We start from the raw sequence: 242054 nt of genomic DNA, 5'->3' as shown, positions 1-242054 counted from the left end.
TACTCTTTACGTTTTATGCTTTCATACACTGTTAATAAAAAACAAAAAAATATTTTCATTTTCATTTGATAAATTATTCTTAATAAAAGGATTATCAACCAAAGCAATTGCCATCATAATTATATATGTATGTGTATGTGTATAACATTAATAAAAATAAATTTAGCATAAATTTTACAGTTGTCAATTGTTTTTGTTCTTTCCACAAGCATTGAACAAAATAACAAAAATAATAATTACAATATAAAAAAAATTAAACAAAAACAAATATTATGGGAAATTCATTTATGCACACAGCCTTAGACACTATTTATTTAATTAATAAAATATATAAAATTTAAATATTATAGAATATGCATGTATGTTAGCAATGCGCTTTGAATTGAACGCAATGTTAAGTATTAGAATTGAAATTGAAATATTTAAATTAAAATGAAAAATAAGAAACTTTTATTAAAAATAAATTTTTATAATTCTGGTTTTCATTTTCATTAATATTATTATTTTTTTTTATAATTTTTTTGCTGAAATTATTTTTTTATTAAATTTGAAAAAAAAAATAAAATAAAAAAGCAAATAATAAATTTCAGCACCAAAAAAATTGTAAATTTAATTTTTTAATCTAAAAAATTTTAAATAAACTGTTGCTTAATTTTTTTCTACTTCTTCAATTAATTCATTTTTGTAACGCATGCTTATGTATGTGTGTGTATTGTATATAGCGCAGCTAACTTAATTAAATTATGCTTTTACATTTCAGCTACTTAATTTAAATATGTCTATATTGTTAATATATTATTTTTGTAAAAGTATTTATTTATATGTTTGCAGTGCTTACATTTAGGAACCTAATTTTTTAGAACAAACAAAAACGAGCTGCAACGCAAGCGCACTACTACTACTACTTTTTGTAAACAACTTTTGACTTTATTTTTTGTTGTTGCTGTAGTGGCATAAAATGTTCTCAAGACAGTTACATAGACTTTAGTTGCTTCTAAATAAATCCGCCTTCGTACATGAATCGTGACTGCCGTTACTTTTCGTGCCTTGCGTTGTTGACCCATACTTTGTTTGTTGTATTTATTTTGCATTTAAAAAAATAAACTATTTAACTAGCTTAAATTTGCATTCGCATTACGATATTTATCGATAATTTTTAATAATATTTTTTATGCATATATTCAGCAGTTTGTGTATTTGTTTTTTTTTCGCTACTTAATTATGTATTTAGTTATGTACTTGTATATATGAGTTGTTTTAACTTTTACTGAGTGTAATTTGATTACAATTTTTCAAAATTAAGCAATTAAATGAATTTCATAAGAATAAAAATATTTTATTTTTTTTTTGTATTCTGCCGAAAATAAAAAAAATTTACCGTTAATATTGTAATAAAGCTAGCAGAAATGAAGTGGCTGTCACAAGTCATGGTTATTTGAGTTGTGCTCTCTTTCTTCGCTACCTGCCTGTAATTATCCAAAAATTGGTGTTTCTCCTTATACTTAGTATTTGTTAGTGTTAGTCCTGACTTTTAACATGCAAACTACATTCATTGTTATCATTTGTTACAATTATTGCTCAGCATACATATTTCTCGCTATTTCTAGTTACTTTTTTCATATTTAATGTTTTTTTTATTTTTGTGTATTTGGAAAACTTTTGCAAAATGTTTGTGTTGGCACACCCTTTACTCGTATTTTATTGCAAATATATATATTTTTGACATTTTTTTTTATTTTTGTTAAATGCTACATTTCACACTACATATTATTTAATATATATGTATGTATCGTATAATATATATGCAGATCCGTTATAAATCACGCTTATGTCTTACTGCCATTTCTAAATTTAACATTCAACTACAACAAAAAATTAGTTCTTATTTTATATATTTAATTTTTTTGTTAATTTATTTGTATATAATATATACGTATGCATATCCCTAGAGTTTAAATTGCAGCGACTGTTTACACATACATATGTGAATTTTGTATTTGTAATTAGTTGCTTCTGTTGCCCTTACTTAGCAGCATTTATATATGTGTATATAGTATATAACAACCATTGCTAAAGAATTTCGCATAGATATTTACATATAATAAGGTCAATAAATAGCTGTCACAAGTTTTTTGCATGAAATTGTTATGCAAAAAAGTATTTCTTTTTTAACTTTCTAAAGTACGTATTAGTAAAAATTTTAAATTTTTTCATGAACCAAATAAAAATATAATATATATAAATATTAATTTTCCCATATTTTCTCTTTTAACTTTGCTTTTAACTAGACCAAGCATTATTTATTGTTAAAAATGAAAACTAAAACCAATTCATGCAATATAAGACAGCCTTGGAAAATTAAAAATTCTAAATTACGCAGCAAAATGAAGTTTAATTGCAATAAAATGTTAATGTGCATTATTAAAATGGTTACAGTGCTCTCTAAAGTAATGGTATACGCATATACTTGTGAGAAAATAATAATAAAATATTTATAATAATTATAATTTTTATATTACTAATAATATATAAACGGTATATTCATACAGCTTAGACTAACATTAAAGAATATAAATCAATTATGCGCATTATTTTCAATATCTTCACTATTCTTCATTCGCACTGAAGCTTCGTAATTCACATCAATCAACTACTTATATAACAGTCGTGCGCGCGCGCCATAACTGAGTGTCTGCAAAATTTTAAAGCATATTCAAAGCATGTATTTTAACTTAAATTTAATACTTCATATTTGTATGGATAAAACAGTGCATAGTAGCATGACAATAATATTAAGCTTGAGAAGTACAAATGGTGTTGTTATTTTATGGGTTAAAATTGTATTTATTTTATAAAAAAAAAAAAATTAAAAATATAAAAATATTAAAAAAAAATAAAAAAAAATAAAAAAAAATAAAAAAAAATAAAAGAAATTATTTAATAAAATAAAAATATATATATATATATAAATAAAAAAATATATATATATAAAAATATATATAAAAAAATAAAAAAAAAATTTAAAAAATAAATACAATAAAAAAATAAAAATAGATTTAAAAAAAAAATTAAATAAAAAACAATAAAATAAATTGAATGAAAAAAATAATTATAAAAAATTATTTAAAAGAAAAACAATAAAAAATAATAATCATAATAGAACCATCAAATTAAATAAAAACAAATGCATTAAAATCTTTTGTACAAGCACCGACTATATACATTTTTACTTCTTCGTTTAAAAATAAAAATTCTTTTAATTTGTTTATCAATGCCCTATGAAAAAAAAATGTATTTGCTTTATTTTTCTTTTAAGCAACAAATAACAAGCAAAATGAGAAATTTTAGCAAGTTAGTTATAAGCAAATATATAACACTTATTTAGAGTTTCAGCTGTTATCTTTATATTAAAAATTCATATTAAAATTATTTCTTATTGCTGGCTTGTTGTAGCATTTGAAAAACTGAATTCGCCAGTTTCATATCAACACCATTTGTTCGCATAGTTGTAATTGGCATGCAAAAACAGTAAATACGAAGTCAAATTATTAAATATTTCCAAAAGATTTGCAATTGACTTAAAAAATAAACTTTATTTCGACAAAAAAAAAAACAAAACAAAAAGAAATTATATGTGTTTTAATAAATATTATGTACGCGTATTTTAGCTTAACTATAACTATTATTTTTATTAATTTTTTTAACATATTTTTTAATAATAATATATTTTAATAATATTTTTTTTAACATATTTTTCATTAAATTTTTTAATATTTTTTTAATCATATCTTTTCAAACACATTTTTAATAATTTTTTAATAATATTTTTTTTTTAATTATATTTTTAATATTTTTTTTTAATAATATATTTTTCAATAATATAGTTATTTTTGTAATAGTTTTCATTAATATTAATATTAAGTTTAATAAAAAAAATAATAAAATATTTTTTAGATTTCATTTGTTGACATTTTTGTTTTCTGTAGAAAAAAGGCAATGTATTTTAACTACTTTAATATTTCTGCTTCTACTCAATGAGTTCCACACGCTACAACTACAACTTAACTAAATTGATCTTCATTGTTGTATACATTTCATACGTATTTACTTAGTCCACACTCAGCACTCGTGCATTTCAGTTATGCTTTAAGCGCTGCGATATTTTATTGCATATTTATTAATTTCTTTTTTTTATTTACAAAACAGGCATAATTCATTTCATAACATTTTACATTTTCCTCTACAAACTGTTTTATTACTAATTTCGTTGTTGCTACATGGTTTTGTTGTTGTTCTTGTTTTTATTAAACATTAATTATTATTTCATTATGCAAACAATTCAATTCCAAATCATTATTTGTTAATTGCATATGTTATTTTTTGTTTTTGTTGTTGTTTTTGTTTTTCTTCTATACAGTTTTGTATACATGTGTGTGTAGCGGTTTCGTTTAACTAATTTATTTATTTTATATATGTAATTTGTACATGATCCTAGAATATTTACACCAATTATATGCGCTCAGTTTGTTGTTGTTGTTGTTTATATATTAAACTACTACTACTATATGTATGTATATGTATATATTATATATGCCACCACACAATGTCAATGCTTGCAGCATTAGTCCAGTTCGCGAGCTGCGCTCCAAACGCTCTTGTCCTTCACAAACTCCTACACAATCCACTTCTGTCGCATACGCTCTCTGTCCCTCTCTCTCGATCTCTCTAACTTTCTCTTTGCACCTCAAACCACTTCCATTCCATACAATTTTTGATCAAAGGCAACAATTGTTTTTGTTTTTTTTTTTTTTGTATAAAGCAAATAAAAGCAATGCTTAAAAGTTAATATTTACGTGCGTTTATAATCTTTCAAGTGCTAGCCCTTATTGCATGCATAATAATTAGCATAAACTGTAAACTAATATTTCTCTATATATCTATTGATATTTATATATTTATATATATTACATGATGTTCGAATTCGAACTACTGCTTACTGCTGCAGTTGGCTTACGTTGCAACGGTTTGTGCCGATAAACCGTTACCTAATGCATTTTTTTTTTTACGTAATAGTGTATGTACTAACCACCGACAATTGATCGTTGCTGTTATTGTAGTTGTAGTTGTTGTTTTTTGTGTACTCCGTAATGCCGCACGGCGCGTATGCGTGCTCGGATTTTGGCTTGGCCACTTCTTAGTATGTACTCACACGTGGGCGTGTCAAACACGCCTTACACACTGCGCTCATGCCCGTTTACTTGTTGCCATCACGATCGCGGCCACCATGATTTGCATTTGAGTGGGAGTTGGCATTGCCACCGGTCGCTGCATTGTTCTGCTGTGGCATTGTGTCGCAACGACGGTAATATAATAGATAAGGCACGCGTGGTGTTTTCGGGTAGAGCACTTCGTTCTCGCTGACCGGTTTCACGGAGCTATCGTTGTAACGCAACCAGCTGCTGTAGCCCGTATGATAGACGTCGGTGATGTAGTGACCCTTGGTCGCCTCTTTGCCATCGTGATAGACAACGGCGAATAGACGATATGCGCGCTGTTTCATCGAGTACTTCTTGGAGGCGAGTATTTCTGTGAGAAAGCAATGTCGAATTAGTTTGAAATTAAAAAACAAAATTAAAAAAAAAAAGAAATATATTCCAGGCACTCACTTGCGTCGATCTTCAGATCAACTGGGAATTCGACTTTCTTGAGTATCTTAGTGCAGCCATCGGAGCGATAATCGAACCATTTCAAGTGAAGAATTAAAATTGTGGGTAACTTCTCCAAAGTCATTTGCTGCCAAGCTACAACCTCTTGCTTGGTCTTGCTGCCGGTGACACCCTCTAGCTGATCGCGTCCAACCAGTATTTCGAGCGCCTCCTTGACCGAAGCGGCTTTCTATAAGTGCAAAAGAAAATAGAAAAGAAGTTATTACAATGAATCAAAAATTAAAATAATGGAATTAGTTTGCTTATACGAAGAGTTTGCATCAGAAGTCTGTTTTTTTTAACTAACCTCAATGTTGAGTTGTAACGTGAAGAATGGTTGAATAGCATCGGTGGAGTGTTCGCCCTCGCGTTGCAAGCGTGAACGCAATTCGCCACGGAATATATCACTCAGTGGGGTGCGTCCAAAATCTTGTTGACGTGTGACGCTGCCTTTATTGCGGTTATTGCAGATCATCTAGAGAAAGAAAACAATGAGTATGGTGAATATTTAGAATAGATATAAAAATATATTAGGTGAAGTAAACTATAGATTTCCAAAAACATCGTATTTTTATTAGCTACAGCTTAATTGAGCAAATTATATAATAGTCTACATTAATTTATGAAGGAACAATTTGTTAATTGACTCAATTAAGGTAATTTCTGAAATGGCTTTTAGTTTTGTAGTCATTTGATTCAAATCACTATTGGTCTACATTAATGTATCAAAGGACAATTTGTTAATTGACTCAATTAAGATAATTTTCTATATTAATTTATGAGGAGACAATGTGTTAATTGACTCAATTAAGATGATTTCTGAAATGTATATTAGCATTGAAGTCATTTGACTCAGTTAGCTAATTGTCGACATTAATTTAAGAACAGAAATTTTATTAATTGACTCAATTAAGGTAATTGTCTAATTAATGTATGAGAAGCCAACTTGTTAATTGACCCAATTAAGGTAATATCTGAAGTGTCTATTAGTATTGTAGGTCAATTATTTCAATTAAATTTTCAATTGTCTACATGAATTTATTTAGGGCAAATTTTTTTAATTGACTTAATTAAGGTGACAAATAATAAAACCCCTTAAATTAAATTTTCTGATGTAAAACGAGATAAAATACTTTAATGTTAAGTGTAGTTAATAGCAATTTACATACCTGCCACTCATCGCCATCCTCACTTTCCGAAACTTCATTGCGTCCATTTTGTTCAGCATTCGGTTTGGCAACTAACTTTATAACCTAAAAGAATAGAAAATACAAATTTAACACAAAATGCGAATAAGAATCAAAAGAAATTAGCACTCACCTCCAACATTTCATCATTCAACTTGTTGAGCACATAGCTTAAGAACTCCTCAGCGTCCTCTTGACGTCCCTCAACATACTCCTCACGACTGTCGACCCACAAGCGGTAGATGTCACTGGGTTCAAAGGCCGAATCACATTGCAACTCGCTGCCCAAGTCGTCCTTGCCTTTGGGACCCTTATTTGTGCGCAAGCGCATACCAGATGGTAGTGTTGAGAATTGCGATACAAAGGAAATGCTGGTGGGTGAAAATAACAATAAGCGATTAAAAATAAATGAAAGCCTATATTTTATAAAATATTTAAAACAAAAATTTTGTTTGTCTTCGTTCCTTGTGCTAACGGCAACTGCAAGCCGCTTTCACTCAGCGATTCAAAGACTGCGACAAAGTGCAGGCAACAGCAGCGCTACACCAAAACGGCTTCACGCTGCGTCACATGGCACTTCGTCTATAGTTACTCTACCATAAATGTAACGCGATCGCATACAATCGTGAATAGAACGCAACCGCTGACTGTTTATGGCACTTCTTATGTAAGTATTTAAAAGTAAATAAACTAAAGAATAGGTGAAAATGGTGAACACGTGACTTACAGCGCATTGACAGTGGGTGTGCGCACTTCGGATAGAGCCGCCGCCTGCTTGGGTATGGAGCGTATCAGATTGTAGAATGGCGCGCAGCCCAACAGCGCTTGCAGAATGGAATTTATGTAGCAGTAGTTGGAGGGATTGGTGAGACCGCGTGGACGCAAGCTAACTGTGGACAGATCGGTTTTTGCCTTTGTGAGGAAATCGGCGAATTTCAGCGTGTATTCATCCAGATTAGCACGCGCATTCGGCGCGGGTGGTTCCGGTTTAACAACAGCCTTGGCTACGCTGGGCGCTTGTGGTGGTATGCCTTGTGCCGAGGCCGCCGAGTAGGACATGGCACCTGGCAATACCACCGGCGGTGTGGGATTCACCGGTGGGGGCACAACGCATCCAAATGGCGCTACTTTGGCAACGGGTCTCTCCAATGAAAATGGTGTTGGCAGCGCAGGTGAAGAGTTGCTGATTTGTGTGTTGGCATTCGTGTTGCTGTTGCTATTGCTGCCAGATTGGGCACCACTGGCACTTGCCGACGTTGTGTTGGCGTTGTTGGGAGACTTGTCATTGAAGAGACTAGCCCATGATTGTGTGCTGGGCGCGGTAGTGTTGGTGCTAGCTGTAACTGGTGGCGCCAAATTCAATATGGGAGTTGTGCTGGCAGCGGCGGCGGCGGCAGCAGCGGCTGCTTTCTTATTGCTGGTGAAGCCCGGATATTGTTTGCTGTCAATTACTAATGCCTGTTGTTGTTGTTGTGGCGGCTGATTTTGCGTTACTTGCGCAGCGGTTTGTTGCTGATGTTGTTGTTGCTGTTGTGCAGCTTGCGAATGCTGCTGTGTTTGCTGCTGTTGTTGTGGGAAATGTTGCGGCGCCGCGGTGGTGCTGGCCGTAGACGTGGCAGCCGACGCGTTTGCGTTGTTTCCGCTGTTCGCCGCATTATTGCCACTGTTATTGGCATATTGGTTGTAGTTGTTGTACGCGCTGTTATTGGCATTGTTCGCATACTTCGGCTGCTCGGCTTGGCTGTTGCGGCGTTCGCTGGCGCTGTTGTTGCCAAACTGTGGTGGCGCATTGCTACCCACCGGCGAGGAGGGTACCTTCATGCCACCATGATTGCGCATTTGCGGCGCTTGATTGTAGTGACCACCATGCTGCTGTTGTTGTTGCTGCTGATTGTGCTGGTGGTAGTGCGATTGTTGTTGATAGTGATGCTGATGGTTGGTATATGTTCTGGAGGAATGTCCATACGTCCGATTTTGGTTATTGCTATTATTGCTATTGTTGTTGTTGTTGTTGCTTGGTGTAGCTGTCACAGCCACCGATGCGGTGGACTTTTTGCTCGAATTAGTCCAAGACATTGTCTTTGTAGTTTGAATGGCCGAGTCATTGTTATTATTATTATTGCCGTTGTTATTGCTATTATTGTTCGGCACATACGATGGATTGTTGTAATCGTATTTACGACGAGATTGATTATTATTGTAATTCTGCTGTGGCCTACGCTGCTCATATGGATAGTTATGATTCTGTTGATGGTGATATTGTTGATTATGATGTTGTTGTTGTTGTTGATCGTAACGATTGTACGATTGCTGCTGATGTTTTGGATGTGTCTGTTGGTGTTGTTGCTGCGGCTGTTGCTGTTGCTGATGATGATACTTTTGCAAGGGCGGTGAAGTTTGTATTTGCTGTTGTTGTGTCGGCACATTGGTAGCCGTCGAAACACTTGCCACAGCCGTTGGTGCAGGTTGTGCAGACACTACAGCGGCTACTGTTGGTGGCTGTTGTTGTTGCTGCTGTTGGGGTGCTGCAACTGTTGCTGGTGCCACTGTCGCCACAGGCACTTCGGTTGGCTCCTCCTTTGGCACATTCTCATGCTGGTTGTGATGAACTTCATTGACGGCGACGACAACAGGCATATCAACAGCATTTTGTGGATTGAATTGTGCTGACGTCTGTTGAGCTTGCTGTTGTTGTTGTTGCTGCTGCTGCTTTGGCTGTGACTGGGTTATTTGCTGTTGTGGCTGCGGTAATGGCAGTTGCTGTTGTTGTTGTTGTTGCGCCTGATAGTCCTCCGCTACAATGTTTTCGGTGCTCTGGTGTGTATGCATATCATTTAGGCTGGTCACTGAGCCCACAGCGTGCAACTCGGAAACGTCATCAGCGCAGCTATTTTCAATATTGACATTTTCGCTCTCTGGAAGACACAAAAAACAGGAAAGAATAAATATATAAATATGTGAGCCATATTATAAACTAAGTATAGCAATTGTTTTATGATGATAAACAAAATTTAAACCAATTAAAGCATAATATCATTTATTATTGCCGCCTGTTTGTTTACGACGGAAATGTCTCGTGACACAGTTCTCTCACTTTACAACTGAATTTGATAGCTTTATACTGTATACTAAGCCTATTGGAGGTGACCTCAAATTGATTATTTCCCATTGTAAGAAGTATTTACAAATATATATAAAAATTTAAAAAATAAAAATAAAAAATAAAAAAAATAAAAAAAAATAAAAAAAATAAAAAAATTAAAAAAAAAAAATAAATAAAAAAATTAAAAAAAAAATAAATAAAAAAATTAAAAAAAAATAAATAAAATAAAAAAAATTCATAAAAGTAAAAAAAATTTACAAAAATATATATAAAAATAAACAAAAAAAATTAAAATAAGTAAATAAAAAATAAATAAATAAAAATTAAAAAACCAATATTCATATTATTTCGGATCTAACTCAGTTGTCTCACTTCTCCCACACTTTGTCTCCCAATCAGCCTGATCAATAGCAATGACACTGAAACTCACGTTGCATATGAGCAGTTAAAGGTGTTAAATGATCGAGGTTTTAGCATATGTACGGCAATTCTGGCAGCGTGAAAATATTTCAGCGCCACAACTCAATGTAACATCTAACGCCGTGCGAAACACGAGCGATTTGAGCGGGTGTACGTGGAGAAGGGTGTATGTGAAATAACTAGACACGAACACAGGGAGCCGTGTGTGCAAACAACAGGCGCTGAAATTTTTTTGCATACTCGTGCAATTTTTGCCTCAGCCCTGAAGTCACAAGACTTCGAGCCATTATTATTTGCACTGTGGCACTTCTTTTTCGCCTCGGTGTATCAATGAAACGTGCGGTGGTAAAGAAAATGCCTATCATGCTCGTTTGTGTTTATGGAAAATACCTTTCGCCATTTGATCTCTTATTATTTCACGTTTGTTTACTTTTTCGATCATAAAAAAAACAACAACAACAACAATAATGCTATTAAAGTTTGTACCGAAAATGCACTAAAATATTTGTATTAAAAATAGCTAATAAATTAGCATTTAACTAAATGGGTGGGTGTAAATGAATAAAACTAATATTGAACGTAGGTGAGAATAATGTCGCTTTTGTTGTTTTCGATAGCAGTAAATTCTAATATTTACTGTATATATATACATATGAAGCTTGTGCTAAGTCTTTTAGTGAATATAGATTTATAAATATGTGAATATTTTTTATAATATAAAATATATTAATAATCTTAAAAATAATATAAAAAAATAAAAAAATGAAGTTAGTATGTAAACTAAATATAATGAAATGGAAAGAGGCCATACACGTGTATTTAAACCTTAACAATCTCATAAAAGTCTATTGGCAAGATATTAACTCTCCAAAATTTAGAGACTGGAGAATCGAACAAACGAAACTTGCAAAAATCAAGCAGATAGGAGAGACAAGGTCACTTTATTGAAACTCTCTTGTATTAAATTCAAATAAAAACCTTTGTTGTTGTTCTCCAAAGTAAATTTTTTTAACAAGGAAGCTGAACTCAAGGACTAGTGAGCGAAGAAAGGTCAAATCAAGAACTCTTTCTATTAATTATATATTAGGAATTATATTCCTTCTACTCCTATAAGGGGCATAGGGCCACAATTTTTTAGAGGCCCTAACTTCGGCTAACAATTTCAAATATTAACTTTTTACTAGGATATATTTCTCAGTTTAAACTATCAAGTTCAAAATAAACTTATGACCTTTAAGGCCTTTAGCAAAATCTAAAAACTGATATTAACATAGATATTTGTCTGGTATAACAGCAACAAATCTAAAACTTAAAAATGTTCCAGGAATAGAACTCATAAAAATAAAAAAAAAATAAAACCTTAGAAAAGTTTAGCATAAGTGAGAGATTGCTCCCAAAAAATATACAAAAGGGCTTAGATATTTAGAGAATTGTGAATTCTAAATCGGAAATCGACCCAAAAACGTAACCTAACAGAGATATTTGTCATTTAAAGTTAGTCAGTCACAAATCAATAAGATTATAATGTTCAACAAACTTGTTTGATAAAAACAAGAATATATTAGGAAGGTTTGGTAAAAGTGAGATCTCAGCATGAAGAGACTATTTTCAAACGAAAAAGTATTTACTCCCGAGATATATCAAAAAATATAGAAACGGTCTCAGATATTTAGCCAAGTCTGATCTCCTAAACAAGAATCTGCAACAAAACCTAACCTAATACGAGGGCTGCTATATATACATATTTCTGGCCTAGGCAACATTAAGTGTTGCCAGGTGCAATCTGACATTTCCATTTTTAGCATAACATCCCTCAGAACGTTTTGTCATTTAATCGTGAATTGTTTTATTTAAAGGGAACTAAAAAATTCATCTCGGCCAAAAAATGGAATTAACTCGTGAACATTTTCGTGCGATCATTTTTCACAACTTTCGACGTGGATTATCGCGACAAGAGTGCATCGATGAACTAAAATCTTTGTATGGCTATGAAGCACCATCCTATAGCACTGTGAAAAACTGGTACAACGAATTCAATCGTGGTCGACGCTCGCTCACAGACGAATTCCGTGAAGGTCGTCCAAAAACAGCCGTTGTGCCAGAAAACATCGATGCCGTACTTGAACTGATAATGCAAGACCGTCATGTAACATACCTTTAGATAGAGGCATACCTATGCACTTCTCCCACCAGCATACATTCGATATTGCATGAACCCCTGGCCGTAAAAAAGGATTGTTCTCGTTGGATCCCGCACAATTTGACAATCGCTCAAAAAAGGCTCAAAAAAAGTGCTTCGAAAATTGGTTTGAGCGCATGCAAAAGTGTATAAATCTTGATGGAGAATATTTTGAAAAACAATAAAACCATTTTCGTTGATAAATATTCCTATTTTCATTATTAGGCCAGAAATATATATAGCAGCCCTCGCATTACAAAAAATATACCATCAGATGTACATACGTATTTAGAGAAGTGTGAATTCTAAATCGGACATCGACACAAAATCCTAACATAAAATAGATATTGTCCATTAAAGCTGGCCAGTCATCAAGAAATGATCTCATAAAAACAAGAAATAATCAGGAAGGTTTTTCGAAAGTGAAATTTCAGCTTGAAAAGAGCGAAAAAGCGGTTGCTCTCGGGAAATATCAATAATCAGCCACAAAACCAAACCAAACCTAACATATATATTTATCCAATATGATCAAAGTTTTATAACGTAATGGCGCTTCAAAACATATAAGTATAAATATATCCACATATATATTACATGACACTGCAACTAATCAACAATATTCATTTGAAATTAGAATCAACGATGTAACCAAATCAACCAGAACAACAAATGAGAATGCAATGCCATCTCGACTTGATGATGAGGCAGTCCAGGCCATAAGCGTAGCATATGTATGAACATAAAACGAATAACGACAACCAACAACACTTGGGCATTTCGTACGTCACACTAAATGCTAGCTAGTAGCTAACCCGTTGAGTGCTATTGTTTTTTTATTATTCTGTTTATTTGACAAGGCAAATGATTATTGAATCAATTAAACATATTGCTTGACTGGCGTAATGACAAATAGGCAATATCAGTTGCGGATCCAACTACGTTTTTTATCAATTATGGAATGTACGATGACGCGAGAGAGAGAGAGAACGCGCAATTGGAAGTGCTTATATATAGAGTACATATGTACGAGTATGAGTATGAGTATGAGTTTGATTGGTTTTTTATGCAGGTATTATAAGTAACTGTAATGATAAGCGATTATCAGCAGCAATTCATGTAGATATACTTGTATCTTTATTGCAATAACACTCTGGACAAAATTGATAAATGACAACAAACACACACATACATACTTAGTAATAAGACTAATTAAAATGTCTGTAAAAAATGTTAATATTCTCGTGCATATGCTGCCATGTGAAAACCGACTGTGCGCTCGCGCCTATCTTATCTGCGTGGTCGCGAGTTTGTTGCGTGCGAGTGAGTGTGTCGGATGTGTGGCAATAAGCACCAGTAGTTGGTTAAATCATATGGCTTATGGGCTGACAGTCTGTCATAATATGAGCGCTCATAGATTTAAGACGATCATCATTACTTGTTTAATGATAATGAGTTATTATGAGCATTTATATATATGTAAATACATATGTACAAACACATACAAACACATATAAAAAGTCCCACCTATTTTCGGAAGTTGGCAATTCGCTACCACAATTTCAAGGTAATAAAATTTCAATTCAAGTATTTACTTAGCCAAGTAAAAGTGTGACCAGCGTGTGATAAGCGCAATTTGGCAATGAAACTCACATGCATACATACACACAAACATACACATGTATGTGAAGATATGCTAATCTGAAGAGGCTGCAATACAAGTACATAGAATTTAGGTTAATTATCAAACTGGGTTAATGCTGTTGTATTTGTTGTTGTAGAAAATATTTGGCAATTTCATTAGAGTCAATAAAGCGTCTCGAACAAATTAAAATGGCATTATTTAAAATGAAAATAATTTGTTAATTACATGCAATTATTTGAAATCTCTTATTCATACACATGCAGCACTACCACATCCTTATATACACTGCATATAAGTATGTACATATGTATGGATATCTCTGCAGAATGCTAATGAATTTCAATTTTAAGTGAATTCGATTGCAAAATGAATTGTTCTCATGCATATTGGTATGTATTTATGTATGGTATGTGTGTGTGACTGCAAGCCAAATTCATGATTACTCGCCATAAAATCGGCAAAATCAATTATTAAATTGATACTGGCGCAAGCAGTTAGGTATGTAAATTCATATATGGCACTTCGTGAATGCATATTTGGCTTGCACTCGAGTGTTTTAATAAATTTTGGAGCATATTGCTGCTGCACCATATTTCGTTTTACGAGGTTGAATGGAAAATTCAAGTATAAGCAAAAAATATGTCAGTGCATATCTAACGGGTGATTTTTTTGAGGTTAGGATTTTCATGCATTAGTATTTGACAGATCACGTGGGATTTCAGACATGGTGTCAAAGAGAAAGATGCTCAGTATGCTTTGACATTTCATCATGAATAGACTTACTAACGAGCAACGCTTGCAAATCATTGAATTTTATTACCAAAATCAGTGTTCGGTTCGAAATGTGTTTATCGACAAATTTTGTTCAGCGATGAGGCTCATTTCTGGTTGAATGGCTACGTAAATAAGCAAAATTGCCGCATTTGGGGTGAAGAGCAACCAGAAGCCGTTCAAGAACTGCCCATGCATCCCGAAAAATGCACTGTTTGGTGTGGTTTGTACGCTGGTGGAATCATTGGACCGTATTTTTTCAAAGATGCTGTTGGACGCAACGTTACGGTGAATGGCGATCGCTATCGTTCGATGCTAGCAAACTTTTTGTTGCCAAAAATGGAAGAACTGAACTTGGTTGACATGTGGTTTCAACAAGATGGCGCTACATGCCACACAGCTCGCGATTCTATGGCCATTTTGAGGGAAAACTTCGGAGAACAATTCATCTCAAGAAATGGACCCGTAAGTTGGCCACCAAGATCATGCGATTTAACGCCTTTAGACTATTTTTTGTGGGGCTACGTCAAGTCTAAAGTCTACAGAAATAAGCCAGCAACTATTCCAGCTTTGGAAGACAACATTTCCGAAGAAATTCGGGCTATTCCGGCCGAAATGCTCGAAAAAGTTGCCCAAAATTGGACTTTCCGAATGGACCACCTAAGACGCAGCCACGGTCAACATTTAAATGAAATTATCTTCAAAAAGTAAATGTCATGAACCAATCTAACGTTTCAAATAAAGAACCGATGAGATTTTGCAAATTTTATGCGTTTTTTTTTTAAAAAAAGTTATCAACTCTTAAAAAATCACCCTTTATATATTATAATCTAGGTTAGGTTAGGTTATACTGGTAGGCCAATCCGCCACACATAGATCATTTAGGTCCTTTGCGATACCAGATGAAGTGCCGTCACGTTGTCCACGAGGAGTAGTCACCCATTGGGATGCCAGCGCTTGACGCGAATTTTAAAAGTTTTTGTGACTTCACTTTCGATACCTCTTCCAGATTCTCATATTGTGAGGGCCTCAAGTAGCGAAGTCGTTGCCTTGACAATGCAGGGCAGGTGCACAGGAGATGCTTCATTGTATTGCACCTTGTTCTTGACATTTCCTGCAGTCATCTCGATCTGTAAGTACCATTTTGTAGGCATGTGCCGCCACCAGACAGTGGCCTGTGAGTATTCCCACCAATCTCCTACAGTCCCTTCTATCGAGCGACAGTATGAGTTTGGTGTACTTATGGTCTACCGTTTTACACATGGCTTTAGTGGTTTTATAATCTATATTTAATTCAAATTCAAGCGTGGCCCTTCTGACTATCATTTGTTCCGATCAATGCAGAACACCTTCACTGGAATACGGTTCACATTAGAACAGGGTATGAAATATTGGCTTTAATCATACTTGATCGCCAAGCCGACGCAGTTCTTTCGGTAGGCAATCCAGAAATTGTCCGAAATGTGGGAAAATGTTATAGCTTCAGATGGGCAATACTTTATATAAACATTAAAATTTAAAAAAGAATAACTATCTATCTATATCTAACCAATATAGACAAACAAATTGTCTAACTTTTCTTGGAGCGTACGCCAGAAAACACAATATGGATTTTTTCTGAAATTCCAACACAGGGTAAGCTCTGTAAACATTTATTTTCACTGCAATCCTAAAATTAGGCAACATATTAAAGATACAGTTGTCTTTCATAACTCGAACTTCTCCATAACTCGAACTCTTAAATTGGCAATAGAAGTCAAATTTCATACAAATTGACTTCTCGGAAGTCTCTCTAACTCGAAGTTTTTTGTGGACTATGGTGATTCGAGTTAGGGAAGTTCAACTTTATATCTTCGTAACAATCGAATCAATATCTTATCTCTTATCTCAATAGATAAACTTTGATAAACTTTGGACCAGCATAGAAGTTCGACTAGCAAAGTTATGACGTCTTCATTTTGGGATGCGAAGGGAATAATTTTCATAGACTATCGCGGAAAATGAAAACCCAATAGACTTTGACTTATAGTTAATACCATGTTCGGACCGACATTAAAAACATCTTGGAACACACAACTTGTGGATTATGGAACCAAAGTCGTTCTGATCTACATCGTGTGTTTTTGATGCGTTTTCGTTTATAATTAACAATTTATTTGCTTCTTTATATTTTGAGCAACGATAATGGTAATATTTGCTTACAATTATTACTAACGGTCATGTTTTATAGAATTCCGACATGAAAATTTCAATTATGAAAGTATTGGCTTTGAAAAGCCAGATAAAAATCTTGCGCTGGTAAGTAGTTTTCAGTAATGAAATTATGAAAATATTTTTCAGTCCTAATACCATGCGGTTTTTAATGTTCTCAGACCAGGATAGAATGCTCTATGGAAAAAACTTGACAACCACCTGTTTTCAAGCAAAGAATGAATCGAACTACCAAATTATAAGTTGTTATTTGATTATAATTATTATTTCCCACTGGATGACTACTGTATTTAATGATAGAAACGAGTTCATCCAAAAAATGTTCTTTAAACCCAAATGAAATATTCAGCATTCCCGAGATAGAGCTTCAAAGTAGACTAAATATAGTTATGAAATTTAAACAACCCATTTAAAAAGTTCGGATAGCTATTATAATATAGTATCATGGGTTTAAGTATTGTGATAAGATTATAAAACTATGCGGATAAAACACGCTGATGTTTGTAGTATGACATTTCTGATTTTTTTATATTTTTTTTATTTTTTTACATTTTATTTATGAAGTTTATTCTTTTTTTTAATTTTTTTTTTATTTTTTGTTTTTAGTAAAATCGATGGTAGGGTAAAAATATAATTACAGTAAATCGAAAAGTTATCAAGCTCTTAAAAAATCACCCTTTATATATTATAATCTAGGTTAGGTTAGGTTATACTGGTAGGCCAATCCGCCACACATAGATCATTTAGGTCCTTTGCGATACCAGATGAAGTGCCGTCACGTTGTCCACGAGGAGTAGTCACCCATTGGGATGCCAGCGCTTGACGCGAATTTTAAAAGTTTTTGTGACTTCACTTTCGATACCTCTTCCAGATTCTCATATTGTGAGGGCCTCAAGTAGCGAAGTCGTTGCCTTGACAATGCAGGGCAGGTGCACAGGAGATGCTTCATTGTATTGCACCTTGTTCTTGACATTTCCTGCAGTCATCTCGATCTGTAAGTACCATTTTGTAGGCATGTGCCGCCACCAGACAGTGGCCTGTGAGTATTCCCACCAATCTCCTACAGTCCCTTCTATCGAGCGACAGTATGAGTTTGGTGTACTTATGGTCTACCGTTTTACACATGGCTTTAGTGGTTTTATAATCTATATTTAATTCAAATTCAAGCGTGGCCCTTCTGACTATCATTTGTTCCGATCAATGCAGAACACCTTCACTGGAATACGGTTCACATTAGAACAGGGTATGAAATATTGGCTTTAATCATACTTGATCGCCAAGCCGACGCAGTTCTTTCGGTAGGCAATCCAGAAATTGTCCGAAATGTGGGAAAATGTTATAGCTTCAGATGGGCAATACTTTATATAAACATTAAAATTTAAAAAAGAATAACTATCTATCTATATCTAACCAATATAGACAAACAAATTGTCTAACTTTTCTTGGAGCGTACGCCAGAAAACACAATATGGATTTTTTCTGAAATTCCAACACAGGGTAAGCTCTGTAAACATTTATTTTCACTGCAATCCTAAAATTAGGCAACATATTAAAGATACAGTTGTCTTTCATAACTCGAACTTCTCCATAACTCGAACTCTTAAATTGGCAATAGAAGTCAAATTTCATACAAATTGACTTCTCGGAAGTCTCTCTAACTCGAAGTTTTTTGTGGACTATGGTGATTCGAGTTAGGGAAGTTCAACTTTATATCTTCGTAACAATCGAATCAATATCTTATCTCTTATCTCAATAGATAAACTTTGATAAACTTTGGACCAGCATAGAAGTTCGACTAGCAAAGTTATGACGTCTTCATTTTGGGATGCGAAGGGAATAATTTTCATAGACTATCGCGGAAAATGAAAACCCAATAGACTTTGACTTATAGTTAATACCATGTTCGGACCGACATTAAAAACATCTTGGAACACACAACTTGTGGATTATGGAACCAAAGTCGTTCTGATCTACATCGTGTGTTTTTGATGCGTTTTCGTTTATAATTAACAATTTATTTGCTTCTTTATATTTTGAGCAACGATAATGGTAATATTTGCTTACAATTATTACTAACGGTCATGTTTTATAGAATTCCGACATGAAAATTTCAATTATGAAAGTATTGGCTTTGAAAAGCCAGATAAAAATCTTGCGCTGGTAAGTAGTTTTCAGTAATGAAATTATGAAAATATTTTTCAGTCCTAATACCATGCGGTTTTTAATGTTCTCAGACCAGGATAGAATGCTCTATGGAAAAAACTTGACAACCACCTGTTTTCAAGCAAAGAATGAATCGAACTACCAAATTATAAGTTGTTATTTGATTATAATTATTATTTCCCACTGGATGACTACTGTATTTAATGATAGAAACGAGTTCATCCAAAAAATGTTCTTTAAACCCAAATGAAATATTCAGCATTCCCGAGATAGAGCTTCAAAGTAGACTAAATATAGTTATGAAATTTAAACAACCCATTTAAAAAGTTCGGATAGCTATTATAATATAGTATCATGGGTTTAAGTATTGTGATAAGATTATAAAACTATGCGGATAAAACACGCTGATGTTTGTAGTATGACATTTCTGATTTTTTTATATTTTTTTTATTTTTTTACATTTTATTTATGAAGTTTATTCTTTTTTTTAATTTTTTTTTTTATTTTTTGTTTTTAGTAAAATCGATGGTAGGGTAAAAATATAATTACAGTATAATCGAAATTTGCAAAAATAAAATTTTAACTCCCTATTTATCAGATGATATGAAGATAGTAGAGAAACTATCAACGAACTACAAAGGATCGAGTGCTAAGTTATTGTTCCAAATAATTAAGAGTGTTAATAACAAAAAATTTAAAAATCATTTCAAACAAAACTAATTGATGGATTGATATAATTTTAATAATATAAGTCAGTCAATAAGTCAGATAAATAACAGTTTAAATTTCTAAAATAAAAACACTTTACAACGCTTGATTTAGAGTTTCCAGTTAATTGTGCTAAATAACACAGTAAACCACTAGAATCAAGGATTTAATTCTTACACAAATATTATCTTTAACACAACCACATATACTATATAGAAACTGCTCCACTAATAAGTAGCTTATAATAGTCTTTATATATATCAGTATATATGTATGCATGCATGTGCATATGCATTTATTATCGCTTGAACGCTTGAGACTTTGACTTAATCACCCATATAATTTTATTGAAAGCGCAAGAATTACACACACACTCCTCCGCCACTATACTAATGCTACAGCACTTTATAATGTTTTTCCTTTAAGCACGCGTACAACGGTTATTATTGCCAGTGTGTGTATGTGTGTGTGCGTGCAACAATTAAGCAAAAACAATAGCGCTGTGGACAAAGTCTATTACGTAATCAGCTGTTATTGCTCTAAATAAAATAATGACTTTTTGCCGCCCATAATATGAGTGATTTCTGGTCACCAAATATGTAAGTATTTTAAGTAAGTTGTCGACAAGGCCGAAATTTTCATGATTTCTCAACAGTTATACTGGCTTGACGCCGGCACTTAATGAAGTGGCAAGAATCCATTTATATGTATGTATGGTTGTATGTGTGTTAATTGCTAACTGCTATAGCTTTTGTGGAGTGCTTTCAAGTGTCACATGTCGATTGCTATACAAATTTTTAGTTATCAACTAAAGTCAAATTGGCGGTGGTTTTGCGATAATTGTACTTAGTGATGGCGTCAGTATTGTTTTTCTTTCGATAATTTCAAGGTATTGTAAACATTTATATGGGTTTTATAACCTCTCATGTGTGTTTGCATATGAGTATGAAAGTGTGTGTGTCCGTTTCACTTTAACAACGCTTGGCACGTACCCTTTTCACAAGTATTTATTAACTGTTTTTCAGTTTATTTTTTTCACTTGAATTTTTATAGATGATCGTAAATATTCTGGTGCTTAAAATTGCGCGCAGCAAAAAAAAAATAAAAATCAAATATATTGCACTTTAAATATGTCTCGTTTGTATGTATGATATATAGGCATATTACTTAGAGGTGCTAAATTTTCTTGAAGCATTTGATTATGATTATTTTCTTATTAATAATTTCACTTGATGCTCAATATGACACGCTACAAAGCCAACACAGCTGGCATACTCTATCCGTATAAGAAAAAAAATTAGAATAAAAATTATATTTAAGAATGCATTATTTTCAAAATTCCTTATCAAACTGCTAATATTCCAATTCATACAAAAGCGATTAACCAATCTAAATTGTTGTTGCCAAAAATTTCACATAAATCTAAATTCCATTAAAAGGCAAACTATGTATGCTTGTATTTGCCACCCCAAAACACTTCAGCTATATGTTAATTAAATTTCAATTAGTCAAATCTGTATGCGAAAGCCGTTAATCGCTTTGCGATAAGCGTTAGTCAGTATGTGAGGAAGTCACTGGGTCCGTGTGTGTATTGAGAGCGCACAATTTTAGTAAAAGTATTAAAAAAAGTACAGTAAAAGTAAAAATAACCACAAAAAAGCTGCAAAAGTATTGTTTGTCGAATTATTTGCTTATTTTATCGAGGGTGTTAATTTTTAACTGTAGCAAGTAAATCAAAGCCTACAATAAGACCAGTTAAAAGTGGTTTGCTTTAAATATTCGCTGATCACATGGCGTAACCTAATAATTAATGTATTTATAGATTGTTTATTTATTTTATACATTTATTTATTTATTTTCTTTATTTCATTTATTTTTTTTCTCTGATTTCGAATTTTAATGTCTGTTATATATAACTGTTTTGTATTATTACGTTTATTAATAAATTTATTTTATTTTATGATTTAGTTTTCAATTTATTTTGGTAAATTTTTTAACATTTTTTTTATTATTTTTTTAATTTTTTTTAATTTTTTTTATTTTTTTTATTTTTTTTTATTTTTTTTTATTCTTTTTAAATTTATATTTTTACTTTTTTTAATTTTTTAGTTTTTTTTTATTTTTTTTTTTATTTTTTTTATTCTTTTTAAATTTATATTTTTACTTTTTTTAATTTTTTTTTTAATATTTTTAATTTCATTTTTTTTATTTTTTTTTTAATATTTTTAATTTCATTTTTTTTATTTTTTTATTTATTTTTTTTTTTTATTTTTTTTTTAATTATATTCATTTTTTTTATTTTTTTTTAATTTTTGTTTAATATTGTTAATTTTTTTTTATTTTTTAATATTTATTGAGCCTAATCATTGAATCCGCAGCGAATTCAATATCGATACGATCAAGATTTTCGATCGAAAATTTTCATGCAATCATTGGGCCTAATCATTGAATCCGTTTCGATCGTAAAATAGTTCAATTCGATCGAAAAATTTTATGTCCCAATCATTGAAACCGTTTTCAAAATAAAATTTACGATAACACTGAATTCAATTACCGATTAGATGTCGCTAATTACAAAAGCATTAAATCCGCAAAATCGAAAATTGTGGACGAAATCTATCCCTTCATGAGTGATTTGCGGTAATTTCAAAGAATTAAACCATTTGGAAGATTTTATGTAAACAATTACTGATGATGAACTAAATTACATTTTAAATTGGTATTTAAAGACAAGAGACAAAAACAGACTAACAAAAATAAATTTAAGGTGTTTAAAAGCGATATAAATTTGTCCTAATATATGGGTATGGTATATATGGGTTAATCTGCAATTGAGTAGCTTACAAAGTTGAATGAGGTTCCACCACCGCATAAATGCATATGGTAAGGGATGGGTGTGCAAAAAATAATGTTGAAGGTTTATTGATTATATTTCGAAATATAGTTTTCACCTTCTACCACGATTTTGTAAAGAAAAAGAGGAAAGGATATTATAAGCGTAAATGTAGCTTTCTGAAAGTAGATATCCAAAATTCGTTCTTCTAAGTAAGATTTCAACTGATTTTAGAAAAAATATCCGTTATTTTTGCATGGCAAATAATTGAACCGATCGAAAGGGCCGTTCTGAAAAAGCGATTTATATCGTTGCACTTAAATTTAGAATAACAATTGCTGTTATTTAGGTTACTAAAGTTATAAGTGAGCACTGTTCAATATTAGTGACAAATATAATTTACATATAAGTTTGTAACGATGATTACAAACTTGTTTTTGTGCATGCACACATGCAGATAAACAAATAAACATATGTATTTATGTATATATTTATAGGCATTTATATCACTTTTAATTAAAAAACAGAGAGGCGTTTGCGTGATCGCTGGTCACTAGGGCACTTTGTATTCATTTCATACTCATACTCATATTCATATATAAATACATACAGATGTACGTATGGATGTATGTATGTTTGCATGTGTATGCGCTTGTGATTCGATATAAAAATGCATACTTTTTTCTTACCGACGCTTTATTATTTCTCTGACTTGAAATTAATTTGTTTGCAACATATCGTTTTATTATCAGACCGTCACAACACAGACCACTATATAACAACAACTACAACAATAAATAGTCGAGTGCACAGCGGCTGGAGTAAGAATGTACACTCATTTCATTTGGTATTTTTGTGGAAAACAATTCAAAGCTCAAATTGATCTTCTGTTTCCAAGTGTCAATTAGCTTTTCGTAGATATGTACATATGTGTGTGTACAAGTGTATGTATATATGTACGCCACCACAATTTTTTTTAGTTTTTGTTTTTATTTTTCGATAATTTGTGGGCTGTTTACATGTTTGTACATATGTAAACATACATATATACTTGTATGTTGGACTGTATATCTATGTATAATGTTTACACTAATTTATTCATAGCCCTATTTAATTAATATTTTCATTTAAAGTTCGTAAGTGTAGCATTTCTGATGGCTTCGTGAATATTTGCATATGACCGCAAATGAAAAACGATTGTGTCTGCCAATAACACCATGTAATTGCCATACTTTTCACAAATTGTAACATAAACCCTGCTCGATGTTAACACTTGCAGTCGCGCTTGAGAAATTGGCAGTGATCTTTTGAAAAGTTAAAACTTTTTTTGTCATGAATTATTTGCCAAGAAGCTGTCTTGGCTCCGCTAAACTTTATATAATGGCCAATCGAATAACAGAACTGGTATAAATTAAACGAACTAGTATAAAAGAAATGAACTGGTGTAAACCAAATAAACTGGTATAAATTAAGTGAATTGATATAAATTAAATATATATATATATATTTGGCGTAGGAACCGCTTTAAGCGATTATAGCCGAATCCACCAGAGCGCACCACTCATTCCTCCTTTTTGCTTTTTGGCGCCAACTGGAAACACCAAGTGAAGCCAGGTCACTTTGCACTTGGTCTTTCCACCGGAGTGGAGGTCGTCCTCTTCCGCGGCTTCCTCCAGCGGGTACTGCATCGAATACTTTCAGAGCTGGAGTGTTTTCTTCCATCCGTACAACATGACCTAGCCAGCGTAGCCGCTGTCTTTTTATTCGCTGAACTATGTCAATGTCGTCGTATAAATCGTACAGCTCATCGTTCCATCGTCTGCGGTATTCGCCGTTGCCAATGTTTAGAGGACCATAAATCTTGCGCAAAACCTTTCTCTCGAAAACCCCAAGAGTCGTCTCATCGGATGTTGTCATCGTCCACGCTTCAGCGCCATACATCAGGACGGGAATAATGAGCGACTTATAGAGTTTGATTTTGGTTCGTCGAGAGAGGACTTTACTTTTCAATTGCCTACTCAGTCCAAAGTAACACCTGTTGGCAAGAGTGATTCTGCGTTGGATTTCAAGGCTGACATTGTTGGTGTTGTTAATGCTGGTTCCCAGATAAACGAAATTATCTACAACTTCAAAGTTATGACTGTCAACAGTGACGTGGGAGCCAAGACGCGAGTGCGCTGACTGTTTGTTTGATGACAGGAGATATTTCGTCTTGTCCTCATTCACCACCAGACCCATACGCTTCGCTTCTTTATCTAGTCTGGAAAACGCAGAACAAACGGCGCGGTTGTTGCTTCCGATGATATCAATATCATCGGCATACGCCAGGAGCTGTACACTCTTGTAGAAGATTGTACCCTCTCTATTTAGTTCTGCAGCTCGTATTATTTTTTCCAGCAATAGATTGAAGAAGTCGCACGATAGTGAGTCACCCTGTCTGAAGCCTCGTTTGGTATCGAACGGCTCGGAGAGGTCCTTCCCGATCCTGACGGAGCTTTTGGTGTTGCTCAACGTCAGCTTACATAGCCGTATTAGTTTTGCAGGGATACCAAATTCAGACATCGCGGCATAAAGGCAGCTCCTTTTCGTGCTATCGAAGGCAGCTTTAAAATCGATAAAAAGATGGTGGGTATCGATTCTTCTCTCTCGGGTCTTTTCCAAGATTTGGCGCATGGTGAATATCTGGTCCATTGTAGATTTTCCAGGTCTAAAGCCACACTGATAAGGTCCAATCAGTTCGTTGACGGTGGGCTTTAGTCTTTCACACAATACGCTCGACAAAACCTTATATGCGATATTGAGGAGACTTATACCACGGTAGTTGGCGCAGATTGTGGGGTCTCCCTTCTTATGGATTGGGCAGAGCACACTAAGATTCCAATCGTCAGGCATGCTTTCTTCCGACCATATTCTACAAAGAAGCTGATGCATGCACCTTATCAGTTCTTCGCCGCCGTATTTGAATAGCTCGGCCGGTAATCCATCGGCCCCCGCCGCTTTGTTGTTCTTCAAGCGGGTAATTGCTATTCGAATTTCTTCATGGTCGGGTAATGGAACATCTATTCCATCGTCATCGATTGGGGAATCGGGTTCGCGATCTCCTGGTGTTGTACTTTCACTGCCATTGAGCAGGTCGGAGAAGTGTTCCCTCCATAATCCCAGTGCGCTCTGGACATCCGTTACCAGATTACCTTCTCGGTCCCTACATGATAATGCTCCGGTCTTGAAACCTTCTGTTAATCGCCTCATCTTTTCATAAAATTTTCGAGCATTACCCATGTCGGCCAGCTTTTCAAGCTTTTCATACTCACGCATTTCGGCCTTCTTCTTTTTACGTCTGCAAATGCGTCTCGCTTCCCTCTTCAGTTCTCGATATCTATCCCACCCCGAACGTGTTGTGGTCGATCGCAACGTTGCGAGGTAGGCAGTCTGTTTTCTCTCCACTGCGGAACGACAATTCTCATCGTACCAACTGGTTTTTTGGCGTTGCCGGAGACCAATTGTTTCGGCTGCAGCGGTATGCAATGAGTTTGAGATGCCGTTCCACAGCTCCCTTATATCGAGATGCTGATGAGTGCTCTCCGAGAGCAGGAGTGCAAGTCGAGTAGAAAATCGTTCGGCTGTCGGTTGTGATTGCAGCTTTTCGACGTCGAACCTTCCTTGTGTTTGTTGACGGGCGTTCTTTGCTGCACAGAGGCGAGTGCGTATCTTTGCTGCTACTAGATAATGGTCCGAGTCAATGTTTGGTCCTCGGAGCGTACGCACGTCTAAAACACTGGAGACATGTCTTCCGTCTATCACAACGTGATCGATTTGATTGCGCGTGTTTCGATCAGGGGACAGCCACGTTGCTTGATGAATTTTTTTATGCTGGAATCTGGTACTACAGACAACCATATTTCGGGCCCCAGCGAAGTCGATCAGCCTCAGGCCGTTTGGCGATGTTTCGTCATGGAGGCTGAATTTTCCGACTGTTGTGCCAAAGACACCTTCTTTACCCACCCTGGCGTTAAAATCGCCAAGCACGATTTTGACATCGTGGCGGGGGCAGGGGCCACCACAAATCCAACACCGAATTTGCGCTCCTTTATATGGCCGCTGTAGTAGATGTCACAAGGACCCACCTTCTTCCGTCCTTGTCCCGTCCATCGCACTTCTTGGACGGCGGTGATGTCAGCCTTTAGTTGTATGAGGACATCAACCAGCTGGGCAGAGGCACCTTCCCAATTAAGAGTCCGGACATTCCAGGTGCATGCCCTCAAATCATAGTCCTTTATACGTTTGCCGTGGTCGTCATCAAAAGGGGGGTTTCTCATCCGAGGCCTGTGTTTCTTATTCACTGGTTATTCGTTTTTATGTGGTGGGTCCCAAGCCCTACGCACAACCGCACAAGCGGGCTTCGCCTTCTCACTTTAGCTCGCCTCCAAACGGATGTCTGTTAGCTACCCAGGGGATACTTGGTCTAAAACCGGAAGTCGTGAGCTGCTTGAGTCATATGCAAAAGAATCGTTCCTGGCCACTCCCAAGTGAATGGCAATCAGAAACTTTCCTCACTTGCGTGAACTTCTACATATGACCCCATCCCCCTAAATGGGGAATTTTAAATAAATTGGTATAAATCAAATAAACTGGTGTAAATTAAATAAACTGGTATAAATCAAATAAACTGGTATAAACCAAATGAATTGATATAAATCAAATAAGCTGGTCTAAATTAAATAAATTGGTATAAACCAGATAAACTGGTATAATTCACACAAACTGGTATAACTCAAACAAACTGGTATAAATCAAATACACTGATGTTAGCCAAATAAACTGGTCTAATCATGGAAGAAATGGCATATCAAGAGCCAATGCCACTTTTTTCGTATATAGGAAAGAATCAAAGACAACCCAAAATTTGCTTTTCCTCTTTATCCATTAAATTCCATGACGAAAACCACTAAAGAACCATAAAATTATGTTGGATTACCTTATAATGAAATTGGCCAAGAAAGCTGACTCTCTAAAGATATTAAAGGAACCTTTTCAACAATGGACCGTTTACCAAGTCTCAAATCCATGAACATTTCTTTCACATACACCACATTATCTCGAACTGGACGCTCTTGCGACCTTTTCCTGTTCTCAGAACCCAAGAGTATGGTCAGTGGTAAGAAATGATCAACACTGTGACCAATTCCGAAGCAAAAGCCCCATCTTACTACTAAAATGCTAATTAAACGTTCGAAGATCGCATACATAATCAATTTATCGGCCTCGATGAAAATGATATTGTATGATAAAACTGATTTTTTGTAATACAAAAAAAATAGTTCCTTTAAAGAATTACGAGAACTTTTCAATTCGCCTTTAATATATAGTCATGATCAATTAGTTATTTTAGTGAATAATGACCGACACTTAGTCCTCTATAGTATATATGGAAAAACCTCAACATTTGAGTACTGTATATAATATTAAATGCCTATAAATGTCAGATTTTTGTGCATTTCACTTTCATTTGACAAGCTCGTTTACACAAAGTATTTCCATACAAATAGTGAAATTTATAATTTCTGTAATAAAAAATGACATTAACAAGCATACATCACTACAGAATCTACTATATTTAAGAGTAGTACATATATGCATATATACATAAATGTAGCTATGCATTTGAGGAAATAAAGCAATAAAAATGTGTTTTGTTGTCATGCGAACGCTATTAGTCATACTCCATATTTCGAAAGTGCATCACCACAAAGACTTGGCAATATTTACGAATACACAGTGGGGCAAATAAAAAATAATAAAAGAGTTCACGATGATGTAGCATGTAATAAGAAGTGATTAAACACATATATAGTTGCATACATAGTTAGTTCCTTTGTTTAACGATTTTCTTTTATGCAATTGCACTATGGACTTTATTTTTCCTGGATAAACTGCGAGGCGTGCGTTCGAAGTGATCTCATTTGGCGCTCACAGGAACTCAATTTGAAGCAATCCAATTCAAAATACTCGCGTCAACAAGCGAACACGAGTATTAGCGAGTATGTGCGAGTGTAATGCAACCTTAATAGCCAAGGTAGACACATGAAATTATTTAGCACGCGCATGATGTTCAACAAATCATTGTTGAAGTGAATAAATTCAATATTTATTAATTATACTAAGGCAATATAATAAACAAGCGCAAATCAAAGTATTTATTTGCGAAGTGTATAGACATTCATATGTATATAAACACACTCGTCTAAGTATGGATGACCGCACTACTTCTGCAGTAGAGCACTTGCAATTCTTTTATTTAATAGAACTACACTTTGTTTATGACTTTACTGCAGATAACTAAAATAGAACAATGCACTTGTTGTAGATACATATGTAAGTTAGCATGTAAACATAGTCTGTAAATCTGTCTGTCTGTACAACTTTATATAAGTTTATAAATAGTATAATACTAACTGCTATATTTTTAAGTCTATATCTTTAAAACTTGCATATAACCAGAAAATGTTGCACTGAGGTAAAAATTACATCTCTTCTACGGATGAAATGTTGAGATAATAGATAACTGGATCATCGGATAGTTCTAATTTGTTCTAAAACCGTTCACCCATTCAAAACTACGAGTTTATTTCGTTCATAAGAAAACTTCTCATAAAACTTAAAGAGCCGACTTAAGTGTCTTCAGTTGTTGGAGCTTGTCTAACACAATTTTAATAAATAAACACTAAATTTTACAGAAGAATTAGCAGAAAGAAGCTCCACTCAGATTTTTTTTTACAAAATGATAAATGGGCGTGGCATCGGCCACTTATGGGTCAAAAACCATATCTCAGGAACTACTCGACAGATTTCAATGGAATTCGGTATATAATATTTTCTTGACACCCTGATAACACGGATGACAAATGGGCGAAATCGATTCACAACCACGACAATTTCCCATATAACTCAATTTTGAATTCCATCTGATTCCTTCACTTTCTAATATATACATAAGGAACCAATGAAGACAGCGGAATAAAAATTTACGCAAATACTGTATATGATCTGTGGCATCACTTGTGAAAAAAATTGTCGAAATCGGACTATAACTTTTCAATGCCCCGGATATCGAAAATTAAGAACTCAGTGTCCCATGGTAATTTTTCACCGAAAATTTCAGTAAATCTCTCAGATATCTCAATTTAATTTAGAGGATATCTTTTTCTTCTAATAGTGTGTCTCTGTATAAGAACTGGTTAAAATCAGGTCATATCTTCCCCTAGCTCTCATATAGCTAATTAAAGGATTTTCAAAAATACTATAGGCTTAATAGCTTATAAATCGGGTAATATATGAAATATCTTAGCAAAATTAAGTGAGTATATAATCTTAGACACAATGTATGTTGGTGATGAAAATGAGTAAAATCGGTTCAGGAATTACATCAGCCCTTATATACCATATATGATGATTTTCGTTATTCTATTGAACTTAATGCAAATATATGGGTCAAATTATGTGTTATCTGAATAAAATCATATCAATAAATTGCGAGAGTATAAAATGTTCGGTTGCACCCGAACTTAGCCTTTCCTTACTTGTTTTTTTTTTTTGTTTATTTTTTTATTATTTAATTTTTTGTTTTTAATTCATTATTATGGTTATTTTATTTGTCTAGTTTTTTATTGCTTATTTTTTATTAATATTACTATTTATTATTTTTTTTTTAAGTTGTTGAATTATCTTTTTTCATGTTTTTTGTTTTTCATTTTTCAACGGACAGATTTCGACAAAAAATTTCGATTTTACGGATTCAATGATTTCATAATTAGCTCCCTAGTAGTGAGTTTAACGTGATAGTAAATTTTATTGTCGATACGGTTTCAATGATTTCGACGTAAAATTTTTCGTTCTCATCGGACTATTTTTAGATCGAAACGGACTTAATAATTAGGCCCATTATTTTATGCTCTTTTTTCAATTATTATTTTTCATTAATTTTTTATTGTTTTCAATTTTATATTTTTTTAATTTTTTTTACTTTAAATTATATATGTAAATCACTGATAAGAAAAATTATAGCGTTTTAAAACAAAAATCATTTTAATCTCAAATAAAGTATGGAAAACAAACAATGTAACATAATCGGAAAATATGTAAACAAAACAAAACAAAAACCCAAATTAATACCAAAAAATCAACTATCCGGTAGCTAACAACTCAATATTCATTTGCATGTCATGCATACTAAACAAACAGCTAGACTGGTTGAACACGTCAAAACGGTGTTTAAATTGGTGTACTGAGGCCAAAGAACGAGCAAACAGCTAATAAGCGGCGGCGAAAATGCAAACAAGGCGGATTGGAGGACAACCAAACAAAAATTGTGTTGTAGCATTAGCAATAACAATAGAAGGAAACAACGCAATAATAATAACAGCAATAATATTAGTAACAACAACAATATTGGTTACAACAACAATATTGATGACAACAACAATATTGGTGACAACAAAAATAATATTGATGACAACAGCAGCGATAACAACAACCATAGGGGGTCATATATATAATATATGAAAGTGCAACAAATAATTTGGGCGTTTATATCTATAAAAACAACAACAACAACAACAAAAAAAAACAGAAGTTAAAAGTTTGTTGACCAAACGAACAGCGAAAACGCCCACACGCACGTCTCTACAAGTGTATGTATGTTTGTACATTGGCGGTTTTTTCCACTGAACGCCACGCTTTTGTTGTTTGACTTTTCTCTCACTTAAAATCACATCTTATTTATTTTTATGTGTATATTTAAGAATTTATTGTTTATTTTGTCTGTCTACCAAGTGAATGATAAAAGAAATGCTAAAAACATATTCCTCAAGCAAAGACTGCAAGGTCTAAAAATATGTTATGGGTATGTGTGTAGGTGTGTTTGCTTCTCAAACAACGCTATCAGTGTGCAAATTAACCGTTATTTACATATATATTACTGATAGGCTTGTGAATTCCCACACTCTCAGTCACATTACTAACTCACTAACGGTTAATCTGCATGATCAGCGCAAAATTTTCGAGTTTTCACAACAAAAGGATTCAACTAGTGTCAAAACTATAGCATACAGTTAGCTACAAGCGGATATAGCGAACAAGTAGTCGCAAAGACGTCACAAATTGAAACAATGTAGTAACTATTATTATTGTTGTTGTTGTTGTCCATTTTATCAGTGATAAATTTTAGCACTCAATGGCGGCGGCACAGCAACAGCACAGAGAAACAGAGACAATGTATAGTACATTGTTGTACTCGTAAATATTTGCCACACTTCCTTTGGCTTTTGATAATTTGCTGTTTACACACACACACACACACACACACAAATAAATATAGACACAAATATAACTGTTATTATTTGTGTGTACAGTTTTATGATTTCCCATTGATAGCTAATCTTTCTCCATTTTGCCTCAATTGTTTTAAATTTACGACCTGACAACCGCACCGCCTGTTGTGCGGCAACGTTGAACTGTCTGAAGATCCCTCAAATATGCTTAAATAAGGAAGCTGGCACGAAGCAATCAAACTTTTTTTTTTTCATAACAAATTTACTTTTTAATAAATAATTTGGACAGGTTCAATTGAGCGTTGGAAAGTGTTCGAAAATGTTGACACACTTAACAATAAAAAATTTACTAGTTTTTCCCCCCGCCCGCTATATAATGTCCACAATCAACGCCGTTAGCATCAATCGACTTAATCAATTTGTGTGTCAACAAAACATTTATGTTTGAAAGCGCTTTCTTCAAGTGTTTACACTCGAGTATTTACGGCCAATTATAATAGTTTGTTTAGTTTAAGCAATTGCATTGATTCAATAGAGAAAAAACTAGCCAGATCATTGGTGGCGACGTGCTCTTGGTAGAGTCTCGAGCACGGTAGCTGACAGTTGCCATGTTTCTAATACTGATACTGAGATATTAAATTACTTGAAGTAATTATTGTACTGAAGTACTACGAAGTACAGTCACAACAAAGAAATGAATGAGATTTCAATTTTTTAAGTGTTTTAATAAGAACTTTTGAGTAAAATTAGTGCAGGGGGATTCATATCAAGAATTTAAAAATGTTTTAAAGAATAAAAAATGTAGAAAATTCAGCAGAATTGATAAAACAAATAAATAAATTTCGCTTAAAAATTTGAAGTCCATACTATCTCTAACCTTTGATATACGTGATCAAAGGTTATGTCTATGTTATGAAAAATGTCTCCTTCAATATTCCAGAAATCCATTAATATATTTTATTTTACAAATTTTTTTTAAATCAAGTTCTCATTAATCGTTTCTGACATGTCATTGTCATATTTGATTAATAGATGTTAATAGTTATGAAAATAAGCCTGTTATATACACAGGGTGTTTATAAAGCATTGCTCATTTTATAAGAAAAAGATCCAACAATTTCAATGAAATCCTGTAATATTCATAAATGAACATATAGAATGTACTCTAGATCATATTAACTAAAAAAAACTATGAACTCATAATGGACCGCAATGATATATAGGATGTATATAAGCTCAAAACAAGATTCAAACACCCATTACACAAGTCAGCGAAAAGTCAAGTTCACGATATACAAAACACGATTTTGTATATAAATAATAAATAAATTATTGCATACAAAATATATTATGTATGGATGACACAGGTATACGAGGTGTGTTCAAAAATTAATAGGAATTTTCAATTTTTTAAGGAAAAATTATTTATTCATTCGTCTACATTAATATTGTCGCCTTTAAAATATTTTCAACTCGATTACTAAGCTGGCCCTTTAAGGTTCTTTTTATTTTTTGAAATTGAAAAAAGTCACACGGAATCATGTCTGACGAATATGACGGCAAGAGTATTGTTACAGTATTGGTTTTAGCCAAGAATTGACGAATAAGCAACGAAGTGTGAGTTGTTAATTTTTTCATTTAAATGAAATCGAATCTCAAAATTTTATCCTTCCAAATCTCGAGATTATGACGTAACAGGTTAATAAGAAGTTGAACATTTTTTAACCGTTTTGAAGCTTCTATGTCTTTGTACTTTTCTTAATATCAAAATGTCCAATGTTCAAAAATAAGTAAAAAGAAATGAAAATAGTTTGTGAAAATCTTACAAAAAATAGCATAAAATCAGATCCGATGACTCCAAGAGTTTTTTTAAGAAATGCGTTGAAATGAGTTGCAAAAATTTTCAGACCAGATGTCTTATTTGTTTTGACATTCCTGGTCGTATAACATATTCCAGATCTCGATCCATATACCTGATTGTCGTGGGAACAGTACGAACCTTGTAAAAACGATTCTTTTGACAGTTCTTGAATCAGAATGTTTACCTAATACTGGAAAATTTGCTATTTAACTTAGTTAAGCGAGGTCTGAAATTGCTATCTCTATAAGAAGACAAAATAAAGGTCTAATTATTATAAAACTTGTTACCTTTTAGTCGAAAGAAACTAAGAGTACAGTTCAACTTCCCTAACTCGAATCACTATAATAAAAAAAATTGAGTTAGAGACTTCAAGTTATGGAAGGTAATTCGTATGAAATTTTAATTCTGTTGCCAATTCAAGAATTCAAGTTATGGAGATCTTCGAGTTATGGAACTTTAACGGTACTTAGAATAGAACTCAGTCATTTTTTTTTTTCAAATTTTAAAGAAGACATATGTTTCAAATATCGAATTTTGAACTACATACTACACATATTTTTGTTGTAAATATTAACTGTGAAATTTTTATGTCAAACTTTTATATAAAATTGTTGAATCATCATATATAGAAGCCTTTTTTCCAGATTTTCCAGATTTCCTTTCCCGATCTACTACAATAATCTCCAAAGTGGCTTATCTTAACTTTTAACCAAATTTCAATGTTTTTGATTCAAAAAATAAAATAAATTTAGTTTCCTAGTTTATATTAAACAAAGTGTTTACATAATTATACATACATATGTACATATATAATATATTTTACTCGTTTCACTTGAAAAACTACAACTTTTGTCAGCTGAATACAATTGTACAACATTTTCATAAGTTATTTGAGAGTGCACATCGTACAATTAGCAGCCAGGGATGCATTGTGAGCACATTTAAGTGAACCTCTATACATGGCTATATATATTCCAAGTGCTTTACATATACGAGTATATAAATATATGATATATATAAGCAACTGCATGCATTTGGGATCATATAACACTCCTTTGTGTAGTTTGGTGTCAGGGGAGGCAGCAGAAAAAAAAACTGGTCGCACGTCAGTGCAAAACTACAAATATGAACACGAAAATAAAATAAAATGGAATAAAAAATAAATTCAAGAGTATGATGAAAGAATTTTAATATATAAGTAAATACTTTGAAGTACATATGTATATGTATATAGAGAATTGCAAATAAATTGTGGCTGTGTGCGCTGTGGGTGTTTCCAACTCAATAGCCCGTCATTTTCAATGCAAACAATTGCAATTAATTAAATACTAGAAGTAAGCAAATAGCACAAACAAAGACGAGTGAATATATATGTATGTAGGCATATATATAGCTATATATAAATATATATATGTATTCATATATGGATATACGAACAAATAGCAAAAATACAAACACAGGTATCTCGATTCATTTAAATATATATCCGCTCGCTGTACATCACATACGCTGCCATCTAAATCGAATGCATTTCTAGAATTCCGCTAGCCCCACTCGATACACTGATTAACCTTTAGACATAGTCGGAAATGCTGGCCAACAGCGTTTCTCAACAAAAGCTGTCGTCACCGTTGCTTTTGCATTTCACTGTCACAGGGAAACAAAAACAAAGTGCAACAACAACAAAAGCAAAATAAAAAACAATAAAAATCAACGGCTATAAACTTACTTTGGATTTAAGCCAAAAATAATATCATTCTTGTTGTTGTTGTTGCGGCTAAAAGCTTGTGAGAGAGCGTACCGAGTGGTCTTCAAGTAAAATATTGCAAAAATCAACAAAAACAAATTAGATACATTGTATCGCTCGCTTGCACTTGACGCTCGCTGGTCTGGTGTGGTCTGGGGCCGGCTCTCACCCGCGTGATTTCCCCACTATTTATTCGCACAGCAAATCGATTGTCTCGCAATTTATTACCCCAAAAGCGTTTGTATGCAGTCGAAATGCGAAATTTTGGTTGTTCTGTTGAACACCCTTTTGTCAAATTGCATACACAATTAATCAGGTCACCTGCGGAAGCGCCAATGCGCCGTGCAATAAGGTACAAAATTATCGGTTCATTAAGCTCAAATCGAAAGTTCATTGGGGAGCATTGATTGTGGCGGGCGGCGCAAGCGTTTCGTTTGTGTGTGTGTGCCGTGCGATAAATGCAAATTACTTAATTTGATCAAAAAGAAATGTTAATGAGGCGACACGGTAATGGCCTTGATGACAAACGTAACTACATATACACAGAGATTTGATTGTATTGTAAATCATTATACAAATTGCATTTATCTTTTCCTTCTTCGCACTCATTTTAGAGCAGTTCAACAATCCTTTATAGTAATACACACTTACTTAAATGAGCTTTTGTGCAGTTTCTTTTCACTTGAAAGGCATGATGGGTACATCTCGCGAAGCAAGAAAGTAAATAAATGCAGATCTGCATTGAATTTTCAATTCTCTGAATTGTATCCAGATACGAGGGTCGGTTGTTAGGTTATTGGAATTGGTAATTGATCAAGTCGAAGGTTCAGAAATTAAGCGGTATTTTTTGCTGTAGAGCACTGAAAGAAAATAAATCTTCTAAGACACTTCGTTTTATAATTTTAAATTATTAAGGACGTCATTATCAAAAGTGCATATGACCTTATAGGGTTAGGTAAATGACGAACTCCAGCCCCAGATCCGAATAAGTACCCAATAATTTTATGTATTCTGAGATTTATAGTGAAACTTCCAAGTAAATATTCTTATTGTGAGTTTTAGCATGTTGCAGCCTTTCTCAAGAATCATATTTTAATTGTCATACAAATTCTTTGGAACAATCTGTTGAGATTAGAAAAATTTATTCGGTCTCATCTTAAAAACATTGTTTCGTTTTCGAAATAGGGATCGTATTAGAAATAAATTCGATGATTAATTAAAGCACAAGCATATGTGGTGTGTTCAAAAAATAACGGGAATTTTTAAATTTCACCGGTTTGGTCCAGCTTTCAACGGATCGTATTAGAAATAATTTTGATGATTGATTAAATTGCAAAGATATGTTCAAGCTGGGTTAAATAAATTAATGAACTTTTTTGGATAGTTCTAATTGAATAACGGGACTTGAAGAATTGAGGTTAGGTTAGGCCATCCATTAGATATCTTAACAACAAATCTAAATTTCGTAAACTGATCTTTCACTATATCCAAAATGGGGATGTCTTAAGTAAGCTCGAAATATGAATATACCTAAATACATATACAATTATAAAAAAAAGAAACTTTAGAGGTCGACAATTTGACTATTCCCTTATCATGCTTATGCACAGTTATCCATATTTACAGCTGTCTTTCAAGTAAAAAAAACTCGTTTTATATACGGACTATACTATATATCATGGCTTTGTCTATCAAAGCTCTTCAAATAGAAATGTATTCCTTATTTCATTGTTTTCATGTCTTATCAGCATTCTTTGACTTAACTACAATGAGTACTATGACATGGGAATGTGGAAAGCGTTATCGGTTAATGCTTCCTGTTTTCCTTTTTGTCAAACATAAAATGATGGGCATTTGTTGGAAGCAAGAGATAGTATGTCATGCGAACTGTCTTTTTATCGGACGTTGCTATCTATTGGCACGTTTTATAACTGGTTTGACATGGCTTCTGGAATTCATTCGACGTATATTTTCTTATAAATGAAAACATTAAACAAATATATTGATAGAGGGAGGAGAAAATAAAGATAAAGCTTCAACGGACGAGAATGACTCAAGGTACTCTAGCTTTCTTTTCTTTTTTTTTAGCAAGATAGAGAATATAAATTGGCAGTCGTGTTATCAGCAACAGCAATGTTTCTCAAAAAATAAAGGAATGCTTTCAGCCTTTTTTTTGAGAGACTAGAAAGAGCTGTTAAGGACGTGTATTTGAAGGAAAGAACAGTTCGAGTGACGACTTCTCACATTTAAGAAACGACAGGTGGCATGATTTCGAACACCCGATTGCATTTTACTTCGCTTAGTTTAGTCCCGGAGAAAGATACTTCGAGCATTATATCGGTCTTGGATCTCATAGATTAAGGTTCGAGAAGCCAAAAAGTGGTAAAGTAATATTTTAACAGTCGAAACATGATCGTAAATGATCAGAATAAAGACAGTCTGACTCACAACCACGCCCACTTTCCTAAAAAAAAATATTTTTTGTGTATCCATATTACAACAACAAACATCAAACAATTTTTCACAACACCTCAATGTAAAAAAAACGTCTATTAACCAGCTACAATTGCATTTCATAAACAAAAATCAATCACGGACAAACAACAATAATAACAACAACAATGAACAACTATCCGACAATGCGAACACTTCCGCTTAGTGACGAATCTCCTGTTTGTAGAGAAGCGATTCAGTTTACGCAAAAACAACAACAACAGAAAAGCTTCAACATTTCCATTGATGACCGGGCGGCAATGGGAAAACAAACAAGTGGAACACATACAAACATATGCACATATGCATATATATATGATATGCATTTGTTATAAAATCGATGTAAAATCAACCGCATTGCATCAACGGCCGTTTACAACAAAAATGCAATGCTTGTAGTGTAAATTACTTTAAATTGCTACAAATCGCCTACTAATGACTGGTTGTAAGTGTGTACGTGTGTGTGCTCATACAAACCCCATTCTAATGGTAAATAAATAAGCGACCTGGTACAATTTCAAAGTGCAGCTAAGTATTTTGCCTTCGCCTTTAGCGTTGATTAGTAAGTCTCGCAGTAGAGCACTTATGCAAAATGGGTTTACAAGTGCAAATGACAGTGTGGCTGAAGGTTAGTAGAACTGCACTCCCTGGTGTTGAATCCTTTCAAGCATTTATATAAATTATGAGTTGGCGTTGCAAAATGGCGCTAAAACGGTGACTAGTGACTGCTGACGAGGCGTTTTCGGGAGATGAGCAAAGTGACAATTTTATTGCAAATAATATAAAAACACTTGCAAATGCAGCAGACACTTGAAACTTGTTGCTAGTGTGCCTGTTCATTTTAGAATTTTGCTTGCTAGGAAAAATAACGGTTCTAATCACATAACTTTCTTTACGCCATACTAATTTATTTAACACTTGAGTACGTAGTTTATAATTATCGAGTTCAGATTCAACCAATTTTTTAACATTTTAAGAGCAATTATTTAAGCCGTTTTTGGGAAATTTCTCTAATGCTTCCTTGATATAGTTGAACGATTAAACGTTAGTTCTCAATCTGAGAACTTTTATGAAAAAATAATTTTTAAATTATGGATTAAATTTCAAGATTTCTACAGAATATACAAAAAAAAAAGTGAGGTTAAATATAAAGGAACTTTTTTTGGATATCTTAGTTCAATTGGCATATAACGGGACTTCTGGAGTTGAGATTAGAATTTACTATTTCTAGTATTCATTTTATTCATGAAAAATATATTTTCTAACCAAATTGCAAACCAGAGGAGAGGAAGAGGAGAAGAAAGTTTCTCCCGATAGCTGGTTCTATTACAAGACATACCACGTTATTGACAACGTTAGATCATCAGAAGCTACTATTTTGGGTAGCTTTCAGTTAACAAGATACAATAGAAGGTTGATTGAGAGCTATACAGAACCGAATTTTTTTTTTCATCGAAGTTTTGAAATCATATAGTATAATGTATTTCAATCTATTTGTCAGACAAATGACTTCAAACTTGAAGAGAACGGAAGTGCATCCTTTCAACTTAATATATAATGCATATTCTGAACACTAATTTAAGATATATTAGAATTACATTTTAAAGACATGTTGTCCGAATGAATGAAAATACACCAGCTTTGCAAGTGTTGTATCCCTTGGTGGAATCAGAGGACTCCGTTGGAAAGACCAGGTGGTTTCTATTGATTTTTTTAATTGGCGCCAAATCGCGAGAAAAAGAGACGAAGAGACTAATCACGTAAGCGATGCTTACGCCAATCTCAACATTTAAAGGACAAAATATCAGCAGTCTCAAGCTCTGTAAAGCGTGAGAGACCGCATTGCATCGTTATTTTTGATCTCTGATTAACCTGAAAAGGATCTAACTAGTATTTTAAAATGTCATATTTCTAATACCATGATCTTCTAAACATTCAGGGTCCGATATTATTAGAAATTGAGCACCATAACTCGACGTCTCTCCAACTCAAAGTTTTTTTTCGTGGATTATGGTGTTTCGAGTTAGGGAAGTTCAACTGTATATACTTACTATTTGGGATATATTAACTATTGCAGTTAAAATTATATATAAACTTGAATAAAAAAATCGTCGCCAGATCCTCACATGAGCATAAAACATGCTTTAATTTTAAGTTAACAATCTACTCTCAAAGCAACGAGAAAACTTCCGAATCTACATCTATGCATAATAAACTGAGAGCCTGACGTAATTTTTGACAACCAAATACGCGCTTTTCCACTCGCTTCAAATGTCAAATGGTCGTTATGTTAAATGCTGTATGGGTTTAAGTGCAGATATAGCACCAACTATAATCAACTATATATTCTAGTACATACTTACATTTGCGAACATATAAATCTACATGGCATTCTCGCTTTTAATAATCATGACTAAGTCGAAGAAAATGCCGAGCGAGTAAAGTCCATAACCACACATCGCACAAACACAAGAGAAAATGTCAATACAGAGGACGAATACAGTGTTGTTGTTGTGGCGGATGAAATCATGTCAATACAATTGAAATAACTCAAAATAAATTGAGGCAGCGAAGTTTTAGTTTTCGCGGTTAGCGTACGAACCGTAGCGATTACTTGCGCCAAAATGGATTAAACCCCAGTGTACAGCGCTTGGCAAGAGCTTTAAAGAGCGCAAAATGTTAAATGCTATTTTTTCATGTTATTATTCAGATGTATATGTGTGTTTGACATTGACCGCATGACTAGGGCAGTCAGACAAACCCCTTCGGCAATGTAACTGTGTGTGTGTGTGTGTGTGTGAATTGTTCTTGCTTTGACTTTGGCTTGATTTTACTTTCTTTTGGACCCATTTAGCATTGTCTATAACTGTGTGCACTTGACTATACTGTATATTAGATTGAAAGGTGGCGAACGTGACGATACAATACTGGTATACACGTATCTGAACTACTGTTATACCAGATACATGTGTGGATTTGTATGTATATCGACGAGATGTCAATATGTACATCACTCGTTGCATACCAATAGTACCGAGCTATGTATGCATAAGAGTATAGGAGGGGAGGTACATCAATGTTTATACGAGAACATTCCCATCTCTTTGTTACATGCATACAAACAAACACATGCACAGCGATTTCGCACAAAAACAAAGCAATGAAATGCAAATACTCGCTAGAACAAAAGCTTGAGCGCCCAAGCGCATGTGTGTCTGTGTGTTTGTATGTAAATTAGTTCGCCATAAAAAGGTGAATGCAGAAATAAAAGGATTATAATTGTAGCAAAAAGGCAAAATAAATATGATAAACGTATGGACATGCAACATGACTGTGTATCCTTCAACGCCAACCAACAATAGTTATGATATAAAACTGTTATAAAAATGTATGTCTCTGTGTGTGTGTTCGACTGCCATGCTTTTTACGGCTTAGTAACACCACTGTTGCTGCTGTTGTTCTTGTTCGTGTGACCGCCGATTGCCGGCGATTTGTGACGTTTTTACCGACTTTGTAGTCAAGTAACAGTAATTCACTGTGCCATTCAGCCATTGTTCGAGCCATAGATAGCCCCACACTATGTTGGCGTTAAAATTTATAGGTCAGCAATATTCAATATGCCATGACGACAAGCGAGAAACAAAACAAAAAAAACGCATCCCATAAATATTAACCTGTAGATGGAACTTTCAAGTTGTCTGGCGTAATTAGTTCAGAAGTAGTACTTTGGTAATGGGTACACGAACTATTTTAAATAAATATAAATTTAGAATTTATACCAGTTACATAACCTCCACAAGGCGTTGATAAATTTGAGAAACCGACGAGTTTTGACCGCTTTAACTAGTTATAATAACTCGACCACTTTACTATCCAAAATCCAAAATTTTATAGAACCTTTGATATTTGTCACTAACCTCATTCCTTTGAGAATTCGGTTTTTCAATTGATTTTCAATTTCCTTAAAACATTTTCTTCAGAACTTCATTTGGGCTTAAGTATAGCAGTTGTTGAAGTTTAATTTTATTTTAATTTTCAATTTTATTCTTTAAAAAAATAAATACAGTATACTCTCGAAAAGTAAATTCTCAGAAAGTAAATAATCTCGGAAAAGTTAATCACCTTTAAGATTACACATGCACCTCGAAAAAGTAAATTTTTTAATTTACTTTTCAGAGAGTGTGATAAAAAATTCGAAACGAAGCAAGCAGCGTTTTACGCTACGATGTTGCAAAAACACTTACTTTCTTGTTTATCGCGTCTTTTTAGTAAATAAACTCTCCTACTTGATCCACTGGTTTAAAAATGAAAACGATGCAAATCAGGTGTCAGACTTTTTGAATTGTCGTACAAAAATGGTCAGAAAATATATTGCAAAAGAATATTCAAGATTTTTTCTCTTCATAGAAAATACATATGTATGTAAGTTAATGTAAATATGTTTTTCATGTAAATCCATATGTTTTATTGAAGCATATGTTTTAATGAATGAATTTTTTAAGTTTAAAAATGCAGTTAATATTATAAAAACAGATAATTTATGTATATATTTGGAAAAGTAAATTATTCGAAAAAGTAAATTACCCAAAATACCAATCGATTTACTTTTCGAGAGTATACTGTATGTCCTTCAAGCAGTCCAAGCTATTCTGTGGAACTGGTATAAATATCAAGATGCAGCATAAGCTTGGAATAGCGATGTATTAACACCGAAATGACGATGGACTCGTAATAAACACCTTTCAAAGACAGTATTTTTTTTCGCCTAACCTTGGAGACATCAGCTTGCGCCTTGAGCTTGGATAAGTAATGATTTAACACCGAAACGGCACAAAGTAAATATATTTTATAGGCTGCCTTTGATTCGCGCATTTTTGGAATTTGGTATAAACTGGTATAAATCGCATAAACTGGTATAAACAAATATAAATAAACAGCAAACACTTACACAACTTTCGTGAGATTGCTGTTGTTGGTAAAATAATTTTTTGACTACAGAGCAAAGCTCAAAATTAAGTAGTGAAGAATCGGTGAATATGAGGCGACACTGTGTGGCTGGAAGTTGTTGTACTTGAGCTTTTCGATAAATTTGGCTAACAATTACGTTAAAGTAACGAAAATGGAATTTATAAAAAGAATTTAATTTGAAAAAAAAAATATTTTATAATTAATATATTCTGTATTCTATAAATTATTCTTTTATCGAAAGTATAAATTTAAAAAAAAAAAAACAATCTTTAAAACTTAATTTAAAAATGCCTGATACCGTTAAGAAAGAACCTGACGGAAGTTAGTAAAAAAATTAAATCTGAATCAATTTCCTACAAGGCACTTAATAGCAACCTTCATTGGACTGCATTAGTAACCCGCCCCCCCAATCAGCACGTGTTGAATGAAAGTAAGCACAGTTGTGAGTACATACAGCAAACATGTGAGCCATTACTAATCTACTGCAGCGTTGCCACGCAACAGTGATAAAGATATAGCGAAAGTGTATTAGCCATTTGATAAAATTCGAAAAAAACTAAAATATATAAATACACACATACACACATGACATATGAGTGTATGTAAAACTGAACGGTCACCTGCTGACACAGCACTAAACCGTCACTGAAAATAGGTAAAACAAAACAGCTGAGCAAGCGGGCCAATAATGTGGAATACATATGGTACACACACACACACATACAAGTAAAATTTGTATATGCGTGTCAGCAATGGCTTCCCGGTTTTTACTTTCCGTCCGTACGACTGTTTGCATGAATGAACCAAGAAAACCACCCTTGCTGCTGAAGACGCGACACAAGCTAAGTAAATTAAAGCTTCAGCTCTAATGGAATATAAAGCAGAGAGTCCTTAACTTATGGCGTTACAATGCGACACGACACACGAGGAAGTGTACACACATGCGCACACACACAAGAATTGGCGCTCAACTACGTAAGCAAGTAGAATGCCGGGTATGAATGGTTGGACGGTTGGTTGGTTCGTTGGTTGCCAGCTTGGCTCAACTTTCTGCTGCTTTTGACAGCAAAGACGACTTCTTCACTTAGCTATTGTTGTTGTTGTTCTTTAGTTTTCGTTTCGGTTGCTAACAGACAACGCGGCATTCGGTACGTTGTTGACGCATTTCCAAGCATGAGTTGGCAGCAGCAGCAGCAGCAGCAGCAAATGCGCTTTGGCTCTCCGCGATTCAAATGAAATCACACCACTTTTACAACGCAAAACCGTCACATAAACAACCCTGCCGCCCGACCAGGTGATATAGCTGACACGCTTTATTGTTATTATTGTTGCTGTACGTTGTATTGTGTGAAGAAGAAATGTTGCGCTCAGCGAAAAAGTTTTCGCTTTTCGCAAAACAAAGCGAACAGAGTAATTGCGAACAAAAACGAAATAAACTTGAATGCAAACAAAACACAGTTTGTTTGTCTATCCATCAATGAGTGCGCCCCTATGCGGCAACGGCAGCGGCGGCGGCAATGCATTGTTGATGAATGAGCGAGTAGCTCTAGCAGTGCGCCAGCGAAAAAACTGCTCGCTCATCGTTGGGAGCAAATGCGCACATTGCGCTTGCCTGTCTCTGTTGGCAGAGAGCACGGAAGCGGTTGTTGTTGTTGTCATACAAATATATACAATTGTGGCGCGTTGCTGCAACAAAGACGGCGGTGAAATACAAAGCATTCCCACGGAGACATCAAAAACAAAAGCTTCTGATGGTACAACACGACGTATGCGTACCCTGCACCACCACCACCAACGTCGCCACCGTTGTCACTGCTGCCGCAACAACACAGCGCGGCGGCAACAAATCATCTTCGCCCCAAAATTCGTATAACAGTTTGGCATGCCGCTCGTTGGCATAATAGAACAAATTTTCTCGTTGTACAGCTGTTGTAGTTAGCTTTATGCATTGTACACGACTTACAGCCAGGTCAGTTGGCAGTCGGCAGCGAGACAACCGTGCGAATTGTATGCTTTCTAGTGGTGCAGTGCAACACTGTGGGGACCACAAACACAGCTAGAGGAAAATTCATATTTTCTGCGAAGATTACATTTTTAACCATCTGAAATCGCGGGGAAAACCAAACAAATATTAATAAAGCTTGCTTCACATAATTAGCGAAGAGTCGCACGACGTCAGCGGCCTGAACGGCGTTGACGGCGACGCACACAAACGAACTTGTACAGCCAGCTAGCCAACAAGGCAGTGTGGCAGTTACTAAGCCAAATTGCGCTGTGTAGAAACATTTAAGAAGCATTTCATAGAAAATATAATAGATTTTAATTGACAGCGTTGCATAAAACAACAACAACAAGAGGAATAGAAAACAACGAGTAATAAAATAAAAATTCAGCTAAAATTCAATTGACGTGCGTTGTTGTTCGTTGTTTGTTAGTTGGGGGCACTGAGATGGAGCTGTTGGGTAAGCAACAACTCTAACAACGACAACAGCGGCAGCGGTAGCGGCTACTGAGTCAACAGTAACGACGACGACAGCAACGCTACTATATAAAACTAATAGCAACAGCAACAGTAATAGCCAAACCAATAACAACAATAGCAACAGTGGCAGTGGTGTTACTGCTAGTGACAGTGGCGTTGGCGGTGGCAGCGAACGTCGACGCAGCAGTGACTGTGGCGACAACGTTCTTTGTAACAAGCTCGTGAATTTGTTGTTTTTGTTGAAAACATTTATCGATCACGCGTCGAACGATACGGAGCACTCGCTCGGCTAACACACATTTGTAGAATATATTATATTATATTATGGTTGTATAAAACGAAAAATTAAATATTCATTGTCAAAAGGCAGAAACGGAAACATTGCGGTCGTGTCGAACACAAAACGGAAAATCGAAGAAAAATAGGCAAATAGCAAAATACCACAAAAACAAAACGGTGCAAAACGTTTTTACACATTACACATTCTACAAGCGGAAAATGAGCTATTAAAGTGCATGCACAGCGACGAGGAGAAGTAGGCAGCGCGGGGGCGGCGCAAGCAAGAAAATATACAAATTAATGCATTTGGCAAATTTCTAATTTGCTAGTAGCATGTAAATGCAATAGATTTTGTTGAATGTTAACAAACTTAGCACACCTGCAACACCAACCAACAAGAGACACGTCCACAGTCCACAATTGAAGCACTGAAACAAAAACAATTAAAAGAAGACAGCACCTAGAACTAAAGCAACAACAACAATAATAAAAAAATATCTTTGTCGCATTACGCATTTAAACTTGAATTAAAAAATTCTTTTGAAATCGCTTAAAACGCTGTAAGCGCAGTTGAAGAGAGCAAGGTTAAGAAGGTGGAGGAGAACTAATAACACGTTGCATGCACAAAAGTCAAAGGTAAAGAGTGTTAACGGTACATTTTCGTTTGCTGTCAATGCAAATTGAAAGGGGAAGAAGACAAAAAATAGTAGAAAAAAGCAGAAAAAATATAAAATTTAAAATAATTTATGCAAAAAAAAAATCAAAAAAGCAAAGACAAAAGTGCAGATACGCCCCAAAGTGTTTGCAGTATTTCAATAACACCAAAAACAATAACAACAACAACAAAACGCATACTATATAAACACAAGTTACAGCGCGCAAGCAGCTGAGCAGCGTCAAAAGAAATAGAAAAACAAAAAAAAAATACTCCAAAAGTTACATATAATCAAATAGCAGAAAACCATAGCGAAGAATACAGCGAATGACAGCTGGTGAGCTGCACATTGGCGAACAAATAATAGGAAAATAAATGAAAAAGCGCTTTTATGTGCGGAAAAGCGGCAAAGTGTGACAAAGAAAATGCGCATGTAAACACACACAGACACACACAGAGAGATACATATATGCGTATAAACAAAAGCTATACATTATAGGCGTTAATAAACGTTTGCGGAATATATTTATTTCAAAATAAAAGCAATATTACGAATTACTACGCAGCAAAGCTCACTGATTTTAATTAAAAAACAAAAAAAAATCATACAAATTTCTAAATAAAATAACTTAACTGCAACACCTTGAAAATCCAACACCAATTTACGTGATTCTACAAAATAGCAAGTAAAACAAATTTTTGAAAATATTTCATTACAAATTCTAAGTGACACTTAAATTGAAAACGCGCGCGTTTTTCATTTGCCTTTGCTTTATAAACCAAAAACTTATACTCTTACAAAACACGTGTATATGTATAAAAAAAATATAAAATAATAATAAAAACAACAATAAAGTAGTTTAGTGTTACTGAAATTGTTGAAAATTCTGCTCTAAACAACGCTACTCCGGTAGCATACACAGTGTAAATTGCTCAAGTGCATTGCATAGTAACTGCAGCGCATAACCAAACAAAACAACAAACGAACATATAACCAAAGCGTATAAAACAAAAACATCATTGAAATACAAAAATAAAAAATAAAAATATAAAAACAAAACACACACACACATACACACACGAGAAAAGTGTCATTCCTATTCGATAACGACAACAAAACAAAGTGGTGTGTAAAAGAATATCAAGAAATTATCAAATAAATAATATCAATAGCAAGCAAAAATATATAGCCAACAGCAGCGCAGCGCGCTCGCGTGAGAGCGACAAACTACCGAAAGTTGTACTGATTGGAGCGCTGAGCGCACAAAATTCGCCAACAACAGTCGACGAAACTGTCATACGTTCGCCAAACGTGCACGCCGCTCAGCCACCCTTTTTATACGACGACAATTATACTACATTGCCAGTGAGTCAAGAGTACTGCTCATCAGCATAGGAGAGAGCACACGGCAGTTGTACCGCCGCGCGTTTTTATCATTGTCGTCGTCGTCGTCGTCATCATCTCCACCGACGTTATCGACGGAGAGCGCGCGCATATAGTGTTGTTGTGTTGTAGCAGCGGCGACAGCCTACCACCCAACAACCGACCGACAAGCCAACCAGTCAGCCAGACAAGTAACTAACAGCGCGAGCGAACAAACGTGCAGAGTTAATGTGTGACAGCGAGTCAGGCAAACGCCAGCAGTCAGCACAGTCTGTGTGAAGATAAAGCTTAAACACAGTGCCGAAATCCAAAAGGAAGATATTCTTAAATTATTATTGAACTTTGCTGAACCGCGACAATTGGCCAGCAATAATCGCGGTGTTCGCAAGTACTCGCAAGCGCAATGCAAAAAGAATTAAAATAAAATAAAATAAAGTAATATAATTAAAGAAAAACAACTTACAAAGAATTACGCACAGCAAAATAACCACACAACCACAAAAGTTATAACCGTTCGTGGTAGAGAAAAAGTGAAAGTCAAACTAAAAGGAAGACGAAGGGACGAAAAAGCGTGTAGGGTAGTTGACAAAAATAAAGGAAGCAAACCATATAAAAAAAATTTAATGTATTGCTCGTGATGTAGTGTTGTAGAACGGCAAGAGTAGCAAATAAATAAGTACTAAAGTGCATGCACAGCGCTACCAAGTGAAAAAAATAAAGTAACACCAAAAATATAAAAGAAAATCACAAGTGAAGTTATTAAGTTAAAGCAAAAAATACTTGAACACCAAGCGATTAACTAATCGCGTTAGATAGACTACGCCACTTAACCTCTAACTAAATAGCAATAAGAAAAACTAGTATAAAAAATAATAAAATAAAATATGGGTGATACAAATGCGCTGGGTTCCGGTACGCGTCTACGCAAATTCGATCGTACGGACAGTGAAGTTGCATGTGAAGAAGCCGCGCGCCTTACCGCCGACCTGCAGGAAGGCACCGTCAGCCCCGATGACGAGGATGATCTCAGCGAGTATGGCGAACTGCCACCACCACCAGACGGCGGTTACGGTTGGGTCATCTGTTTTGCGTCGTTTATGTGCAACATGATTGTGGACGGTATCGCGTACACGTTTGGTATATTCCTCGGTGAATTTGTCGATTACTTTGGTGAAGGCAAAGGCAAAGTCGCCTGGGTAGGCAGTCTGCTGAGTGGTGTTTACCTGAGTGCTGGTCCGATTGTGTCCGCGCTGGCGAATAAATATGGTTGTCGTGCGGTATGTATTGCCGGTAGTGTTGTGGGTTGTATTGCGTTCGTCTTGAGTACGATGAGCACGTCCATTAATATGCTGATGCTAACATATGGTGTGATCGGTGGTTTCGGTTTCGGTATGATTTATCTGCCTGCAGTTGTGGCTGTCGGTTATTATTTCGAGACAAAACGCTCACTGGCCACGGGTATCGCGGTGTGTGGTTCTGGTTTCGGTACGTTCGCCTTCGCGCCCTTAGCTACGTACTTATTGCAATTGTATGGCTGGAAAAATGCACTACTCATCTTTGCGGGTCTCATTTTGAATTGTGCCATATTTGGCGCTATGATGCGTCCACTCACCTACCCCAAAAAGAAGAAGGTGAAACCGCTCATGCAGCGTATGTACGAGGAGAAGCAATTGCAGCTGGAACGTGGTTCAATTGCGGGCTCACATTTCATGGTACAGCTGCCGGACGGCACCATGGAGCGTAAATTGAAAATGCCACTCAATGCCGATCCCGGTGTGCACTCTAGTCTCAATTTGGAATTGCTCGCCCAACAAGGTTCACTACATCCCGTCTCAACCCTACCAACTATAACCGAAGCGAAAGTGGCCGAATATCAAACTGGCGCACAGAGCCCACCAACTGTCGATAGCAATGGGCAATTGGATGTGAAGCGCAGCGGTGGTAGGCGTTCACATCGTAATTCAGAAACGGAGACCAGCCCCTACAACTCTGTGGACCCGATGACACGCAATGCCTCACAGCCCGCCTTTATGGCAGACCATCAAAGTCTTCCAAAGAACGGTTCGGTGCCTTCTTTCAATCGTGTACGCAAAACGTCAGCCAGCGAACGTTTCCAGCCATCCTTAGCCGCCATACGTGCATCATCGCGCGGCGATCTTGACAGCAACGGTGTCGAAATGGGTTTTACCTCATCAAAAATATCGCTCTCACAAAGTCAGTCCAGTGGCAAAATGGTACGTCCAATGTCACGTAAAGACATCTTCTACTCCGGATCTGTGACAAATCTCCCACAATATCAATCGCAAAAATCGCTCACCAACTATCGCAACTCCGTGCTATCGCTAACCAAATATGAAAAAAGCATGCAAAGTGTACGTGATCCGTTGGCTGAAGCTGAAAAAGGACGTGGCCAATACGACCTGTGCCCCTGCCTCACCATACCAGATTCCATTAAATCTGTATTCAATACCATGTTGGACGTCAGCTTGTTAAAGGATCCAGTTTTTATGCTTATCGGCGTCTCCAATATATTCGGCATGGCGGGCTTGTATGTGCCATTTGTGTACCTTGTGGATGCGGCTAAAAAGGACGGCATCGAAGATAGTTCAGCATCGTTTCTACTCTCAATTATCGGCATAACAAACACATTCGGCAGGGTAATTTGCGGTTATGTCGCCGATTTTCCCAAAGTCGACTCGCTGTTTCTAAACAACGTTTGCCTGCTCATTTCCACGGTGGCCGTTACATTAACACCGCTGTGCTCGTCCTACGGTGCCTACGTAACCATGTCCATTTTCTTCGGTATCGCCATCTCCGGTTACATTTCGCTCACGTCAATTATACTCGTAGATTTATTGGGCCTGGACAAGCTCACCAATGCCTTTGGCTTGCTTATTTTATTCAGAGGTTTTGCCGCCATCATTGGATCGCCACTAGCCGGCGCTGTTTACGATGCCACACAAAGCTACGATTTGCCATTCTACATGGCGGGCGGTCTATTTGCGCTCTCCACGATCACCAGCTTCATGGCACCATGCCTAAAACGTTGCACAACCTCTGATGAAACACCAATGCAGATCGATACACTCACACCAATCGATGAGGAACAAGGCGAGGAAGCGGAGGATGAGGAAGATCAACCCATAACCATTGTACCGAAAATCGTGAAGACACTACCCAGCCCACAACACGAAGAGACGGACAGAGGATTTCCAAGTGAAACAAATAAAAGTGGCGCCGAATCGAAGTTATAAAGTGGTGAATTAGGCAACCAAGCGCTCGCTGGGCGTTAGAATATACTATATTGTTGAAATTTGTTTGTGGTAGTAAGTTAGACGAAAATGCCATATTAAGTGAAGTACGAATGTGTTATGGTGAGTAACACACACACATATATATATATACAAGGAGCAATGTGTGCGCTGTCAAGACTACAAAACCAGAGCGATATTTTTTTAAATAACTAACCAAAATATTAAGCTTAAAAAGTGAAAAATCAATTATAAACGTAATAATAAAAAAACAACAACAAATAATCGCAGAACTTATTCAATATTTAAGCTAATTTTTAACTGCATACACAAATACATACACACACACATATACAAGACACACAAATTTAAAAGTCTAGCTTTCTAGCTAATTATTAATTTATACTATTATATAATACTAATTAAAATAGCTAAACGAAACACAATAAGCTCGCAATATATAGCTAAAGGGTTGAAGTGTGATCGAAGACCTATATCTGAATAATTCGAAACCCATACGCGTATAGAGTTTGTAAGCTAAGCAAAAAATTGTACCAAAAAAGTCGAACCAAACAAGCAAGCAGGCAAACAAAAAAAGATTATTGTACTGTAGTTATGTTTATGTACTGGTATGTACGAAATATTTTAATGTGAATGCAAAACGAAAATGTTAAAACAATTATTATTATTATTTGTTGTTATGAAAACTTCAGCATTATTATATACATACATATATAAATGTAAATGTGAATTTGTAAGGCAAACAATGCAATTTGTAAAATGTGAGAGAGATTAGCAACGCGAGCGCGCGTTGGAAGTAAAATGCATGCGACTCGCAAAAGCATCCTTTTTAAACGGTAATGTACTTGAAACCTAAGTGTATAGTGCTAGACATACTAAATACATATGTAGCAAATGAAATGAGCGTGAATGTGATTGTGCAGCGAAACTAGTATTGTTTACAAATCAACTCAAAACTATATATATATATATATATTTATACGTTAATGTGTAAATATTTTCGATTCGATGAAACAATAAAAAACACTGTTAACTCGTTACAAACGACGTACGATTTTTTTTGATGTGTTGTGTATAAAAATATGTATAATAATTACATATGTCAATATATAACCAGCAATTAGTTAATAATGCTCTTAGATTTAGACATACGATGATTTTTTGATTTTTTTTTTTAGAATTTCACATAACGCGCCTTCTTTTTCAGCTATATTTTGATATTCATTGCAAAGTGCTCAAAACGAAAAGCGTAAAAGGAATTTGTGTTTAAGCGTACAATGCAACCTGAGCGGTGGGGTATTGAACTCAGTGCGAATTGTCAACTAATTATTATGTATTTTTTTATTTAAATAGTTCTAATTGCGAAAATTGCAATTGAAAAAAAGGAATAAATAGCATTAACGATATATATATATAAATATATATACATATGCAAAAGCAAAAGCAAAAAAATGTGAAGCAACAGAATCAATAAGCACAGCGTTTAAGCTGGCACCCAATTCTAGGCATGCCTATATACACAAAGTACTAATTAAAATAGCGCATTAAAACATACAAACGTATGTATAATTAATTAATTAATTACTAAATTAAGTATACAAAAGCTAGAAAAGCATGTTGAAATTGGAAAATGTACAAAGCACACAGTAATGTTAAAAAAAAAGCAAAAAACAAAAAAACAATGTGAAAATTCGACATATAAGAACTTGTTATTATTAATATAGTATTATTTAGAAGCAGAAGCAGCAAAATAAACGAAAACTGATGTTGAAAACGTTTAATTTATAATTATGATTTGAATTATGCCATTGTATGAATTTTTGCAAATGGATGTCCATACTTTTTGAAAATTAATAAATAAAAAATTAAAAAAAATTGCTAGTTGCCGTTAGGCGAAAAACTAGTGCAGCAATTTTTTTTTTGTGATGCATAAAATACTGTGAGATAAACAAATATATGAAAATAAATTGTATAATATGCAACAATGCATGATTTGCCAAGAGACTGCAGGTGTTTTACTAAATTCAAAGTATGCGAAACGGTAAGTTTTAACAGAGAACAAGTATGCATCACAAATTACAGAATTTAAAGTAAAAATTTAAAAAAAAATTTAATATTGCAAAACTACAGTTGACGAATTTCTTCGAACATAGAACTATGTTGTAACAATTATCCAGCCCTAATGGAACGGGAAGCATAAATCTAGTTGTCAACGAGAACAACTAACGGCGGGACCAGGAAACATGCTGTTTCGATGGGGTCGGACCAAAGGGAAAGTGCTGTTAGATGACGATCCCCACAACAGCCGGTTCTGCGACACCGTAATTGACTTGTGTTTTCGGTTCCGACCAAGGGCTGTTATTTCAGTGACCCAGACCTGTCTGGATGATGATTGCATGCAAGACATGTATTCTGTATGTCGGGGTTCAGTCTGGTAAAGTAGGAGTTTAACTTGTTACAATATCCAGAACGAAGTTACGTAAGGGTCACTCTAATTTCACGTGGCAACTCGAGCTCTTCGTCTGCTATGGGTGGTGGAGCTAAGAACTATCTACGTAATCGGATATTTATACGACTTGAGAATGTCAACTCGGCAGTATTACTCAAAAGCAAGAATTGAAGAATGTCTTCTGCCGTTATAACAATAATAACGAATTTTCAACACATAAAAATCATATAATTTTTCAAGAAGTTCTTTACGATTTCGAAAAAGAAACGTGAAAGTGCCATTTCCGTTTGAAGTCTAGATTACATATATTTCTTTCAACAATTTTTTTCTAAAGAAAATTGCAACAACAATGCATTGGACTATGTACTTGGTACTTAGTTATATATGTATATATGTATAGGGCGAGTAAATATATTGTACATATAGCTTTTTATAAAACTTGAGTGATAAAGTATTTGATTATCGCAAGTCAATGACTGTTGCAATACTAGGCATATGTATGTACATATATTAAAGTGTATAAACAATTTATCGTGCAGTGCACAAAGGCATAAACAACACACATTCACACGCAGCGTAATATAAAATATATGGTGTTAGCGATAACGTTTCAAATAATTTAAATAGACTGAGTCAATTGATATCGGAAAATGCCGAAGTACTCTGCACTTATGGACATTTAAGTTGAATATGCATTAATTGAATTCAAATATATGCATTGAAAGGTTGGTGTACGTTGTAGAATTATGCTACGAAAAAGTTTATAAAACCCATATTTTTATGAGTAAAAATTCATTTGTAGATTTTCGCCGCTAACTAGTTGAATAATGAACATTATTCCCTATGTTATACAGCAATGCAAGGGACTTTTTTTGCCGTACAATAAAGCGTTATATTTATCTTTGATAACATAAGTGCTTAAACATGAGATAAGGAAAGCGTCTGGACGGCGCAAATGAATTACGAACTAAATTTAATATTACTAGGAACCCATGGAAATGGTCAAAGTGTTTGTAAAATAAACAATTTAATAAATTTAACAGTGGTTCTAAAGCTAATCATAACTGAAGAGAAGTAGATTCTTCGTTTTATCGTATTTTTGTATAATTATTTACATTGACAATGCTTTAAACTAGATTTTGAAAGACAATTATGATATTGTATTGATGGGCTGACTAGGCTGTTTTTACCTAATTCACAGTATAAATATACAAATGTAAAAATTAATTGCTTGGCACTTACCGCTTGAGTGGTGCGCTTTCAATTCCAAAACGGTGTTTTGTATGATGTGTTGCGATTGGTGTTGCGCATGGCTGTGATGAATAATTTGTGTTTCGTTGGACATTTGTATGGGGCCAGCCGTGATCATTGTACCAGAGGTTACCATTTGTATGGTAGCAGGTTGTGCGGCACATTCGCCGATTTCTTCCTCAAGCTATTTGTTTGATAGCACAATAGAAATTAATTGAATACATTCTTTTGATGATTGTTACATTTAGCTTACCTGTGCAACGGGTGCTTCTGGGTGCATGCCTTGCATTTGCGCCATTTGCGGATCTTCATAGATATGCATCATGCCCATATGTTGTTGCACTTCATGCATTTGTGGATCATACATGGCATAGTTTGGACTAAGCATGCTCGGTGTATCAACAGAGCCCATGGAAGGGGCATTGTGATTCATTTCATCGCCAGCATTATGCATTTCGGGATTCATGCCATAATCATCGGCATAAATCGGTTGTGGATGCCACATTGGCGCCACCATACCATCAGGATTTTGACGCTCATCACATTGACCATCTTCGCCGGGCAAAAATTGATATTCCGGCTGATTCATGACAGGCGGATATATGAAAGGATTGCCCATGTAGTTATAGACGGGATTATACATTGGCATATGCGAAACATACAGTGGTGTGCCAGTGGCTTGTTGTGCGGCTTGCGCTGGATGCAACATGGGGTTCTGAGCCGTAAAGTATGTTTGATATGGATATGCGGCATATGCTGGTGGGTGCGCGTATTGCGGTTGTGCGGCATAACTTGGTGGTCCGGCAGCCATTAATTGGTTAGAGGCATCGATTTGTTGCGATTGTTGTTGTTGTGTTAATGACTGTGGCTGACCAATTTGTTCCTGTGATTGCACCATTTGCGGTTGTGGCGCTGGACTACCTTCTTGTGGTGGATGTCGTTGACTATTGTAGTCTCCACGACGTGAACCACCGCTGCCACCACGGCCACGGCCGCGACGAGAACCACGACCCCCCAAACCACTCATTTGTGTATTGGGATTGCCATTTCCCCCACCAGCAACAATGGCATTTGACGGAGCCAATGCGACAGGCATGCCAGGTATAGCTTGCATAACAGATGGATTCTAAAAGTGGAAACGAAATTGAAATTTTATTGCATTTAAATGTATTACAGTATATACCTGATCTGGCGGCACATCACCCTGAATGTAATGTGGTGTTCCAGCGGGTATATAAGCTGGTACGCTATGTGACCAGCCGTGCAAATTTACGTTCGCTGTAACGTTGTTTACGTAAACATTGCTGGGAATTTGCGTCGGCATCATGGTCGCATACATATGTCCTGCTTGATGTACACCCGGCGCTGGCACAAACATATTTGGTGAATGCATTGCTTGATTGTAGATAGGATGTCCAGCTGACGTGGCGGCAACGCTATGTAAAGGAGCTGCGGAGGCTGCCGGAACGGGTGTATATGATTGAGCAGGCGCGATTGCATTGTTAGACTGTTGCACAGCTAAGTTATTATTGTTTGCATTATTGCCGTTGTTGTTATTGGCCGCAGGAGTAAATGGCTGAGCAGAAACAGTAAGATTGTTATTTTGTAAAGATGTTGTTTGCTGTGATTGATTATTTATCAAATTATGATTATCAGCATGATTATTATTGTTGGGATTCTTGATTGTTGTGGACGATTCCATTTTTCTCTCGAAATAAAATCTTTTATATGAAAAGTTGTTGAAGTTCGGTATGGTGCGGATAGAACTGCAAAAGGAAATTAACTATATTCATTATAAAAATAATCACATTATTAATAGAGTAGAATTTATATACCAAATTGTATGTGGATTATGAATAAAAATATGGCATTTGATGTAGTACAACCAAAGCGTACACGTACTAAGCAATACTATCACAACGTTACGTTTTGGTGCACAATACAACAAAGCCTACTTCAATAAATTACATGACTGTGAAATCACACCTGACGAAAATATATTGCATAAATAAAGGATCAGCCTTTTCAGTGTAAAAGTATTTATGAAATTCAGGCAAAATATATCACTCATTTTAGGTAAGTACAAGGAAAGTACATTTAGAACAATGGTATCCTTATAATTTACAAAAGAAAATATTATTCTGCATGTTAAGTAATATGTATATTTTGACATTTAACCTGATAACCGGCGTATTTTCAGCAGAAAATCGACGACTGGTTTTTGGTTTCGCAAAGCATACAATAACGAAAGAAACATTCTAGCACGTTAATGAGGCCACTTAATAAATTCAAATGTATGCTGAACATTATGTTCGTATCGTCCGCTTGTGACAACCACTTTGCAGTGCAAGAACTGAAAAATTATAAAGTATAATCTCTGTAACATAACCTAAAATATTTCAGTATTTAATCTTTTTTCTTCCCAAATACGAACGTTTACTAAATAATACTAGTACAAACGAAATGAAAATGAAGTTGCAACATAACACCAATGACATAGACTTCAACACAAATCAAACTGCATCAGATAAAATTATGATGGCGTGATGAAATGTTTGCGGCGTGTTTATACAAATTTACATATGTTTGTTTGCATGTGTGCATGCGGCGAGCCAGCTCAGGCTGCCGCCTGCCTGTGTGGCACTTTTACGAACATATATAACTTGAATGATTGCAAACTTTGTACCTATCATATGAGTTTATTATAATATAAATATTTACAATAATATTTTGGTTATTCACTTAAAACGTACCTTCAGATTCTCATTTCATATTCTCTGCTTTCGGACTAGCAGCCGAGCACCACGAAACTACTTGGCTCAAACGCTTTTGATTATTATTAGGATGTGTTTACAGACGCAAATCCTGTCCGTACTTCCAAATGCACCTGGTTGCCTACTTCAATATCTTCTTTAAACTGTCGCCACAAAGTCGCAATGAAGTATCTCTTACCAGTCGCAACACGCCGCTGATTGCTCCCTAATTAATACTTATTCAGATTCCAGCGCTTATTCTGCTGTATTCTGTTCACTGATACTAGAACGACAAACACGATATTTTTGCCGTTCCGCCGTCTTGTAGCCTGTGATTACTGTAGCACTTTTTTATTTTTCTTTACACACTTTAATTAGCAATAGATTTGACCGAATATTCGAACACCGAATCAAATAAAGAGAAACAAAATATTCAATATGCAAATTGAAATTTTGTGTCTTCTGGTATATCGTCACTGTGGATTAAACGAAATTAATAGTTCACTGTTTTTTGTTTAATAAACGCACGGAAAGTTTCACTCGTGGAAAAAAATATTTCTTTTCTTTCCTCCTTTGCTTTGCGTTTTTAGTAAATTCACATTCACGTTCTTGCAACTTTACGTGCCTAGCTGTGCCTAGTGCGGCGAACGGTTTACATCAAATACGAAGAAGAATGCGAAAACGAGATAAACGAAGGCTCATGACTGACAATAGTATGCGAGCGAAAGGGATTTATCACTGGAAAGCGGTGAAAATGGCGACAGAGGAATGCTAATGGAAGGCAGGGTTGCATTGATGAAAGGTGTGTTTTCCATTATATTCCATTGTAACTGAGCGCGAAATTTGTCTTTTCGATCGAAATTTTAATTTCGCACGTATTATAAGAAATCGTGCCAATTTCAAAAATATTAACGTTTACAAGTGTATGAAAGTCAAAGTTTAACATGGAAGACTTTCAAAAAATAGAAAAGATTGGAGAAGGTACATATGGTGTGGTGTATAAGGGGCGCAACCGAGTAACAGGTCAAATAGTTGCCATGAAAAAGATTCGTCTAGAGTCTGACGATGAGGGAATCCCATCGACGGCAATAAGGGAAATATCCTTATTGAAAGAACTGAAGCATCCGAACATTGTTTGTTTGGAAGATGTGCTGATGGAGGAGAATAGATTGTATTTGATTTTTGAATTCTTATCTATGGATTTAAAGAAATATATGGATTCGTTGCCACCAGAAAAGCCAATGGAAACTGAGTTGGTTCGAAGTTATTTGTATCAAATAACAAACGCAATTTTATTTTGTCACCGTCGCAGAGTTCTGCACAGAGATTTAAAGCCACAAAATTTGCTAATTGATAAAAAAGGTGTTATTAAGGTTGCGGACTTTGGACTTGGTAGATCATTTGGAATACCAGTACGTATTTACACTCATGAAATCGTAACACTTTGGTACAGAGCACCAGAAGTGTTACTGGGTTCACAACGTTATTCATGCCCAGTGGACATATGGTCAATTGGATGCATATTCGCCGAAATGGCTACAAGGAAACCACTTTTCCAAGGCGACTCGGAAATCGACCAACTTTTTAGAATCTTCAGAATTTTAAAGACGCCTACAGAGGAGACATGGCCAGGAGTAACTTCGCTTCCGGATTACAAAAACACATTTCCATGTTGGTCAACAAATCAACTTACCAACCAATTGAAAAATCTAAATGATCGAGGTGTTGATTTAATTCAAAAAATGCTTATTTACGATCCCGTGCATCGCATCTCTGCAAAAGATATACTTGAACATCCATATTTCGACGGATTTAAAATGAAATTTATAAATAATGATAATGAAAAATAAGACACCTTTATTAAAACATTAACAATATTATTTTATTTTACATATATTAATGTGTTTATTCCAATATAAATAATTACGAAAATAATGATCGAATTGTTTCCTTTTATCCTTAAATATATATAAGTAAGACGTATAGAAATATATTTAAGGAATGTAATTTGTCTTTATCCCAAATACAAAACACTCCATTCCCTTTTATACTTATTGAAAAGTTCCATAACAGTTTGTACATCTAAAAATTGTATCTATCCATGTGGAAAATTACTATTTTTTATAACTTAACATCCATGACTTCAATATTATAATTTTGATTTATTTTTGCGTGACGCAAAAGCTATCAGAGCATTAGCAAATTCCTCCGTGGAAAATCGTTTATAAAGTTCCTCTGATTCGGCATTCAGTGCTCGAAACAACGTATCTTTCTCATGCATACGAACAAGAGATTTAGATATTTGCAATGAGCATGGGGGTAGTTCCGATAATTCCCTAATTGTTGGCCAAATATGAGAATCCAACGTGTTACTTTCAAATACTTTTGAAACAAAATTAAAATTGTAAGCTTCCTGAGCACTCAATTTCTGTGACAACAATAACATTTCATTTGCTTTGGAACGTCCAAGTATTGACGGAAATAAATACGATGAACACGCTTCAGGTACAAGACCTAATTTTGTGAATGGAGTTGAGAAATATGCCTAAAAACAAAAAATTAAATAATTTTTAGTTGATAATAATAAATAATGTTCTTACATTAGATGAGCACCATACAATGTCACAAAGTGCAGCCAATGTAGCTCCAATTCCAATGCAAGGTCCATTAACTAGCGCCAAAGTCAATTTGGGACATTCGATTAATGCACTAACCATTTCTTTAAATATATCGTTTGCTTCTTTAATATGTGTTTCAAAATCTGAAGCACCGTCCATAACTTGTGACAAATCATTTCCAGAAGTGAAAAAATTTCCTTTACCAGTAATAACAACAATCGTCACACTGTCATCTTTGGCCACTTTTCTCAGCACCAAACCAAGCGCCTGATATCCTTTTCTATCAATGCTATTAAGTTTTTCCGGCCTGTCAAACGTTATCAACAGGACTTTGTCCCGTATCTCAACATCAATACCACTTACGGTCATTTTGTTAATATTTGAAGTACTCGATGTTAATTGAAAATGTTAATTCAGTTAATTAATCCGAACCTCCAAATATTTAACGTAAGAAATTAAAGTCCGTTTACTGATTATACACTTATCAATATAAATATTCTTATTTGATAAAAATAAGAAGAGACGCCGATAAATGCTGTGTAAAGTAAATGTCAAAGAATTGGCATACGAATATTGTGAATGAGAATTTAAACAAATTTCAGATTGGAAAATGGTTTTCCAATGTCAGAAAGTTTGACGTTTTGTATAATTTGTATTGGTTTTGCAAATATGAACACTATCAATAGAGAATAAACTGGTGACTTTATTAAGTTTTGGACTATAGGTGGAAAATGGCAGATTTTCTTGCTGAAAATAATGCTTGTGGTCAAAGTTTACTTCATATCGTTTCTGTAGGAAATTCGATAATTGCAGAAACACTACGTTTAAAGGATTACATACCTGACATTTATCGGTAAAGGTATATAACATAAGTGCCGAAATTTATTACAATGAATATTTAGTTTAGAAACAAAGGCTGACGTTCAAAAGTATTCCGAAATTATATTGGACTTTAGCTATTTAAAAATAGCAGAGGCACAGGAGCAGAAAATAGAAGAAAATCCAGTAAGCCCAGATGTGATATCTTAAACCTTTGTTTAATAATCTCTGCCTCACTTATCAATTTAGGAATTACAAGATTTAGATGACGAGGTACGTGAAAACTATTTGGACCTTTTAACACGATTTTATTTGGCCTTCGAAAGTACACATCAGTATGCTGTGGATCTCAAGCAATTCATTGATGAATTGAACCGTGGCTATTACATTCAGCAGACAGTTGAGTCTGTGTTACAGGATGTAGAAGGAAAGCAGTTAATGGTAGTTGACTAAAATATGTTCTATGTTAATGTTGGCATACGTTAATATTTCCATTCTAGTGTGAGGCATTGTACTTGTTTGGCACAATCTTATTGCTGCTTGATTATCACATACCGGGTATTGTGCGTGAACGCCTCTTAATATCCTACTATCGTTATAGTGCTGCAAAAGCACAAGGTGATAGCAATATCGATGATGTGTGCATGTTATTGCGCTCCACAGGCTTCGTAGTCAACAACGGAACTACTCCTCACAACACAAAACAAGCAACACCTGCACAATATCCTGTCTCTTACTTTGCACGCTTTACATTTGACCAAAACTTTATCGATATGGTAATCGGTCGTTTACGTTGCGACGATCTTTACAACCAATTAGCCATTTATCCACATCCTGATCACCGCTCCACCGCACTGTCTACACAGGCCGCAATGCTCTTCGTATGTCTCTTTTTCACACCACAAACCCTACATTCCCAAGTAGCACAAATGCGTGAAATTGTGGACAAGTTTTACGCCGATAATTGGGTAGTATCCATTTACATGGGTGTAACTGTTAACTTAATTGATGCGTGGGATGAGTTCAAGGCAGCTAAAGCGGCTTTAGCGCCAGTAGTGGATACTGGTGTGAAGGGCTTCTGTTTGTTGCATAAGGAGAAAATGAGCAAGACTTTGAAACAAACCCAGGAAATACTACGAGCTGGTGTCTTGAGTGACGACTTTGTACTGCAAAATATTTCAAAAATCATACCTTTGATGCGTCAATGTAACGTTTTATTGCGCTGGTATTTCACGCATACATCAAAAGCAATATTAGTATTTACGCAAAGTGCACAGAAGACGCAACAGGTCGAACAGCTAGTATGCAATGAGCTACACTATCATAAAGAGCAGTTATTGGAACTGCTGCTCGATTGTAGCCAACTGGAGGCGGCCGTTAAGGATATATTGCGTGATTTAATGAGCGCCAAAGTCGAACGTTGGTCTAAATTTAAGCATGAAGCGCTGGATCGTCTTAATGAACTCGGAGAGGCATTTGGTGGCTCACGGCCTCTATCAAAAATAGAAAAAAATCCTCAGCTGAAATTGTGGTTCGCTGAAATATCGCAAGAAGTTGAAAAACTGAATGCAGAAAATGTGAATTTCTCAGGACGAACACTGATTCAACTGATACAGGCACTCGAAGAGGTGGAGGAATTTCATAATCTACAAGCAAACATGCAGGTGAAGCAGTATTTGTTGGAAACACGTGAATTTCTACATCGCATGATACAGGTAAAGTGTTGTGATTTATTTTAATGTCAAAAATAAGTAAAAAAGACATATTCAACTTCGTAGATTATTAACATCAAGGAAGATATACTTATAAATATGCAATTGATTAGTGATTTGAGTTACGCCTGGCGTTTGCTTGATCGGGATTTTACCGTTATCATGCAGGATAGCATTAAGAAGCAACCCAGATCTGTAATACGCTTGCGTGCTGCATTCCTTAAACTTGCCAGTGCACTGGAAATTCCGCTATTGCGTATAAATCAAGAACACAGTGAGGATCTTGTGTCCGTTTCCAATTACTACAGCACCGAGCTGGCTAATTACATGCGTAAAGTTTTGCAAATCATACCAGAAACCATGTTCAGCGTCATGGCACGCATTATAAATTTACAAACGGATGTGCTGCGCGAAATTCCCACACGCTTGGAAAAGGATAAACTGAAGGAGTACGCACAATTCGAGGATCGATATACCATTGCGAAGCTTACACATTCAATTGCCATCTTCACCGAGGGCATACTAATGATGAAGAAGACGCTGGTTGGTGTTATAGAACTTGATCCCAAACAGCTGCTTGAGGATGGCATACGCAAAGAATTGGTGAAGCACCTCGCGAACGCGCTTAATCTCGGCATGATTTTCACGACAACAAATAAAACGAAACAACAACCGATAGCCGAATTAGAAACGAAATTGTTAGCATTGGCCAAGATCATGGACGGCTATAGACGCTCCTTTGAGTATATACAGGATTACCTAAAAATACATGGCCTGAAAATACTGCAAGAAGAGCTGACACGCATTATCAACTATAATGTGGAAAAGGAGTGCAATGCGTTTTTACGTAATAAGGTACAGGATTGGCAATCACGCTATCAGAGTCAAACCGTACCCATACCGAGTTTTCCGCCACTGCAAGGAGACTCCTCGAAATCGAATAATTTCATCGGCCGTTTGGCACACGAAATACTCCAGTGCACAGATCCTAAGCGTACAATTTACATAGAACTCAAAGCAACGTGGTATGAAAAACGCGCGCCACACAAAGAAATACTGAACGGTTGCTTCTTCAGCAAGGTGCGTGACGCAATCGGACCGGCTGGTTTGGTCGGTTTAGATCGTCTGTATTCGTACATGTTTGCAACAGAACTGAAACGAAATCTGGAAAAAATGCAAAAGAATCTAGCCAACGATAATATGTGGTTGGAAGCATTAAATAACTTAAGTGTCGAGTTGGAATCAAAGCAATTTCCCGGCACTAATGCCTCAAACCCATTAAAATTCTACGCTAATTATCATAATCGTTGGTTAAAAGTGTGGCCCACACTGCTTGAATGGCTGCTGCAGTTGGGACATAAACAGATTTTGCGTCAGCAACTGGCCTTTGAGTTGAACAGGAGCAGCAAATGTAATTCCAAAAACTTGGAATCTTCGCTGGAAACATTCAATAGGTAACAGAATATATACTACAGCAGAACTTCCATAACTCGAATCACTATAATTCACAAAAATATTAAATTAAAAGTTGAATCGGTCTTATTTTTATCACTTACGACTTTGAGGTTAGAAGAATTAAATTTCGTTTTTCTATCGTTATCTTCTAGGGCACTGTTAAATGAATTGGAACAGCCAAATATTTATGCGAAATTCATCGATTCGGAGCGTGGCAATCAATTGCTTGTGGAATTTAACGATTATCTAGCGTTTACTGGCTCCTATGAGCCGCTCGAGCAAGTCTTCCTTACCACGAAAAACACACATCACATCGCGCTATTTCTCTTCTTATTCACCATAGCGCATTTGCCACGCCTACAATTCACGGTCAATACAAATAGCTTGCTGGCGAAAAATATTAAGGATTCCATAGATGGTACGCCACTTCTAGTGGGCTTATTAACGGTTTTGCAACAGTTTCATAAAGACGTTAAGTTATTGTACTTGACTTATCTGTGTCAGTACGTAACTGTGATAGTGGAGGCGAATATAAGGTTAGTATGCATTGCACAACATTCTTGTGGGCAAACCAAAAATATTTTATTTATCATTTCCAGCGCAAAGAGCGAAATCACCGTGGAGGGCACAACTGCGTTGCACTTCCTGCAAATGTTTGTGCGGTTAGCTAAGCTGCCACGCACTGTTTTAACCGAGCGCTGTCCCACAATTATATTAAATCAATTTGAGTATTTAGCTATAAGCAACAAAGTTTAACTAGTATTTACCGTTTTTATATAAAAAATTAATATTATTGCTTATATAAAACACAAACATACAAATTTTATTATTAAATATTTTTTTTTTCGCAACAAATAGTGCCAATTCTAGTAACTGTATCCTTAACAATTTTGTTTTTTTAGACAAAATAAGAACTAACAAGTGAAACGCATTGTATGCCAAACATTTTGAAAACGAGGTAGCCTCCCAAACTAGCCTTTGTTGAGTAGCTGGTTAAATTCCTTATGTAATGACAGTGGGTGCATTGCGACCGGTGAATTTGGGCAGTTGTGAAATCTCCAAAGCGATGTCGATCAATGGTTTCAACATTACACTGGCTTGACCGAGCACATTATCCTTCTCGTAGGAGTCAATATACAAACTGTAATTAACAAAAAAGAAAATAACAAATTAGTGTTAATTAATGTATAAAATGCTTGTATGACATACCGCACTGTAGCGCCCGAACTGCCTGTACCACTTAAACGGAACACAATTCGGCTACCATCTTCAAAGACAATGCGTAGACCTTGCTTTGTGGCCAGGGAGTTGTCGACGGGATCTGTGTAGCTGAAATTATCAGCTACCTTCACTATGTATGTTTTGTCGCCGCTGGAGTAACTCTTGCCAACGAATGTAGGATTGGTGATATTTGTCTCCATAGTTGCAATCATTTCATTGCAGGGTTCCAATTCACATTCCTCATAATCATAACGTGTAAAGTAATTACGTCCGTATGTGGCCCAGTGATCCTTGAGTATATCTTCGATGCCCTTGCCGGTATGTTGCATAACGGAGAGCCAAGCTAGAACTGCCCAAATGCCATCCTTCTCTCTGATGTGATTGGAGCCAGTGCCGAAGCTTTCTTCGCCACATAAGCACAGACGACCGGCGTCCATGAGATTACCAAAATACTTCCAGCCAGTGGGCACTTCAAATACCTCTTTGCCCAACTTCTTTCCCACCAAATCCACAGCAGATGCTGTTGGCATACTTCTTGCAAAACCTTGTACACCATTTTTCTTGAAATATGGAATACATTCCAAGTTATTTGCGATAACTGCCAAGGAATCGCTAGGTGTTACGAAGAAAGCACGATGGCCAATGATCATGTTGCGATCCTAAAATGAAATTATTTATTTAATTGTTTATATTTGATATGAAATTGTTGTCGTAGTGCTACTTACGCCATCACCATCGAATGCGGCGCCAATATCGTAATCACCTTGCGCCACAGTTTCCACCAAGTCCTTGGCATAAGTTAAATTCGGATCGGGATGCAAACCGCCGAAATCAGGTAACGGTGTTGTATGCACTACACAGTTCTCAGCTGCACCCAAAGCATTCAGAAAGATCTCACGCACATATGAGCCAGTAACGCCGTTCAACGAATCTATGCGCATTTTGAGTGGCTTACCCGATGTCTTTCCGCTAACAAAGTCACGCAATTTCTCAAAATCGAAAATCTCTTTCATATGCGCAACATAGTTAGCCACCGAATCGATAACCTCAACAACATAAGGTTTACCGTTAATTTCATATTTATTAGTACCTATTTTACTTATGTCAATTTCCAAGCCATTGACTATTTTGTACTCCTTGATGGCAGTGGAGAGTTCGTAGATGTTATTTGTTACAGCATCGGGTGCGGGTCCACCATTTTCGCAATTGAATTTAATGCCGAAATCGTTCTCGGGACCGCCGGGATTGTGGGAAGCTGTCAGTACTATTCCACCTGAAAATATATAATTTGTAATTGTTATATAAATGCTTGTATGTTTTCAAAGTCGTAAAAATAAGTTTAGTTTAAATACATATTTATTTACTCGCTTAGCAATTACAACTGTATTAATTAGAAATTATTCCGTTATCATGATAACCGTTGACATTCAAAGATGCCCGCTTTAGTTTAACTTTAGTGATAAGAAATAATATATTAAGTCACTTTCATAGCGTTTGTATATAAACAAATCTTGACTAAATACACAAGCGAATTAAATGCAGTTTAATTTTTAAATATTCGCAAACTATATACATATGTATATACTTAAGGTATAATTTATATAATTTATAAAGAGTGAATTTAGACTACGAGATTTTTAATTAATTAATTTTGATTTTTCGATTAATGTCACAACTATGCAATCTCATTTACTTTTTCGTGGAGTTGCGATAAAAACAACATACATATTTCTTCAAGTGATAAAAATATATTTCTCTGGCCGTCTTGAGTAAATATATCTATACATATGTTGCATGCTGATTTTTAAAAAACACTGTGTGCATTGTAAAGTCTGTTTTAATATGAGTATGTGATATGATTACTTACCTAAAGCTTTGTGATTACGAATCAAACTCGAAACAGCTGGCGTTGAAAGTATACCATTTTGTCCAACCAGCAATTTAGCAACCTAAAAATATATATTTTTTTTAAATTATGCTTGTCAGCAAAATGATGCCTATGCAAATATATACATATATTAAATATTAATAAACTCACCCCATTTGCAGCACACATTCGAATAATGAGTTCTGCAGCTTCCTTACAGTAGTATCGGCCATCGCCACCCACTACCAGCAGAGCTCCTTCTAAAGCTGCACCATTGGCATCCAAAATACACTGCACGAAGTTCTCAGTATAATGTTGTTGTGTGAAAACTTTTACCTTTAAAATTTGGTATATGAAAGTAAAAGTTCAATTGTCTACTGCTCTAATATTCATATTCATTTAAAAAATTATTAAAGTCCCATTGCTTAAAGTAGTATACCTTTTTGCGTAATCCGCTAGTGCCCGGTTTTTGGCCTTCGTATGGTTTTGTAGCAATTACGGAAACAGTCGACATAATTAATTTATGAATTTGAATAATCCACAATCCAACAGGAAATCAAATTAATAATAAGCAAGCTATGAACCGACGTATACTTTGCTAAGAACGTCCGCCCTACTCGATTACTGAAAACTGACTACCCAACCTAGGCAATTTACTGATAATACACGCATGCAAGGTCATTCAATGTCAGAGGCTAGCTAACAGCAACTTGCGCTAGCGTACATTTGAGGTGCAAAAGAAAAAAGTCCTACCAACTTTTAGTTGAGGATTGCAGCTTCATACAATATTCAGTTACCAACTATTTTAAGCTTGAACGCTTTATTAGCCTAAGTATTTAACTTTGTTACCGATTTTAATTTTACGTATACAAATTCATATCAAAAACATAACAAAACAATCATTGGTGGGTGGGGGTTTGTAAACAAACCATTGTGAATTGTCGATAATTGTAGAACTTATCGATATATTTTATAAATCATTGTGATAACGTTAAAATTATAAATATGTAAATAAGAATGAAACAAATCAAATTTGCAAAAGTAAATGCATATTATACTATATAGCAAATGTAAGATCTATAAGATTATAAATTATTATTTGTTGTAAGACCCCTAAAAGTTGAAACAATGTGGTTTTTGTGGATAATGGTGAAATCTTTAATAATAATATTATTTTCAATATTTTAATTCGGATTTGGTTGGTTGGTGGCTTGAAAAGGGATGCAAAGAGAGACTGACCGCGAGCGGCCTCACTTTGGACCTCATAAAGTCCATTATGCTCCTCAGAGGTACTCTAATTAGCGTCACCTAAAAACCGATTTGACGAAACATTTTATTTATTTCGATCCCAGCTGTCCAATTTCGCATAGATTGGCCTATTCGAATTTCCTTTTTTTCGATTTTATATTAAGAAAACTCTCTTAAAACTTTAAATTTTCAACACCTCCCATTCTTAAATCATCAGAAAAACAATTAATAATTTTTTAAAGTGTTTACGAATGCACCAATTCATTTCAGCGGCATCTGTTCTTTTAATATAACAAATTCATTATAAACAGAGACGCTGGAGGGCGCTCAACGCATGTTTTACGAGTTGTGACAACTCAATTCACGAAGTATACACGTCACATAGTTCCGTCAACTCTTCGCCAGATTTTGATCGCATTTTTGGAAAGTTGATTTTCATTTTGATTGCGTTGTGGAAGAAATCGGTTTTTTAAGAGATTTTAGCTGAGATTTTATATTTAATAACTCAAGTAAGTTACAACAATATGACCTGCATTATAATTTAATAAAATAAACACAAAATATTGCTTATTATTAGTAAAAATTGTAATCAGCCGCAAAGCTTCCACGTCAACAAGAAGTGAAAATATTTATTGAGTTCATAGACTTGTAACATTAAGTATAATTTATTTTCTTCATTTCTTTCAGAATGTTCAAATCATTGTTTTCCTGTGTGATTTTATTGGCATTGTCAAACATCTGCCTTTCTGATGACGAGACAAGCGCACGTTTACTTATTTCTAAACAAATTCTCAACAAGTATTTGGTAGAGAAAAGTGATCTGCTTGTGCGCTACACAATCTACAATGTTGGAAATGGTGCCGCTACTAATGTGAAATTGGTAGATAATGGTTTCCCCCCAGAGGCCTTCGACGTAGTAGGAGGACAACCAACTGCCAATGTTGAACGTATTGCTCCACAAGCCAATTATACTCATGTGTTGGTTGTGCGTCCCAAAGCATACGGATATTTCAATTTCACCGCCGCTGAAGTTTCATACAAACCTGTCGAAGAAGCCGAACAGGTAACAAATTCTAATTTGATTGTTTTCCAATTGGTTAATTATATATATATATTTTTTTAAATAGTTGCAATTGGCTGTAAGCTCCGAGCCTGGTCAAGGTGGAATTATTAATCTCGCCGAATTCAACAAACGTTTCTCGTCGCACTTCTTTGATTGGGTTGCTTTCGCTATCATGACTTTGCCTTCATTAGCAATTCCATTGGCATTGTGGCACTCGTCAAAGAGCAAGTATGAACGCTACGGCAAGAACAAGAAACACTAAATATAATTTATAGTAAACTTTTAAGCAATATCGCTAAAACATCAAAACAATATGAGTCCCAAACGATTCAATAATTAATATCGCCCATAATATTAACGAAAGTGCGTAATGTGAACGCTGCAAGTTTTATTCTTTTGTTTCGTGCGAAAGAGTACTTGCAATATTTTTTCGAAAACGCTTACTGGCGCCAAGTTCAAACAAATAACTTAATGTTAAAATCGTTTTAGATTTATTTGAAAACCTTAAATGTCGAAGAATTATGGATGAAAAAGCTTGAAACACGATAATTGTCCAACCATGTTTTCTAATAAAAAAGTTAAAAACCATATAGGCATAAGTCAATTTATTTAAGCAAGGTAAAAATACAAGTACATAGCTGCTAGGTGTTTACAAATATTTCGTAAAGTAAGGTTTTTATATAAACATATTTACGCAAGATACATTCTACTCAGCCATTCGCCACACTACAGATCTTTCTAGCTAAATAAATATTTTAGATATTTACAATTAAATAAATTAAGACTTTCCCATTTAAAATGTCTAAATTAGGACCTTGATAAATTTGTAGCAGTGTAAATAGGGCAAAAGGCATAGAAATGAATATCAAGACAAAAAATTTAACACAATCACACGCCACGTAGTATTGAAGCCTTTTTCAATATATGCCCATTAATATTCATACCTATATTTTTGTTAATCATTGCTTGAAGTTGTAATACCTTTGATTTGTGTAGGGAACATATACATTTCAGTAAGACTCTATTCCAGATTTTCATTTGACTCCGGAATTTTCATTCTTACCGTTGGAATACCATCGCATCGACGTTTCTTAGCAACTGACGGCCCTTCTAAAGTGTCATCATCATCGTCAACAAGTGTAATATCATCTTCATTTTGATTAGCTATAACACCAGTAGTACTTGTAGTAGGAGTCGAATCTCCAGCACCTGGGTTAATCTGTTTAATATTGGCTGATATTTCGCGATTTTTGGCATCCAAATCCTCCAAACGTTTTTTTAATTCAGTGATTTGCGTACTCATGGTAGATATAGTATTTGTGGTTTGTTGTAAACGACGTGATTGCTGCACCTGTATTTGTTGCATGCGATTCATCTGGAAATGTTGTGATTTTTATTAAATTTTAGCAAACACATAAAGGCGTTGACTTACTCTTTGTACACCATTTTTGTATTCTAATTCAAGTTTTTTGTATTTGGCCATTGTTGCTTTTGCTTCTGGGCATCCGCTACGTTTCTGTTTAACCTCATTGTCTGAATTCATATTAGAAGTTTTGCAACAACAACATCCCCCCACTGTTGTGTACAAGGAATCCCAATCCGTTGAATCGGAACTGTCTGAATTGGGCGACTTCATATTTATAAGGGTTGCCATTCTGTTAAGAATAGTTTCATTGCAGTTATTGCAGGACATCTTTAGTGGCGATGTACGAGTTGAGGGTGTCAACATTTTTGAGCTACTACTCGACTGGGCCCACATATTGGAGTTACTTTGTTGAACACTGAAACTTATGCTACCCAATCCGGAACTTGTAGCCGTTAACCGCTTATGATCTATTGCACTAGATCTGTTGCTACTTGCGTCGACATATGGCTTGAGAATATTGGCTATTTTCTCATCAAAATGCTCTATAGCCATTGAAGATATGTCGCGTAACTCCTGCAGCACTTCATGTGGCCGAAGTGTTTTGCGCGTTTTGGACACTAATATAAGAATTCTGAAAATTTCATCAAGCACTCGACCTGGTATGAAACAACATAGATTCAGATCTATGTACTTGCTATACGTCATGGAGAGCATAGAGATACGCGTCTCTATTGATGTAAGAATATCCGCATGTCGAGCTAAACTGTGATTTCTACATAGAATAAGCATATAATTGTATAAAGTAAAATTATTTGGTTTTTGTGCTTGATGAACACTACCGTCTCTCCGATTCTCTACGCGGTAGCATGGACTTAATTCGTTTGAAAATGGTGGAGTGTTGACGTACAGCTCGACTGAATCCTCCATTTAAAACTTGTTGACAAATTTGATTTACTCTTCTACAAACCTGGTATTCCCAAAGAAAAATAGAATACCGTTAGTAACACGCTAATGAGATGTGCAAAATTTGCTTCTACAAACAACGGAAAACTTACTAGTCGGTTTTTCGATACCTCTTCATAGGTAAGAAACTCAAATATCTCCATCAACATGCATTCTGGCAGTTCTAATAAATTCATTGTGATTTATTGTATAGTTTTATTCGTTTAACTTTTGTGAAAAATATAGTTTAATACTTTAAAATTATTTTACTGCCTCTTTGTACATGCACGTCTAGAATGTTTTGTGCGAAAATAATGCAAAGAAGCGGAATTGCGAAAAAAGATGAAGAATAAATATGAAATCAAAACAAACAGAGAAGGTCGTAATCAAACAGTAAAATAAACCACTAGATGGCGCGAATTATATAAAAACTTTATTTTAATATTTCTGAAAATTTTCATTTTGTTTAATCTTTTTAAGCACAATCACTTATATCATATAGAAATTGGTATAAAATATTTATTTAATATCTAGAAATCGATCACAAGTTTCCTAAACTTTTTTTATATCTTTCTTATAAACTTTTTGGATTTATTTCATTGGCAGCCCTCTCTTCATATTTCACTCAGGTAGCATTGTTATTTTAGAAAAGTGACACCTCACCTTAACAAAAATTGACGTTTTGATTTCCACCTACATCCACATTTAATATTTGTGAAATTTAGTTATTTATGCAAGTTTCAATAATACCATATAAAAATGGTATTCGTAAAAAATTGGGAAGATTTTGAAATTGCTGCCGAGTCTATGTACATGGCGAATCCAAAGAACTGCCGATACACAATGAAATACGTCCACTCAAAGGGCCACATACTCCTGAAAATGACTGACAACGTTAAGGTTCCTAACTGTGCATAATTATTAAAAATATTGTTGTTAACTTAATAATTTACTTCCAGTGTGTTCAATATAAAGCAGAAAATATGCCGGATCTGAAGAAAATTGAAAAGCTGTCTGCGAACTTAATGGGACACATGGCATCCAAGGAGTAACATAGTTAATAGCCAAGTAAACAATTTTTTTTTATTGGGGGAAAAGTGGGCACAGAGTAGATTAAGTTTAAATAGCATTGTATTAATGTTAGCTTTGTAACCACTTAATGAGTGGAGTTGTAGACGTATGATAACGTCGTATTCGAAACACTTCTTTCGAAAACATTTCCATGAAATGCTTTTAAGTTATTGTAAACCTGTGAAATTAAAGATGAATAATAAAATTTATTCTTATTGGTTTTTAAGACAAATGTGGATAACTCGTACACTGAAAATTTGCTAAACTTTATTATATTCACAACTGAGTGTGGCAACTAGAAGTTGAAGTTATAATAAATATATTTTAACTGAAAACTATTGAAGTTTAATACAAAATATGAACAAAAACTTTTTGTTAAAAATGTATATAACTAATAAATTTATAACTTTTTTAATATATAATTTCCAAAAAAACAAAAACACTGAAAAAAAAGTTTATTTTGATTTTGTTTCAAGAAAGTTGAGACGCTTGTTGTTGGATTTTTCTTTATTATTTATTTTAGGTTAATATTACTATTAAAATATAAAGTTATTAAACATTTATGATAATAATACGTTGGTATACCATATTTTACAAAACTCACCCTATATTCTTTATGTCACTATGAACCACTGGTTCTGATTGGTTTCAGGAACTGTCAAATGAAAAGCAATAATGGAGAATGTCAGACACATAAGACAATTAGAAAAATTTTCACGCCAGCTATTTGTATCAGACAAATTTAGTGCAAAATAAAAATTAAAATAGTTTTATAAAAATGCAAATTACCACAATAAAACATACATATTTAAGAAAATAAGTATGACGGCTTAAAAATGTGATAAGTAAAGCTCATCGTAATAGAGGAAAGTGAAATAAATCTAGTCAAAAGTGCAATGACAATCAGAAAAAAGGAAGGGAAGGCGTAGTATTGCGCTATCCAATTTCATTCATCAATAGAAAAAATAAAATTTGCAAACCACAAACAATTAAAAGCATATGTTACGCAGAAAATGAAAAGTGTAAAGTGATAAAAACAATAAAACAATAAAAAAATACTTTTCCACAATAAATTCATATGTTTTTGTGTAAAAAAGTGAATTAATTGAGAAAACCCGTAAAGTGTGGAAAATCGACGTTGTGGGTGGTGGGTTCAAGGCGAGCTGTTGGAAAGGGCGTCGTCGTAGTGGTTAGAGATCACATTGTGGATAAGTCTGAAACCACTTTCCCACGCCCACACATTCTTTCGTTTCCGCATTACAATCTAGCAGTGGCACGTCATCGTGTGTTTCAATAGTTTAACTCGTTTCAAACAAGTATGCAAAAAGTAAAAGTTGGATAAAATAATCACAATTAAAGTGTGCCGCGTAAATTTTGCTTTAGCATATACAATTAATTAAGTCACAATGGACGACGACACAATGCTCAACAACCACGGACCTCAGCCAGGCGCTGAGACCGTTTATGGCACCGAGGATAACAATATGGTCATGTCGGAAAAGGTACGTAAAAAAAAAACTTAAAACTAAACTGGAATACATAAGTATTCAACATATCTACCATCTATAAGTAAAACTGTTAGAATTTTATGTATATACATATATATTTATATGTAAAGTTAAATTGTGTAAATATAAAAAAAAAATTGTGCACTTATTTCATAAATGCCACGTTGCAAATTATTATGAAAACTATTTCGACGGATATGCCAGCTTATAGTATACATATTTATATTTACATTGGTATTTCGATCTACTTTTCGGACTTCATAACTTATAAATAAATAGTTGTCATTGTTTAAAATCGCCTTATCTTGATTATTTTATGCCGAAGACCTTATGTACTACATGTATTTTTGCAGTTATTTGCAATATGTTATGTCGAAATTACGAAAACATAATCTATATTAATACCTATTGCTAATACCAACATGTCGCCAGTGCCTGTTGGAATTTGATTATAATCTTTTGCTCTGGCAATGGCATGGGACTAATAGATTTCAAGTTTTGTTTTTTTTTTGTGTTAAAGTTATTTTGTATTGATTTTTACAGCAATAAAAATTTACTAATTTCTAATGTGAATATTACTAATATCAAAAAATGTAGATTGCACGCAAACAGTTTTTGAAACAAATAAATATTTGATGATTAAAAAGTGTAAAATCTAATTTTTTATTCATAGTACTATCAGTTCAACTATATAATCGTGACATAAAATAAAATTAAAGATCTATCAAATACAATTTTTTTCCAACCTAAACTAAAGTTTTGCTTGTTACTACATTCACGTGCAGCTCGTTATATACTTATAAATGAATGTGTGTGTTAATAGTTGGTCATTGACATTGTAATATTTAGTTTTGTTATTGTTTCCTTTTGGCAAGTCACATTACAATCAATACGCCAAACTTTGTTTGAAGTATTCGTAGAAACGTTTGTGAAAAGGACTTCGCAGTTCAAAAGTTTTATGCACAAAGCTTAAGCACATATTTAAGGAATTATAGTAGCTGATATTTATTTAATTTGACATCATTTTTCAACGTTTTTATATCCTTCAAAACGTTATTACCAAATCGGTAAAATACATATATGCACAATTATTCCCGTTAATAAGACGTGATAAAGCATTTTATTGATTTCGCATTACATCAACCGCTGACATACATATATACCGATGTTTTTTTTTTTTTTGTAACCCACTGGTTTCAGTCTGTCTTTGCGCTAATACACGTTTGCTTGTTTGCCTTTTGCTTTGATATCGTTATGCTATTTAGCGTGTTGTTTTTATTCTTTTTAACCCCAAGTGGTCGTCATTGATTTTTCAGAGTGTTTTCAATCAATTAATTTGTTTGATTTTTATTACACATATGTATGCTTGGAAAATGTGCATTTATTTATATATAAATAATGAATAATCATAATAATTTATTTATATACGTACATTACTGTTATTATTATATAGTTATATATTATTTGCATTATCATCTTCAAATTAAGTTATTATTTTCTTGAATTGGGGTTGTTTATGCTTTACATGTTAATATAGTATACAATTCAAATTTAACCCTAACAGTTTTAAATAATAATACACTTTATATTATTGGCTAGCAGTCAAGTCGTAAATATTTGTGTGCTTTAAAATAGTGTCAATAACATGAGTTGAAGTTTGACAAACTTGGTAGGGTTAATTACTCTTACTTGGGCTATACACTTTCACATACAAATAAGTAGGTTCATACTTAAACAAGCGTACATATGTATGTATGTATGTAAATGAGTCTTTGCATGTAATTATTTTTGGAATACAATTATAGAACTCTTTAAACAATCTGACAGGAAGTAAAACAGACAAGACGGTGTTTATTTTTGGTAATAGCTTTTTAATTGCTAAAAAAACGTTAGCTTTTTGTTGTAGTATATTTAATGATATAAGGAATTGTTAGCAAATTTTTAGAGAAAAGAAACAATAATAATTATATTTAATATGTCAGTTTTCTATATGCAAATTATTTGAAAAATTACAATTAATAAATTTATAATGTACAATAATAAGAGGGTTTGGTAATTTAAGCTCATAGGAATATCTTGATTCCAATTTTGAAAATTTAAAGGTCTATGATCATTAAAAAATAATTTGATATACACAGAGTCAGTATTTTCATTTCGAAGTAGTATTTCTATTCGAGTATAAACTTTCCTTATTCGCTCCCAATAACTAGTTTCTATGATGCATGATTCTACTTTTAAAAATGACGCCTACATAGTTACATACATACAGTTGTGTTCAAAATAATAATAGTGCGTGTGTTAGAGTCTTATCATTTTGATTGGAAAAGAGACGAAATATATTATGGACAGATGAAAGTATAGTCAGGTTAATGACAGTTTGTGCATCGTCCACCGAAGACTGAATACCACGCTAGACACACTACGTTAACGGTAAAACATGGATGGTCAAAAATAAGACCCGAAACAAACGAGTCGGCTAGCCAAGGAGTTGTTTCGTATCAAAGGGATTAAGGTCATGCCTTGGCCTGCGCCATTCCATATTTAACTTATGGGGTGATATTCAGAAAAGCAATAATCGCGAACTTGGGGTAATAGTGAAGTATTCTTGGGAAGAAATACCTAAAACCCATTATGAAAGCCTAGTCTCTATACTCTATGCCGCTTCCCTGTAAGGCAGTTTTATATAAGAGGAGCTTTTCGACCAAATACTGAACCCCATTTCTTTGTACATTCCGATTCAAATTAAAGCTGTGAAGTTCTAATATTATTATTTTAAAAACGAATTTTCAAGCTATTTTAGTTTTATTAACGTTATTGACAAATTTTGCGATTTTATTTTAATAATAATATGTAAAATTAAGGTTTCTTTTATGTTCGTACTCTATTTCAACACAGAAAAAAAAATAACTTTTTCATAAGAAATTCAAATATTGACTTCTTGGCACTATTATTATTTTGAACACAGCTGTACGTATGTGCATACTTTGTGTATTATTATTGTAGAATTTTTATTATCTGTTAATTTTTAGTTTAAATTATTTCTTCCTTACACCACTGTAGTTGCATAAGTTTTTCGAATAATTTCATTGAAGTCAAAATTTAATTTTTGCTTTATTATTTTTCTTTTCTTTTTCAGAATGAACAGGTTGTGAGCATCGTGAGTTTATTAATTTTAGTATTCGTTTATCGTTTTATTTATTTCAAATTATAACAATTATTTGTATAATTATATATTTGTTGGTTTTCGTTAATTTATTTATAATAATTGGTTTTTTGTTTGTGTGTAAGTTTTTAACATATTTTTTTGTTTAAAGTGTATTTTAAATGTGTATGTTTGCATGAATAAGTAATTTTAATATAAAATAATATAAAAGTCTCTTAGATGGTATCAGTTACTAATTAGTGGATTATTTAAGACATTCAAAGAAACGTCAGTTGTAAATTCCTTAACCTCTCGACTAGTGTAAACAATTTCTGATCTACTGCTAAATAACTATCCAAACGAACGAACAAAAATGAGATTACTTAAATATAATTTGATAATCTTGTATGTAGGACACAAAGTAATTTTAACATTTTGAGAAGTTAAGACCAAAATAGGAGTCAACTGTCAAAAAATAAGTTTTTAAATTAATTTTTTACGCTATTGTCTTGAATTTCCAAATATGTACATGTTTATCTGTGCAATTTGAAAAATAAGATAATCTGTGTTAACAGGCCGCCCTTGCGATTGCGCTGTACAAGGTCGTTTATCGAATGACTCTATATACATATTTCTTGTGTTTGCACTGTTTTAATGTAGTATAAAAGTGCTCAAACTGCTTAAGAAAAATACAAGTTAGCAAATTTACCAAATATTTTATGTTTAGATGTCTGTATGTATGTGGGTTCATTTTTGTATAAGTATGTGTGCATGTAAACATTTAATTAAACTTTATCGCTTGGCCTTTACATTATCGTTTTTATGTTTTATTTGTATGTTTTTTATTTGTACTCTCATATATATACACATATGTTTGCATGTATGTTTCGATAAAAAAAACTGTAAAATGCCATGTGATACGCTTTATGAATCATTTTGCTTGATGAGTAAACCTACCAGACTTTCATTCATTATTTCATATCGCTGATAAAATTGAAACGGAAGAGAAGCAAGGCGTCAGCCACAACGTAATCTGAAGAAATTGGATACCAGTCTTAAAATGGCAATAATATTTGTCGCTGCAGACAACAATTCGAATTAATAAATGCAAATATTTGCATACATATACAATATACAGTTCAGTGTTAAAACATGTGGGTTTGAAGTAGATTTTTTTCGATTATTAAAGCGAATAGCGCGAAAAACAGGTTTCTTCTAAACAAATCGGTATTACTGACCAAATATGCTAATGTATAAGGTGATGAAGAAATAGCAAAACTACATTCTTTCCGAAAAATAATTAGCTCTGTGCCTGAATTGATATTCATATTTTTTTCCTAATTCATTATATAATTCTTAAGAATTTAGAAAGTAGAATTTGCGCGTCTTTTACACAGTTTATCTGACAATCACAATACTTACGGTTTCCAACCACAGAGTCAGATTAAGTTGGTTTCTTACTATTCACGGATCTAAATAGATTGCCGAAGGACGGCCAAACCCTACAGGGGCGGACCAAAAGGAAAGGGTTATTAGATGAGTGGGAGTTTAGGGGGCATGCAAAGCCATGGTTAGTGTCATGTCGGGGCCTAGTCTGGATAAGTAGGAGTTTAATCTGCTACAGTCAGAACAAAGTTACGCGAGGATCACTCTAGTTTCGCGAGGCAACTAGAGCTCTGTGCCGGCGATGGATGGTATTTTATCTCCTAGTACGCCATACACGGGGAGAGTGTCGATAAAGGCGTTAATGACTCCTCTGTGAATGGCGTTCAGTGCTTGTCGAATGTTTGTCGCATCTGAAGTTCGATTCGGTATAGTCCTGTATTCCGTCGACGTATTTCAGGAAGGTACTCTTGATGGCTTTGGGAGGCGGCTCGGCTTTCAGTAGGTGACTGCAGGGCTAATTTATAAGAAAGCATCCCAACAGGAACTGTCTGGAAAGCATTTCATTATGCTCCTTCACAGGTAACATATGGGCCTCATTGTGTAGGTGCTCAAACGGAGGCATCAAGATCATCATCTAGCGGCTGGGTTACCTTACCTTGTCTATCTTAGGTCTTCTATTACTTCTCAGTATCTTAGAACAATTGAGTTTTGATTAAGATATTCCTTTGAGAACCTAACCTTTAAGTGTATTTCCTACATAGACCTATATATTCTATATAAGTTCACATATGAAATTCAGATTTACTGTATGAAAGCACATTTCGTATTTATCAATTTCGTTCGTTTGTTGTTCGTTACGTTTTATCAAATAATATTCTCTCACAAGCAATAACCACTGTTTTCTTCAATAGGTGCAACAATTAGCTGGTAGTATTTATCAAGAATTCGAGCGTATGATTAATCGCTATGACGAAGATGTGGTGAAGAATCTTATGCCGCTACTGGTGAATGTCTTGGAATGCCTGGATGCATCATATCGCATAAATCAGGAGCAAGATGTTGAATTGGAGCTGCTGCGCGAGGATAATGAACAGCTGGTCACACAATATGAACGTGAGAAGAGTGCACGCAAACAATCCGAGCAGAAGGTAAACAATAAATTTGGAAAACATTAATAATTGAAAAAATTAATTTAATAATTTACAGCTGCTTGAGTCGGAGGATGTGGCTGAACAAGAAAACAAGGAGTTGGCAAGTCGCCTGGAGTCACTAGAAAGCATTGTGCGCATGCTCGAATTGAAGCATAAAAACAGTTTGGAACATGCGAGCCGTCTGGAAGAGCGTGAAACCGAACTGAAGAAGGTTAGTATACTCGAATTATTTAAAACTTCGTTTTTATTATTAAAGAAATTGCGTAATTCACTAATTTTAGGAATATAATAAACTGCATGACCGTTATACGGAGCTTTTCAAAAACCATGTTGACTACATGGAACGCACCAAAATGCTCATGGGCTCTACACACTCACAAATGAGTTCCGCTTCGGAGCGCTTAGAACTGAATCGAGCCAGGTTAAATCCAATTGCGCGGTAATACCTAAATTTGTTTGTTTTTTCAATTGATGGCATTTTAAAGTTTTAGTTTTACAAAATTATTTTCAATTCCGAAACTATTCGTGTAATCAAGTAAACGATTTTTAATGTTACATTTTAAACACATTTTTATAGGTCATCCGGCCCAGTATCGTATGGCTTCGCGTCACTCGAAAACTCCGCCATGCTAGATACAGAGACAATCTGTAGTGTGGGCAGCAACTCGGATGATTCCGGCCCACCATCATTGCAAAATGAATTGGAGAGCCTGCAGACGGTGGAGCGTGCGGCTGAGACGGACACATTGCAACAGCAGAATCAAGCTACATCACCGCAAAGTGAAACGAGTCCCGTTGTGCCAAATGCACCAGCCAATGGTGAGTGTGGAAGATGGCAATTTACGATTTGCACAATTATCTTATGACTTAGTGTTAACTGTATTAAAATTGTACTAATCGTAATTTTTATTTATCTCTTTAATCTTTTCCTTTTTACGCTACTCTTGCATTCGTGTTAACCTCAAATATGAAAAAATTAAAATTAAAAATATTTACCCTTTCCATATCCTGTACAATCCAAACAAATTTTTAAATTTATATACATGTTTTTTGAATAATAATTGAATATGTGCGCGCGCGCAGTTGGGCGTTCAACAACCAAAAAGGAGCAACGCTCTGCTAATACCCTATACCAAGAGTTGTCCTTTCAAGATAATGAAGAGAGTGAAGAGCATGAAGTTGTTACAGGTATGTGGGCTAACTTCTTAACAATGTATTTACACATACTCATCTGCTTCACTGTGCCGCGTTGCTGGACACGAGAAATTTTGAAAATTTTGAAATTTTTTTATTTAACAAATTTGCACTACTGAACCACACATCAGTACTATAGTTGTAATGTAATTATTTGCTAAAAATGCCTGCATCAACACTAAAACCATACAATTAATCATAACTAATACTATATGTACATATATATATATATATAGATTGTTTACTTATAGTCATCATATTGAAAATATATAAAAATGCTCACATTTGTTCTCTCTTATTATATGCGTCTATGTGCTGCTTGAAATTGCAACAATTTGAAATGTCCCCGAAATGCTTGTTACACGCGCTCCAAAAACAAAATACGCACACAAATTCAATTGCTAATAATATTGTTAAATATAATATACAACAACAATAATACAATGCTTTGTGGAACTGTAATTGCAATTGTGCTCTCTCTCTCGCACGCACATTCGCCACAACACAGGAAGCTGGGTGCATCCTGGAGAATATGCTTCTTCGGGTAGGTATCAAGATTCATATATCTATGGATTTATCTATGTAACATGTAAATATATTAAACACCAACTAATAACTGTAATCGCCTAAGTTGAAAGTCATATACAAAAAAAGAAAAACAAATAAACAACTGAATTGGCAACTCATCATCTAGCCCATTCGTTGGGTGTTAACTCAATTATGTACAATATTTAAAATCCAACAACATTGTATAACCGAATTCATCATCTCTTTTGTCCTGTTCCTTTCTCTGTATACTGAATACACGAAATGTTATTTGAACTAAAAACAAAACATAAAATACAATCGAACGAACGAATATACACGATATACGCATGTAAATACGAAAACATTTCACGGCGTTTTCGAATGAAATACAAAACGTTTGATTAATATACTCATGTTTCGTACACTCGCTGCTGGCTCAAACGAAATGCGTTGTTTGACAAAAACGTACTCGGGCTATACGAATACCCATTTGCGATTGCTCTCGTACATAAAAAGCTAACGACAACTATTTCGGTAAGTTACGGCTAATTGCCGCTTTCGTATACTCACAGTAGAAAACAGTAGAACACTATCTCTCGATGTTATCTCTATCATTGGTAAATTTTGAGTTTGTAATTTTTGTAATAGTCGTTTGTGTTTCGTTAAAAATCGGTTATGGTGGGTTTTGCTTTTGTATTTAACAAGTTATATATTATTGTAGTACTAAATATTTTTACAATCAAAATTATATATTAATTTATAAATAAGTTTTCAAATGCATTCCAACCACTGTAAAATCATTAAAGAAAAAATTTAAAAATTCAACAAATTTTTGTGAATACCTTTATCGGCAGAAAAAATTTATTTTCCACCCGTTGGAGGGCCGATTATGTAGGCTCGACTGTAGTGGCAATGGTTTCTGATTTTGTCTTTAACTAATGCATGTAACAAACCCCCGCCTCCTTGCATGGCCTCTTAAGGGGCTAGGTGGGTTTCAGAGGCTAAAAACAAGGGTATTGTCACTATTTTTTTTTTTTTAATATGATACATACAGTATTTTGAGAAATTTTGATTTGAAAATTCCAAAAACTCTGCTGTTGGCCCCTAATTTTCCATGATGTGTCCAAAAAAGGGGGCTTGCGGTGGACATCATAACTCATGATTTGTTCATCTCAAAACAATAAACCAAAAATATTTCGATAGTACATGGAAAAATCTCGCTAATAAACTAAAGAAAAAAGAAAATGTTTAAATTTGTACTTTTGACTGAATTTAAACCAAAAAATTCACTTTTTTTCGGCAAGAATCTCACTCGGAAGTGAATTACAGAACCTGCCCGATGAAATATAAAAAAACCTTCGTCTAAATCGTTACATAACTTTTTTTTCGTGTCAACCGATTTGAAACATTGAGTTTTACGATAAACGCGAAATTTCCAAAGGGTATATATCTTAGAATATTACACGCATTGATTTGATATTTTTGGATAATATTTTAAAGATATTGCTCTATTTAATAAGACAATAATTTTTTTTTCAAATTTTGAATTTTTGAAATCTACCTAAGCCCTTAAGGAAACATCCATCGTACCTAACCTAACCTACACGTAACGAATCCCTGTCTCCTTGCATGCCCCTTTAAACCACTTATCTCAAAACCAAATGATTTTTTACACGATTGGAACCCGTCGAAAAAGTCTTCCTTGAGTTCCTGATTTTTATCAACAATCAGTGTTAGTGTAGTCTCTACAACAACAACAATGAAACTTGACTTAATACAAATAAATAAATTTTTGAATTGAGGGTATTCACAAATAAAGCAAAATAGTATGGTTAAATAAAAATTGCGTATACATTGCGAAATATTTACTATAATTGTTCGAAAATATAACTGTATATAACAAAATGATTTCATGATTTAAGTTTTAAGCATTTTGCTTTATTAGAATTTAAATTATTATTATTATTTTTATTTTAATTTACTTAACAAAATTGTTTGTTGCAAATAGCTATTTGTTCTTTTTGTTGTTGTTTTGTTTTTAACTTTCACGCTCTTTCATATCTGCAAATCTATATTTGAATCATAATTCTATATAATTAAATATTTATATGTATTTAAACCTAATTTCCCACGAAACTTGTTGCAGGCATGGGCAAGGAAGTGGAAAACCTCATCATGGAGAATAATGAACTTTTGGCAACGAAGTGAGTGCCAGAACACAACAAGCACACATACCAATCCATTAACATTTTTTTTGGTCGCTTTCAGGAATGCTTTGAACATTGTCAAGGACGACTTGATTGCCAAAGTCGATGAACTGACCGGCGAGATTGAGATACTGCGCGAAGAGCTGAATGCCATGCAGCAATCGCGCAACAAATTGCGTCAGAAGGTGAGCGAGCTGGAGGAGGAGCTGAAAAAGACAAAGGAACAGGTTAAGCAACAGAGTGAGTGCTTGTTTGAGAATATCTATTTTTCCAACAATAATTTACGCTTTTATGTTGTTGTTGTTGCTTTTCAGATGACACTGAACAGGATGAGAATGATGTGCCATTGGCACAACGCAAGCGCTTTACGCGCGTAGAAATGGCGATGGTGTTGATGGAGCGCAATCAATACAAAGAGCGTCTGATGGAGTTGCAGGAGGCTGTGCGTTTAACGGAGATTTTACGCGCCTCACGCACCGTCGACAATTTGGACAAGAAGTCCAAGCAAAGCATATGGAAATATTTTAGCAGCCTATTTACGTAAGTATCCAAATGGTTGAGCCACATGTCTATTTCTATAAATATATTTGGTTTTCCCTTATTCGTAAAGCCCCTCCAATCGCCCGCAGGAGCGCGTCGCTGACGGGCAGGGAGGGGGGCCTATGTTTCGTTACTCCAGCCCAGTTCACAGCCACGGATCCCCCAGTCGAAATAGCGACAATCGCCTTGCCATAACCGGTGCACGCGACAATGCGAATCCACCACCACACCCGGCCAGTGCGGGTCTCGCGAATGCATTGATCACCAAAGACTACTCCGAGGAGGGTACATCGGAACGCGCCAGCGCACGACGACGCGAACAATATCGCCAATTGCGTGCACATGTACAGAAGGAAGATGGTCGTTTGCAGGCTTACGGTTGGAGTTTGCCTATAAACAAGGCGAATCAAGAACAGCCCAATCGTCACTCTGGCGGTGTGCCGGTGCCAGTCTACTGCAATCCGCTAGCCGAAGCGTCGCCGCACATGAAAGTGTTCTGTGCCGCCGGTGTGAATCTTAACGGTGGTTTTACCAAAGATGGACGTTCAGTTATACCGTCAACATCACCGTATGCACCACGTTCGACAGCTAAAATCGCAGAGATTACCAGTCCCACAGCCGAGCATTCAGCTGAAGCGCTCGATCGCCAGATAAATCGTGCGAGTTTAGCCAATTTGGAGCCAGAAACACAGCTGTCATCGTATGTTTGGATATGCACGAGCACGCATGCGGCGAGCACCGTAACCGTGGTGGATGCCAATCAGTCGGCAGTTGTGCTAGACGCGTTTCCCATATGTGCATCGCACATGCTTTGTATTGCCTCGGTGCAAGGTGAGTGCATTTATAAACGATCTACATATTTGATATAAAAACGATTTTGTATATATATATTTATAGGCGCCGTGGAGAAGGATTATGCTCTGCTAGAGAATTCGGAAGTAGTTAAAGCTGGTGAAATGCTGGAGCGACCCGGCGAGGGTGCCGAATCATTTGGCAAGGTCGAGTTTGTGCGCGTGCGTCCGAAAGCCGACAAAAACAGCAACACCAGCAAAACCGTGCGTGCAGATGAACAGGCGGAGGAGGTGATAGCCATTGAAACGGCTGTGGTGGAGGAGAATGCTAAAGAGGCGGTTGAAAAGACAGCAGACGATGCGAAAAATGCGGCTAATGAGCCATTGGGCAATATACAAGAGATTAAGGTGCGACAGGCGCTACCGGGTGCACCACAACGCTTACAGGACGACGGCAGTGTGACCAGCGCCAAAGCGAACATCAACAATAACAACTTGCAGCCGTCCTTCTCGAAGCCCATCAACCCGATATTGGGTACGAAGAGTCGTCAAGATCCTCCAATGAGTTCGATTGGTCCGACCATGTGGATGGGCGATCAGGAAGGTTGGCTGTATGTGCATAGTGCTGTAGGTCGCTGGCATGAATGCTTGCATAAGGTTCTCCTGCCCGATGCCGTCCTAGCGATAGTGCATGTGGAATCGCGCGTTGTTGTGGCCCTAGCTAATGCTCAATTGGCAGTGTTTCGCCGCCAAACAGACGGCCAATGGGATCTGAATAGTTATCACCTGGTAACGCTGGGTGATCGTAATCATTCGATACGTTGCCTCTGTGTGGCCGGCGAACGCATTTGGGCCGCTCACCGCAACAAGATCTACATTGTCGATCCGATCTCACTGAGCATAGTCCACTCGCTGGAGGCGCATCCACGTAAGGAGAGCCAAGTGCGACAAATGGCTGCTACCGGCTCCGGTGTATGGGTTTCCATACGGTGAGTTCGATACATAAACTCTATATTTACAACTTTTAAATGTGACTTTTGCTTGCGCCCACAGTTTGGACTCTACGCTGCGCTTATACAGTTCGAACACTTTCGAACACAAACAGGATGTGGATATCGAGCCGTATGTTTCAAAAATGTTGGGCACTGGTAAATTGGGTTTCTCTTTTGTGCGTATTACCGCATTGATGGTATCGTGCAATCGTTTGTGGATCGGTACCAGTAACGGTGTCATAATTTCGGTGCCATTATCGGAGGGTCAAGGCAAATCAAGTAACATTATTTTGAGATAATAACCGAGAACCACTGTTAATGTAAATATTTAATAATCACTTGCAGATGATCCCAATAGTCAAATACCGTTATGTTGTATGGCTAATGCTCAGTTGTCGTTCCACGGTCATCGCGATGCGGTCAAGTTCTTTGTATCTGTGCCGATGCAGCCACAAAATGGCGGACAATTGCAATTCACCAACAAACGACCGGATATGCTAGTCATGTGTGGCGGCGAGGGCTACATCGATTTTCGCATAAGTAAGTCATCGCTTTTCGTTGACGCACAACCTCAATAGACTGCATTTATATATAAATATATAATAGTTTTAAGCGAGTGTAGAGCGTGTAGTGTGTTTACCGAAGTCTAAGCTAAAACCGCTTCTGCTCTAGTTGTAGTGTGTGCGCTCTTTCATATGCAGGACTACTATTTACACACTTGGAAGGCAACTCTAATTTTCACACTATCTTCCGAATCGATTGTTTCCTCCCTCATATATAGTTTTAATTGTTTTTTTTATATCTATATTTATTTTAATTTAAAATATATAATTAGATACATACATACATATATAAGTATATATGCGTGAATGCTCACTTAATTTGATCTCAAACACACACTGAATTCAACCTATATATTGTTGTCTGCAGGGCAAGAAAAATCCATAACCGATCCTGGTGATAATGAGGCGCATTTGATAGTTTGGAAAGTTGATACGTAAGCCTTTCTTTAAACAAATTTTTATTTCGAATTGTTTTTTTTTGTTGATTTCAAAACAAAAAGCATATTTTGATGTTTTATGTTGTATTTGAAAAAAATTTACCTAAAACTAAACTAACCATTTAAAATTCTAACCAACTAAAATTTAGCGCTTAATAATAAAAAAATGTTAACAAAATTGCTTTTTCAACGCATCTAATTCATTGTTGAAACTTTTTGAAATGAAATCATGTACTCCTCCATTTTATATGTTATACTTTTCTTTATGTCTTTTTTATGTTTTCTTCAAAATTCTTATAGTACATATAATTTGTAGTGATTGAGCGATGTGGATATATTGCTACGAACAAATGTGTGTGTTGACAACACAACGCGTTCCCATTGATGATGTAGACGCACGCGTTATCTATCGTTCATGTAGTTCATGCTACCAAGTATGCTGTTGCTGCATACACACATACATACGTTGTGATCAGTGAAATAAACGTGCCTTAAACTTTATTTACCTAAATTCACATGCACAGCGCAGCAAATTTGTTGATGCAACGGCAGTTACCTGATTCAATACCAAAATAAGGTTTTCACATACTTATTTTAAATGCGATTTGTTGTTTTCTTCTCTTTTTTATGTTTTACCTCTATTTGTTTGTTAAAAGCTGTATCCCCAAGTACTACTTTGTCCCGTTCCTTCTTTATTATTGTTCTTGTTTATCATGTTTTGTTTTGGTTAATTTTTTGCTATATATCGCTTTAGTTTATTGCAAAAATAATTATTTGAAATTGTTGGTACACACAAGTGGTGGAAAGCATAACACGTGCAATGTATTAAAGATTTCCAGCGTTCTCCACTCACACCTGTTTCTCTGTACAACTGACTAAACATGTTGTTCTAGTAGTTTTGGTTAAAGCACTGTTTCATTTTGCACTTTTATTTTGTTCTGCTTGATTTTTTTATGCAGTAGTTTATGGAATATGAAGTATTTAGTTGATTATTTTTTTAAATTTATTTACTAACAATTTACCTTACATTAAATTTATTTTATTTTATTACATGACTTATTGTGGCTTAAAGTCACATTTTATTAAAAAAAATCGCTGCTTTGATTTTTTGTTGTAGCGACAGAAAGCTTTTCCATATAATTTTAGGTCAAGTTGACTGTCCTAGATCGCAAAAAAATCAGGATCGCTCTAGTCACTAAAGCAGTATTTTCGATCTTGATAGCTTCTGCTTAAAGATCGGCCTAATATTTTTGTAAACTACAAATTGTTTCTAATGGCAGTGCAGCAAGTTAAGCAAGCAATTGAATTGAAAATCATCATATATAGTACATATGTTAGGGCTGATCTCACATATTAACCGATATATGCGGAATAAAGCCCACCGTATTTTTTAAAAACTTATAATTAGGTATATGGGAGCTAAGAGAAGTTATGACCCGATATTAACCAGTTTTTTTTCTTTTTATTGAAAGAAAAAGATTCCCTCTGAATTACACTAAAATATCTGAGAGATTTAACGATATTTTCGGTAAAAAATTACTCTTCGGCACTGAGTTCTTTATGTTCGATATCAGGGACTTTGAAAAGTTATAGTAAGATCTCGACAATTTTTCCACAAGTGATACCTCAGCTCAAATACAAATTTGTGTAAAATTTTATTCCGCTATCTTCATTGGTTTCTTATGTAAATATTATAAAATGAAAGAATCAGATGGAATTCAAAATTGAGTTATAAGGGAAGTAGGTGTGAAACCGATTTCGCACATGTTTCATCCCAATTTCATTGAAATCGCTCGAGTACTACCTGAGATATATTTTTTGGCCCATAAGTGGGCGACGCCACGCTCATATCCCACTTTTTTTTTAAGTTTCTTTCATATTTTTAATTATGTCTTACCTATAACACTTTAGAGGTTTTCGGGTTTCGCCATTTTTTCAGGGTCCCAAGGAACATGTAAAGAAGTCAAAATATCATAATTTTTTCTCAAGTTATCCATTGCCCAGAGCGAGAGTATAAATATGCAAATAACTAATTTTCAACCAATATTCAAAGCGAGTTTATCGGATGCGCTACTAAATATCAGTACTACGCATTAAATATTTGAAAGATTTTTTTATATTTTTATATATTTTAATTTTCTACTCTTGGGTCTACAGAACAAACTTTTTTTCTCAAAATAATATTAATATATTCTAACTGGTTTGGTCTCAATCATTCGCCTGCGCTTTTTTATTTTCTATACCACTAATGCTTTACTGCTTTTAGAACCTGAGGGTGCGCACATGCCTTTACATACTTTTAAGTCACATTCTACTGTCTACAATATTTATTACACTCATTACCTATTCTCACATACATCTATGTGGCTTTCAGGTGTACCCGTTACAGAAAGGCTTTGCCGCACAACCGCTTTTTTAGTATTTCCAAGCGAAGCTTACAAATCTTTTACCTAACCTAATTTATGAATATTCTTTGATTTTAAATAAATAATGCACATACGTATAATATGTAAGAATCGGCATACTCATTTACACTTTACAACTTACAGATGACAATGATATGGAAAACAGTATTCAACTGGAGGCGAATCAAACGATTGAGAATCGCGGCGACAAGAGTTATTTAATTGTGTGGCATGTTAGTCAACGCTAGTTTATAAGTGCGTACACATTTAGAAAGTGTGGTTAGTGGGTATTTTCTGCAATAGATTATTAGCCAGTTGGATTGCAAGCGATTGGAGGCAAACAAAAAATAAAATAGTACATATATAATTAATTTCTAATTTAACAGTTTATGCAAATGATAATCCCAGTAAAAAAGATGATATATATAAATACAGATGTATATGTATTGAAAGCATAGCAAAATTTAAATCATTATGTGAGATTGTATAGTAAATGTTATTTTGGACTTAGCTTGGCATTAATAAACTCTTTTCGGCTTGCAGACTTTCTACGATTTCGAAATAAGTGTGTGTCTAGTTGTGGGCAACTTTTAGCAGCTAAGTGCTTAAATGTCTTACCGATAACTTTACGAAATTTCTGCTTTCAATTTATACACATAAAAGTGAATGTGTAGTTGTAGCTTAAGCATTACGTACAGTGATAAAACTCAAACTCCGGTCGAGTAAACAATATCCGTAAACAAAAAACTAACCAAAAAGACGTTTCAACGTTTTATTACTTACATGTAATTAGTTTATAGGCACATTAAGACCTCAATCAAGTATGACATAATAAAATACATACAATTATTGACAGTAGACTTATAAATATGTTTTAATCAAATTAAATTTATTATAACTTAGGCTGAGAGATAATAAACGTTTTCTGTTTTTTTTCTGATACGCCTACAAAATATAGCAAGAATAAATAAAATAATAATGACATCGTTTTCAAAAATACAATTTAAAATTACTTTGCAGAACATTTAAAGCATCTTTCAAACTATTAAATTGCAAAAAACTGCATGTAACATATTTAGTATGTTAAATATATGTGTTTTTGGGGCCTTTTACATAATAGCGTTAAAATATATTTTTTTATTTTTATTAATTTTTCATGCTTTTATGACAAATTTGTAAAAAAAAATAATTTTAATTTTCTATAGGATTTTTTATATTTTAACAATTTCGTTAACTTCCTTTGGAGTTGTGTTGTTTCAATTTTACGAATATATTTTTATGCATACGTGTTTATGCATGTATGTGCTTAGTTTTATTTGTTAAACTCGTTTGTAAGCGTCTATATTATCAACGAAATTGTATCTATTTTAAATTGATTAAATTTCAATAAAAAACAAACTTTAAAATTATTTCATTTCTTTTATTTGGAGGTTAAGTATTTTTTTTTCAATTCACGCCAAACAACACCAAAAATTCAAACACTTTGCATTAAATATTTAAAGGATAATTATATGATTATAATTCTAACAGTACACATATGCAAAATAAATAAATAATAAGTATGAATATATTTGAATACAAAATTATAAACAACTGTAATATTTGTGCTTTTAAAAGCTTTGAAGTTAAAAAAATTTTAAATGTGCAAAAAAAAAAATGCATTAAATAAAGAAAAAACACAATAAGCATGTATTAAAAAAATTGGCGCTTCTGTGTGTTTTAGCATATTGAAAAGTAACAGTATATATTGTATAAACTGAATTAATTGACACTAAAATGAAAGAATACTAGTCTTGCTTTGCTGTTAAAATCATGCACGAGAATGAGATATGAAATTTGATGTTCCGAATATTAAAACTGAAACAAAAATCCATTTCAGCTGAGGGTAAGCATATTTTGTACATAGTAATATTTATACAGTTGTACACTTATCACAAATATATTTATTATTACATTCATACACACAACCAATATATAGTGACATTATACATACAAATAAATGACTTGACCAAATTTCAATTAAATCGAGTGTTTTTATTATTATTTTTCCACGGCAACCAAACCAAATTCCAGTAAATTCAGCGGCTTCTGAGTCCATTGTGAAAAGTAGTTTTGTTTGGCCAACGTCCAAGCTACTTGATAATCCTTTGCCAATTGTTTATATTGTTGGTATTTTAAATTGTTAAGCTCGTTTTCATCGATTTGTAGCTTTTCCATCAGTTTCGGTTCCAAACGTAAAATTGCCACAAATTCATGCAAAAGATGGTATTTGCTAATTCTCAACGCAGCTTGTGGTGTGTTTAACTTTTTCCTGGTAACACCTTGTCTTTTACCATTTACAGATATTTCGTAGGGTCTAAAAATATAAAAAATTATTATTTCGAATATGATAATATATATTTAAAATAAAAACTCACTTTAAATGTTCAGAAATGTTGCACCATGATATACCAGAGGGCGATGGATTTTTTCGGTTATCATTCTCAGCGTATTCAAAGGAGACAGTTTCAACAAATCTTATTTTTGGTTTCTGCATTTTATATTTGGCAGTTTTGAAATCTTTATCAATAAAGCGTTCATATATTGCACGTCTTATGGCTTCTTCATTTTCTGCACCACCAACAAATGTCAATGTTTCCAAGTAAATAGGTTGCGCAAGTAATGCGTCCAGCAGAGCTCCTTGCAGCCCAAGCAGATTCCAACGCGCCAACTTGTCGCTACATGACATGGATAATGTGCGGTCTCCGCGCCCTGGTTTTGTTCTCATTGCGCCGATTTTTTGTTGCATTGCATCCTGTTGATCTGCCAAACCAATTAATTTCGCTCCAGTGTAGATTGCAGTATTCGGAGTTGTTTCTAAAAGAGCTCCTACATTATCGTCGAAGTTGAGTGGATCCTTTTCATTTTCATTGTTAATTTTTCGTAGTTTTGGTAGAGTGGCTCCGACACTGCTTTCTTTTGTATTTGTCTCTTCATCAACTGCATTTCGAATACAGGCATCACCACAAGGTGTCTGTGTGCTAACAAAATGAAAACTTAGATCTGGTCGTAATCGAAAGTCAGTATTTTCAGGATCCCAATGGAAAATACATTCATCATTCACGTTGGTTTGTATCGCTTGCTTCAAGTGATGGTAAATATAGCGCAGAAGCGCACGTCTGGCCAGTACCTCTGCATGAGAGTCATTTAGAATTAGACCACCACTACAAAGTTTACTTTTACCTACACACTTAGTGCCACAGCCAATAGCTACGACTTCAGTAGTCTCTTTTGTAGTATCGTGTGTGAGTATGGCCGAAAGGATTGTCCACTCTTCCGTTGTTGGTTTTCCAGTTTTTGGTAATAGCTGAAATTGTTGGAACGCTAGCCTTGCAAGCTTTTCAGCCGAAGGTATAACCATTTCGCTACTTTTTATAATTCTTGAGATTAATTTGAATATTCTTCAAATGAATGTAAATAAACAGAACCGCTCGTATACACACAGATGTGTAAACATATAAAAAACAGCTGCTTGTACCATTTGTTGGACTACAAATGGTTAAAAATCAGCTGTTTCCCATTTGCCCTCTCTGTCGTCCGTTTTCAAGGTATTCGCATTTTGTCAAAAGTCACAAATCATCAGAAATAGCATAAGAATAATTATTTATTTTGTAGAAAACGAATATTCTTATTTTATTAAACATTTAGCTTGAAGGTTTCATGTAGCTTTAAGGTATAATAGTGGAGCAATAAGCAATGGCGCTTTTGGAGGCATTCCGTTCGAATTGGCTAATAGCCACTTTTGGTTGTATACTTTTTACTGGTGGATTATGCGTACTCTCTTGGAATGAAGTAAGTGGACATAAGTCATCTGGATGCAGAGCTTTCACTGAATAAAAGTATTTTAATATATTTTTATATAATATAGGGTCGAGCTGTACACACAATTTTATCACTCGACGAAGCGCTGGATGATGCAATAACTTTGGATCCCAATGAAGAATTAGAGTACAATTACAATGGTCGGATAGTTCATATGACCGGACCTATAGTGATTGGCGAACCACTTACAGAACCAGACTACAATATTCAAGTGCTTGCTGTTAAATTGAAACGTCGTGTGCAAATGTTTCAATGGGTGGAGGAATCAATGTGAGTGAATTTGCAATGACACTAAAGTCATTGATTACCTGACTGTCAATTCATATATTAACCATATAAACTCTCTACACAGGGAACACAACTATGGGGAAAGTGTCGCATCTGTGCAGTCAGAAAGTCGTACATACTATTACTATACCGAGTGGCGTGATAAGTTAATTGACTCGCGTAATTTTTACACACGAACAGGTCATCAAAATCCTGATCGCTTCCCCATAGAAAGCCAAACGCAAGTTGCTGACGCGGTCTTCATTGGCAAGTACGAACTGGGTAACGACATCAAAAATAAGTTTACAAACTACGTGGAATTGACTTCGGATACAAGACCAGATGACCCTTCAATAAAAATGCATTTAGGTCTATATTACCACTCAAATGATGTTTTTAATCCAGAAATAGGCGACATACGCTTACTTTTTTCCTTTGCTGGTTTGGAGGGAGATATGGTAAGAATTTAAAACAAAAACTATTTTAGTCATATTTAAATATAAATTCATATTTATTCCAGTACACTGTAGTTGGAAAACTGATGAATAACAAAATATTGCCATATCGCACCAGTCGGGGCGTAGATATACTGCTTGTATATAACGGAGAGCTTGGACTTGCTGAAGTTTTTAAGCGAGAACATCACGCACAACGGCTTACTACATGGGGCTATCGCTTTATGGGTTGGGTGTTGGTGTTCTTCGGTGTGACGTGTACATCAAAGCTTTTACACATTATATGTAAGTACACGTATTTTCAAAATATAATTTTCAAGAATCGGAAAAATGTATTTCGTTCTTGCAGTAAGCCGAATTACTTTCCTCTCTGCGTTAGCACCGGATCCACAATTCCCCGTGGGTGCTAATATAATGCTATCATTGTCTCTTGCACTCATTATCGCCTCAATTGCGTGGATCCTGCATCGTCCAATGATCGGCGCTAGTTTGTTGTTTGCCGCAGCGTCACCGTTCGTGTGGTGTGCTCGTAGTGTGACCAACTATCAACGCGTAAACTGAAAATGTACTCAATACGTACGGGGAAAACTCGTATAAGAAGGTTGTTTAAGTCCATGAATTACATACTTCTTTCTAGTCATTAGAATAATTGTTGAATAAAAGCAATATGTTTTAGTATGTACATATGTGTTTATATGTAAATATATTGAACATTTTACATAAACCGTTTTGATAACAAATTCAAGATAATAAAATAACCAGGGAACACTAAGTAAGCATATTTACATTTTAACTTAAGTAATAATTTTTTTTCAGTTTAGTTCTGATAGTTTTCGTAAACATTTTCATTTACAGTATTAGCAGCACTACTGTTGTCAGCTGCACCAGCATTTGACTTCATTTCTCCATCATGCGATATTGTTGTTGTGGATGTATGTATACTGGGGCTTTGTGATTTTGTATTTTCGTGGTCATTGCTGGAGTGTTCTTCGAAACGCACAAATGGTTCGAAACTATTAATATGCACCGAACCACGATGTAAAGTACCAGATTCCGCCTCAAAAAGTATTTCGTTAATGAATTTTTCCGCCAATAATCGTTGTTCACGCGGTAAACGTTTTAGCTTATGAGTCCAGGTGCGTGCGATAGATTCCTCTTCAGGAAATGTACTGGATAGGTAGTCACATGCTATGCTAAGTAATTCATCTGGCGTTTGACCGGTGCCACCTGTAGAATTCGCCGGTGAAAACCGCAAACGTTTTGTTGCACCCGTTACAGTATCTGTTTGTTGTGCTGTGTGATTGTAATCTGATGAATTTACAGACTGTCCATTTGATGATGAATTCGCTCCTCCCACTTGTTGTCCAGCTGGTGGTGGAGTCTGTTCTGGCTCCAATTTTTGTGTGTGCCCAAAAGATTTGTGGAACATTTCGGCAATATTGGGAGGCGTTTGTACTGTATTTGATCCCATCATTGAACGAAAATTATAACTGGACCCTGGTGGTTCCATAAACGATGATTGTGTTTGCGAATTTTCACTAAATGCCGAAAATGAATCTCCTCGAGTACTTGGATTGACAGCTAAAAACTTCTCCGTGTTTCGTAGGAAATCTAATTCGAGAAAAGTCCAACAACGTGGGTGATGAATGGTTCCATTGCGTCGTGCACTTTCAACCACTTTCAATTCCTTTCGATAGTTTGTGCGTAATGTGTTGATTTTTTTCTTAACGTCTTCGACATTTGCATCACGCTTGAGGTAACGATATATGGGTACTAGTTGTTCGTATGCTTCGGCGCGCTTATCGCGATTTGTGTAATCTCGCAAAGAAGTGTCCCACAACACTGGTAAGTCACGATATGTATGTATGAATGCTCGCAAAAAGTGGCGATTTTCTTCGGCGCCAGTCATTTGCTTCATTGGAGAGAGATATTTATCCGGTGCCAACATTTTGAATTTTGACAGTTATTGAAGAATAGTATAGACGACCGGAAACGGAATTAATTTTTACATTAAAAAACTAATATTTTAATTACACAGCAATAAACGAAGTTATTACGCCAATGCAGAATTAGTGGAAGTATTGACAAACAAGTATATACTGATGGATGTATTGAAGAACTGTCAGTTTTAATATTTGACGTATTGCTGCATTGATGTACTGTTCATGTTAGTGACATGCAAGTGCAACGGGAAGTGCGAATAGCTAACCGAATACCGAATTTAAATATATTGTAAGTACAATTTAAGAAAATAGAAGTAAGCAATAATGGTGTATAAGTTTATTAACAACAAAGTATTATACAATTTGTTACATACATATTATATGCAAGTCTTTGGAGAATTCTAGATAGTATACATATAAATACAATGTGCATAAAACGAAATAATTGAACTTATAAATTCAGGAAAATTTATTATTATTACAACTGCCATTAAATTTCTCTCTGTTATACCTTTTAATTGTGTAAAATATTTAATTACAGCAAGTATAAATATATATATAAACAAATACACTGCGACATCTGTGTCACAGTAGCAAGGAAGAAAAACGCGTTCCTATCATATGGTAATAAAATTGCGGCATCACCCACTTTTGACAGCATCAGTGGTAATTGAACACAGCATAACCTCACTTTTTCTTGGCATTTATCTGTCCGTTGGGGTTTAATTTTTGAAGGCAGAGCGCCGCAGTCACTTGAATTTCGCCGAAGCGCAGCGTCGCAGCGTCTTTGTTTGTAGTTGTTTTCTATTTTGTGTTCTGTTCACTTTGGAATTTTACGGATGCGTCGGTGAAAAATAGTTTTCTCATTGGGATGCAAAATGAGGATTTTTTTAAATTATTTGAATTGTGAATGCCATAGAAAATTAGAAAAATTAAATCAATTGACACAGTAAAACAGTGAAGAAAATAAATCGAAAGTGGAAAGTGTATTTAAAAGAAAACTGTGAATTTGCTGGTACGGGCGAGACAAAAGGCTTTAAATTTTTTGCGCGCCCTTGAATCTGTGCGCGCAGTGGCAAAAATGTCAAAGAAGTGTCTTGAGAGTGATTCTATACAATTTATGGTGCTAAAAATATAAGTGAGATTTCTAATGAAAGAATATTTTGTTTTGAAATAATATTCGTTCGATAAAAATTGTGTTACTTATAAACCAGGTGTTTGTTGCTTTTCCCTAAGCTACGAGTATATTCCGTCGCTGGTCGGTCAACAGCTGCAACCCCAGTTATGTGTAAAATGAACGCTAGTGTTTGTATATTTTAAAATTAACATTTATGGAATTTAGTTGAATCATTGAAGTTAGTGCTTTATTCGAAATCAAATTTACGCGACCTCTCTGCGAGAAGGTTAGCAATTTAACAATTTATATAAAATATCTGGAATATTAAACAAGTTATATGGACACAATGGAAACGATAGATGAACAATCTAAAAGTGGTAAGTTGTAAAGCGGCATAGTTTAATGAATGAACATTTTACAAATTCAGGATTTTTAAAACGAATGAACGATATTGGATAACAAACATACATAACTGCAGAGTACAATTCATATACACATATTCTACCTGTTACATTTAGTCCAGCCCTACTGGATTGCTTATTGTGGAATACAGCTATAGGTTTATTTTTTCAATCAAGCAAATACCAAACTTTTAGACCGTAAAAATGTATTAAATTGTGGATAATAATTAATTAAAATTTATATATCACATATATACAAAATATATACAAATGTGGACATTTATAACAAAAACATTTTTATTTTTATATAATTTTCATTGCGACATCATAAATGACAGTTGGATAACAAATTGAAATTATTTAATTTTAAATATTATAATTTAGGACGTTGACAGATCATTATTGTTATATTAAATTTATTTTGTTGAAAGATTTAATATGTAGTAGATTGATACTGTATAAAAACTAAAATATTTAAATCTAATTTATTTACATATATTTAATGTAACCATTAAGTTTGATTTTAACGGTTGGCATTAATAAGCTGCTGGCTTAATTTATATTCATATCTCATAATGTATGACTGCGTATTTATATACATTCATAAGCACATATAAATATATGTGTGTTACATACACATGCACAACAAAATAAATTTAACCGATCTTTTAATTTTTTACCAGAACAACGTCACTACGCTTCTTCTTCTTTATTTTATTATTTTTATTGTACCACAAAATTTAAGCGTTTTTTCTGATTTGCGTGTGAGAATTTGTGAGAATCCACCAAGTAAAAATTGGCATAACACTGAACATCAGAACTCTTGTCGAAAAAAAAAACATTGAAATCGCTTATAGATTTTTGTATCACACAATGACGGATACTGAAGGCTCCCATTATTCTATATTTATACATAAGTGTGTGTATATTGCTAGAACGAAACGTCAAAATCAAATGCCCACACATAAATTAAAAATAATCTCTTATCATTAGAATTTTAATTTTTGGCAATTTTTAAGGTGACGAAAACGTGGAATTTTTAAATTTTCCATTCTAGTATATTTGTATGTATGTGTGCTTGACTATGTAAGTTCATGCTAATATTTATTTTAATTTTAACTTTTATCCCAAGTAGAAATACATAGAAATAACTTTTAGCATATCGCCTTAAAATATTACAAAATAGTAAATAGTCAATGCGTGCATCATTTTAATATTTTTCTTCTCTCATTAATGGTAAATGCAGGGAACGCAATTTTGCCATAAGTGTGTTTTGCTTCCTTTCTAGGGAAGTGCAATGGATTTTATATGCTCGTATGTCTTGTTATTCTAAGTATTTAGGTAGAAATACGCATGCAGAAAACAAGAACAACAATCAAACAATAGTCATGTGCAACACTGCTTGTGAAGCAAAGATAAAATAGTAAAGGGACTTAAGTCAACCGACAAATGGTGCTTCGGCAAGTAGACCGGAGATCAGCCAGGCGTTAAACAAACATACTTGTGGAAGTAACCGCGACGAGTGAATTATGTTTGCCACATATACATATATCGTTGTTGTTGTAGCTATTTGCTGAACTGCTGCAGTGAGATATCGAGTTTCTCGCACTTTACTCCATGCTATGTGACTGGTAAATTTATCTACACGGACCTGCCTTTTGATGCTGCAGTCTGTTGCTTCCTTGCAACTTCTTAGTGTAATTTCTTTTGTTTGCATTTCATGCACAAAACCTGATTTTGGCTTAATTTACGCTAAGGCTACAGGTAAATTTTGAGTACAATCTATGAAGGTGCAGAGAGAGAGAGTACCTGTTATGAAAGTAGGCGTATAGAACAGTCGCATAGAACATAGCCCTGGAACTACTAAAGAAGATAATAATTTTTAATGTTTATTTATTGCAATACCACACAAATTTGATAATAATGTAATTTTGTTCATTGTATGAACTAATTGCAGATAATATATGACAAATGTGAAAATATATGTATGTATTTATATGTACATATGTTCATTGATGGCTTTAAAAATGCCAAATTCGCCAAGAAACAATAAAATTTCATCGAATATAATGCATAGTTGATTCCAAAGTTCACAAATTTCTATTAAACAATAAGTTCGTATTTTTAAATGACTAAAATTTGCCAGTCACTCTAATGGTTACATACGTATTTACATACGATATCCAAATGTACCATAAAATAAAAAGAAGGGGTATTCCTTAGTATTGTACCAAATGGAATTGCGTCAAATGCTAATGTGTTTGATTCAAAATTTCAGCTGTTAATTCATGTGCACACTTAAAGTCTGTTATTTAATGCAAAAATACCAACGCAAATTATTTTCATTGATTGATGAATAAATTGCTTTTAAATATTTATTTCTTTCAAAATCCTAAGCGCTATTATAAGTCGTTTTATATTTTTACAAATTTCACACAAAGGATTTTTGAACGTTTTGAGACAATGTTCAAAAACTAGAAAGACAAAATAAATATTTAAATATTCAAATATGTATAATTACAATGTATCGCTGCAAAACTACTAGTGTTCTTTTTTTTTGTTAAAATCACCCAATATATATGTAGTAACCACTCATCGTCCATTATGTATACGGGTGTGTCCATTTATTTATCGCATAGTATTGCATTGAAATGCATTTGATATGTGTCAGTGTTGCAGTTAACAAAGTGATTTCGGTTGCCGAAGTAAAGCATCGTTAAATTGTTCTGCCTTTATTCATTTAATTTGGCAATTGGCCAATAAATGAGGCATAGGGAATTTCTTTCTATAATATAGCCTATAATTGAACTGCAGCAATATTATGTGTTTATAAATGTATATAATATATATGTTAGTATTTTAATAGTTTGATCACATTAGTGAATGATCAATGGAACTTGACCAAATAAATAATTATTCGTAGTAATAAACAATTAAAACCAAAATATTTATAATAATGTTAGGCAAGCAATTTTTGAATTTTTAATATGAATTAAATAGGTATGGAAGTACCTACCTCCTGTATAATACTAAAACTCTGAAAATATGCATCAGTAGGCTTATTGTGCTCTACAATGTGCGAAGATCCTTAGATTTTAGTCTGGGAATTTACATATCATCTCCGACAAATTCTAAATGTGGTAAATATTTACACCAAAATTATAAATATATAATAAGGCAATTTTTCATTGCTGCTCCGTTGGATAATTTAAAATTTATTTCTTTTAATCATCCTTGTATAAACTATAACAATGATCTCTAATATGTTTTGTTGCTGCTAAACACTTGAGTATACATTTATCTTGCATAAGCTTGTGTATGGAATGTCCCATACAATGAAGTGCACCATAAAAAGCATTAACAAAACAAAAAAACACCTGTTATTTACCAAACAATTCTATTTATTTACGTAAGAATATTGATCGTTACTTCTAATGGAAATTGAATTTTAGTTGGTTAGTTGGGAAGGGTGGACACAAGCATCCGCACATAAGTCATCATTAGGCTCATTATGTTCCCAAGTTTTACTAAATTAAGCACCATTTACTTTTCCAGGTCGATTTGTTGGAATTTCTGAGTTTTTAGAAACCTGGATACCTATTTCGAGATCTGTTCCTCTAACATCTATTGCTTCAAGGAAACTTGTGGACCAATTGGCCCACATTTTGAATATCCTCGAAACTCGGTAGTGAAATAATAGAGTCAAATTTCCATTATGATTGAAAAGCTTCAAACATCGCTCGGAATAATCAGCTCGCTGTTGTTTTAGGTAGATTTGGTACTTCTTTTGTAGGTTAGAAATAACTGCAGAACATCCGACATGGTTTGACGTCTAGCTGCCGCGCGTATACAAACGTTAAGATATTTTCCGCCTGTCTGGTATATATGTATATATAAATATAATTAGAAATACATGCTTATTGTAGTACTCACTTAAATAAATACATACATATGCATTTACAAATTTGCGAATCAATACATGTAACCATTCCACGTGTATGATTCTTATCCCCACATCTTCGCTGTCAAATGTCATAAATTGTCATTTCACATGATCTTTCCAAATACACATTTCCATTTCGTTGTTGTTTATATTATTCTACTTTCCACTAGCTTGGTGGATGCAAGTGGGGCACACAAATGCGTCGTCGTCGTCCATATGCTGAATTATTTGTTTTGCAATTTTCAAATTAAATATTGTGCAGCGGGCGAACTAGTCAGTGACTAAGTACACACACACTTACATACATACATGTACATATGTACAAATTTGTGTACTTATTTGCTGAGCGTAAAAGATGAAGATGTGCGCCCACAATAAAACGCGTCTTGCGTTTCCGAGTACAATATGTATTTTGATTGCGACTGCGTTCTGAAATGGCTAGTTGCTAACCAACCGCCCACCGACCGACACAACTCAAGAGGCCACCTCCAGTGTCTTGTCGCTTTGAGTTTAATTGGATTAGCAGCGGGATGGATACGCGCACACACACATACACACTCATATAGAGATGATATTAAAGGCTTATTTAGCTGAAACCGTTACTGTTGCACAATTGAACTTACATATTCTTTATTGGTCTCGGCTCTAGCTTGTGTGGGAATATCAACTCGTTTGGTCTGGTCGCCTACACTTGTCTCGACTGCTTCGGAGCATGTAATCAAAATGAAGTATGTTTGAGATGAAGGGGGAATTAGTAGTGGAAATGCATGCACACTTTCTCCCATTTTTCGCGCCTTTTATTGCATTCTGATCCTTGACTTGTGTTCTAATTAAAATACTAACGGCAATGAAACGGTTGATTGGCTGAATAGCTTTATAATAATGTTAGGCAAGCAATTTTTGAATTTTTAATATGAATTAAATAGGTATGGAAGTACCTACCTCCTGTATAATACTAAAACTCTGAAAATATGCATCAGTAGGCTTATTGTGCTCTACAGTGTGCGAAGATCCTTAGATTTTAGTCTGGGAATTTACATATCATCTCCGACAAATTCTAAATGTGGTAAATATTTACACCAAAATTATAAATATATAATAAGGCAATTTTTCATTGCTGCTCCGTTGGATAATTTAAAATTTATTTCTTTTAATCATCCTTGTATAAACTATAACAATGATCTCTAATATGTTTTGTTGCTGCTAAACACTTGAGTATACATTTATCTTGCATAAGCTTGTGTATGGAATGTCCCATACAATGAAGTGCACCATAAAAAGCATTAACAAAACAAAAAAACACCTGTTATTTACCAAACAATTCTATTTATTTACGTAAGAATATTGATCGTTACTTCTAATGGAAATTGAATTTTAGTTGGTTAGTTGGGAAGGGTGGACACAAGCATCCGCACATAAGTCATCATTAGGCTCATTATGTTCCCAAGTTTTACTAAATTAAGCACCATTTACTTTTCCAGGTCGATTTGTTGGAATTTCTGAGTTTTTAGAAACCTGGATACCTATTTCGAGATCTGTTCCTCTAACATCTATTGCTTCAAGGAAACTTGTGGACCAATTGGCCCACATTTTGAATATCCTCGAAACTCGGTAGTGAAATAATAGAGTCAAATTTCCATTATGATTGAAAAGCTTCAAACATCGCTCGGAATAATCAGCTCGCTGTTGTTTTAGGTAGATTTGGTACTTCTTTTGTAGGTTAGAAATAACTGCAGAACATCCGACATGGTTTGACGTCTAGCTGCCGCGCGTATACAAACGTTAAGATATTTTCCGCCTGTCTGGTATATATGTATATATAAATATAATTAGAAATACATGCTTATTGTAGTACTCACTTAAATAAATACATACATATGCATTTACAAATTTGCGAATCAATACATGTAACCATTCCACGTGTATGATTCTTATCCCCACATCTTCGCTGTCAAATGTCATAAATTGTCATTTCACATGATCTTTCCAAATACACATTTCCATTTCGTTGTTGTTTATATTATTCTACTTTCCACTAGCTTGGTGGATGCAAGTGGGGCACACAAATGCGTCGTCGTCGTCCATATGCTGAATTATTTGTTTTGCAATTTTCAAATTAAATATTGTGCAGCGGGCGAACTAGTCAGTGACTAAGTACACACACACTTACATACATACATGTACATATGTACAAATTTGTGTACTTATTTGCTGAGCGTAAAAGATGAAGATGTGCGCCCACAATAAAACGCGTCTTGCGTTTCCGAGTACAATATGTATTTTGATTGCGACTGCGTTCTGAAATGGCTAGTTGCTAACCAACCGCCCACCGACCGACACAACTCAAGAGGCCACCTCCAGTGTCTTGTCGCTTTGAGTTTAATTGGATTAGCAGCGGGATGGATACGCGCACACACACATACACACTCATATAGAGATGATATTAAAGGCTTATTTAGCTGAAACCGTTACTGTTGCACAATTGAACTTACATATTCTTTATTGGTCTCGGCTCTAGCTTGTGTGGGAATATCAACTCGTTTGGTCTGGTCGCCTACACTTGTCTCGACTGCTTCGGAGCATGTAATCAAAATGAAGTATGTTTGAGATGAAGGGGGAATTAGTAGTGGAAATGCATGCACACTTTCTCCCATTTTTCGCGCCTTTTATTGCATTCTGATCCTTGACTTGTGTTCTAATTAAAATACTAACGGCAATGAAACGGTTGATTGGCTGAATAGCTTGCTGCTTAGCAGATATTCATACAGATAATGTTATTCTCAAACATACATATAGTATACACATTTACATACCTACATACTTATATGCTCATACAGAAACTTTTGTGCAGTTTCAATCAGTCTAATATGTGAGCTTCTTGCATTAAGATAGCCTGTGTATGGAATTGTGGAAAGTGCAATTTTACAAGCATACATATTTACACATCTATATGTCTATATACATACATCTGTAAACATTAGCATACTGCATGTCTGCGTTGAATGCGCGTTTGATTTAGTATCTTTGAAATGCAGTTGCATTTGCAGTTGCAATGCAATGATTTGCGCAATTTTCAAGTTGATTTCAATAAATGATCCCCCTGCTGTTAACCTCTCCTAACATGCGCAATAAATAACTGAAAATATTGCAATGAAAATATTTTCACTCGCTTGCAGTTCCATTGTTCTTTGAAATATGATTCGTATTGCAGAAGTGATTTCAAATAAAATGAAGAAAAAATCAATAAATTAGAAGTGCTTTTCGGTCATCTAATGACGTCTGCAGTGATCTCTTGTAACAATGTGTAATTTTGGTATTCTCCTTCTAAATTATTTCCTGAAGTTTTTATTATTTTGTTAACTTTATGAAATTTTATATTTCTAAAATTTATACTAAGGTCTTGGACTGGCGCTAAAGTAAATCATAGAATCGTTCGTGCATCTTCTAATTCAAATTATGCTCTTCGATGCTATATTTTCTTCTTTCCAAGATTTTCTTCATTCAAAATGTTTTTTTATGCATTACCTTCTGCAACGTGATTTTTATATATAACTGGAAGAATGAACAAAATTGTATGTCACTACCACAATATTGAACAAGTTCTCCCTGAATAGAATTAAATGCGCATTTTATCCTTCAGTCATATTTTTTCGTTATCCAATTTATAAACTAAATTATTTACTCTCTTAGACTGGGTTTATACGTTGAGAACTTTTAGATATGTAAAGACTGCATTCATTTATATTCTAACCGGCATTGCTATTGTGTTTTGATTCATTGTCTATATAATTCTATGTTCTTTCCATGTGTTTGAGATAACCATATACTGAAGTCGTTTCTTCGCAATGTAACGGGTGATTTTTTTGAGGTTAGGATTTTCATGCATTAGTATTTGACAGATCACGTGGGATTTCAGACATGGTGTCAAAGAGAAAGATGCTCAGTATGCTTTGACATTTCATCATGAATAGACTTACTAACGAGCAACGCTTGCAAATCATTGAATTTTATTACCAAAATCAGTGTTCGGTTCGAAATGTGAAAATCCGCTTTTTTATCGACAAATTTTGTTCAGCGATGAGGCTCATTTCTGGTTGAATGGCTACGTAAATAAGCAAAATTGCCGCATTTGGGGTGAAGAGCAACCAGAAGCCGTTCAAGAACTGCCCATGCATCCCGAAAAATGCACTGTTTGGTGTGGTTTGTACGCTGGTGGAATCATTGGACCGTATTTTTTCAAAGATGCTGTTGGACGCAACGTTACGGTGAATGGCGATCGCTATCGTTCGATGCTAACAAACTTTTTGTTGCCAAAAATGGAAGAACTGAACTTGGTTGACATGTGGTTTCAACAAGATGGCGCTACATGCCACACAGCTCGCGATTCTATGGCCATTTTGAGGGAAAACTTCGGAGAACAATTCATCTCAAGAAATGGACCCGTAAGTTGGCCACCAAGATCATGCGATTTAACGCCTTTAGACTATTTTTTGTGGGGCTACGTCAAGTCTAAAGTCTACAGAAATAAGCCAGCAACTATTCCAGCTTTGGAAGACAACATTTCCGAAGAAATTCGGGCTATTCCGGCCGAAATGCTCGAAAAAGTTGCCCAAAATTGGACTTTCCGAATGGACCACCTAAGACGCAGCCGCGGTCAACATTTAAATGAAATTATCTTCAAAAAGTAAATGTCATGAACCAATCTAACGTTTCAAATAAAGAACCGATGAGATTTTGATATTTTAGAATTTTATGCGTTTTTTTTTTTTTTAAAGTTATCAAGCTCTTAAAAAATCACCCTTTACATCGAGATCGCTTTAGGCTCGTTGCGCCATTGTTTTGACAAGAAGTTTTGATTATAGAGACGCTGCAAAGCAAACACTAATGGGGTGACAATATAGAACAATAGAATTTAAATGTAGATCTTATAGAGTACTTGAAATTTATCATCCATATTCTTTCTTGTACGATCTAAAAAATATAATCTTTCTAAATTGATTCAACTCGTTTTCGATTCGCAATTTATGCTCTCTTTACAATAAAAAAAAACAACAGCAAAGTCATCATCTAGTTTTTTTTCTGTATAGGAGTATCGGTATTGTATTGAGTCTCGTTATGATTATACCAGTCTATTTAATTCATACCATTTGCTTAATCGATTCGTTACTCACAAAGATTTGGCGAATCGAAGAATGTTTAAGATTCTGCTTATATATAATTATTCTTAAAATTGACACTTATCTAAAAAATTTTATTTTAAATTTTATACATGAATTACATATATACATACATACATACATAGGTAAATTCTCTAATTCTTTAGGTCATTCGAAAATTCCAACAATTCAATAATCAATTTTAAAATTTCCTTCGGCTATGAGTGATTTTGTTTACATACACAATTTACACATATTCATCATAAAAACATACACACACTTGTATAAATTATATGCACGCGTCCGCCGTACACCTCTTAAAATTCTTGGGTGATCTTTTTTTGGTTGTTGTACATATGTATGTATGTACTTTTGGAAGCATTTAATTGAAGACAAATGATTATGCAAACTGTTTTGTATGCGCGAATCTTCATCTTTATTTTCACACAAAACTATGCGGCTCAATTTTTTAATTTATTTTGCATTGAAACGCGTCAGAAAAAAAAACGCGAACGAAACGAACCAATTGCCAAGTTTCAATTGTGCATAGGAAAAGAGATTGAAAGAAAGAAAGATGGAAATATTGAAGGAAATTGAATTATTGTGGCGCAAGTGGTGGAAGGAAAATGGCATTAAAAAGAAAAGACAATAAAAATAAATTAGAAAAAGCGAAAATCATATGAAATGCGAAAATGGGCGAAAGCGTGAAACTAGAACAAAACGTGCAAAATGAAAAGCTAACTATTTTCCAACACCTTGATCTTATTTTTTTATTGTCTTTTAACTAAATTTTTTAAAATAATTTTTGTAAATAAAAAAATTTATAATAAATTGTTACGAGCAATTAATAATAAGTTTGAATAAAGTAGGTATAAATATGTTTTCTTTATGACCTAAGGGATTACACCACTCAACAGCCTAGTTTCAAGGTTTGTTTTTAGAAAAAATTAGGTTCATGGGAACTCATTTTCTATATATTAAATGTTTATCATGTTTTTCCATCATATTTAAAAGCAGTTGTGGTTGTTGGAAGTCGCCTTGTGGGGCTTCGTAGTCGTAAAATATTCCCCTTTAATTTAGAGACTGGAACAAAATTATAAAAATTTTTATCAATCTTATGTACAAAACGACCAGCATCAACAACAGCAACCATTTCAGCCTCGAAATCCAACACATAATCAGTCTTTCCAAAAAGTGCTACTTTGGACTGGGTAGGAAATTAAAAAGTGAAGACCTCTCGATGATGACGATGTCGGCATCCGATGAGACGGCACTAAGAGAGAAACGTTTTGCGAACGATTAATGGTCCTTTGAATATTGGCAACGGCGAATACCACAGATGATGGAACAATGAGTTGTATGAGTTATTATTTATTATTTATATAATGTTATACAGCTCAGTTCTTTACTGGATAAGTTGTCAAAGAGACTACTAATAGCAATACCTTTACATTTTCATACTATTATGTATTATAAATAGTATTATTTATAATATAAACATCGATTTCAATATCGAGAAATATTAAAAAAAATCTAATTTTATGACGTCACATTAGCGACAGTTTACGACTCACTTGCATCATAGCCCCTTATTAACATGTAAATTAAGAAAGTCAAAATCGAATAGTATTTACACATCTCTCATCTCTCTAATTCGACTATAAGTTATAGTTCTAGACATGAAGGACTATACCTATCAGCTCGGCCTATATATTTTACTTTTTGTTTTATTTGTTTGACATTCACATTTCACTGTGGAAGACATGACTGTCTCTTCGGTCTGTGGCAACCGCCAAAAAAGCGCTAACGCATGTAAAAATCTATGAGGGTCTGCCAGACAGCAGCAACGCGGTCCCACAAGTATGGCATGGATGTGCGCGCTCACGGCGGCACACCGTTTGTTTGTTGAATCAGTGCGTTGGCAACAGCTGCCGTGCCGTTCCGGCTAACTGCTCGGCTGCGCGACTATTAGCGTTGTTTTAATTGAGCATCGCATACATCTTTCCTGTCGCTGTTTCTTGGCGAATTTCAAACTTTTTGTTTTATTGTTTTTTTTTTTAGAAGAAGGAAATTGTGGTAGACTCTTGGTGGTTAATCATAAGTAGAACTTCGCTTTTAAGAGCTATGTAAATTTTAATCAACATTCACAGTGGTTCTCAAAATATACTGAAATGCATTTAAAAAACTTATTCAGAAGTATGTTTGTAGTTACAGTCGAAGTCAGAATTTGACACACATAATTAATGTTTTTCTACTTTCGTTTTACAGAAATGTCCATTTCACCTTCACCCTCACCCGAGAATCTGAGGATCTGTCTGGTTGGCGATGTCGTTAACGATGCAGAAACCGTAGAGGCTGCGCGCAGTTTTAATGTGCCTGTCATCACCTCCGAGAACGGTTTGGATGTGCTCAACGACTATGAGTGGCGCACCTTCTTTGTGCTGCAAGATTTCGAGGGTCCCATATACGATGCGATACACAGAAATAAACAGTGGTAAGTGATATTCAATAATGTTATGTTTACAGTGTGTGTACAGGCCGATTTTCGAAAGTACCGCAAGCAACTGACGAAGTACGAATTTTTGGCATATTTACTCTTTACGTAAATTCCTACACACGCTGACTAATTTTTTGCAAAAACTCAAATCGCCTGCCCATATATACTATGGGTATGTTGGTATGTGCATAAGTGAAGTGTGTTCTTAAATTAGCACAAGTGTATCTCTCAAATGACAATCACTTGTGCATAAAAGCTATTTTTAGTTATTTTCAAATACATACTTGATTTCATAAATAGATACATTGCTGTGATTGTATGATTGTTTTGTTTGCCATTTTTCGGTTTTTACATAGGGTTGTGGCACATCAATGGTTTCCATAAATTGACGCCATATGTCATCTTCGCTTGGCACCCTTTGTTAGCTGCCGGAAGTTTTGATTGTGTAATACAGACATTTGCATTCACTGTTTTATTCTGAAATGACGATGACATAATCAAACGCAATTTCTTTGTATCACTTACAATGGTGATGGATGAGTATTACACTCGATATGATGTTGGTGATGATTTCTTCCTATCTATCTTCAACTCGTTCAAAAAAAAAAAATAATGTTCTTCATGCTAAGATGTGGTATCTTCATTTGAGAGGGGGTGTTAATTCAAACACTTTTCACTGAAGGATTTTTCAGTTTCATTAGTTTTTAAAGTGTGATATATTACGATAGTCCGTAAAACATATGGAAGCCATACTTTTAGCTTGAAGTATATGGAATAATGTGCCTTAATAATCGGCATAAGCTTGTTCTTTATAAGATATAAATTCAATCAATAGCTTAGTTGGTTCCCTTAACTTAATGGGACTTAGTTCGAATAAGTATTCAAAATTATCATATCAAGAAGAGACTCCAAGTCGGAAAACGCAAAACGTTAAAAACATTTCGAATATTTTATAAAAAATTGTCATATTTGAAAAAAAAAAGAAAATGTTGCCTACATTTAGGCGTAAAGTGAAATAAATATACTTTTACTGATTGAACTTGGTTGAAATGTGTAAACTAAAAAAAATTGCAATTATAATAAATATGGGTATGGAGCTAAATAATATTTTTCAAGGATTAGTTTTGAGAAAAAAATTTATTTTTTAAATATTCTAAATCTAAAATTAAAGAAAATAATATTATAATTTTCTGAGCACTATTTTAAAATTTTATTTATTTTTAAATGCTTTCAGTTACATTTGATATGTACTATGTAGACACTGTAAGAAATATATTAATAGTTTTTTTTTTTTAAACAAAATAAGTGTGGACAAAGCCAATAGAACGCTGAGAATACTCGGTAATTTGTTTTCTTTTCGAATTTTTATTAAAAATGATATATGTATGTATGTATGAAAATAGATGTGCAGACTAAATTTACTACCAAGCATTATGGCGAACAAATGTTTCGTGTCTCATTTGCACGAGCACTTATGAAGGCGATAAAAGAAAATAGCCACATTGAACATAAAAGTCCCAATACGAATTCGCTAAAAGTGCTAAAGCAAGTAAAATTCAAGCAAAACAAAATCGCAAATACAGCGCAAAAAAAAAATGAAAATAAATAAAATGTTGAAAAAATGAATGAAAAGTTTTAGTGCGACAATCGAAGAGTCGATGGATGTGCGACTGATGGGTACTACGCCAACCGCCAACAAACGCGCATCACATGCAAAAATACTTCAAGCGCACGAAAAGATAAATAAATAAATCAAGATGAACTCGCACACAACTCACTCACTTTCATATATTTGAATACGCGAGTATGTGCGTTGTAGAAACGCAGTCAAAAACCCATAAAAATATGAATGAAATTGGCAAACATCAGTGCGAACACATTGCCAGCGCCACCAGCGCACATTGCATTGCTGATTGTTTTCGCTCATCAACGCTGGAAATGCTGATGCCGATCCACCATCAAATGTCAACAATAACATCGATACGAGTGGTTACTTAAAACACACACGCACACAAACGCACATGCTTTTGTACATATTTACACATGTACGCATATGTATGAGATGATAAATAAACATGATGACGATGTTGGCAGCAAAATTATGATGAATAGTTCACTTGTCACCAGCAAACGCTCGAGATAACAAGGAGCAAAACAAAGCAATCGAAATATCTATAAACATAACATATGTATTTATACCGCGAAATGTTTTCACGCTTGTAGCCCCATACATTTATCCAACACACACACACACACATTTGTCTTTATGATATATGACATTCTAAGTGGAAAGCATGTAGGCGCCACAGGGGTGACTGGGTGGGTGACAAGCAAATGATTTAAACAAAATTTACACTTTTCGGAAACCCACCGGAAATGTTGTATTGAGAGTAGTTTGTTGTTTATCAATTAGTCTGTGATGAGCATAAATTTATTTAAACGTCTTTGTTTATGCGAAATTCATAAATGCAAAAATATTTTTTAATAATTTTCCACTTTTAATTAAAGCACGAAAAAATTGCCTAATTAATTTTAATTAGGTGTAGAAAAAATAAAATAAAAATTTTCCTTTATTTTAATGAAAAAAAACTAAAAATAATCTTTATTTTAATGAAATATTTTTATTTTTAAATTAATGTGTAGAGTTTTTCGCTTTGGCTTGTTAGTTTTTTGCCATTGATTTCCAAAAACAACTCTGTGGACTCTAACAGTCATGCGCTACTGGGCACTATAATAAATTATTATTTTGTTTTAAATTTATATTATTTTTACAGTAATCCCTGCCTAATGGAACTAATTTTAATAAATTTACCAACAGGTTCGGGATACTTATTAACGGGCCTATATCAAAATATATTTTTTCCCATTTGAAGAAAAAATATTCGATAAAATATTATAAAAATTAATTTAATTGCAATGTAGTTCACCTGGGTGGAATCTATATAATTTAATGCTCTGAATAAAATAAAAATATTTTCAAACTCCATTCAATCTGGTAACACCATATTGTTTTAAGGGTCATAATGGTTTTCGGAACTATTGAAAATTTTACAATTGTTTTTAAATAAATATAATTATATATTTAATTTAAACCACTCTCCATATCAAAGATAAATAGTATTTTGTGAAATTTTTATTTAAAAATTCCAAAAACTCATCTCCCAAGACGTGTCCACAAAAAAACTCTTGCCGTGGACATCATAACTCATTATTGGTTCATCTTAAATCAATAAAACATAAATATTTCGATAGTTAATGGATAAATCTGATTAATGATCGAAGGAGTAAAGAAAATATTAAAATTTGTATTTTTGACAGATTAACAAAAAACTCAGAAATTTCATATGAAAAAAATAGTTGTAATAAAAATATAAAAAAAATCCTTCGTTCGTTAACTAGATAATGTTATTCCAAAGATTTGTGCAAAATTTGAACACATTTCGAGATATCGTGTCCAACGACTTAAAAAAATGAGTTTGGAGATAAACGCTTTTAAAGTTTTAAATAGAAACTGACTTGGTACTTCCAAAGAGTATATCTCTTACAATTTTACTCGAATTGATATGAAATTTTTGGAAATTATTTTTAACATATTCACTTTTTAATAAAACTAAAAAAGTTCGTCTAAATTTTGAAACTCACCTAACCCCTTAAATTGAAATTTCCGTGTTAGATTGTCTAAAATCAAACATATTTATTTTTTTTAAGCTTTTTTTTTAGATAAAAATGCCAAGAAAAGATAATATTTGGAACTTTTTATGCATGTGACGGTCAATTTCTTGTAAATTATAAAATTTAGTATCGAAAATCGGTGTTGAGGTTATATTAATCTTGAACTTAACCTAATTTTGACTTCTAGTTACATTTATTTATTCAGGATATACATAGTACATATGAATACGACTTGGTGATGCATTGACGTGATCTAAGAATCAAACGGTTTAGACGATGTTGATCCATAGGTCGAGATTATTTATATAAGTATTTTGGTGTAAAGGGAGGTGCATATTATGATTCGAGAACTTGTTTCTTGAGTTTCCTATATCAAGGTCAAGGTCACGGAAACAAATTATTAATATACTATTCAACATTCCGAGAATGACATCGAATGCTTGCTTTAGGACATCATGTCCTTTGTATGTTTCATGAGTTATCGGGTGTAGTTAGTGTGGTTTAGAAACATCTTCCAGATCATGATCCGATATTTTCTTCAATTTTGCTCATCAATATATTTGGATCTTGATTATTTCGAGATTATTTATATAAATATTTTGGTGTAAAGGGAGGTGCATATTATGATTCGAGAACTTGTTTCTTGAGTTTCCTGTATCAAGGTCAAGGTCACGGAAACAAATTATTAATATACTATTCAACATTCCGAGAATGACATCGAATGCTTGCTTTAGGACATCATGTCCTTTGTATGTTTCATGAGTTATCGGGTGTAGTTAGTGTGGTTTAGAAACATCTTCCAGATCATGATCCGATATTTTCTTCAATTTTGCTCATCAATATATTTGGATCTTGATTATTTCGAGATTATTTATATAAATATTTTGGTGTAAAGGGAGGTGCATATTATGATTCGAGAACTTGTTTCTTGAGTTTCCTGTATCAAGGTCAAGGTCACGGAAACAAATTATTAATATACTATTCAACATTCCGAGAATGACATCGAATGCTTGCTTTAGGACATCATGTCCTTTGTATGTTTCATGAGTTATCGGGTGTAGTTAGTGTGGTTTAGAAACATCTTCCAGATCATGATCCGATATTTTCTTCAATTTTGCTCATCAATATATTTGGATCTTGATTATTTCGAGATTATTTATATAAATATTTTGGTGTAAAGGGAGGTGCATATTATGATTCGAGAACTTGTTTCTTGAGTTTCCTGTATCAAGGTCAAGGTCACGGAAACAAATTATTAATATACTATTCAACATTCCGAGAATGACATCGAATGCTTGCTTTAGGACATCATGTCCTTTGTATGTTTCATGAGTTATCGGGTGTAGTTAGTGTGGTTTAGAAACATCTTCCAGATCATGATCCGATATTTTCTTCAATTTTGCTCATCAATATATTTGGATCTTGATTATTTCGAGATTATTTATATAAATATTTTGGTGTAAAGGGAGGTGCATATTATGATTCGAGAACTTGTTTCTTGAGTTTCCTGTATCAAGGTCAAGGTCACGGAAACAAATTATTAATATACTATTCAACATTCCGAGAATGACATCGAATGCTTGCTTTAGGACATCATGTCCTTTGTATGTTTCATGAGTTATCGGGTGTAGTTAGTGTGGTTTAGAAACATCTTCCAGATCATGATCGGATATTTTCTTCAATTTTGCTCATCAATATATTTGGATCTTGCCGTGTTCTATCAAATAATCACATCCGCTGGTTAGCAAAGAATGAAAAACAAAGTATCAAAATATCAGAAATTATTCAGCCAGGCACCTGTAGAAAAACAGAGACCATGATCTCTTCGTATTCCCTTTATAAAACAATTAATATGAGGAATCTGTGAATCAGTTTTCATCAAAACAACGTCTTTAAAAAAAAATGGCTCTTAAAAAAGTGCGCAAATCGAAAAAATCGACAAATTTAATTTAATACTGCTTAATAGAAAATGTGTGTTTGCAATAACAATAAAGATGTATCCATATGTATTGGTAATATAATGTACACGAGCAGATAAAACAGATAAATGCTTGCGCAAAAGAGAAAGCATTGTGCAATAAATGTCGAGCAAAGCTAAACAATTTCTTCGCATAATTAAATAAAAATACGCATGAAAATATTTCAAGAATGTGGAAAATCCATCAATGTCCTTGTAATGTAATCGTCGCGCAACAACACACAGTTGACTCAGCTGCCTTTGAACTGTGTAAGAGGCCGTACGCCGATGGGGAGCTGGCTGATCGCGACGCCTGCGGCGGTGCGGGACGTGTAGCTATGGCATTTAAACTTTTTGAGGGTCTTCTCGCCTATTCGAGAGCGCATAAGACACGCTCTCGTACGAATCTTGTATTTTTGTATGCATGGGTGTTCATTTGTTTTTATATAAAGCGTGTGCAGTCGTCAGTCTGTTGGCTGATTCGTTCGTTTCACATCTGTGTAGACTTTCGCGTTTTTTATTTTTCTTTAATTTCTTTATATTTTTTTAAATTATTTTATTTATTATTTTTTTATATTTTTTTATAATATTTTTTATAATATTTTTTTTTATTTTTAGTATTTTTTTGTGCTTTAATTTTACCTCTTATCTATTTTTTCAGTTTTTTATTTCTAAAAAAACACAAGCACAATGTCAAGTCGAATATTAAATAAATGTTTCATTGCAATATTAAACTAATAAATTATTTTCGTAAATTCATATAATATTTATGATTTTTGACGCCGTTTCACGTGGCTATTCGGCTATTTTTTGGCCGCTTTTGTTGTTTGGAATTAAATAAAAAATTTCAAATAAAAAGAAAAAACTCATAAAAATCCCGCATGTATTTGTTGTACTTACGCCCACCTTCAGCTAAACAATGCCACACTCAGCATTCCGTTGCCACTTTTCTGCTTCAACACTTTTACTTTTCACAAGCATGTATGTATGTACTCGCAAGTGTACGCTTTAGTGTTGTTATTGTTGCTTTTTATTTTTGTGCTAACATGGCGTTTGTAGCGCAGCGTGCTAATGCTGTGCGCCAACGCGCGCGATGATGCGGTTGTCGTCGCTAATATCCACACCGCTTAGCCAAAAGCGCCTACGACATGTACACAAGTGTACGCCACAGTGCCTACTTCAATGGCTGGCCGGGTAAACAGCGACAATTCATTTTGAATTCGGTTGAAAAATCCACTGAATTTCGTGTGAAAGTCGAAATGACCAATGCGCATATTTTGGCAACGTGTCACAAATGTGTTTCCGCCGTGCAACTCGTCATCGGCGCGCGGCTGCCACTCGCACTCGCAACGTACTCGCATGAGTGTAGCGGCGAGCGAGCATTCATCATACGCCATGGTGTCCCTCACTGTCAATTTACAGGCATTTTCGCTTCGGCGCTGCGTTGTAAGCGTGCGTCTATGAAGTAATGTCTGAAATGTACGCGTGTGTGTGTGCTTGTGTGTAAGACGTCGTTGTACTTTTATTGCCAACTAGCAAGTGATCGTCGGCGACACTTCACTGACTCTTAAAGGCCTTGCGCATCCATTAAGACCTCAGCGCGGCGTGCACGAATATACATATGTAAATATGTAACTATATAAATATTACACTAAAGTGTATAGGTAAAGTGAAAAGAATGCGTGCATTTCTGTAGTCATGTAAACGCAAATCCGCCGTTTGTTGTTTATTTTCAATGTGAAATTCTATTTTTATTAAAATAAAAAAATACTAAAACTAATATTTTTAGCGGTCAACTTGTTGTATTTACACTTTTAACAAAATAAAACGATTAGAATATGCTTTTAAAAGCATACAAAGGAGAGAAATTTCCTGTCTCACTAAATGGTTTTTCGATAACGTGTTCTCAAGAAAAAGTGAGCTTCAGTTTTTTCTCCAAACAAGTAGTGTTTCAGACCTTTAGGGTGTAGAATAGCTAGCTTTTATACAAATTTTGCTTTTCCTTCTAACAATTTTAAGGACTAAACGTCAATAATAGATACAAGTAAGATTTCCAAATTAAAACTATTGCTATTTTTTATTCGCAAAGAACCGATATTCGGACCAATAATATGAATTAAATTATTTAATATGAATTTAAACTTTGATGACATTGCGAAAACGAAATTAGATCAGTCTAAAATTTAACTTACCGATCCAAACAGGTTCAGATCATCGAAAAGATAGCCTTTGGCCGGATAAAATCCAAATGCCGACTCACCAGCATCGTTTAAAATTATATTATTATTAAAAATTTATGCCGCTATAACAACAACAACAACTAAATTCAATTATTTGATAGTCTGAAATCCTAATTCGCTGAAAAGTTACCCTTTTCAAGGAGAAAAAAGTTCTGTTCCCACAATTGTACAACTGTACAATTGCATGAACGTGGGACTTCGAAAACTTCGATAATGAAGAAGTAACCTTTGGGTTTGAAGTATATTTCAAAAAGCTCTATAGCTCTAGCTTGTAACTCTATAGTTTTTTTGTTGGTCTGTAGTGGTATCAAAAAGTTAAAATATGGATGAATATCTATCTTGAGATCTTGATCTTGATTAACGATGGAGTTATGGTGCTAACGGAAATCAACGTATCGAAAGCCAATGGAAAGGGTTCAGCGGCTTGCGGCTCTTTGCATAACGGCAGCACTAAGAATCACTCCAACAGCGGCTCTTGAAATAATACTAAACCTGCCGCCTATTGATTTCTTTGCTGAAAACAGCGCGGCAAAATCGGTGGGGCGCCTTATGGCAGCAGGAGAATTTATGTACCGAACCTTCGAGTATTGCTCAGTGGGTAATGGCAGTTTGACGGACACTGACTACCTGACCCCATTTTTCAAATGGGAAAGAAGGTTCAAAGTAAACTTAGAAAGATAGGGCTGGCGTAAGGGCATAGCACCTGCATGCAGCAATTTAAACATATTTACGGACGGCTCGAAAATGGAGGACGGAGTAGGCGCGGGGATATACTGTCCGGAGTTAGGTGCTAGGCAACCATTCAAACTACCGGATCACTGCAGTATATTTCAAGCGGAGGTGTTTGCAATTGGAAAAGCCGCTGAGTTATGCTTAAGCGCACCAATAGGATACTCTAAAGTAAACATATATGTAGACAGTCAGGCGGCAATCAAGGCAAGATCCTCCTTCAGAATATCGGCCAAAAGTGTCCTGAGTGGTAGAACAGCAGTGGATGAAGCCGCCAGAAATAGGCGACTTCAATTCTACTGGGTGCCAGGCCACAAAGGCAAGAAGCAAATGTAGGAATATGGTCGGCATACTCACTGTCTTGTGGCGGCGCACGCCTACAAGATGGGGCTGATAGATTGCGAAGACTGCAGGAAATGTCAAGAGCAAGGCACCACGGAAACAATGGAGCACCTCTTCTGCATTATCAAGACAACGGCTTCAGCATTTAGGGAGTACACATTACGTTAATCTGGAAGAGATTTCGTTGGTGAATCCCCAAAGCCTTTTGAAAATTCGCAACAAGCGCTGTCATCCTAAAGGATGAGTACTCCTCATTAACTACGTGACGGCACTCCATCTGGTTTCACAAAGGACCAAAACTGGTCTATGTGTGGCGTTGTAGCCTGCCAGAGTAACCTAACCTAACCTATGGTGCTAATTGACTCAATTAGGGTATATCACGCGGTATTTAAACCACATAATATTTTCAGACTAATTTGATATCAGGTCGCTGTATCTTCTATCGAACTAGTACTATTCTGATTATTTTGATATTTTACTGCAGGGTTAAAATATATCCACATACATATGTACATACCATGCGCACATATGAAAACAATTAATTTGATCTTCGGCAATTTCATTGAACCACACTGGAGCTTGTTATTCCAAATCATGCCATCCGAGTGCTCGAGTGCTACATTGACCTAAACAGATGGTGTTAACTTTAACATTTGGCAAAAGCTATCAAATCGCTGCAATATATATGTACATACATATAAACACACAAATATATGGCTGTACACACGTACTTGAGGAGGGCAATGGCAGCAAAGCTCACACACTCATTTTTTAGCATACCACCTGAATGTTATTATTGTTGTTGTAATATTTCTAGTTCAAACCGGCGAAGCAATGTTGTTGAAGACAGCACACCACAAACAGCAAGAATAAATAAACAAATCTGATGAAATAATTTTTATTAAGACAAATACATGTGTGTGTGTGTGTGTGTGTGTGTGTGTGTGTGTGTGTGTGTGTATGACTGTGTTAGCGCCCATTTGATTGGTGTCAGTGGCAGAGTGCTGTCGTTGCAACGCCGATGAGTTTGTTTGCAAGTCAAAAAGCAACAGTTGTCATCCCCTACACAGCTGTTGTATGTATGTGTAGTGGTGTTGATGTGTGTGTGGGGGCGTTAAGTGCTGCGTAAATTTACTTATATTTCTGTTAGTGTAGGGGAAAGTTTCTATTTTTAGCTTTTAATTTGATTTGTGGTGACCATGATGATGTTGTGAGGTGTATTATTATGTTTATTTTACTTTGTTATTATTTTGGTTGCGCTTGCCGCTGGCTGTCAGCCTGTTATTTACCAAATATGCACATGCAGAAGGGTTCAATTAAATTTGTGAGAGTGTGTTATTTAGCTGTGAGCATGTGCGAGCCTGTGTGAATGAACTCTTAATTTTTTTTCTGAGCACTTATTGGCGATGCTCTTAATCAGAAGGTAATTTTAAAAGTGACTTATAAAGAAATGCATATAATAAGAAATTATCTTCTATCTGCTATACAAATTAGAACGTCTGCTATTATTGTGTAGCATCTCATGAAATCTATTAAGGGGTTATATACAGTTAGACGTCCGAAAAAGAGTGATTTTTCCAGAATTTTTTCTGAGAAAACTTTTTAATTTATTGATCCAAAAATTTATACACATATTATGGTATCTTTTAACTGTATTTTAAGACTTAGTACTAGTAAAAATACTTATTTGAAAAAGAGCTACAGCTGATCTCCAGGAGCTCCTCTCAAAAAAGACGTTTTGCGGTGACCACTATATCTCGGAACTGGATCATATGAAATTAAAAAACCAAACAGATTTCGTTAAAATAATGTTAAATCTAGTAATTAATCGAAGGAATAAGCAAAATAAAATTTTTTGACAAAATGGCGGTTTCTCAAAAAAAAAAAAAAAACGATTCTTTACCGAAATTTCGGCCTTAAATTGTTTATAAAAAAAATATATATTTATCGGAGAGAAAAAATCTTCGATTAATTATTAAAAAATATATTTAAGAAGGTCGTCTTAAAATTTGAGACTAATCGGTCTAGCCGTTTTCGAGTAATGTTGGTCACCGACTTTGAAAATACCATTTTGAGAAAAACGCGCTGCCGCTCGGACCTTGTACTTCCAAGCGCTCTGAAACGCCTTTTCAAATTTGCTTGTAACTTTGAAAATATTCACCGGAACGATATGAAATTTTCTGTGTGTATTCTTAAATATATGTACATTAAGAAAATGAAATAAAAAAAAATCGATTTTTTTAAAATTCTAACTGTATATAACCCCTTAAATAAGCTTGAGCGGCAAATTTTCTATACCATTGAATTAAAAATAACATGTAGATTATATCCAAATTTTGGATTTTTTAATAGCTATATTCAGTAATTAATAATAATAATTAAAAAAAAAGCCTTATTTTCGAATTTCGAAACCAAATATTTCGATATTGAAGGTTAACTTCGAAAATCGGTGAATGCACTTTTTTCACTTATGTCTCAATCTCCCAGAAAAAGTTAGTTTGGTCCAAAACTAAGCAAAAAGTCGAGTCAATTTATTTAGAGGTTTTCGGAAAAGAAATAAGTAAATCGAAAGCATAAGATTATTACAAAAAAAAAATCAATGAAAACTCTGTAACCTTCAATATCAGTAGGTAATGGATTGATAAGACTAGTTATGCAATTTTTTGTTAAGTTCGTAAATCAATTAAGGGTTACAGAGGTTGAAAAATGTATTTCACTATTTTGGTAGTACATAGATCAATCTCATTATTGGACCAAGCAAAAGAGAAAATATTAAAATTTGAACAGAAATCAGATTTCCGAGCGTGACATTAATTTTTCGGTGGTGTAGCCATGCTTCTATGTATTATAGTTGCAGGGCTGTATTTCATTCCCACTCTTGCGTCCACTCTGGCACCTCCACGTGAGCAATTCTTGCACAAGATATGTTAACCAACTCGCGTGGACCTTGAGTCAGGTCTAAAATAGAGGTATCTTCAGTCGGGTCACTGTGACATATTCGGTCTAAGGGTACACTGTTATTTCAAAAATATGAACAAGAATGCTTCATAACTTTGAGAGGAAGTGCCCACCGACAAAGTTTAAATTGAAGCTGACGTGGCGTGATGGTCAGAACTTCCAAAGGGTTTTTTTAGGACTGTACTCGGATCGATTTGAAATTTTCGCAGAATATTTTAAACGTATTTGACTGTTGAATAAGACAAACATTTTTTTTTATTTTGAAATTTTCAAACCCCTTAAAGAACTCAATTAAATTGCTGATAAGAGAGCTGAGAGCCTGTTCGCAATTACTTAGAGTTAAAAGCGTAGCGACAAACAGAGCAAACTATCTGAGCATTAATATGTCTTTATAGCGCATCTTAACTCTTGAAAGATGTGCCTTCAAGGAAACACACAAATTTGTTAAAATGAATTAATCAAGAAATGTCCAGATATATGAGCTTCGGATTGGTTAGTCTTGTGATGTATATTTGTATATTCGAAACGTAACCTGATTGTTTGGCAAACTTTCTTCATTGCATTGTTTCTGTTTTTCCATTTTTAACAAATATTTAGTTACATGAATCACACTTCTTCAAGTTATACTATATATATACCATAAGTTATATAACTATGTTTTTTCGCGCCAAAAGTGTTTTTTATTTCCATTTTCATGTCCATTAGATTTCAAAACAAAAATTAAATTTTGCGTAATTCCCTAATAATAATGTTTTTTTACTACTAAGGGGATTTCACAAATTTGTTAATTTGCTAGCCGTCCAAATGTTGCGTATACCACCTGGTGTTCTTACTAAAAGTCAGTCACTTTGAAGTGGCTCACGAATATTTCTTGATAATTCCCATTTTTATCTGGCCAACACAATAGCAAATAAGATTTATGATGTCTCTTCAACGTTTTGCATTTGGTTTCTCTTGAACCGAATTGTTGAATTGATCCGAATGCGCACAGTTCATCGGCAATTCAGTGATTGTAAATTATTGGCCATGAACTGATGAATGAAAAAGCTTGCAAGCGATCTTGCCTTGTGCCTTACGCATGCCAAATTCGGCGAAATGGGATTTTTTTGCAACACATACCCACGCGCATATATGTATATAATATTGTGCTTTTGCCACTTTGGTTTGTGACTTTAATGAGCTATTTACATTGATTTCATCTTAATTGTTTTTGTTTTGTTTCTACGTATTTGCAGCATATTGGGTCCACCTGCCTTGAAGCATGCCGCCGAGTCGAAGGATGGACTCATACGCAATGCGCGACCCGTTTACAATTACTCAATGCGCGGCGTGGTGACGTGTTTTACAGGCATCCGCAAGAAGGATGAATTGGTGAGTGTTAAACGCAATTGTTTTTGTTGTACACAATTAATTTGCTCGATTTTAATATCTGTTTATACTTATTACTTATGCTCTCCCATAGACGCGTCTCGTCAATCTCATACATTCGATGGGCGGTTGCATACGCAAAGACATGAATTCCAAGATCACACATTTAATTTGCAGTCACAGCGGCGGTGATAAGTATCAGTAAGTTGTTGTTGTTGTTGTTGTTTTTTGTTTTTTTTCTTTGTATTTTCTACAAAACGAAATCGTCTTCTAATGGCGTTTTCATTGCGCTTATCTTTATTATTGTTTACAATTAATGCAATGTTGTTATTGTTGTTGTTGTCATTTAATTTATATTAAATTGTTGGTTTGTGTGTGTTATCGTTTAGATATGCAAAAACATTTCGTTTGACCGTGGTGCGACCGGCCTGGGTTTACGCCGCTTGGGAGCGACGCGATGAACTGCAATTTCGTGCAACGACCGATGATTTTTCGCGTGAGCATAAACTGAAAGCATTTGAAGGTCAGAAGATTTGCTTCTTCGGCTTCCCAACCGACGAGCATCAACACATGGTCGATGTGTTGCTCAGCAATGGAGGCGTGCCGGCGGAGTTGGATGATCCTGAGTGTTCGCATGTCGTGAGTTTTATGAATTTTAAACCATTTTGCACCAATAACAAGTGTAGTTTAACTGTTTTGGCACGTTTGTGTGTGTGTGTGCGTGTATGTGTGTGTTTGTATTAATACTAATACCTGTATGTAGAGCGTTGTCACTAATTGTTTAATACTTTTTCATGTTTACAACTTAAAAACAATTGAGCGTGCAACAAATGAAAAAAAGAAGACAAAAACTGCGGCGTTTAATTTATTTTGTTTTTCTGCTGACAAACACAAATATTTTATGCTAATTTATCATGAAAGTTTATCTTTAACAACGGCATTACTTGCGTGCAAGCGGAATTTTCCAAAAAATACTAGTCTGACCGACCATTTAATACAAATTACAATTTATTTCAATTTTACCGCTCATTTACAGTGACACACAGGAAGATTTTTAAATTAGCGCAAGATTTCTTAACAACCGTAGTTAGAACATTATTAGAATTTTGCTACGCATATTCATAAATTTACAAATTTACAGGTCATGCCTAATACTGGTGGTTATTATCTCGAAACCATGACTAACACTTGCAATTCACCCAAGCCCCCATCCATAACTAACCCTCAATCCCAACCCAATCCATCAACACCAAAACTGCTATACAAAACTGAATGCAACGATATAAAAGAATCGTTGGAATCCGATATGGGAGTAAGCGCATTAGCGCCGGAAACGTCGCCAAGTGCAAACATTAATGAGACTGAAGAAAAGACTGCAAAGAAGACTGAAAAATCGGCAACAACTGTGAGCGCTGATTGCCAAATGGATGTGGACAATGATGCGCAGAACATTGACACGCCAGAAGAAGATGATGTTGGCGTTGATAATGTGGATGTAGATGAAGATGATGATGATGATGGCGATTACTTTGATGAACGCCTAGTGGTGGACTATGATCGAAATAAGGCGCTGCAGCATGGCTCACCACTGCCGGAAGGTGTCGATATCGACGATCCGGTGGATGCTGTGATGCCAGTCGGACAGCAGAATGCGAGCACGCCACAGAAACCAACAACACCAACACTTGTAACACTTGCAACGCCGCCAAAGTTTGATATTAATGCCAATTCGAGCGGTGCGGAGTTGGAAACAGAAAATGAAGAAATCAATGATAATGCAAGCACACCAATAAAATCAGCAGCTAACAATGAAGATCTGAATAAAAGCACCACCGATGGTATTATTCACTCGAAAGAGGCATTTCACAATCCAAATAATATTTCGCCAATATTAAATGCAATGCCAGACACACTAGAGAACACAGCAAGAACTACAAACACCTTACAAATACCAAATTTGATAGTGACTGCTAACTCATCGCCCGAAAATGCGCTATCACCGATGGATGTGGAGCCGGAGGCGGACGATTTGAATGCCGATGTCGAAGAAGATTTCGGCGATTTGAATGAGTTGAAACGCAAACGTGAAAGTTTCGATAGCATTTCACTGATGTCCGTCGAATCGTTTGCGCTGCCGACTAGCACGAAAAAACCGAAACTCTTACGTACCGGCTCGATAACACGTTCCATACGTCGTTCGATGAGCTTTGTAGCGGTGCGCACACCTATTTCGAAAATGTTGCGTCCACGTCGCAGTTCGGTGGCGCTCGATGGTGCGCCAAACGATGAAGATGGCTGCAATGCGGATGATTCCTTCTGTTCAATTGCTTCGATCGAAAGCACCTTCAACGAATCGATACGTAAACCGGTTAAGGAGAAATTTCGCAGTCTACGCAATCGCATAACGCGCAGCAGCAGCAAAAAGGATAAATTCAATATGCAAGCACAACCTACGACGCCAGAGAAGGATGACAAGTGTGAGCGTGAAATGCCGAGTAGCGGCTTCAAGACACCCAAAGCGCCGGTGAAGTTCCTCAGCGCCGCCGCAAAAGCAATTGGCACGCCTAAATCACTAACCAAACATGCGCTACTCTCCGCGCCATCTCCATCAACTGCCTCAGCGGCATCAAATAAGTTAGCAAGTGTTGACTTAGAATGCGCTGAACCACCCTCTCAAGTCGCCGCTGTTGCGCTGCCGGCTGTCAATACTCCCACAGCTGCCACATATATAACACCTGCTGCGCTTTCATTGCCTCATTCACCACCACCTATGCAACAACCGAAGTTAAGAGTTAACCAAGAAATCGCGCCTCAAATTACTCAACTTCATGCTCAGGCGCTCGCTCATAACCAGGCTGCGTCGAAACTGGAAAACGCTCATTTTAAGCTTGAACATTTGCAATGCGACGCGACTGGACGTTCATTAATGGTACTTAAAACATTTCATTTCATCGCTTTTTGCATAACTTCATTTGCAAAACACAGCAAATTTGCGAAAAGTACACACACACATATTCAGTGAGAAGCGGCGAAAAATTTGAAAGATTTAATAGCTTTCGAACTGGAAATTTTTTTTCAACGTCATTATTTTTGTGGTTTTTTTCATGCGCTGCGTTACCTTGTTTACGTTGAATGCATTTAATTTTGATAAGTTGGTTCGATTTAAAAATCTTCAAATCGAGTCCTGTAATTTGCAACGCATTTTTAACATTTTTTTTGTTGTATTATGACTAGTTATCTCTTACTGTTGTCGACTAATTTTTCAACTGCACTTAGTGTCTAAGCGTGTTAATTCATGTTTATTTTCTAACTATAATTTTATTTATGTGGTTTTGGGAAATTAGAAAAAAATATGGGTTATGGAGACAGCACAATAAATTATTTTCAAAACTAAAAACAGTTAATTTCTACTTACTATGTGAAGCATTTTTCAGTAAATATTAATGTAATAAATGGAAAATGTTAAAAATGCCAAGCAAATTATATTTTCACGCATTTCTTTGTGTGTGTTTTTTTCTTGAAAAATGCGATTTATCCTTTTTAAAATTAAATGCACTTAATCTAGTTAACCTCAAATTTATATATTTTCACTGAAATTTGTGTTTGTACTTTTTCTTCCACTTACATATATGCTAACTGCACTGCTTTTGCCTTGTTTCACCTAATGAATATGAAAGAAACTTTTTGTTTTTGTCTACATAGCAATTTGCTCTACTGTAAACTGTTACGAACTAAGTAAATACATGACTATTTACGCTCACTACACCGCTAACCCACCACAACTCGAACGTTTTGAAAATAATTTATTGTGCTGCCAAATATTTTTGCTTTTCATATTATTTTTAGTAACTCGTAGCTGTGTTGATTCATTTGAAATCATCATATCGTAAAAAGTATTCACTCATGCCATTATACTCTTGTGTATATATGTATGTATGCTATATTTGTGCTTACTGGCACATCATAAATGTCTAATTAATTGCTGGATTTGTTATTTGTTTTGATATTGTTGAAATTGTTTTGTATTTTCGAAGTCCATAGAATGCTCAATTTCGCTAACTGGAACATTTCAGTTTGTCAATTCACAGTTCATGTCAATTTCGAACGTTTTTGTACAATAAGCAAGCAAACAGGGTGCTGCGAGACGGTTGTGTAGCATGTTTTGAGTGTAGAAAAATAGTTGAAAATATTTTCGAAATTTACAAAATTATTATGAAAACAGTTTGAGCGCATTTGGCACACATTTTTATATAGATTACCTGCCTCTTAGCCCTCTATAAATATTAAAACTATTATTCATATCGAGGCAAAAGCATGCGAACATCTTTATTATTTCAATAAAAATTTTGTAAATTGGAAAATTTTCCACGTCTGACAAATGACTGCGCCACGCGAAATAAAATAATTTATTGCTTACAAATTCATGCTGGAATATGCTATATTTGTTTGTAAGCGCGCGTGCTGGTGTGCGGTCAACAGACGTTTACATAGTTCACACATTTAAATTAATTTATATTTTTCTATTAGAGAGACTTATTAAAATGTTTGCAATGTTTGTCTTTAGGTTGTTGATGAACACACCACACAAGCCAAGCCGGAACCCAAAAACCACCGCACACATATACTAAAGTCCGACTGGTTCTGGTATACCATACAGAATGGCTATGCGGACGAGATGGATTACCTCTTCGGCGATGTAAGTCCTCTAATGTTACTTCACTACACACAGTTGTTTTGTAAAACTCTATAACCTTCATTACAGTATTTGGACAGTATTGCGAATACGCCCAATACCGATCGTCGCGATTCACTGCCCATCAGTTTTAATAAGCGTAAACGGAAACGTTTCTCACAACGCATACAATTCGAAGGCACACCCATTGGTTCGGGCAAACGACGTTCGTCCGTCTCTGATGCCGGTCTTTTATCCGTGTCCGGCAGTTTCTTCGATTGCACCACCAGCCCGGATAAGTTGGAGGCTGGTAAATTGCACAATGAAGTGCACATTGAAACGCCAACAGTTTGTGAATCGACGCCGGCCAAGAAGTCGATGCGTTTCAATCACTTTATGGACTTCTTCAGCACCGAGTCCAACTATGTGGGCATTTTAGACACAATTGTGAAGGTGCGTTGCACATAATGCTCTTTATATAGCTAGTTAAACAATAATTCATGTTCCCTGCAGCTCTTCAAGAACCCACTCGAAGAAATTGCGGAAACCAACGACGCGCTACTCAACAAATCCGAGATCAAATCGATCTTCAATAATTTTCTGCCCATACATGAAGTGCATCAGTGCATGCTGGAGAGTTTGCGCGCGTTACAGAGTAAATGGTCCGAGGATTGTTTAATTGGTGATATCATATTGCAGCATCGTGATGAGTTGACCAAGGCGTATCCACCGTATGTGAACTTTTTCGAACAAATGAAGGAAACACTGCAACAATGTGATAGCCAAAATCCGCGTTTTCATGCATTTTTGAAAATCAATCAAACAAAACCGGAATGCGGGCGACAAAGCTTGCAGGATCTAATGATACGCCCCGTGCAAAGACTGCCGAGCATTAGTTTGTTGTTGAACGGTGAGTTAAGATACATATTTAGTACAGTTTTTTGTTGTTGTAGATTCTGTAAATATACGTTTTAATATACTTTTATCTAACATCCTTTGCAATCTTCATTATTCTTTACATACTTATTGAAGCTTTACGTCCTTCAGCTGCAATTCATATTTTTTCTAACGGTATAATAAAATAACAATTTCTCACCTACTTTGCAGACATTTTAAAGCATACAAACAAAAATAATCCCGACTACGTTAAACTGGAGCAGGCACTCAAAGCCATCAAGGAGGTCATGATGCATATTAACGAGGATAAACGGAAGACAGAATCGCGCATGGCGATATTTGATATCTTCAATGACATTGAAGGCTGTCCGGTAAGCATATTTACTGTTACAATTGTGCACATTTTATTGACTTCCCTTCCAAACCTTTGCTTCTTCTCCAACTCGCATAACAGGCCCACCTTGTTTCCTCGAATCGTAGTTTCATTTCCAAGTGTGAAGTAACGGAACTCTCAGACAGTTTGAGCGGTCGTGGCGATTCGCTTTTGTTGTACTTATTCTCCGACACCATAGAGGTGTGTAAGAAGCGTTCGCGTGCCTTCAACACCGCAAAATCGCCGAGTTCTACAAAATCACACAAACACGTGAAGCTGGTGTCATTGAATGCGATACGTTTTGTCATTGACATCACCGATAGTCCGCGTGCTTTCGCCTTGCTTTGTCGCCAAGATAAGGAGAAGCTGTTTTCGTTCACCATATGCGATGAGGAAACCGATAAGGTGGTGTACTTGAAGTTGCTGTGCAAGCAGATGGCGGAGAACGCTTGCCGTACGGACACGGTGAGCGCATTACTGAGTCGCACCTCACAGGAGTTGGAAGTGGATATCAGTGATGTGAATTTGAGCACTTTGTCGAAGGCGTTCAAGTTGGCGGCGCGTACGCGTCAAAAGGTGAGTTGATGATGCTTGATATTGTTATTTTCTTATAGAGAGTTGAGTGTTGTTTCTAATGGCTTTATTATTGTTATGTTTTTCTTAAAATCTTTGCTGTTGTTTTGTGTGTAAATCTGAAGAAGTAATTAAGATTACATAATTAAATTTTTATGTTGCATATATACTATAAAGTTTTAACAAATTGAAAACGGTGACATTAATTTTTTTTGTAAACACTGCTTTTTTTACTTTAATCCAGTTTGTTTATAATTTTTTCATTTTATCTATCTCATTTCTTTGTTTTATTTTTTTATTTTGTGTACAAGTTTAATTTCGTTTTTATCGATCTATACTCTTGAGTTGTTGCATATGTTGTAGGTAGCACTAGGTAAACTGATCATGTATTAGATATATAGAGATATAGATATATTTGAATATAGAGGATTATATATCGCGATGATTAGAATGACGAGACGTATATATTTTAAGAGGTCTATCTGTTCGTTCCGATTAATATAATATATACATATGATTAGACTAGAGCTCTTGGTATTCGATTAAACGACTGACCGAATAGGGCATTATTCGAATGATAATATTCGGTTTGCAGTATCCGAAAGTAGTATATTGTCGATTATTCCATTAACCGCTCATTTTCAAATATTCGGTCAACCGTTCGTAGTCGACTATTCGAATAGTATCGGTTAATAGTAATCGGTTAATATTCATACGAACGGTTATTCGAATAATCGGTTTTCAGATTATTCGAAAAAATTTAAGAGCCGACAACTTCGTAGACCCGACAATCTCAAGAGGCATATAGGAGTTGCTTCAAATGTCTCGATTAGAAGATGTATTTTTAAAAATTGGGAACAATTTTTTTCGGCATTTTGTACTATTGGGTATGGGGGTATTAACTATCACCCCCTCCCATAGTCAATAACTGTTTACAAATTCATCAGAAAAATTATAATTGACGATAGTGACATAAGAAAACTAACTGTGTGTCAGTGCAAAACTTAAAAATAGGCGTGGCACCGCCCATTTTAGGTGAATTTTGATTTAAAAACTTATCGTGCCAAACAGGTTCGGTTAGCCGAAATAACAGCCCTTGGTCGGATCCGAAAATTCGAGTCAATTCCGGTATCGCAGAACCAGCTGTTGTAGGGTTCGTGGGGATTCAATCGCGCAAGTTCGTTCTGGATACCTTAGATTAAACTACTACTTATCCTGACATACTCAACATATGTCCTGCATGGAAAGAGTCTCCGCAAGACACTACCCACCTCTTTACATGGCCCCTAAATCCCACTCATCTAACACCTCTTTTCCTCTGGTCCGACCCTATTGAAACAGCTCGTCTCCTCGGCCTCCAGTTAGATGACTGCGATGACAATTAATTTAGGCTTGTCGGTATAGGCAGGATTGGGTAAACGTTACAAAAAAAAACAACAACAATAGGTGAAATTTGAAATCTCCCGAATTATTTATACTTTTACATAGAATATCATCGATTTATACAACTTTTTATTAGGTAATTCAGGTAGCAATAAAGATTTAGAAAAAATGTGGGAACTCTGATCCGGAAATTGTGAAAACAAGTTTAAATCTACGTCCATATATCTAATGAGGATATACGATCTTTAGATTGATTTTGAATCGTATTATCGGTCACTTCTTCTTCTTAACTGGCGTAGAAACCGCTTACGCGGTTATAGCCGAGTCCACAACAGTGCGCCACGCATCTCTCCTTTTGGCGGTTTGGCGCCAATTGGTAATACCAAATGAAGACAGGTCCTTCTCCACCTGGTCCTTCCACCGGAGTGGAGGTCTCCCTCTTCCTCGGCTTCCACCAGCGGGTACTGCATCGAAAACTTTCAGAGCTGGGGCACTTTCATCCATTCGCACAACATGACCTAGCCAGCGTAGCCGCTGTCGTTTTATTCGCTGGACTATGTCGTCGAACAACACATACAGCTCATCATTCCATCTTCTGCGGTATTCGCCGTTGCCAATGTTTAAGGGCGAAAACTCCTAGTGCCGTCTCATCGGATGTTGACACCGTCCACGCTTCTGCACCATAAAGTAGGACGGGAATGATGAGGGACTTGTAGAGTTTAGTTTTTGTTCGTCGAGAGAGGACTTTACTTTTCAATTGCCTACTCAGTCCATAGTAGCACCTGTTGGCAAGAGTGATTCTGCGTTGGATTTCAAGGCTGACATTATTATCGGTGTTAATGTTGGTTCCTAGGTATACGAAATTATCTACAACTTCAAAGTTATGACTGTCAACAGTGACGTGGGAGCCAAGACGCGAATGCGCTGACTGTTTGTTTGATGACAGGAGATATTTCGTCTTGTCCTCGTTCACCACCAGACCCATTCGCTTCGCTTCCTTATCCAGGCGGGAAAAAGCAGAACTAACGGCGCGGGTGTTGTTTCCAATGATATTGATATCATCGGCGTACGCCAGTAGCTGTACACTCTTGTAGAAGATTGTACCTTCTCTATTTAGCTCTGCAGCTCTTATAATTTTCTCCAGCATCAAGTTAAAGAAGTCGCACGATAGCGAGTCACCTTGTCTGAAACCTCGTTTGGTATCGAACGGCTCGGAGAGGTCCTTCCCGATCCTGACGGAGCTTTTGGTGTTGCTCAACGTCAACTTACACAACCGTATTAGTTTTGCGGGGATACCAAATTCAGACATCGCGGCATAAAGGCAGCTCCTTTTCGTGCTGTCGAAAGCAGCTTTAAAGTCGACAAATAGATGGTGTGTGTCGATCCTATTTTCACGGGTCTTCTCCAAGATTTGGCGCATGGTGAATATCTGGTCAATTGTTGATTTTCCAGGTCTAAAGCCACACTGATAAGGTCCAATCAGTTTGTTGACGGTGGGCTTTAGTCTTTCACACAGTACGCTCGATAGAACCTTATCGGTCACTATCTTTTATTTATTTAATATATAACGACATCGATTTAATGAATTGAATAATTTAATTTTCGAGGTTATATTTTTTATTTGCTTCATAAATGAATTATGCAACATTTCTATGATAAATATGTATGTAGTATGTGCAAATAATCAATAATGTATTTTATTGTTGTTGTATGTAAGTAGTTTTTGCTTTAATGTTTGACTCTCTTTCCCTTTCCAACCCCATTGCCTGCTTATAATGAAGAAAATATTTACTTTGCTCAGGTGGGCCGTGCATTTTCATTTAACAAGACTCCCTCGAAACTGAAGCGAGCCGTTTCCACAATGATGACACCACCTTTTGGCAGCACAAACTCATTAACGCCCGCCTCGCAATTGGCACAAATGCGTCTGGCCAGTTGTGCAAATATACACGTAAGTAGCGAGCACACAATTAGTTGAAATGCAAATTCTCATTTTTTTCCATTTGTTTTCCACCACAGGAGGCGGTCGATGAGGAGGGTAACCGCAGTAGTTCACCTTCGGCTCAATCGGAAATCTTGCTGCCACCACTTTCTGTACAACCGATGCGCAAGAATAAGTCCTCGACGCTGAGTGTTGTCGGGCGTCTTTAGGCATTTCAGCTGCTGAACGGTGATGAATTAATAAATGAACTGTTTCGAATTTGTTTACAAAGCTGCAGCAGCGTTTGAGGAATGTTGTTGTACAGCGGCCGTTGTTCGGTACACCGTTATTTGCTAAGCATTGTCGTACAATCAACGCTATTTCGTAGAAATTTTATACTCGCTCTTGAATACTTATTCTGGCTGTCAGTGTTCGACTGTTGGCGCTGCATTCTAAGCAGACGCAAATATTTGAAATTTTCACAATTACGGATTGCATCAGCTACATCAACTGTGTACCGTTTCACCAACATCCGCTTATACGAAGCGTTACTTTATTGTTTTGAATGTCATGTGATGGGCTAAAACCTTTGTGCCCGCTTCGTATGTGTTTTATATGAAACAAAAAATCAAAATCAACAAGAATCACTTTAATATGTTCATTTTGGTACAATCACATTGTGTATGTTTGCCAACTGAAATGTAATAAAATTGGGGAAAAAGAAAGAAAATATATATATGTACCGCAGCCGCATATAAATTTAAGATTTTCACGTGAAATTGTCTGTAGCTTTTAATAGCATATGTATGTATGTATTTTTCGTGTTTGACATTGTAAATATATATGTATATGTATATACGTCAACGAATATCGTGTTCGGTTATAATTTCGTTTTAAGGATTGCGCAAAAAAAACCCTCCATCATCTTATTTTAACAAAATACATATTACATAATCTAATTTATATGATTACGAATTATATATCTACTTATAATACACTACACATTAATAACTTATTCGATTTAATTTTTAATTTTTCATTTAAATTCTATATTCTATATCCATTGTTTACTTTCTCGTCGCTTTTTGTTGTATGTGCGTAAATGTTTTATTTTTGAGGCAAACGGAAAGAAATAATGTAACTGTCAAGAGATTTTCTAATAATAAAACATAAACAATAATAATATATAAATAAATAAATATATAATATATATATATATATATTTAATGTATTTAATTATACTGTCTATGCTGTAATATGTGCAGATTTGAATGAATGTTTGATTCGCTTAACGAGTATGTTAACATTTGTATAAGCCTACATTATTTACAAATACACCAATATCTTAAAAGCATAAAATATTTTACAATAAAATATAACTATCTATTGTAGTTAAGTTAAAAAGCATTGAAATATCTGTTCTGTTATAATTTTTTTGCGAGTAAGTAATAACGGGATTACTTAGTCATTAAATGTTCCAATGATAGGGTTGTCGAAGTAATCGGCGAAGTAGCCGAAATTTTAACCGGCCAAGGACTGTCAACTCCTTTAAAACACCTTTAAAAAATAAATTTTTTAAGAAACTTAATTTTTATTGAAATTATTAAGTAATTTTATCTAATTTAAATATCATTGGCCGTAGCATAACTTAAGGGGCTATACCAGTGTAACATTTTCAAAAAATCAATTTTTTTTTGCTTATTCGATGGTTTTTTTGAAGGTATAAAAAATATCTTGCGAAAGCGGTAAGGTCGTATTTCGAATAGTTTTTGAATGGCAGCGTTCTAAAGAGTATTCTTGAATAAATTTACTATACAATGACGTACGATTTTTTTGATTGTTTGAAAATTGTCAATTTGAGGTAGCTGAAAATATACCTTATTATGTGCAGACAACTTCGAAACGATCGATCGAGTACTTTCTTTTAAAAAAAAATTTACGAAAATCGTTTTGTTTGGAAATAATTTGAAAATTAAATTTGTTTTCTAATCGTATGCTGATTATTTACCTGTCATTTTTGGAACAGTTCTTCTGCCTACGCATTGAATCCACCTAAATGATTTAGACCAAGTTAACTATGTATATTGTTTTCTTCAATTCTCAAATTAAGGAAATTTCGCCACTTAGAGCAATTTCTTTTTCACTTGTTCCTTCTAGTACTATGGACACCTCTCTATTATTCTCCTTTCACCAGCTGCCCTTGCAACAACTACTTCGTCGAATGTTGTTATCGACCATTCCATATAAAGGGGTTTTCAGTAAGAGCAGTGCAAAAGTTAAATTAAAACAAAAACGGTTTTGGACAACAATGAAATTCTTTATTCCTGTTAAAGTACATTCGATGCCATTATGTTTGGAACTCGATTTCTTTTGCATGGTTACCACAGGCACGCTTGCAGAATGTACAGTCCCAGAACCCAATTTTCGACGGTTTTCGATAGTCTACGGATTTGATAAATGGTCGCTGGAATTCACTAAGCCATTTCGTGAGATAACACGTTCACCAAACTTGGTTTTCAATAAATCGATTGTGACATTCGCTGCGTTGCTTGTGGCGCCGTCCCATATTGCTCAAGTCTATTTCATCCAATTCGGGCCAAAAATATTCTGTTATCACTGAGCGTTAGTGATTCCCATTCACAGTAACTTGCTGATCTTGATCATCCCGGAAGAAGTACGACCCAACGACGCCACCGGCCTATAAACCGTACCAAACCGTAATTTTTTCGAGATGCAATAGCGCCTCATGAATTACGTGTGGGTTTCAGCCTGACAAATAACGCTTATTTCGCTTATTGACGAAACCATTCCGATGATTTTTCAATAAAATCCGAATCATTTTAAGTTTTGCTCAGCCCTATTTACGAACATATCAGTTCTTCGTCCATTTGATCTTGTAAGGTTTTCGCAAAATTCGAGAACGACGTGTGAGAGATTGTTTTAGGTCTTCCTCATTTGATACGCTAGTGGCAGCAATATTCTCGACACGACGGGCACTTCTTTGTCTCACTGGCACGGGAACATTTTGTAATGTACCTGTAGATTAAAATTTTTCCCTAGACCCTCAATTGTTGATCGACAGAACTATTATGACGACCATATATTGGACGTAGCGCTCTTAAAGTTGAGGCCACCGATTACGAATTTCGGTAGTAAATTTTAACAATTTCGACTCGTTGTTGGATCGTATATATTTTTATGATGAAATGGCAAACCTTACTGAAGAGAAATGTCAAAAGAGCGAGAAAAATATATTGTCGTTATCTGTTGCTATCGGTCTTTCTTTGTAACGTCCCTTTTGAAAACCCCTTTACAAGATGAGACTCAGATTGATGTGTTCGTCGTTAAGTGATTTGGAGACTCTGTATAAAAATTACATTTTAAGTAGATGAGATTCTTCATTCAATTTGTCTACAAATTCTAAAGTAAATCTAGCCGAACTGATAGTAAATCTATCATAAACTGAGCTATGTGACAAGATTTAGTCCATGCAGTGATGTGACCCGGTTAGGACCTTGGAATGCTGCTTTGAGCTTCTTAAATCAGCATAAGACCACTAATGTATGCGAAATGAGAGATACAAAAATATATTTTTCAGTGTAATCTAATTAGACCAATTGGCGTTTTATTTAATATTCAATAATATCTTAGCGTTTAGTAAACGTTTTTAAAACTATGGATCGTATTAAATATACATATGTATACGTGTGTATGTATGTATGTATAGCATAATAAATGCAGCGCGAATTCGTGTGACAGAAACTGGAAGAGTTTGAGAATGCAAATCATAAAATGTATGCCTTTCTAAAAATAACATTTAACATATTAAAAGGCACTGAATCGTACCAACTTATAACAGTATAAATATAATATAACGTGATGTACGCACTAAAATTTAAATTTAAAACAAAACTCTTTTCAAATTCGCCAAAATGAAACAAATTTAAATAGACTTATATCTATGTATGTGTATGTGTATGTGTGTGTATGTGATACTTTCGATTTCTTTACTAAAAGAAACATTTAATAAATTAAATGCACTAAGTAGAATTGAGGCGAGACGATGACGATGCAGATCCGATGTGCGCTTCTACACCCAAAGTACGGCGGCCGCTTCCTCATTGGAGAGCGTGGAGAAACGTTGGTACTTGTTGGCGTTGCGATAACTGGTTTTCGTTGTTGTTGTATCCCAACGGTGTTGCATGTCGTGTGTGGCTTGTAGTGGTACGCCCAGCACATTGCCGGAATGATTGGATTTCAAGGTCGAATTACGACTATCGCACGCGAATTCACGCGTCTCAACGACATCACACAGCCCTGGAGCAGCGGTAGCAGCACCGTTGCCATTACACAAGCTGGCTGTGTCCAATTTAACGCTGGCCAATGATAAACGATTCGGTGTGGATGTACCGTTCGAAATCATTGTGGAGCACAGCGGTACACCGATATCCTGAAATGAGCTAATCGAACTGAAGCCACTCTCGTCTTCGGTGGCTGAGCTGAGCGGATGTTGGTGCTGTTTGAATGGCAGTGAAATCGGATGGAATGGATGATGTAGCGTTACATCTTCATCTGTCTCCACCTTGCCCGACGAAGTAGATGCAGCCGAGGACGAGGAGGTGGAAACCACAGACGAATTGGAGGTGGTGGAATGTACAGAGCTATCAGTGGAACTGCGCAGCGATAGGCGAGAGTCGCGTATGTTAGTGGCGCGCAGGAAGAGCATTTCCGCCGTGGCGTTGGCAAGCGAGTTGTTGGCGGCTGGGACGTTGCGACTGTGGTGCTTGTCCGCAGCGGCTGTGACATTAACTTTGTTGTTCGCACTGTTTTGAGCAGGTGTAATGAGTGTTGTGGTTACGATAGTCGGTATTGTGGGTGTTGTTGGTGTTTTAGCCACTTTCGTGTGCAGTGCATTGTTGCAGGCCGTCGCGGCGTTGCGATGTTGCGTTAAATCCGGTTGTCGTGTAGATGTGTTCAGTAGATTTTGTATGGTGCGCGAAAGACGAAAAGCTTCCTGGTTTAGTTTTTCCTCCAAATCATCAGCAGCGGCCTGAGCTTTGGACTCGGCATACTTTTTGGGTGAACGGCGCCTGTAAAAATGCAATGATTAATATATAATTACGCCTACAAACAACTTAAGTGTTGGCTTACCAGGTGAAGTCCTTGAATGTTGAGTATGAATTGTTGTTGGTTGTGGTATTGATGGCATCATAACTCCGCTTATCTGCCGCTGCTGTTGCCAGACTGCTATGCTTCATGTTTGTGGCGCCACCTGATTTTGCGGCATTGCCATTGTGTATGGCCGATTGCTTGAGGTCGACGATCAGGTTGCTGGTGCTGCGCGTACGCAAACACGAAGATGTGCCTATTGACTTATCTCCAAAGGCGCCAACGCCGCTTGTGCTTTGTTCGTGACCTTCGCAATTGCTGTTGCCATCGTAGACTTGGTAGAGACTCTTGGAACGGGATATTTGTTGCTGTTGTTGTAATTGGCGTTGCTGTTGTTTTTGCGTTTGATAACGATCAAGGAAACGCGCAATCTCCTCGATGACAGCACGATACATTTCATTACTTGTTTCCACCTGCGGAAGAGACACAAAGGAAATGTTAAATATTCCCCAGGAAAAAGACTATGTTGTATTGAATTTTATGTGGGTTTCTTTATAATTAATGCCGTTGTGAATTTTAAATAATTCGCGGAACATATGTAAATATTAATAGGAAACTAACTAGAAAGACATGTTTTGATGTCTGTTTAAGATTTCTTATTGCAGACTTTATCTTCTATTAAAATTTTTCTATATCTATATCTCCTATTTAGAATCAGCTCAGCAAGATTTCATCATAGACCATAAAAAATCTGCAATTGAAGTCTTCCTCAAGGTTAGTAATGTTGAGATAATCTCAATATGTTTTCTGCGATGCTGGATAGATCAAAGCTGCATATGGCCACCAATGGCTCCAGATAAACTAATCTAATGGGGGTAAAATGAAAACTAATCTAATGGGGGACAGCGGCTCCGTTGGCTAGGTCACGTTGTTCGAATGGACGAAAGCGCTCCAGCTTTGAAAGTGTTCGATGCAGCACCCGCTGGTGGAAGCCGAGGAAGACCTCCACTCCGTTGGAAAGACGAGGTACAGAAGGACCTGGCTTCACTTTGTATTACCAATTGGCGCCAAATTGCAAAAAGAAAGAATGAATTGTGCGCTGTTGTAAACTAATCCGTAAACGGTGCCCACGCCAGTCAAGAAGAAGAATGTATGATTCTTGGAAGTTGTCTTTTGGATTCTTTTGCAAAGTGATTGTTGCTCTGATATCCTACTGACTACACCAACTTTTTCTCTCTACAGCCAAAACGAAAACAAACAAACCGTTACTTATGTAAACATTATTAGCCTACAATAATTCTTCGCATGACATATTGATTTAAGCGCTCTATAAATTTTTATTTTTTAAGTTATTAGTTTCTAATATTATCCTCCTCTTTTAACGGCAACAGCTGCAACTGCTTACGAAAATGACTTAATTTACTGCCAAAAATGTCCATTAATTTCGGATATTGCTTACATAACGGTCCAAAGATTTGTTTAATTGCCAACAGTGATACGTGACCAACAACAACAACAGCATGTAGTAGCGAAATACCTAGCCATGTTGCATGGAAATATTGTTTAACGTTGAAGTGGGGTTTGGAGCTTTGCTCTTTGGTAGTTGAAGCTTAAATTCGTGCCACATTAGGGTGAGTCAACCATAAAGAAAAATGAGACTTAGGGTCCATTTTTAAACCTCGTTCAGCACAAAATGGATCGTATTCTTGAAAACTTTTTAGCTTAATTGAAGGCTGAAATCCCTAAAGAAAATATCTATAACGAGCACCGGCTTCAGCTTACTAGCATACGAACTACTGACAATTGGCCGAATGTGTAAAACCTGTGAGAGAGAGAGAGAGAGAGAGAGAGAGAGTTGAAAATGTCTTTTCTAAAGCTTCGAAATAAAAGAAACTAATAGCTGTGCCCTGATCCATTCTGCTTGGCCTTTGTTAAGGAAATATCATTATGGACCAAAGAATTTCGGATGAATTAGCAACCCTAATGCCTACAATCACACTTACTTTAACGGAAATACTTGCCAAAATAACTAAATTAATGAACTGCTAGTCAATACAATCAGCAAAAAAAGACCTACGCTACAATATACAAAAATTAAACAGAGTTGCAGAGGTTGAGGAGGAAACACTTGGTGACCACCCGTTGACTCAATGACTCGTTACTCTGTGGTTTCGCTTTTTGTGGGTTGCTGGGTGTCAGTTATTGGCTGCCAGCTGTTGGCAATTGTACTAAGTTTATTGTTGTTGCTATTGTTTGGTTTGCTAGTTGGCAAAAGGAATAACGCAATTTCCAAAATAATTGCATTTACTAGTCACCGCATACATACATACATACAAACATGAGTATATATAGTATTTTGGGTGCATTGCGTGTGAGGTGTGGCTCCGCTGTTGCAGCCGCCACAATTTGGCAAATATACGAAAAACTGTGCCAAGCATACTGTTTCGGTCCAAAAGAACCTTAAGCTAAAGAAATTGCAGTTAAATTAAACAAGGAAATAAATATTTGCGAAATTGCTGGAAAACTGCAAGCTGGCGATAATACTAAGACGCAAATGTGTAAGACAAAACAAAAAATCTGGGTTAAATAATAGTAAGTAATATGTGTCAGTGACGTCGACAAGTTTTGCCATATTTTCTGTAAGATAAATGGGTATAAATTCGAAATAAAGGTGAGATGCTGAAGCAGAGTTGGCATGATTGCTCGGATATAGTGAGCGCCAACGGTAATGCTACTTAATGAGAGAAACGTTGATTTGTATGGCTTTAAAGATTGTTAAAAGAGAGATACACAAGTTGTAGTTTAGTGTAACATGAAAAAAGTTTCTCTACCAGTAATAATTGCAATTATTAATTATTCAAAGCGCGCTGGAATTATGCACCGGGATGCAAGACCGTAAAAATTGTGCAAAGTGGTAGAACAGAAATACACGATGTTCTTACCGACTCTCGTTAAAAGGAAATGTAAGAACATTGTCGGCGTACTCACTGGCACAGTCTGGTGGCGGTGCACACCTACAAGCTGGGGCTGACAGAAAGCGAAGAATGCAGGAAATGTCAAAAGCAAGGTACCAGAGAAACAATGGAACATCTCTTGTGTGCTTGTTCTGCAGTGTCAAGGTAACGGTTTTAGCACTTGGGGGCTTCACAGCATGACAATTTGGAAGACATATCTATAGTGAAACCACATCATCTTTTGCAATTCTCATCAAGCGCAGTCATCCTAAAGGATGACTACTACTCATTGACCACTTGACGGCAGTCCATCTGGTATCGTAAAGAACCAAAATCGGTCTATGTGTGGCTCATTGGTCTATCAGATTATAATAAATTGCATCTTTGGCTTCGTTAAACATCAAGGGTTACACCACAAACAGGCGGATAAAAGTGGTGTTTCGAATAATCCATAAACTATCCAACTTTTAAGTCTTACTTTTTCGAGCAAATGGTGACGATCTTACTCATAAGATAATCATTATTAATAAAAATATAAAATATCAGTACTACTAAAATGAAAGTGTACCAGCTTGTTTGGAATTATATCTAGTATATACATTGATAAACGTAGAGCCTGAGATCACACAAAGTTCTGATTTTTAACGGAAATGTCGGAAATTGAACACTTGACTCATTCTAAGTAGATACAATACTCACATTCACACCCACACTTCTGAAGTGAATATATTTAAATTTTCACTTTATTTTGAAGCCAGATTTGGGTTAATTTCATTGGCGCATAATTGGGCTTACTGCAGCAATTAACACGTAATCACTGTGGGAGAAATTAGAAGGTATGTTTTGGTGAGAGAGTGTGATTAGGAGTTTGACTCTGACATTAAATTGGCTGACTCATTGGCGCCTACTTGTTGGTGGCCAAATAGTTTGAAGTGAAATCGGGGTGAATTGACTTTTCTATTATGGTGTTAAGTGCAAATGGCTTGGTGTTATAATTAAGTTACAATTAAATATATGTTTGGTATGATAGTAATTGAATTTTAGTATACTTTTCAGTAACCAGATAAAAATAGTTATTTTTCATAGAAAAGTCTAAAGAAATTGTGTGGTTCTTAAGACTTCAGTCTTAATTTATCGCCACATTACTTTCAATATGTCCAATAAGGAGACCAATAAATTGGGTTAATTGATATATTTGATTAAAAAATACGAAGAAGATCCCCTCGCCCCTCGCAAGGAATTATTGGTAGCAAAAATTTCTGAGACTCTAGAGTTTAACTGAAAGCTTTTACAGCTAGTTTCGATTATGAATATTTGATACTTTTTCATTCGAGTTTAATTGTTTGACGGTTTGCTAATGCAAGGTTAATACCATCCAGAACGTGTTTTTTTTACGTGTTTTGAGTACTCCATCTTTATTGCTCAATTTACTGCCGTCTTGTCATACTTAGGATAGGGTTATCGCAATAAATCACTAATACCCAGATTATTGATAATAAGGCTCTTCTTTTTCTTTAAGAAATCCGTCCTAATGGTTATTATTCATAGACTAAACGGTTAATTAATCTCGAAGTTTCTCGTCGATGTTCTTGTTACTATGTTCTATTTTTAAACTCAGATTATTTAAATAGTATCTCAGGGGCTCTTAACTAGTGTACTCCAAGGTTTCGATGACCTAATTCAACTTAAAATTGTATAGTATCCTTATATAACCATTTGTGACTTGATGTCTTATGTGAGCAATAGGAAGCATTTTAAATGCCTACACAAAAGTAATCCACACAATAAACCTCATTAAATATTGTTTATAGTGGTTTGATTCATGTACGGGTTTTCATTTCTGGATTAATAAATACAAAGAGATGCCTAACAAACTCGACTACAAAAAGTTCAATGAAAATCTTGAAAAACTGTGTTTTCTGTTGGCAGACAGGTGCTTGTAGCCATAATATTTTAGTAGCGAACGGGAAAAAAGTGGCAGACGAAAGCGAAGAGCGATGCACAGGTGAGTGTGTTTGGAGCATGAGTAAAAAATTAAAAATAATATGAAATTGAAAAAAAAGCAAAATAAAACCAAATGTCTAGCGCAAAAGAAAAAGTGTAACATGGAACTAAAGCATCACGTTCGTTGATAAAAGCGAGCAAAAGTAGATGACAGATAAAATGAATTAATGGCACAGCCTACTAGCGGCCGATTGACCGACTGACTGGCTGACTGATGGCGCTATTAGCTGACCAAACACATTTGTTCGTCGATTTTTATTAGCATTTTATGATCCATGCCATGTCATTAAAGTCTGCCGCGTGAGTGTGGAAAATATGACAGAAAGTGATTTTTAGAGCGCAATATTTCACTGCGTGTGTGTGTGAATTTGTGTATGGCGGATGAGAAGAAACAATTGCCGCGTTTCGAGATAAGAGAGAAATCTAGAATGTCTACACATATTCATATATGTATTCCTATTTTTAAACTGTAGGCAATTAAATTTTTTTCATAAACTTTCATTGAAAAAGCCGTAAATTGCATGATTACAATGCAGAGCACGCGCTGGCAGTAAAGATTTAACTAATAGAAATGATTTGTAATGCCAATAAGATAATAATTAAAATATAATGTTTATGCCGTTGCTGGCGTCACATCAGCGCATCAGTTTTTATTGGCAGAAAGAGCTGATTGAAAGCTGTTTTCGGGGTGTGATTTCCTGTATTTTCTGATGATCGTAGTGTTCTCTTAAAGGAAAACGACAACAACAAATTTACCAGTCTTTCGCCCTAAGATACATATATACTGAATCCCGCTATGGAAATTTTACTTTATTTTTTGATATAATCTAAATCTAGAATAATGAATTTTTGTAACGATCCCTTAAATTTTCTATACCGCCTCGATAGTGTTAAACTTCGGGACATTCGAAATAAGTTTGTTTCCATCTCGAAGTCCTCATTTGTCATCTTTTGACTCTATTCGACAAATCCACTAGAATAACGAAAATCATCATACACATATAGTATATGATAGCTGAGGTAATACCTGAACCGATTTCACTCATTTTTACCACCAAGGTACACTATATTCAAAACTCTCGCATATTAGCCTAAATAAATTTAAAAAAAATCCATAATTAGGTATATGGGAGCTAGGGGAAGTTATGACCCGATTCTAACAATTTTTGTGTAAAGTATGATTCCGCTATCCTGATGTATATACTATAAAGGGAAGGAATGAGATGGAAATTGAGTTATATGGGAAGTAGGCTTGATTGTGAACCGATTTCGTCCATTTATCCATTCGTCCATTTTTACACCCTGATAATGTTAAGAAAATAGTATTTACCGAATTTTATTGAAAATGGTCGAGTAGTTTTTGAGATATGGTTTTTGGTCCATGCCCATTTTCCATTTTTTCCCGCACTTTAAGCGTGGCGGGCGTGATTGTTATCCAATTTTTCCTATTTTTATGGTGTGTAATAGAGCACGTAAGTGACCTATTTGAGGTTTTATCTATTTTGTGGGTGTAGCAATAGGCCGATTTCACGCATTTCATTTTTCCACAGTTCCTAAGAACATGTTGCAACAGATAGATGGACTTACAAGCAACCGTTATGTGAATAAAACTATAGTACACTTTTATCAACTTTGTTCCGAGGGTATAAAAAGTAGTAAATTATGTATTCTGTTAGTCGGTTATCGAAAGGAGAAGTTAAACCTTCAGGCAATTCATGATCTAAATGAAACTTATAGGATCCAGATATGTACATATTTGTAGGTTAAGATCTAGAAAAAAGCCGTAAATTAGAGACACTTATGTATATACATAGCTGATTTTAGATCCGTATAACCTCCGAATACATTTTACGGTTTCAGGGGAGAGGTTTTGTTATTTCAAGGTCAATCTTATATATGCTGAATAAAGTTCAGCTCAGTTCTTCATCAACTTTCTTATTCTTGAAATTTGGCATCCTGTTAGGAAATCAAGTAAACAAAGCATACCGCCTTTATTTTCATACACTTTACACAAATAAAGTCACAAGCAAAGTGAGGTATAAATATTACTTCAAGCATATGTTCCAATCATTTTCAAGGTTATTAGGTTGTGCTTCAATTCTATTCTAATTCAAATGGACTATATATTAGAATAAATTAGAAGAAAACAAAAGAAAATCACAAGCACTTCAAACAAAGCAGCTTCTAAGCGAGTTGTGATTCAGAAGTGCCTTCTAATGCCCAGCAAAACAACAAATGTGGATAGAGGGCGTCATTTCCTTTCTTCTACTGTACAGGCTTCTATAGGAAGCGGCAGATTACATAACTTTTTATACGCATTTCATTGCTGTTTACTTTCATAGAACAAATGATTGCCACCGCTTTGTGCTGCCGTGTGGTAAACCTTTTTTCTAGGCACTTGATAGATGTTATTCAGACGCATTTATAGATTTACCACGGCGCGGCAAAGGTACTCACATACATACATACTAATGAACATACGTGTGAACGCCGCCGCAATTATCATTAAAAGGCATGAGAACGGAAATAATAATTCGAACAGCATATTTTACACGTTGCCACTTGGTTGTCTTACATAACTTAAGAATTGAGTTGTACGAGCAGAACAGAACTGTGGCGGTTTCAATTATCTATTTGTTTTATAAGTATTCGCATTGTTTTGTTTTTGTATAGAGCAGTAACTGGGAAGTTATTGTAATTGAGCAAATTACATACTGAGCTTGTGTGAAATCAATCAATTAATGTAACTTGACGCAATGAGTGCCTGAGAGGCGGTGAATGATCGAGTTGCTCGCTTAAGTCTTTTGATTCTCGAGAGGTTTTTAAACTTAAGTGAAAGAGTGATGATCATTATTGAAGGTTTAGATGTTTATTGATATTATTGAAATTAAAGAAAAGTCAGTCGACTGATCTATATCATCATCTATATATTTACACATGTATATGTTCGCTTGGTATCAATTGAGAGAAAGGTTTCTACAATGAAATGTACTTCCCGGATATTGGTAGAGTTAAAATAAAAAATCTATACATGATATTACCATAACTGAACATTAATTTTGATATCATAATTTTTCTAAATAATATTGGCAAAAATTTCTAATGAAACAACTAGATATAGGAACAATAATAAGTTTCATGCAATATTCTTTGATATCTCTCTTTTAATATATATTATATCTTCTCAATATCCAGATACAATGTACTAAATAATAAATAAAATATTTTTTCGTTTGATTTTTCAAAAACTGTTTTTCCAGAAAATAAATTGATTTATTGCCAGCAAACTTGGCTGGATCTAAATTATCTGAAGATCTGACAATATTGCTTTGTTTAGTCCTTTTTTCAAGTGTCCATAATTAAGTGAGTTCTTATTGTACTTGAGATTAATCTATAATTGTAGCTGATATAGTTTAAGTAAGTGCCTAAGTTTATTATACTGGATCAGTGCAAGCAAACGGGATACAATATCAAAGTCATTCGTAGATGCCAATGCAGACATGATTGCTTTTCAGTAGAGATATAAGCTGTCTTAATTCGCCCAAAAAATGCGAGCAGAGAAGTTTCGAATCGATCTTTTGTGAATTTTTTTGTGGAGATTTTCGGTCCTTGCATATTTAGGTATATGATTTAAGGCCTGAAGTTGCTAACTTCGCGGTTTGAAGGCAGTTAGAAATATCGAAAAAATTCAGATTTTTTTCCAATATTCTCGAATCACGTCGTTCGAATCACATAATATAGGGTATATATACAAAAGGGTTCAGGATGACGAGTAGATTTGAAATCCGTTCTATTTGTCAGTTCCTACGTCAGTGTAAGCGACACATCAACTTGATTAAAAATTGAGATGTTTTAATAAAACTTGGGTTAACAACCACATCTCCCATTTTACACAATCTGAAATTCCATCCGACTCGATCATTTTACAACATATATATCAAGTATCTATCAAGGTATCGAAATAAAACTTTGTATAAAGAGGTGTAGCATCGCTCATCCAAAAATTGGGCGTATCGGACTATAACTTTTCAAGGCCCCAGATATCAAATATAAAGACCTCTGTGTCTGTGGATAACTTTTTTCTGTGACAAAAATGGATAAAATCAGGTCATTACTTCCACTAGCCCCCACATACTTGATATTGGGATTTTCAACAATACGGTGGGCTTTTAGAAAAATTAAGTTAATATATAATATTGGATATCATATAATTTGGTGGTGAAAATTTGTGAAATCGGCCCAGAAATTATTTGTGGACTTTATGCCGAATATACGGCATCTTAATAAAACTAAATAAAAAAATTGCGAGAGTAAAACATGTTTGGTTATACCCAAACTAAACCCTTTCTTACTTATTTCTATAAATCCTTCAACTATAAGGAACGAAATGTCTATCCAAAAGTATACTTTGTTAGGGTATAAGAGATGTATGCAGAGAAGCAATAATCCACAAAAATACTTAAATTTAGAGAGACTTCCGAGTTACGGAAGGTATTTTGTATGAAATTTGACTTCTATTGCCAATTCAATAGTTCGAGTTTAAGAGAACGTCGAGGTATAGAAGTTCGAGTCATGGAAGTTCAACTGTATATCCGTTATTGTTTTTTATAGGAATGAACTTATGTTTAGTACTCCCGTAAAAAAGGTCCATATTGGACCCACTTGGGAGAAATTGTAATTGTAAAATTATAGAGACTTGTAATTCAAATCTTCTTCTATAGTTTAAATAAAAAGTTGATTTCTGATTAACAACTATGATAAAATAGTATTTCAAGTTTTTTTTGTCAAATTGACATTGCGGACCCACACAAAATTCATATGAATTCCAACATTTTATTTACAACAAAACTTACCTGCTTCAATTGCCACTGCAGTGTGTCCACTTGATTTTGCAACAACACCACCTGCACATTGGCCGAGTTGTCGCTGTGTGCCTTAAAGGCGGGCAAACGCTGTTCAATGCAGGCGGGTGTGGTGCGCGCAGCAACAGGAGGCTTCGCGCCCGCTGCATAATGAGCCGTTAGCGTTGAACGTGTGGCAGCCACAGGTGGTTGCGCTATTGCTATTGTTGCGTTGCCATCATCATCGTTCATAATGTTCACGTCATCTTCAGCCTCAACAGCAAACATGAGATTGTCATCCTGCAAAAAAACGAAGGGAAGCAAAACAAAATTTAATAAATGTGTTTTTTTTTCATTTTTTTCTATTTTTATTTTCAAACAAAAACAACTTTAATGTGTGCAATGGCTTGTTGTGGCATGCAAATAATGCTCTGCGCATGCGTAGGCTTTCATATATGTGTGTGTGCGCTTGCATCAACAAGTTTTTTAAGCATTTCCGATACACTTCCTCTACAAATTAAAAGCGTTGTGGCAATAAGTTGTGCCACTTGAATTTCAGTAAACTCGTTCGCTAATGCCTAAATACGCGCTCACACACACTCATACATACATATATATAGTCATTTAAATGCGTTGTGTTAAGATCACGTGTAGCTAATATTAAAGTGTTTTAATTTACTGTTGTTGGTGTTTTTGTTTTTTTTTGCGTTTTTTTGTCTTTCATTCAAATTGTGGCATATTGTGGTCGTCCAGCATTAATTATGTTATGCTACAGTTGGAATGTTTAATTAAAGTTATTGTACAAGAAATGTCTGTCTTGGCTCAAACAAACACTCACAAATAAACTCACATATATTTAAAAAAAAAAATCGAAGTAAATGCAAGTACGCGTCTGAATTATGTTGTTTGAATTTTCAAATAAACACTCACACACAGGCTAGTCAGTAATGTTAAATAGTGTGAAAACGACTTTTATGAATGGTCAAATTTAAATGCCACAGTCATATTATATTTTAGTATTCGTAAAACTTCAAAAAATCTGAAATTCCGCATTGCTGTCATACAGTTATGCCCTTAGTTTGATCGTTTTTGAAAGTTAATAATTATCTGATTAATTTCGGCTGTTTTTGGCAGCTAAATTGGAGTGACAACAAGGAAAGTCTGGAAAGTCTGACTGCTGTAAAAGTGCAAAAACTAAAGTTTTTATGTAAAAACTGTGGACATGTTATTTGTCTTAATTTTTGGACTTTTTTTTGCAAAATTTTAATATCAAATTTGCTTTCGCTTAACCGTTTGTGAAGCTTTCTTTTGTAAAAAATTGAAAAATTGCGTTTAGTTGGCAACACTAACTAATCATTGCAATTGCAAGTTACAGTCCACTAAATGCTATGGAGATGTATTTTTGAGAAATGCTTTTTCTTGCTATCTTAGAAATAGAAGTTTTCCTGTAAGCTTTAAGCTCGTTCGGTTCGGTGCATGTAAGTACTGAGAGTTGAGAACTAAAATTTTAACGTGTGATATAGAAATGATCGGAAAAGTAATCTGTGTCTATCTATTAACTGCTTATCCTTATGAGTTCTTAGGTTTCTCCACTGAAATGATCCCAAGATTACACCGGTCAACAAAAAAAAATGGCATCAAGTCAGTGTAAAAATGATGTTGATTCATTCTGTTTTATTTGCGGTGAATTTATTAAAGTTAGAAGTAAAAATTTGAAACTTTGCGAAGGCTATTTTAACCTAAAAGTCAGTAATCAAAATAATCTATAGTGAAATTGTAGAAAAATATAAAAATCTGTAATTTCTGCTTAAAAATTGAAAAATTGCTCCAATTTCTACGAAAGCAAACTTTAACGGGAACAATTTTTTTTCCTTATTTTTGTCATAGAAGAAACTAAAATTTAGTATGTAGATGTCAGATCCAAAAATCGTGTTGATCGGTGTTATTGTTCTGAGTTTCGGCTATACCAGATTGAAATTTGCAAACTATATTGGTTTTAAACATTTAACGGAACGGTTTAGATCCTTATAGTACCACTTCGAGTTTCGAAGATATGTCAATGAAATACATACATACATTGGTATACAGTATTTTTTTGGCATTTTTATCATTTAACGGGGCCTCCCAGATTACAATATTACTTCTATCACAGTTATTTGACTTATAGCCTCTATAATATTGACCTAGGCACATCATATAATACCAAAAAAAATGGAATTATCTCCGAGAGTTAGAAATGATATTGGTATAGTCTAAGATATAGATTTACAAATTTATTTATTGTTGAAATAGCAATACAAGTTGGATATGCATATGTAGTTGGACCGCTTGAATTGCAATCAAATAGTAATTACAGGGTGATCCAAGTAGAGGTACTTTTTTCAATAGCCTTTTTTGACAAATCACGCCTGAGTCGTGTCAAGCTCTACGTAATCTCCGGTCCATATTTCTTCAAAAATGATGTAGGGGAGAACGTAATCATTAATGGCGACCGTTATCGCGCCATGATAACCGACTATTTGATGCTTAAAATTGAAGCTCGTGATCTCGACGGCATATGGTTTCAACAAGATGTTCCTCTCATCACATCAATCAATGAATTTACTGAGAGAACAACTCGGTGATTGGATAATTTCACGTTTTGGGTTGGTCGATTGGCCACCAAGATAGTGTGATATCATACCCATAGACTTTTTCCTGTGGGAATAATTTTTTTTTGTTTTTTTGCAAATAATGAGTTGCCGAAAATCTCCGAACAAGTTTCAATTATATATATATATATTTGGCGTAGAAACTGCTTAAGCGATTATAGCCGAATTCAACAAAGTGCCAACTGGAAACACCAAGTGAAGCCAGGTCACTTTGCACTTGGTCTTTCCACCGGAGTGGAGGTCGTCCTCTTCCGCGGCTTCCTCCAGCGGGTACTGCATCGAATACTTTCAGAGCTGGAGTGTTTTCATCCATTCGTACAACATGACCTAGCCAGCGTAGCCGCTGTCTTTTTATTCGCTGAACTATGTCAATGTCGTCGTATAAATCGTACAGCTCATCGTTCCATCGTCTGCGGTATTCGCCGTTGCCAATGGTCAGAGGACCATAAATCTTACGCAAAACCTTTCTCTCGAAAACCCCAAGAGTCGTCTCTTCGGATGTTGTCATCGTCCACGCTTCGGCGCCATACATCAGGACGGGAATAATGAGCGACTTGTAGAGTCAAAATCATGCAGATTTTTTTGATGCATAAATCTAGATATATACTCATCGGGTAGATTGATTGACAGAATGAACTCTACTTAATAATTTTCTTTTTCTACATGAACTTTAAACGTGCTCAAAGCTTGATCATGCTTAACGGCAAACTATTAAGAAATACTATTCGCCTCTTGATGTGATAAAGAAAGACTTGCAAACTGAATTAATTTCGAAGATTGGATTTGAGGATTTAGAAGAAGCTACGAAGACTAAAATGAGATAATTTGGAAAAATTCTAGACTACATTAGAATCATTTTTGAATATTTGGTAATTTAAAATTTTTATTCTACTCTAACCATCTTTTTAATTCTACAGAATATTGAAATTTTCAGAAAAGAGAGTTTAAAGCTTCACCAACAATCGCCAGTTATATCTTCGGACTACAAATGTACTGAGTTTAATCTTTTGTGAGAATTTCACTCTGAACAAGAATACGCTCATCTAAAACTTGTCTCTTTTGTTCATGTCTAATAGTACAAGACAATCCTTTTAGGAACTATTGGGGAACGCTATACAATATTTGAAATTTTTAATCACTTAATTAAACTCATATGCTCGAATAAGTCGAATATATGTACTATTTTTTATTGAAATATTAAACCGTGAAAAATTAAATTTTTGAAGTATTTTATTTTTCAAGTGTACGAATATTTTCCAAAATCACCACCACACCAAACTATCAATGAAATTCAAAAGCACCAAAATCTACGCTCAAATCCTCTGCCGAAGCCATTACGTGAGCCACTTAAAATAAATGCGATTGCAAATTTTATTTGCACGCACTGTTTGTTCCGCAACCGCTCACCACTGAGTGAATGTGTCATCAATTGTCATTGTTATACGCTGATTTGTTGCACTTATTTGGCACAACAGATCAAAAACGCTTTTTTCCATATTTTTTCTTGCGCTCATAACAAAATTTCTGCATTGTTAACAATTTAAAATGGTTGCGGCTCGAAAAAAATGGCTGTGGCACAAATTATGACCAACATTGTTGCTATTGTTGTTTTTATTGTTGTGGTTGTTGGTGTCGCCTATTAACTGCCGCAATTTGCTGGTAACAACAACCCGGCAGTAAGCGATCCAATTGCTTTCGCATCATCAACAGAAAATTTAGACAATCGAAGCGGCAGACAAGCTCTGTATGGCAGTGTGTGTGTGTATGTGTGTGTGTATGTATGTCAGTCACAAATGTTGACTTGCATAAAGATTCATAACTTTTTTTTTGATGGAAATCGCACAATTGAGCAAAAATTTGTTTTGTATAAAAGAATGGAACCAATGGGCTATTTTTATGTTATTAAGCCACATATTTATACACATACACATACATATGTACATACTCGTTATTTATAATCATATATAATTAATTAATGATGATGCATGATTTTTATTAAAAGCAAATCTGCATTGAAGAGAACAATACATATACATAGGTATATGTGTACTTATGAATGTGAGTATATGGCACACAATACTTTGTCAGTATTACTGCTTTCTGGGTCACAATTAATTAATAATTTGTTATACTACATATATGCGCTTAAAAGCTTTTGCAGTGCTTTCAAATAATAAGCTGTGAATAATTTAATTAATTTTTACTTCTTCAGCAAAAATAGAGTGTGAGCTTAAATGAAATATTCACTTTTAATAAATCTTAATTAAATCACTTGCAACTATCTAGATCCGTGTATAAATAAAGTTAGGTTAGTTTCGGCGATAACCTATTAAATTATTCCTTACGTTACGTCCTCTCGGAATCACGTTATTAAGTGTGCTATATAAGCACAAAACTTATATTCGGACGAACGAACCGAAGAATGTACTCAGGATTGGGGCACTCAAAGTATATCTAGAACACATTAGCAAGGTGTTAGGCGATATGTTTAACTTTAGGCGAAGCAGAATACGAAGACAGACAAAATATACACTTCAGGAAAATCTTTTGTCTCCCGGTTGACTCTCACTCTCTAAATTCGAAGGCTAAACCTAAAAATTATGGATGAAGTTGTTCTCGAATAGGATTTTATCAAATTGAATATTAAGGGGCACACCTAGTGTGAAATTTCAAAAAAATTAATTTTTTTTTGGTTCATATTTCGGTAGATTTCATATTAAAAAAAAACATATTAAAATTTCAAATCGATATCTCAAATAATTTTTGAGTTATAGCAATTTAAAGAGCAGCCGCTCGGTAACAGTGAATACGATCATTTTATCTTTAAACGCGTTTTTCTCGAAACATCATTTACCGAATTTACTGCAGTGATTACTCAAAAACAAATGATCCGATCACTATCGAGTTTTTTTACATGTTCTTTGTATAGTTCTCCGTACAATGACCTATCGATTTTTGATCTGATCAAAAAATCGAATTTTGGCAGGCCAAAAACTACCAAAATTTTAGGTAAAATTCGACTATTTTCTTTAAAATGCCGCCATATTGTCAATTTTTGATTTTTTTTATCGTAGGTCATTGTACAGACAATATTATCTAGTTTATGGAGATTTTTTTTTATATTTCATTCACGGAGAAGGCCGGCATCACAGTGAAGGACCTTTTTATCGCGCCTTTGGAGATCGACTATAACTTATAAAATATTTATTTTTTTTTTTAATGTCACTGTATATTCTTGAAACATGTATAAATATATTCTTAAAACTTTGAAATAATTGATAAAGTAGTTTTTTAATAAAAATTCCCAAAAATCACCTTTTTTATGCCATTACCCTAGGTGTGCCCCTTAGACCGGCTTCAAAACTTTATGAGAAGCTTTGTCGAGGAAGACAATATCTGAGATATATGCTCAGAGTTAATTTTTTTATTGAAATGGAAATCGAAAGCTGTTTCTGAGTGGTGGGATTCTCGACCTCCAATATCGTTCTAAATATAAAAATATGTACTGATCTGATCTCCTATAAAAGGCTTTATGTATATTTTTTGAAACCTTTATATTTTTGAAACCTTGACTTTCAAAAAGAACAAGTCTACGTTAATTTTCCGTATTTTTATTTAAACAAATTGATTTTATTTTTAAGACAGGCTTAATACTTAAATAGACTGCAGCTGTTACAATTAAATGTAAATAGAAGAAAAAAACAACAAAAAACAGTGGACTTGAAGTAAAAGTGCTTCAAATTCGAACGTCCGTGACATTTGAAATGTTGACATTGTATGCGTATAAGAACCCACTTGAATAAACAATATTTCGACGGAGTTCTGCTAATTAGAGAGTGTAAAATAGAAGACTCTATCAGAAGTGTCAAAAAACTGACAGTGTCAAAAATAACCGTTGTTTTGTAGCGGCATAAAACATTCCCAAAATAATTTTGAGGAATGTTGTCGCTTTGACAGTTTTTAGCCGGATAAAAGTCAGGGTCTATACCGAATACGTAGAACCGGCTGTCGCGTTGGTCTTACATAGTTAATAAAACTTCTTAGATTTCTTTCATTAGAAGATTATTATAGATTTTTTTTTGGAGATGGGAGCAAAAATAGCTAATATGACAATTGGTCATTTATGTTCGGAAAAAATATCACTGATGTTTCAAAACTAAGAAGAAGATGTGGACGATCTAGTAGTAGTGGAAAGTGAAGGAACGTTTCTAGACTTGTATGCTGATATGTCTTTAGAATTTTCGAAAAATATTTGTCAAAATACATATATTAGGAATAAAAAAGAAAAAATTCAAAAAAAATGCATTAAATATTTCCAGCTGGCAAAGTCTCAGATAAATAGAATAAAATTTCCTAACAGACATGTTAGGCAAATATGTAAAGTAAATATGTGTATTTATGTACATATATAAGTACAAAGAATTCATGAAAAACAAAATGTATATATATTTTTTTGAACATTGACGTGAGATAAAATATTTTATATTGTTTCTTCATTCATTAAGCGTGTGTAGAGTTTACTAGTACTAAAGCAAAGATCATACTATATGGGATATATATTTAAAAATTCCAATACCGCTATTTAAAAAAAGTTTTATTTTTAAAAAAGTTTTTCAATTGTTGAAAAGCACTTGATATGAAGTTGAAATGATTTATATGCAATTTATACGATCGATATAGGAAGTGATTGTGTTCTCAACAAAAAGGCTGATATAAATTTGTTCGGTACAAATATTTGTAAACAAATAAAACAGTTAGTACAGTTTAACGATATTCTATATCAACCACAATCGAAATACTTATAAATACTACGATTTATCCACATAACTTCAAACAACATTCGCGAAAATGGCAGTGAAATTTGTGTTCTTAATATTCTTGGCAACATTGGCTTATTTAATAGCCAATATACAAGCGTATGAGTGGCCAGATCCTTGGCTTGATATCGATCCCGAGTTACTCAACGCGTTTTCTGAGAAACACGACAAAGAACACCATCATGTGGTGAAGAAAGAGTTGAAGCCACTTAACTACGAATATGTGGAATCACTGAACGACTGGGTGCCTGTGTGAGAGCTTATTGGATTGGATTAAGATGAATAAGAATGTGATTAAATAAGTAGTTCTTAGATATTAATTTCTATATATTTTTAGTGTTTTTAAAATTCGGTTAATCCTAAGAATGTTGGAGAATAAAACCTAATTGCTTTATGTTTTTCTCACCTCAAGCTTTAATATTTTTCTCGGGAATTTAATTTTGTACTCGAAAAAAAAATGTTGAAATTCTATGACTTTCATCTAAGCAATAATTGTAGGTGTGACATATTTAGAAATAAGAGTAAGATAAAAAAAAAAAATAAAAAACAATTATTTAGAAACTAAATACTAGTGCCCAAGTGCTTTTATTTTAAATTTAATATTTGTTTTCAGTTTTTAAATACACCTTCAAGTAACTTTTAGTAGCTTTAACTAAACTTACTGTAACTTTAGAATCGACTTTCCTTTGACAATCCACATTATTAAAATAAATACTGGTTTGCATAAAAATAGCATTACTAGAGCTTTTTGTCTAAAACTTTAAGCACACAACTTTCCTACATTTTAATGGCACTTTAAGAGTTTATACACGCCTGGAAAATAAATGACATGTGAATATGTGTATCACTAATGTATGGCCGATAATAAAATGTATCATATGTAAATCAACAATTCTGTAGCATAACATTTTTTTAAGAGCGCCGTAAAATAATTTCACAAATACTTAATTGTGCCGTCTACTTCAAACTAGTTCTTTGGTAATAAAATTATGTACTAAGTAAGTGCTTTTAATATTTTAAACTTCAAGTAAAACTTGCTATTTGCTTATATGTATATGTACTACTCCGCGCGAGTATATAGCAATATTTTTCTAAGAAAAGTAACAGGAGGGTATAGAAAAAATTAAATACAAATATCTCACTCAAAATGGAGAAACGATATCATCAATATTCCTTAGAGTTATTAGAACTAATTATGGTGAATGTAAGAACATATAGATGAAATAAAAAACGCTAAAATGGGTGGTATCTACCCATTTTGTGTCAAGGACTTCTGGTTCTGATAGCAGGTGTAAAAATTACGTTCCAATCTTGGGAATATTTCTAGAATAACTTATAAAAACATTAAATAAAGTGAATCACGAACTACTATCGAAAAATAACCTGTATATTCACATTAAGCTGGAGTTAAGAACTTTTTATGGGAAGATAATCGGAAACTATATAATCCGTAAATTTGGTATAAAACCTCGGTTAGGGCTCCGGAGTTAAAGATTCTGGAGAATAGAGTAGTAGTAAACGTTTTATATTTTTATGTCCGATATTTTAGAGATCAAAATGTTATATTCATACAGTAAATTCCTCAATTGATATGGTTGGAGGTAACTTTTGATAGTTTTTCAAATATAAACCCGATTAGGATTATGGCAAAAATCGGTAATAAAAAACAGCAAATCGATAGTTCTTAAACCGATTGAGATGGTCACATGCACATTTTTTGAGTTCCAACCAGGTGAAACCGCTTATTTTTTTATTCGATCGGCAGATGGCTTTTTTCTTTCTTAATCCTATGGCTATAACTAAAAAATATTCTTTAATCAAAGTATAATATATAGATGAGAACTACAGTATAAGAGAAACCCTAAAATATTTATATTTTGAAATACAGTTGAACTTCTCTAAGTCGAATCACCATAATCTTAAAAAAAATCGAGTTAGGGGAGACTTCGAGTATGTATTTTGTTTGTTGGAATTTGCTATTTTTTGGCTCTTGTCGTCTGTATCCTATACCTTGCAGGGACTGTTTTAAAATTCTGCGTCGATAGAATTTTAAATTTTGTTTTATGCCCTGGTCGAAGAGTTTGAGTTGGATGGAAGGAAATTTGTATGAAATTTGACTTCTACTGCCAATTCAAGAGTTCAAGTTATGGAGAACTTCAAGTTAAAGATATTTAAGTTATGGAAGCAAATTTGTATGAATTTGATTTCTAAACGCTATTGCCAATTCAAAAGTTCAAGTTATGGAGATCTTCGAGTTATGTATGTAAGTTCCACTCTATATACAATTATTAGTATTATTTTAACTGTAAGTTTTCATCCTTCATATTTTTTATTTCAAAAATTTACTGTAACAAACATTCACACATTGTAAGGAGGTCTAAGGGGCTTAATAACCCGAAAAAATTTCGCAACTTCAAATTGATTTTTTTTGGTATTTTTTGCAATTGTTATTATTTTTTGTTTGCTTATAGTTTACTATAATTTATCACTTATAATTGTGTACTATTGTTGAATGTATTTTTATTTATAATAATTTTTATTTAATTTTTACTGTATGTATGCCATTTTATACAAAGCACTCTGGCGATTTATGACTAAAAGTCTTTATAACAATTTAATGCTTTTTTTGTCATTTGAAAGCAATGTTGCTGTTGTTAAGTGCTGCGATTATGATTACGGTTGACAGTGTTGATGACAAGCAACTTATGTTGTTTATGGTTTTTAGTGACATTTCTTCGCTTGTCATCAGTTTCGCAGTTTCGAGTTTAATAAGCACACAGTTGGCAAACAAATGAGCGGATGCATTTCTTGCGTCTTCTTCTCCTTCTTCTCAAAGTACTTGTAAGATGTTTTGGCCTTTTCTTTGCACTTATCACTGTTGATAAATGTGTGAGAAAGTCGGAGAAAGGTTTTTGAGGGTTTTTGCAAAAATTATTTATTAAATTAAATTGTTTAAATAAGTGTCACCACTTAATTAGGCGCACTCTTGTACGGATGACAAATTTATTTTTGTGAATTTTTTGCGAAATTGTTAATAAGGTCCCACATTTTTTATGACAACCATCGTAATTGGCCGGATTACACTCGCAACATTATCATTGAGCAATTAATGCCGTGTGAACTACACTTTGGTTAAAGAAATAAAAAAACTTATTATATTTCTATGACAGTGCTATGCTCCGTAGACTCTCTCTGACATTCTTATACTTCGATTATATTTCTCAATTCAAAAAAACGTTCCATAAAAACTCGTCAGGTCATCACATCCATTAGTAGCTTTCATTTGAAGAATAACAAGACGTCATTTTAGCAATGCTGACAATCGATATGATAAAGGTCGCTTAAAAGATAACCATTAGGGATCACTTAGGTGTATTTATGAAAGTTGGGGGTTGTTGGAACATATATGAAATGAAATCTTGAATACCAGCTCCGGGTTTTCATCCACTTATTAGAAAAACATTAGGACACTCTCCACAAATGTAGGTAGATTAAATATCAAGAAGGTTCTTTAAAGTTTTAGATTCCAAAAAATGAAATAAAACAGACATCAACTCATTGAACTAAAGTCCATAAGAAGTATTAGACATATGAGAGTATTTCGGTTTGAGGTAACTAACAAAGTGAGATTTAGTCGTAATTAGACACTTTGTTGGTCGCAATCAATAGATTGGTATGACCCGAAAAAGTTACATAACCGCTTCAGTTTCTCACAGCTTAACCAACTATAGTAAAGTCATTACGTATTTAGGTCTAGCTTGATAACCACTGTTTACATCAACTCGCTTGTCAGACACTCTATTTCCTGACTGCGCTCATTCCCATTGATTGCTGTTGGCTTCCTGTGGAGAAAGAGGTACGAACATGTAAAACACACTTAACTTCTACTTCATTAGCCACAACCCCATTGTATCATATCTTCATTAACCATGTAATGCTATGACAACAACTACGAAAGCAACAACAAGTGCATAACTGCCTACTCATCAACGTCCAAAGGCGGATGAGCGGTAGTAAACACAGCAGGGTAGCTGCAAGCAACATCAACTTAAACAACACTGACAACATTGGTGCAAAAGCGCCGCAGAGCTTATAAAACTTGGAGTCAGCTGAAAGACCGGGAGACCGACCCTCTTGAGTCATCAACAATTCTGCTTTGTACTTTTATCGGTATTTAAGCGAGTACCTGTTGCTTCTTGGCTGATTGCTAAGACAACAGACAACAAACAACAAGACATCTAACATCACTAGGGAATGAGGGAATGGAAATAATTAACCAGTCACAGCGAGACGAGCAATGACGATCAACAGGCATTGTAAAGTGTAGTGACTGTGGGGTATCAACACCAACACCACTACCACCGCCAACCGTCACCGGTCGTAATGTGACAGCGTAGCAGTGTTTTGTGCCAGCGATAACCCACAGGTGGAATAGCGCTGAGGGGCGCCAAGTGAGCGTAAACTCATTCATGCCAAACAAACTTGGAAACTATGGTAATAACGAGATGAAACACCAAAGCATTCGAACTCGAACTGTTGGCGCAGCCATGGGAATCATGGACAAACGGCACACACAAGCAATGGTGTGCTTTTGAAAGCGGACCCTGTAGGGAAAACGTAATGTCATTGAAAGAAATTATTATTGAACGTGTATCAAAGGATTGTTTAAGGTGAAGGAAATTGTTTGACTTTGATTAATCGGAAAAGAAATAATGTAATATGGTCAGAATTATCGTTGAAGTCTTCTTCGGTCGCAATATATTTTCCCTCGTTTTGATTAGGGTTTTAAATATATTAGGTAGGGTCACTAGCTGACTTCTATGTTCTGAGAAGTTATTACACGACATTTGGTGGTTCATATCCAGCATGAATAGTCGAAACAATGGACTTCTTTTGGAGAGCTTGCTCCGAAGAAGGCGAAAACTGTCAAATGAACAAGTGAGGGACAAGGACATGATTTCCTAAGATTCAGAAAGTGTTATCTATATGGACCATCTGGAGAATACCGAAAACCTTACAGGGCTCTACTATCTCGAACCAGCTTACACCTTTGCCGTCGAGACGGGCGAATTGGAGGAATTAGGAGACGAACTGGATAGACATCCATTGTATTCTTCCAATTTGGTCTTCTAGAACACGTATTTCTCAGATGAGTTAAAGAAGTCTGGGAAAAGCTAAAGGGACTGGTAGCCATTTTTTTCAAAAATTTTAAATGTTCTTTTACTGGCTAACCTATCAAACTGCCTATCAGTCGATAGCGCATTTCCTACAGGTCGCCGAACGAATGAACGCTCTATTGTATTCTATTCTCACATATATTTTCATACATATGTATCTACATACTCTACATGTCTGAATTTGTATGCACTTTTGTTCGATTGCACATGTGTTGTGTACGGCTGTATGTGTTTCTAAATTTATGGCCGTTGCTTTTCCGCAGTTGGCTCTTTAGTGGCTTTTGTTTACTAACTAACTTTAGTTGGTAATTTTTATCTGTTGCTTTTCAGTCTATTTTTTACAATTTGAATTTTTACCTCTTTTACTCCAATTCGAACAACGAAATTACTGGAGCATGGCGTTGACAGCCTTGCCACTTAAATGAAATTTAACTAATTATATGTTTGTGGTATTTATATAATAATTTGCTTGCATTCATAAGCAATGAGTTAAATGTCTGGGTATTTATTGTAAATTAATAATAGATTAATCATATATATTATATACTACTGTCTGGAAATATTGTACTGTGAATTAAAAGTCCATTAAAGTCTGTCTTAGTTATGGTCTAATTTATGACAGAAGTGTGTCACTAAGAGGTGTTGATAACAATATGGAGCTTAGAATGAATTGTCAATCAATGCTAAAATGTATGTGGGAAGGAATGAGCTAACGGAAGGAAAATGATAAGTAAGTCACGTCGGATAAAGCTTTTTGAACACTCAGTAAGGTAAGTAAACTTCATCTCGATTGGTGCTGAAACTAAAAATGTGGCGCCAAGGAAGCGGTAGCAAACAAACTCAGTCGCGTTTTCTTCCAAAAAATCTTTTTTAAATTTTAGAATTAAATTGAAAATGAAATGTTCTCAGTGGACCACAATTTAATAAAACACAATAAAACCTTATGATATGATTTTGATTAATATAAAATTGTTTTAAGTCGAAAAGTTAGGAGAGTCCTATTAGACAATGTTTGAATATGGAAGTTGAGTTGAGTTAGTTAGTCAATAGATGTCGCGTGCTTTAACCACTAAGAAGTAGGTGTGATTACCGATTGTCTATCGAAAACTACACATTAGAGGAGAAAGTGACAATGAGCCCCTGTAACTAGAAGAACAAGGGAAACTTTACAGAGAACAAGTATTTAAATAGACTCTGTGCGTTAATAATAATACCGACTATACTGAATGATTGACTCAGCGAGCTCAGGGCTAGTATTAATACTTTAATATCGGAGTAAAAGGTCTCCTTTTTGAATGCGGCTTCTTCTTCTTCTTAAATGGCGTAGACACCGCTTACGCGGTTATAGCCGAGTCCACAACAGCGCGCCACGCATATCTCCTTTTGGCAGTTTGGCGCCAATTGATAATACCAAGTGAAGAAGGTCCTTCTCCACCTGGTCCTTCCATCGGAGTGGAGACCTCCCTCTTCCTCGGCTTCCAGCAGCGGGAACTGCATCGAAAACTTTCAGAGCTGGGGCACTTTCGACTTTCGTCCATTCGAACAACATGACCTAGCCAGCGTAGCCGCTGTCTTTTTATTCGCTGGACTATGTCTATGTCGTCGAACAACACATACAGCTCATCATTCCATCGTCGGCGGTATTCGCAGTTGCCAATGTTTAAGGGACCATAAATCTCCCACAAAACCTTTCTCTCGAAAACTCCTAGTGCCGTCTCATCGGATGTTGACACCGTCCACGCTTCTGCACCATTAAGTAGGACGGGAATAATGAGGGACTTGTAGAGTTTGGTTTTTGTTCGTCTAGAGAGTACTTTACTTTTCAATTGCCTACTCCGTCCATAGTAGCACCTGTTGGCAAGAGTAATTCTGCGTTGGATTTCAAGGCTGACATTATTATCTGTGTTGATGCTGGTGCCTAGGTATATGAAATTATCTACAACTTCAAAGTTATGACTGCCAACAGTGACGTGGGAGCCAAGACGCGAATGCGCTGACTGTTTGTTTGATGGCAGAAGATATTTCGTATTGTCCTCGTTCACCACCAGACCCATTCGCTTTGCTTCCCTATCCAGTCGGGAAAAAGCAGAACTAAAGGCGCGGGTGTTGTTTGCAATGATATCGATATCATCGGCGTACGCCAGTAGCTGTACACTCTTATAAAAAGTTGTCACCTTGTCTGAAACCTCGTTTGATATCGAACGGCTCGAATGCGGCTATATTACGATATATCTACTAATACCTTGTCAGCGGGATCTTATCTTATCTTATCGTGTCGTGATACGCTTGACAGATTGCCTTATCTATAATGTCGAGTTAGATTTTAGAACTTTTGAGAACTACACTTCTTAGAATCTTCGAGAACTCAATAACAGAACGAAGGAGGATCTTGGTTCACAAAGATTTCTTGTGCTGGATTGAGGACTATTTGGACTAGTGTTTCCTAATTACTCACATCCCTTCACCTTGACCAAAGCCAGGCTAATTGCATTGCCAAAAGCAAGTGTTCAATCAAGCAATACCAATTTAAGTGAGCCTTTTGTTTTTGCCAAATTAGTGAAATATTTGGTTTTCACAAGCGGTTAAGATCTGCGCCATAATCTAGCGATAAATGTAGAGCGTGTCATTACGTCATACACCATAACGCATTCCAGTCGCTTTGGGTCCACCGCTCATTAGGCGCATTTGTCGGTCATTGTCAATGAAAAAAGCAACAAAAACAGTAAGTATACGAACATATAAGTGTATACAACAAATTTGCCACTTCAAATTGCTGCAGCAACAACAGCAAGCGGCTCAGTTGAATGTGGAGGCTTTACGCATGCGTGCAATTTGCAACATAAAAATAAAAAAAAATAAATATTTATTACAGGTAATGCCCACTTTTGGAGTCGGAGGTCAACTGCAAAACTTCAAAATGACGAAAAAAATTCGTTTTTTAATTGCGTCGTAGAGTTGGTGGCAATTTATCGGTTGTATTGTACATATGTATGTATATAAATATTTTGCATTACGTAAGCGGCTGAAAACGTCAATGTTTCTATGTTTGCTTTAGCAAAATTACATGTTGCCACATTTTTATTTTTTTTTTAATTTTTTTATTTTATTTTAACTTTTGCTAACTGCTGAACAATGGAAAAACGTTTAGCATGGAAAAAAGCGCGTAGCTAAAAAGCTGAACAAATTGAAATGGGGGAAAATGAAGGTCAGCGAGCCAGTCAGTTAGTCTGCCAGTTAGCTTGAGCTGTCGCTGCCAAAGCTTTAAAAGGAAAAGTCTACAAATTACCTACTAACTGACGGTCGAAATGAGTGATGGCTTTAGGAGGAGGAGAAGGAGGGGGAGAAGAAGAGAGGCAGCAAAAAAGAAGAAGCGGCAACAACTACAAAAAGCGAAGAAGACGACACCGTTTAGCAACATTTTTGCAAGCGCACAGCTCAACTTGACTGGTTAATTATTGAGAAATTGACATAAACTCGACGCTTCTTACTCAAGTGGTTGCCATATTTGGCATAAATTTAGTTATTTAGTAGGCAAAAAATATCTGTAAAGTTGCCTAGAAATGGGCACAAGTACGCATGTGTTCATACAGACTTACAAATAAAGTCTCAAATGCGCTCTGTTGTTGTAATTTTTCGCCATCATGTAGCAAGCAATTATTTTAATGAAATTGTCAATGTTTATTTAGCCAGCATTTGCACTATTTTTGAACACAACAACAACAAAAGCAAAAAATTGAAATCATTGATGTCATGTTGAACATAAAAAGGAAAAGCTTTTAAAACATAAAAAATAAAATTGAAAATGTTAATTGTAACCAAAAATGAGTGTGTTTGAGTGCAGTGGCACTGAAGGCGAACAAGTCAATGCACAAAATACAAAACAAAAATATACTAAAGAAAAATAAAATATAAATACATATATGTCGAACTACTGGGGCGCCCAGGCATGTGCGCGAACGAATTAATTTTCGTATGCAATGGGATGAAGTGTCGCGTAACTGGCGGATATCATCGGTTCCACTTCGCAGCGCATGGATTTTAAATATGCACAACATATTTACATATTTACATATGCATATGTATTTGTATTTGTTTGTGTAGCATAAATGCATAAGCACCATTCCATTTGTATATACATATTTCAAGATATATATTTATGCCTGCAAGTTTGTCTGAGCATTGCAAAAAGTTACAGCTCGCAACTTGTCGATTTGGGACTTGACACACCGAGAGACCACGGCTAACAAATGTTCCATGGCAATAAAAAATTAAACATTTATTTTTAAGCCAGCATATTTAAAAATAAGTTCTGGCTGAAAATAAATAATAATACAGCCACACAAAAAAAATTGTCATGACCTGGGCTTCTTACTATGTGTACTATATGTTTTTGGGGTCACTGATTACGAATCCGGTGTCGGTTTTTCAAAAATCAAAATTACAAAATTCTATCAATATTTTAAATAATTTATGGAGAAACTAGATCGGAATGCTCTTTTTGATTCAAAAATTAAATAGAATTAAACGATATCAACGCATTAAACAAGAAAGATCCCAAAATCTTCCCTAACTCGAATCAGCACAATCCACATAGGAATTTCGAGTTAGAGAGACTTCTTTTTTACGGAAGGTAATTTGTACGAAATTCGACTTCTATTGCCTTCGAGTTATGGAGAACTTCGAGTTATAGAAGTTGAAGTTATGGAAGTTCAACTGTTTATGAATATGCATATAGGGTGTGTTCTTAGAGATATATTTTGTCGTAGAAAGTTGACTGTTCATCGGTATTATTGGTAAATTCCCATGCAAAGACCTACCTAAAACTGAACAACGTTAGAAAATAGTGAACATTATTTATAAAATTCATGTACTCTAAAGTAACCCTTTAATTTTATTTCTATAGTGGAATAACTATCAGATTCCGGAAGAAATTCACAAGGCTTTCTTCCTTCATGTTTTTAGTTTTAATGCAAATTGATTTATACTTCTTTAAACATGAAGGTGAAGATGAGTATTGCAATTCATGGTGAGCCTCATCAAAAATTACGACTTTTTGGTGCCAAAAGAACATAAAAATTGTCTATCTGCTAAATGATTCCAACAGCGTTATGCAACATACTAAAAAACTTTAACAAAAAAAAAAACACTTTGATAAGATAAAAATCGATTATCGAATGATATAATCTCTTCTTATGGATTTTACGTCAAGTCAAAAATCTATCACTTGGTATTTGGGCCTAAACATTGATTCACAGCGAATTTACATCGCTTTTAAACACCTCAAATTAATTTTTGTTAGACTGTTGTTTGTCTCTTCTCTCTAAAATACCCTTTTAAATCATAATTTAGCCCATCATCAGTAATTGTTAGCATAAAAACTTTCAATTGATTTATTTCTCTTAAATTTCCGCAACTCACTCACCAACGGATAGTTTTCGACCATAATTTTCGATTTTGCGGATTCAATGATTTAAAAATTAGTGACATCTATTAGCCATGGAATGTATTTTATCAAGTCGGTAAGTGAGTTCACTTCGATCGAACATTTTATTTTCGATACCGTTTCTTTGATTTCAACGTACAATTTTTCGACCGTATCGAATCATTTTTCCATCGAAACGGATTCAATGATTAGGCCCATTATTGTCGAGATAAGGTCGAAACAGCAGAAAACGGTCAGAAACAAAAATCTAAAGCTTAGGTTAATCTAAGATGTAGCTTCAGTATTTATATGTATTTTTAACATTATTGGAATAAAATATCTGAACTAATAAAACATTTCTTAAAGATTTCTATAATGTGTTTGAAATAAAAATTTTATACCTCTAAAAAATAACACTTTTAGGTTTGGATCTTTTGAATCTGTAAAGTCACAAGAAATCCCCTGGGGAGTCTTAACTATCGAACAACAAGTATTTGATTTGAAAATTTTGAAATGACGAACAGTAAGTATAAATTTACTTGAAATATCTTGATAAAGCTTTAGAATAATAGTTAAAATAAACAAATGTACATATATTTGTGGATCATATAGGTCACCTGGCGCCCTGAAAACTCAAATTTTTTGTATGTATAAAAGAGATCGCAAAAGAGATGCTTTTCAATATAAAACAGAAGTCACTTGGTTCTTAAAAAATTAGTTAAACTGTTCGAATACAATGCTTTGTCTTATCCAAATTCGATTATTATTTCAAATAATTTGTTAATAAGCAATTTCAACGTATTCCTTTTAATTTGAGTCATATTCCAACCAATTTTTGAAAGGTTTCTAGGTAGAGTAAAAATATTACACTGAGTTTTATTCTGTGTGATTTCAAGAGTAATTAGGAGTTTTCAAAAACACCAAATTCTGATGAAGTGGCATGTATTAGTTGCTCCATTACTTATTAGTTTTATTGTGTTTATACCTTGGCGCATGGTCTAGCTAAAATATGTTTAAGTTTCGTGGAAATCTAGACAAGTTTTGGTATTTTTTTAGAATATTCTAATGTAACTGAACCTAGATGGTTAGATATGTTTTCAATCCTAACTAATGTGGAATAATTTCGATGAGAATATAAGAATCTGTAGAAGTTTTTTTAAACCTCAAATCATAAAATAATTTTTCATTGTCTATACTACTATTACAAAGAGGAAAGATTTGTATGTATATGTACGCAGCTGCTTGCTGAACAAAATTTCAAAACCACCCAAGTACGCACTTGAGAGTCGAGTACGGAGCGTGTGCAGCGGCTTGAAGAACAGTATAATTTAAATATACAAGCTCGTAATAGGGCGTCGACAACAGACACGAAAGACTACGAGGTCGTAATCAACTTTTAGCAAATTGTAAATAAAATATAACGTTCGAATTTTCCTCATTTTACTTTTTTAAAATGAACCCACGCAAGAATCGGGAAAGTACATACATATGTATGCGAGAGTGTGTAAAAACTTATAACTTTTGTAATGTTTGTTTCAACCCGTGCGAAGCCGGAACGGTCTGCTAGTAGTTAATATAAATATTTTTCACAATTGATCTCCTAAAAGCCTATGCGCGTCATTAGACATCCACTGTACCTGTACCTAGTATTAATATTTGAAAATACATATATATTTTTTTTATAGAAAGACGCTTGTAGGGGGGTTAACTATGAATGGAGACCGAAGTTTTGTATTACTCATAACCTGTTTCTAATCTGGGCTATAAAAATCGGAAATTTTCATAAAACCTATTTATGAGCTTGAACCAAAAAATCAATTTAACGATTCCAAGATACAATCACACTTCACAAAAATACCAACCGAAAGCAAGCTCATCAAATGCGTTTACCACATGCTCAACGTCTCCACACGCATGCATTTATGCAATGTGTGGGCCGGGTCTGTGAACTGCGCTACTGGTTTTGAGCGACGAGCACAGTCAGAGGTGTCACAAGTATAATAAAAGACAATAATATCAATAAAATGCTGATTGGCATGTAACAACCGCAACATGGACGCATGGAGGCATGGAGGCATGTAGGCGAACGCGAATGCTCTAACGGAAACGGCATTTTCTGCACGCGTAGCTGCACACAACAAATGCTGTTAGCTGTCAATATTTGTATGCGCTTATTTTACGATCGATTTTATGTGCGAAACTATTTATTTATTTGTTGTAAACTATAGTTGTCACATTTTTAACGTATATATTGAATATCAAATTGAAAAACGCGACGCTGCATCGCTTGCACGTGAAATGCATACGGGAGCGCTTTGGGAGCCCACACAGCAACATAAGCGTATACTTATGTATGTATTTATTTATATTTTTGTAGTGTATAAATTACATTTATTAACGGTGCAATCAAATTGTTTGCATGCATTTTGCCGCCGCGGCGATGAGAGAATGCGTGCGATCAATGATTGTAGATACATGAATATATATAAATATATATTGGTATGTATATATGTGTGTATGTATGTATGTATATTATTTATTCGTGGCGACTTTGCTTGTAAATTAATTTAATGGCTCGTATATGTAGATATGAATGTATGTCCAGTAATTTTTATTGTTGTTAGAATTATTAACACTTTTCTCGCCATCTACATAACCTCATTAATAAGTGCGCATAAAATTTAAATTTAATTAAAATAAATATTTTTCTTCACTCGCTCTTTGAAAATAAACATTCCTCAAGGGCCGACCTCATTTTTTATGTCACTGATCAGCTGATTTATATTTACCGTTAGACAGTGCACGTATAAACCCGATTTTGTTGTTAACTCATTCAAATGCTTGCCCGAAGGTGCAATCGTGGTCAACGTGGCCCACGTTAAGTGCTGCCAATCACGCACGACGCACGTCTAAACATACTTACATACATACATATGTGCCATACTTCCATACATATATAGTATAGTACATATACATATATATTTTTACTTATATATCACTCTTTTTTATTTACATGACACATTTAGATTTTTACTTATGGGATTAACAACTTACGCCGCCGTGGTATGGAGCATTTGAAAAAACATTTAATAGAAAAGTTCATTAGAATGGCTTTAGGGCGTCTTAGAAACGAAAACAAGAAACATTTCAAAATTTTGTTTAAGTGTCTTGCGGTAAGTGTTGAATATATTGTCATTCTTTATTTCAGATTTCTTCAGATATTTAAATAAATACATAAGTCATGCTTAAAGTGATATTTCAAACGTGAAAATCGTTGTGTTACGCTTTGAGGAATCAGAATTTAAAAGCTTTGACGAACATTAATTTGAACATTTCGAACTACTTGACGATATATTTTTATAATTCTCAATATTTTTTTACAGACGTCACACAGTGAATAATTAGAACGAAGATTGATAGATCACAAGAACTATGAATCTGTGGTATATCCTACACCTTAGGTTTTGTCATGGGGTAGTTCTCTGCAACTGCAAGAGTCTCACTTAGAACGTTTCGACTGTTCTTTGTACACCCAAATACTCCCGACGGATCGCCAAAACACCTATGAGGTATTTCGTAGACCCTAGGTTAGGTTAGGACAAGGGGTAGTTCTCTGCAACTGCAAGAGTCTCACTTAGACAGCTACGACTGTCCTTTGCGGCACCCGAATACTCCTGTCGGATCGCCAAAACACCTATGAAAACACCTTAAAGTGCTTGAACTGTATTATAAAACTATTAAGTTGGCTTATGTCGATCCAGTCAATTCGCTGAAGATGTACCTACAGAGATATTTTAGTCTGACGAATACTGGACAATGCAGATGAAAGTTCTTGCTAGACTCTAAGAATATTTTATTTTGTTTCAATAACAATAAAAACTAAACAAGAACTGATGTTAAGAATCAGGTTTAACGGTAACACAACTTTTAAGTATCTAAATCAATGCAATGCAATAGAAAGCATGGGATTATGTACATATGTAAATAAGTTGGTTCTCAGACACTTACATTCACCTAAACCTTTATAGCATAGACTCAACAGACCATATTTAGGGTAAGTGGAGATATATCTGAAATCGAGAATTATTTACTAATAAAGTCTTAATGGAGTTAAAGTTAAGCAAATAAAGTCTTAATGAAAGTCTTAAGACTTTGCAAAAAAAGCTCTAAAACTCTACTTTAATCGCTCAGTAAACTATTTGCGAATCTTCCATGTTTATATGAAGACATATTGTTAAAATGAGGGTGTCAGGGTAAAATATTGTAATTTTACGAGGGTTTGCTCTTCTTGGATCGTTATTTGATTAACATTAACTATTATCATAAATCCCCAACACAACTGAAAATTCACTAAAGATTAAGGTGAAGAAAAAAAAATGAATTTTTTATCTCCGGAATGTATTTGGAATAACTCGAAATTATGTCAAGAAGGAGATAATGAAGAAACTTTATTAAGGTAGGTTAGGTTACTCTGGTAGGCTATAAAGCCACACATAGACCAGTTTTAGTCCTATGCGATACCAGATGGAATGCCGTCACGTAGTTAATGAGGAGTACTCATCCTTTAGGATGCCAGCGTTTGTTGCGAATTTCAAAAGGCTTTGGGGATTCACCAACGAAATCTCTTCCAGATTAACGTAATGTGTACTCCCTAAATGCTGAAGCCGTTGTCTTGATAATGCAGAAGAGGTGCTCCATTGTTTATCTGGTGCCTTGCTATTGACATTTCGTAAGCGTAAGCCGCCACAAGTTAGTGACCAGTGAGTATGCCGACCATATTTGCTTCTATCGAGCGTCAATAGAAATCTCGTGTACTTCATATCTACCGCCTTACACATCACTTTTGCGGTTATATTTTTCCAGCGCGCTTTGAACTTTTTTACCAAGTTTCTGTCTAGATCATTAAGATAAAACAATGTCAAAATAGTAAACTGGAGAGTTTGTTATCTCAAGACTCCAAAAAATAATGAATATCCCACCACGTTGTATACGAGTTTTTTTTTCGAACATTACAAAAGCGCTAATAACGCTAATGCTTAACTGACACCAACACTAACTACCAGTACATAGCAGAGTTTAAATTTAAAATTGAAAAATAATATAAAATTATTTTAATTAACATCTAAAATCTAAACACTTTTAATCCACGGCGACCTTCATTTACATATTTGCCGCAATGATTTGTGTAAATTTCTCGCTTCAATCGATGTTGATCCATTTGTAACGTCTTGTACTTTATACGAATCAATTTTTGATGCTTCGCCGTTAAACTTGACCAACATATGGAGGGAAAAACACAAAACACAAAAAACTAATCACAAAAAAAAAAACAAAAACAATACCCACAGTGATATAAAATAAAGCAAGAAATCAATAACACAAATATTCAAAAGCAAAAAGCAAAAGCCGAGATTACACAGCACGTTACACTTGTAATAATGTTGTTGCTGCATTAAAACAGCATGAACGCAAAAAAAAAAAACAAAAAAACAATAAACAACCTACAAATAATACAAGCGCATGGCACAAGCTGTGATGTATTGAGAGGCCATTAAAAACAAGTTGATCTTCCTCGCTGCCTCGTCTGTTGCTGCTTGGCATTTGCAACATTGCGGCAGCAGCGCGCGGCTGAGCGCTATGAGTTATCGACAATTGTCGAATTTGACCTTCGTTGGGTGTGAGGCGAGCAAAGAAGCTCCAGCAATTGTGCCGCTGCACCTTCCGCAGATAATCAGCGCTGCGCAATGGTATGGGCAATGGCCGCCGCTGGCGTTTGCCGGAATGGCCAACATAAAAAGGGAAATGCACATGGATGTTTATATACATTTGTATAGCAACTGCTATGGCAGCAAGTGACGTTGTAGCAACAATAGCAACAATAACAAAACAATGCAATGGCAACATAAAAGATACATTCGTAATCAGCAATGAATTGAAAGATATTCAATGGAAAAAAGTCCATGGTTTTCACAACACTTTAATATAATTATTTTTTTTTGAAATTGCTTAAATTTTTAAACTTTTGATTAAATTTTGTATTTAATATTCGAAACTATATAATCTAGGAACCAACATTTTTCGATCACCATAGAATATTTTAACCTTATTACGTGAAGGAATATAAAATTTAATCCGTCATGGCAAACCTATAATATTAAAAAGAGATACTCCCGGTAATCGAAAAGCTGCTTGAAATTTTAAGAATACCATGTTCTTAATACTTAGTCCCTATTAGACTAAAAGTATTGATGTTTCGATGTTAGCTAGGTAGGTATAGTGGAGGTTGGACGACGCAATTAGGTCTTTAGGAAGAAACCACCAGGACCGGAATCATACACTACACTACTAAGTGCTCCCTGAAACACTCTGTAGCAAAGGTTAATCGAATCTGTCTAAGTGAGATTCTCTGCAGTTGCGGGGATCTACTCCTTGACCTAACCTAACCTAAGTTGTTCATTATCGTATTCTGTCTATTTTAAATACCAGAAATCCTTGCTTCCCTCATGACGTCATAAACCAAAGCATTTATCTTTATTCATGTTAAAGTACATTCGATGCCATTTTATATGGAACTCCATTTCTTTTGCATGGCCACTATGGGCACGCTTGCAGAAGTTCAGTTAATGAACCCAATTTTCGTGAGATAATACGTTCACCAAACTTGGTTTTCATTAAATCGATTGTGACATTCGCTGTGTGGCTTGTGGCGCCATCATTTTGGAACCACATGTTGTCCAAGTCCATATCATCCATATTAAACATATTGGGCCAAAAATATTCCGTTATCATTGAACGGTCAGACAGGACGATTGTGACGACCATAAATTGGATGTAGCGCTCTTAAAATTGAGGCTACTGACTTCAAATTTCTGTAGTCAATTTTAAATATTTCGACTAATTGTTGGATCGTATATCTTTCAACGATGAAATGGCAAACCTTATTGAAGATAAAGGTCTACTTTTGGAGCGTCCCTTTTGAAAAACCCTTTATGATGCATAGAAGTGATTCCGGACAGTTCAATACTCTTAAAGATCAATAGGAAAAACCAAATGAGCCCTTTCAGAAATATAAAAATCATTAAGAAAGAAACCTGTATTTCAAACGTTTTCAAAATGAACAGAAAAAAAGCATTTGAGAGAACCGATTTTGTAAAATTTTCTGAGAAGTGACGAACATATTTAGATGAACCGACAAATATGAAAGAAAGTTCTCATTGAAACTTTACTTGGCAGAATCTGTTCTATATTTAAATTGTGGAAACCTTCAGACTACAAAACTTAAGGCCTACAGTTCTAGATGTCTATTGCATATAAATATAGTTCAAAAACCTGAAGTATTTCGAAGATCTCTCAGAATATACAGAAATGTGACAGATTGAATGGAATTAAAGATTTTATATTGCAAAATTTATACCGTTTGTCCATTTACTTCACTAATAACTTATAAAATAAATATTATTATATGTAAATACTGAGTTCGTGAACTTGCAGGTGTTCCATGTTACATATGGGTGGGTATATACTCTAGTTGGTCTTATGGGTATATAGGAGTTTTTGTATTTCTTTCAATTTAATACCTTAGGTTCTTCGTAACCACAACTAGAAGGGTATATTAATATGACAAAAGGAACTTAAGTTCATGTAGTATTTAGTATATATACATTTCTACACACATATGTTTGCTTTAAGCGGAAGTACACACATACATATATCCGCCGTGCAATTGTACCCACGCCTTTGCGTTGGGCACGAGTCAGTCGGTGCAACATAAAAACATGTAAACGGATGCACCGTTGTTTTAGTGAAGTTCCCGTCGCGAATAACAATAAAAGCAACAACAAACTGATAATAAACGGCAATAAAAAATAACAACAACTACAACGGCTGTCGTAACAAATTGCCATGGACTCGGATGACCGACAATTTTGCTACGCGCATTTTAAACAAGTTAATAACATTCTATGAAACGCTTGCTATCTCCACACCAGTCATTCAGCCGTTCTCTTGTGGCTTCTGCTGACTGCCAGTCAAGCACACAGTAAAAAAGCGATCGATCGATCGGTTGTTGGCGCGCTTGCTGGTTACTCGGTTGGTCGATTGGTTGGTTGGTTGGTTGGTTGGTTGGCTCTACGTGCCACCATTAATGGCTGGCTTTACTGTTTGGCCGACAAACGTTTGCAATGGACTTAATTTCGTTGCGATTACCTGTAAATGCATTCAGCTTTTTGTTATTGTTTTTTTTTTTGTTTTTTTTTGATAGCGCATTTTTTTGGACACAAGTTCATTGAAAGCGAAGCAAATTGCCGTCCATTGGACATTCACTAATCGCCAGGCGACGAAGAGAAGGTGCGCAACATGGAGTGTGGCGAACGTGCCATACTCGGCTAAAACGAGCGGTCTACTGAACGTCATTTGATGTTCGACGTTTGACGCTTGGAAAGATCGTACGATCGATTGATCGCTTCACTGACGCATAAATCGATGGATCATAAAAATTAATAGAATTCATTTAAATTGGTGCATTTACCGTTAGTGGCGTTAGGGGAATGGGGGAATTTAGAGCGCGTGCTGTTGGGCCTCGCACTGGAGTGCATGAACTGAAAGTTAAATGCCGGTGAGTACGTGGTGCATGCAACAAAATGTTGGTAAACTGTTTAGAAGTTCCCAAAAAAGTCGAAAGAGATAAAAACAGTGTTCAATTAAATTGATGGCGCACATTAAAATCTGCCATATTTCACGAAAATAACATTAAGTTTGACGTTGTATTTGGGGTCAACGGTGTCTCGATGTAAACAGCTGATCGACGATCGAGGAACATGACGGAATTTTTATTATTATTCTAAAATTGTTTTCTAACAAAAATCGGACATTTCAGTGGAAAATATAATAACATGTCTGGGTTTCATAGAACTTTCATGCGTTCTAAGCTACATTAAGGCGCCAAGTAATGAACAATTTAAACATATAAATATTCCAAAAGCTCAAATAGACATGTAAATGACCGACACGTAGTGGTTTTTAACATTAATACCGTCACATTTGTTGCATTGAAGCAATCAAAGTGGAGAAAAAAAAATGTTCGAAAGATTCCAAAATTAGGTGCGTGTATGTATGTAATTACTTATATGCATGAAAATATTTGTACACATACTCCCATATTACAAGTTCCACGTGTAAAACTTACAAGTTTAATCCCAAAAGCGCTTAGTGTAACTAATGTTTTGCTGTTGTCATAAATTTAGATTAGTTCCACTAATTCACCTTTACTATGTGGTACATTTTTACCATTACTAAAAAAATTAAGATAATATAAATTCATGAAAGATGACTTAATTCATTATTTAGGTGAAAGAAAGTTAAGACAAACTCACTTAATGAATGTTTAGATACTTCTATTAAATTTTAATGAGCGTCTAGTTTCGAGTGTATGCTTCTTGCGGAGAAATGAAGCCAAATAGACTCTTTACTTTCAAGACGATAGATGATAAATAAAGCACACGTTTTTATTTGACACGGCAATCAATGAGAACACTTGGTATTCAGTAGAGTTGCAATAAAAAGCTCGGAGGCATATGTCGATGAGCTTTTAAAAGCTTTCAAAGCTCAAAGGATTAGGCGTTATAATCAATATTATATGATCTAATAGATCAAAACACTAATTTGTGAATATTTAATAGTTATGGAGTCTTATATGAAATAAGCATTGTAGCAGCACTGTAGCATTTAATGATGAGCTTTTGAAAGGTTTAAAAGCATAAAAATTCAGATGTTGCAATTAATAGTGATTTGATGTTCTGTTAAATAAAAACTATTTACAACTTTTGCCGAATACTTGATTTCAAGTTCGAAATATTAGTTAAGGGATCGGTGCCGTTTTATAACTTTTTCTTTCAAAAGATTCAATTTAATACCAAAACATATGTAAAGAATCTTTCTCAACTATTTTTTTACTGTCTCTGCTTTACTACTAGAGTATTAAAATAATAACATACTAAAATAAGTGATCAAGTCGTTACAAGAGAGCTTTTTGTTAATATAAAGATAAACCGTTATAGTGGGATGTAAGGGAATCGTTTGATAGAGGGTGGATTCAATTCCAAGTCGGAGAAAAGTCCACAAATATAAAGATAGTGAAGAATTGAAAAACATGCGGATATAACCACAGGAAAGCTTTTAAGCTACATTGCGAATAAAAATGACTGACAAGTTTGAGATATAGTAAATTGAAGTACAGGTAGACTTTTCGATATGATGATATTACAGATAATAAATAGAAATATACGAAATTTGTCTCGAGACTCTCTCAGAAATTGTACCGTCAATACTCTACTCTTAATTCTTCCATATATATGGAAAGATTTACTTTTTCGTTCGGGGTGTTGGAAAAACATACGTTTCCTAACAATTCGATTTATTGTTGACCTTATAAATTGTATCGTATTAAAATTTTGAATCGAATAAAAAATGTGTAAGTAAAGGGCTTCATACAAACTTAGTGTTAAGAGTTCCCTTGCCTGCCGCTACTACTAACCAAACTTTCCTACAATGCGTGCGCTAACCAAAGCCACTCAAAGGGTCTTGGAATTCAAGACTTGGCAGTCAGCCGCTAAATGGCGCTAATACCAAACGTCGGAGTCACAGTTGGTGGCACTGTCCCGCTACTGTTACTGAACTCTCACAGCCATTGCGTAGTTCTATGGCTGCGCAGCTGGAATAATAAGTTTGGTGCGGCGTGTGAAGAACACAGCGCTTCGTGCGCCAATGTGTCGGTATGTGTTTACCACCTTTCTTGGCATTCACCACATGTTCTTCGGTTTTTTCTATTTCTTCTTTATTTATTTCTTTTTTTTTTTTGACACGCATGTCGCAATTTTATTTGCTTAACGTGGTAAAATTATTACGGTTTCTGGCGTTGTTACTTCTATGGAACACTTTAATTCAGTGCACGATGATTGTCGGTGCTCGAAGAGGGTAGACATCTCTAGGAACACATGTTGTTTATGCTGTTATGTAATGGTACCCACATAAGCATTTTTTGTAAATTTGCAAATTTTCTTTAATTATGCTGGTGCTTTTCTGCCAATTGGCTGCTGAGGTGTTTAGTTCGTTGAACTGTTGTTGTTGTTGTGCAAATGAGTTAGAAATTATATAATATCAGCATGTGTGGATAATTTTTATGCATATTTAGCGCACAAAGTTCATGATTATGGAAATGGAACAACAACATCGCTGGCAAAATATGTAGAATCCACCAGTTATACTTGATCTTATATCTCTTAATGTAGCACATAAGAAGTTATGTGCACATTCTAAGCTATTTTATAGCGGTTATTTATTACCCTACACAAACCACAAGGTATCAAAGACGTCTATGTAATCACAACGTTAAGTGTAATTTGGTTTTCTTAATCCCTAACGAGTTGTTTTGTGTTAGACCGGGTATTCCGGAAGCTAATTAGTTTCATATAAAGTAGGTCTGTATACATGTTTTTTTGTTTTCTCACCATTTATTATGCGCTAATGTGGAAAGATTTCATAATGAGTGATATGTACGACGCCTATTAGGGCCATACATGTACCTATAACGGTGGAAAATTGAATAGATGCTTTAGAATTATTCTGGTTTTTCGATTTGAGGTCAGAAGAAGCAGCATGAAAGGCTTAGCATACTTAAAGTATAATTGTAATAACTGAAATCACATCCCATTATTATCTCTTTTGTTTTTTGTCCACAATAATATACGCGAATCTGAGTACACTTATTATATGTAATAGAACATTTACAACATTATAGAATAATTGTGCTGAATAAAGGGTTATTCACTTCAGAATGATCGGAAAACTAATCAAAATTTATTGTGCGACACCTGTACATTCATAACGGTAATATGAACAATGATTAATTTCGATAATTATTAATTAGATTAATGACAAACAAGTTTGGAATGCCTTCAGACTAAAATTGGTAAAAATACCGTATATGACCAGGTGGTACCAGACAACATAAAACTACACTCTGAAAATGCAAAAAAAAAAAAACGTTTAAACCTCTAAGAGTACGAGCAATCTCTAACTAATTACGCTAGAATCCTTAAATTTACTGATAATTTACATACATACAAATTCTCTCTAGACTAAATTGGATAGAAATCAAAATATTAAGATCTCATTTGAGTATAGTTCAAATATCCCGTCACAGTCAATCTATCAGTTCCTTCTCCTTTCAAAAGATCATTTTAGCAATATAAAGATATCCTTTATGTTGGTATTAAGTACCAGCCTATCAAATAAGATCATGCATTCGGAGCCTTTGGAAGATGTGCGCTGCAAGACAGGTATTATTGTTACTCAAAACTGTAAACGCGTTTTTCTCGGAACCGTGTTTTCAAAGTCGGTTGTCAAATATTCTCGAAAACTGCTCAACCGATCTTGATGAAATTTTGCCCAGGTGTTCGAGATACAATTTACTCGTGCTTGAACGAAGGATGTTTTATTTTTTTAAGTTCAACTATTTCAAAAAAGTAAAATGTCAAGCAAATATGACCTACATTTTTATTTTTTTTTTTTGGAAAAATGTCTTCAAAATTCCAATTTTTGGTTTTTTGCCTTCCCTTCGTTCAAGCACGAGTTTATGGTCTTACCTAAAACACTTATTTTTGTTAGTTTGAATTCAATAAATAATTTTTTACATTGAAAATAGTTTTTTTTTACCCGACAAAACCCTTACGCTTTCATTGCGTATAATAATCCAAGTCTAGTTGCATGTCAAACCCATTTCTAAGGCTAGGTCATAATTAGTATTATCGATATGTAGGCAGAAAAATAAGGTGTAAGGATATCTTGCGCATCCAGGCCTTGGATAAATCTAAAGATATAGTTATTTGAGGGGTCTCAGGAACTTCCGTTTCTGGTATACTATACAGACGTACACCATATGGATGGCAGAAGCAGCTTGTCTCGCAAATCGCATATATAATTTCTCTTATACTCTACAACAATAACATTCCATCACATTTGTGAGCTGCAAATGGAGAATTGAAATTGATATGCAAAAGTTATCCACCAGGTTAAAGATACTTTGTACAACAATGCAACTGTAAATCTATAAGATTGCGGTTCTCGATCTAATTTCCATACAAAATTTCTCTAAGAAGGTATGCACTTTCTAATTTGTTTTTGTTTGAGACATTAGAAATGGTTGCAGAGCGAAATTATAGCTTCAAGTTTTCAATTACACCAAAGGTATTTCCATTGTCTTTGTCTTGAGTGAACTGCATTTCTTGCAAACTATCCAATTGCTGATATGAAATATGTATATACATATATTTGATATAGCTGAGTATATACATATGCGTATGCCTTGAGGTGAATAATTTGTTCTTAGTTGCATTGTTTTCTATGAAAATTTCTTCTTGTAACTCTAATCTCTTGATTCCTTTGCTGGATGCCTTTTATTATAGTAAATGTGTAAATATACATATGTACATGGATATATGTGTAATATGCACCGTTACTTTACATTAAAGTTGCAGCTATCTTAATCAAAGCGAAGAGAGCTTTTTTATGTATGCATGTAAGTAATTGCTAGGCGAGAACGCGAGTGCGAAATGCACCTCGAAGGTGCCACATTTTATGACTATATACATACATATTTACATATATGGATTTTCTTGCAATATTAAACGTTCTTGGCCGAATCGACAGATCTGAGTGAACAAGTGCATTGCTTAGTGGCAGCATACCGGACGGATGCGTTAAACACCTCTTATGACTAACAATACATATGAATATATTCATTATAGATATGTTGATGTGTATATGTATATGTATTTCTGAAAGACAGCAAAAGCCATGTTGCACTTTGCTACGCTGGGCGCGTTGATAACAACAAAAAATGGCATTGTTCTGCGCTTTTCCACGTACGACTCGCTGCATCAAATCACTGTAAGGTATAAATGCCAGCAAAGCACTGCTTGGACCCAGCTCCTCCTCACAGACAATGGGTGATATCTTAATGAAATGGTGTTGATGGTACTTGATGTTGTTGTGATTGTTGTTTGTTGCAACTTGCATTGTTTACCAAATGTGTTGAATTAAATACAACAAAAACAAATAACTGAAACAATTTTTGTGGCTTTATGTGAGCTCATTTTATGATTTTACATATTTTTATATTTCTTCTCTGTTTTATTATAATAATGTACACATTCAAGTTTTTTTCTTGCAACATCCACACTTTGTTTAATATCGCATGCAAGCTTGTATCAAACATGCACATGATCTTTTATATAGCAAAACACTTTTTTAGGTTAGGAAAAAGGACAACATTTGAGATAAAAAGCGTAATATTTTGATTAGGACTCGCTGCATGGAGGACACACATTTGGTCTAACGGGATAAAGTCTTTGATGAGTAGAAACTCAATCTCCCAAAGTGTCAAGAACGCGGTTCTGCGAGGTTTGTTTCAGTTCCTCTATACATCTGGCTTCAGAAGTATGTGTAAGGCGGCATTTTATCATTGGAAACTTGACGAAAAAATCAACTTTGTACTTGTCAATCTCCATATTGTCAAATTTAATCACAACTGATTTTGAGAGCTAGAGTTCTACGTCATTGAATTTGTCTTAGTGGGAGCCCAGCATTATCTGCCTCTCTGCGAATCGAGTTAGTGTGTGGAATATTGTTTTGGAAAAAAGTTCGCTGCAAGTATTGCTTTGAACTTCGCAGAGACCATCCAGTGCTTTTATTAGGTTTATATTCAGGCATCCTTCGCTTTTTAGCGCTGCTGAAAGTATTTTAGTTTTATTTTATGAATTCTTATTTTAACGGTTGTGAAGGATTGTTGATTCATAAAACTTACGCTAAAAATTTTGGATCATAAATAGTCAGACAATTCTCGTCATCGACTTTGACGTTAATATTCAGGTGTGCTCTATTTTTGAGCTATTACGGAGCATGCTTTGGAGCTTTTTCTCAACATGAATATTCTGGTATCCCGAGAAAGGTTAGTGATTTTTAAAGTCGACAAACAAGGTAAATCTGCTTATAATGCAAATGAGACACAATTGCCTCATTTTACCCACAACAACCTCTGTTGTATTCAGAATCGATGAGGATTTGCATAACTTTCAACTGTCACATTTACTACAACATAATTATTCACGGTCACTCTCGTAACGTGCTATTACAAAGTTCATCTTATCTCTTAAGTGCCTCACTTTACGAAGCCATAACAGTATTATGTATGATGTTATTATATAGTTACATAAATTATTATGCAATTTTTTTACTATTTTCCATCTCTTTACAGCTAAAATATATGTAAAGTTTTGTAAATAAAAATAAAATATGTGTCTTAAATGATTTGAATGCTTATAAAAGTGCACCACAAGTGACATAAATACACTGTAAATTTGTTGTGAATTAAATTTTTTGTCTAAACCTTTGGTTTTTTAGCAGCTTTGTTGGATTAGCTAAATTATAACATGTATTAATGCTTCTTCTTTTCACTTGGATCCAACTTCATAATGCTCTGAAACCTTACAACCTTAGAGACGATGAGTTATGCGTTGTCTTATAGCATTAATAATTTTATAATGTGTGGAACGGATGATGGCTTCAACTAACACCAACCATTTGAGTAAAGATCGTATTTCAGTTTTTTCTGCAATGGACTTCTTTACACTGGCATACGTTGTGCTAATGTTGTTACTCATTACTACCATAATGGTAAGTTCGTTTAGTGGGGTGCAGAAAAATAGCAGTGGCTGATTGTTGGTGTCGTTTTAGAAATTCTAAATAGATTTGTTGTTGTGATTTTCTGTATTCTTATTAATTTATGTTGGAAATAAATATAAACTTTCAAGCCCACGAGGGCTGATCTCTTCAAGTGTCTATAAAGTCAATCAGAAGTGCTTCGATTTACAAAGAAGGAAATTAATCAGATCTTATTTAAACAGTTTTTATCGATAAAACTATCCCGAGGACTGTTAATAAAAAAAATTGGAGTGGAGAAGCTTTTGAAAATTTATTCGAAGATGGGATGATTTTTGATCACTTTATTTTTATAGGAATCATCTAAGATTCGTCACTTTTCTACTCGCACATACTTTTCCTCTGCACTTTTCTCAGTAAATCTTCATGAGCAAGCTGTAATTCGACTAATAGAGCCCTTTAAACTCTTTCAACCAAGTGGAAAGCGCTAATTGGGAAGCTTACCCTTTTCATACAGGAGGTAATTGATTAATCAACCGGGCCCTGCTCGATTAAAACGCTGATTAAGATCGATTTACCATACAAAATAAAAGTCTACATTAATTTGATCGAGTATCGCGTATCCGGCAATGTGAAGGGCAACAAAAACTGGTTTCTCAATCAAAATTTTAATTGATCAATTAATTAGGCTGTGTGAAAGGCTATTAGAGAAATATTTGATCTCTCTCAGTTTTGATAATATTAGACCCCTGAATCATATACTGAGTTTGAGTATTCTTCAACTAAATAAAAAAGACATACAGGATTTTAAATAAATTTTTGAGCTTTGATTCCGATTACTACAGAGGGTGGATCTTTTAATAGCCGATGAAATATGCTTTAGGTGATTAGCTGATTAGATATTTCTCGATCGTCAGTTGAAAATCACTTTAAAGCTGTAGTGAACTGTGTTTCAAATAGCAGGTTAAACGAGGAGACAGATGTATTTTTGCACTTATTTTCTGTATGAAAACTGTATGAAGGCGTGTTAATTGAACTAATTATAAAATATTTAAACAAGTACACATTGCTAGTTTTCTACACCCAACTGTGCCGTGTTACAATAAACCATTTTAAGGGCTTAGAAATATATAGTATGTATGTAAGTCTATGAATGAGTATATGCAATGGCAGATGTGTAATCGGCTTGCAAGCCAAGCAATGCGTTGTAACGGTGCTCTCTTGTGGCTGGTTGTTGCCACTGGCTGAGCTGCCGCATAGCGGTGAATCGCAGTAAATTGCCGTAAGTTTCGAATTTGCATAAACGTTGGACTCAACCAAAGTATCACTTACTGAAACTGATATACCTACACTTGTGAGTGAGATCTTCACGTAACAATGGACGTATGCCAATGCTTGCCGATGCCAGAGTACAAATGTGTTGAATAAAAAGTGTGAGGTTTTTGTTTCGAGAGCCAAATTGCATTGTTTAGATTTGTTTCACTTAATTCATTTAAAATGCAATGCAAAGTTGTAAATAACTCGCATGCAGGTAATTAATAGGCGAAACGCCTTTTGCATTATTGGAGGGGTTTTTTCACAAAATTGTGTGAATGCATGTGTGTGCTGTTGTAGTTTTGTGGAAAAAATTACAAAATTGCTTTTTACACACATGATTAGGTCTCAACATTGTCATTAAAAGTAATGCAGCATATATAATGACTAAGAGCTTAGTTTATACAAACAAATATACTATATACATATACACTAGACATTTACTTGTAATAAGCATATACAAAGTGTTCAAGTTATGCAGTTATGTGGGAAAGAAGGTCGTGTAAATAAAAAAAAAATATGTATATATATTTTTGAAAAATCTAAAGCTTAACAATAAGAAAAAACCAATTAAGATTGAAAATTTAATTAGCTGCTTTCAAGTATCTCATGGTTATTTGCAGTAATTTGATTGTTTTCAATCATATTTATATATATACAGACACGTGAACCAGTATTTCCGTTGCATTTTTATTAAATGTTGGAATGCAAAATATTGTAATGCGCAGCTGTTGCATGCCACATGCATCATTATTGCATTGAGATATAAAATAAATTAGGTGCATAGTTGCATTTCCCCCACAAACATATGAAAAATTTTCTTTGAAAGCAGACGAACAAAAGAAAATCACGTTTTGTGGCAACCCTGTAGGGATAATTTGGACATATTTATTAATGGCAAACGAGTAAATGGTTCTGTTTGATAAGCAAATTTTACAAAAAACAAACTTTTGCAAAAATCTTTTTGATCTGAAATTTTAGTACTAATAATTTTTTTTGTGTGTAAACAGGTGGCAACATCGTTAAATTAGGCATTAATAAAACCATTAATTTTTATATAGCAACAATTTCCGACACAGCTTTTTTAATTTGGTATAATTTTTTTATAAAAACAAGTGGCAACACCGTTCTTATTTGTAACTATAATATACTATTATCTAGAAAACCTAGAAAAAATTTGAATTTGAATTTTCTCTGCACCAAATTGAAAATTTTCCATTCATTGATTTTTATTAAAAAAATAGGTGGCAACTCTTCAATTTTTTTTTAGGTGGCAACTCTTCCATTTTTTTATTGAAAATGCTAACGGTATTAAATTTTTGTAAATTTTAAACGATGTACATATGTAATTGTCGTACTAAACTTTTAAAATTAATTCAGTGGCAATGCTCTTTAAAATATGCTTTGAAACTCTCATCAACTCTGCATTGAAATATGACTCGATCCTTTTAAGTATTCCACAATTGGTATACATTTTAACTGATTAGGCTTGCGAAGCTCTCATTTAGAGAGGATCGATGTTATTTGTTCTCAAAAATATTGCTTTATGCATAGAGCATAGAGCATAGACAAATCAAGGTCAAAGACAAACTGCTTAACTGTTTCGAAATATCATCAATTCATGGTTGAATGAGTTTAGACAGGATATAGGAAACCATCATGCTCTCTAGAACTACAATCATAGACTTATTTTTGGCCAGATAAATTTCATTCAACTTCTAAAGTCAGAGATAATATTTTCATAAAAGTACCTTGGGATATTTATTCCAGTGCCTGGAATACCCTTTAAAAACATTAAAACCATGTTCTCGATCAGCTATAAGTCGTATTCTAAAATCACAATCAGTTTGGGATATGTTGTCAGATCTGTGGATTTCTGCACATTTCTGTAGACTTATTAGACGAAACTAACTATTTCGTAAGCGTGATGATTAAGTGATGAAAACAATATGCTGTTTTGCTAAAATATAAATTTGTTCAACAAAACCGAATGACTGATTATTTTTTGTATATATTTCAACAGAATATCTCTTCAACATTTTCTACAGCATTTTCCTCCTGGTGTTTAATGAGAAAACAAGCCAGCTTAACATAATCTCATGCACTCGTAAATATATATGGCATGGAAATGTAAAAATAAATGCCTTAAAAAAGAATTTGCGCCATGCAAAATTTATGTGGGAAGCTGCTGCTGCGAAAAATAAGCAACTACTTAAATGTGGAAAGTGCCTATGTAGCTTGGAAAAGCGCCATGAGCACGCACATTGCAACGGCTCATGTAAATAGCAGCAGCCAACTTCGCGTACAACAACTTCACAACATACCCACACGGCCTATGATGCATCTTTCTAGATTTCCCAATGCGGCGATCGCGTTGGAAATCAGAGAAATTATTGCTTCGCTTTATATTTGACGCCTGTGGCTGAAGGCGTGTGTTGAGGTGGTCGTGCCGTACAGACATAGCAGTCGGAAATTGCAAAATCGCATATAAATCTAAGTGGCGTACAAAACAAAAAATTACGGAAAAAAATTTAAAAAATGATAAACTCATTCACGCCTTCGGGCAACAAGTCAGTCCAGTGCGCACAGTGGTTTGTTAATTAGAGTGTGTGTAGTCAAAATTTTAGTGTTCATGTTTCAGATAGATCAGTATTTAGACAGTTGTGAACTCTTAGTAAATTGAGATATATAGCTTTAAAATCGTTTTTGATTAAGTGAATCGGTTTATATGGACCATCATCATGTTAGCCTCCAAAAACTGTTAAACTTTCGAAAAATCTTGTAAATAATTGGAATCCATGATTCTTATTGAACGAGATACTTAATTTTATTCTTCCGCAAATTTTCAAAAAATTAAATGAAATATTCTTCATCGATATAATTTGTGGTTTTACATCAAATAAGATGATATTGATATCATCGGAAGTAACAACCGCTCCGTTAGTTCTGCTTTTTCCCGCCTGGAAAAGGAATAAAAGCGTGAATGAGGACAAGAGGAAAAATCTCCTGTCATCAAACAAACCGTCAGGGCATTCGCGTCTTGGCTCCCACGTCACTGTTGACAGTCAAAACGACGAAGTCGTAGATAATTTCGTATACCTGGGAACAACACTAACAATGTCAGCCTCGAAATCCAGCGCAGAATCACTCTTGCCAACAGGTGATACTTTGGACTGAGTAGGCAATTGCAAAGTAAAGTCCTGTCTCGACGGACAAAAACCAAACTCTACAAGTCGTTTATTATTCCCGTCCTGATGTATGGTGCTGAAGCGTGGACGATGGCAACATACGATTAGGGGGAGAAACGAGAGAAACTTTCTGCGCAAGACTTATGGCCCTCTTAACATTGGCAACGGCGAATATCGCAGACGATGGAACGATGAGCTGTACGATTTATACGACGACATTGACATAGTTCAGTGAATAAAAAGACAGCGGCTATGCTGGTTAGGTCATGTTGTACGAATGGATGAAAACACTCCAGCTCTGAAAGTGTTCGATGCAGTACCCGCTGGAGGAAGCCGCGGAAGAGGACGACCTCCACTCCGGTGGAAAGACCAAGTGCAAAGTGACCTGGCTTGACTTGGTGTTTCCAGTTGGCGCCAAAAAGCAAAAAGGAGGAGAGAGTGGCGCGCTCTGTTGGATTCGGCAATAATCGTTTAAAGCGGTTCCTACGCCATATATATAAAGTATTTGTATATTCTAGGACTATTTTATTAAAGATATAGAAATCGAAATATTGTTTAAAAAAGATCTTATTATATTCGTTACGTATTTTCTTAATTTGGTTGAAAAATGGCCTATCAATAATTATTTTATGGAATTAGTTTACTAATAAAACATATAAGGGTTAAGTATTTCTTCAACTTTTAAAATCAAATATTCCCTCAAATATATTTTCATAATTTTTGAAATTAAAAAAAAATATTATTTATTATTTAATTGTTTGAAATATATTTTTCTTAAACAAATTTTTTTAAGATATAATACAGAATATTGTCTTCTATTCTTAATTAACCTCTTAATTCACATTTAATATGGGTTGACTGAAGTAATTTTGAGTTTTTGACTGAATTTTTTTTCCGAAATTAAATAAAAATATTTTTGCCAATAAAAACATATTATTATTATTATATTCGCAAAAAAACTTAAATTTTCAATTAATGTGAATAATTTTCAAAAATTTGTTTTATATATTTTCAAATAATTCATCTATCACCAACCACTGTGCGTATGCCACTCGCTATCACTGCAATTGTTGTTGTGCGTGACTTTTTTATTTTTAGCAACAAAGTGGCAATACTTTTGCGACACTTTGTTAAGAATTTATATTTTCGCGAGTCAACAATTTATTTTTGTGAAAGACACACACATACAAACATATATACAGGCATACAGACATATCTAAGCAATAAGACTCAGCGGGTATAGGAAGTATTTGGATGAAGATAGAAAGTCATTTAAGAGTCAACACGAGGATGGCGAATGCAGTTGTTGTTTATAAATGACTGTGAGTAGATAATTAGCCTAGGTAATAGTAATATATAGGTCACATGAGAATATGTAGAATGGGACAAGAAAAAAATAAAAGTTTTCTAAAAAAATTAATAAAATAAAAATTAAAATATTTATTTTCTATGGAGAAACAAATAAATTTACATATATATACATCTTCTGTTGTAAAATCAATGATGTGTTTCAATTCCACCCTGGCGATCTTCTCTGCTGGAATTGCACTGAGTTTAGCTAAGCATGTGCTGACCTAGTAATAAATCAGCGCGTGAACTCATATGAACAGATTGCGATTTTCTCACTTTCAGCTATGTGTTACAAGCTATTCGCCATTTACAAATACGCAATGAAAAAATAAATAAATAATAAAGATGGAAAATAGAACTTTCCGTGTACTAGAATTCGGTGTCCGAGTATAAACAAAGCGAATTTCATTGCTCGGATTCATTTGATTTGTTTTTCTCAAGTTGAAGAGCACTACGAACATATGAATATAACAAAAACAAAACAAAAAAATATATATATATTTTTTCAATTTACGTACCGCATCCACCGTCAGGCATATCATTCGCACAAGCACTTTGCTGGAGGTAAAACGCTGAAAAAATATCTGCGATTATAAACAAATCTGAGAAAATGCTTATTTAATCGCTTCCTTGAACTGTTTCGCATTTTATGCTCCACCCATTTTTAGTTATTTGAAAAGAGGCTTTAAGAGTGTTTATTAATACTTTTGCTATAGAATGTGTCTGTAGTCTAGATTTGTTTATAGTACATATAAGTTGTAAGATTTGGTTCTGTCAAAAATGGGCATTTTTGCATTGGAAACTTGACGAAAAAATCAACTTTGTACTTGTCAATCTCCATATTGTCAAATTTAATCACAACTGATTTTGAGAGCTAGAGTTCTACGTCATTGAATTTGTCTTAGTGGGAGCCCAGCATTATCTGCCTCTCTGCGAATCGAGTTAGTGTGTGGAATATTGTTTTGGAAAAAAGTTCGCTGCAAGTATTGCTTTGAACTTCGCAGAGACCATCCAGTGCTTTTATTAGGTTTATATTCAGGCATCCTTCGCTTTTTAGCGCTGCTGAAAGTATTTTAGTTTTATTTTATGAATTCTTATTTTAACGGTTGTGAAGGATTGTTGATTCATAAAACTTACGCTAAAAATTTTGGATCATAAATAGTCAGACAATTCTCGTCATCGACTTTGACGTTAATATTCAGGTGTGCTCTATTTTTGAGCTATTACGGAGCATGCTTTGGAGCTTTTTCTCAACATGAATATTCTGGTATCCCGAGAAAGGTTAGTGATTTTTAAAGTCGACAAACAAGGTAAATCTGCTTATAATGCAAATGAGACACAATTGCCTCATTTTACCCACAACAACCTCTGTTGTATTCAGAATCGATGAGGATTTGCATAACTTTCAACTGTCACATTTACTACAACATAATTATTCACGGTCACTCTCGTAACGTGCTATTACAAAGTTCATCTTATCTCTTAAGTGCCTCACTTTACGAAGCCATAACAGTATTATGTATGATGTTATTATATAGTTACATAAATTATTATGCAATTTTTTTACTATTTTCCATCTCTTTACAGCTAAAATATATGTAAAGTTTTGTAAATAAAAATAAAATATGTGTCTTAAATGATTTGAATGCTTATAAAAGTGCACCACAAGTGACATAAATACACTGTAAATTTGTTGTGAATTAAATTTTTTGTCTAAACCTTTGGTTTTTTAGCAGCTTTGTTGGATTTGCTAAATTATAACATGTATTAATGCTTCTTCTTTTCACTTGGATCCAACTTCATAATGCTCTGAAACCTTACAACCTTAGAGACGATGAGTTATGCGTTGTCTTATAGCATTAATAATTTTATAATGTGTGGAACGGATGATGGCTTCAACTAACACCAACCATTTGAGTAAAGATCGTATTTCAGTTTTTTCTGCAATGGACTTCTTTACACTGGCATACGTTGTGCTAATGTTGTTACTCATTACTACCATAATGGTAAGTTCGTTTAGTGGGGTGCAGAAAAATAGCAGTGGCTGATTGTTGGTGTCGTTTTAGAAATTCTAAATAGATTTGTTGTTGTGATTTTCTGTATTCTTATTAATTTATGTTGGAAATAAATATAAACTTTCAAGCCCACGAGGGCTGATCTCTTCAAGTGTCTATAAAGTCAATCAGAAGTGCTTCGATTTACAAAGAAGGAAATTAATCAGATCTTATTTAAACAGTTTTTATCGATAAAACTATCCCGAGGACTGTTAATAAAAAAAATTGGAGTGGAGAAGCTTTTGAAAATTTATTCGAAGATGGGATGATTTTTGATCACTTTATTTTTATAGGAATCATCTAAGATTCGTCACTTTTCTACTCGCACATACTTTTCCTCTGCACTTTTCTCAGTAAATCTTCATGAGCAAGCTGTAATTCGACTAATAGAGCCCTTTAAACTCTTTCAACCAAGTGGAAAGCGCTAATTGGGAAGCTTACCCTTTTCATACAGGAGGTAATTGATTAATCAACCGGGCCCTGCTCGATTAAAACGCTGATTAAGATCGATTTACCATACAAAATAAAAGTCTACATTAATTTGATCGAGTATCGCGTATCCGGCAATGTGAAGGGCAACAAAAACTGGTTTCTCAATCAAAATTTTAATTGATCAATTAATTAGGCTGTGTGAAAGGCTATTAGAGAAATATTTGATCTCTCTCAGTTTTGATAATATTAGACCCCTGAATCATATACTGAGTTTGAGTATTCTTCAACTAAATAAAAAAGACATACAGGATTTTAAATAAATTTTTGAGCTTTGATTCCGATTACTACAGAGGGTGGATCTTTTAATAGCCGATGAAATATGCTTTAGGTGATTAGCTGATTAGATATTTCTCGATCGTCAGTTGAAAATCACTTTAAAGCTGTAGTGAACTGTGTTTCAAATAGCAGGTTAAACGAGGAGACAGATGTATTTTTGCACTTATTTTCTGTATGAAAACTGTATGAAGGCGTGTTAATTGAACTAATTATAAAATATTTAAACAAGTACACATTGCTAGTTTTCTACACCCAACTGTGCCGTGTTACAATAAACCATTTTAAGGGCTTAGAAATATATAGTATGTATGTAAGTCTATGAATGAGTATATGCAATGGCAGATGTGTAATCGGCTTGCAAGCCAAGCAATGCGTTGTAACGGTGCTCTCTTGTGGCTGGTTGTTGCCACTGGCTGAGCTGCCGCATAGCGGTGAATCGCAGTAAATTGCCGTAAGTTTCGAATTTGCATAAACGTTGGACTCAACCAAAGTATCACTTACTGAAACTGATATACCTACACTTGTGAGTGAGATCTTCACGTAACAATGGACGTATGCCAATGCTTGCCGATGCCAGAGTACAAATGTGTTGAATAAAAAGTGTGAGGTTTTTGTTTCGAGAGCCAAATTGCATTGTTTAGATTTGTTTCACTTAATTCATTTAAAATGCAATGCAAAGTTGTAAATAACTCGCATGCAGGTAATTAATAGGCGAAACGCCTTTTGCATTATTGGAGGGGTTTTTTCACAAAATTGTGTGAATGCATGTGTGTGCTGTTGTAGTTTTGTGGAAAAAATTACAAAATTGCTTTTTACACACATGATTAGGTCTCAACATTGTCATTAAAAGTAATGCAGCATATATAATGACTAAGAGCTTAGTTTATACAAACAAATATACTATATACATATACACTAGACATTTACTTGTAATAAGCATATACAAAGTGTTCAAGTTATGCAGTTATGTGGGAAAGAAGGTCGTGTAAATAAAAAAAAAATATGTATATATATTTTTGAAAAATCTAAAGCTTAACAATAAGAAAAAACCAATTAAGATTGAAAATTTAATTAGCTGCTTTCAAGTATCTCATGGTTATTTGCAGTAATTTGATTGTTTTCAATCATATTTATATATATACAGACACGTGAACCAGTATTTCCGTTGCATTTTTATTAAATGTTGGAATGCAAAATATTGTAATGCGCAGCTGTTGCATGCCACATGCATCATTATTGCATTGAGATATAAAATAAATTAGGTGCATAGTTGCATTTCCCCCACAAACATATGAAAAATTTTCTTTGAAAGCAGACGAACAAAAGAAAATCACGTTTTGTGGCAACCCTGTAGGGATAATTTGGACATATTTATTAATGGCAAACGAGTAAATGGTTCTGTTTGATAAGCAAATTTTACAAAAAACAAACTTTTGCAAAAATCTTTTTGATCTGAAATTTTAGTACTAATAATTTTTTTTGTGTGTAAACAGGTGGCAACATCGTTAAATTAGGCATTAATAAAACCATTAATTTTTATATAGCAACAATTTCCGACACAGCTTTTTTAATTTGGTATAATTTTTTTATAAAAACAAGTGGCAACACCGTTCTTATTTGTAACTATAATATACTATTATCTAGAAAACCTAGAAAAAATTTGAATTTGAATTTTCTCTGCACCAAATTGAAAATTTTCCATTCATTGATTTTTATTAAAAAAATAGGTGGCAACTCTTCAATTTTTTTTTAGGTGGCAACTCTTCCATTTTTTTATTGAAAATGCTAACGGTATTAAATTTTTGTAAATTTTAAACGATGTACATATGTAATTGTCGTACTAAACTTTTAAAATTAATTCAGTGGCAATGCTCTTTAAAATATGCTTTGAAACTCTCATCAACTCTGCATTGAAATATGACTCGATCCTTTTAAGTATTCCACAATTGGTATACATTTTAACTGATTAGGCTTGCGAAGCTCTCATTTAGAGAGGATCGATGTTATTTGTTCTCAAAAATATTGCTTTATGCATAGAGCATAGAGCATAGACAAATCAAGGTCAAAGACAAACTGCTTAACTGTTTCGAAATATCATCAATTCATGGTTGAATGAGTTTAGACAGGATATAGGAAACCATCATGCTCTCTAGAACTACAATCATAGACTTATTTTTGGCCAGATAAATTTCATTCAACTTCTAAAGTCAGAGATAATATTTTCATAAAAGTACCTTGGGATATTTATTCCAGTGCCTGGAATACCCTTTAAAAACATTAAAACCATGTTCTCGATCAGCTATAAGTCGTATTCTAAAATCACAATCAGTTTGGGATATGTTGTCAGATCTGTGGATTTCTGCACATTTCTGTAGACTTATTAGACGAAACTAACTATTTCGTAAGCGTGATGATTAAGTGATGAAAACAATATGCTGTTTTGCTAAAATATAAATTTGTTCAACAAAACCGAATGACTGATTATTTTTTGTATATATTTCAACAGAATATCTCTTCAACATTTTCTACAGCATTTTCCTCCTGGTGTTTAATGAGAAAACAAGCCAGCTTAACATAATCTCATGCACTCGTAAATATATATGGCATGGAAATGTAAAAATAAATGCCTTAAAAAAGAATTTGCGCCATGCAAAATTTATGTGGGAAGCTGCTGCTGCGAAAAATAAGCAACTACTTAAATGTGGAAAGTGCCTATGTAGCTTGGAAAAGCGCCATGAGCACGCACATTGCAACGGCTCATGTAAATAGCAGCAGCCAACTTCGCGTACAACAACTTCACAACATACCCACACGGCCTATGATGCATCTTTCTAGATTTCCCAATGCGGCGATCGCGTTGGAAATCAGAGAAATTATTGCTTCGCTTTATATTTGACGCCTGTGGCTGAAGGCGTGTGTTGAGGTGGTCGTGCCGTACAGACATAGCAGTCGGAAATTGCAAAATCGCATATAAATCTAAGTGGCGTACAAAACAAAAAATTACGGAAAAAAATTTAAAAAATGATAAACTCATTCACGCCTTCGGGCAACAAGTCAGTCCAGTGCGCACAGTGGTTTGTTAATTAGAGTGTGTGTAGTCAAAATTTTAGTGTTCATGTTTCAGATAGATCAGTATTTAGACAGTTGTGAACTCTTAGTAAATTGAGATATATAGCTTTAAAATCGTTTTTGATTAAGTGAATCGGTTTATATGGACCATCATCATGTTAGCCTCCAAAAACTGTTAAACTTTCGAAAAATCTTGTAAATAATTGGAATCCATGATTCTTATTGAACGAGATACTTAATTTTATTCTTCCGCAAATTTTCAAAAAATTAAATGAAATATTCTTCATCGATATAATTTGTGGTTTTACATCAAATAAGATGATATTGATATCATCGGAAGTAACAACCGCTCCGTTAGTTCTGCTTTTTCCCGCCTGGAAAAGGAATAAAAGCGTGAATGAGGACAAGAGGAAAAATCTCCTGTCATCAAACAAACCGTCAGGGCATTCGCGTCTTGGCTCCCACGTCACTGTTGACAGTCAAAACGACGAAGTCGTAGATAATTTCGTATACCTGGGAACAACACTAACAATGTCAGCCTCGAAATCCAGCGCAGAATCACTCTTGCCAACAGGTGATACTTTGGACTGAGTAGGCAATTGCAAAGTAAAGTCCTGTCTCGACGGACAAAAACCAAACTCTACAAGTCGTTTATTATTCCCGTCCTGATGTATGGTGCTGAAGCGTGGACGATGGCAACATACGATTAGGGGGAGAAACGAGAGAAACTTTCTGCGCAAGACTTATGGCCCTCTTAACATTGGCAACGGCGAATATCGCAGACGATGGAACGATGAGCTGTACGATTTATACGACGACATTGACATAGTTCAGTGAATAAAAAGACAGCGGCTATGCTGGTTAGGTCATGTTGTACGAATGGATGAAAACACTCCAGCTCTGAAAGTGTTCGATGCAGTACCCGCTGGAGGAAGCCGCGGAAGAGGACGACCTCCACTCCGGTGGAAAGACCAAGTGCAAAGTGACCTGGCTTGACTTGGTGTTTCCAGTTGGCGCCAAAAAGCAAAAAGGAGGAGAGAGTGGCGCGCTCTGTTGGATTCGGCAATAATCGTTTAAAGCGGTTCCTACGCCATATATATAAAGTATTTGTATATTCTAGGACTATTTTATTAAAGATATAGAAATCGAAATATTGTTTAAAAAAGATCTTATTATATTCGTTACGTATTTTCTTAATTTGGTTGAAAAATGGCCTATCAATAATTATTTTATGGAATTAGTTTACTAATAAAACATATAAGGGTTAAGTATTTCTTCAACTTTTAAAATCAAATATTCCCTCAAATATATTTTCATAATTTTTGAAATTAAAAAAAAATATTATTTATTATTTAATTGTTTGAAATATATTTTTCTTAAACAAATTTTTTTAAGATATAATACAGAATATTGTCTTCTATTCTTAATTAACCTCTTAATTCACATTTAATATGGGTTGACTGAAGTAATTTTGAGTTTTTGACTGAATTTTTTTTCCGAAATTAAATAAAAATATTTTTGCCAATAAAAACATATTATTATTATTATATTCGCAAAAAAACTTAAATTTTCAATTAATGTGAATAATTTTCAAAAATTTGTTTTATATATTTTCAAATAATTCATCTATCACCAACCACTGTGCGTATGCCACTCGCTATCACTGCAATTGTTGTTGTGCGTGACTTTTTTATTTTTAGCAACAAAGTGGCAATACTTTTGCGACACTTTGTTAAGAATTTATATTTTCGCGAGTCAACAATTTATTTTTGTGAAAGACACACACATACAAACATATATACAGGCATACAGACATATCTAAGCAATAAGACTCAGCGGGTATAGGAAGTATTTGGATGAAGATAGAAAGTCATTTAAGAGTCAACACGAGGATGGCGAATGCAGTTGTTGTTTATAAATGACTGTGAGTAGATAATTAGCCTAGGTAATAGTAATATATAGGTCACATGAGAATATGTAGAATGGGACAAGAAAAAAATAAAAGTTTTCTAAAAAAATTAATAAAATAAAAATTAAAATATTTATTTTCTATGGAGAAACAAATAAATTTACATATATATACATCTTCTGTTGTAAAATCAATGATGTGTTTCAATTCCACCCTGGCGATCTTCTCTGCTGGAATTGCACTGAGTTTAGCTAAGCATGTGCTGACCTAGTAATAAATCAGCGCGTGAACTCATATGAACAGATTGCGATTTTCTCACTTTCAGCTATGTGTTACAAGCTATTCGCCATTTACAAATACGCAATGAAAAAATAAATAAATAATAAAGATGGAAAATAGAACTTTCCGTGTACTAGAATTCGGTGTCCGAGTATAAACAAAGCGAATTTCATTGCTCGGATTCATTTGATTTGTTTTTCTCAAGTTGAAGAGCACTACGAACATATGAATATAACAAAAACAAAACAAAAAAATATATATATTTTTTTTCAATTTACGTACCGCATCCACCGTCAGGCATATCATTCGCACAAGCACTTTGCTGGAGGTAAAACGCTGAAAAAATATCTGCGATTATAAACAAATCTGAGAAAATGCTTATTTAATCGCTTCCTTGAACTGTTTCGCATTTTATGCTCCACCCATTTTTAGTTATTTGAAAAGAGGCTTTAAGAGTGTTTATTAATACTTTTGCTATAGAATGTGTCTGTAGTCTAGATTTGTTTATAGTACATATAAGTTGTAAGATTTGGTTCTGTCAAAAATGGACAGAAAATGTTGCGCCACAATTTATTGAAGTGGTGCTATTCCCTCACTGAATTTTATTGTAAACAAAGGAATTTTTGTTGAAGGTCAAACAAACTAGAAGGTTAAGGGAATAAACTGAGGGAATATTGCGTCTATAGTAAAACTATGGCGTAAGACTGTATTTCAACATATCGAAGCGACCTTCAAGAAGAACGAAATTTTAACAAATTTGATCATATAAAACTAAGAATTAATTTTAATAAAGTTTGTAAGGGTTATAGGTTCCTATTACTACTAGAAAGGTCTACATTCTGTCCACTTCCATCACAGTCGGGTCGATGTAGCCGAATTGTAGCCATCAAGAGCTAGATTTTGTTCACTGTTCAATCGAAAATCAAAGAGAAAAGTGTTTAAAAATGTACAAAAGCCGTAAAATTCCGGTTTAGATTTTTTTGGATCCATAGTTTGACGGATGGTAGAGTTCGGTCAAACTATTTTTACATATTTTGCTACATTAATCTAACAAATGGATTTTGGTAGCACCGAAAAAAACAATAAAAATGTAAAAACTTAAAGCGAAAATTATATACTTTGAAATGGTAGAGCGGTAGCAAGGTTAGTTAAATAATTGTTAAGTTCATAATTATAGAACCGGTCAGTACTTAGATTGCTACTCGACATGCCAAACTACTTTTTCCGCCAGAGATATTTAAATTACTGTTATTTGAATTCTCAAGGAGCTGCATATTATCGCCGTCGAGGACTGATAAGAGGAAATACCTCTTACAACCTTGGTTTTAGGTATTTATTTGAATAAAAATAATAAGTAATAAGGCCTCATAAATCACTTTCACTCTAGTCTCAGCTTCAGTTCCAAAATAGAAGGGTTCAAGTTTCCCAGATGGACTAACCAAGCCAGATACGTGACACTGGTTTCGATTAAGGGTGTATTCTGGCATGAATATAACGGGTGATTTTTTTGAGGTTAGGATTTTCATGCATTAGTATTTGACAGATCACGTGGGATTTCAGACATGGTGTCAAAGAGAAAGATGCTCAGTATGCTTTGACATTTCATCATGAATAGACTTACTAACGAGCAACGCTTGCAAATCATTGAATTTTATTACCAAAATCAGTGTTCGGTTCGAAATGTGTTTATCGACAAATTTTGTTCAGCGATGAGGCTCATTTCTGGTTGAATGGCTACGTAAATAAGCAAAATTGCCGCATTTGGGGTGAAGAGCAACCAGAAGCCGTTCAAGAACTGCCCATGCATCCCGAAAAATGCACTGTTTGGTGTGGTTTGTACGCTGGTGGAATCATTGGACCGTATTTTTTCAAAGATGCTGTTGGACGCAACGTTACGGTGAATGGCGATCGCTATCGTTCGATGCTAACAAACTTTTTGTTGCCAAAAATGGAAGAACTGAACTTGGTTGACATGTGGTTTCAACAAGATGGCGCTACATGCCACACAGCTCGCGATTCTATGGCCATTTTGAGGGAAAACTTCGGAGAACAATTCATCTCAAGAAATGGACCCGTAAGTTGGCCACCAAGATCATGCGATTTAACGCCTTTAGACTATTTTTTGTGGGGCTACGTCAAGTCTAAAGTCTACAGAAATAAGCCAGCAACTATTCCAGCTTTGGAAGACAACATTTCCGAAGAAATTCGGGCTATTCCGGCCGAAATGCTCGAAAAAGTTGCCCAAAATTGGACTTTCCGAATGGACCACCTAAGACGCAGCCGCGGTCAACATTTAAATGAAATTATCTTCAAAAAGTAAATGTCATGAACCAATCTAACATTTTATGCGTTTTTTTTTTTAAAAAGTTATCAAGCTCTTAAAAAATCACCCTTTAAAAAATCGAGTTTTTTTATTTTAAAATTAACTATATAAGGATCATCAAGTTATTTTCAAGGTTTTTTCCAATCTGAATTTTTCAGTTGGATCCCATGATTTATCAAGTTTTACTGGAGCGATTTACCTGATATTTTTGGATAGTCTTCTTTATAGTCTAGGTCTATGATTATCTCCAAATTTTATTTTTACTATTTTTAAATCTTAAAAAATAATCTTCTGTTCAGAATATCGGATTTTTTACTACCATGACTTGACTTTAGTGTATTAGAGAGCTCTTTAATCTGGGACGATAATACTTTTATTCTGTAATGATAGCTAAATTCAAATCAGACTAATTTTGTATTTCAAGGTTTTCACTTGGAAACCTGAAATAATATTTTTTTCTTAACTGTATTGAGGATAGAGTTCGAAAGGCATGTAATGAATTTAATAAAGTGCCGCATGCTAAATATATCTTTTTCTTTTCCAACTAGCAAGGGTGTATAGATCTTAAAGATCTACGCAAGAAGTTGTACTTAAAGTTCTAACTGATATATCTCAAAACGAAATATTGTTTTTATACTCTTGCAACCTGTTGCACAGAGTATCATAGTTTTGTTCACATAACGGTTGTTTGTGTCACCAAGAAATATAAGAGTTAGATATGGGGTTATATATACATAAATGATCAGGATGACGAGTGGATTTGAAATCCGGATGTCTGTCCGTCCGTCTGTCTGTCTGTCCGTCTGTCCGTGCAAGCGATAACTTGAGTAAAAATTAAGATATCTTAATGAAACTTGGAACACATGTTCCTTGGCACCCTGAGGAGGTTGCTTTCGAAAATGGGCAAAATCGGTCCACTGCCACGCCCACAAAATGGTGGAAACCGAAAACCTATACAGTGTCATAACTAAGCCATAAATAAAGTTATGAAAATGAAATTTGGAACATAGGATCCCATTAGGGAGGGGCACATTTGGATGTAATTTTTTTTGGAAAAGTGGGCGTGACCCCGCCCCAAAATAGGTTTTTTGTATATAACTCGCAAACCAATAAAGCGATATAAACCAAACTTTCTGCAGTCGTTTCTTTTAGCCATTTCCTTATACAGTCCAAAAATGAAAGAAATCGGATAATAACCACGCCCACCTTCCATACAAAGGTTGGGTTGAAAATTACTTAAAGTGGGTTAACTCACTAACGAAAAACGTCAGAAACACCAAATTTTACATGATAAATGGCAGAAGGAAGCTGCACTGAGATTTTTTTACAAAATGGAAAAAGGGCGTGGCGTCGCCCACTTATGGGTCAAAAACCATATCTCAAGAACTATTCGACCGTTTTCAATGAAATTCGGTATATAATACTTTCTTGACACCCTGATGACACGGGTGGAATATGGGCGAAATCGGTTCACAACGTCGTCTACTTCCCATATAACTCAATTTTGAATTCCATCTGATTCGTTCACTTATTCGTATTCATAAGGAATCAATGAAGCTAGCGGAATAAAACTTTACACAAATACTGTATTTGAGCTGTGACTTCACTTGTGGAAAAATTGTCAAAATCGGACCATGGGGTCATAACTTCCCTCAGATCCCATATACCTAATTATAAGTAATATTAAATTAAGTGAGCGTATAGTCTTCGATACATTGTATCTTGGTGGTGAAAACGAGTGAAATCGGTTTAGGAATTACCTCAGTCCCCATATACTATTTATGATGATTTTCGTTATTCTATTGAACTTTATACCAAATATATGGGTCGACTTGTGTTATCTTTATAAAATTACATCAATAAATTGCGAGAGTATAAAATATTCGGTACCCGAACTTAGCCCTTCCTTACTTGTTTAAGAATCTAAAACTATTGGAATGAACTACGTAACAAAGGTTCTATACTAAAATCGCGTATTAAAATATCGAATTGACCCAGTGGTGAAAAGTACTTCATTTATGAACGGATCTCTAAATTCTTTAGCCTTCCTATCGTTTAACAAATATGGGGTGTGACCCATTTTTACACGACACTTTTATAAACAAAATACAAAAAAATAAAAAATACAAGTGAAATAAAACAGAAACGTTGAAAAATATTTTTTTCCCAAATTTTAAATTGGATTTTACTGAACTAAATTCTTTCCCATGACAAAGGGTGGGCAAATGATATGAATACTACCTTTTAGTTGTTTTCAAAAATATTATTTTTATGTGAAGTTGTGATCAAAAGATAAGGTATAGCTTTACTATAAGTCTACTCGTACATATATATTATTCATATTAAATACAACAAGTGTTTGTATGAAGTTTTCAACAAAATCCATTCGTTGAAAGTCTGACTCATATGAAGTAAGGCAATCAAAAAACGAACAAATATACGAATGATAGCATGAAAATTCATTAGACCATTTAATTTCATATAAGGAATTGCCATGAAGCTACAAAAAAAAACAAAACAAAACAAAATAAAGAAGACCTCAGAAAATAAAGAAATAAATTGTGTGATAAAAACAAAGTAAAATGTTCGAGGAGAAGAGTCTACTAAAATTGAAGTAACAACAACATGGGGGTGGTGTTTAAAAGTGGAAATAAATAAAATTGTAATTCATGAGAAATAAACCGAAAAAAAGTATCGAAAAAATTATGCGCAATGTTCCTATTCAGCGAACACCCTCGCCGGTTACGGCTCAGAGTTGCGCATGCGTACGAACGGCAGCAAAAAGAAGAGGCAATACAGTGGCTATAAAGCTCTTTACTAGCGGATTTTATTTAGTGGTGTATTTGGCAGTCACAACAACAACAACAACAACTTGTTGCTTCGATACCATTAAACACACAGCATGTGGTGCTGCTGTGAATGCTGGCGGTTGTAAAAATTGTAGCGTAGTACGGCGCATTGTTGCTGTTGTTGGTCGGTTGGCTGGTGGTTGATGTTCTGTCAAGTGTGAAGTCAGGAACAGGCGTAACTAAAAATGCACGATACACTTGTACGCGATAAACATTTCATTACAGCAGGTACAACTGAGAAGAGTCGTGGCTATTCTTGAAAGTGAGTGGGGCTTTAGACTCAACTTGGCATTTTGGTCTAGATTTATGCGCATATCTACTGCGTGTGAGTTCTTACGACGCTTGTCCGATTTTTGCTTTATTTTTTACTTGAGCTAGCAAAAGTAGTTGTCGTGTTTAGTTGGCGGAAATAATAAATTCTTTGAAATTTTGGGTTCATTGACAGCGAATTTGTCATTTCCTTTCAAGTCACCCTGCTAAATTGGCGCAGAGTTGATTTCATTATGGCGCTGAGTCATAATATAATTTAATTATGTATGCAGTGGGGAAATGCTTACGTATAAGGAAAATTAATTTGACTAAGATTTAAATTTTAATTATTTAGAGTTAATTACATAAATACTTTTTTGATATTTTTAGGCAACATTAACCGTTTTGGAATATATTACAATTAATCAGTTTGAACTATAACAATTTTTTAAAAGGTTTGCATTCAATAATTTGACAATTTCCGTAATTTTTTTGATATGACCCCAAAAAAGAATTTTTTTTTATGATATCAATAATATTAAATTTTTATTTTCACACACTTAATATTATTCTATCACAACTATTATATATTCTATTTTAACAGTAATATTCTGTTAGTTCTCACATTGCGCTTATTTCTCATTACAACTGTCAAGTATAAATATATTCTCTTGAAGTGAATAATTTATGTTTTACTTTTGACGTATTTCTCTTCGCTCTCATTGTTGTGACAGTCATATATTATTTATTATATGAATATTCTTGAAACTGTGATCCATCATCCAAAAAGGAAGAAGTAAGAAACGGTGCTTTGACTTTCTCTAACTACTAACCATTATGTGTTAATGTGGAGCACTAGAGACCTTAATTTCAGTGTCATTAAGAATGAAACTTTTAAAAAATTATATGCTAGTTTCTACGAAGTGAGTCCATGCTGATAAATTGATACTTATATCATTAATAAAGTCCCAATATTTAATACAAATATTCGAATCTGATAGTCGGCTTAAAAAAATTAGTAAAAAATTGAACGGATAAGACAAGAAAAGAGAAAGTAAATATGTGGCGAAGATAATAAATAATCTTCATCTTGAGAGTAGAAACTAAGTGAGACTACTTTTTAGAACGATAATTAATCTTTTTGAAAATATCTAATTTTAATATATTTTTTTTCCTTCTTTTATTAACTAGATTTATCCATATACTATGGAAATATTTTTAGTTTATTGGTTTTATGTGAAAAATAATGAATTATGCTGTCGACGGCAAGAGCATATTTTTTTAGACGTCAAGGGAGATGAGGTACCAAAGGCTGAGTTTTCGATATTTTCGAATAAAAATCTCACAAAATACGAACTCACTATTAGAAGCATGGGAGCTTGTAGCAGCACCGTTGTCCTATTGCGGTTTGCTAATGAACAGATGGGCCTCGACTGAGCTGGATAGGCGCTGTCCCAGTTACCAACATATGCGCAGCCGCAACAGCCTTCTGGCCTAAGGTAAACCGCGGTAGGTCGACCGAACTTTGCGCCCTCAGCAATCCTTCCTCTCCTTAGTCGTAGGGGTTCTTACTGGCCACTGTCCTATTGGGATCCACGTTGTAAAGTAAAAAATCTTACCGGACGCTAGCTCCAGAATCTGCATGGAGAAGGATAGGTGGAATCGGCTCATCACTTTCTTCTGGAATGTTCCGCCTTTGCGAGATCAAGAAAGAGATTTCTTGGATCTCACTTTTTCAAGCATGCTCGCTTAATAACAAATATAGAAATTAAAAATCTCTGCAGATTTGTGGTAGGGCGCTTTGTCGACTCTTAATTACGAATCTAGGGGAGATTCAGGCTTCACAATGGACTATATTTTAAAGTCTACCCGTGTCTCCCTTTGGGAAACAGCCTTACAACCTAACCTAACCTAACCTCACAAAATACTGTTTAAATATGTGTCTTGGATATGTTGAATTGTTTAAATGAAATAGAGTATTGTTTTTTTTCACCTCTTAAATCAGTTCTCAGTTGAAATAAAAAACGAAATATAATATTTCTTCTTATATTAGGTAATACATAGCAAATTGCTTCTAAATATTTACTTTTCGCAACACACATAATAAAGTATTTTCAATTTTCGAATAATTGGTTTTTACATCAATCCCGCCAATCATTTAAATCCCTCAATAAATATAGTGGTCGTCTATCTCTCATATTATGAAAACTTCTCGGCTTATTCTTTTCGGATATAGTCTTCGATTTTTGGATGATATTGCTTCATCGCGCAGTAGCCTTGACTAGACAGTTGTGGTTGATAGAGGCAAAAAAAAAATATGTCCCAAATAGAGGAATATAGTCGAATTGATCATTCCCTTTCTCTTTATGTAAATCAGAGTGTTAAGGATCTGTCAAGGATCTATCTTTAGTATATTTGTATTTTGATACAAACGGAAGAGGTCTTGAGGTCATATCGGGTACGGAATGAAGGGCTGAAAACGTTTACTCAGTTAGCAGAAAAACTCTTTTTATTCATTATTGAGTCTATTGAGGAATTCGTTTGAATGAGTATTAGTCGTTGGTTCAATTGTGTAGAAGATATGAGAGCCTTTATCAAGCCATAACCCAAACATATGAACAGATCCATTAATCTATTCAAGAACTATGATATTACCAAACTATGAGTATGACTGAGTATGTTTCTTATAAATCAGAAGAATTCTTGTTCAATAGTTATGCCTCACACGTGCCTTAAAGCTTCAAAATCTAGGTCACTTTACATATTTTTTTTATAGTTTTGTTTTAACATTGTTGCTTTAACTGAATAGGCCAAATAATATAAAAGTTACATTGCTGCTGTAAAATGATGCTACACGCTCAATAACGGCACTTTGCTTTCAAGCAACGCTAGTTAATTTTATGGCGTTACCATAAAACGCAATCATAAAATATTGAATGCTGGCAATAAAATCACGTCGAACAGTAGGTTTGACACATGCAGAGACATAAAAAACCCTCAAATATGTTTACACAAAGTTGTCAGCAACACACGCTGTCTCTATCATCATCAATGAGTAAAGCTCTTTTCCAGTTGCTACACTTTCAAAACAAGTCAATGCATTGAGTTTTCATGTTTGATATTTTCCAATGATTTGCATAATCTGCTTATTTCCCATCTCATTTGGAGATTTTTTTGTTACCAACTTATCGTGTTCCCATGATCGTCAATATATTGCTTTTATTAACTTCGTAAGCTTCTACCGAGGGCAACGGCAACACCTTCAAGCCACAAAACCGTAACAAAAAGCGTAATATATGCACGTAATACATATTGGTTTGCTACCATGTAATACATGATGCTATTGACACTATTGGGTTGCCATCTCGGTGGCATGCAACATAATCAACGGCGATTTCCGCTCGATCGTTTGCAGTCGCCAGTAGAGGCGAAGGAAATAAAAGAAGGGAGAAGTAGAAGCAGTGGTTTGATGTCACAACACACTTGAGGTGGATACAGTAGCACTTGGCCATGGCAGCTATATTCCCATGGATTATGTTGTTTATATATCAATACATTTCCATTCACCCACCTTCACCGCCATCTATTCCACCTTCATTTTCTACCTTTTGCTCTCCATGAAGCAAGTCATTAACATCTGTTTGCTGGCTTCTTGAGACATTGCGTGCCTCAAAGTGAGTGTGTGAGCCAACATATTGTCATCCGATGATTGCGCTATTCATTTCCATGCATATTAGAGATGTCTGAGTGTGTGATCGCTTTCTAAATTGAAACAATACTCAAGTCAAGCGCCTCAGCGCCCAAGCAAGTGCCACCGCCACCCGCTCAAAGCGGTTTGCTCATTGCTATTGTTGTATTTTAACAATGTTGTTGTTGTTTTTGTTTGTTATCATTATTGTTGTTGTATATTACCATGGTTGTTGTTGTTGTGAACTATAATTTTTGTTTGATATTTATAGTTGTTGTTGCACACAAAAGTTTTGATTACAGCTTGTGGTTGAAATCGAATGCGTGTCATTATGAATGCTTGACTGCAGTCGAGAGAGTTTAACTTTCGCACAAAAGGTGAACCAAAAACAAAAAGCTCAAACATCAAGACAAACAGCGTTGCATCGCTGCTGACAGCCCAGCGCCTTGGCGTGCATTCGCTACTCTTCAATACCCTCTAATTGTTCAGTTGTTGCTATCTGTGGGCTTCAAGTACATTACATTACATAGTTGCTAGTTGCTTCGTAAAAAGAAAATAACAACAACAGCACCAACATTTCAATTACATTGACCTTTGTAATGCCAGCTGCCAAGGTTTTCGGTTTTCTTGGCCTTCTACGCGTTATGCATTTCAATTCTTTTTATTTATTTATCAATTTTCTTTCGGTTTTTTGTTTTTTTTTTGTTACAATGCAATTTGCGAAAATTCGCAAGCGTTTAAATGCCGTTAATGAGCGCGCATGGAATTATGCAAAATTACAACACCAACACTTGCATGATTTCGGGCTTATGGGTTCGTAATACTGAGTGGCTTTGTGGGAGTTGCTTTTGTAAAATTTTCGCTAATCACTGCTTAAACTGAAGAAAATAAGTGGAATTTTTAGGAGTATATATACACATGTATTTATGCTTATTTAGGCATTAAGGCCTTAATTGAGGATCCAGCTGTAGTGTGAATGCTTATTTTCCAATCAGTCTTCCCGCAAGTACTGTGACACATAATAATCTTCAAGCTTTGTTCGCGACCTTACGCTAATCGCTATGAAAATAACAATATCAAAATACTAATTGAGAACCCTATAAGGAACTCTATCTAATTAATACGAATTCGGTATATCAGTATAACAGTTTTTGAGTGGTATTCCTAATCAACGCATATGATTTGTTATTCAACATAATGCGATTTGGCGAGAAGTAATACATACAAGTCATGAAAACAACGAGTAATATTTCCAATATCGAGATTGTTCTATCAGCCTTACTTCTGTGAAAGTCTTCGCGCATGCTATGCTCTTTCGTTGAGTTTGCATACAATAATAAGAAAGTACTGATATATGTCTCAAGCTCTGATTATTTCAAAAAAAGGCCCCACTTCGAAAAATCTCTTATCCCTACTTCCTTTAAACTTTCTCGTCCACATTACCCGATCTCTGGTTGTAAGAAATCTATTCTGACGAAGAACGTAGACTTCTACCATATATTACCACTCAAAATGGATCTACAAAAAATATCGAGAATTCAACATCAACAAATCAGATCGAATAATCAACAACTTTTTTGAAGAAATTTTTTATGATATCCATATAAAGCAGTAGAAAGTGATGCCTGTTTCCAAAGAGCGCTTAGTTGGAAGACGAATACCACATACAAGGGTAAATAACACATCTGAGTGTATTTTTGACATGGATAAACTTCTATACAATTTATTAGCCCTTCAATCAAAGGGGTTATAACAGTTTATATCCCTCAGAAAAGGTCTAACTTTGACAATTTTTTAGGAGTAAAAAATAGGTATTGAATTTATCTTTTCAGATTTCATTAAAAATATAATGGTTTTAAAAGCCTAAAGAGTGTTTTGAGGTAAAAAATCGATTTTTCGGATCCTCATCTTCAAATTTGTAGAAGGGAAACCTCGACTAAACAATTGACAATTCTGTGAGAACAATTATTGGGATGATATGTGGATATTTTAACAATATTTTATATTTTCAGTATTCTACAAGCAGAGTTTCAGTGAAATTGTGATCCATATATAATTTTAGCCTTCCACATGCAGTCCACCAACACACTGTGCAACGAAAGCGCTTTAGCACATTTCAATTTATAGTTATGCACCGGAAAATTGCGTCTTAAACGGTTTCCCCATCAATTTTCATCTGCCAGCTGACTGCTCTGCGCTTGGCAGCCAAAAAAAAATCGGGTTGAACAAGTCAAAACTGGCGAGGGCATTCACAATAGACAAAAATATAAATATCTATTCATTGTAAAATTGCCTTGTAGAAAGGTAAATTGCTCATACTAAGTATATGAGAAATGCGAGTTAATTTAATTTCATTCGTTCCACGGTTGCGGTGAATACGAAATCACTTACTGTATGCTATTGTTACTGAATCTTTTGAGGCGGTGCAGTGCATCAGCACCCTGAACACCCACATGCCAGCTGAGCTGAGACCCATAGCGATTTGAGACGAGCTTTATCAATTGCTCTTATAACGGTGCATTACGAGCTATTTGCTGCTTTGATCGCCTGCTCTCAATTACTTTATTATGCAAATTAAAGGTAAGAATTTGGATTTTCTACTTTTGTTTGCGCGAATTAAATGTTGTTGTTGGTGTTTTTTTTTCAGACAAACGATGGAGACAAATGCTTGAACTGTGTCAAATCGTGTGGGTTGAGCACACTCACTTTCAAGCAAGAGATGTCTCTAGATATTTATGTAACAGAGACGCTTAAATCTGATAGCGAAGAAAAGTTGAAAGTCGTGCAGTGGAGACTGTTTGAGGCTACTGCTTGTTAAACAAGCGTACACAAAATAATGAGAGGTTATCACTTTCTTAAATTTGTTAACCTCAGATGAAGAACATACTACATATTTACATATAAACCAATTACAGGCGTATAAAATTTCGTTGCTTTTATATGTCTGACATTTATACTTAGCTGTAAAGGATGTGTGGCCTTCTTGATATTCCCTAAAAACCCTCTGAAAGAGTAATGAAATATTAACAGGTATTAAAATGCAGAAAACCTCAGAGAGTTGATAACGTCTACCCAATGCCACTTTAAGAATAAAAGAGGACTTTTAGAGGACTTGAACCTCAAATCTCTGAGTGGTAGTCATTTCTCAAATCTTTGGTCCACAATGGTTCCTAGGAAACCAGAAGTTAGTGCAGTAGGAAATTAGACCCAGAATTTCCATTGATGGACATTTCAGACACGATTTGAATAGGAAAAGAAACGGAGGCGTATGGCAAAATTGAGATGGATGCTCCGGCAATCCTAAGTGAAAAATGTATCATAGAAGAGAAAAATAAATTATACACCTTAATGTCAGCGAAAATGCAGTCAACAGGAGACTCACAATATTTCCTATACACAGTTCTAGCAAAAAAAGAATGCTATTGTGAATAGACTCCATAAATCGAAGCCAATTTGACTTTATGATTTATTTAGGACATAATCTCTATATTTTATACATCGCTTTTATTTATTTTTTTTCTAAAAAGATTTTTTAGAAAGATAAAATATTTTTTCTTTTCCCGAATAAAATGTTTAATCTAGAGTAATTTTATTTTCGTACCCCCACATACCTAATGTTACTTCAAAATGCTGTTTCAATGGATAAAATTTACTCTCTAAAGGTTATCTTACAAACAACTGATTTGCAGACCTTTCTCATTAGAGCTACGCCAGTTTATGGTTATGACTAAAGTAAGTCAATGGTTGAGGAGATAAGGTTAGTTTTGAGGAAAATCAGTTCATAGTGGTTTATAGATTTGTCATTATTCAAGAACATTAATTTTCTCAAATATTTTTCAAAATGTTTCTTGGGCTCCAATATTTCAACTTTCAAGCTCATTTACGTAATTTAAATTCACTTATTACTCTACTTTGAGGATTCCAACCCAATTTCAAGGATACAAGTTATAGATGTTAAAGAGTCCTTCACTGTTGAATTTTTTGGTCCGTGAACCTTAATAATAGAATACAATCCAGAGTCTACTTATGGACGCCAAATATATAATTCTTCAGCTCAAATTCAGTCCAGCTGTCTATATGGTTAGAAATAGATAATCTGATAGGATATTATTTAGATAAGCTGAGAAGCTGAGAAACTGATCAGCTGTTATACATTTTTGTATTTGCTTTTCATATGAAGTTGGTAAATTTCATCAGCTGATTGATCTTTTTTAGCAGCGACATCAGCCTATCGCAGACAAAGAACGTATATCGTACGGCTTTTTGCAGAGTTGCATTTCATTTTCAAGTTGATTAAAGTTCAATTAAAAATTAATGTAGATTTTTATTATGTATGATAAATCGATCTTAATAAGCGTTTTAATCGAGCAGAGGCCGATTAATTGATCAATTAGCTCTTGCGTAAAAAGGCTATAACCATATTATGCTATTAGTGAGTTTTAGTAATGATTTTATCCCTAGTTTTAGGTTCCATCCCTATCTTCCTTCATAAAAACTTCAAATATCCTCTCTACATAGACATGTATATATACATATATACCGCAGTTTACTGCAAATTTTTTCGTCTGCATGACATTTATTTCGTGTTTTTTAAGTAAAACCGCAGGATTAACTCGTTGGCCGGTTTGCAAGCAATTACAGTTGTAATTAATCGATGTGTGCGAGTATTTATTTAACTGCGCACTGAAAATGCGGCAGCACTTCATCAATTAACCACTTTGAGTTATTAGCGGTAATGAAAATTCCATTTGCCGCCACTTGGGTTTTTCGCCAAGCAATAATTGATAATTTTACATTAATAAACTGTCTAGTTAGCGGTGCTCAGCGCACAGCGTGGCGTTTCGGCTGGAGCCTGCCAATTTTCTAATTACGCAAATTTCTCGCTTGTTGCCACGGGGGGTGTTGAAAGCGCCACACGAACCGGCGAACCGGCAGACCGGATACACAGACAAGTACACGCATGCGTAACAACAAACTACAATAACAACAAGCTGTACCAGCGATAACAGGCGTAAAAGAGTCGACAGGAGCTATGCCAACTCAGCGATAAGCTTGAACCACGGCTACTGTTCACGTATGCTTGGTAACCGAAATCGTTGTTGTTCGTAATAAGTAACTGTAGTACTTTCGGCACTCGTGTATAAGAAAGTGTGTGAAATATTTAACGCGCCCATTGACAATTTGTCACCGTGATTATGCCAATTTGTTAAGTTGTCAGCCGCGCCGTGCCAAATGCAACGCTGAGCGCTGCTGATGTTTGTGTTGATTGCTTGGCGCTACCGGGCATTGCCAGCTGAACGCTTGCAAGCCACAACCAACTGGCGGCTCGTTACCCGCTGTAAGCGCCCAAAGCGCGTCCAAAATAATTGTACAAAGCGCATCGGTTTCCGGTAAAAATGGTAATTACGCACATTTTCGAAGCCAATTTCGAACTAACTGCTTGGCTATGAACTCTTACATTAGACATACAGTTATGTATTAGCCGCTAAAGCGCATTGTTGGGTTGGGCGGGTTCAGTTGGGGTTGGGCAGTGCGAGTAACTTGGTGTTTGGCCTGCTGGTGAATTGCTGAGTGGTGGCTACTAACTGGTATGCGCTGCAGCATATCGCACTTGATGGATCGCTTTAAATATTTGCTGGAATTGAAATACTTGTTTTGGGGCAACATTTGGAATGTGTGGGTATAGTATAGATTAAATAACTGGAAAATGTTTACGCAATCGTTTTAAGTGCACTAATTATCTGTACTAGAATTTGAAATGAAAGAATTAATTGAAATTTTGGAGTTAGTTAAGTTTTTTTGGCTAAGTTATCGGAAAACAATTTTGAATACCTTTAAAACTGCTTAATTAACAGTAAAATCAAATAAATAGAATAAACGATTATTCGAAATAAAATATTTAAAAAACAAGTATTTTAATTTTCAAATTATGTGGCAACCTTGATATACTTCAAATGATATTATAATACATACGAGTATAGCCCTCATATCATATTTTTAATGCACTAATTGATTTTAAATACATTTATTTTAAATTTTTGTTAGGCTGACAAGAGGGCAATCCCATGTGATGGGTTCAAAAAATCCATTTTTTTCATAAATTGCTTTCTTAACATGTGATTTTTAGAAGAAGAAGAAGGAGCTGTTCGAAGCGCTCAGTTGGCAACTGGAAACTTTGAACGCCTTTTTCCACAAAACTGTAGCTGAGCTCATGTAAATGCATGGAATGGACTATTATCAATAAAAAATTCCCAAAATTTCGATAATTTTATAGCAAAAACTTAAATGTCAGAATTTTTTTTCGAACGTTTACCAAAAGTCTAATTTTGGGTATATTCATTTTGTGGAAGTGCGTTCCATATATTTAAGTTTATAGATTAAGGCCGCTAACTATTTTTGTTTCCCATAAGCCAATCGGCCAGAATCGTGGAGGAAGTGTAAGTCCAATTTTTTCATGCCTGGGTGTTCAGAACGCTGTAACTCATATTCTACACAATATTTTCAGCTTAAAACTTATACTTAACTGTCAAAATACGGATGTTAATAAATGATAATAAACTTAGAGCTCTATTTATTACCTGTTCGTAAAAAAACTCTAAAAAAAGCCCTAAAAAACACGCCGTCACATGGGATGACACGTTTAAGTTAAGTAATGTTTTATAAAATTTTATTATATTTATTACTTCATCGTTTTGCCATTGTAAATCTTAATTAAATCAAAAGAAATGTAGCAATCTCAATACCTCCATTTTGTCATCTATATACGTATTAATTTATGTATATATGTATACAGTCGTACACATAATAATATTTATAAATATTACACCTAAAATTTGAACCTTTCCTAATATTCGGCATAGTTGCCATATTTTTAAAAAGTGAATATTTAAAATAAGTTTGATTTTTGTAATTCTTATTTGCTTTCATATTCTATGCCCATTTTTCTTCCTTCTTAAACTTTTAAAGTCTTTCTGTCATCGTAAATTTATCATAGACGGAAAAGGCCTTTACACCCTTATTTTCTATAGATTGCTGAACCTGACAATGCCATCTTTTCATTATTGTCATTTTGGTGCTTTTATACTTTTATACCATATTACTTTTATATAATTCATTTGGTTCAACTGTATTGTTTTCTCTCTTATATTTATCAGCAACTTAATCGGAGAATAATCGAAAACACTTGAAAATTCTCTTGTAAGGAATAATATTATGGCGACCATCATATTCATCCCATTTTGAGGGGCTGACTTATGGACTATATGAACTTTCTATGAAGCCATGAGTATGGATCTCTTTAAGGTAGTGACTTTCGGTATGCAATACCACTTTTAAGATCTGAATTCGCATTCTACTAAGTTCGAAAAACAAAAGTTTTTAGCTAAAGGAGTCTCCTTCAGACATTTGTAAGCCGCTTAAAGCCTTAAGTAAATATGAAGAACAGGGCCATAAATAGAAGGTGAAATTCGATTAGGAAATACTTAGTGTTCTAAGATTCTAACACTGTTGGATTTGAAAGTTGATTGATTTGTATTGAAAAACTTCTTTTGGCCAATTCAGTGCTGCCATCCAGAGTAATTATACATCACTTCCAAATACTTCATTTTATTTCCTGAAGGAATATTTGGAACTTTTGAGTTAAAATTAGAAATATTCCCATGAAATATATAAAAAAAATCAATCGCTATTCCCATTTCATAATGCACAATATGTTCAAATCTGTGTTTACATACGTGTAAGTGCATGATGTGGCGCCTCCACTGATCAATTAGCGGTTGCATGCGGCGACAATCATTAAGGCCGCCAATGCATACCAACTTTTTACGGTTTTTGAAATGTTTCTTGCCAATTTACGCATTCAACAAACACACACACACACACAGAGGTAATTGTTGTAATATAGTTTGTTGTTGTTTTTGTGTTATTTACGATTATTGCTGGCAGTTATGCGAGCTGTGTGTTTTATGGCAAATTTACGAGTGTTGCCGGAAAATATTTCAAATGGAAAGAAAAATGTGAAAATCAAAGAAAAAGATGAAAATCACTTGGACCAATTTGCAATGCAAAGCGCTCAATATAAATTTATGTACTTACATACATACATAAATATTTACATACATAGTGTTAAAATTGTTGTATTTTCAGTGCAAATGCTTAAAAAATGTCCTGGTTGCGGCATGTTGCACGTTGGCTTCAGCGCATGCGTGGAGAAAGCAAACACTTGAACTTGCAATGTGCAGCTCAGACGTGACCGTTACTTGCATTGACTATTTACATGCTTGTTAACATAAACAAATATTAATAATACGCACAGTAATAGTAATTATTATCGTTTTTTTTCGAAATAGTTGCCACATGCCACATGAACCGAGGTGTGTGTGTGTGTGGACATCTCTGAAATGCCGGACGAATTAAACGTTTTCAGGCAAATGTCCAAAAAGTGCAAATTGCACAAATTCAAGCCGACAAATATGCAGTGTTGAGCAGACAGTCGAATAACGGCGCATAACGGGGAACAAGGTGCGACTAACGGTAGCAGTGATTAAATGAAAAGCTGGAGTTTACACATATATAAGCACAGAAGTGCAACAATTGCATATATTTATAGATGCATGCATGTATGTGCCTCCATTGGCTCTTCGAAAAAAATGCATAAACCGAAAACGAAAAAAAACAGCCAACAACAAGTGATTCGTTGAAAAATTTGCAAAACTAAACTCTAAAAAAGCAATTACTGTCAACAACCACACACACACACACAAACATTGAAATACATATTTGTACGATTTCAAATTAAAATGGTGGCAACATTTCTTGTTGTGACTTTGTCCATATTTGTTTTTATTGTAGTACAAATTTGTACATTTTTCGCACTGTGAACCAGTTTTGTGGCAGCTTAAATTGTTAAGTGCAATGCTTGCTGAGACATTAGATACATTTTTTTTTTCAAACTCAGTATTGCACAGTGTATCAAATTATAAAAATTATCATAAAATATTTTTTCTTTGAGACCATTGACTACGATATAAACTCACGCTTTCGGAATGATGCTTAATGAATAAATTCGAATACTGAATAAACTCAATCCTAAAATATAATTTCGGAAATCGTATATACTCGTATAGATGCTGGTCGGGATTATTATCTATTGAAACAGTCAAATCTGACTGGGTGTTCCCCAGGGAAGCGTGTTGGGGTCAGTGCTTTACTTGCTTATTACAAGTGAAATCCCCACTGACTCAAGTTATGTGGCAGCGATATTTGCGGATGAAACAGCCCTGTCAGCAGCAGGAGAGTCAACCTCAGTATTTACCCTTCGAGTGCAAACAGCAGTCAATGCAATTACTAAATGGGCTTCCAAGTGACGCATTAAATTAAACGGTCCCAAATCAGTGCACGTAGACTTTACTTAAAAAAACATCCAAGTACTAAAGCCAATTTGGGCCTATAGAGCTCAACTATGGGGTTGCTCAAGTCAAAACTGTATTGCCTGCATTCAGAGCTTCCAAAATAAGGTACTAACAAGTATAGTTAATGCTCTTTAGTATGTTAGATCTGCTGACCTTCACCGTGATCTTGGTGTGAATTCAGTTGTAAACGAAAAAACCAAACTTGCAAAGACTCACGAAATGAGGCTTAGACAGCATGTAAATGAAGAGGCATCCAGACTCATCGAAACTGCTGAACGAGAAAACCGACTGAAACGTAAAAGGCTTTCAGACTTAGCACGGCAACTGTAGCAGCAAATGAATTTCTCTAACATTTAGCTTTTAATTATTATTTTTAAATTATTGTATACCAGGTACAATTGTAAAAAAAAATCAACATAGACTTTTGGGACAATATCAGTTGTACATACATATATCTTTTCTGAATACTTCAAAATCTGACCAGATAGACTTTCAACAATTGTATGCTCCTAGCTACGAATATATTAAAAAAGCTGTTCGTTTCTCTAAGAATCCTTCGTCATTGTAATAGTTTCCGTATATTTTGTAGAGCGACCTAATCTCTAAAACAAACTTGCATAAATTCCACAGCTGTTAGATAAATGATTTTAGAGAGAGGTATATGTCTATTGGAGAGTTTTGAGTCTAAACTGTATCGGAGGAATGAGAGGGATACATACATTTTGGTTTTGTAAGAAAATTGAAGTATGTATGCATTCAAAGTCTTTCGAAAAGCTTTTAATATTTTAACAATTCCCATTCGTTCCAAATATAGATTGAAGTAAATCATATGAGCTCAAAGCCTTACCTTAATTTCTGATAGGACAAAATACATATCTATTAGCTATCTTTGATTGGGAATTGATTAACACGGGCTAGAGATACGATAGCAGGCAAATTAATGAGGCTTCTAAATGATTTTTTTTATTGCCATTGTAGGTAATTATTTTTTATATGAACGAGTAATTTAATTGAGTATAATTGAAGAGAATTATTATTTCTATATCTTTTTCGGTAAATTTTTTGAAAATATTTTCTTACAACGTTTTTTTTTTATTTTCTATTTTTATTAAATAACGTTTTGTTTAGACATATTAGATATTGAGACTCTGTAATATCACATATTATATTATTATAATAAGATATAAAAATGAATAAAAATCAACAGAAACTTAAAATATTTTTGCAAATGGCCTTTGAAATGAGCGTCTGTTAATTGCACAATTTGTTTTATACTTGATTCGATATTTATTGATCAATAAAATATTTTATGTATCTACATACATATGCCTATATCTGTAAGTAAAAATCACCACCACTCCATACGAATGTCAGTCTGACATGGCAAATATTGAAAAAGAAATTAAAAAACCGCACATTTTTTTACCGTGCAACATTTCCACTTATTTGAAGATTTTTAATTTTCTTTTTGCCTCTATTTCGTAAATTTTCCTTTTTAATGCATTTCATATCGTACAATCCAACAATTTGTTGGCGCGTTTTAGAGCCATTTTTTGACTGGCAGCCATGTAGCATTTTTCGATTTTTTGTTTTCTTTTTGGTTTTGAATAAAATGCGGAATTTCGCATGCTTCGCGATTTTCCATTTTCAATTTTCCACTTGGCATTTTACATTTATCAGTTGGCATTTGCTGCACACGCGAGTGACGTTGATGTTGGCCAATGTCGTCATAATTCCGAAACGTTTAATCACTCGGCGATAAAGTTGAAGTTAATGTTTTTGCTGTCGTGCAGACAACAGCGTGTGTGCGACAGACAGAGTTGAATGTGCGAAATACGCACTGGAATGCATAAATTTTCTAACGAATTGTAATTGCCACAAAAGCTGATTTCACTCGTTTTATAGAGTAAGTGAGTTATTATTTAATAAAAGAAATTTTGTAAGAGTTTTCGTTAAGCAACTCGAGAGATTTTGTTTTAATTATAATGAAATGTTAATAAAGTGTTGGTTTTTACTACGGTTATCTAATCTGTGCAAATCTGTTGCTTGTAACAAATTGTAACGGGCAGTTTTACAAGGGAAGTAGCCGCCGGAACGTAGTCATTTGAAGAGTTACTATCAAGAGAGAGACCGCACATATTATGTACAATATAGGTATGTATGTTGCCTACCATATATATATTTTTTATATTTATTTAATTTTTTTAATTTAAATTTAAATTTTATTTTTATTTTTAATTTTACTTTAATTTTAATTTTAATTTTAATTTTAATTTTAATTTTAATTTTAATTTTAATTTTAATTTTAATTTTAATTTTAATTTTAATTTTAATTTTAATTTTAATTTTAATTTTAATTTTAATTTTAATTTTAATTTTAATTTTAATTTTAATTTTAATTTTAATTTTAATTTTAATTTTAATTTTAATTTTAATTTTAATTTTAATTTTAATTTTAATTTTAATTTTAATTTTAATTTTAATTTTAATTTTAATTTTAATTTTAATTTTAATTTTAATTTTAATTTTAATTTTAATTTTAATTTTAATTTCAATTTTAATTTCAATTTTAATTTTAATTTTAATTTTAATTTTAATTTTAATTTTAATTTTAATTTTAATTTTAATTTTAATTTTAATTTTAATTTTAATTTTAATTTTACTTTTAATTTTAATTTTAATTTTAATTTTAATTTTAATTTTAATTTTAATTTTAATTTTAATTTCAATTTTAATTTTAGTTTTAATTTTAATTTCAATTTCAATTTTAATTTTAGTTTAGTTTAAATTTAAATTTAAATTTAAATTTTAATTTTAATGAAAAGAATTGCAGTATTCTGATCTTTCTATAATATCAGTCGTGAAGAAAATACAAGAATTGTCCATCAGAACATCTATTATTTCTTGGAGAATATCCCTAATAAACTTCCAAAAAATCATGGAATCAGATGAATTATTTAAAATAAGCTAATAATTGTTAGTTTCATCATAGAACTCGTTTGCGAAACAGTTGTTCTGTATTATGACCTCATGTGGTTTCTTTTATGGTCATATACTCTTTATTTGATCTTCCAAGTAATATTATGACGTCGTAGAATAAAATTTGCTTTTACTTATAGATCAATGCCAAAGCCGTATCGAGGTGGAATCATCTAAGCATTTCCTTCTCCGCTATACAGCTTTTGCCAGATTGAGGTTGAAACACCTCGGAAGACCTTTTTTGGCGATCCTAGCGAATTGGCTAGAATCGACATTAGTCGACTATAGAAATTCGTAACAGGTTCCAAGCGTTTTGCTGAATCTTAAGGGTCTTTGATCCACCGGGAGTTTTACTGTTATCACAATGGACAGCATTCTAAGCTGTCTAAGTGAGATCTTTTAGATCCTACAAACCTAACTTAACCTATAGATCAGTATATTTACATGTACCTAACAGTAAGTATTCCAATCCGACAATTTTACTAAAAAACGAAAATTTTTTGAGAGCTACTCCATTTTGTAGTTTATAATTTATAATTTTTGATATTTTTCAATAATCGTAGGACATTGTATAGGAAATACCGTCAATTTTAATAACCTTTTCAAATTTTTTTGTTTCAGCTACTCATACGGCCGGTATCATGTCAGTAGTTGGGGAACTGTTTTTAGGCAGCTTTGAAGACAGCACTTAACTCTGTTATTTTTCAATATTTTTGTAAAAAAAATTATAAAATATAGCTGAAAATATGATGTCCAAAAAACTCCGAAACATTCGACCGAGTATTTTCTTAAAAAAAAAAAATTCACGAAAATCGCCTAATTTTTCATGGGTTATTGGTATTTCCTCTTAAAAGGTTAGAGCAAATTAATAATTGTTCTAGGTCAGAATACTTCGGAACATCTATTTATTGATTGTGCCGCACTCAAAATGTCGGAATATTCTCGGATCTATCTCTAACACCAAATTGAATTTATTGAATTTCTTCCACAGAGCATAGGTACATCGGTACATATTACAGATAGGTTACTATCGACTTTAGTGGCCCTTTATACTCCTATCTTTCAGCTGTTAGATTCAGGATATAAGCCATAGGGCAGTTTGAAGGTTTCAATTATCTTCATACCTTTGATATTATCTGTTATTATTTGTATGAGCTGATGGGTTCGATCTTTATCAGATATGTTTTAATCTTTATAAACTATTTTCTACTATTAGTTTCTCTAAACTTAAATTACATTGTATTGTAATCTTGCGTACCTCACTTTGTACGAGTATTCAATTGCTTAATCTAATTTCAATGCTGCAGATTTTCTTTTAAGTCTTTACCTACTAACGTTTTTCCATACATTCCACTAATCTACTGGTTAATCGCCAACAACCATGACATTATGTGGCATACCAAAACGGAGTGCATTTAACTTTTTCCCAATAAATCAAATGCAAGTAAATACCGTTGCTACTACTTCTTCAGTAACAAATTAGGCTAGTGGCTAACTGCGAAACGTCAAAGTCGGTGAAAAGTGATAAATCAATTCAGGCTGCTGGACGGCTTTTGTTTGCACGCATCAACGGCAATTTGATGATAAATATGAGTAGCTTGTCACTTAGGCGGCCATAAAAAGGAGTGCTGCAGTTTATGTGTCAGTGGTGGTGGTGGAGAAGTGTGTCCGGATGCTGGAATGCCATAAGGCCCCGTGGCGGCTTTGATTGGAGTACACATTTTTGGTGTTGCAACTAATTAGATATGATTGATTTACTTTGACATTTTAACTGGAAATCAATGTGCTGGGCCGAATAGGTGATGCTACAAGTGTATTTGGGTGTTGGACTTGTGTAAGGCGCCGCCAGCAAGATGAGGCAAGTCAAATTAGCAAAAGCTGTTGAGAAATTGACTCAGGTATGCGCTATTTATTTACAGTTTTTAGTTTTCTCTTTAATTTGTTTACTTGTTAAGCGTTTCAAGGCGACAAGTTATTGAAAAAAATACAATTAATACAAATAACAATCAAGTCTATGCTTTTTATCACGCATAGACGACGTACATATGTATCTCCTTTCGAAGTAATACTATTCGGGAAATAATAAGCGTATGGACAAATCAAACATATATGAAAGTTTACACGAAATCTGAATCTGAGACTTTGTTAAATTAAGAAATTATCTTCAACAATGATTGTTATAAATCTAGTATCTACTTACTAGAAGTTCATCGGCATACTTCGATTCACCATACAATCAAAACTTTGCTTAATTTGTTGACGAATATCAAGTTTCAATAATTTTGGAATATCAAAGTTTAAACGATTGATTGATTGAGTAAAATTGAATAAAAATTTAAATAGACAGATGGTTGTCAGCCATATGTCTAATCTGTTTTGTTTCAGTGCGTATTATTGTCAATTTATGGTCTTTGAATTTGACATAATGAGCACCATGCATTAGTTTAGATATCTATCACCGGCATGAAATAAATATGTTTTAAATATTACTCGTTTATTATAACACAACTTCTCAGATTTTGATCAATTTCGACTTTAGTGCCATCGAGCAGAAGAATTTATAGTCGGAATATATTATTTTTTGTGATTGTGAATTCTCTTCAAATATGTTCTAAATGAATCGGATGGTATAAGGGATATCACGACGCTTGTCCCACCTCCTAGCTAAACTTTTTGCACCACTATCTTGTTTTGTGTTCTAAATATGGATCCAGACCACTTTAGCCTTAAACATTCTGCAGATCAAATGCATTTTTCGTCGTTCTGTGTCTAAACAGGAGGACTCTTTCAAGCCGAATAGCCATAAAAAGAGATCCTCGAAATTACCCATTGTCATTATCGTTTGCAAAAAGGACTCTACATAATACTTTCGCAAATAATTCACTTGTTTCCGTATAAGAAGTTTTTACTTAAAAATCATATAAGATTAAGGGAAGTGTAGAGGATTTTGTTCTCTTGGTAATATCGTTAGATCCCTAAAAGTGATTTATTAAATAATACAACCTTCTATTTTTTCTGCCTAGAGTTAAGAAGTAATAGTACAAAAATGTATCAGACTAAAGGTATTCCAAAAATGGAAGCATTTTAAAAATTCTACACATTCTCGAATAAGTGTCAAAACATCTGGCTGACATCTATTCCAACTAAAATGACTGAAAACTAAAATGACCACTTATCTTTCAAACTTTATGTTGTAAGTATTTTTTTCTATTTAAGGGGTTAGGAATAGTCTGAATTTTCAAAAAATTATTTTTTTTTTTGCATTTTAATTAAGTGTAATATGTTAAAAATATTCTCTGAAAATTTGAAGTTGATCCGAATTTTACTTTTGGAATTATTCGATAAATAACAAAGATCGCTCGGGTACTATGTTTTTTGAACTGGTAACAACTCTAACTCGGAAACCGCTCAGTTTAATGAAACATATACCGCTTTCAGAATACATAATAATCCTGGATCTGATCGAGTTTTTTTGTTTTTTTCAAACAAATTTCGATTTTCTTAAACCAATTAACTGTTGATTATTTCCTGCCATTTTGTTAATTTTTGACAAAAAAAAAAAAACAAAAAACTTCGATCAGGCCCAGGATTATCTATTTATAAAACTACTTTTTTTTATCCGATTGATTATAGATACATTTTTTCGTGTCTCTGACTACCCCTAACTTTGAAGTAGTAGATAGTTTCGTATCAACAACACGAACAATGTCAGCCTCGAAATCCAGCGCAGAATCACTCTTGAAAACAGGTGCTACTTCGGACTGAGTAGGCAATTTTACTGTTCAATTGCCTTGTCCTCTCTCGACGAACCAAAATCAAGCTCTACAAGTCGCTTATCATTCCCGTCCTGCTTTATGGTGCAGAAGCTTGGACGATGTCAACATCAGATGAGACGACACTAGGAGTTTTCGAGAGGAAAATTTTCCGCTAGATTTATGGTCCTCTGAACATTGGCAACGGCGAATACCGCAGACGATGGAACGATGAGCTGTACGATTTATACGAATGGAAGAAAACACTGAAAGTATTCGATGCAGTACCCGCCGGAGGAAGCCGATGAAGGGGAAGGCCTCCACAGAAAAATGTATCATCAGTTTCTCATCAAATAATATGATAAATATAATTTAAGTATAAGAAATATATACAAGACAATGAATACATTTTTTATTAATTTATATTTTTTTTTTAACAATTTTTTAAGTGAAGGATGTTGTTTTTTAAAAACAACGGTAGTCTAATAATGAATACAACAAAGTAATATACTATTATTTATTATTTAATGCTTGTAATCCCTGAAGTACTAATTATGTACCCCTGACCCAATTCTATATCAAAAGCCTCAAATATGTATGTAACAACAAAACACAAATTCTCATTAAGGTAAACGAGTTCTTGCTAAAAAATGTTGGTTCACCAATTCTGGCAGTACTGGATGACCGACAACACAGACGTAATATTCCACAAATGTCTAGAAACAAACTAATTATTGAATAATCATTACATTTATTGTATGGAAATATGGAAAATCAGGTCGAAAAACTAGCAACTTAGAGACTCTTATAAGACCAAACGATTTCCAAGATGCTGTATAACCGTGAGCTCTACCGACTAAATGGAGCGCGTAGCTGTTCTCGTGTTCTCGTACGCGCAAGTCGAGATGCGCGCGCCACAGCATATTTGCCTCCACATAAACCCACTTTTCGCATTTCACGGCGCGACACGGCTAACGTGAAATAGAAATGATTTCACCAGAAAAGGAAATTTATTGCACATTCTTCTACTCGTGTATACGCGGAAAGATACAAAAAAAAAAACAACAACAAATTTTATTAAAAGCGCTGCAGAAAATCTCGCGCAAATGCGAGGAAATCGGTGCAAAGCCACAGAAGCGCAGAAAGGCAGTCTATGGAGGCGCGCGCGCCAGAATACAATGAAGATAATATGTTATAGATATGTGAGTTGGCCTTAGAGGCACGTAAAATGCAAGAAAGCTGAACAACAAACCTGTTGCTGCTGCTGTTGTTGTGTTTGATAGTTTTGTTGTTGTTGTTGCAAGTCAACGCGGTCTGTAGGCCAAACATTCCTTCTGTTGTTGCTTAGATTGCAGCGGCTTCTGCCAGCTCTTGCTGTGTTGCCGAGCGCATCTTCATTGTTGGCGCTGTTGGCACTGTTTGCTTGGCCATTCAATTGTTGTTGCTGCTGTGGTTGTTGTGGCTGCGGCGGCAATGTATTGTGATTAATTGGCCTGTTAAAATTCCCATGAATGGCGGCAGTGGCAGCGGCTGCGGTTGCAGCATTCCCACTCGCGTTCGCATTCTCGGCAATCGCCGCATGCCTGAATTGTGCCAACATTTGTTGTTGTTGTTGCTGCTGCTGCTGTTGTTGTTGCCTATGCTGCATATTCAATGCGCCGGCTGACTTTGATTTGGCGACAACAATGGGACAGCGCGCCGGTATTGCTGGCGGCTTGGCATCCTCCGCCTGCTCGGCTGGCTCATCGCTGCTGGCGTCGCTTTCTAAGTAAGCAATGTTGTTGTTGTTGCTACTGTTGTTGTTCTTGTTATTGCTATTGCTGTTGTTGGCCTCATTCTTGCCGGCTGTCACTTGTCGGCGTTGCGGCAGCGGTGGACACTCCAGGCTGTTGTACTCACAAGTGACATTGTTGTTGCTGTTAGTGATGCTGTTGTTGTTGTTGTTGTTGCCATTAAAAACGCTAATTTTGCGATACTGCCCGACATCGAAATCCAACGACTTGCACTGCATATCATTAGCGCCACCGCCACCAGCGCCGCCACCGCCATTATACATGGATAGCGAGCGCGCAAAGGAGCTTTTAAAGTAGCGACACGGCAGATTAAAATCGAAATCTGGCGGCGATGCACTCGGCGATGTTGTCGATTGCATATTGAATATATGTGTGTGTGACGCTGGGTGTTTATATGTATTGATTTGCGTGTGACAGGCTATGCAAATTGCGGTTGGCCGTTAGTTACAGTTGTTGTTATTGTAGCTGTTGTTGTATTCCGGATTTTAATGTTTTGCGGTAGCGTTCACTAATCACATTCGTGTCACGTTCACGTCACTTACGTTGGCACATATGCACGTGTGCATGCGTGTACATAGGTATATATATATATATATATATATATATATATATACATACATATATACAGATATGATATATGTTTGTCTGTGTTGGTATGTAAATATTCAATTGCTGTCCAAATAATTGCCCGACAGCTGGCTAATGTTGCGGATGACGCGTGCGTTGGCTTGGTTGACACTTTCAAAGCGACAAACACTCACTGTTTGGGGGTGTTGTTGTGTCACTTTGATTTTGTTGTTGTTGTTGTCACTTTGATGTATTTGTTGTTGTTGCTATTTAGATTTTTTATATTTTTTTGTATTTTTTTGTGTGAAGCGGAAGCATTTAGTTACTTAACACACTTATTTTCACCTTTTTGCTTATTTGCCTGTTACGTTCTGCGGGTCTTCCAGTCGAGAACCGTTATTGGCGCACACACAAAAGTGGGGAGTGCTATAACAGCATATTTCCTACTAATAAACACGATTATCGCTCAAATTTTGACATTTACACAGTTGACATTTGATTTTGTATTTTTTGTATATTTTTAATGCAAGTAACGGTACTTTTTTAAGTCAACAAGATTTTTTTGCAATAAATACACTTAAAATTTTTTAAAATTTATTTTTGAAATTTTTTTTTTTTAATATTTTTATATATTAAAAAAATTTTTTTTTTTTAATTTTTTTCCAAAAATTTTTGTTTATCTTCTCAAAAATATTATTAATTTTTTTTTTTTAAATTTGTTTCAACATTTTTAAAACGTTCAACAATTTCAACGAAGTTACAAAAATTTTCTGCAAATTCTTTAACACGCAATTTTCTTTCCATTACCACTTTCTTTGTTTTTTTTTTTTAAATTTTTTATTTGATTATTTTTATTTTATTATTATTTTTTTTTCTGCTTGCTTTGCGTTTACCACGATTTTCCGTACACTTGTTGATTGTTGTATCACCACTCTGCTTAGAAAGTATTTTTCTATGTATTTTCAAATAATCTCGTTATTTTTATTTTATTTTTTTTTCAAATTTTCTTTTGTGCAACTTTTCACTCCATAATGGAAAACAACAACAACATCGAAATATATTTTATAACAAAACACAAATGCGTACCGAAAAGTGCCCACTTGTCTGCCACTTGGACATTGCGTGTCCGTATTGTTAAAACAAAAATTATTTATTTTATTCAATTTGCTGTTGTTATTGTTGTTAGTAAGTATGTACATATACAATTTTTTGGTTGGGCGCACTCGCGTCGACACACACGTCCGCCGCAAACAAGCTTTAGTTGGATATTAAACATTGAAATTGATCAGCAAAAAGCACCAACTAACCAAAACTAAGCGCACATGCGAGCGCCGGAGATGACAATTGGCGGCTAGCGGCTGGCGGTTGTGCAGCCGGAGCGCATGGAAGCAACAGCTGCGAAGTCGCTTAAATGACATTGCGCGCCTGAAATAATTCGCTCAGCTCTTACTTGTTTTCGTAGCAACTTAGAGCGTGAGAGTGCAAGCACAAGAGCGCGGGAGCGTAAATGCGCGAACGGCTGACCAGTGGTTTGAGCAAACTGCTGCGCTGCTCGCTTTATTTGCCGGTAAAAGACAATAGTAAACAATGACACAAAGGTGATTCGCTTACCTGTCTTCTTTTTGAAGAGTGCGATCGGCTGTAGGTTTGTTCTGCTGGGCAGGAGATAAGCAGTGTTGCCAAACGGGTTGAGAATAAGATTAGGAAGGAAACTGTCTGCTTTTGTAGTATAATGTGTAATAATTTTTGGTTTATTTTGAAATATCATGTCAAGAATATTATTTATATAACAAGTTTTGACATCAAATGGAATCCTGTTTAATATCGTCTGGTCTCTCCGAAGTAGATTAGCCTTCCATTTTTCTTATTCCTCACAAATTCTTCAGCGTTAGGTACTAATTTTTCTAAGTGTGAAAATTTGTCGATTCCTAACTAAATGATCAGCAACAGTTTTTGTGAGTTTATGCCATGCTCGGATATGAATATAGATTCATTTGCCTTAAACCTTAAGCAGACACGACTATGCTGGAAAAAAATTGGTCTGGACTCCGTGGATCTTAATTGAAATAAGAGGAAATAATAAACTAGTTGCGGCCGAAAGTTTCGCTGGTATTAAGTTCTGCTCTTCAAAACGGTACTAAGGCTTCAGAGGTTTGTATACTTACTAGTTAAAGCTCTGAATAGAGTTCAGTGGGAATTCGAATCATGTTTGTCGAAAGATGATGATATCCCTCCATGTTTAATCCTTTTTTTTATCGATATCCATCCCTATTTCATCTTTTTTTTGTCGAATTTTAATAGTTCTAGATAAATACCTAATCCTAGGTTCTCGATTTATGTTTCGTCCAAAGGTACGATCTAGTCTAAAAACTTGTTTGGATCTGCAATAGAATATTAAAAACACTTTTTCAGAAGTACAGAAGTCTTCCATAGTTGTGTTGGATCATAAATAATATAACAAAATTATTACTAATATTTTTCTATAAAAAATTTCATAATAACAAAATCAAAAAATAAATAGAAAAAAAATTAGAAAATATTATTCAAAGTTTTGATTTTTTACATTCCATTGTTCCACAGACCACATTGATTGCAATTATATCCTATTTTTTATTATTTGGCAACTCTAATTCAAACTCAGCTTGTTGCTCTTTAAATGTCAATAAATTCGACTCGTTCCGACTTTTACTTACGACACACACTCTTTTTCTGTTCTTTTTTGCACACTATTATCAAAATAAATATCTATATATGTACATATGTATGTACGCATGCACTCATTTGCTAATAGGTGTAAGGACACATGTCAAACCATTGCACGCCTAATTGCTGCCATAAATATGTATGTATTTATGCATGCAGGTAAGTGTGTTGTCGCAATACAGTAAGCATTATATGTGACGTACCTGTGTGGTCACAATAAATGATTTTCAAGGACGAATTTTATTTATGGCTTCCCGTGAGAATTTCCAATATAAATACATACATATGTATGTACATATAGCAAGGATAATAGCAGCAAAGTTCCGATTGTATTAAAGGTGTTTAAATAATTAATGTGTGGGAAATATATATTTATTTTGCCATATTTATTTAATGGAAACTAAATTTATTTTATTTGCAACTGCTTATTAATAACAATATTTTATTGAATTTATAAAAAATACAAAATACCATACATTATGAATAAAATAAATGATTTTATTCTTGAAATGTGACACTCACACCAACACATATCACATCCATACACACATATATATATTTTATAATTTGAAAATCTTAAAGCGAACATGTTTTTGTTGCATACACTTAGGCGTACGCTGTGACATTTCAGACAAGCACCGGAAATCTCATATTCAACCGCTGGTACTATAGCGACAACCGCATTTAGACAGATATGAAAGATAGCATACCCACAGGCGTACGTAGAAATACTGAAAGTGTTTTATAATCGCCGGAAAACCAAACTACGTATATTTAAATAAATGTGACTGAATCGTTGATAAAACGGATATTTCAGTTAAATTAAAATAATAAAGCTTCATTTATTATTTATTTTTATAAAATAGTTGCATGATATAACAGCAAGTACCAAAATAATAAAAAAATATCATTTCAATATATTTCAATTTTATAATTTTCTTCTTTGAAACAATTTCATAATAATTTTTGGTAACACTTAACAGTAGCTTGAAGCAATACAATATTCTTTATATAATATTTTCTTAAAAACTTGGACATTTTTCTTCAAATATGACCTCGGCGCAACGCAGTTTAATATTTAATATAATTTTTTTTTAATAATCTTTGGTTATTTTAGCAATTTTATTTTTATGGCTTCATGTGAGCAATAAGATTTAACGTACTGTTTGGTTAAGTTCAAAAATGAGTTCTCTATTATCTAAAAAGTTTAATTTGAGCGCCACTAAGCAATCTACCAGGTCCTTAATATATATTCCGCTTAAAACATTATACCTGAGACAGATATGTAGTATACAGTGTAGTATGCTTCAGAAACCATATGTGTATCACCGGTTTTCCGAATTTGGTTTGAAAGCAAATGGTGTTCCGTACTACAATAGAGTTCTAGAAACCATTGAAATTTTGTGGTGTTTTGAAATGTACTACAATGGATTGCATTGAACACACCGAAAGCTTTAAGGTCTTCTGCCACAATCATATGTTTTCTGACATTTTGACATAGAGAAAATAAATTAAATTCAAAATTAATTGAAATCAAAAAACAAAATTTGAAAAAAAATTAGGTGAAAAATATGTAATATGTAATAATTATATTGGATAATAATATTTTAAGATTGCTTGAAGTTAAAACTAAGTCAGGATCAATTTTCCTTCCTGTTATTCATAATTACATTTTGCTTGAATTTATTTGTATCAGCTGATGAATGTAAACATAGTACAATATACTATATGTGTGTCACTATGCTGGTTCATAGTTTCTGGAGATTTTATTGTAGTAGATATTATAGTATGGAAACCATATGTCTGTCTTAGGTATTAGACATTGGTCATGTCTCACCAGAAATGAAAAGCTTTATCTCTTTCAGTTTGTATACATCTTTTATATAGGGGTACCACAGAAGAATCCAGTTTCCATATTTTGACCCTTTGGAAAGCTTTGGGTTACGATTTGTAGTATGTATGTATGTAGTACTTAAAGTATGTAAACAATTTCGGAATGTTAACGTGACCGGTGTTCATCATATGTGTAATAGTTTGAGATGATGACTCTTAGCATCCGGCGAGAACAGAACCGAGCACTATAGGAAATAAATTCGATTCAATACACGTAATTTAATTGGATGAGTATGAATCTTTGATTTACTGTTGCTATTTCCTGAATTCAATTTCAATTATTATTGGCAAATAATTTCGCCGTGTATTGTATGTATGTAATTGGGGTAGGAATCGGGGTGGGAATTGAATAATGGGATTATAGCCGAATCTATAATAGCTTCCCTTCTCATTGTTCGCAATTTGGCGCCAGTTGGAAATCCCAAGTGAAACCAAGTCGCTCTCCATGTGATCTTTCCAAAGTCTTTCCCTTCCTTTGCCACGACTGTGGTATTCGCCATTGCCAATGTTCAAAGACCCATATTGTCCACATATCGTCCACGCTTCTGCACCATAAAGCAGGACCGGAATTATAAGCGACTTGTTGAGTTTGATTTTGGTTCGTCGAGAGAGGAAAAAAAAACCCGACGTTGTAAATTCAATACATTTGACTCCTCCTTGACTGCCTTTCCCCAACCTATGATATAGAATATTGGTACTTAAGCTACCAATTAGCTCGGAGTTTTCAGTCAAATGAAAGTTAAGAATTCAAACTCAAAAGCTACATTTAATCGAATTAATAATATCATAAAATATTTTTTTTTTATAATATATAGAGCACCTCAACCATTAGCTCATGATACTACAACACACCAATAAACCTAAAAAATTACTCTCATTACCATTTCCACAGTTCCAATAGACTAAACTACACTGTAAGGGAATAATTTGTTCAACTAACAAACATTTAATACTTGTTTGTATATAGTTGAATAATAAATATATAAATATTTGTATAACTAAATATAATTTAAATGAACTCACACTATTTAAAATGTAATCAGTTCAAGTTCCTATACGAGATAGCAATCAGACAATGAAGCGCACTGAACGCTCTGTGACTTTATATAATATTAACTTTATATATACATTGTGAAATATAAATATATAACTTTTTAAGCAAATAAATTACTTTATATTAATTATATTTATTCACTCAAATTATTCTCCTAACAAAATAGTTATCTATGAGAACTTCATGACTTTTAGTCATTAACTGCGCAACACAATTACAGACATATTCACCTTTTTAACTACATATACACAATTGGATTTATAAATATATTTTTCGCTGGGGTCTATCTATGCTCTATGAGGTCTGTGTGAAAGGCTTATCAATTCATTTTTATTCCAAGTGACAACTTAAGTTAAATAAATACTCGGCGACATCATGTGCTAGAGAATAGTAGAATAGTTAAAGGTCTTGTCTTCATTACACTGAAGAGTTAAGCTGGAAGATATGGCGGGACATAATGCTAATAAGACCAAAAGTCGCCAGACAATTGAAATATGATTTTTACTTAAAATTAAACCCGAAAATATGTTTGTATTTATTTGAACTTATATATAATTAAAAAAATTACTAAGTACACAATGACAAGGGGCTACATAACATGATAGTGAGTATTGAAATAGAGTACATATGCAAAATATATAAATAATTACTTTTGGAGAGCGTAATCAACCTTGTAAATATATTACAATCAAAATACATATAATTCTCGGATTATATAAATTCAATCCACTCTGGCTTTTCAGTTTCTCGAAGATATGAATGGTATGCTATCCAAGATAATGAAAGCTGGGCCATCGAAGCGTGTCAAAGTGTTTCTACCTCGCCTTCTTCCATAAAACTTTGACTTTGAATTGGCGAATATTGTGTTCCATGAAGCATGGTCACACTCTAATAGTTAGAGTCCGATTAAAATGATTACAACAGCAACAAGTTAAATTTTGTTGTTTAAAAGATTTCCTGCTTTATAGGACAATGAACAAAAGACACAGGCAGCCGCACAAGTGGGTTGACCAGCACTCATCGAGTAAGAGGACAACGAAGAACCCAAGTGGACAACGAGGCTTCGTAGTAACTTGAAGTAATTTGTAATAAAATTTGTAATAAATTCAGAGCAATACCTAGGTAGTACTAATATCTATTTGACAGACACTGTGCTGTGATCTGGAAGCATTAAATTGTAGTTGACGGAGAGATTTAATTTTGATTAACTCAACTTCTGATGAGGATGGAGTCATATGTAGAAGTTCACGCAAGTGAGGAAAGTTTCTGACTGTCATTCACTTGGGAGTGGCCAGGAACGATTCTTTTACATGTGGCTCAAGCAGCTCACGACTTCCGGTCTTAGACCAAGTATCCTCTGGGTAGCTAACAAACATCCGTTTGAAGGCGAGCTAAAGTGAGAAGGCGAAACCCGCTTATGCGGTTGTGCGACATAAAAACACCCCCCAATGAAAAGAACAAAACAGCCTCGGATGAGAGACCCCAATTTTGATGACGTCCGGACCCTTAATTGGGAAGGTGCCTCTGCCCAGCTGGTTAATGTCCTCGTAAGAGTAAGGGCTGACATCACCGCAATCCAAGAAATGCGATGGACGCGACAAGGACGGAAGAAGGTGGGTCCTTGTGACATCTACTACAGCGGCCATATAAAGGAGCGCAAATTCGGTGTGGGATTCGTGGTGGGAGAGAGACTCCGTCGTCGAGTCCTGGCATTCACTCCGGTGGATGAACGTCTAGCCACAATCCGCATCAAAGCGAGGTTCTTCAACATATCGCTGATTTGCGCCCCGACGGAAGAGAAGGACGAAGTGATCAAAGATACCTTCTATGAGCGCCTAGAACGTACCTATGAGCGCTGCCCCCGCCACGATGTCAAAATCGTGCTTGGCGATTTCAACGCTAGGGTGGGTAAAGAAGGTGTCTTTGGCACAACAGTCGGAAAATTCAGCCTCCATGACGAAACATCACCAAACGGTCTGAGGCTGATCGACTTCGCGGGGCCCGTAATATGGTCGTCTGTAGTACTAGATTCCAGCATAAGAAAATCAATCAAGCTACTTGGCTGTCCCCGGATCGAATCACTCGCAACCAGATCGATCATGTTGTGATAGATGGACGACATGTCTCCAGTGTTTTTGATGTGCGTACGCTTCGTGGTCTCAACATCGACTCGGACCACTATCTTGTAGCAGCTAAGATACGCACCCGCCTCTATGTAGAAAAGCGCACACGTCAACAAACACAAGGAAGGTTCGACATCGAGAAGCTGCAATCACAACCGATAGCCGAACAATTTTCTACTCGACTTGCACTCCTGCTCTCTGAGAGCACTCATCAGCATCTCGGTATAAGGGAGTTGTGGGACGGCATATCAAACTCCTTACGTACAGCTGCAACCGAAACCATTGGTTTTCGGAAAAGTCAAAAAAACAGCTGGTATGATGAGGATTGTCGTCTCGCAGTGGAGAGAAAACAGACTGCCTACCTCGCAATGTTGCGATCGACCGCAACACGAGCGGGATGGGAAAGATACCGAGAGCTGAAGAGGGAAGCGAGACGCATTTGCAGACAAAAAAGAAAGAGGCCGAAATGCGTGAGTATGAAGAGCTTGACAAGCTGGCCGACAGGGGTAATGCTCGAAAATTTTACGAAAAGATCCGGCGACTAACTGAAGGTTTCAAGACCGGAGCACACTCCTGTAGGACCCCCAGAGATGATCTAGTTATTGATGACCAGAGTATACTGAGTTTGTGGAGGGAACACTTCTCTAGCCTGCTGAATGGCAGTGAAAGTACAACACCAGAAGATGGCGAACCCGATTCCCCAATCGACGACGATGGAGCAGATGTTCCAATTCGAATAGCAATTACCCACTTGAAGAACAATAAGGCGGCAGGTGCCGACGGCTTACCGGCCGAGCTATTCAAATACGGCGGCGAAGAAATGATAAGGTGCATGCATCACCTTCTTTGCAGAATATGGTCGGAAGAAAGCATGCCTGACGATTGGAATCTCAGTGTACTCTGTCCAATACACAAAAAGGCAGACCCCACAATTTGCGCCAATTACCGTGGGACAAGCCTCCTCAACATCGCGTATAAGGTTCTGTCGAGCGTATTGTGTGAAAGACTAAAGCCCACCGTCAACAAACTGATTGGACCTTATCAGTGTGGCTTTAGGCCTGGAAAATCAACAACAGACCAGATATTCACCATGCGCCAAATTTTGGAGAAGACCCGTGAAAATAGGATCGACACACACCATCTCTTTGTCGACTTTAAAGCTACTTTCGACAGCACGAAAAGGAGCTGCCTTTATGCCGCGATGTCTGAATTTGGTATCCCCGCAAAACTAATACGGCTGTGTAAGCTGACGTTGAGCAACACCAAAAGCTCCGTTAGGATCGGGAAGGACCTCTCCGAGCCGTTCGATACCAGACGAGGTTTCAGACAAGGTGACTCACTCTCATGCGACTTCTTTAACTTGATGCTAGAGAAAATTATAAGAGCTGCAGAGCTAAATAGAGAAGGTACAATCTTCTACAAGAGTGTACAGCTACTGGCGTATGCCGATGATATCGATATCATTGGAAACAACACCCGCGCCGTTAGTTCTGCTTTCTCCAGACTGGATAAGGAAGCGAAGCGTATGGGTCTGGTGGTGAACGAGGACAAGACGAAATATCTCCTGTCGTCAAACAAACAGTCAGCGCATTCGCGTCTTGGCTCCCACGTCACTGTTGACAGTCATAACTTTGAAGTTGTAGATAATTTCGTCTACCTGGGAACCAGCATTAACAGCAATAACAATGTCAGCCTGGAAATCCAACGCAGAATCACTCTTGTCAACAGGTGCTACTATGGACTAAGTAGGCAATTGAAAAGTAAAGTCCTCTCTCGACGAACAAAAACCAAACTCTACAAGTCTCTCATCATTCCCATCCTACTTTACGGTGCAGAAGCGTGGACGATGTCAACATCCGATGAGACGGCGCTAGGAGTGTTCGAGAGAAAGGTTTTGCGGAAGATTTATGGTCTCTTAAGAATTGGCAACGGCGAATACGATGAGCTGTATGTGTCGACGACATAAACATAGTTCAGCGAATAAAAAGACAGCGGCTACGCTGGCTAGGTCATGTTGTCCGAATGGACGAAAGTGCTCCAGCTCTGAAAGTATTCGATGCAGTACCCGCTGGTGGAAGCCGAGGAAGAGGGAGACTTCCATTCCGATGGAAGGACCAGGTGGAGAGGGACCTGGCTTCGCTTGGAATAACCAATTGGCGCCAAACTGCCAGAAGGAGGGATACGTGGCGCTCTGTTTTGGACTCGGCTATAACCGCGTAAGCGGTGTCTACGCCAGTCAAGAAGAAGAAGAAGAACTTCCGATGATTATGTTCCACATCCTTGATCTTCTATTACATTTTTTTAATCTTGTGTAATGTTCTTTCGTTGTTGTAATGATGGAGTTACATATGTGCTGTTTTCGGTGGTGTCAAAACATGATTCCGGCCGAATGAGTGGCTGAAAAATTCGAAAAAGTTTTGGAAGTAAATATATGTATAGGAATATTCAGTTTTAATTTGATTGGTCAATTTCTCGTTGACTTAATGTGTCAGCAATATTGAAAAATGTTAACTAACGCGGGTAAATCCTGCGACAAGATACGACATTGTCGATTTCACAGGATATTTTTGAAAGTATAAACTATCGAATAAGCAAACAACAAAAAACGATTTTTTGAAATTGTCACACTGGCATACCCCCTTAAAATAATTTTGCGGACCTCTTCTTAAGTACAAAATTATTTTCATTCAGTATTATTTACGAGATATGAAATAGAAAAAAAGACTCAAAAATTTTAGGTGCGTTTAAAAAATGTGCACAACTACGCCAAAACACACCCACTGTACCTAAGTAGATGAAGTCATTGCATAATCATTATATAAGCACTAAGTAAGTAATCAGCCGAAGGCATATCGTTCAACACTTCGCGAGTCAGAAGTCGAACACAAATCTCAAACAACGCGGACAGTAAACAGCAAGCGATATAACAACAATAACAACTATCACACTGCACCGCATGCACGCCGTTATTTGAAGCATATCACGATGCACTGATAGTGTGCCTACACGTGTTGGTTTATAATGTCTCCATTTGAGAACACACCCACACACAGGAGTATTAAAAATGTATGTAATTCTGTGTGATCCAAAGTATAAATATTTGTACATTAATGCATAAGTAAGTCTCCATCGCGACCTCCAACTACTCCGCTCTCGTTTTTATGCTCACCCGTTTTGAAGTGCGCGAGGAGACTCTGGCAACACATTTGGGTGCCTGTGGGCAATGTGCGCTCCAATATGCGTACCAACAACAACTGTAATACGCCGCCCATTCCATTGCGTACGCGCATACGAACATACATATAAGATTCTGATTACAAGTACAACAAAAAATATTATCGTATGCATTTTTCAGTTGTGTTCCAATTCTCGTTAAGATCACTTTCGCTGTTGTTGCCCATTCGTAATGAGTGAGTACAGAAATAAATTGTGACAACAACAACAACAAGAGCAGCAGCAAAGCACAACACAACGAGTTAAAATTCAAATATTCTTCTCATTATATAATATGTACGGATGTATGTAGGTGCGCTTGCAAGCGCTATGATAATTATATAACGGCATATTATATTTTGTACGGCGACGGTGTAAAACCATTCTCGGCGATTCCGTGTGGCCATTACGTTGCCGAAGCACGTTTCGTGTGCATCACGTTTGTGTCATTGCGAGCGAGCGAACGAACGATCGACCGACTGAACGAACGAAAGTCCCAACGCTTGGATTATTATTTCTACAACACCATAGAACGAAGAAGAAACAAAAACAAAATCGAAATTCAAAAACACACCAAAGTAAAAGACCGGCGCGGGTGCATTTTCCATGCCAACGCAATAAATGTAATAATAAATTATACCGAAAGAACCAAATTCAAGTGTCAATCACAAGTGTAAAACTGGTGCGCGGTGTTCGAGTGGTTTGTTGGTGTTGACGGTGGTGTAGTGTAAAGTGAAGTGCGTTGAAGTGGTGCGGGTCACTTGCAGTTTGCATTCAATTGTTGTTGTTGCTTTCACTTTTACTTTATTGACTGGCAGGCACATATGTCGAGCGTACAGGGGCGCAGTCGCCTTGCCGGCGTACGACCACGTGTCAGAAAGACGCTAAAGCGTTTGCAGCGGCAACAATACCAAATCATGGATTTGTCAATGAGAGGTGAGTACAATAGAGAGCAGAGATATACACTCATTTACATATATACAAATACTTTATACGCTTATATAGCGGTATGTTGGGGGGTTAGGTGGGGTACATTCTCAGTAATCAATTATTTTGATTCGGTTAATTTGTAGGGGGTTTAATTAAATCCAATGTATATATTTACAATTATTTATAATTTTATTAAATAATATTCATTTTTTGATATATTCTCATGTCCCAACTCTCATTTCGGCTATCACTAGTATTTGTTTTTAATTCTTAACCGGAGAGCATGAAGATGCCATATTTAATATTTTTCCGAATTTACCTACCTTATTAATATTCTATAAAAATATTTTTTAAAATATTACTTGTTATAACTGATGGAAAATCAGATATATACATGCATATGAGATATACATATCTGAAGGCAGGATCTAATAAAAACTTTGACAGGGTCTTTATCAATAATTTTAGAGTTTTCTTAGGGCCAGATGGGAACCCAACGGTTAGTTGACATCCACTAAAAGTTGGTATTCATTTGGTTTTTTGAGAATCTTTAAAGGAATTTTTTGGAAGACTGTTTATGTATTCTATCTATTCTATCAAACATTAATGACTTAATTTCGACCTATCCATTTCCATTCCTTTCTACGTATTCAGTTATCAAGGAGCTCTTTATTAGCTGTCCCTAGTTTCGAATATACACTTTGGCTTCTTAAATATTGGTCGGGTTACCACCGAAACAAGATTAAATACCTTTTACCATTCGGATCATTTGCAGTGACTTTTTATTCCAATTTCTAATAGTATTCGGTGCGAAGAGAGCAAAAGCAAGACCAACTGAAAACAGGGCAAAATTGTCTCAGAATTTATGAAATTCTATAGTAGAAATTGTATTACATATATCAATAGCTACAATTTATTTGACCTATCAGTTTTCTACTATCGTTCTATGATTGATATGATTATGATTACTCTAGATAATTTCTGAGTAGTATTGTACTACAGACCTAACGTCTTACGTTGTAGCTCTCTTCACTCGTTAGCATGTTAATAGTATTAAATATTGTTCCTAACGGTTAAAGGCAGATTATATAATGCAATCACAGAAGTTGTTTACTAATACACTTTGTGAACGATAAGTTATCTGATACACCTGAAGAATACCGAAGATATTTGTATTTCTATGATTTCTTACCTGCAAATGGTTATTTAAACAAGTAAGGAACAGACTAACATAAATGAAATGGATATATGGATTTCACCCATTTTGCCACCAAGCTAAATTTTAACCAAGATTATACGCTCACTTAATCTTGCTTATTTTCCATCCATAACATCAGTGAAAGAAATTATTATGTAACTAATTTCGTTGAAATTGGTCAAGTAGTTCCTGAGATATGGTTTTTGAACCTTAAAAAACATTTTAAAATATTTACAATAATCTAAATGTAGCTCCTTGTACTATCTTGTTTTATGGTGTGTGATTATTTATTACTTATTTGATTAACGTTCACATTTTTTAAACAATATAATGCCTTTCATTTTCTGTAATTAAGGTTTAGAAGTAAGAATTAATGAAACTTTAAGCGTTTATTCCATGCCATATTCCTGTAAACGAACATATTTATCTCGCTAAGTAATTTATATTCTGTCTCACAGTCGCTTGAAAGCTCTGGATGTAGTTGATAAGTTGAGCGCCACTTTTTGAATTGTATGTATGTATGTGATTGGCGTTGCAACCGTTTAGCCGGTTATAGCCGAATCGACGATAGTGCGCCACCTGTCTCTCTCCTTCGCAGTTCGGCACTAGTTGGAGATCCCAAGTGTAACCAGGTCGCTCTCCACCTGGTCCCTCCAACGGAGTGGAGGCCTTCCCCTTCCTCGGCTTCCTCCGGCGGGTACTGCATCGAACACTTTCAGGGCTGGAGTGTTTTCGTCCATTCGGACAACATGACCTAGCCAGCGTAGCCGCTGTCTTTTTATTCGCTGAACTATGTCAATGTCGTCGTATAACTCGTACAGCTCATCGTTTCATTGTCTGCGGTATTCGCCGTTGCCAATGTTCTGAGGACCATAAATCTTGCTCAAATTTTTCCTCTCGAAAACTCCTAGTGTCTGTTCCATCGTCATCGATTGGGGGATCGGGTTCGCCATCTTCTGGTGTTGTACTCTCACTGCCATTCAGCAGGTCGGAGAAGTGTTCCCTCCATAATCCCAGTATGCCCTGGACATCGGTTACCAGATTACCACCTTGGTCTCTACATGAGGATGCTCCGGTCTTGAAACCTTCGTTAAGTCGCTTCATTTTTTCATAAAATTTTCGAGCATTCCCTCTGTCTGCCAGCTTCTCAAGCTCTTCGTACTCACGCATTTCGGCCTCTTTCTTTTTTTGTCTGCAGATGCGTCTCGCTTCCCTCTTCAGCTCTCGGTATCTATCCCATCCCGCACGTGTTGTGGTCGTTTGCAACGTTGCGAGGTAGGCAGTCTGTTTTCTCTCCGCTGCGAGACGGCACTCCTCATCGTACCAGCTTGACGCACTCCTCCTCCTCATCACAGCGGTACGCAGTGAGTTTGAGATGCCGTTCCACAGTTCCCTTATACCGAGATGCTGATGAGTGCTCTCAGAGAGCAGGAGTGCAAGTTGAGTAGAGTATTTCGTGGCTGTCTGTTGCGATTGCAGCTTTTCGACGTCGAACCTTCCTTGTGTTTGTTGACGGGCATTCTTTGCTGCACAGATGCGGGTGCGTATCTTTGCTGCGACCAGATAATGGTCCGAGTCTATATTTGAAGTCGATCAGCCTCAGGCCGTTTGGCGATGTTTCGTCATGGAGGCTGAATTTCCCGACTGTTGTGCCAAAGACACCTTCTTTACCCACCCTGGCGTTAAAATCGCCAAGCACGACTTTTACATCGTGGCGGGGGCAGCGCTCATAGGTGCGTTCTAGGCGCTCATAAAAAGCGTCTTTGGTCACATCGTCCTTCTCTTCCGTTGGGGCGTGGGCGCAAATCAGCGATATGTTGAAGAACCTCGCTTTGATGCGGATTGTGGCAAGACGTTCATCCACCGGGGTGAATGCCAGGACTCTGCGACGGAGTCTCTCTCCCACCACAAATCCAACACCAAATTTGCGCTCCTTTATATGGCCGCTGTAGTAGATGTCACAAGGACCCACCTTCTTCCGTCCTTGTCCCGTCCATCGCACTTCTTGGATGGCGGTGATGTCAGCCTTGTACTCTCGCAATAAATTACAAATAGTGTAATTGCTCGTTCAATTAGTATTTTAACACCTAATTGATATATGTAAATATAGAAGTTATAGTAATAAAGAGCAGGGTGATGAGACAAATGAATTCCCGGATAGAAAGATCCGTCCGTTCATATGTGGCAGCGGTGTCTGGAGTCATTTTGTATATATTTTAATGAAACTTCTCTACTAAGTAATCCTCACTCTGTTTCAAAAATCTTCAAAATCGATTCATTACTTCCTCTAGTGAAGAATTCTGTCTCATAAGGTTACCTTTATACCTTATAAGCCAATATATGACACATAAATTAGGTGATCAAGTTATTTTGTGCTGAATATGGTCTAATGTCAAATACAGATGCAATCGGTTTATTAGATCTCTTAGATCCTATATGAGTATATTATATATACTATATATTGATATGTTTTGATTCCCACACCTTCAAGTTTTTTTTTTTAATTTCAAGGGCACCGTTGAAGATTCCATAACTTGTTTAATATTATACTCGTGCAATTGCATCAATTAATTATTATTTACAGTTAGTTACTAACCTACACACTCTCTTAAACACACCATTAAGTGTATACAATTGATTGAATAATAAGTTTATTAATTCTTAGTAAATATTACATCATATTATGACTAGATTTGCATTATGCAAAAGTTCTCCAAGTGCAATTTAATAAATATTTTCAGCACGGCACGATTACATTCACGAACAATAATAAATGTTTACGTTATAGTATATGCACTTATGCAATAAAATAATAATTGCTTTGCTGTACCGCTATTAACCACATTTATAGAAAAAGTCTGTGTAAAATTGTCGTTAATTAATAGTTGTTGTTAGTTATGCATTCTATATTTACATTCATACTTCTATATTATATATTCGAGTGATATTTTGTCTCTATTTTTCTTTCCATGGTTGTGGTTGTGTTACTAAGAGGGTGTCTATCTTATATTTTATATGTGTTTCAGACAGACCCTTAATTTAGACAATTAGTAAATTAATAACACGTTTTCTTATTAATTGACTTAATTAAGTCGTCTAACAAGCTTCTTCGTTAAGCTTTCGATTCGACAATTCCAGATAAACATCATTCAAAGCACCATTTATGGAATATTTTCTAATAGGTCATTCAGACAAACTGTTAATTTACTCAATTAGGCATTTTTCATAATGTAGTCCCAATTTTTGAGGTTAAAATGATCTACGAATAAAACAAATTAAGCGCGATTATATCTTTAAATGTTCTTGGTCCACTCTAGCTCATATACCACTGGTCTGTTAAAAACCCGAGCCTCTGAAAACATCAACTGTTTCTATGGCAGCACATGAGAGAGAGAGAGAGCTAGTTGTTTGGCAATTAAGCTTTAATTTACTCTATACTGACTATAATATTTTATTTATGAGCTCGACTGTCGACTGTTAATTCCTTAAGCAAATATAAGCTCCATCCATTACATCTATCCAACGTCACGTCTGCCTCTCAGTAACTCGCTGCTCAAACTGACAAGCCGCTTGACCGGCGAATGCGAATTTTATTGCAGTGACTTCAATCAGCGAGTGAATTACCGAAAAAATGGAAAAATAAACAAAGTCTAATTGAACCATGTGACTGCGCGGGCCCCTAGCACGCCAGAACCGCTTCGAATGTGTTGGCGAGAGTGGCGCTTGGGGCGGCGTTGGAGTTGAAGAGCATGTACATGAACCTACTTTTGAGTGGGTGTGTGTTTTGAGTGGCGCACGCCGCTGGTGCTCAAGTTGTGAGCGATTACATTTACATACAATCCACTTACATACATATCTATGAGTGTAGGTTGTGCAAATATCAGCCAGACAGCGCAAATGTTTCGAGTTGAAAGTAAATAATAAAAATAAAAATAAAAAACAAAAGTAATAAATAAAAGCGCAAACAAAAATGTACGCGAAAAATGCTCAGTAAATGTAAGGCCGTAACGCTCAATGTAAATACATTCATACATATGTACATACATATATGTATTATACACCTACATATATGGCGACAATGGAATTTTTATAGAAAACTTTTGATTGATCATTTTAATTTTAATTTCTAAATTTTGTAAACGCCGGCGATTGATAAGGAAACATTATTGTACACATATTTACATACATATGCACATACTTCCACATAATATATAACTGACTGATTTTGAAATTTATTGATAATTGTTTTACATAAGGGTGTAGCGAAGCGATGCTTATCTGTCATTGTGTAAAATACCATGTAAAACAAAAAAAAATATTATCAAAAGCAATGTGAATAAACGACATTATGTTAAATCTCTTATTTACTTTACAGCTAAGGGTTCAAATATTTCTTTAAAAACAATTGTTTCAGTTTAAATCAATCATTTATGCATGTCAAATCACCCCTGAAGGGTCACCTAGAACCAAAATAGTTAGATATAGGGTTATATGTATATCAAAATTCTTAAGATAACGAAAAGGAGAAATAGGTTCACTATAACTAAGCCATAAATGAATCAATAAAAGTACAATTTAGTACAGCGTACCACAAGGATGCCCATATTTGGATGACATTTTTTTTCGAAAAGTAGGAGAAACCCTGTTTCTTCAATTTGTAGTTTCATCTGATTCGTTCACTTAATAATATTTTAATCAAGAACTATGAACGAATGAATGAATAAATCGGAATAAACGTGGTGCAAATACAGCATTGGATTGGTATTATCTAAAAATTGGTCAAATAGGTTAAAACTTTGCCCTTTCTTGTTTGTTTTTTACTTTTTTTATTGACTGATATATCCAGTTCGAAATCGCAACTTTTCAAAATGATATTTTTTAGATAGACTTTTCTTCTTTTTCATAGGGAGTGAGCATGCCCAGCTCATCTGAAGCCCAATTCTCCAGTAGTTCAAAAGGGCGTATTCTACTGAAGACTGACGTACCTAGCCTTAAAAATTATATTACCTATAATGCCTCTGTGGCCAGGCACCCAAACTAGTCTAATCGTGAGGATGTAACTGGTATCGACTGAAAGTGAGGGTAAACATTTATTTACCAGCCTCGGGCGCATAGTCAGTGAGCACCTAATACCAGAGTGAATTGTCACTTCACCGAAGGACGAAGAATGTTACGCTTCGAAGCAATAGATCCGCTGCTGCCTTTATATCAGCTAAAATAGTCTTGAAGACATTTGAAGCGTCCTCCACCACACAAGGATACCTCCGAATGATTTCATATAATCTAATCCAAATTTCTACCTAATATACATAGATATATTAATATTGATACTTGTTCCCTACAATTAATTTTGTGAACAAATTTTATTGTTTCACATGAACAAAATTAAATTTACAATAAGGCAAACATTTCGAAGATGTGAGATTTAACCCATGTGAAATTCATGTTACAAAAAATACAAATGTGTGATTTTTTTCATTGGGAATATCGTTCACATGAAATTTACAATAAGGCTGATTATGTTATACCGGATAATTACTTCGTGGTTAGGAAGTTTCCATTCATTTGCTGAACTATATATATTGATGATTAGTATGATATTTGCGTAATTGTGTTATTCACCATTGTCAATACGTAATCTAAGCGAGTGGTGAATCGAACATACAAAATTTCAATGCTAAGTTCTTATCCAAGATATAACTTCGAAGTCCCAAACCATCTTGGGAATACATACACTGACTATTTATTCGATGATTTCCGATATTTCGTAATTTTTCCATTAAAAATTCAATTTGCTTTGTTTCTTCAGCTAATTTAAAGTCTCTTTTGAAAACGTCAGCACCTTCAGTAAAATCTCGCAGCAAATGGCAAATACATACATATATGCTTGATTTGATCTCTTTTCCGACGATCCCAA

At 34.8% G+C, this 242054-nt stretch overlaps 15 protein-coding genes across 30 annotated transcripts; 8 read left to right on the top strand and 7 right to left on the bottom strand.

Annotated features, from left to right (window-relative positions):
* Window positions 1-4788: 4788 nt before the first annotated feature.
* LOC105220988 (myb-like protein AA) lies at window positions 4789-58488 on the bottom strand. Its single transcript, XM_054229567.1, has 11 exons — window positions 58042-58488; window positions 57843-57984; window positions 56273-56855; window positions 55343-56215; window positions 55081-55273; window positions 7620-9807; window positions 7026-7263; window positions 6875-6958; window positions 6013-6180; window positions 5667-5895; window positions 4789-5586 (listed from the first exon to the last, which is right to left on the bottom strand). Exons 3-11 carry the CDS (start codon window positions 56789-56791, stop codon window positions 5255-5257), a joined length of 4824 nt encoding a protein of 1607 aa, XP_054085542.1. The 5' UTR covers window positions 56792-56855; window positions 57843-57984; window positions 58042-58488; the 3' UTR covers window positions 4789-5254.
* Window positions 45853-53393, top strand: LOC105220987 (monocarboxylate transporter 3). Its single transcript, XM_011197588.3, has one exon. The coding sequence runs from the start codon at window positions 49002-49004 to the stop codon at window positions 51369-51371; it is 2370 nt and encodes a 789-aa protein (XP_011195890.2). The 5' UTR covers window positions 45853-49001; the 3' UTR covers window positions 51372-53393.
* A 144-nt stretch (window positions 58489-58632) lies between the features above and the next one.
* LOC105220986 (cyclin-dependent kinase 1) lies at window positions 58633-59777 on the top strand. Its single transcript, XM_011197585.3, has one exon. It carries the CDS (start codon window positions 58787-58789, stop codon window positions 59690-59692), a length of 906 nt encoding a protein of 301 aa, XP_011195887.1. The 5' UTR covers window positions 58633-58786; the 3' UTR covers window positions 59693-59777.
* LOC105220990 (enoyl-CoA delta isomerase 3, peroxisomal) lies at window positions 59683-60982 on the bottom strand. The gene is made up of 2 exons (XM_011197591.3): window positions 60443-60982; window positions 59683-60387 (listed from the first exon to the last, which is right to left on the bottom strand). Exons 1-2 carry the CDS (start codon window positions 60827-60829, stop codon window positions 59992-59994), a joined length of 783 nt encoding a protein of 260 aa, XP_011195893.2. The 5' UTR covers window positions 60830-60982; the 3' UTR covers window positions 59683-59991.
* An 87-nt stretch (window positions 60983-61069) lies between these two features.
* LOC105220991 (WASH complex subunit homolog 5) lies at window positions 61070-65254 on the top strand. The gene is made up of 7 exons (XM_011197592.3): window positions 61070-61313; window positions 61363-61465; window positions 61529-61720; window positions 61780-62994; window positions 63058-64445; window positions 64599-64982; window positions 65046-65254. The coding sequence occupies exons 1-7, from the start codon at window positions 61192-61194 to the stop codon at window positions 65200-65202; spliced, it is 3561 nt and encodes a 1186-aa protein (XP_011195894.2). The 5' UTR covers window positions 61070-61191; the 3' UTR covers window positions 65203-65254.
* LOC105220999 (phosphoglucomutase) lies at window positions 65237-68392 on the bottom strand. The gene is made up of 6 exons (XM_011197615.3): window positions 67974-68392; window positions 67706-67870; window positions 67535-67616; window positions 66393-66940; window positions 65656-66326; window positions 65237-65587 (listed from the first exon to the last, which is right to left on the bottom strand). Exons 1-6 carry the CDS (start codon window positions 68046-68048, stop codon window positions 65449-65451), a joined length of 1680 nt encoding a protein of 559 aa, XP_011195917.2. The 5' UTR covers window positions 68049-68392; the 3' UTR covers window positions 65237-65448.
* A 726-nt stretch (window positions 68393-69118) lies between these two features.
* Window positions 69119-70435, top strand: LOC105220998 (translocon-associated protein subunit beta). Its single transcript, XM_011197614.3, has 3 exons — window positions 69119-69291; window positions 69470-69845; window positions 69910-70435. Exons 2-3 carry the CDS (start codon window positions 69471-69473, stop codon window positions 70105-70107), a joined length of 573 nt encoding a protein of 190 aa, XP_011195916.1. The 5' UTR covers window positions 69119-69291; window position 69470; the 3' UTR covers window positions 70108-70435.
* Window positions 70434-72484, bottom strand: LOC105220997 (uncharacterized). Its single transcript, XM_011197613.3, has 4 exons — window positions 72267-72484; window positions 72051-72178; window positions 71278-71983; window positions 70434-71220 (listed from the first exon to the last, which is right to left on the bottom strand). The coding sequence occupies exons 1-4, from the start codon at window positions 72348-72350 to the stop codon at window positions 70867-70869; spliced, it is 1272 nt and encodes a 423-aa protein (XP_011195915.2). The 5' UTR covers window positions 72351-72484; the 3' UTR covers window positions 70434-70866.
* A 297-nt stretch (window positions 72485-72781) lies between these two features.
* On the top strand, window positions 72782-73480 carry LOC105220996 (signal recognition particle 9 kDa protein). Its single transcript, XM_011197612.3, has 2 exons — window positions 72782-73053; window positions 73113-73480. Exons 1-2 carry the CDS (start codon window positions 72913-72915, stop codon window positions 73203-73205), a joined length of 234 nt encoding a protein of 77 aa, XP_011195914.1. The 5' UTR covers window positions 72782-72912; the 3' UTR covers window positions 73206-73480.
* Window positions 73481-73887: 407 nt separating this feature from the next.
* On the top strand, window positions 73888-90511 carry LOC105220995 (JNK-interacting protein 3). 12 transcript variants are annotated; one of them, XR_003753365.2, is made up of 19 exons: window positions 73888-74726; window positions 77869-77889; window positions 80172-80408; window positions 80467-80622; window positions 80693-80850; window positions 80989-81230; window positions 81495-81599; window positions 82114-82149; window positions 82650-82667; window positions 84280-84337; window positions 84402-84580; window positions 84655-84880; window positions 84951-85711; window positions 85778-86660; window positions 86725-86942; window positions 87009-87203; window positions 87594-87660; window positions 87980-88240; window positions 90213-90511. XR_003753365.2 is itself a non-coding variant. In XM_011197603.3 (18 exons), the coding sequence occupies exons 1-18, from the start codon at window positions 74631-74633 to the stop codon at window positions 90214-90216; spliced, it is 3660 nt and encodes a 1219-aa protein (XP_011195905.1). In that variant the 5' UTR covers window positions 73888-74630; the 3' UTR covers window positions 90217-90511. The 12 variants fall into 12 exon arrangements, 10 of the variants coding, with proteins under 10 accessions (XP_011195905.1, XP_011195899.1, XP_011195898.1 ...); XR_003753364.2 differs by having other exon boundaries at window positions 87964-88240; XM_011197603.3 differs by lacking the exon at window positions 87980-88240.
* Window positions 90512-90640: 129 nt separating this feature from the next.
* LOC105220992 (tRNA-specific adenosine deaminase 1) lies at window positions 90641-93616 on the bottom strand. 2 transcript variants are annotated; one of them, XM_011197594.3, is made up of 3 exons: window positions 93291-93616; window positions 92486-93239; window positions 90641-92424 (listed from the first exon to the last, which is right to left on the bottom strand). In XM_011197594.3, exons 1-3 carry the CDS (start codon window positions 93466-93468, stop codon window positions 92109-92111), a joined length of 1248 nt encoding a protein of 415 aa, XP_011195896.2. In that variant the 5' UTR covers window positions 93469-93616; the 3' UTR covers window positions 90641-92108. The 2 variants fall into 2 exon arrangements, with proteins under 2 accessions (XP_011195896.2, XP_011195895.2); XM_011197593.3 differs by having other exon boundaries at window positions 92486-93616.
* Window positions 93617-93655: 39 nt separating this feature from the next.
* On the top strand, window positions 93656-95374 carry LOC105220994 (transmembrane protein 43 homolog). Its single transcript, XM_029046220.2, has 5 exons — window positions 93656-93899; window positions 93976-94199; window positions 94282-94654; window positions 94717-94936; window positions 95001-95374. Exons 1-5 carry the CDS (start codon window positions 93804-93806, stop codon window positions 95210-95212), a joined length of 1125 nt encoding a protein of 374 aa, XP_028902053.2. The 5' UTR covers window positions 93656-93803; the 3' UTR covers window positions 95213-95374.
* LOC105221000 (uncharacterized) lies at window positions 95318-96757 on the bottom strand. Its single transcript, XM_011197616.3, has one exon. The coding sequence runs from the start codon at window positions 96597-96599 to the stop codon at window positions 95469-95471; it is 1131 nt and encodes a 376-aa protein (XP_011195918.2). The 5' UTR covers window positions 96600-96757; the 3' UTR covers window positions 95318-95468.
* A 321-nt stretch (window positions 96758-97078) lies between these two features.
* LOC105221001 (protein ECT2) lies at window positions 97079-133786 on the top strand. 4 transcript variants are annotated; one of them, XM_011197619.3, is made up of 14 exons: window positions 97081-97732; window positions 97809-98088; window positions 109480-109705; window positions 122842-122977; window positions 123069-123175; window positions 123364-123613; window positions 124116-125903; window positions 127539-127670; window positions 127737-128099; window positions 128160-128556; window positions 128754-128914; window positions 128998-129492; window positions 132674-132823; window positions 132892-133786. In XM_011197619.3, exons 2-14 carry the CDS (start codon window positions 98049-98051, stop codon window positions 133021-133023), a joined length of 4377 nt encoding a protein of 1458 aa, XP_011195921.2. In that variant the 5' UTR covers window positions 97081-97732; window positions 97809-98048; the 3' UTR covers window positions 133024-133786. The 4 variants fall into 4 exon arrangements, 3 of the variants coding, with proteins under 3 accessions (XP_011195921.2, XP_011195922.2, XP_054086250.1); XR_003753353.2 differs by having other exon boundaries at window positions 97079-98088; window positions 132654-132823; window positions 132892-133032; XM_054230275.1 differs by lacking the exons at window positions 97081-97732; window positions 97809-98088 and adding an exon at window positions 109157-109407.
* A 2597-nt stretch (window positions 133787-136383) lies between these two features.
* Window positions 136384-223661, bottom strand: LOC105221002 (probable serine/threonine-protein kinase cdc7). The gene is made up of 4 exons (XM_011197621.3): window positions 221916-223661; window positions 147714-148001; window positions 137945-138375; window positions 136384-137883 (listed from the first exon to the last, which is right to left on the bottom strand). The coding sequence occupies exons 1-4, from the start codon at window positions 222813-222815 to the stop codon at window positions 136884-136886; spliced, it is 2619 nt and encodes an 872-aa protein (XP_011195923.2). The 5' UTR covers window positions 222816-223661; the 3' UTR covers window positions 136384-136883.
* Between the last annotated feature and the right edge of the window lie 18393 nt (window positions 223662-242054).

The sequence above is a fragment of the Zeugodacus cucurbitae genome, chromosome 4 (assembly GCF_028554725.1).
Source record: "Zeugodacus cucurbitae isolate PBARC_wt_2022May chromosome 4, idZeuCucr1.2, whole genome shotgun sequence".
Taxonomy (NCBI): Eukaryota; Metazoa; Arthropoda; class Insecta; order Diptera; family Tephritidae; genus Zeugodacus; species Zeugodacus cucurbitae.
Note: the sequence above shows the minus strand (reverse complement) of the source record. Positions and strands in the feature narration are given on the sequence as shown.

Excerpts from the sequence above, each read along its gene's own strand:
- LOC105220987 (XM_011197588.3), top strand. The coding sequence starts at position 49,002 with ATGGGTGATACAAATGCGCTGGGTTCCGGTACGCGTCTACGCAAATTC.
- LOC105220988 (XM_054229567.1), bottom strand. The coding sequence starts at position 56,791 with ATGGAATCGTCCACAACAATCAAGAATCCCAACAATAATAATCATGCT. Across the intron at positions 6,959-7,025 it reads TGAATGATGAAATGTTGGAG|GTTATAAAGTTAGTTGCCAA; the intron begins GTGAGTGCTAAT and ends CTATTCTTTTAG. Across the intron at positions 5,587-5,666 it reads TGATCTGAAGATCGACGCAA|AAATACTCGCCTCCAAGAAG; the intron begins GTGAGTGCCTGG and ends GCTTTCTCACAG.
- LOC105220986 (XM_011197585.3), top strand. The coding sequence starts at position 58,787 with ATGGAAGACTTTCAAAAAATAGAAAAGATTGGAGAAGGTACATATGGT.
- LOC105220990 (XM_011197591.3), bottom strand. The coding sequence starts at position 60,829 with ATGACCGTAAGTGGTATTGATGTTGAGATACGGGACAAAGTCCTGTTG. Across the intron at positions 60,388-60,442 it reads TTGTATGGTGCTCATCTAAT|GCATATTTCTCAACTCCATT; the intron begins GTAAGAACATTA and ends TTTTGTTTTTAG.
- LOC105220991 (XM_011197592.3), top strand. The coding sequence starts at position 61,192 with ATGGCAGATTTTCTTGCTGAAAATAATGCTTGTGGTCAAAGTTTACTT. Across the intron at positions 61,721-61,779 it reads TAGAAGGAAAGCAGTTAATG|TGTGAGGCATTGTACTTGTT; the intron begins GTAGTTGACTAA and ends TTTCCATTCTAG. Across the intron at positions 64,446-64,598 it reads TCGCTGGAAACATTCAATAG|GGCACTGTTAAATGAATTGG; the intron begins GTAACAGAATAT and ends GTTATCTTCTAG.
- LOC105220999 (XM_011197615.3), bottom strand. The coding sequence starts at position 68,048 with ATGTCGACTGTTTCCGTAATTGCTACAAAACCATACGAAGGCCAAAAA. Across the intron at positions 67,871-67,973 it reads CTAGCGGATTACGCAAAAAG|GTAAAAGTTTTCACACAACA; the intron begins GTATACTACTTT and ends CAAATTTTAAAG. Across the intron at positions 67,617-67,705 it reads GAATGTGTGCTGCAAATGGG|GTTGCTAAATTGCTGGTTGG; the intron begins GTGAGTTTATTA and ends ATATATTTTTAG.
- LOC105220998 (XM_011197614.3), top strand. The coding sequence starts at position 69,471 with ATGTTCAAATCATTGTTTTCCTGTGTGATTTTATTGGCATTGTCAAAC. Across the intron at positions 69,846-69,909 it reads CTGTCGAAGAAGCCGAACAG|TTGCAATTGGCTGTAAGCTC; the intron begins GTAACAAATTCT and ends TTTTTTAAATAG.
- LOC105220997 (XM_011197613.3), bottom strand. The coding sequence starts at position 72,350 with ATGAATTTATTAGAACTGCCAGAATGCATGTTGATGGAGATATTTGAG. Across the intron at positions 71,984-72,050 it reads CGTAGAGAATCGGAGAGACG|AAATCACAGTTTAGCTCGAC; the intron begins GTAGTGTTCATC and ends TATTCTATGTAG. Across the intron at positions 71,221-71,277 it reads ACAAAAATGGTGTACAAAGA|ATGAATCGCATGCAACAAAT; the intron begins GTAAGTCAACGC and ends CAACATTTCCAG.
- LOC105220996 (XM_011197612.3), top strand. The coding sequence starts at position 72,913 with ATGGTATTCGTAAAAAATTGGGAAGATTTTGAAATTGCTGCCGAGTCT. Across the intron at positions 73,054-73,112 it reads AAATGACTGACAACGTTAAG|TGTGTTCAATATAAAGCAGA; the intron begins GTTCCTAACTGT and ends ATTTACTTCCAG.
- LOC105220995 (XM_011197596.3), top strand. The coding sequence starts at position 74,631 with ATGGACGACGACACAATGCTCAACAACCACGGACCTCAGCCAGGCGCT. Across the intron at positions 74,727-77,868 it reads ATATGGTCATGTCGGAAAAG|AATGAACAGGTTGTGAGCAT; the intron begins GTACGTAAAAAA and ends TTTCTTTTTCAG. Across the intron at positions 84,581-84,654 it reads GGAACAGGTTAAGCAACAGA|ATGACACTGAACAGGATGAG; the intron begins GTGAGTGCTTGT and ends GTTGCTTTTCAG.
- LOC105220992 (XM_011197593.3), bottom strand. The coding sequence starts at position 93,468 with ATGGTTATACCTTCGGCTGAAAAGCTTGCAAGGCTAGCGTTCCAACAA. Across the intron at positions 92,425-92,485 it reads AACATTTCTGAACATTTAAA|ACCCTACGAAATATCTGTAA; the intron begins GTGAGTTTTTAT and ends TTATATTTTTAG.
- LOC105220994 (XM_029046220.2), top strand. The coding sequence starts at position 93,804 with ATGGCGCTTTTGGAGGCATTCCGTTCGAATTGGCTAATAGCCACTTTT. Across the intron at positions 94,655-94,716 it reads CTGGTTTGGAGGGAGATATG|TACACTGTAGTTGGAAAACT; the intron begins GTAAGAATTTAA and ends TATTTATTCCAG. Across the intron at positions 94,937-95,000 it reads AAAGCTTTTACACATTATAT|TAAGCCGAATTACTTTCCTC; the intron begins GTAAGTACACGT and ends TCGTTCTTGCAG.
- LOC105221000 (XM_011197616.3), bottom strand. The coding sequence starts at position 96,599 with ATGTTGGCACCGGATAAATATCTCTCTCCAATGAAGCAAATGACTGGC.
- LOC105221001 (XM_011197619.3), top strand. The coding sequence starts at position 98,049 with ATGGACACAATGGAAACGATAGATGAACAATCTAAAAGTG. Across the intron at positions 125,904-127,538 it reads CGACTGGACGTTCATTAATG|GTTGTTGATGAACACACCAC; the intron begins GTACTTAAAACA and ends GTTTGTCTTTAG. Across the intron at positions 128,557-128,753 it reads CATTAGTTTGTTGTTGAACG|ACATTTTAAAGCATACAAAC; the intron begins GTGAGTTAAGAT and ends CCTACTTTGCAG.
- LOC105221002 (XM_011197621.3), bottom strand. The coding sequence starts at position 222,815 with ATGCAATCGACAACATCGCCGAGTGCATCGCCGCCAGATTTCGATTTT. Across the intron at positions 138,376-147,713 it reads TGCAGTGGCAATTGAAGCAG|GTGGAAACAAGTAATGAAAT; the intron begins GTAAGTTTTGTT and ends TCTCTTCCGCAG. Across the intron at positions 137,884-137,944 it reads ACATTCAAGGACTTCACCTG|GCGCCGTTCACCCAAAAAGT; the intron begins GTAAGCCAACAC and ends GCATTTTTACAG.